The following is a 288,358-nucleotide window of genomic DNA, read 5'->3' as shown; positions in this document are numbered from 1 at the left end:
TGCCCAAAAATTCATGTAAGGCCTTGGAACAATTTTAGCAATCACATGTGATTTATTTGGAATCATTTACACAATTTTTCATGGGTATATAGGAGTTTACGGCCATGAGTCCTATGCTAGGCCGTAAACTCCCTTAAGTATGTCAATTGGTGTTTAAAATTCATTCCAAGCCCTTAAACCAAACCTAGAAATTTTCCCCTAAGTGTTTCAAGCCAATTTGCACCATAAACCACCCCACCATGAGTTTACGGCCGTAAACTCATGGGGAATGGGTGTTATAGACCAAAAACTCTTGTATGAGTTTACTCTTGGGGAGTAAACTCAAATTCCAAGTCCCTAGTGCCCTTACACGTTCGTAGATGCCACACGGGTCCCTCCTAACACTTGTAATGGGGTGTTTCCGCGACTAAAAGTGTTTGTCCCTATCAAATAAATAATCTAAGTCCTAATTAGATACAAATGTGTATCTTTTCATTATACATAGGAATCTCGTAAGTTTGCAATCCCCGATCCAACGTTTAGCATCCTAAATCGTCATGTTTCTCGTCCGGTGAGTTCATACCCCTACGCTTTTTCCGTGTTTTTCAATGTTTTAAGGGGGGGAATACAAGCAAACTATAACTGTTTTCAAAACATAACATTGATGTGTTTCAAATAATATCTGGCAAATTTATAAACACTTTTACTCCTTATGTATTATGCTGAGCATAAGGAATGATTTATCAACTACAACTAAATGGATTTTAGTTAAGAAAATAACCAAAATAATCAAATTATTATGGGAATAATTTGGGGTTCTTTAGTGTTCGTTTTATCATGTACTGATATGTATATAAAGTTATTAGATACACTATGTCTGATTCAGTTTATCTCCGTATCATTTGAATGTATTGCCAGATAGTTTCATAGTATGTATCTATATTCACTGTATTATGTTTCATATTTTTTTATATGCTTGATATCGTATGAGAACCCTGTGAATAGTTTAGTACTAGTTTGTGAGTTAGTCACTACCCTTTATGGATGATCAGTAAATCCTCCCCGGAAGTGTAATCAGAGTCTCCTAGAGGGAGAGCGAGGAATTTGTGAATAGATCTATTCGGGACTGACAATCCCACACCTTAACTGCTAGCTACAGTTAGGCGGGCACGCCTGGGGTGACAAATTCTGGATATCGTCCGACGTCTGACAAACGTCAAGGAGGTCTCGTTGTCATATCAGCATGGTTACCCGACGCATAATATGTATTAATATAAGTTTATTCACGGCTTTGGTTTTGGATTTGATTTTATATCAATCTTCTATCTTTAGATCTTATATCTAGTTCGGGACAGTAATCCCATGGTTTTTAGTCTACAGGGTTCATATCTATTGCAGGATGTTATTCCTATGGTTAGAATCTATATCTAGTTCGGGATAGTGATCCCATGGTTTTATCAAACTATCTTATATCTAGTTCGGGAATATGATCCGATGGTTTTATCAAAAAATCTTATATCTAGTTCGGGATAGTAATCCCATGAATTTATCAAACTATCTTATATCTATTTCGGGATAGTAATCCCATGGTTTTATCAAACTATTTTGTATCTAGTCCGGGATAGTAGTCCCATGGTTTCAGTCTATATTTTCAAGTATATCAAACTATCTTATATCTAGTCCGGGATGATAGTCCCATGGTATTAAATATAAATGTAATACGGGATGTTAGTCCTAAGGTTTTCAAACTACTTTCTATCTACAATTCGTGTATATTAAAGTATTTTATATCTAATTCGGGATAGTAATCTCATGATTCTCAATATATAGTTTTGTGTATTAAACTATACTCTGTATTATTCAATCAGTCTTGCATTTAGGAAAATATGGGATTTTCCTGGGGTTAACATATAACACGTAATTGAACTGTAATGAAGGATAACTAAACTATTTAACATAAGAAAATATGGGATTTTCTTGGATAACAAATCTTTTCGGAAAACTAATGGAAACTGGTACATTTTCACAAAATAAAACCGCTTATGAACTCACCAACTTTATGCTGATTTTCAAACTGCTTGTATTCTCAGGTCCAAGTTAGACAGGTACCCGGCGATATCTTTTGGTGAAGACGGAGTGCTCAGAAGACTCGTCTCAACTTTTGTTCATATGATATATGTATAAAACTTGTACAATTTACTTTTGAAACAAATGTAGACTTTCAAATATATGTAATGTAATGGTTGTTTACTGTGATTACTATGTACATTGGATTTGATACTCAACGTGGAGTCAACCCCGGAAAGGTTTCCACCTTTGGTTTTCGGGGTGTGACATCCCTGCTGTTACCTATTGGCACCATTGTTCTTTCAATGTTCTCTCTCCTATCAGGCTTAGGACATTCTCTGGAAAAATGACCAGGTTAATGGCAATTAAAGCATCAGAGTTTGTCTTTGTTGAACCCAACCTTCTTTTCTGCATTCATTCCCCAATTATTTTTGTTTGTCTTTTTGTACAACTGTTTGGCTCTGAACACCGCTATAGCAATTTGCCATGTTATATCCATTTTTTCAACATCTTCGGGATGAATTTGGTCCAAATCAGCAAATGACAATTGAGGGTGCAGCTCACCAGCTACAAAAGCATTATAACAATTGACAAGACCGGTTGTAAGAGCCAAATTTTCGTCATTCTCTTTAGGAGTTGGTGTTGAAGCTGGAGTTGGAGTAGGAACTGGAACAAGTGTCTTTGAAGAAGAAGCAATTTGCGAATAAAATACTTGAGACTGAACACTTTGCATGAATGGTGTAGCATATGATGATGATTGAGGAGCAGCAAGTAGTTGAACTTGAAGATTGGTGAAGGATGAAAAAGCATTGTTTGATTGAATTCCAAGATTAGTAGAAGAATATGAGTTAACGTGGTTGATCTCTCTTTGTTTGTCATCCAGATCACAAGCTTTAATGATGGCCATGAGTTCAGCCAAACTAAATCGATTAAGATCCTTGGTTTTCTTGATGATAGCAACATTCATATCCCATGTCTTTGGGAGAGAGTTGAGCAACTTCTTGTTAACTTCTGATCTTAGCACTGAAACCTCAGATGAACTCATCTCAGTGGTGAGTGTGATAAAGCGTTGCAATTGATCTTCCGAAGTTTCTCCAAGAATGTGATTAAACATATTGAATTTTTGTCTCAGCATGTCTTCACGGCTTTGTTTCATATCCTCATTCCCTTCATACACTTCAATCAAAGCTTCCCACAGAGCCTTTGCTGAAGTGTATTCTCTAAAACCTTATGCAATCTCTAGGGATAAGGCCATTGTGAGTGTAGCCAGTGCCTTTTCTTGCTGTTCAACCTTTTCAGAATCCGCCTCAGTGTAATTATCAATATCTTTGTCAATGACATCTCCATTTTCTAGTGTTGTTGTGATCCGGAATGGTCCTTTTAAAATGTTTCTCTAGATTTTGAAGTCTTTCATTTTAATGTATTTTTCCATTCGATACTTCCATTTTGGAAAACCTTCAGTGGATAGTAAGCGAGGAATTCGAGTGGTAGTTCCCATGATGGTGTCCAATTCTTGATGAGCTGATGAGATTTGTGAATCCTTTTTTTTTGTTTTTTAAATTGATTAAACAAACAAATATTAGAAGAAAAAATCTTCAAATAATCGATAAGGGGGTTTACGGCCGTAATGGGTTCACGGCCGTATACACTTCACGGCTGTATAACGTTCACGGCCGTACACGGCAATTTACAACCGTACACAATCAAAGTTGAAGCTTTCATGGTCAATGAAGGGACTACAGTGGGAACGTAGTGTACAGTCAATAATCTTTGAATGGTTTAAGGCCTTACACCTGTATTCGGCCGTACACACTTCAACAAGGATCAACCGTACACACCAAAAACAATAGTTTTCCAAGCAAATTCTGATCCAAAAGGCTTGTACGTTGATCAAAAGTAGATATCCAACAAGTAAACTCGACATAACTATGAAGTTGATGAAGATCTTGTAGCTGTAAACACTAGAATTAAGTTTGACACCGGAATGGCTCTGATACCAATTGTAAGGACTGAAATCCAGGAACCAGCCAGTGATCAAACAATTAGAAACAAGAATGAGTAGAGGAAAGGAGTTAACTCAAGCAATACACACGATTTTATAGGAGGGTCGTAAACCGTCCGGTACACCTTGATTACACACACATACGTCTACTACTGACAGACACTAACAAGCCCTATATATAGGCGTAATTGGCCATAAATGGGTTTACGACCGTAAACCCGTTTATGGCCGTACACACAACCTTGACCGTAAACATGAAAAACATCAACAAAACATGACCATTAACCTACTAAGACCTATACATATGATTGCCTAGCCCAAACCACAAAGACAAGACCTTTCAGTTGTCCGCGTGGCTCCATCAGGGAACGACCATATGTCCTCCATATAGTGTGCCATTCCACCCATATCCTGATGGATTTTAGACATAAGAATGTGTTTCATGCGTGACGCAAAGTAGTGCGTGTGTTACGAGAATTCAGTTTTCTAAATTCCATAACTCCCGCATATGAGCTCCATTTTCGACGATTCTTATATCCCTGTGTAGGTTTCAACGTACCCTACAACTTTCCTTTAGATTGTTTTGGCTCATTTATACTTTCATTTTTAGCCTATATTTTATAACCGTTATGATTTTATAAAAACGATAACTCTCTCGTTTGTGTTCCGTTATAGGCATTCTTTGTCTCAAAATTCCTACTTTGAGAAGTTGTACGATTTTTCTTTAGGTGATTTTAGCTAAAAGAAGGCCATTCCCTTTCGTAGTTTTCATCGTTGTAACTTTTTGTGTGGTAGATTTTTATTTACTTTAAAAATCTTACCTCTCCTACAGAAAGTCGGATTTTTACGAAATTTATATTTTCAGAATCCTGTTGAGGTACATTCTAAAAACGTTAACCTGCTCATAAGATGACACAATTTTTCTCGCGCTTATTTTTTAGCCTACTATTTGATGTAATTGTATGAGTTAAAGACAAAAATCGAGTATATTTCTTCATATATTGAAATATTACATTGTTGTCCTATTACATGAATCTGAGATGCTAAACTCTAACTGCGGTTGGTGACGTATTTTCTCGGTTGTTATAGAAGTTCATTTAGATCAACTCTAAAAGATTGAAGAATTTACCTTTTGTATTAAGATTTTAATAGAGTTTCTAGGCATTCGTGGTGGAATGTTAAAGTGTAGGCTTCTGTACACTAAGCGTAGATCAGTGTGTTGCGCTGAGCGTAGCATCAAACTATTAACTTTTTGACCAGGTTGGTTTTTGGCCAAATTATGATAGAATTAAGTGTTTAGCTAAGAACTAATCTAGGTTTGGAATTAGGTTCATCTGATAGTTGTTCTGTTGTTGAGGATGCTATTTGTGACAACTGGATAAATATGATCGAATAGACTCTTACATATAAGAATAAGACGACCAATAGACTAAAAAATAAGTTACCGAAAAATTGTGTTGTCTCCCAAAACGGTTAATATTTTTGGAAAGTACACGACGACATGGTTCCAAGGATATAAAATTCGTAAAAATATGACTGCGATCGGAGGAGTTATGATTTAATAAAAAGTGTAATCAACCACGTCAATAAATTTCACAACGCCAAAATAGTAGCAAGTGATTGGTTAAGTTTTGGCTAAAGTCATTAAAAAGAAAGTTCTAATACTCCTCGGGATAAGAACATAGAGGCAAAGAGGGTAAAAATGGAGTACGTACGGAGAATATATGATTTTTGGAAAAATAAAAAATACAGGCTAAAAATAGAAACTAGAACTAGCCAAAACCACCTAAAGGAAAGTCGTAGTACTAATCAAAAGCTACACAAATATATAAAGGATGCCAGAAACAAGATTCATAAAAAAGAGATATGAATTTTCAAAAAATATTAATCGTGCATACGTAATGCACGACGTTCACGTCTGACACCCAGATTCATTGAGATACGAAAGACGTGGACTGCCAGAAAATTGACATCTGTCAAGTTTTGGATGGGGCCACGAGGCTCGTGCACGACGCACATAGATTCTATTTGCGTAATGTGCATGGCAAAATCATCCCTATAAATAGAAACCTTCACCTCTTCCAATTCCACACCTCAAACTATTTCTCTTCTCTCTAGATCAATCTAAATCCTCTCCTCCTACCGAGATGGCTAGAAGTTCCCAAGGTGATAACCTTAGTCTTTCAAATCATGCTATTAAGGTGAGTTCATGGCCCCACTTTTATTGTTTTCAAATGTTTTATGTAGGGAATACATCCTATAAAACTATTTCATTGATTTTTACAAAAAGATCATTACTTGTAATATATCAATACTTTTCAAATTGCATGCAACGTTAGGATAATATTATGTCCAGTAGTTACCATACCTAAGCTCTAAGAATGATATTATGCCTAGTCGTTATAATGTCTAAGAATATACTAAAAGATTATACCTAGTTGTTATGTTGGCCTATTCCCTAGAACAACCTAGTTTCAAGTCGTTATGTTGGCCAAGTTTTAGGATAAAGATTGTATTTAGTTGTTACTCTGTCCTAATATCCTATAAATATCAATAACATAACAATTATTTTATGGATATGGTATTTTATATATATATATATATATATATATATATATATATATATATATATATATATATATATATATATATATATATATATATATATACTATTATATATACTATTAGAGTAATTATGGAATAAAATTATATTAAAAGAAAACTTAAGGATATGCAATATAATGAACTGCACAACACCCTAATATCCTACCAAATAATATCAATCCAAAGATAATTATTATCTATATGGTTATATATATATATATATATATATATATATATATATATATATATATATATATATATATATATATATATATATATATATATATATATAAAGAAATTTAAGTACATAAAATAATAACAAAGGTAAATAATCATACTTTAAAGGTTTATCAATTTACCAATGTAAGTGTTAAACAATACATATTGTCCATCTATAGTTAATTGATATTCGGCTACCCCGGACCTATAATCGTTAATCTTAAGTGAGTGTTAAGGGTATGTATACATCTATACAGGATTGACACTCCCACCTGCAGTTGTTAGTTTCAACCGCCACATGCATAACTTTATAGTCTTTGCATGATGTTTGATGAGGCATCGTGGCAGAGAAATTTCAAGTCGTATAACTCAATTAAGGGGAATCATTGTAACATTGCTTGCCAATATTAATTACTTATACTACCTAGATGAGAATTCCTACGAAGTAATTAAAATATGAAAAGATAAGAAAAAGAAACATATTTGAATAAAAGGAAAAGTTATAGGATAACTACGGAACAAGAAATTTATCCTAGGAAAATAATATATATATATATATATATATATATATATATATATATATATATATATATATATATATATATATCAAAGTTGTAAAAATCGTTTTGCGGTAGCTCGACGATTGACTGGTGATATGAGATTAATCGAACTAGGCGGGGATTATTCGAAGACCCTTAATTATTAAAAAATTTATTTTAAAAGATTAGTATATCCTAAACAAATAAGTATTTGAAAATTTTAAATTTGAAAATTTTAAAATTTTAAAAATATGCAAGTTTTGGTATAATATCTAAAATTTGAAATTTTGAAATCTTGAAAATGCAAAATTTTTGTGTAATATTTGAAAATTAATAAATTTGATTTTTTGAAATACTTCCCGCCGAGAACAGCCAAGCCTGAGTTTGATTGATTTTGATCAATTTCCGCCAAACACCCTAATCGTAATCGGTTCCAGACCGCCAAACGATTAATCGGCCACCAAGGCGGATTTCTACAACACTGATATATATATACTTTCCTAAGTATCTTATCTAAAAACTACTCTAAACTAATCGAGTGTATAAATCAAATCGCTTCCTCAAAGATGGAAGAAGCAAATCAAATATTAAAGGATAATATGAGAAGTTACGTATTAAATATAGTGAGAAAGAAATATTCCCTGGAAACTTATAGTGATAGAAAAGTTTTGAAGAATCCATGTATTCATAAACAAAGATCATGTATCGAAGACTAATTTTAGAACCATAAAACTTGTGAGCTTACCAACATTATGTTGACTGTTTTCAAAACCCACATATTCCTAAGAAATCGAAAGAAGAGAATATCGTTGCAAGGAAAGACAAGAAGCATGGAATTAGTTAGATTTAATTATGTAAGAATCAATGTAATTGTGGGTTTTTAATAAGGTAATTATATTGATTTGTTCTATGATTTGGATAAACAAGCGTACCCTGTCACGGCTCGGCTTTTCCGCCTCCGGCCAAGGGTGTGACATAGAATGGTATGAGAGTCGAAGGTTATAGCGAACTAGTATTTCCTTAGGAAATTACAACTATATCCTAGGGCATATACTCTGATAAGGTTTGTCCTCGAACCTATAAATAAAAATATTTTTATTAATTACACTACTAATAGATTACTCGTGTGTGGGGTCCAGTTGTGTGTGGGGACTAATTGGAAAAGGAAGCACGTGACGAATAAAGCCAAAAGTTGTCATTAAATACTAAACTGATGAAGGTGTGTGTGGCGCATACGCCATGCACAGTGTAGAACTCAATTTTCAAAAATTGACACTTTTCACCCCAAATTTATTGCACCCTAAGAACTTAGAAGCCAATTAAGCTTATAAATCTTGCATGTCCAAATTCATGAAGCGCGAAAGGAATAATGTACCATTATTATCTAAATGACAAGGAATCATCTGATTTAAAGAAGGCCAAAGATATCTAGGAAAAGCATAAACCGATAAAAAGATAGTTTACTAAGAAATTAACTAGTTAGAAACCATAATATGTGTTAAAAACAAAAATAGGAAGAATAGTAAATTCCCAAAGTATACCCTAGAGGTCTCGCACCCTCCGATTTATAGGAGCGAGCCTCCTGATCCAACCGCTGAGAAGAAGCCACGCGTCGCAGATCCGAAGCTCGCAGGGGATGGCTCGCACATGGTCTGCGCATGCGAGGGGCTCGCTGTTGCCTCCTGATTGGACCGCTGTCTAGTCTGAGGCTTTGGACGTGGCTCCTCCTGCGAGACTCGGACACGTGATAAGGGGCACGCGTCGGACTCCTAGTGGACCACGTCGGATAGCTCAGTAGCTCGGATGACTAAGCAGAATTTTTGGACACGTGGCACGTTTTGAGCCAGAGTGACATGGTCGAAGTCCATGTGTGAGAAATTCCTCAGGTTTGGGGATTTTTCTCGTTTTTCGCGCCAAAACTTCTAAAATCCATAACTTTCGCATACGAGCTCTGTTTTTTACATCCTTTATATGCACGCGTAGGTATAGTTACGCTCTACCACTTTCGTTTAGACTTCGTCGGCTAATTTTGATTTTAATTTTTATATTATTTATTTTTAACAGACCGGGACAGGAAATCCGTTAAAAAATCATAACTTCTTCATCCGACGTCCGTTTTCGTCAGACTTTTTACCGTTGTGCTACTAATGACGAGACCTTCAATCCTCGTTTAGGTTGTGTCGGCTAAAAATCACTCGATCTACAATTCGAGTTTTTAACTGTCTACTGCTAAGCTAAAACTTCGAAAAATCATAACTTCCTCATACGAAGTCAGATTTGGGCGTTATTTTTATCGAACTTCTCGGTTTAATGAATACTACGACTTTCGTTTAGATCACTAAGGCTAAAAAGTAGTTTATCAAAAACTCACTTTTTACGACACTCGGCCCCGTGCCGGTTTGTCGCGAAACTTCGACAGGTTATAAGTTCTTCGTTATAACTCGGATTTCGGCATTCTTTATATATCTGTAATCCTTGTCACGCCCACTACAAGTTTCTTAAAAGATATCGGCTTTATCTAAAATTTAATTTTTTGACGCTCATTTTTATTCTTAATTAATTAAGACCTAGTAATTAAGCATAAAACACATAAAACACATAGAATCCACATAATTCCTTTTTCATTTCTTCAAAATGAGTTACAAAGGTTAACCTAGACTATCACCTTAATATTAATGCCTAGGCTAGAAACACAAGTGTTACAATTCTCTCCCCCATAGGATGATTTCGTCCCCGAAATCATATATCATCAAAAAACTACGGGTAACGACTCATCATGTCACTATCCATTTCCCAGGTGAGATTTGGTCCATTCGTATGTTTCCAATGCACGAGCACTAAATCAACCATCTTGCGTCGCAACTTCATAGTCTTATGGTCAACGATTGCCTCAGGTTCTTCGATCAACCTCTTGTTTTCATCCAACCTTAACTTAGAAATCGGAATTATGTCGGGCACATCTCCCGTGAAATTTCTCAAATAACACACATGAAAGTTGTTATGAATACCCTCCAGTTCTTCCGGTAATTCTACCTTGTAAGCTTGATTCCCGATCTTCTGAAGAACTTTAAATGGTCCAATAAACCTTGGACTCAACTTTCCCCTTTTACTAAATCTTGTCAACATAACACTTTTGTCGATCTTGAGCAGCTAACATCCTTTCCCTTATCACTTTCAACTTTTCAGCAGTCTGATGGACTATTTCAGGTCTCATAAACTACTTTTCCCCAGCTTCCAGCCAACATGATGGCATTCGACACTTTTCTCCATACAAAGCATGATAAGGTGTCATCTTACTGCTTGAGTGGGAACTATTATTATAAGAGAATTCTACTAGAGGTAAGTGTTCATCCTAGTTACCTTGGAATTCTAGGGTACATGCTCTCAGAATATCCTCCAATGTTTGAATCGTTCGTTCACTTTGACCATCGGTTTGCGGATGGTAAGTTGTACTTAAACACAACTTGGTACCCAATTCCTTTTGTACACTCCTCCAAAACCTTAAGGTAAAACGGCTGTCACGATCGGATACAATCGTTAACAGAACATCGTGAAGCCTCACAATTTCTTTCACGTAAGAATTCCCAAGTTTATCCATAGACCATTTCTCTTTGGCTGCTATGAAATGCGCACTCTTAGTGAAACGATCAACGACCACCCAAATCATGTCGTGACCATTCCTTGTTCTTGGCAGTTTAGTCACAAAATCCATGGTAATATCTTCCCATTTACCCATGGGTACAGGCAAAGGTTCTAAACTCCCATACGGTTTCTGATGTTGTTAACCCTAGCACAAGTTACACACTCGACCACATACTTAGCAACATCGAGCTTCATCATCGACCACCAATAATAGGGCTTTAGATCCCTATACATTTTCGTACTGCCGGGATGAATCGAATACATGGTCTTGTGAATTTCTTCCATCAGAACATCTCTTACTCCTGCCGTCTTAGGTACCCAAATCCTATCTTGGAATACCTTCAACCCTTGATTGCTTGTACCGAATACTAACGTTTTGCCCAAACGTTCTTCCTTTCGGTAATTTTTCTCTAAAGCTTCCTCTTGAGCTTTCTTTATGCTTTCCACAATTATCGAGGTACAACTTCAATTCTCAACGCTCTTGGCTTTTTCTTTTCAAGGTTTACCTTCCGATTGAGAGCATCAACAACAACATTTGCTTTACCAGGGTGGTAAAGTATCTCACAGTCGTAGTCATTGAGTAACTCTAACCAGCGTCGTTGCCTCATGTTCAATTCCTTCTGATTAAAGAGATATTGGAGACTCTTATGATCAGTGAAAAGTTTACACTTTGTGCCATAAAGATAATGTCTCCATATCTTTAGGGCGAATACTACCGCTGCCAACTCCAAATCATGAGTGGGGTAGTTCTTTTCATGCTCCTTCAATTACCTCGATGCATACGCTATCACTTTATCCCTTTGGGTCAGAACACAACCTAACCCAACTCCAGATGCATCGCAATAAACTGCGAAGTCATCAACTCCTTTAGGCAATGAAAGAATCGGTGCTTCACGTAATATCTTCTTCGACTTTTCAAAGGCTTCCTTATGCTTCTCATTCCAAGCATAAGTAGCTCCTTTGTGGGTCAAAACTGTTAATGGAGTAGCAATCGAAGAAAAGCTTTGGATAAACCTTTGGTAATATCCAGCTAATCCTAAAAAGCTTCGAATCTCCGTAGGAATTTTTGGTTGTTCCCACTTTATTACAGCATCAATATTCGCTGGGTCAACCATTATTCCTTCTTGGTTAACCACATGACCCAAAAATTGGACTTCTTGAATCCAAAAAATCACATTTGGAGAACTTTGCATACAACTTCTCCTTCTTTAATACCTCTAACACTTCTCTCAAGTGTTTGCCATGCTCCTCTTGGATTTTCGAGTAAATCCGAATGTCATCTATGAACACTATCACAGATTTATCTAGGAATGGTTTACAAACCCTATGCATCAAATCCATGAAAGCTGCTGGGGCATTGGTTAATCTGAATGACATAACCAAAAATTCATAGTGTCCATATCTTGTTCTGAACGCAGTCTTTTCGATATCTTGTTCTCTCACCTTTAGTTGATGGTATCCCGACCTAAGATCGATCTTCGAGAAATAACTCGAACCTTGCAACTGGTCGAACAGGCCATCGATCCTCGGCAACGGGTACTTGTTTTTTATTTGTTGCTTTATTCAGCTCTTTGTAATCGATGCACATTCTCATGCTCCTGTCTTTCTTCTTTACAAATAACACAGGGGCTCCCCAGGGTGATGAACTAGGTTGAATGAAACCTTTGTCCAATAACTCCTGAAGCTGTGTCATAAGTTCTTTCATCTCTGTTGGTGCTAATCGATATGGTGCTTTTGCTATCGGCGTCGTTCCTAGTAACAAGTCGATACGAAATTCTACTTGTCGATCATGGGACAATCCGGGAAGACCTTTGGGAAAGACTTCCGGATAATCACACACCACCGGGATATTCTGCACCTCCTTCTCTTCCTTCTTAGCATCGATCATGAACGCTAGATATGATGTACATCCCTTGGACAAACACTTTCTGGCTTTCACTAGGGAAATGATTCCAGAATTTACTCCGCGTCTGTCTCCATACACCATAAACGACTCTTTCCCTGTCGGGTTTACTTTTACTATCTTCTTTCTACATAATATTTCTGCATCATTGGCGCTAAGCCAATCCATTCCTAGAACTATGTCGAAACCATTTAACTCGATAGGCAATAATTCCTAATGGAATTTATTCCCATCCAAATCAATGATGATGTTTTTCATTCGATGACTAATAGGTACAAACTTGCCACTATCAATCTCGACTATTATAGCATTAACTAGTCTATCTACAGGACAAGCTAGTTTTCTACCAAATTCATGTGAAATAAAGGAGTAAATGGATCCAGAATCAAAAAAAATTTGGGCAGACAATTCGTTTATGATAAAGGTACCTGAAGCGACATCGGCTTCTTCTTTCGCAGCTTTGAGTGTCATCTGAAAGGCTCTCACCTTCGGCTTTGGTGGAAGATTGGGTTTTGCTGCGTCCTTCTTCTTCGAGCAATCCCTCAAAATATGACCTTCTTCATTGCACCCAAAACATACATTCTTATTGAAGGTGAATTCCTTGGAATAATGCCCAGGCTTTCCACATTTGTAACAAGTGACTTCCACGCTGCACTTCCCAACATGTTTCTTCTTACACTTGTCACACCACTTGGCTTCGGCTCCAAATTTTCTCGAACCAGTCTTCGAGAATTTATTCTTTTTATTGGAACCTGAAGTTCCTTCAAACTTTCTCTTTTCGCCAACTTCAACCTTGCTGGCGGCTCCCCTTTTATCATATCTTCAACAGACTTGGCAGCCCAGATAGCTGCCTCCAAAGTAAGTGCCTGACGTACTGGCACCGCGTACTCCCATGGAAGTCCCTTTGCGTACCTATCAATTTTTTCCAACTCATCTAGGACAATACGCAAAGCAAACTCCATTTTGTTTGTGAAGTTATTCGTATATTCGTCAACGGTCATACTTCCCTTCTTCAACGTTAGAAATTGGTTTTCTAACTCAAGCACGTTTTGGGCCGAGCAGTACTTGCGCTTGAAGTGCACCAAGAACTCTGCCCAAGTTAGTTGCAGTGGCTCATTAGGGCTTAGGGTTTTCCCCAAAGTGCTCCACCATCAAGCAGCACTACCCCTGAACTGACGTACTGCAAACGTGGTTTGTAACTTGCCTTGGCAATCACAAGTCATGAAAGCCAACTCCATTTCCGAGATCCAGTCCATTACTCTGACAAGATCTACTTTTCCAGTGAAGGTCAATGGCTTGCAAATCATAAAGTCCTTATACTTGCACCCATATCTCTCCATTCTACCCTCGTGGTTATTTCTCCCAACCACAAGCGGTTCACTATGACCAACCGATCTATTGTTGTTCCCTTCTTCAGATCGATCGTCACTTAGTTCACGTTGTTCAACAGGAACTGAAGGTTCATCCCTGTAGTTCAGCAACATTTGCCTCAATTCCTCCTTTTGTTCAGCCAACATGGTCTGAATCATAGTTCGTACTCTAGCCATGGTGATGGGTTCGGGTGAAGCTCCTACTATCAGCACCTATTCCACCACTTGAGGTTGAGGTTGTTGGTTTCTGTTTGCATTTCCCGCTCCACTTCGAGTTCTTTCCATTACAATCTATATACCGAATAAGGCGAATTTAGGTCTTTATCCTTGTTAGACATGTCAATTCCCTTATCACTCCGAAACGTTTACATGTTAGTTCTAATCTCGTAATCATACGCTTAGAATCCTACACACATAAGGTTTCCAGATCCGGTCGACAACAGACCAAAGATCCGAACAAATAATGTCATATATGGCAACATATAGCATTTAGCACATAAAGGCATTTTAGGCACATTTCCTAAAATAAACTAGTGCTCGTGTCTAAAATATGGTAGACACTCACCTCACAATCATCACTTAGCATTCTAAGTTCAAGTCTAGAAATTCTACAATTTCTTAGTTCGCTTAAACTAATGCTCTGATACCAACTGTGACAACCCTAATTTATCGGCCAGAAAAGACCGATTTAATTTATGCTTTTTAAAATAAAATCAGAGAAATCTTTTTAAAAGATGTTGCGGAATTGGTCCCCAAAATAAAACATGATAAAAGTTTATCAAAATCTTTCCTTAAGAAATGTATAGTTTCATTTCATATCAAAACCTCGGGATGTCATGTTCTGATACAGATTAAAAGCATAAACAAGACATTATAAGCCTTTCAACAGTTATTTAAAACTACTGGCCTATAATCAAAAATCTCTCATCGTCCTCCGACTATGCTCGGGGTCCACTACCTGTAATCATAAAAACTGAGTGGGTCAGGCTTGGGAGCTTGGTGAGCATATATGGTTTTCAACCCACAATAATAATATACTTATTAAGTTCACCAATCAACAATAACCCTGATTACCCATTCTCGTTGTCCTCACTTTATGTCCCTAAACACCTATCACTAGGGACCTAGCCTAAGGAATATCATCGGGATGGACACTAATGCTAAGGGGTCTCCTCAGCCATACATGTCCTAAAGGCAACCATGAGGGGGATGGAGTACACCAATGAACATTTAGTTTATTAACACCTACAAGTTGCGAACCTGCTAGTGTTCCACTGGACTGTCTAGAAAGGTCTCTGGTCGTCATCTATACTCCGCTAGATGACTACTACAACAACAACAACAACAACATCGAGGCCTCTTACCATTTTAACACACATCAACTATTTCATCTACCCATGTTCTACCCAACATATTTTGTAGATAAAATACATATATAGTTTAAAACTTGTATAAAACATTTCTTCAACAGTCACCTCAAATAAACACTTAATATAATTACACATAGCACGTATTTTAAAGAAAATACTTCATATCTAGGTGTAAGATGAAAGTGACTACACACTCACATGATTTGATGATAATCGGACAGCAATTCGTTGCTTAAAGCGACCGTTTCTAATAAAACCGGGAGTTTTATTGAGAAACTGGGCTCTACAAATGTCGGGCTTCGAAATCGAAAAGATAAATTTTTTGGGCTTCTCTAGCACTTCGTGGAGTATTCCGGGGGTTATAATCGATACCGAGGCTTTGGGGGAAGTTAGAATGAAAGAAATATGGGTTTAGGGGCTAAAATTGACAATTTTCCAAAGTATACCCGGGAGGTCTCGCACCCTCCTATTTATAGGAGCGAGCCTCTTGATCCAACCGCTGAGAAGAAGCCACGCGTCGCAGATCCGAAGCTCACAGGGGATGGCTCGCACATGGCTCGTATGGTCTACGCATGCGAGGGGCTCGTTGTCACCTCGTGATTGGACCGTAGTCTAGTATGAGGTTTCAGACGTGGCTCCTCCTGCGAGACTCGGACACATGATAAGGAACACGCGTCGGACTCCTAGTGGACCACTTCGGATAGCTCAGCAGCTCGGATGACTCAGCAGAATTTTTGGAAACATGGCGCGTTTTGAGCGAGAGTGACGTGGCTGAAGTCCACGTGTGCGAAATTCCTCGGTTTTGGGGATTTTTCTCGTTTTTTGCGTCAAAACTTCTAAAATCCATAACTTTCACATATGAGCTCCGTTTTTGACGTTCTTTATATGCACGCGTAGGTAAAATTACGCTCTACAACTTTCGTTTATACTTCGTCGGCTAATTTTGATTTTAATTTTAATATTATTTATTTTTTAACAGATCGGGACAGGAAATCCGTTAAAAATTCATAACTTCTTCATCTGACGTCCATTTTCGTCAGACTTTTTACCGTTGTGCTACTAATGACGAGACCTTCAATTCTCATTTAGGTTGTGTCGGCTAAAAATCACTCGATCTAAAATTTGAGTTTTTAGCTGTGTACTGCTAAACTGAAACTTTGAAAAATCATAACTTCCTCATACGAAGTCAGATTTGGGCGTTCTTTTTATCGAACTTCTCGGTTTAACGAATACTACAACTTTCGTTTAGATCACTAAGACTAAAAAGTAGTTTATCAAAAACTCACTTTTTACGACACTCGTCCCCGTGCCGGTTTGTCGCGAAACTTCGACAGGTCATAACGTCTTCGTTATAACTCGGATCTCGGCATTCTTTATATATCTGTAATCCTTGTCACGCCCACTACAAGTTTCTTAATAGATATAGGCTTTATCTAAAATTTAATTTTTTTGACACTCATTTTTATTCTTAATTAATTAAGCCCTAGTAATCAAACATAAAACACATAAAACACATAGAATCCACATAATTCCTTTTTCATTTCTTCAAAATGAGTTATAAATGTTAACCTAGACTATCACCTTAATATTAATGCCTAGGCTAGAAACACGAGTGTTACAGAAAGCAAGTGTGCAAAGGTCTACAGGGTAAAGTTTACAACCTACACACTTATAAATAAGGCTCTTATCTAGTGGAATGCTCAAGTTAAGACCTTAGGCATAGACGTGGCTTATGCAGTTTCATGGAAAGAACTGCAGAAGCTAATGATAAAAGAGTTTTGTTCTAGGGAAGACATAACTCTAGTGGAACAAAAATTCCACCACCTGACTAGAAGGAACACAAGTTTGGCAACCTATACCAAACACTTTGAGTAACTAGCCACATATGCCCAGAATTGATCAACTCGGAAAGTAAGAAGATGGAAGCATAAATCAAGGGGCTAGATCCACGATTTCAAAGGATGATATACATAGCCCAACCCAATACTTACAAATACTCAAGAAAATTTAGTCTAGTAGAAATTATGACCAGGAAGAAGCCATTCAACTCAAGGAAGAGTAAGAAAGAAGTCAAGGATCTCATAAAGAAATGGGAAGAATGTCTCAAAGGAGAATCAAATTGATCCTCGTGGAATAAAGGATACATCAAGAAGTCTCGAGAAAGATCGCCTATTCAACCAAGTGAGTATTTGGGAAACCTTCCTAAGTGTGACAGTTACGGCTGTCACCACCAAGGAAATTGTAGGGAACTACTTTGTGACAACTGTGGTAGGAAAGGACACACCGTAAAGTCTTGCAGAACTAACAAAGCCAGTAGAAAGATACTTGAAGCAAAGTATCCTGGGGAAACAAGGAGATATTATGATTACCTTATAAAAACATATATGTAATGCTTAGGATATTGAATGTTAAGGATTAGAAGCCCTTGAAATATCTACCTTTGAAAGGAATACACTATATATGCACCAATACATTACACATGGAGAATAGAAGTAGAAATCCTTCCAGTAATCTATAACAAGACAGAGTGGAAATAAAACCTAAACCTTGGTTTCCTATTGGTGTAAAAAAAGAATAAATAACACCAAAATGATGAAGTTAAAGAATTAGAAGTAGAAAATAGTAAAATCAGACAAGAAAGAATAAGTGACCTTAATAGAGAAATTAAACATAGATTAAGAAACCGATCTCCCGTAATAAGAAAAACTCTACAGTCTAAATTTTCGGACAAAATTTCTTAAACAGGGGGAGAATGTGACAACTAGATAAATATGATTGAATAGACTCTTACATGTAAGAATAATATGACTAATAGACTAAACAATAAATTAACAAAAAATCATGTTGTCTCCCAAAATGGTTAACATGTTTGGAAAGCACACGGTGACACGGTTCCAAGGATATAAAATTTATAAAAATTTGACTTTGATTGGAGGAGTTGTGGTTTTACAAAAAGTGAAAATCAACCACGTCCATAAATTTCACAACGTCAAAATAGTAATAAGTAATTGGTTGAGTTTTGGTTGAAGTCATTAAAATGAAAGTCGTAATACTCCTTGGTATAAGAACTTAAAGGCGAAGAAGGCTAAAAATGGAGTACGCACGCAGAAGATATGATTTTTTGGAAAACCATAAAATACGGGCTAAAAATGGAAGTTAGAATTATCCAAAACAAACTAATGGAAAGTTGTAGTACTAATCAATAGCTACATAAATATATAAAGAATTTCGGAAACAAGATTCATATAAAACAGATATGAATTTTTGAAAAATATTAATCGTGTGTGTGTAATGCACGTCACGCACGACATACACGTTTGACATCCGGATTCCTTGAGATACAAGAGACTTGGACCGCCAGAAAGTTGACATATGGCAAGTTTAGATGGGGCCACAAGGTTCGTTCACGACTCACATAGATTCTATTTGCATCGCGTGTATGTCAAAATCATCCCAAAAAATAGAATTCTTCACTTCTTCCAATTCCACACCTCAAACTCTTTCTTTTTTCTCTAACTCAATCCGGTGTGTATATATATATATATATATATATATATATATATATATATATATATATATAAAGATAAATACTTTACTAAGTATCTTATGTAATAACTACTTGAAACTAATCGAGTGTATAAACCAAATCCCTTCCTAAAAGATGGAAGAAGTAGATCAAATATTAAAGGAGAATATGAGAAGTTACGAATTAAATATTGTAAAAAAGAAATACTCCCTAGAAACTTATAGTCATTGAAAAGTTTTGAAAGTCTATGTATTCATAAACAAAGATGCTATATTGAAGAGTACTTTGAAAACTTTAAAACTTGTGAACTCACCAACATTATGTTGACCGTTTTTAAAACCCATGTATTACTAGAAAATCGAAAAAAGAGAAGATCGTTTCAAGGAAGGACAAGAAGCATGGAATTAGTTAGATTTTATTATGTAAGAATCAATGTAATTGTGGGTTATTAATAAAATACTTTGTTTGATTCACTCTATGATTTAGATAATAAAACAAACCCTATCACGGCTCAGTGTTTCCGCCACCGACCGAGGGTTTGAAACTAGTAAGCTTCTGTTGATTAGTTGGGTAAGTTTTCTCACTATATTTGTACTGTAGTATGTGTTTTTATGTGTAGGATGTTGGTATACTGTAGTGATCTGATAAATTGATAGATCTATATGATTACATGTATTGTTAGTTATTGTTTATCTATTTTCATATGTCGACATAGTATGGTTGGGTTGAGGCAGTATTGCTTTTTAAGCCAACAAAGCCTAGAGCAATATAGTCATAAGCTGAGGACCGAGAAGGGAAATCTAGTATTATGATGTGGGTTCGGTAGCAATCCATACTTATAATGTGGGCCCAAGGGCAATCCATTCATAAGTTATGGGCTCGGGGGTAATCTAGTCATAAGTTATGGGCTCGGACGGGGGCAATCATATTTTAAGTTGTGGGCTCGGTGTACATGCATTTTTTATGTATTATTGTGTAATGTAGTTTGGGGAACTCACTAAGCTTTGTTCTTACGGTTTATGTTTTAAATGTTTTCAGGTACATCTATTTCTAAAGGCAAGTGCGCGGCTTGAATGCATAGCATCCCCTCGAGATTTATTTTGCATTAACTGTTTTTTAATTACTCTGATGTTTTGAGAATATTTTTACTCTGATTGTCGAACAAATAAATGAATGATATGATTCAACTAAAAATGAAAATTTTATCAACATTTTTGGGACTTACACCATGTATCACATCCCACGTGTAAGTTCTTGTAGTATGTTGCGTTTTATGGATTAGATTTCAGGTAATCCATTGTCGACGCATTGCATACACAAAGGTAACACACCGCGTAAACTGACATAACCATTTTTCTACTTAAACCCTAATTCTATTATTAGTTTATGAAAAGGTATTTAAAAATTATAATGGTCTAATCTAATCAGTCAACTATAATGAAAATATGGTTAACACAAATAGTTGAAATCTCAATGCATAAGATTTGAACTAGTGGCTTTGACACCACTTATGGGTTATGGAGATTTAAGCAATGCCATCAAGGCGCACAGGGGAAGTACAAAACAAACCCCAAAAACTAACATGATCACAAGTTCAATAAAATATTAAGCAACTGTAAAACAACCATAGAATGAAAGAGAAAACATATACTCAAAATCAAGGTGCACAGAGGAAGCTCAAAACAAACCCAAAAACCAACATGCTCACAAATTCAATAAAATATTAAGTCTCTGTAAAACAACCATAGAACGAAAGCGAAAACATATACTCGAAATATTTTGTTTTCTACTTGATAGTTGAACGGGTGTTTAAATCCCAACATAGAATTGCTCTTTCACAATAGCACCAATAGAAGGAAAATACACAACCTTGACGGACCTCGGAACTATGAAGCACTAAAAAACCTAAACGATTAGGGTTTTTCTTCGAGCAATGTGGCGTTCCAGGTCAATATACGCAACACATAAATAAAGTGTTCGGTTTCTTTGAAATGTGAGAGAGGCTGTCGATTTTAGGGTTTTCTTACTTGAAAGTCTTAGAAAACTCAATAATAGGCTCCTCTATTTATAGGAGAGGTTTAGGAATCCTTATTGGATAATTACTAGGTTACTAAGTAATTATCTATGACTTCTAAATATTTACACTTAAACCACTTATGTCTACTAGTTTATATTAATTAATTAAACACTTAATTAATTAACAAAATATAACCCAATAAAACTCTCATGCCAAATTGTATATTATATGTGTCATTGTGTGTAACCCAAAAGCACACTGCTATTAATAGTAATATTATCAACTGGTGTGACTGTGAACACTATTTCCAACACCTATATGTCATGGATAAAAATGATCATTTCATAAACTCCTTTCTTAGACTTTAAAACATCCAAATGGTGACTAGTTTAAGTTTTCATCAATTATTGGCATTGATGACAATATAAATCAATTATTAAACATATTAAGAGCTTAATATCCTGATAGGATTCTAAAAATGAATCTATGGTTGACTTACCAATTTTACACCCGAATCTATTGGAAATCAAAATCCATAAGCTTTAGTAAGGGTTTCACAGATTTAGGCTTCCAAAACCTCCATTAAAGCATGATCGACAACTTAAAAATTCATTTTCAACATACTTGGAGTTGAAATCTTCATACATTAAACTCTTAACTTTGATTTGAAGCTGAACCTATGATTTCATACCGAATCATCACTCAAAATTGAAATTCAATGGTTATATACTTCATTTTCATCATTTGGGGTTTAATAAATCCCCAAACAACTCATATAATTGGAAATGAAAAATCATCAAAGAAAATGAATTTGAGCTCCAATCTTTAAAGAAAATGTTAAAATTCTATCTTCAACAATTTTCTAAAAATAGCCATTTTACAACCTTGTAGTCTCTCGGGTACATTTCAAATGATGAATGGGATGAAGGAAGAACTTAATGGTATGTTGCTTAAGAGTTTTCTTCTTTTAACCTCAATTATTATGTTCTAATATAATAATTTATATTTCTTCTCAGAAAACCAAAATAACTACAATCTTAACATTTCTAGTCTCAAATATTCAATTCATGGTCAACCTAAGTTTCAAGGAATTGAAACTTTTAGTCCATCTTTCTTAAATGTCCACAAAAGATATTTACTATCATTTCTAACTTAAGATTTCAATTAAAGCCTATAAATATAAATTTATTAGCATTTTAACTCCCAAATGTTAGTCAAAATGTTAGTCAACGATATGTAAAACCTAAGTTTTAAGAATTTGGCACGTTTGGTTTCCCATTCTATAATTTCATAAAATGGCATCTATCAACATTATTATATTAAGAATCTCAACTTACCCTTTTAAATATCAATTTCATAATATTTATGTCCCTAAAATTAATTATTTTTTGTTCATATTTAGATTTCTCAAATTTGTCGCTAATAATCCCTCTATCTAAAATTTTCTTTATAAACATGATCATATTGGGAAATAATAGTCCCTAACTTCGTAATGTCGTATTTAAGTTTCTATTTTAAAATTTGATGCATATGAACCAAATATGTCATGTGTCACACCACATGTAACAATAACATACAAATGCGGTTATGTAAAAAAATCTTTAAATGAAGTGGATAGTGTGTAAAGTCGCCTAATCATCCACGAGAAGAGAGATTAATTACATAAATATGGAAACCTTACAAATTTATGTATTATAATGCATGTTGGTGGTAACAAATCTAATTATATATTCTATATTAATAAAAGTAACATATTAATCTGGTAGTTCTTGCATATGTAATGTTAGCGAAGACATGTCATCCACTTACACAAGCTTTTGAATTCTCGCGCATGATACTACATTTTATAGCACTTAAGTAAAATAAATCGACATTTTTGGGGCACTATGCTATATGTGATATGATAACATAAACAAATCGAATAAAAAAAACACCAAACAAATAAAAATAAATATTTATATTTATTTAATCTATATCATTAGGTGACGAATAGATCCTCACATGACATATTTAGTTCATAATGTGTCTAACATAAAACCGCTCATCATCTGCCAATTTCCATGCTTCGCGAAGCATCAATCACATATGATTGGGTACAAATTCCTTAATACCATGAATAGCTTGCTTACACAGGTATTCTTCGTTAATCTTATTAAAAGCTAATACTTGCATTTCACCAAGAATACGCTTAACATTTTCGATAGCAATTGTACTAAGTTCTGGAATGGGTTCCTCCCACACCTTCTTGGGCCTTGCATCCTTCTTTTCCTTCAATATCATTGCACGTTTTTCCTCAACTTTCAAACTTTTACGCACTTCATAAATTTCTTTGTTAAGTTCTTCAATATGAACCTTCTGGTATGGCTCCAAAATACTTTTTGGCAAAAGGGTTTGGTATAAAAATTGGCTTTGAACTGACTCAACATTAGGATGAACAAAACAATAAGTAATACCGCACAAAGAAGTTATGAGTATTACAATGTCTACGCCAACAAGGGTACAAAGGTCACTCGCACTCTTAAATATCACGTCACGGTGCTTTGTGAATGCAAGCAAGCGATCACTTTGTTTCTTGCTCTTATTGAACTTGAACCCCAATTTTCGACGAAGTCTCCTTATCTTAATGTTTGCCATCACTATATAAAAGAATGTGGGCAAAATGAATTGTTATGATATTTTTTTATTTTATTAAATATTGTGTTATTTTTTGTTTAAAGTGGAGTTCTTTGTATTTTATATTTTGAATTGTTATATATATATATATATATATATATATATATATATATATATGCAAAAAAAATTCAAAGAAACATATAAGTTGTTTAACATTTATATGAAATTATATATATATATATATATATATATATATATATATATATATATATATATATTAAATATTCATCTATGCATATGCACATACCTAGAAAGAAAAAAAATCAAGATTTTTCAATATTTTAAATTAGATGTTAGATATGGGTAAATGTGGTAACTTTCTATCTTTTTAAATATTGTGTAACTTAGTTTTTGTTATATATATATATATATATATATATATATATATATATATATATATATATATATATATATATAAAGAAAAAGAAATCAAGATTTTTTTTAGGGTTTTTATTAAATGTTAGACATGGGTTATTATGATATTTTTTATCTTTTTAAATATTTAGTAATTTATTTTTGGTTTTAAGTGGAGTTCTTTGTATTTTATGTTTTGAATTGTTATATATATATATATATATATATATATATATATATACACACACACACACACACACACGCACGCACACACGCGCTTAAGCATATTCATACCTATATATAGATATGTTGTTTTTTTTGGTGAAATGTTTAGCCGATTATTCTTTTATGATTTTTTCTTTATTTTTTTGAATTATATTTTATCAAGTTATTAGTGTTTATATATATATATATATATATATATATATATATATATATATATATATAGAGAGAGAGAGAGAGAGAGAGAGAGAGAGAGAGAGAGAAAGAGAAAGAGAGTTATGTTTTAGATGTTTTTATTATCTATTGTGTGCATGTAGGATTGATTCTGGACCAATCATTTTACTTATTGTAAGAAAGTAATTAATGCATCTTAAATGCTGAACATTTAATTAATACTCATTGTATCTACAAAATATAATATGAATTAATTACTTTTTTTAAAATAACTTAAATGATTGATCCAGAATCAATGTTATATGCACACAATATATATATATATAGAGAGAGAGAGAGAGAGAGAGAGAGAGATAGGTTCAAATGTTTCTGACATCTATTGTGTGCTAGAATGCACTAATAAAAATTGTGTAAACATTAAATGTATATTAAATGATATCCATATTTATAAATCCTTTTTATGGAAACTAATTTAATTCGGCATTAATGTCAATAATAATATTCTTTCAGAATGAATTCATATATAAAATAATAAGAGTGTATTATAGGAGAACGAGAGTATATTCTTTTAGAATACACCCTCATTTTTCATATTCCATACAACTTTATTGTATTTTAAGTGAGTGAGTCCTGAAATAATGTTATTGCTGACATAAAAACCTAGATACGAATTAATTCTGAAAAAATGTTATTGCTGACATTAATGACGAATTTAATTAATTTCCATAAAGAGAAAATTATAATTATGGATATCATTTAATATTAATACAATTATGGAAACCATTTAATATCTATCATTATTTAATTAAATAATAATATAATTTTACTAAATTTTTATTGGTGCATTCTAACACACAATAAATATAAAAAACACTTTAACCTAGCCATATATATATATATATATATATATATATATATATATATATATATATATATATATATATATATATATATATAAAAGCATGTGCACATATCTATATACACATGATGTTTTTTTATTTCTTTATGCGAAATGGTTACGCGATTGTTAAGGTCTAATATATATGTTTTTTTTACTGAAGTATATATATATATATATATATATATATATATATATATATATATATATATATATATATATATATATATATATATATATATATATATATATATATATATATATATCCTAAAGGGTATACATAAAAATATTTCTTAAATAGCATGTTACATATAATTGGACACTCAAAGCTTATAGATTAATGAAACTTAACAAAAAAAAAGTTTAAAATGATCACATTTAATATTTTACCATCAATACAATAATGAATACCTTAAAAAAAACCTCACCATCAAATTTTCTGTGAAGATACTAAATGTGTAATACTTTTTTTTTGTAGTATTTTGTTTTCTTTCAAATCATCAAAATGTACTTTCAAAATAACAAACTATAAAATAAAAATAATGTTACTAGGTACAACAACATAACACCTACTTTTATTTTTATAAATTTTATAAATTCCTTCCAAAATTATTATTATTTATAAATTTATTTTGAAAAACTTTGTTCCAACCTATTTTAAATAATTTCCGGTTTTATTTTGTATATTTTATTTACGTTTTCTTAATGTATTTATGTAGGTTAGTTACTTTTAGATCAAAAGATACATATATAAATGTTATTGAAAAATATACCTGTTAAAGCTTATTAGTTATAAAAAATATTATAAATAAAGTTTGCAAAGTTGTAAATAATTTTCTAACACCATTTCTTTGTAGTATCTAATTTTGGTAAAACACATATAAATCTAAAACAAAAGTGAAGTGATTCTAATAATGTCTAAGTAAATACGTTAAACGTCAAGAAAAAACATAAATAGACATTTCAAAAAGCGTAAAAGAATTTGTAAATAAGTTATAAATATTGTTATGAATTTATTCGAAACATTTTTTATAATTTTTTTCTTAAAAATTATCTTGAGAATTTATAAAAAGTATTATGAAAAGTTTATAAAAAAGTCATAAACTTCATTATAATTAGTCTCAAATTTTTTAACAAATATGTTTCAGAACTATTTAACAAATATGTTTCAAAACTAGTTTACCAAAAGTTGTAGATTTTGTTAAGAATTTGGTTCAAATTGATTTTATAAATTTGGATCAAAAATAGTTTTAAAATTTGTAAAATTAAAATAAGAAAAAAAAACTATAAAACAAGTCTAAAATATGTTAAAATTAAATATATTAAATTTATTCTTGTTACAAGTTTATAAAATAAAACTTTGATCAAACTCGTAAAAAATTTAAAAGTTGGATAAGCATTAAAAAGATAAAAGATGATGATAACTTAAGACGTGTTTAACAGACAACTTTTGATAGATTTTATTCTTTAAATTTTTAGAAAAAATTGTTAAAAACCATGAAAAAAATAACTTCATTCTACAATAAGACTTATAGCTTTTAGCTAAAACAAAAAGTTTCAAAGCCAAAAACTTCTTCAAATAGCATTTAGATAAAACTCTGGTAGTCTTGTAAATTGACTTAATATTTTTAAATCAATTACATGTTTTAAATAAAGCATTTTATGTCATTTTATATGTTTTTAAAATTCCAAGCTACTTTTATCTCATATACAAATAATAGTTATAGCTTTCAACTAATTTTCAGAACTCATCATTAGCATAGGAGGTTGCTCATATCATTTTATATTTGGTTATTCTTTAATATAATAAAAATATATATTTGTTGGTCATTTACAAACAATCAAGATATATACTGAATCTTATGTTCTAAAAATAATTTGTTTTGAGATAAAATAAAATCAGTCAATTCAAACAAGCAATTTTGATAATACAAACAAATTAAACAGCATTGAACTTCTTTACAAAATAGCATCACTTACGCATATGGTGTCACCTTAATGGATTTTGCAATGGTGTCAAATCAACATGAGAGCACAAAATTAAAATTTGATATTTCAAGAAGTATCAAAACCTTACATTAAAAATAGCAAACTTAATATTCTGTTTACATTTGGAACTATTTCAAATTTCAAATATGGTAAAATTACAATTTTCTTTTCCATTTACTCTTTGTTTAAAACATAAACATATATAGGTTGTGCTTGACGTATCACAGTACTTATTTTTCGAACTTTTTTAGCTTGTCATTATAAAAAATCAAAAAATAACTTATAAGGTAGATTTTTAAAAAGTTATTTATACTAGTTTTTCTAAATCATTTTTTAAAAGAAATCAAATATACCATTAATTAATTATAAAAAATCATATCCTTTTAAATCACATTTTATGTTATTTTATATCTTTTAGCGGCCTTACCAACTTGTTTTTAGCAATCGTTATTTTTTATGAGTGAGTTTTTCAACTATCAATTAGATTTTCAGCTCGCCGTTAGATTTTAATTAGTATGCCAAAAATAGTTTTAATTCATCTCATAACAAAAACGTGTAACACCACAAGTCATAGCAAATTTTGCTTATAAATGAAATTAGAATGAAAATTACTTTAAAATCATTTGATCTTTTATTTACCACAAGTCATAGCAATTTTAGCTTATAAATGAAATTAGAATGAAAATTATTTTAAAATCATTCGATCTTTTATTTAGAACATGTTTGTTAAAATTCTTTAAAGAATGGAACATTTTGGAATTTTAAGGAATGTTTGAAGCATTATTTTTATTGTTTTACAATTTATGGTACATATTACAAGGATTTCAAAGAGATACTTTATAACGTTTTCCCCAAAAGAGTAATTTTTGAGCGACGGTTTAATATAGCAGGCACTGATTTTGAAACTTTAATGATTATTTGAAACATTTTTTTATTGTTTTAATATGTATGGTAGATATCATGAGGATTTCAAAGAGATATTTTACAATGTTTTTCAAGTAAATAATAATTTTTTTTGATGGGCAGGTTAGTCCAACGGACGTGACATCCGATAGGATAATATGCTGTCACACTCAAAAGAGTAATTTAAAATCGTATTAAATTAAGTTAAACACTAGGATGTTACAAATCCAAAAACTTTCATCTGAAATTTAAATCATATTTCGTTATAAAAGATACAGATCAATCTCTTATGACTTAGAACATAGCCAAAATTAATCAAAATGGAAAATTACTTTTTATATACTTTTGAAGATTATTGCATTGGTTTGAGGTAAATGTGGAGAAGTAATTGGAATTTAAAGAAATCAAATTAACATCTAAGAAATATAGAATATATACATAACAAATTAAATAAACATATACTGAATTAAAACAAAAAATGTACCTTGCTATCCCACTTGTATATTGATTTTTTGAATCTTTAATAGTTATCCTCTTCAATCCTTTTCCAACGCCCAATTTTTTTCTCTCTCAAACTATTTGGGAGTTTAGGGTTTTATCTTTGATCAAACTAATCCTATTTATACTTGTGATATTTCAAAACGACCCCTTGCATATAACTTAATAGCAACAAGAACCTCGTCTCAAAAATTAAAGTTGTAATAATTATATAAGTCATTCAATTATGATTGTTAGTTGTTTTTTTTTTTTTTGTTGACTTTTTGCAAGATAACACTTGTAACTTGTAGCCTCCGTTTAATATGTATATTTGGTAAATTTTGGCAATTTGCCAAGGAATATAATTATATGGTAAAAATATGGATAAATATATGTTGGTGAAACAAAATAAAGTTATTATAATATTAAATTTTCAAAAATTTATTGGTTTAAAGAAATATTATATTGCGTTACATTCAATACAAAAACATTTAAATAAAAACTTGTATTTATTAATAATAGGTTTCATATGTCTTGTTATCATCAAGGTTGAGATAATTGAATATATATATATATATATATATATATATATATATATATATATATATATATATATATATATATATATATATATATGGAAAAGTGAATATACTCTTAAAGGTATATAAGCTTAGATACTGAAACACACCATAATACGTCGTTTTGTTTGATATATTCTTTATAATGTTTTTAAACTTCAATCCCTAACTTGATTTACTTTGATCTACTTTCAAGATTTTCGAAATTTCACTATTATCATTCTCTTACATCACATCTTTTTGCCGAACACCTACTAGGCTATATATATTGTATTTAAAAATGAAAATTATGTAAAAGGAAGATAGTGTATAATTTATAAAAACCATGGAAGTAAATCAAGTTAAAAGTTAAATTATAAGAACATTGAACAATTAGAATGTATTATATAATACAAAACGACATAGTATTGTGAGTTTGAGTACCTAAGCTTATATATATATATATATATATATATATATATATATATATATATATATATATATATATATATATACATCCTCTCTAATAAATATATATATTTTTTGCCACATGTTATATTTTCAGTTATTTTCTCAAATGTAATTTTGTGGTTATTTTAAAATAATATTTATTCCACATGTCATTTTATGATTTTTTTTTCATTTTATTAAATTCTAGATAGTATTTAAATGAAATAATAAATGCATATCAGTTTTATTAATGAACTTTCCTTCTAATTTCAAAATTACTAAATTAAAAATTCATTAATTTTTTTATTTATCTAAATTAATTTTTTTAATTTAAAAGAGAAAAAAACACTTTAATTTTTATAATTCAATGTTTTCTCACTTTTTTTTATAAATTCATATTTCTGAAATGTTTAGAATTTTGTATTTAGTTTTTCTTTAAAATAAACCCATATAATAAATGGGTCTTACACCTAATATATATATATATATATATATATATATATATATATATATATATATATATATATATATATATATATATATATATATGTATAGGCTTAGGTTATTCTATTCAAACTAATTATTGTACATCTATCGTATGCTATGAGAATTACTAAGATAATAAGTTGTATAACAATGAGAATACGTTCAACCTTACAAGAATATCACAATTTTCATCCATTCTCGTTTAATTATTTTTTTTTGTTCTCACACATCGTTTTTCCACTCATTTTCATTCTGACAGAATACGACCCAATAAAACATTCTAACAGAAATGAAAATAATAATAATAAGTGTATAATAACCTTTTAGACAATTTAATTAGTGAGAATGTGTGTTACTGACAATAGTTATGTAAGATTGAACGTATTTATATTATCAAACAATATATTGCTTTTTTTATCATTCTCATAGCATACAATTGATGTACACTAATTAGTTAGAATAGTTTAACCTAGCTCTCTCTCTTTCTCTCTCTTTGTCTCTCCCTCTCTCTCTCTCTCTCTCTCTCTCTATATATATATATATATATATATATATATATATATATATATAGGGTTCGGTTCCGGTGATGATTCTTTTTTCGGTGAGGACTCGTGAGGACACCTTAAAAAATAAAAATACAAATACAAATCGTCAAATCAAGCATAATACTATATTGGAGAAAAAAATTAGAAAAACTTATGAATCATTAAAATTGAATCATGAATCATGATCATAAAGACGATTCATGATTCAACTTTAATGATCCATAATTTTTATTTCAATGTTTTTTTCTCTCCAATATAGTACTATGCTCAATTTTATTATTTGTATTTTTTTTTAAAATTCAATTTTTTAAGGTATCCTCACAAGTACTCATCGAAAAAAGACATGATATTGGCGAACAATCTATATTGGCGAACTTGATATTTTTCTACAACGGTAAATATTTTAATAAGATTAGTATATACTATAAATTCTTAAAACCTTAGGTACAATAAAATTTTTTCTCTTTCATATTTTGACACGGAAGTTCTATTTCTCATTCTACGCCACAAACTCTTTACGTTTTTACATTCTATCTTTTCTTCTTATCTACTTTGATTGCCGATTTACCGTTATTCTCCTCCAATAGTATTTGTTTCCGTTTTCCTTATTTCTTCTTTCTTTCTTCTTTACTCTTCCTTTCTCTTCAGCTCTAGCGTTTTTATTTTCTGTTGTTGTCTCTGTTTCTTGTGTAGGTATGTTCTGTAATTCTTTTTATACAATCTGGTGTCGGGAATTTTTCCTTCCAAACGTCGTTTCTCTTATCATTTGGCTGCACTTATTTCTCGTAAGATACGATCATCTTCTTCCGTTTCTAACAACTATTTGCTTTCGTATTCTTATGATGATCTGCTCCGTTGGTCCCTTCGTATGAAGAAGGTGGGATTTGACAGGATGGTGGTGGTTACCGTCAAGAGGGCTTTTTGAAATCGAAGTGCACACTTGAAATCGGCGTCCTGTCTTCTGCTCAAATATATACCCAAAATCGTCCGAAATCGATTGTTCCCTCGCTGCCGCCACTTAACCAGACCGGCACCTCGCAACAAACCATCATCGGTGTTGCTCGCAACAAACCATCATTGGTGTTGCTCGCGACAAACCATCATCAGTGTTGCCGCCACCGTCCAAGATAAACACACACGCACGCTTCCAGCTTGTCTACATTTTTTAGATGGTGTCGATACTTCCTCTGGATTTTGATTCTCTCCATAAACCTCTGTTTCATGTCTCTTCAATCAAAGCACAGGTGTTTCTAACTTCAACTTGGTTATTCTCTATACATTTTTATATGATTATTAATCGAAGCTACATCTTCAGTTTAATCTTCTTTTTCTGAAGGAATTCAAATATTTGCAACTACTATAAATTTGGCAGAACGGAGAGTGTATTTCAAGTGTTCAATGAAATGCTTCACATAGGTGTTGCTTCTACTACGAAGACATTTTATATCATTGTAACTGGGATTTGTGATGGAGAGGATTGAGATTGAGTTGGAACATGATATTTTTAGTGATTTAAACAGTGGCTGTTGTAAGACGGAGAATGCACTCATGGATGCAGAACCCAAACAATGGACAATATTGACTTTCTACTTTGTATCATTCTTTTTGTTCTTTGTTCTTCTATATAATTATCAAATATTTATTAAAAAAACTATTTTTTAATATCTACCTAATGTGGTATATGATTTGGGCACTAGTGTTGAAATGTTTTCTCTATAGCACATCAATTTTACAAGTTGATGATCAATAAATATTCAATAATATATAGTAACCAAAATTGACCAATTTTAAAAACTTGCTTCTCATTATTGATCAGGATATGTATGCGGTTGCTCCAAAAGCAAGAAGATAACTAATTTATTCTCTAGTTGGTTTCAACAGTTTATTCATCAATGCAATGAAAGGTACGGTTAAGTTTTGAATTTACAATATTTTCTCTTTATTATTTATTGGAACCAAATCTAATATTAGTTCTATTTGTACGGATAGTTGTTGCATAGCTTTTTTCTGTTATACATTTTATACAATGTATATGAAGAAATGCGAGCTGCTCCTTTTAGCACATTAAATCCACACAAAATCATGAAGACTCCAGAAGATTCCATTAAGGTATATAAATAAAATCTAAAAATTCATATCTGTCACACCCCAAAACCGAGAACGGCGGAAACGTTCTGAAGCGGAGGACGTCATTTAAAGTATCACAACAATGTAAAGTAGTAAACAAGCAACAACATCATCCTTTGCATTAATAATATAATTTTAATTACAAGTGTGTTCTTTCACAGTATAAGACAACATAATGAATAGTCAAAATAAAAGACGATTCTGAACTGCTTCGTCTTCACAAAAACTGGTCGTCGTACCTGTCTACTGGTGACCTGAGAATACAAGTTATTTTGAAAGCGAGTATCAGCCAAAAAGCTGGTGAATTCATAAGTATTAATGTGTCTTTGATTTGTAAAACTTGTAATGAAAGTCTTGACATTGTTTTGAAAGAAAGTTCGTATAAGTATGTAAAGGTTTGTAAGTAATGGAAAGCGTTTGAATAACCCTAGAAATCCCTATGATCCCTATAAAAGAAGTCTTCTACCAAGACCCTACTGTTTTGAATGTCGTCTTCTACCAAGACCCTACTGTTTTGAAAGCAGTCTTCTACTAAGACCCTACTGTTTTGAAAGCAGTCTTCTACCAAGACCCTACAATTTTGAAAGTAAGCATTTCTGTAAATGTGATGGTTTTTCCTTATTTAACTATTAGTATAAAACTACAGTATACTTCATCGTTTATGTGTATGAGTCACAATATAAAGGTAATAAGGAAAATAGTTATCTATATCCAATATATCCTACCTCGTCGATCATGTGAATGTGTCACAAAGTAAAGGAAGAAATAATATAATGACCTAAGTATTATCCTTTTGTACTAGGATAACTAACAGTGTTAACTTAAGACATCCGTATATGTACATTTACCTCTGTTGCTAACAGCTAGGTGTAGGAATAGTTAGTCCCTTAAAGTATACCTGTAATGGTATCAACCGAAGACATCCGTAGATGTGCATTTACCTCTGTAGGTAACAGTGGTGATAGGAATGGTTAGTCCCACAAAGTATCCTTTGGTACTAGGATATAAAGTCCAATCTATCTCGTCGATTATGTGATTGTATCACAAGATAAAGATAAGAAGGAGAACTATATAACAGTATCTACACATATAATATGTAATAGTAACTCATCATATATTATCTATGTAAACGTACTCATCTAAGCGTATCTAGGTGAACGTACTCATGTAAACGTATCTATGTGAACGTACTCATGTAAATGTATCTATGTAAACGTACTCATGTAAGCGTATCTATGTAAACGTACTCATGTAAGAGTATCTATGTAAACATACTCATGTAAGCGTATCTGTGTAAACGTACTCATGTAACATGTAATGTACTAGTATAGACTCATGAATGAACTGACTCTTGTGTGATTCCCTGTACTTGGAATGGAAAGTGGTATCTCCCAACTATACCTATAATAGTTACTAACCATGTACGTATATAACCTGAAGTAATGCCTTTGCTACCCAAATGTACTGAACTGACTGAGGAAAACTTTTATTTCTCTATATGTATACATGATATGTAACTGATAGTTAAACGACCTTCAGGCGGATACCCGATACCCTACCAGATCACATCCCAACGGGGAAAAGGAAATAAAGCGGGTTAGCCTTCCTAACTCCTTTAAACATTATTTATATCTCTATACATATACAGGCATGAAATTGACAATATAAAAGCGTATAAGGTGTTTTATAAAATCTTTTGAAAAAGATTAATACCTAAGAAAAGATCGACTTGATGTCAGTTTATAAAACTGTTTGAAAGTATTTGTTTGACAAAAACAGTTTAAGTATAAAGGAAACATTTACTTGAAACACAATGTAACAAGATTTGAAATGAAGATACAGTGTTTAATAAATAGTTTAACAAAGTGTTTTAAACACCTAAGAACATTTAAGACAAACATTCGAAGAAATCTGATTGGTAAAACAGTTACGTAAAGTAAAGCCATTGGCATGTTAATTATTAATCACATGTGATTGATATAATAACTAAACATGATTCAACTTGTATCCCCCCATAAAGCATTTATAAACATTTAAAAACATTTAAAAGGTTAATTCAAGGGTTATGAACTCACCTGCAGTGAGCGGATCAGAAGGAAGTGTCGGACAAGTGCTTGGTGTCAAGTGAAGACTTAGACACACACAATGATCCTAATTACATAGGAAGAAATATGTATATAAACAATTAGTGATTATAACACTAATTAAACATGTATGAACATACTATTGCAAGGAAAACACTTTGGTCAAGTGCTAGGAGGCTATCGGGTTGCAACAAAGGAGTGCAAAGCCTCATACGAGAGTTTATGGTCCAATGACCATGTTTATTGGAGTTTACGGCCCAGGGGAGTTTACTCCTGGCCGTAAACTCTCCATTGGTCACCAAAAGGGGCTTAAAATTCTAAGGGCTTAATTGGTTAAGTGCTCCAAAGCTTTAAACAAGTGTTTGGGAGGGTTTAAGGTCCTAAAATGACCTTGTTGGGTGTTCACGGCCCTGGGACCACTCCCCCTACAGTTTACGACCGTAAACTCATGGTAAGGAGTACCATATCGTGTATTATGGTCCTTAGGTCAATGGTGTAAGGTTCTATGTCACTAAACAAATCTTACTAAGGAGTTAGGGTGTCATTTGCACCCTTAAAAGGGGTTTACGGCCCTAAGATCAAATCCCTTGGTGTTTGGGGCCGTAATCTAATATGGACCATGGTATTTTGTGATTTCAAGTCCCACACACATTAAGGTATGAGTCTAGACTAGTATCACAAGGAAAGGAAGGGACTAGGGCACACTTTTGGCCATCAAAGAAGGGTTTACGATCCAAGGTGTTCTTGGGTCGTAAACTCTTTGATCTTGGTTATTCCTTGTGATTTCTTGATGTATAGACATATAACAAGCCCTATTATACTCTAAGATAGAAGCACTTACGATTTGGGACGAAAGACTGCAGATCCTTGAGAGAGAATCGGGTTTTTCTCTAGTTGAAAATGGAACAAATGAAACAAATATGGCTAAGGGCCATATTTATACCCCTTGGGGTTTTTGATCAAAAATATCATTTGAGCCGTAAAATCTTACCTCGTGGAGTTTTGAAACTTTTAAGATGCACAAAAATATCTACGACATCCTCTCTCCTGATTTCTCCTAAAGTGTAAATCTGGAAATACTCAAACTTATTCCAAAAAGTCTGAAAATTTACAGTAACTGTTCTGAATTCTATTGACTTGATATGTTATACAGAATGGAAATTTCGGGTTGTCACAGTATCATTATTTATATTCATCACCTGTCTTTTTTTCTAACGAGGCTTTTGTGACGGATTTTTTTTATGTTCTATGTAAAATGACTTTTTCTTGTCCCAAAAATATCACCTTTATGTAGTCTCGGACCAAAAGCTTCAAATAACCTTCAAATAATGAACAAAATTATTAGAGGAAAGGATTTAGGAATTTTTTTATAACCCACTCATACTCGGGAATACACTATCAGAACTTAAGTGAAGTTTTGGACAAGGCTGCAAGATTAGTAAGGCTAGCATCAAATACTTATTTGTCGCTACATACTGATAAACAAGATGGAACATGAAATGGTTGATTTTCCTTACATCCCCTTTCTGTTTTCGAACTTTAAAACAAACATTACTTAGCTATGCAACTCCTTTGACTTCTCCTAAAAAGGTAAACATTTTTTTAGTTGAATAAGTGTAAACGACTATTTTACCTTTTGTATGAAGTTAATGATAAGTACAAATGGCAATAATCACTACTAGGGATGACCATATTGTTGGAACTACAAACGGAACCGGTTACATTGGTTTCTCATATTTTGGAACTGTAGCACTTGGTTCCTGGTATGTAAAATTTATCTAAGTATTCTGCATTTTTAGCCTTGGACTCGGCGAGTTGTAGGCTCGACTCGCCGAGTAGACACGGGATATGGAACACGTCTAGGTTGGCAACTCGGCGAGTCCATATTCTGGACTCGGCGAGTACCTGATGTCTGGTAAAACCCTAATTCCAAGGGTTTGCACCCTATTTAAACCAACCTTATGCGCCCCAAGCTCGCCCCCTTCACTCTCAGAGCCCCCTATATCGTTCTAACATCGTTCCTTGTGAGATTGAAGTGCTTGGAGTGATTTCTTGAAGACTTTGAGAGAGAAAGGAGAGTAGATCAAGAGGAGAGGAAGGAGACCAGACATCTTGGTGTTATTTCAGAGATTTCCTTGAGGTATAACTCAGTTTCCCCCTGTTTTCGTGCTTATAGTCCCTTAGAGCTCCATTAAACTCCTTCTTGAGCCATTTCCAAGCTTGGGTATGATTTAGGGTCTGTAATAAGCTGATTAACCTTTAGATCTAGGCATGATAGAGCTCCAGGAGCTCGGATCCACTGCCTTTATGAAGCCATATTGCATGAAAGCCCTAGATCTACTCTTTTAGTGCATCTTGAGCCCTAAAACCTTCATTGGTGTTTATTTACACGTAAAGTTGGAAACTTTACGTGTTAATCAAGCCCTAAGAACCCAGATCTATGTATGGCATGAGCTGGATTCAAGCAAAATAGAGTATATAGTATTTGCAAGTGAGAGACTCGGCGAATCGAGTCACGAGTCCCCGAGTTTTCCCCCTTTTCGTGTTTGCTGGGTGGAGTAGTGAGTCATGGGGTGTGACTCAGTGGGTCGGAAGCCAGACTCACTCATGAAGGAGCTCGGCGAGTCAATGCCCTGACTCGGCGAGTTCAAGGCAATCTTCTTGCCTCAAGAACAGACTCGACGAGTTGTTCATACAACTCGGCGAGTCTCAGCATAGAATGTTCTTCGGATGAAGATGAACTCGACGAGTTGTTCATACAACTCGGCGAGTAGGATGAAGGACAATTGGACATCGGTTTAGAAGGAAAACTCGTCGAGTCAATGCCTAACTCGACGAGTAAAGACGGGATTATGGTCAATCAAATGGATAGGGACTCGACGAGTTGGCAAGCCAACTCGGCGAGTCGGGTCAACTGGAAATTGACTTTGACTTTGACTCTTGGTTTGGTTAGGGGTAAATGGTCATTTTACCCTGAGGTCGGTTAGCAGTATTTGACTGAGTGTTTTGTGGGAATTATAGACGGAGGATTTCTGGGGCAGCAGCAGAATAAGACAGTCAGTTCTCACGCAGATCAGCAACTACTTTGAGGTGAGTTACCTTCCAGTAGCAGTGGGTCTACGGCCACAATGCCAGCCCACCAGTAGGAGTTGTATGTTAGATTATTGTCTTTGTGATATCATCTAAGGTTGCTACTACCTGATATGTTTATATGCTGGCACGATATGTATATGTGATAGTAGCAGAGTTCGGTTGTTAGGACCGAAGGGTAGGTCAGACACCCCAGATATGTCTGACAGTATGCGATGATATGTTTATATGTTGGCATGATATGTTATATGTGATAGTGGTAGTAGGAGGGGAATAGTCCCCAAGTTCGGTCGTTAGGACTGAAGGGTAGATCGGACACCCCAGGTATGTCTGATAAAATGTTATGTTATGATATATGTGATAGTAGCAGTAGGGGTGAAATAGTCCCCGAGGATCAGTTGTTAGGACTGATGGTTAGTTAACACCGCAGAATGGCTTGACACGGGTAGGTCGGCACCCTAGAATGGCCGTACCGGGTAGGTCGGGCACCCCAGAATTGCCCGACAGTATGTATGATATGTGATTGTATGGTATGTGGTATGATGGGGGAACTCACTAAGCTTCGTGCTTATAGTTTTCAGTTTTGGTTTCAGGTACCTCTTCTTCGAAGGGGAAGGAGCTTGTGCGGTAGCGGCACATCACATACATGATTTGTATTCCGCACTATGAGATCTTCCTGGGGATTTTGTACTCTGACATTATTATGTTTTTATAAACTGGTTTTCAGACACGCAACATCTTTTATGAAATGATATGATCGGTGAATGTTTTATTTCTAATGTTTTGCTAAGTATATGTTTTAAAAATGGAATTTTTGGCTCGTATTTTTGGGACGTTACAAGTTGGTATCAGAGCCCTGGTTTGAAGGATTCGGACACACCTTCGGGGGTGCCTGAACTCAACTCGAGGGATTAAAAGATTTTAAAGAAGAAAATATTTTCTAAAAAGCTAAGTAAAGAGTTTTAAGAAGGAACGAAGTGTGTGATGTGCGCGATCGGCCGAGCTCAAGTAAGTATTCCCCAAAGTACCCATACAAGCTTATGTTATGTTTATCAGTTTCAGTAGATCAGCATGCTAGAATAGGACTAAGGATCTAGGGGTGATGCCTTATGTGCCTGCTTTATGTGCTCCAGTGTATGAAAATTGCATGCTAGAATTGAGTAGACGGCAGTAGGATAGCCTGTTTAGGTTATGCCTGATAGTATGAGTTTAGCATTGTATGCTAGTTCAACTTCTCTCTATGAGGACGTATTTGTTGGATTAATGTCTAAGTCCATAACTATAATTGGTAAGACTTGACCCGACCCGGCATGGTCCATTTGGGTTGCATGGCATCATGCACTCGGATAGACTAAAAGAGAGAAATAAGACACTTATGATTATTAATATATTATAAGTTCTAGTATATTAATAATAAGAATAATAAGATTACTTAATTAGTATTGATCGAGAATTAATCTAGGATTAATTAAGTGATCAAAAGAAGACTAATTAAATATATGGGTTGATTGTGTAAATCATCCATACTTGTATAGTGGGCTAATGCTCCATGGATTATTTAGTTGGGCCAAAACCCATATGATGCTCCATGGATGCTCCATGGTGTATTTGAACCCATGGATCCAAGGAAATGGAAAGTCATGACAATTAGGGTTTGCCCTAATTGTAACACTATATAAAGATATTATTCTTGGCAAAAACGACACTAGTATTATTCTAGAGAGGGCTAGCCGATTTCATGAAGTGTAGAATTCTCTCTAAGTTATTCCAAGTGTATTTGGTGTTGTGTGAACCATTTGAGGTGTCACACTTGGGGCACTTGGCACTCAAGCTTCATGAAGACATTCTACATCAAAGAGGTATGTATTCTATCTTGTTATATTGATAGTTTTATATGCTAGATTAGGATAATACCTTGGATGTTCATATTTGCATGTATAATAGAGAAAACATAGATCCAAGGTATTTAGGGTTGCATGTACACTTAGGTGTGTTAGAATGCTCATAACCCAACAGTGGTATCAGAGCCAAGACTTGTTTTCTTGTTATACTTGCAAAAGAAGCTGGAAAATCGAGTTTTGATGCTGTCTGCCCAGCAGACTCGCCGAGTCCATGAATGGACTCGCCGAGTCCAAGGCAAAATGCATCCAACTCGCCGAGTTAGTTCGTGCACTCGACGAGTTGGACCCCCAGACAGCATAAATTCGACTTTTTTGGCTGGAAATGGACTAGGAACATTACCCTAAGTTGTTTTTGAACTTATAAACTTGTTTTTGATGTGGTAATGTTCATGCTAATCCATTTTCAAAGATAATTGTCAATAGATTCATGTTTTGTATTAGTTTAAGGTTTAGACTAATTACATGAAAAAGTTTGATTTGAATTATCTTGTACTTATGAGTTGCTTAGATTAATAGAAAAGTTAACTGAAATAGTTGTTTTCAATCCATTTTAATCTAAGAGTTGAGTATAAAATGTGTTTGTGTAACTTGTCCTCAAGTTACATGAAGAGTCACATTAAAGACTCATAAAATTCATAAGAGTTGGCAATGGTTACAAAATGAAGAGTCTTGTGTCATTGAATAATTTTTATGACTCCATAACTTGTCCTCAAGTTATGGAAGTTCAAGAGTCACTTCATTAAAGAAAAATATGTAACCATAATTAAATCCATAAGTTATAAAATAAAGAAAAAGTTAGTTCTTTTATTAGTTTAAAGTCTTCCATAACTTGTCCTCAAGTTATGGAACTTGAAGAGTTTTTGGATTAAAACTACTTTAAACACATAAGTTATGGAATTAATTAGTTTTGAATAGTTTCAAAACTTGCCCTCAAGTTTTGGAATTTGAAAAGTTTTCACTTATGAATACTTTAATTCCAAGTTAGCCCTTAGAATTTTAAAAGTTAAAATTCAACCCTTATACTTTATAATATTATAAGTTAATAATATATATATGTATAAGAGTAAAGTCAGTCTTACCGCTAGTACGCCTCATTCACGAAGCCGGTCTATAAGGTGGGTATAAGGTTGTTGCCTATAAAATGGCAACTTAATGGGTGTCCACTCTCACCCACCGCTTGCTTGACCGGTGGAGGGTCGTTAGCCGAACGGGTTTGACAAGACTATAATTCTCCCTTCATTAAAAGTATTAATGATAATACTAAGTAACTAAACTCTTAATAATACCCAATCTTAGTTACTTAGGAAAAATGTGAATAAGGTGCTAACCCATGAAATTACACTTTACACTTTGTCTAAGTCGTTAGTGGAGCGTGTGTGGTTAACCGGCACACTAACTTGGACTTAACAAGGTAGATAAAAGGGTGACTTAATATTTATCATAGTATCGATGGAGCGTGTGTGGTTGACCGGCACATCGATTGAGGGGTAATTTATTAAGGGTACCAAGTGATTTGCATGGTTACTTCACACCTTGTTTTGTGATCCTCGACATCCCAGTCACAAAACCTGAAGGGCACACTCGAGATTGAAACATGCCTTTGAAAAGTTCAATGAATCTCAAAGATCTAGGAGTTTCAAAACCAATTAAAACCTAATAATACATTTCGTTTATCTTGGTGGAAATTGGTGAATCGTCATTCACCTACCTTCAAATATTTTATAGCTTGGATTACGGCATACCTCTTCTAAGTTATAAAATAGTTTGTTGGGTCCTAGCCTTAATATTTCATATTGGGTGTCATATTAAGGACTTTAAATCAACTATCTTGAATATCTCCCAAAAGATGTCTGTAATAGACACCTATGATCTTCCCAAATCTCTTGAAACAAGGTTTCCTAAATGAAGATGATGTCCCTTGGAAATCATACTTCTTTCTCCTCCTCCAACTATTCTCCCTAACCCACAAGTTCTTGAAAAGTTTAAGGTCACTCAAGCCCTATTGGCAAGGCAAGGTCTAGGTGTGGTCACATCTTGGAGATGTAGTCACATATTGACAAGCCGGGAGAGTTGGGTGTCAAAGTCTTGAGAAAGTTGGTGGTTCAATCACTTTCTAAGTCACATAGTGAGTTCCTTTGGGACACCTATGAAACAGACTATGACAAGACCCTTAATGATCTTATCTAAGATCAACTTTCTTAAAACTTGATGGACATTGACAATAGTGACACAGGAAATCCCGGAAAGCATTCTCTTCCCAATGGAAAGGGATCGGCCATAGTCAACTCGATTGACCAAATGGTAAAGAGAAAAGCTAAGTCTGTGATAGTCTCGTGTACCATTATCAAAGGGTCCATATGTTTATATTGCAAAAGGAAGGGGCATTGGTTGCGAAGCTGCCAAATTTACCTAAGGATGTTAAAGTCAATAAGTTTGACTCTACTTCCGGTAAAATCCACTATCTAACTCTGTTAAGTTTCTATTCTGAGATTCTTGATACATGATGTGACTGGGTCACATGGTGATGTTTTAAGAATCAAAAGAAAAGTGAAGAAACTTAAAGAAAGAATATGCTGAATCTGATGGCGTAGATGGATTTCTATCGCATAGTTTGAAGATCGGATTCTTGAGCTACCTCTTAGGAGTTATGAGATATTGATTAGGAATAGGTAACAACAAGTTTTCATATGGATAAGTTTTTCCGCAAAGTTTTAAAATAAAAGAAAATTTTTGATTTTATTTATTTTAAAAAAATATCCTTACAATGGCTTTTGAGGAAAAATTGTTGCTTATGTGATTCCATTAAGAGCAAGAGTGGAAATATGAAGTTGATTCTTTCATTTGTGGTAATGTCTATATTTACCAAATAAGGAAAGATTCTCATCACCCAAGTTTCATTTGGACCGGAACTTGGAATCATGCAAGTTGTATAGCATGATGAATGAGAACTTTCAAGTATTGGAAAATTAAGACTAATTACTCGGTCACATGGATGTGTGAGTCAAGTAATGGACTAAGGGATCGAGTACATAGTCTTGTGCACTGGTCAAGTCCACCACAAATGATTGATAAGACTATTCGTCATAGTTTACTAAAGCTCAGTAAATATGATTATACTTACAAGCTTAAGTGTAACTCTAAGACATTGGAAAAGGTTCCAATGTATGGCAGAGCGAATAAGAAGAATCAAAATGGCAGAAGGATAAAAGTTTCTCAAATCTGAAAAGATGGGAGAGTACTTTAGTATCAGTTTTGTGATCATCTTAATGATTAAGAAACCATAGCACAATTAGTTCTCTAAGGAAATCTTAGTGCATTCTTATGACTAAGAAGAGGAACTTGAATTGTTGAAGTGGTTAAATCAAGAAGATGAGTCATACTTCGTTCCAATACAAGTCTTAGAGTCATACTCCAAGATTGTAACTTGAGTGACATGTCTCAAAAGAAGGTTAAAACACTTGTCAAATGTAAGAGTAAAAGTTTTCTACTCTTGTACATTTGAAATTGGTAAGTTGTGATGTTTTGGATAAAACAAAGACCAACTTAGGCCAATTGTGTGAAGTGTTTGTCTTGATTAGAATCCACACTATCTCTTGGATATTTGACAAGGGAGTCTTATAGGTCAAGAGGACAGTGGGAGTCTTAAAGGTCTTGAAAGTCTCAAGAACTAATCAAGAACAAAACCTGAAGGTCTTCCCTAGCACACGACTTGAGGTTTATAACCTATCGTGTTGACATATCTGTGCCCATTCCAGTTAAAGTTGGCTTTGCATATGAGTTCTTAGAGTTCTCAATTGGTTGCACAACTACTTGGAAGCAATGGCAGGCCCTTGAGCTGCCAGGTGGCAAGAAATTAAGATTGAGTTCAATCCATATGTTTTGGATTTGTCATTATCTTTGTCTTGTGATTATGGTTTTGACAAATTCATATGGGTAGGAACTCATACACCATATAAATCTAACTGTCATAAGGTTTCTCTCCGATTCATGGAAATGATGGTGAGGAAACACTTTCACTAAGTAGATTTTAGCTAGATAGCAATTGTGATATTTGCATTCTCAAAGTCGTTAGTGGAGCGTGTGTGGTTTACCGACACACTAACCTGGACTTGTGAGAAGTGGCAAAAAGGTCTAACCATTATGATTACGGCATACCTCTTCATAATTGTTTAGACACACAAGTGTGCTATCTAAGGGAAGGTGTATGCTTTTGATAAAGTTTTATCAAAACAATCTAGTATCAGAAATCTGAACTTTGGTAAGAAAGTTCGCTGATTTTTGAGTACATGTCAAAGCTAGTGGGAGCATAAGTGTTATGCTAATAATCATCATGTTAGTGGGAGCATGATAATTATGATAAGTATTGCAAGTTAGCAATGTTAATTATAGAAAACAAAAGTTTCAATTGGGAAAAGTTGTTTTGCTATAATTAAGGGAGAGGAAATTATACTTCATCTCAAATCTATAAGCTTAGATCGTGAGGTTTTAATCATTTAGTCAAGGAAATATATATGAATTTCATGTTGGAATGGCTCAACATAAGGAAATTCTGTATATGGGTCCATTATTTGCGTTCTAAATTTGATTATGATTACGACATCCCTTTTCATAATCAGAATTATGAGAACTTGGCAAATTGAAATGGAAATGTTATAGCAAAAGACAGGTTTAGTCTTTATGTGAGACATCATGAATCGTGTCCCATATGCTTCGGATATAGGATCGATTACATGTGCTATAATCATCCTTTCTAAAATTTTCCGAATGCCTAGGGCATTAAGAAGGGAAAAAGGTTTAGAACTGGATATGACTAAAAGGATTAAACAATTGTCGAGGACAATCTAAGGTTTACCAAAGATTGGTTTCTCAAGGACAGTTGGAAGTATAGTGATAATTCTGGAAGGACCATATTGACATAGTCTGTAAGGAGGCAACTCTTATTCAGAAGTGATAGTCAAAATGGAATCTGGAAATGTTTCAAAGTTAGGATTTTCAATCTGTGTAAGATTAAGGAAACTTAATGCAAGAAGGATATTTCCAAGGAGTTGATCTCTTTTGGAATACTCTGTAATGATTGTTGCCAAGTCTTTGTGAGTTTGTGCATAATCGTTACAAGAGGATCAATGCATATAAGTTGAGAATCTAACAGATTTCAGTAAATGGCATGAATTTGGAATTCTTGCATTTGCAGTAAGGATTTGGGAGTGTGAAAAGAGAATCATTGAAGTTATGTTCAATTGATCTAGTTCACAAAGTAAAGATCATAGACAAACATAGTATGCATACTTGGTGTATGGCATGACTAGTGTCTAAGAAAACATAGTGTACATGCTTGGAGCATGGGACAACTGTTGTTTTAAATTCAAGAATAAAGTTGATAGCTAAAACAGTATACAATGAATAATGTGTAATCATATGGTGATAAATAAAAGGTGTTTTATTTATATTCATATGTTCTGAGACCATATTGGATTCAATTATTATTGTGTTTCATTTTGCATGTTTTGACTTCCCGAATAAACTAGGTTATTCTTTCGGAATGACTAAGTTATTCAAACCATCCACCGTCGGTCATATGTTGGAAGTAGATATGAATTAAGACTGTCATGGGTTGGCTTGTAGAGGTCTAAGGTGTTGGACAAAGGGCTACAACACTCATGAGTGCTCATAAGTTCTGAGTATTGGATTCAACCCGCGCTCATTGGAATCACTTCATGGATTTTATCACGAGTGATCATGAGACGATAATATCTTATATTCTACAAACCTAGAGATATGAGTTGTTACTATGAGTTGATAGTACATTGATTGCGCGAAACCGCATTTGGTAACTCGGTGCTATAAAACGTGCTTTTGTGTATGATTTAACAAGTAGTAGAACAAGCCATATGAGTCGAAGTTTATCCGTTCCTTTTACCTTCGGGATAAGAGCGATATCTGTGGGCCCCTCGATGATTTGATGATGACAAATGGAAGTGCTCGGCCGGGCCAGGACTGATTTGATTTGTTCAATTAGTCAGTCGTCATAAATCGAAAATTAGGAAACAACAAATGGACAGAGAGAATGATTATAATCCATGTCTCAGTCCATATGATATCTTGAATGGAGGAATATATGATCCCTTATCTAATGGACAAGTCATTGACAAAGGTCAGAGTTCATCTACAAGGTCAGAGTTCGACGGAAGCTTTTGAGAGCTACGATTGCCAGTTGGTTCCTGAAGTCATACGCAATAATAGTTTTAGACTTATCCAAGTGGGAGACTGTTGGATTAATGTCTAAGTCCATAACTATAATTGGTAAGACTTGACCCGACCCGGCATGGTCCATTTGGGTTGCATGGCATCATGCACTTGGATAGACTAAAAGAGAGAAATAAGACACTTATGATTATTAATATATTATAAATTCTAGTATATTAATAATAAGAATAATAAGATTATTTAATTAGTATTGATCGAGAATTAATCTAGGATTAATTAAGTGATCAAAAGAAGACTAATTAAATATATGGGTTGATTGTGTAAATCATCCATACTTGTATAGTGGGCTAATGTTCCATGGATTATCTAGTTGGGCCAAAACCCATATGATGCTCCATGGATGCTCCATGGTGTATTTGAACCCATGGATCCAAGGAAATGGAAAGTCATGACAATTAGGGTTTGCCCTAATTGTAACACTATATAAAGATATTATTCTTGGCAAAAACGGCACTAGTATTATTCTAGAGAGGGCTAGCCGATTTCATGAAGTGTAGAATTCTCTCTAAGTTATTCCAAGTGTATTTGGTGTTGTGTGAACTATTTGAGGTGTCACACTTGGGGCACTTGGCACTCAAGCTTCATGAAGACATTCTACATCAAAGAGGTATGTATTCTATCTTGTTATATTGATAGTTTTGTATGCTAGATTAGGATAATACCTTGGATGTTCATATTTGCATGTATAATAGAGAAAACATAGATCCAAGGTATTTAGGATTGCATGTACACTTAGGTGTGTTAGAATGCTCATAACCCAACAGTATTTGCTTGAGATTGTTCCTTTTTGTCAGAATGCTGATTGCTTTGTGCTTCGTGGGACTCTGAGTGATGGGAGTTAGACATTAGGTGAATACGTCACGTCACATGTGATCAGGGTTGAATAATCTTAAAGTGCTGGATTTGGCCCTATTGCGAAACTCTTGTCTGAGTCTAACCGTTGTAGAGTTGAGTCTGTTACTCGAAGGATTATCCAAGCCTCACCACATGTGATGGTATTCAGGTAATGGCTAATTGGCATTACAAAGAGGCCTTCAGCAGCTGAGGACCGGGTAGGGTGGAGTTAGAGATTTCCCTAGGGCAAGCCTAGGATGAGTATAGCAGTGATCAGTGGCAGTGAAAGGGACCTGATGGAGTCAAGGCAGTCCTCGGAGAATGTACGGATAGATGTGGAAGGTAGTATGGGCCCGTACTACTGAAAGCAGAGGATCTGTACTCGAACCGAGGAAGGCCAAGATAAGACCAGTGAACTTGTAGTTGGTGTGATCCCTCCAGAGGTATCAGTATCACTAACGATTATTATTTATGTATTTCAGAATGGTGGTACTACGCTTGAGGCCAGCAGTTGACAGTTCAGGAGAGGGATCGGGTTCGGGATCAGGTTCCGAGCCAGTAGATGAGGGGCTACGCGAGTTCATCGCGTCCGAGATCACCAGAGGCATCCTTGAGTCGACCCCCATTATCTTCGGGTCGATCAAGGAAGGGATAGTTGAGTTGATGGAGGAGCGCCTCAGGGCATTCAGGAGCGACATGGCATCTGGCCAGTCGGGATCTCGCACACTGTCCTTTAAGGACTTCAGGGGCAGTGGTGCGCCGGATTTTCACAGGGCGAATGATCCCATAGCTGCCAGGCGATGGATTGTAGACATTGAGTCTGCACAGATGATTAGCTTCTGCCCCGAGGGGTCGAAGGTGAGGTATGCAGCAGGGTGTTTACGAGACCGAGCTCGAGACTGGTGGGACTCAATGGGTGACTCGTTTTGAGCCTCAGCTATCAAGGCTATGACCTGGTCAGACTTTGTGACCAGGTTCAGGGCAGAGTTTGCGCCAGCGGTCGAGCTTCAGCAGTTGGCCAGGGAGTTCTTGGATTTGAGGCAGACGACCGAGACTGTGGCGGAGATCACCGCCAAGTTTCGGGAGAGGGCATTTTTGGTGCCCCAGTATGCGGGTGATGAGGACATGAGGAGGACCCGCTACCATGACATGCTCCGAGCTGATATTCGAGAGCATGTTAGTTTTTCAGCTTGCCCTACCTTGGACTCTATGATTGCCAGGGCGAGGGAGAGGGATATAGATTTGGAGCACATCCGGAAGAGGAAGCAGAGGAGGGACAGGCAGAAGGGGCTTCGGGGAAGAAGCCCAAGGGACCAGATGGTAGGCCGAAAGGCCAGTCAAGACCGAGCCGCTGCAAGAAATGCGGCATGCCTCATGAGGGGGCATGTAGGCTGGGATCGTCGAGCTGCTATAAGTGCGGCAAGACGGGGAATTTTAGCAGGGATTGTACCGCCCCTGCACCTGTGATACAGACATCTGAGTTGCTGTGTTTCCACTGCAACCATAGGGGCCACAAGAAGGACAATTGCCCCCAGTTGACAACATCAGTGCCGGTTAAGGCGCCAGCTCCAGCTACCCTGCGGATTACAGATGGCCGACAGGGCAAAGCAGAGGCTCCAGTGGTGAGGAGCCGGGCGTTTCAGCTTACTACCGAGGAGGCACGCGCCGCACCCAATGTGGTGACGGGTATGATTCTTTCCCTCTATTTTATTTTTATGATGTTATGATATTGATATGTGCTCTGTGTATATGTGTTAGGATCATTCCATGTGAACAGTATCCCTGTTTAGGTGTTGTTTGACTCGGGTGCCACCCGATCATTTGTTTCCCTTGCGCTTAGCAAGAGGTTTACTGAGTCTTCGGGCATGTTGGATTGCCCTTTAGAGGTAGAGATTGCCGATGATCGATCGGTGCGAGCGTCAACAGTATTCAGGGATTGTGTTGTAAGGTTATTTGAGGAGCGCTATTTGGTGGATTTGGTTCCCATCCCATTGCGGGGGAACAAGGTGATTATAGGCATGGATTGGTTGAGCCCTAATGGGGCGGTGATAGATTGTGCACAACAGCTAGTGCGGACCAGGACCCTAAGTGGGGGAGAGTTGGTGATCCACTGCGAGAGGCCACAACGTGGACCCACAGTATGTTCAGCAGCGAGAGCTAGGCGCTACCTTCAACAGGGTTGTGCGGGATATGTCGCGTACGTTATGGATACCCGGGAGACAGGTAAGACGACGGTGAGCGAGGTTCCAGTGGTGTGAGACTACACTGATGTGTTCCCGGAGGAGCATCCTGGAATACCTTCGGAGTGTGAGGTAGAGTTCAGGATCGACCTAGTTCCTGGTGCGGCTCCGATAGCCAGGGCACCCTATCGGTTGGCTCCTCCCGAGATGCAGGAGTTGTCTACACAGCTACATGAGCTACTAGACAAGGGATTTATTCAATCGAGTAGTTCACCCTGGGGAGCCCCGATCCTGTTCGTGAAGAAGAAGGATGGGTCACATCGGATGTGTATAGATTACCGAGAGCTGAATTAGGTAACGGTGAAGAACCGTTACCCACTCCCGAGGATTGATGACCTCTTTGATCAGTTGCAGGGAGCATCTTGGTTCTCCAAGATCGATTTGCGTTCAGGTTATCATCAGATGAGGTTCAGAGAGGAGGATGTACAGAAGACTGCGTTTCGGACGCGATATGGCCATTATAAGTTTGTGGTGATGCCGTTTGGGCTCACCAATGCTCCTGTCGCGTTCATGGACCTCACGAACCGCGTGTGTAGACCGATGCTGGATCGGTCTGTGATAGTTTTCATTGATGACATCTTGGTTTACTCCAAGACGCAGGAGGAGTACGAGGAGCATCTGAGAGAGGTTTCGGAGACCTTGAGGAGGGAGAGTTTGTATGCCAAGTTCTCCAAATGTGAGTTTTGGTTGCGCGATGTGCAGTTTCTTGGGCACCTCATCAACCAGAACGGGATTTCAGTAGACCCGGCCAAGGTGGAGGCCGTGATGAGATGGGAGGTTCCGGAGTCTCCATCCGAGATTCGGACTTTCCTAGGATTAGCAGGCTACTATCAGAGATTCATTCAGGATTTCTCCAAGATAGTCATACCCTTGACACGGTTGACTAGGAAAGCCGTGGTCTTTCGATGGGGGCCTGAGTAGCAGGCAGCATTCGAGGTTCTGAGGTGGAGATTGTGCGAGGCGCCAATCTTAGCCCTGCCCGAGGGCGTAGAGGATTTTGTGGTATACTATGATGCGTCTATCTTAGGCTTAGGCGCAGTATCGATGCAGAGGGGACATGTCATTGCTTATGTCTCGAGGCAGCTGAAGCCTCATGAGGCGAACTACCCGACGCATGATTTAGAGTTGGGGGCGGTGGTCTTCACCCTCAAGATTTGGCGGCATTACCTCTACGGGGTTCGATGTACCATTTACACGGACCACAAGAGTTTGAGGTACCTCATGGATCAGCCGAATCTGAACATGAGGCAGCGTCGGTGGTTGGACGTGGTGAAGGATTATGATTGAGAGATCCTTTATCACCCGGGGAAGGCGAATGTGGTGGCCGATGCGCTTAGCCGTAAGGCGACACTGATCAGGGATGTGTGTATGAGGATGACTGTGGTGATTCCACTGTTAGAGCAGATTCGGGAAGCTCAACAGGAGGCTACGAAGGAGGAACATCGGAAGAGTGAGCGAATAGTGCGTGAAGTCACCTCCTTCGATTATGATAGCCGAGGATTATTGACACTACACCATAGGGTGTGTGTACCGAATCACGGAGGCATGCGCCAGGTATTGATGGGGGAAGCGCACAAATCCCGATTCTCTATTCATCCAAGGGCAATGAAGACGTATAGGGATCTTCGTCTAGACTATTAGTGGCCCTGCAGGAAACGAGATGTGGCTTGGTACGTCGAGCGGTGTTTAACCTACAGGAAGGTCAAAGCCGAGCATCAGAGACCGCACGGCAAGATGCAGCCGTTGGATATCCCGTTGTGGAAATGGGAAAATATTACGATGGATTTTATCACAAAGCTTCCCCGGACTACGTGAGGAGTAGATTCGATTTGGTTCATCGTGGATTGATTGACCAAGAGCGCCCATTTTATTCCGATCCAGGAGAGTATCTCGGCCAAAAGTTGCCCGATATCTATATCAGGGAGATAGTGGCGCGGCACGGGGTGCCAATTTCAGTGATATCAGACCAAGATGTGCGGTTCACTTCCAGGTTTTGGAAGAAGTTTCATGATGAGTTGGGCACTCGTCTGCATTTTAGCACCACCTTTCACCCACAGACGGATGGTCAGAGCGAGCGGACCATCCAGACTTTGGAGGATATGTTGCGGGCATGCGTGCTAGACTTTGGTGGTAGCTGGGATACCTATCTTCCCTTGGCTAAGTTCTCGTACAACAACAGCTACCACGTGAGTATTGACCGTCCCCTATTCGAGATGTTGTACGGACGGAGGTGCAGGACCCCGATATGTTAGGGTGAAGTTGGCCTGAGGGTCATGGGGAGCACAGAGGTGGTGCTCAAGATGACCGAGAGAATCCAGCAGGTTCGAAGCAGGCTTCAAACTACACAGAGTCGGCATAAAAGTTACGCCGACAAGCGCCGATCAGACCTGGAGTTTCAGGTAGGGGATATGGTTCTCCTGAAGGTGTCGCCTTGGAAGGGCGTCATTTGCTTCAGGAAGCGGGGCAAGTTGGGCCCGAGATACATTGGTCCATTTAGGGTTGTAGCCCGGGTGGGCAAGGTGGCATACAGGCTTGATCTGCCAGCCGAGCTCAGTCAGATCCACAGCACCTTCCATGTCTCCCAGCTGTGGAAGTGCCTAGTGGATGATTCAGCGGTGGTGCCGTTAGAGGATATACAGGTTGATGACAACCTGAATTACATTGAGTGCCCAGTCACAATCCTCGATTGGAAGTCGAAGGATCTGAGGAATAAGAGGGTGGAATTAGTGAAGGTGCAATGGCAGCACCGAAAGGGTTCAGAGTGGACTTGGGAGCCGGTGGAAGAAATGATGGAACATTACCCCGAGCTGTTTCAGGATCGAGCAACAGACTTCGAGGAAGAAGTCTAAAATAAGTGGGGGAGATTTGCAGCACCTGGTTCCTGGTATGTTAAATTTATCTAAGTATTCTGCATTTTTAGCCTTGGACTCAGCGAGTTATAGGCCCGACTCGCCGAGTAGAGATGAGATATGGAACACGTCTAAGTTGGTGACTCGGTGAGTCCATATTCTGGACTCGGCGAGTCCCTCCTGTCTGGTAAAACCCTAATTCCAAGGGTTTGCACCCTATTTAAACCAACCTTATGCGCCCCAAGCTCGCCCCCTTCACTCTCAGAGCCCCCTATATCGTTCTAACATCGTTCCTTATGATATTGAAGTGCTTGGAGTGATGTCTTGAAGACTTTGAGAGAGAAAGGAGAGTAGATCAAGAGGAGAGGAAGGAGACCAGACATCTTGGTGTTATTTCAGAGATTTCCTTGAGGTATAACTCTGTTTCCCCCTGTTTTCATGCTTATAGTCCCTTAGAGCTCCATTAAACTCCTTCTTGAGCCATTTCCAAGCTTGGGTATGAATTTAGGGTCTGGAATAAGCTGATTAACCTTTAGATCTAGGCATGATTGAGCTCCAGGAGCTCGGATCCACTGCCTTTATGAAGCCATATTGCATGAAAGCCCTAGATCTACTCTTTTAGTGCATTTTGAGCCCTAAAACCTTCATTGGTGTTTATTTACATGTAAACTTGGAAACTTTACGTGTTAATCAAGCCCTAAGAACCCATATCTATGTATGGCATGAGCTGGATTCAAGAAAAATCGAGTATATAGTATTTGCATGTGAGAGACTCGGCGAGTCGAGTCACGAGTCCCCGAGTTTTCCCCCTTTTCGTGTTTCCTGGGTGGAGTAGTGAGTCATGGGGTGTGACTCAGTGGGTCGGAAGCCAGACTCACTCATGAAGGAGCTCGGCGAGTCAATGCCCTGAATCGGCGAGTTCAAGGCAATCTTCTTGCCTCAAGAACAGACTCGACGAGTTGTTCATACAACTCGGCGAGTCTCAGCATAGAATGTTCTTCGGATGAAGATAAACTCGACAAGTTGTTCATACAACACGGCGAGTAGGATGAAGGACAATTGGACATCGGTTTAGAAGGAAAACTCGTCGAGTCAATGCCTAACTCGACGAGTAGAGACGGGATTATGGTCAATCAAATGGATAGGGACTCGACGAGTTGGCGAGCCAACTCGGCAAGTCGGGTCAACTGGAAGTTGACTTTGACTTTGACTCTTGGTTTGGTTAGGGGTAAATGGTCATTTTACCCTGAGGTCGGTTAGCAGTATTTGACTGAGTGTTTTGTGGGAATTATAGCCGGGGGATTTCCGGGGCAGCAGCAGAAGAAGACAGTCAGTTCCCACGCAGATCAGCAGCTACTTTGAGGTGAGTTACCTTCCAGTAGCGGTGGATCTACTGCCACAATGCCGACCCACCAGTAGGAGTTGTATGTTAGATTATTGTCTTTTTGATATCATCTAGGTTTGGTACTACCTGATATGTTTATATGCTGGCACGATATGTATATGTGATAGTAGCAGAGTTTGGTTGGTAGGACCGAAGGGTAGGTCAGACACCCCAGATATGTCTGATAGTATGCGATGATATGTTTATATGCTAGCATGATATGTTATATGTGACAGTGGTCGTAGGAGGGGAATAGTCCCCAAGTTCGGTCGTTAGGACCGAAGGGTAGATCGGACACCCCATATATGTCTGATAAAATGTTATGTTATGATATATGTGATAGTAGCTGTAGGGGGTGAAATAGTCCCTGAGGATCGGTTGTTAGGACCGATGAGTAGTCAGAACTGCAGAACGGCTTCACACTGGTAGGTCGGCACCCCAGAATGGCCGTACCGGGTAGGTCGGGCACCCCAGAATTACCTGGCAGTATGTATGATATGTGATTGTATGGTATGTGGTATGATGGGGGAACTCACTAAGCTGCGTGCTAACAGTTTTCATTTTTGGTTTCAGGTACCTCTTCTTCGAAGGGGAAGGAGCTGGCATGGTAGCGGCACATCACATACACGCTTTGTATTCCTCACTATGAGATCTTCCTGGGGATTTGTACTCTGACATTATTATGTTTTTATAAACTGGTTTTTAGACACACGACATCTTTTATGCAATGAGATGATCGGTGAATGTTTTATTTCTAATGTTTTGCTAAGTATATATTTTAAAAATGAAAATTTTGGGACGTTATAGGAACGACTCATGGAACCATTAGGATCGGAACCGGTTTCACATACAACTTCTCTCTCTCTCTCTCTCTCTCTATATATATATATATATATATATATATATATATATATATATATATCAAAATAAAACATGAGTAAAATGTAATAATCTAAAAATTTAGGTAGATAATATGCTTTTTATGAAATACTAAGATGTATTATGTTGTTCGACAACAAACCGATTCAGTAATAGACATGACACAGACCCAATACAAAATAGAACACAAATTTTAAAAAACAATATGAACATAAACTTTCATTTGACCATTTTTCCCACTTATATCCAAGAACATTAACCATTCTTCCCCATTATATCCATAATCTAGGAAAATATACGAACCACCGGTTATATGTGTAAAACTGAAGGGTTTATTTGGAAATATGTGTGAAACTACAGAACAAAAAACTGATTTACAAAATGTCAAAAAATGTTTTTTTTGTAGAAACGGAATAATGGAATTGAAATACATGGCAATTTTCATATCTTTGTCTAATATGCATTCAATCTATGTGAATTTCTTATAGTCAGGCTCATAGTTGGTTGATAAACTGATGAGTAACATTGTAAAAATTGACATTGAAGACTACATTTGCACCTTCGCTGACCAAAAAAGTGAAAACCACCTCTGTTGGATCGTAGTAAACAACAATGTCAAATCAGCCAGGGTAGGAGGGATCTATTTGGAAATGGTTGAAAGTGCATTGCTATAGATGGTGTATTCTAAAATTGAAATTATGCATTTTTTGTTAGTAATAAGAGATGGAAGGCTGCATCACAACAGGTAAGACACCTTTTGTATTCATTAGCTAGAAATGACATAAAAAACTTATAGTTACAAGTTTTTTTTGGTTCTGAAAGAGAACTTTGAATTTTATTATGCAGTAATTGATGAAATCTCCAACCTTATTGATATGGTGTTGTCTTTTGCCACCTTCAAGTATGTTGCTTTTCCAAATATAATGTACTGTTTGCTATGAATGTCATATGAACACCCCCTCCATATATATAATATGTATTTAAAACAATTATAATATGCTTCCTTATTTACTACAACCTCAAATAACGTCCTTACAAGAAACCAAATGTCGTAAGAAAGAAAAGAGAAACGCGGTGCCAAAGGCACAACTAATTCCATCTAGTTATAAATCAAAGATTAAAACAATATTATGTACTGACAATGTTTTTCAAAATAAAAGAGAAAATATATACTTTTATAGATTCTTAAATTATTTTTTTCTTTCAACTTGAGGTAACCTTAATATAAGGTCTTTCTTTTTTAAGTTCGTCTCATATTAATAGTTCATTTTTTTGTTTCAAAATAATATTGTACTTCTAAAAATAAAAATCTATTTCACCAAAAATACTCTTAATTATTAGTTAATCCACCATGAATTAAATGCAATAAAAAGATGAAATTAAATGCAATAATAGAGTATGATTTTCATTTCATTTAATGAAGTTAGTGGTAATTCATGTTTCCTAAGAGGGTATTTGGATAGGTAAAAAAGAGGGTGTTTATTGGTTAATGTTTATTCCTACCACAATAAGCTAAATTTAAGTGTTTGGATAGAAATCTTTAAAAATCAGATTATTATGGTAGCAATAAGCTAAGTAAGTTGATTTTAATATGTAACAACGTAAAATTTTAATTTAATTTTTCATTTTTAAACCACAAAATGTATATCATATCAAAATCTCAAAATCATAACAACAGTGTTTTCAAACAAATCCCAAGATCTCTGTAACATAACTCCATCCGTATGGGTGTGTACAAGTCAAGCCGTCGCCTTCCCACGGTGCTCGCTGGTAGCTGAGACATCAAACACAACAACTGTAAGCATAATGCTTAGTGAGTTCCCCAAAATACCACATATCACAAGTACGCCACTCAAGGCTAAACCCGACCCTCCGGTCAAGATGTCTCAGCGGGACCCTCCAGTCCCACAGCTCGTCGGACCCTCCAGTCCAGTCATAACTCGTTGGGCCCTCCGGCCCGGTCAGTATCGTTGGGCCCTCCGGCCTGGTATAGATAATCATGCAGCATACAAATAACACATAGCACGAAATCTCTAAGACAACACATAAACTCATACATAGCACATGAGACCCTCTGGTCAACTCGAAATACCTACTCAAGGTAATGTATAGTGAGAAGACTCACCTCGCGTATCTCGGTAACTCGTAAATCTCGTAACTACTAGTGCTCGATCTCCCGAGCTATCGTCCTCCTTCAACACAAGCATAACTCTACTTAATACCACCATGACTCTGGCTGACTAACACTATAAAGTCAAACTAGTCAACTCTGGTCAACGATCAACAATCAACAGTAGACCCGACTCGCCGAGTCTGGCGTGGGCTCGCTGAGTCCCTACAGGAACCCGATTCACTCTGAATCTCTTCCAACTCACAGAGTCACTCACCCGACTTGGTTACCCAGTCCCTGGTCCGAAGTCTCTGAACAACCCGCACCAACTCGCCGAGTGCATTCCATGCACAACCTCAAACGTCCTTCTAAGGTCAGATCCACTCTAGTAACTCATAGATCTAGTCCCCTTAAGCTTATTGACCACGTAAAGTTCGAGTCTTGGTGCTCATTAAGCATCAAACAGCTCATTAACGGAGGTTTAGCCTCAAATACATAGATCCAAATCTAAAACCTCCATGGATGCACATAAAGCTTGGGCAAGGAGGTGCTCTGGACCTCTATGGGTCTAGATTCAGAGCCATAACTCGCCAAGGGACCATGAGGATGCTAGATCTAGCCACAAATGGGTTCAAAAACCCTAAATCTATATGAACATCACAATAACAAAGAAGGATTCGAATGGTACCTCAGATGTGATGTCCCGGACCTTAGTTCTTCAAGAATACACCCCTCTCTTGCTTCCTCTTGGCTAGATCTTCTCTTCCCTTGCTAGACAACAACTCCAAGAATCAAGAATGGCTCCTTCCCTCAGTTGAATCACTCAAATGCTCTAGGGTTTCACTTTGGGGACTAACGAGAACAAATAACGGCCATAAGGCCCTTTAAATAGGCCTCAAACCCGAGAAATTAGGGTTTCATTAAATGGCGCAGACTCGCCGAGTCCACCAAGGCGACTCGCCGAGTCCGGGCATCAATCCGGGTGAAAACCCGTGTCTCAACTTAGCGAGTCTACGCACCAACTCGTCGAGTCCCTTCACAAAAGACAAAATAAGAAGATTAATTAATATACCTGAAATCCCGGATGTTACAATTCTCCCCCACTAGAATCCGACTTCGCCCTCGATGTCTCATTCCTGAGATAACTCTGGATGCTGGTCCCACATCTCTCGCTCCGGTTCCCAGGTCAACTCGGATCCTTTCCGATGCTGCCACTGAAACTGTACCAAAGGCACTTCCTTGTTCCTCAGAACCTTAATCTTCCGATCCACAATCGCAACTGGTCTCTCTACGTAGTTCAGGCTCGCATCCACCTGAATTTCCTCTAACGGTACCACTGCCGACTTGTCGGCAATACATTTCCTCAACTGCGAGACATGAAAGGTATCATGGATCTGCCCCAACTCAGCAGGTAGATCCAACCGGTAGGCTACCCTGCTTACCCTAGCAATTACCCTGAAGGGTCCAATATACCGGGGTCCCAACTTGCCCTTCTTCTTGAATCGTATCACTCCTTTCCAAGGAGAGACCTTTAGGAGCACAAGGTCACCGACCTAAAACTCGAGCTCGGACCGACGCCTGTCCGCATAACTCTTCTAGCGACTCTGCGCTATCAACAACCTCTGCCTGACCTGCTGAATCTGCTCGGTTGTCTGGAGTACAATCTCCGTGCTACCCATCACCCGCTGCCCCACCTCTCCCCAGCAGATGGGGGTGCGACACCTCCGCATATACAACAACTCAAAGGGTGGCATACCAATGCTCGAATGATGGCTGTTGTTATACGAAAACTCTGCTAAAGGTAGGTAGGTGTCCCAGCTCCCTCCAAATTCCAAAACACATGCTCGGAGCATATCCTCAAGCGTCTGAATCGTTCTCTCGCTCTGTCCGTCCGTCTGCGGGTGTTATGCGGTACTGAAATGCAGTCTCGTACCCAACTCCTCATGAAACTTCTTCCAAAACCTGGAAGTAAAACGCACATCCCGATCTGAAACAATCGACATCGGAACCCCATGCCGCGATACCACCTCCCTCACATATAATTCCGCCAATTTCTCCGCAGAAGAGCTCTCTATGATGGCTAGAAAATGATGTTCTTCGTCAATCTATCCACGATCACCCAAATCACATAAACTCCCCTCGCCGTCCGCGGCAATTTGGTGATAAAATCCATGGTAATCTGTTCCCACTTCCATTCTGGAATCTCCAGCGGCTGCAATTTACCGTGCGGATGCTGGTGCTCGGCCTTAACCTGACGACAAGTCAGGCAACTCTCGATGAACCATGCCACATCCCTTTTCATACATGGCCACCAATACTCTCTCCTTAGGTCCAAATACATCTTAGTAGCCCCGGGATGAATCGAGAACTTCGATCGATGCGCTTCCTCCATCAAGATAGTACGCGCACCGCCCACAAACGGTACCTAAATCCGACCCTGAAAAGTCTTAATTCCCTTAACCATCCGTAACGAATTCCGATACCTGACCAACCACCCACTCCCTTTTCTGATTTTCTGATCTCGAAGCCTCAGCCTGAGCCCCTCGGATGGTGTCCAAAATCGGGGTCATCACCGTCAACCTCAAACAGATGTCTCGCAATGGGACACTCTCTGCCGTACGACTCAGGGCGTCGGCTACCACAATAGCCTTGCCCGGGTGGTACATGATCTCGCAATCATAATCCTTAGCATATCGAACCATCTCCTCTGCCGCATATTCAGATTTGGCTGATCCATCAAGTACTTCAAGATCTTGTGGTCCGTGTATATCGTACACCGAACCCCATATAGGTAGTGACGCCAGATCTTGAGGGCGAAAACCACAGCCCCCAACTCCAGATCATGGGTGGGATATCTCGTCTCATGAGGCTTTAACTGCCTCGACGCATACGCGATCACATGCCTTTTCTGCATCAACACCATTCCCAACCCCGATATCGATGCATCACAGTACACCACAAAATCCTCCATCCCTTCCGGCAATGCAAGCACGGGAGCTTCGCACAATCTCTGGCGAAGGGTCTCAAATGAGGTCTGCTGCTCCGGACCTCATGAGAAAGTAACACCCTTCCGGGTTAACTTGGTAAGTGGCACAACAATTTTGGAGAAGTCCGTGACAAATCTCTGATAGTAGCCTGCCAGCCCCAAGAAGCTCCGGATCTCCTCAGGTGACCTCGGCACTTCCCAACTCATCACAGCCTCGATCTTGGCTGGGTCAACCAATATCCCATTCTGGTTAACGAGATGCCCTAAGAACTGGACCTCCCGTAACCAAAAATCGCACTTGGAGAATTTGGTGAATAGCCTCTCCGCTCTCAGAACTCTGAGGAGCTCCCTAAAATGCTCCTCATGCTGCTCTCTGGTCCTCGAATACACCAGGGTGTCATCAATGAATACAATTACCGATCGATCCAACATCGACCTACATACCCTGTTCATGAGATCCATGAAAGCCGCGAGTGCATTGGTGAGCCCGAATGGCATCACCACGAACTCGTAATGCCCGTAACGAGTCCTAAACGCCGTCTTCTGGATATCCTCATCCCGAACTCTCATCTGGTGATATCCCGACGTTAGGTCTATCTTGGAGAACCAAGACGCCCCCTGCAACTGATCGAATAGATCATCGATCCTCGGTAGTGGATAACGGTTCTTGACTGTCAACTTGTTCTGCTCCCGATAATCGATGCACATTCGGTGCGAACCATCCTTTTTCTTGACAAAAAGGATCAGCGCTCCCCAGGGAGAGCTACTGAGACGGATGAACCCTTTCCCCAACAGCTCTTGCAGCTGTGAGGATAACTCCTGCATCTCTGGCGGTGCTAGCCGATATGGCGCCTTAGCGATAGGCGCAGCCCCGGGAATCAAATCGATACGAAACTCGACCTCTCTCGGGAGGCACACCCGGCAACTCCTCAGGATACACGTCCGGAAACTGACGCACTATCGGCACCTCATCCACTGAACTTCGCCTCCCATCGGCCTCTCGTACATCCGTCACATAGGCTATGAACCCCTTGTAGCCCTGCTGCAAACTCCGCCTCGCTCTAGCGGCCGAACAGCAAATCAAACCACCACGAGTCCCCTCGCCATAAACTGTCAGCACTCCCCCACTAGGATCTCGGATCGTCACCAACTGACACTCGCAATCTATGACAGCCCCAAAACGACTCAGCCAATCCATGCCCACTATAACACAAACATCCCTCATGGCAATCGGTATCAAATCAATCGGAAACTCCACTCCGAAGATCTCCAGTACGCATCCACGTATCACCTCGGTAGCACATACCTCACGCTCATCATCTATGGAAACCCATAGAGGTCGACTCAACGCCTCCCTCGCAATACTAATGTGCCGACTAAAAGTCACAGAAACGAACGACCGACTCGCACCTGAGTCAAAGAACACTAATGCAGGTACAGAACTCACAAGAAAAGTACCTATGCATAACATATAATCATCACAATATAAACTCAGCATAAATAAATAAAGAATATGTACCTGCCACGACGTCAGGTGCCGCGCAGACCTCCTCCACCGTCAATTGAAAGGCTCTCTCCCTAGCCTTCGGTGCTTCGGCCTTTACTGGCCGGGTCTCCGTAGCTCGAACCGCAGGTGCAGATCCCTGCGCTGACCTCTGAAGCTGGGGGCACTCGGCCTTCTGATGGCCGGTCTGGTTGCAATGGAAGAAAACCGAGAACCCCTTAGGACAATCCCTCACAAAATGTCCTTCCTTCCTGCATTTGTAGCATACCTCAGTCTTGCACGGCCCATCATGGCTCTTGCCGCACTTCCCATAAGTGCGGCCCCTCGAACTACTCGTCCTCGAATCAGCGGGCTTTGCGCGCTTGGCGGCCGGCTGCGACTGTGCCGGTCGTCGATCACCCCTCTGCAACTCAGTCTCCTCCCTCGCCTGTGTCTCAAGCTCAATCTCCCTCTTCCTGGCATTTGCCTGGAGCTCGGCAAATGTCTGGTAAGTCGAGTTCGCCACGAACTCACGGATGTGCCTCCTCAAAATACTCAGATATCGGCTCATGCGATCCTACTCAGTGGACACCAGTTCCGGGCAAAACAGTGCTCGGTCATGAAACATCCTCGTAATCACTGTCACCGACTCAGTCCCCTGCTTGAGGGTCAGAAACTCCTGGGCTAAACGTTCCCTCTCTACCGGGGGAACATACTCGTCACGAAACATCACAGTGAACTTCTCCCAGGTCACTGCAGTCAACTCAGCTTTCGAATAGCTCGCGGTCACAAACTTCCACCAGTCCTTCGCCCCCAAGCGAAGCTGGTTGAGGGCAAACCGCAACCTCAAGTGCTCCGGACACGAGCACGTATAGAAACACCCCTCCATGTCTGAGATCCACCTCATGGCGGCGATCGGATCCTGTGTACCATCGAACTCTGGTGGTTTCGTGTTGCTGAACTCTCGGTACATCAACGAATCACCACCTTGGGGTCTCGCAGCAGCAACAGCTGCTGTGGCTGCAGCAACATCAACATCAGTCAAAGCAGCGTAACGCTCGTCAAACGTCTCGATTAGTGTGGTCTTAATAGACCCAAAAATCTCCAGAATCTTGGCTCTGATGGCGGCAGCCACCTCCTCATGGATGATCTGACGGATCTCCTCATCACTCACCCCACTGCCCTCGGTGGTATGGCGTGTCCTGAGCATGATCAATCTCTGAAATACAACATCAGAACTATTAGGGACACTTTCGAGCATACTCACACTCGACAAATCACTCTCAACTTCTGGTACCCCAAGGATTCTTACTTGGACTACGCACCAATCCGGTGTTTTCAATAGTACGGGCCCAATACTATTGTCCACACAGAATCGATATACAACCCAAGTCCTCCTCCTAGGATCCCAAGTCATAAATACTCTATTCTCGACATGCATTGGCTACCCTCAGTAGACCTCTCAGGAGCTCCTCACTGCTACCTACTCACTCTCAAAGTATCTCATAGCAGCAGCAATCTCCTAGGCTAAAGCATCACAAATCAGGCCACTCTAGTCCTAATAGGAATACCTAGCCTCTCTAGCATGCACAACATAATATCTCATAACTCATAACATATAATGTAAGGGTGTTTTGGGGAATCACCGTTCGGGCGCTTGCTGACCGTACACAACTTCCACACTGCTTGGTTCCAAAACCTCTTTTTCTTTTTAGAAAATTTTAGTTTTGTTTGAAAATTCCTCAAATCCTCGGTTTGAGTTCAAATACGCCCGAAGGTGCATCCGAATCCCTCAAACCAGGGCTCTGATACCAACTTGTAACAACGTAAAATTTTCAATTTAATTTTTCATTTTTAAACCACAAAATGTATATCATATCAAAATCTCAAAATCATAACAACAGTGTTTTCAAACAAATCCCAAGATCGCTCTAACATAACTTCATCAGTATGGGTGTGTACAAGTCAAGTCGTCGCCTTCCCACGGTCCTCGCTGGTACCTGAGACATCAAACACAACAACTGTAAGCATAATGCTTAGTGAGTTCCCCAAAATACCACATATCACAAGTACGCCACTCAAGGCTAAACCCGACCCTCCGGTCAAGATGTCTCAGCGGGACCCTCCAGTCCCGCAGCTCGTCGGACCCTCCGGTCCAGTCATAACTCGTTGGGCCCTCCGGCCCGGTCAGTATCGTTGGGCCCTCCGGCCCGGTATATATAATCATGCAGCATACAAATAACACATAGCACGAAATCTCTAAGACAACACAGAAACTCATACATAGCACATGAGACCCTCTGGTCAACTCGAAATACCTACTCAAGGTAATGTATAGTGAGAAGACTCACCTCGCGTATCTTGGTAACTCGTAAATCTCATAACTACTAGTGCTCGATCTCCCGAGCTATCGTCCTCCTACAACACAAGCATAACTCTACTTAATACCACCTTGACTCTGGCTGACTAACATTATAAAGTCTAACTAGTCAACCCTGGTCAACGGTCAACGGTCAACGGTTGACTCGACTCGCCGAGTCTGGCGTGGGCTTGCCGAGTCCCGAAAGGAACCCGATTCACTCTGAATCTCTTCCAACTCACCGAGTCACTCACCTGACTCAGTTACCCAGTCCCTGGTCCGAAGTCTCTGAACAACCCGCACCAACTCGCCGAGTCTGGGATTGGACTCGGCGAGTGCATTCCATGCACAACCTCAAACGACCTTCTAAGGTCAGATCCACTCTAGTAACTCATAGATCCAGTCCCCTTAAGCTTATTGACCACGTAAAGTCCGAGTCTTGGTGCTCATTAAGCATCAAATAGCTCATTAAGGGAGGTTTAGCCTCAAATACATAGATCCCAATCTAGAATCTCCATGGATGCACATAAAGCTTGGGCAAGGAGGTGCTCTGGACCTCTATGGGTCTAGATTCAGAGCCATAACTCGCCAAGGGACCATGAGGATGCTAGATCTAGCCACAAATGGGTTCAAAAACCCTAAATCTATATGAACATCACAATAACAAAGAAGGATTCGAATGGTACCTCAGATGTGATGTCCCGGACCTTAGTTCTTCAAGAATACACCCCTCTCTTGCTTCCTCTTGGCTAGATCTTCTCTCACTCGAATCACACAAATGCTCTAGGGTTTCACTCTGGGGACTAATGAGCGCAAATGACGGCCATAAGGCCCTTTAAATAGGCCTCAAACCCAAGAAATTAGGGTTTCATTAAATGGCGCAGACTCGCCGAGTCCACCATGGCGACTCGCCGAGTCCGGGGATCAATCCGGGTGAAAACCCGCGTCTCAACTCAGCCAGTCTACGCACCAACTCGCTGAGTCCCTTCACAAAACTCTAAATAAGAAGATTAATTAATATACCGGAAACCCCGGATGTTACAATTCTCCGCCACTAGAATCCGACTTAGCCCTCGATGTCTCATTCCTGAAATAACTCTGGATGCTGGTCCCGCAGCTCCGGCTCCGATTCCTAGGTCAACTCGGATCCTTTCCGATGCTGCCACTAAACCTGTACCAAAGGCACTTCCTTGTTCCTCAGAACCTTAATCTTCCGATCCACAATCGCAACTGGTCTCTCTACGTAGTTCAGGCTCGCATCCACCTGAATATCCTCTAACGGCACCACTTCCGACTCGTCGGCAATACATTTCCTCAACTGCGAGACATGAAAGGTATCATGGATCTACCCCAACTCAGCAGGTAGATCCAACCGGTAGGCTACCCTGCCCACCCTAGCAATTACCCTGAAGGGTCCAATATACCGGGGTCCCAACTTGCCCCTCTTCCTGAATCGTATCACTCCTTTCCATGGAGAGACCTTTAAGAGCACAAGGTCATCGACCTAAAACTCGAGCTCGGACCGACGCCTGTCCGCATAACTCTTCTGGTGACTCTGCGTGGTCAACGACCTCTTCCTGACCTGCGGAATCTGCTCGGTCGTCTGGAGTACAATCTCCGTGTTACCCATCACCCGCTGCGCCACCTCTCCCCAGTAGATGGGGGTCCGACACCTCCGCCCATACAACAGCTCAAAGGGTGGCATACCAATGCTCGAATGATGGCTGTTGTTATACGAAAACTCTGCTAAAGGTAGGTAGGTGTCCCAGCTCCCTCCAAATTCCAAAACACATGCTCGGAGCATATCCTCAAGCGTCTGAATCGTTCGCTCGCTCTGTCCGTCCGTCTGCGGGTGGTATGCGGTACTGAAATGCAGTCTCGTACCCAACTCCTCATGAAACTTCTTCCAAAACCTGGAAGTAAAATGCACATCCCGATCTGAAACAATCGACATCAGAACCCCATGCCGCGATACCACCTCCCTCACATATAATTCCGCCAATTTCTCCGCAGAAGAGCTCTCGCTGATGGCTAGAAAATGAGCGCTCTTCGTCAATCTATCCACGATCACCCAAATCGCATCAACTCCCCTCGCCGTCCGCGGCAATTTGGTGATAAAATCCATGGTAATCTGTTCCCACTTCCATTCGGGAATCTCCAGCGGCTGCAATTTACCGTGCGGATGCTGGTGCTCGGCCTTAACCTGACGACAAGTCAGGCACCTCTCGATGAACCATGAAACATCCCTTTTCATACATGGCCACCAATACTCTCTCCTTAGGTCCAAATACATCTTAGTAGCCCCGGGATGAATCGAGAATTTCGATCGATGCGCTTCCTCCATCAAGATAGTACGCGCACCGCCCACAAACGGTACCTAAATCCGACCCTGAAAAGTCTTAATTCCCTTAACCATCCGTAACGAATTCCGATACCTGACCAACCACCCACTCCCTTTTCTGATTTTCTGATCTCGCAGCCTCAGCCTGAGCCCCTCGGATGGTGTCCAAAATCGGGGTCATCACCGTCAACCTCAAACAGATGTCTCGCAATGGGACACTCTCTGCCGTACGACTCAGGGCGTCGGCTACCACAATAGCCTTGCCCGGGTGGTACATGATCTCGCAATCATAATCCTTAGCATATCGAACCATCTCCTCTGCCGCATATTCAGATTTGGCTGATCGATCAAGTACTTCAAGATCTTGTGGTCCGTGTATATCGTACACCGAACCCCATATAGGTAGTGACGCCAGATCTTGAGGGCGAAAACCACAGCCCCCAATTCCAGATCATGGGTGGGATATCTCGTCTCATGAGGCTTTAACTGCCTCGACGCATACGCGATCACATGCCTTTTCTGCATCAACACCATTCCCAACCCCGATATCGATGCATCACAGTACACCACAAAATCCTCCATCCCTTCCGGCAATGCAAGCACGGGAGCTTCGCACAATCTCTGGCAAAGGGTCTCAAATGAGGTCTGCTGCTCCGGACCTCATGAGAAAGTAACACCCTTCCGGGTTAACTTGGTAAGTGGCACAACAATTTTGGAGAAGTCCGTGACAAATCTCTGATAGTAGCCTGCCAGCCCCAAGAAGCTCCGGATCTCCTCAGGTGACCTCGACACTTCCCAACTCATCACAGCCTCGATCTTGGCTGGGTCAACCAATATCCCATTCTGGTTAACGAGATGCCCTAAGAACTGGACCTCCCGTAACCAAAAATCGCACTTGGAGAATTTGGTGAATAGCCTCTCCGCTCTCAGAACTCTGAGGAGCTCCCTAAAATGCTCCTCATGCTGCTCTCTGGTCCTCGAATACACCAGGGTGTCATCAATGAATACAATTACTGATCGATCCAACATCGACCTACATACCCTGTTCATGAGATCCATGAAAGCCGCGAGTGCATTGGTGAGCCCGAATGGCATCACCACAAACTTGTAATGCCCGTAACGAGTCCTAAACGCCGTCTTCTGGATATCCTCATCCCGAACTCTCATCTGGTGATATCCCGACCTTAGGTCTATCTTGGAGAACCAAGACGCCCCCTGCAACTGATCGAATAGATCATCGATCCTCGGTAGTGGATAACGGTTCTTGACCGTCAACTTGTTCAGCTCCCGATAATCGATGCACATTCGGTGCGAACCATCCTTTTTCTTGACAAAAAGGATCAGCGCTTCCCAGGGATAGCTACTGGGACAGATGAACCCTTTCCCCAACATCTCTTGCAGCTGTGAGTATAACTCCTGCATCTCTGGCGGTGCTAGCCGATATGGCGCCTTAGCGATAGGCGCAGCCCTGGGAATCAAATCGATACGAAACTCGACCTGCCTCTCGGGAGGCACACCCATCAACTCCTCAGGATACACGTCCGGAAACTCACGCACTATCGGCACCTCATCCACTGAACTTGGCCTCCCAACGGCCTCTCGTATATCCGTCACATAGGCTATGAACCCCTTGTAGCCCTGCTGCAAACTCCGCCTCGCTCTAGCGGCCGAACATAAAATCGAACCACCACGAGTCCCCTCGCCATAAACTGTCAGCACTCCCCCACTAGGATCTCGGATCATCACCAACTGACACTCGCAATCCATGACAGCCCCGAAATGGCTCAGCCAATCCATGCCCACTATAACACAAACATCCCTCATCGCAATCGGTATCAAGTCAATCGGAAACTCAACTCCGAAGATCTCCAATACGCATCCACGTATCACCTCGGTAGCACATACCTCATGCTCATCAGCTATGGAAACCCGTAGAGGTCGACTCAACGCCTCCCTCGGAATACTAATGTGCCGACTAAAAGTCACAGAAACGTACGACCGACTCGCACCTGAGTCAAACAACACTAATGCAGGTACAGAACTCACAAGAAAAGTACCTACGCATAACATATAATCATCACAATATAAACTCAACATAAATAAATAAGGAATATGTACCTGCCACGACGTCAGGTGCCGCGCAGACCTCCTCTGCTGTCAACTGAAAGGCTCTCCCCTAGCCTTCGGTGCTTCGGCCTTTACTGGCCGGGTCTCCGTAGCTCGAACCGTAGGTGCAGATCCCTGCGCTGACCTCTGAAGCTGGGGGCACTCGGCCTTCCGATGGCCGGTCTGGTTACAATGGAAGCAAACCGAGAACCCCTTCGGACAATCCCTCGCAAAATGTCCTTCCTTCCTGCATTTGTAGCATACCCCAGTCTTGCGCGGCCCATCATGGCTCTTGCCGCACTTCCCACAAGTGCGGCCCCTCGAAGTACCCGTCCTCGAATCAGCGGGCTTTGCCCGCTTGGCGGCTGGCTGCGACTATGCCGGTCGTCGATCACCCCTCTACAACTCAGTCTCCTCCCTCGCCTGTGTCTCAAGCTCAATCTCCCTCTTCCTGGCATTTGCCTGGAGCTCGGCAAATGTCTGGTAAGTCGAGTTCACCACGAACTCACGGATGTCCCTCCTCAAAATACTCAGATATCGGCTCATGTGATCCTGCTCAGTAGACACCAGTTCCGAGCAAAACAGTGCCCGGTCATGAAACATCCTCGTAATCACTGTCACCGACTCAGTCCCCTGCTTGAGGGTCAAAAACTCCTGGGCTAAACGTTCCCTCTCTACCAGGGGAACATACTCGTCACGAAACATCGTAGTGAACCTCTCCCGGGTCACTGCAGTCACCTCAGCTTTCGAATAGCTCGCGGTCACAAACTTCCACCAGTCCTTCCCCCCCCCCCCCCCCCCCCAAGCGAAGCTGGTTGAGGGCAAACCGCATCCTCAAGTGCTCCGGACATGAGCACGTATAGAAACACCCCTCCATGTCTGAGATCCACCTCATGGCGGCGATCGGATCCTGTGTACCATCGAACTCTGGTGGTTTCGTGTTGCTGAACTCTCGGTACAGCAACGAATCACCACCCTGGGGTCTCGCAGCAGCAACAGCTGCTGTGGCTGCAGCAACAGCAGCATCAGTCAAAGCAGCGTAACGCTCGTCAAACGTCTCGATCAGTGTGGTCTTAATAGACCCAAACATCTCCAGAATCTCGGCTCTGATGGCGGCAGCCACCTCCTCATGGATGATCTGACGGATCTCCTCATCACTCACCCCACTGCCCTCGGTGGTATGGCGTGTCCTGAGCATGATCAATCTCTGAAATACAACATAAGAACTATTAGGGAAACTTTCGAGCATACTCACACTCGACAAATCACTCTCAACTTCTGGTACCCCAAGGATTCTTACTTGGACTGCGCACCAATCCGGTGTTTTCAATAGTACGGGCCCAATACTATCTTCCACACCGAATCAATATACAACCCAAGTCCTCCTCCTAGAATCCCAAATCATAAATACTCTACTCTCGACATGCATTGGCTACCCTCAGTAGACCTCTCACGAGCTCCTCACTGCTACCTACTCACTCTCAAAGTATCTCATAGCAGCAGCAATCTCCTAGGCTAAAGCATCACAAATCAGGCCTCTCTAGTCCTAATAGGAATGCCTAGCCTCTCCAGCATGCACAACATAATATCTCATAACTCATAACATATAATGTAAGGGTATTTTGGGAATCACCGTTCGGGCGCTGGCTGACCGTACACACCTTCCACTCTGCTTGGTTCCAAAACCTCTTTTTTCTTTTTAGAAAATATTATTTTTGTTTGAAAATTCCTCAAATCCTCGGTTTAAGTTCAAATACGCCCGAAGGTGTATCCGAATCCCTCAAACCAAGGCTCTGATACCAACTTGTAACAACGTAACATTTTCAATTTAATTTTTCATTTTTAAACCACAAAATGTATATCATATCAAAATCTCAAAATCATAACAACAGTGTTTTCAAACAAATCCCAAGATCTCTCTAACATAACTTCATCAGTATGGGTGTGTACAAGTCAAGTCGTCGCCTTCCCACGGTCCTTGCTGGTACCTGAGACATCAAACACAACAACTGTAAGCATAATGCTTAGTGAGTTCCCCAAAATAACACATATCACAAGTACGCCACTCAAGGCTAAACCCGACCCTCCGGTCAAGATGTCTCAGCGGGACCCTCCAGCCCCGCAGCTCGTCGGACCCTCCGGTCCAGTCATAACTCGTTGGGCCCTCCGGCCCGGTAAGTATCGTTGGGCCCTCCGGCCCGGTATATATAATCATGCAGCATACAAATAACACATAGCACAAAATCTCTAAGACAACACATAAACTCATACATAGCACATGAGACCCTCTGGTCAACTCGAAATACCTACTCAAGGTAATGTATAGTGAGAAGACTCACCTTGCGTATCTCGGTAACTCGTAAATCTCGTAACTACTAGTGATCGATCTCCTGAGCTATCGTCCTCCTACAACACAAGCATAACTCTACTTAATACCACCTTGACTCTGGCTGACTAACACTATAAAGTCAAACTAGTCAACCCTGGTCAACGGTCAACGGTCAACAGTTGACCCGACTCGCTGAGTCTGGCATGGGCTCGCCGAGTCCCTACAAGAACCCGATTCCCTCTGAATCTCTTCCAACTCACCGAGTCACTCACCCGATTCGGTTACCCAGTCCCTGGTCCGAAGTCTCTGAACAACCCGCACCAACTCGCTGAGTCTGGGATTGGACTCGGCGAGGGCATTCCATGCACAACCTCAAACGACCTTCTAAGGTCAGATCCACTCTAGTAACTCATAGATCCAGTCCCCTTAAGCTTATTGACCATGTAAAGTCCAAGTCTTGGTGCTCATTAAGCATGAAATAGCTCATTAATGGAGGTTTAGCCTCAAATACATAGATCCCAATCTAAAACCTCCATGGATGCACATAAAGCTTGGGCAAGGAGGTGCTCTGGACCTCTATGGGTCTAGATTCAGAGCCATAACTCGCCAAGGGACCATGAGGATGCTAGATCTAGCCATAAATGGGTTCAAAAACCCTAAATCTATATGAACATCACAATAACAAAGAAGGATTCGAATGGTACCTCAGATGTGATGTCCTGGACCTTAGATCTTCAAGAATCCACCCCTCTCTTGCTTCCTCTTGGCTAGATCTTCTCTTCCCTTGCTAGACAACAACTCCAAGAATCAACAATGGCTCCTTCCCTCACTTGAATCACTCAAATGCTCTAGGGTTTCACTCTGGGGACTAATGAGCGCAAATGACGGCCATAAGGCCCTTTAAATAGACCTCAAACCCGAGAAATTAGGGTTTCATTAAACGTCGCAGACTCGCCGAGTCCACCAAGGCGACTTGCCGAGTCCAAGCATCAATCCGGGTGAAAACCCGCGTCTCAACTTTGCGAGTCTACGCACCAACTCGTCGAGTCCTTTCTCAAAACTCAAAATAAGAAGATTAATTAATATACCTGAAATCCCAGATGTTACATAATAAGCATTACCCCTTGCTCATTGCTTATTGTTTATTCTCACCACAAACACTTTTGCAAAAACTGCTTATTCCCACTGCAATAAGCTAATAAGCTATAATCTAATTTATCCAAACACCACCTTAATATGTGTGTTTTTTTTTGTCTATGGACAATAATTTTCGGGCGGAGGGAGTATAGTTTTAAGTCTTATAGTTAGAATCGATTACAGGTTATATATATATATATATATATATATATATATATATATATATATATATATATATATATATATAGAGAGAGAGAGAGAGAGAGAGAGAGAGAGGTTCGATTGACATTCAAAATATAATAGATATCTTGAGATCCGACCCCAGTCTTATAATTCACATTTGTTGCTCTAACCCTCCGGCGTACCTGTGCGGCTGACTAGTTATAATAATACATGATTATGTAGTGTTGTCTGTTCCTTTCACCTCAAGCGCCTTCCCCACCACCACTCCACCACAACCTCCACCGCCACCACCACTGCCACCTCCATCACTTATACCACCGCTACCTCTACTACCACAAACCGTTATAATAATATATGATTACTTAACCTGTGAACAAACATATATGTATAATCATTTATGATTAGACATATGTATATATATATATATATATATATATATATATATATATATATATATATATATATATATAAACATGTATAATCATATATGATTATACCTCTCCAATAAAGTCCTGATATTTAGGTTAGTTAAAGTTTAATTTCAAATTAAATTTTGTTTACAAAAAAGGACATAGTACCAACTAACACTTCAGAATAACCCTTCGTCTCTGGTTTCACAAATTTAGCGGATATTTCGGTTTTTTTCGTTAATTCGTCAAAATATTGAGACTTTTTTATTAGTTCGGCTAAAACTTTGGAATAACATTTTTATCAGTATATTAAAAATGGTTTGTTTTTTCAATGAGTGTATTTTTTTCATTTCTTTTTCTACAACGTTATATATTTAATTTTAATGTCATGAAATTTAGAAAAAAATATCTATACAATCCAAAAACCTAACAAACTTCATAAATTTGTCTAAAAACCTTTACCGAAGATAGAGTGCTATATCATTACAAGATGAAATTCATACAAACATATTGTATATTTTCTTTTGATTTCAACATTGGTCTAAGTATTGGGATAACCACAAAACATACGTAATAATGATAATCAGGTATACTTAAATCTATTGGATAACATTTCTTGTTAATACTTATTTCATTTTTCATTCTTTGTAGCTCCCGGATGTATACATAAATTAGAATTATGTGCCTCCTCTAATATCTTCTGTCTCACTCCCCCAGTCACGGATACCCACACCCGACCACACTGTGTCAAGAGTCCCCGACCATCCCATACAAATAAGGGAAAATGACCCCAAATCCGCTCTATCTTCCAGTTCTCTTTCTTTAAACCCTCCACTTGAGCCTTTTTGATCATATCTAGCAGTGGAGAGACCACCGTCATCCTCAAACAAATGTTCCCGATCAGAGAACCCGCCGTCTTGCAGCTCAAAGCATCGGCCACCACGTTGGCCTTCCCCGGATGGTATAAGATCTTGTAGTCATAATCCTTAAGTACATCCAACCACCTCCTCTGCAGCATCTTTAGGTTTTGTTGATCCATCAAATACTTCAAACTTTTGTGGTCAGTATAGATGGTGCACCGCACTCCATATAAGTAATGCATCTAGATTTTAAGGGCAAACACGACTGCCCCCAATTCCAGGTCGTGAGTGGGGTAATGCGCCCCATGAGGCTTTAACTGCCTCGAGGCAAACGTGATCAGATGCCCCCTCTGCATCAGAACCACCCCTAATCCCGAGATTGATGCATCACAATACACCACCAAATCATCCAACCCTTCGGGTAGTACTAGAATTGGGGCCTCACATAACCTCTGCCTCAAGGTCTCGAAGGCCGACTACTGGTCCGGGACCCACCGGAAAGCACATTCTTCTTGGTCAGTCGAGTTAATGGCACCACTACTTTGGATAAATATTGGATTAATCTCCGATAATACCCCGCTAGACCCAAGAAGCTACAGATCTCAGATGCGTTCTTTGGTACTTCCCACCGAATAACTGTATCAACCTTGGCTGGATTAATCGAAATACACTCTTGGTTGATGATGTGCCCTAAAAACTACACCTCTCGCAACCAGAATGACACTTTGAGAACTTGGCATAAAGCCTTTCCGTTCTCAGTGTCTCCAATACCTCCCTCAGATGCTGCTCGTGTTGCTCCTTCGTCTAAGAATAGACCAAGATATTGATGGGTTTTGAGCATTTTAACACTTCCTAAGTGTACACGCAACCCTAATAACCTTGAATCTATGTTTTCTCTATATACATGCAAATTTCTTTTTCAAGGTTATTTCCTAACTAGCATGGCATGGGGAATAAATAAAATATAAAACTAGTAGAAATACATACCTTGATGTTGCTTGGATTCCTTCAAGACTTTGTGAGCCTAGAACCCCAAATGTTGTGCCTCAAATGCTTCACACAACACCACAAAACTTGGAATAACTTGAGAGAATACTTCTAGCACTCAAAATCGGTTATGCCCTCTCTAGTAACACTAGGTCACGATTTTGCTAGTCAAAGGGTTCCTTTTATAATGGTGTCACAATTAGGGTTTCATTAAGAAGACCCATAATTGTCATGACTCTTCATTTCTCATGACCCATGGGTTTGTAACTCCCATGGACTATCCATGGAGCTCCAAATGGTTACATCCATAACCCATAAACCATGGATCATTAATCCACCATAAAAGAATTGATGATTGTCATAATCAACCCAATATATTTAATTAGTCTCACTTTGACCACCAAATTAATACTAGATTAATACTTGATCAATACTAATTAAATAACACTATTATTAATATATTAGAACTTATAATATATTAATAATCATAAGTGCCATATTCTCTCATTTAGTCTATCCAAGTATTGCAATGCCATGCAACCCAAATGGACCATGTTGGGTCAGGTCAAGTACATACCAAATATAGTTATGGACTTTGACACTATATCCAACAGTCTCCCACTTGGATAAGTCTAATAACTATATTTGCAAATATGACTTCAAAATCCAACTAGAAATCGTAGCTCTTTCAAAGTCTCTCGGAACTGAGATGATGATGATACGCCATTTAAGATAAGTGATCATATAATCCTCTGCTCTCATGATATCAGCCGGAAAAACACATGGAACATGGTCTTACTTATTGTCCAGCATTTGTTTCTCGATCTCCGATTTGTTTCGACATAAAACTAAATTGAACACATCAATTAGGTTCGGACCGGGCACTATACATAGGTCAAAACCAAATCATCGAGGGGCCCAGATAATACTTCTATTTCTTGAAGGAACAGATAAACTTCGACTGATATGCTTGTACTAACTACTTGTTGAATTACTCACAAAGGCACGTTTTATAACATCGAGTAACCAATGCGTTTTCGTACAATCAATGAATAACCAACTCATAGTCAACAACTCATATCTCTAGGTTTGAAGATTTATATGATATTACCGTCTCACGATCACTCGAGATAAATTCCATGAAGCGATGTAAGTGAGCATGGGTTGAATCCAATACTCAGCCCTTATGAGTACTAATGAATATTGTAGAAACCATTGCATTGTCTAAAGCACTTTAGACAAATCATAGAAGCCAAATTCATGACAGTCTTGAATCAATACTTACTTCCAAAGTTTGACGAACTGTGGATGGTTTGAATAATAACATGATTATTCTGGAAGTAAAAAACATGCAAAATTGAAACATAGTAAACAATCAACACAAGATAGTAACACCTTACTCATAAATAAATAACAACTTTTATTTATCATCAAATGTCAATAACATTTTACAAGTTTCAGGAATCTAATTATTGAAACTAATATCATTCTTCAGCCCAATGCGCCTTGCATGCTGTAAATGCTTAACCCTGCTCAGTCCCTTCGTCAGGGGATCTCTCGGGTTCTCATCTGATGATACCCTCTTTGCAACGAGGAGTCATTCTTCTATTCTATGTCTGATGAAATGGTATTTTCTGTCAATGTGCCTAGATCTCCCGTGATCTCTTGGTTCTTTAGCCAAAGCAACCGCACTTTCACTGTCACAAGTCGAATCAGCTACTGTCTCCTGCTTGGAACTTTTCCAAGTAATTGCTCCTCCATTTAGGATAAAGACCCAGCCTGACTGAGAGTGGAAATTATCCCTATCAGTTTGAAAGCTAGCATCACTATATCCTTCCACTCTCAAGTCATCACTGCCTCCAAGGGTAAGGTCCCAGTCCTTAGTCCTCCGCAAATACTTGAGAATGTTCTTCACCGCTGTCCAGTGTGCCTTGCCAGGGTTCCCTTGATATCTACTTACCATGCTCAAAGCAAAAGCCACATCAGGGCGAGTACAAGTCATAGCATACATGATCGAGCCCACAGCAGAAGCATATGGTATCAGACTCATTTCAGCTATCTCAGCCTCTGTGCTCGGACTCTGAGTCTTACTTAGCTTGGCATTACTCTGGATTGGTAATTCTCCTTTCTTGGAATCTTGCATACTGAACCTCTTCAGTACCTTATCCACATAAGTACTTTGACTAAGTCCAATTAGTCTCTTACTCCTATCTCTCAATATCCTTATCCCTAGGATATAGGCAGCTTCCCCAAGGTCCTTCATAGCAAAACACTTCCCAAGCCAGGCCTTAACCTCTGGCAAAGTTGGGATGTCGTTTCCTATGAGACGTATGTCATCCACATACAACACCAAGAAGCTAACTATGCTCCCACTAGCCCTGACATACACACAAGACTCATCCTCACTCCTAGAAAAGCCAAACTCTTTGACTTTCTCATCAAAGCAAAGATTCCACCTGCGAGATGTTGGTTTCAATCCATAAATGGAATTTTCAAGCTTACACACTCTATTAGGGTATTTTGGATCGACAAAACCCTCTGGCTGAGCCATGTAAACATCCTCAACCAACTTCCCATTAAGGAAAGCGGTTTTGACATCCATTTGCCATATTTCATAGTCATGAAATGCAGCTATGGCTAACAACACTCTAATAGACTTAACCTTAGCTACTGGTGAGAAGGTCTCATCATAGTCAACTCCAGGAGTTTGAGTAAAGCCCTTCGCAACCAGTCGCGCTTTATAAGTGTGTACTTTCCCATCCATGTCGGTCTTCTTCTTGAAGATCCATTTGCACCCAACTGCCTGACGACCTGGTACATTGTCAACCAAGTTCCAAACTTGATTGTCATACATGGACTGAATCTCGCTGTCCATAGCCTCCTTCCATTTCGCAGACTCAGGGCCTGCCATGGCTTCCTTATAATTATTAGGTTCATCAAAATCTATCAGTGTACTATCACTGATAAATGTATCAGCTTCAGTGGTGATGTGATAACCATAAAAAAATTCAGGTGTGTTCCTCACCCTAGTGGAACGTCTTGGAGTTACAGACTCATCTATCGGCTCAACAGGAGTTTCCTCCGCAGGTTGGCTGACAGCATTTGAGGTTCCTTCACCACTTGACTCTTGAAGCTCTTCAAGGTCAATTTGTCTCCCATTGTCCCCCTGGCTTATGAATTCTCTCTCACGAAAGACTCCTCTTCTTGCTACAAAGACCACATTATCACTGGGTCTGTAGAAGAGGTAACCAAAGGATCTCTGTGGGTAGCCGATGAAAATACACCTCTCGCTTCGGGGCTCAAGCTTGTCATGAGTCTCACGCCTCACAAAAGCTTCACAACCCAAATCTTGATGTGGTCCAAACTGGGCACTTTCCCAGTCTACATCTCGTAAGGTGTTTTGGTAACCTTTTTAGTAGGGACTAGATTAAGGATATGGGCGGAAGTCTCTAAGGCATACCCCCAGAAAGAGATTGGTAACAAAGCTCGACTCATCATGGAACGAACCATATCCAACAGGGTTCAATTACGCCTCTCAGCTACACCATTCAACTGTGGTATCTTGGGAGGTGTCAATTGTGAGACAATCCCATATTCCTTATGATAGTCAAGGAACTCAATGCTAAGATACTCTCCTTTTGGAGTTGGCCTATGCGCTTCTTGTTAACATGTCCAAGACGTAAATGCCACAAGGATGCTTTGTCCAAGCTATCAGAAGAATCAATATACAACACATTATTTCCTAAATTGTCTACAACTTTCACAGCTTCATATACACCATCACAAGGTATTGCTTTAAAGTAAAATACATCATTGTAATAAACATTAATAGCACCATTTTTATTATCAAATGAAAATGTAAAACCTTGTTTGTACAAGCCATGAAAAGAAATAATATTTCTCGCCATTTCGGGCAAGTAACAACACTTATTCAAATCTAACATTAACCCATTATTAAGCAATAAAGAATAAACTCCTATCTTGGTAACAGGTGAAGCTTTCCTGTTTCCCATGACTGAGTTTATCTTCCCGTGCTCCACTTGCTCACTTCTTCTTAGTGCCTGCAAATTAGTACAAATGTGAATACCACACCCTATATCAAGCACCCAAGAATTTGCATTAGATGAGTTGTTAGACAATATTGTGTAAATACCTGCATGGGTGGGTTTAACCTTCCCATCCTTTACATCTTGCAGATATTTGGTGCAGCTTCGCTTGAAGTGTCCCTTATCCTGGCAATAGAAGCATTGTGCTTCCTTTGGGTTTGAAGAAGGAGTAATGGGACCTTTCTTTGTCCCACTTGAAGAGGAACCATCAAGAGTGTTACCCTTGGTACCCTTCGAAGGGCTTTTCCTCTTCTTACTCTTTCCCTGCCCAATAGCCAGAACATGGGCTGTTAAAGGAGTAGAAGTAGCAACCGCTTTACCCTTAAGGCCATTTTCAGCCGTCCTTAAGAGTCCTTGAAGTTTGCTAAGTGTGACTTCCTCCTTGTTCATATGATAAGTCATACGAAACTGATCATAACTTGGAGGTAAGGAATGGAGAATGATGTTAATCGCGAATTCCTTAGGGAAGTCAACATTGAGCTTTAGCAACCGGTCAACGAACCTCTGCATCTTCTGCAAGTGACCGGTGTTGGGTTCACCATCCTTCATCCTTGCGGTTATCATGGAGGAAATGATTTCATAGCTCTCTTGATGCGTGCTTTGATGGTACCTTTCTTTCAGATCTAGGTGCATCTCATAGGGGTAGAAATCTTCATAAGATTTTTGGAGTTCCGGAGTCATTGTGGCCATCATGATGCAGGACACCTTGGTGGCATCCTTTTCATGTGCAATGAACTCTGCAAGCTCTTCTGGAGTAGCAGTGGCCTTATTAACAACCTTAAGCTCTCTGTCAAGGACATATTCTTTGTCCTCATAGTGGGTAATCATCCTGATGTTTCTGATCCACTCATTAAAGTTGGATCCATCAAAGATGACCTTACCACACAAGTTCATTAGGGAAAAGGAGCCTGTCGGGTTTGAGCTAGCAACGTTATTGGAAGACATCTGGAATAAAAGGAAGATAAGTTTTATTAGATTAAGAATCCTTAATAAGTCGCCCAAATGAAATATTAAGGCTAGGATCCAACAAACTATTTATAGGTGGAAGAGGGATGCTGTAATCCACACTATAAAATATTTGAAGGTAGGTAAATGACGATTTACCAATTTCCACCATAAGAACGAAATATTTTATTATTAGGTTTTCTTGGTTTTGAAACTCCTAGATCTTTTAGGATACATTGAACTTTTCAATGACATGTTTGAATCTCGAATGTGCCCTCTCAAGTTTGTGACTGGGATGCCGAGGATCACAAACAAGGTGTGAATAACCATACAAATTGACTTGGTACCCTTAAGAATATTACCTAATCGATGTGCCGGTTAACCACACATGCTCCACCGATTTATAATAAAGTCAAGTTACCCTTTTCCACTCTTACTAGTCCATGTTAGTGTGCCGGTTAACCACACAGGCTCCACTAACGACTTTGTAAGGTACAAAGTGTAATTTTATGGGCTAGCACCAAATTCACATTTTCCTAAATTAACTAAGATTGGGAATTTATAATGTATAGTTACTTTATAATTCATTATACTTTTAATGAGAATTTAAAGTCGTATCCTACCCGTTTAGCTAACAACCCTCCACCGATCAAGGAAGCGGTGGGTGAGAGTGGACACCCATTAAGTCACTATTTTATAGGCAACAACCTTATACCCCCCTTATAGATTGGCTTCGTGAATGAGGTCTACTAACGTTAAGAATGACATATTATTATACATATCTATATAATAAAATTATAATAATAGTATAAGTGTTGATTTTTAAACTTTTTAAAAATCTAAGGTTTAATTTGGAATTAACGTATTAAAGTGTAAGACTTTTCAAATTCCAAAACTTGAGGGAAAGAATTGAAACTATTCCAAGTCTCTTCAATTTGTAACTTATGAGTTTTAATGGTTCATAAAAATGAAGACTCTTCATTTTATGAAACCTCTTTAGTTCTTTAATTACAATTTAAAGAAGTGACTTTTGGTTATCCATAACTTGAGGACAAGTTATGAACACCATCATTGCCATTAAGATCATGAATTAAACACACATGGAGGTTACACATAACTCCTATGATCTTCTAAAAACTCATAAGAACACAAATTCATGTCAAGCAATTTCAAGAAATCATATAAACATATACAACACTTGAAAATTAATAAAAGTCATGTAAAATGGGTTAACATAATCATTATCATTTTGAAAAACAGATTTTACAAGTCCAAAATAGATTGGGATAATGATTTTAATCCATTTCCAGCAACAAAACACGAATCGACTGCCCAACACGCACCTACTCGTCGAGTGCATGATCCTACTCGACGAGTAGGATGAATTTGTTCATGGACTCGGCGAGCCCTCCCCATGAACTCGGCGAGTCCAGTCGACAGTGAGCAGAATTTTCAATTTTCAAGCAGTTTTGCATCAAGTATATAGAAAACAATCCTAGGCTCTGATACCACTAATGGGTTTTGAGCATTCTAACATTTCCTAAGTGTACATGCAACCCTAATAACCTTGAATCTATGTTTTCTCTATATACATGCAAATTTCTTTTTCAAGGTTATTTCCTAACTAGCATGGCATGGGGAATAAATAAAATATAAAACTAGTAGAAATACATACCTTGATGTTGCCTGGATTCCTTCAAGACTTTATGAGCCTAGCACCCCAAATGTTGTGCTTCAAATGCTTCACACAACATATCATAAGTGCCATATTCTCTCATTTGTTCTATCCAAGTATTGCAATACCATGCAACCCAAATGGACCATGCCGGGTCGGGTCAAGTACATACCAAATCTAGTTATGGACTTAGACACTATACCCAACATATATCCTTAATGAAAGCGATCACCGACCGATCCAACATCGGTATAGACACCCTCTTCATGAGATCCATGAATGCTGCTGGGGCATTGGTGAGTCCGAATGGCATCACCAGAAACACATAGTGTCTGTACCGAGTCCTGAAAGTCGTCTTCAGTATGTCCTTAGCCCTAATCCTCATCTGATGATACCCTGAACAAAGATCAATCTTGGAAAACCAAGACGCACCTTGTAGCTGATCGAACAAATCATCGATCCTTAAAAGCAGATAACGATTTGTCACCGTTAGCTTGTTCAGCTCCCTATAATCGATACACAACCTGTGTGACATGTCCTTCTTTTTCAAGAACATGATCGGTGCTCCCCACGGGGAACTGATCGGACGAATGAACCCTCGGTCTAGCAGCTCCTGCATCTCGGGTGGAGCTATTCGATACGATGCCTTAGCTATCGGAGCGACACCCAAAACGACAACAATATGGAACTCAATTTGCCTCTCCAGAGGCACCCCGTGCAACACCTTGGGAAAGACATCCTGATAATCCTATACAACCGGTACACTTCCCAAATCTTTCGGGGCCTCAACCCTCGTATTTGAGACATACGCCAAGAATCCTGAGCAGCCTTGATGAAGAAGTCTTCTATCCCTCGTAGCTGAACAGAGAGTTGGCCCCCACGAGGCTCTTTTTCCATGAATATCCAGTTCTCCCCCACTTGGGGTTTGAACCCTCACCAGTTGGCAGTCGCAATCTATCATGGCCCCATTGCCCCCCAACCAGTCGATCCCGATGACCACCTTCAGTCCTCACAACGGTATCGGGATTATATCAACACGGAACCTCTACCCAAGCACATTCAAGACACAATCCCAATACACCCTCGCAACACTCACAGTGCGGTCATCCATAATATCAACCTCAAGTGGGGAATCCAAAGTACCCGACGCATCCTGGACCTTCTTGCTAAGCACATGAGATACAAATGATCAGGTAGCACTCAAATCTAATAGAACGTGAGCCGACATACCATTGACCAAAAAGGTCCCTATACATGAGCACATATATACACATAAGAAATACAAATCAATATCAAGCAGGAAAATAGAATATGTGCCAGCCACAACGTTTGGCGCTGCTCGAGCCTCCTGGGTAGTCAACTGAAATGTGGGGCTCTTCACCGCTGGAGCATCTGCCTTAGTAGGGCGGCCATCATTGATCCTGATCGTGGCGGGCTCAGGTGCCACCACAGCTCCTCCTCCTCCCTGCAACCTCGGACAATCGGCCAGTTATGGCCGGTCTGGCTGCAGTGGAAACAAATCAAGCCCTTCTTGTGGAAATCCCTGCTCCTGTGGCCTGGTTGGCCACACGCATGACATCCCGAGCCTGTCGCTAGACAAGACCTACTGTGCGATTTACCGCACTTGGCACACCGGTCACGGCCCTGCTGGCCCCTATTGGAAGGATCCGAGGTTTTAGGCTTTTTAGCCTGACTTATTGCTATTTGTGACTGATCTGGCTTCCGTTGGGTACAAAAGTCAAACTCCATCTCCCGCTCACAAGCCTTCTTCACCATCTCCTTCAGGTTTTTTCACCCTGTAAAGATCACAAACTCTCGGATATCATCCCTCAGCATGGAATGATACCTCTGATGGGTTTTGTGCACTATAACATCCCAATGGTGCACATACAACCCTAAAGCTTTGGATCTAATTTTTCTCTAGTTATACATGCAACAAACAGTTTTCCAAAGCATGAAGCCTAACTAGCATAGAACTTGATTTATGAATCATAAAAACTAGTTAGAAGATTATCTTTTGTTGTAAGTTGTATTTGGCTTTTAAGAACATAGCACCTCAAGTGTGATGCCTCAAATGGTTTAAAAAACACCACCAACAATTGGAGAACTTTGAGAGAGAGGTTAGAGGCACTTAAGAATCGACTATAGTATCTCTAAGATGACTAGTGTCCTCATTCTAGGCCAAGGGGTTACACACACACACACACACACACACACACACACACACACACACACACATATATATATATATATATATATATATATATATATATATATATATATATATATAGTGTAGAATTCCAAGGGTTATGTGTAAACCCTAATTCTTACACTTGGACGTGTAATGGACTAACACTATATGGATACTTACATAAGCTTAACCCATCACTAATCAATCATGTATTATTAGCGCAACCTATGTCTATCATTGATTTACACAATTAGCCCCTATAAATTTAATTAGTCTTTTTTGATCACTAAATTAATTCCAAATTAATTCTTGATCAATATTAATTAAATAATATGATTCCTCAATTAATATATTATACTTATAATATATTAATAAATCATAAATGACCTCTTTCTCAAATATCCACCCTATCATATTGTTTTGCTGAATGCAACCCAAAATGGAACATGCTACTCTCGGGTCAAGTACATACCAATTATAGTTATGGGCTTAGACACCTAATCCAACAGTCTCCCACTTGGATATGTCTAATAACTATAACTGCAAGTAAGACTTAAAAACCGACTATGAATCGTAGCTCTTAAAAGCCGCTATCGAACTTTGTCGTGCCATTTTAGATAAGGGATTATACAATCCTCTGTTCTTCAAGATATCGTGCATAAAAATACATGGAACATAATCAAACTTATTGTCCAACATTTTGTTTCCCGATTTCCGATTTGTTTGACATAGAACTTAATTGAACAGATCAATTTAGTCATGAGCAGGCCCGACACATAAGTCAAAACAAAATCATTGAGGGGCCCAAGATATCGCTTTTAATCCTCCAAGGATTAAAAGGAACAGATAAAGTTCGACTTATATGCTTGTACTAACTACTTGTTAAATCATACAAAATAACACGTTTTATAACATCAAGTTACTGATGCGTTTTTCGCACTATGCATGTACAACCAACTCATAGTCAACAACTCATATATCTCGGTTTGAAGACTATATGATAGTATCGTCTCACAATCACTCGTGTTAAATTCCATGAAGAGATTCATGTGAGCGTAGGTTTATTCCAATACTCAGACCTTATGAGCACTAAGGAATGTTGTAGTAAACTATTGCTATGTCTAAACACTTTAGGCAATCTACAAGCCAAATTCATGTCAATCTTGCCTTAATACCTACTTCCAAAGTATAAGCGATTGTGGATAGTTTGAATAATCTTATTATTGTGGAAGTCAAAAGATGCAAAATGAAACAATAGTAAACAGATTACACAAGATAGTAACTTTAGTCATAAATAAAACTCTTATTTAATCATCAAATGACAATTACATTTTATCTATTACAAGTCTCTAAACAACTATCTAATCATTAAAACTAGTATCTTCCTTCAGCCCAATGCTCCTCGCATGCTGCAAGTGCTTAACCCTACTCAGTCCCTTCGTAAGGGGATCTGCTGGGTTCTCCTCTGACGATACCCTCTTTGCGACGAGGAGTCCTTCTTGTATCTGATGTCTTATGAAGTGATATTTTATGTCGATGTATCTACATCTTCCATGATCCCTCGGTTCCTTGGCTATGGCGAGCGCACTCTCACTGTCATAGAAAATCTCCATAGGCTCCTTTATAGCTGGTACAACTCCAAGGTCTCCGATGAAGTTCTTCAGCCATATCGCCTCCTTCGACGCTTCACTTGCAGCTATGTACTCTGATTTGCACGTTAAATCAGCTACATTCTCCTGTTTGGAACTTTTCAAAGTTATTGCTTGTCACACCCCAAAACCGAGAACGGCGGAAACGTTCTGGGGCGGAGGACGTCATGTAATGTATCACAACAATGCAAAGTAGTAAACAAAGCAACAACATCATCCATTGCATTAATAGTACAATTTTAATTACATTTGAGTTCTTTCATAGTATAATTCTACAAAATGAATATTCAAAAATAAAAGACGAGTCTTGATTTCTCCGTCTTCACAGAACCTGGTAGTCGTACCTGTCTATCCGTATCCTGGGAATACAAGTTATTTTGAAAGCGAGTATCAGCAATAGTGCTGGTGAGTTCATAAGTATTTATGTGACTTTGATTTGTAAAGCTGTAAAGAAAACTTGTAAATGTATGAAGGAAAGTTTGTACCAACGAACATGTTTGCAAGTAATTGTGAACGTTTGAAAACCTTAGAAAATCCCATATTTTCTACTAGTATAAATTGTAGTCTTCTACCAAGACTCGACTGTTTTGAATAATTGCTTCAGAAATCCAATATTTGTTTATAAGTGGGTGGTAATTTAAAAGACCCAAAGATGTACTACCATGATATTATTTATGTCTAAAACAGTAGATTTGTGTACAGTTACAACTGCTAAGGTATATGATATCTCCGTAAATCAACGTGTTTTTAATACTCCATGTGAGTTTTATAACCATGCTATTGACATTGATGGCCTGTAACAACGTTCTTCAGGCGTTGGAATGTTATGACATCTGTCACCCCAGACCTGCCGGTCTAACTGTAGCTAACAGTTTAGGTGCGGGATTGTCAATCCCGTATAGATCTATACACAAGTATCACGCTCCCCCTCCAAGGGATTATGGTATATAATACAGGACTTAAAATGCATACTCGAACGTATGTGAAGCTGAAATGTCTCTCAATTCTTAGTATAAAATAGATTTACGTATGAAAGTCCATTTTGTTTTTGTATATGAATATACCTTCTTGATATGGTACTTGTAGTATATAAAATGTTATGAATATCTAGTATACTATCTCATGTAATTGTATTCCTTGAAATGGTATATCTTGAAGTTGTATACTTCTGTAATTGTATGTCTTAAGATTGTATGCGTTTTTAATCGTATATAATTGTATCTCTTCGCATAGTATGTAATGTATTTGTATTGACTCACGAATAGACTGAATCTTGTATAACTCCTGGTACTTGGAATGGTAAATGTATGTCTTAACTATACCTATTATAGTTATTGATGATGTGTGTGTACAATTCGAAATATGCCTTTGCTACTCAAAGGTACTGAACGAACTGACGGAAACTTTTATGTCTATATATGTACATATATATATAACTAATATTTAGACGATATTCGGACGAATAACCGATGCCCTAAGGCCACATCCCAACGAGGAAAAGGAAATAAAGCGAGCTAGCTGTCCTAAGTCCTTCAAACATTACTTATATAAGCACACATATATAGGCAAGCACAAAAATATAAAAGAAGTTTTGTAAAACCTTTGAAAAGTTTAATAAATAAGAATTGATGACTTGATGTCAGTTTATAAAATGATTTGAAAGCAGTTTGTTTGATAAGAACAGTTTTAAATATAGGAAGACCTTTGTTAGTAACATGATTCTAACAGCGTTTGAAAGGAATCATAAAGTATGTAAGACAGTTTGACAAAGAGTTTTTAACATGTATAAATGTTTGTCGTAAACTATTATAGTTTTTCCAAAAGTTCGTTTCGTTTGTATAGTAACCCTAGTGTAATGCTCACTTGTTATGAAATGTGTAACTTTTTGTGGTGACATAATGAACACTTAAACTCGAGGTATAAATAAACTTTTTGATTCGTATACGTATAACAACATATTTAATTTCAATATATATATCAGACGAGATCGTGTTATGTTTTCCGTATGAAAGATTCCACATAATGGTTGTGAATCACATATGATTTACTTGATAAAAATGAGTATTTAGTGAATCTTTGAGTTACACACGATAATAATCGTGTGTTTACTTGTATTCCCCCCCTCAAAAGTGTATATTAAAACAATATTGATAAAAATGTAGATTATAGGGGTATGAACTCACCGATGAAGGCGCGTGATTTGAAGAAAACGAGATTTTCCCGGGCGGCACCTCGACCGGAAAGTGACGAGATTTTCGGAAATCTCGGGGCTTCGGACTTTCGTCGGGGCTTGGATATGAATCCGGGAAGTCGGGATGTTGTCGGCATGAAAAACGAGGCGAAAATGAGAGAGAATTGAAGCATTTGTGTGAAAATAGCCGGCACCCTCGCAATCTATTTATAGGGGCTGGAGGTCCTCGGTACGCGGGGCGTACTTCGGACTTACACTGGGCGTTCTTCGTATGCGGGGCGTACTCCGAAGGTACGCAGGGCGTTCGCTTGCGTCACTGCTTACCGCATCCTCGGGCGAAGAGTCTATCGACGTGGTTGATCCGGAGCCTTGTATCCGAGTACGCGGGGCGTACGAGGGTACGCAGGGCGTACTCCTTCGGATAAGACTTTGAAGTGCGTGCCAAGAACTTCAAAAACCCGTAACTTTCGCGTACGAGCTCCGTTTTTGACGTTCTTTATATCCACGCGAAGGTGAGAAAATACTCTACAACTTTCATTTAGACTCCGTCGGCTAATTTTGATTTTATTTTTAATTATATTTTAATTAATAGGTCGGGATACGATAACTTCGTTAAAAATCCGTAACTTCTTTATCCGACGTCCGTTTTCGTCAGACTTTTTATTGTTATACTTCTATTGTCGGGCTCTCCAAGTTTCGTTTAGGTTGTGTCGGCTAAAGATCGCTCGATCTCTGTTTCGAGTTTTTAGCTGTCTACTGCTAGGTTAGAAACTTCGGAAAATCATAACTTCCTCATACGAAGTCAGATTTGGGCGTTCTTTTTATGCATGATCACGGTTTAACGTAATCTATGACTTTCGTTTAGGTACCTAAGGCTAAAAATTATTGTATCGAAACTTTGCGTTTTACGTCTACCAGCGTTGCCGGTTCTCGCCGTGAATTTTTGATTGGTCATAACTTCTTCGTTATAACTCGGATTTTAGTGTTCTTTATATGTACGAAAACCTTGATACGAGCCCTACCACTTTATTTAACCCAAATATGATTTTAGGAAAGTTAAATTTTGTCTTAAATTTGACTGGCGTTACATTTTATCATCTCAAAATATCGGGTTGTCACATCATCCCCCTGTTAGAGGGATTTTCGTCCCGAAATTCGAGTTTTAAGTGGTATTAACAATCATACTACGGACATGAGTTTGCTTCTCGTGTTCTTAGGTGAACTCTGGTCCTCGCTTGGCATTCTAGCGAACCTGTTACTATCAGGATACGACTTTGCTTCTGTCATTTGACATTTCTGGGATGATAACTCCTCTTGGTTGAATGTTTTTGTGGTTTGTGAACATAGTATACCTTGTACCCTACAAATAGTGTCTCTAGATCTTCGGAGCAATCCTCGCTGCTCCTGAATTAGGGTCATGTGTTGAACAGTCAAATTCTTGTGTCTTAAGCTGTCTTGAGGTATAGGTAGTGATCTTTCCCCTTGCATAATAATACAACCAAGCCCTTGGTTAGATGTATCGCATTACACCATGCAATATTCTATCCTCTTTTTGGTAGGGATAATATTGGTGCGATGCATCAGACTTACTTTAGTGTTTGGAACACTCTTTCTTGTTTATAGACAATTACGATGCTCTTCCACGTGAGAAACTTCTCCTAAAGAATCTCCTTCTGAGGAGTTTGTTAAGCTCGCTAGGAAGTTCTCGCACCTCGGTTGGAGCTAGACAATAAGGTGATTTGGCTACTAGAACTAAGTCGATTCTGAATTTGACTTGACGTCGCGTTGGTAGTCTCGGTTGTTCTTTCGAAAAGGTGTTGGGAAAAGCCGCATACTTCTTGGACGTTCTGAATGTCCTTCACTTTTTGGCACGTCTCGGCGATGTGCGCAAGGAATACATGATATTCCTTTCGTAAGCATTTCTGAGTATGCATACACGAAAAGATGAGAGGGTTTGTACTGGGTTCGTGGCTGTAAATGACTAGGGCTTCGTTGTTTTAGGGAGGTTAGGACGAACTGCTTTATCAAAGCACGTGATGTTGGCTCGAAGTAGACTGAATCAACTACTACTGATTATGATGTCAAAATCTGGGGGTGGATTAGCTGTCGTGAAGGTCTAAAAGAAGTATGACTACGCATGAATTAGGGGAAAAGGATAGGTATTTCTAAGTTTATTCTTACGGAAGTACGCTCATTCGTAGTCTTGGGCAGTCTTCGTCCTGAAGTTCATAGTAGAACTCATACCTGGTTCATCCATCACAATCTCGGGTATACGAGTCGTTTATAATTAAGATTGAAAAGGTAGTCGAATAAATGATTCTTCTTTGAGCCCTCATCCCATCGAGGAAAAGAAGTTAAAGTGGATTTGTCAATTCCGAATTTGTAGAACCTTGATTATATATCACCCCTATGTACACGTTCATCAGCGAAGTTCAACCGTATGGACCCTTTGGATTTTGAACTTGACGTACTGTACAAGTGTTACTTCGGAGATTCCTTTGGAAAAGAAAAGAACTATGAGGTATTCTATACATGGGTACTTCGGTGTTCTGGAATGATGGTTTCGCTAGAAAGACGTTTTCGGAGAAGGAGATGTACGTATGAAGCTGTTTTTGTGAGGATCAAATTGAATCAAATCGTAAGATAATGTTGGAGTCATAAGGAAACTTAAATACATTTGATTTGAATATGAAACGTTTACAGACAAAACACAAACGTGCAACCATCAACAGAGTCACAGTACTTTAGACTACTACAAGTCTATTGGCTTGAATAAGGTATACTATAAATGGCAAGTATACACAGTATGAGCTTCCCTATACTGACGGGATCCCGCAAAGTATAAGACTCTGATTGTGCTAGTTTTGGATTGTTTATAAGTTTGTTACAACAAAACGCCTAAATTACATTAACGTGGGTTCGTAGTAGGTTCTCCTGCAGCTGTGACCCTGAGAATCCTACCGTCCGCGCCAGAGTTCTTTGTTATAGGACAATCCTTCTTGAGATGCCCTATCTCCCTGCATTGGTGGCATGACTGGCTAGTACTTAGCCTTGGTGGCGGAAGTGAGGTGTTTAGCCAGTGTTATGTGGACACGAGTGCCTTCCTCATTACACCACCTTGGAAACAGCTTCCTAAAGCGTTCTGCAGGAGTTGCCATTTGTTGTTTTTCCTGTTTCGGTATTACCATCGGGACTCTCGACTTCTTTATCGGTCCTACTTACGTTGCCTGGGTTGATGTGTGTAAGGAAAGTTGTCACCGCAGCTGCTACTGCAGTTTGAAATGAATCGGCGTCGATATGGAGGATAGGGTTTTTCGTTGCTCAGCGGATCGTTTCCGAATGACGACATGATTTTTGTAACACGAAATATAAAGATTTTTGTGAGTGATTCTGGTTGACTCTAGATGTACTTCGATTGCTTTAAGTAAGGAGTAAAAGTATGTTCTCGCAAGTTTGACCTACATCCCTGTGATGCAGTCCTAGTACGGATTGGAAGTATGTTCATGATGGTTTGATCTACATCCCTATGATGCAATCATAGTATAGAGTAGAAGTATGTTTGTAAAATGGTCTTTCAAGACATTTGTCGTTCCAGCTGAGGTATAATTGGTTGGTGGATAACATGATTCAACTGCTAGAAGAGTCATGGAAATGCCTCCGGAGTTAAATTATTATAGTCCAATGACTTGACTAAAGCATATTAACGAAGGTATGATGAGGGTTTTTGAACCAAAGGTGACACGGGAGTTAGCCGACTGTCAATATCATCGATGCTTTATGATGTAATAAGCTTAGGAAAAATTTTGACTTTGAAGAAGGTCTTACATCATATCCAGAGTAGGAAGGTTTTAGCAGCATAAAGGCCCAACTTACAGTACAAGATAGTTTCATAGAAAATGTTGCATCGGGCATAGACAGAAAAAAATAGTCCATTTAAACAAGGTAGGGTAACAAAGCCTTTCTTTCTGGCGGAGGTCATCCTTCTGGTGAACTCTCAGTTAGCCAATTAATGTTCTATTATTATTAAGAAGGTGTCCTTCGTACACCCGTTGGAGTTCTTATGACTTCGGCTTGCGTTTCAGCTAATGCTTGCAGCAGGGTCTCATGGTCTCTCTTAGTTCTCTTACGAGTGTTTTCAAGATGATTGGTGTAGATGGTGTTCATTCTTGCGTTGGTATTTAACTTCTTTGATATAATGGAGCGTCGTTCTGCATTGAATTTCGTTTTGATCAACTCTGCGGATCAGTATTGTTAGAACTTTGTCTGTGGAGCTCCCTTCGCTTAAGTGGTAGTAGCTTCGGTCTCCTTTTGACGACATAGGTTGATTTTGCTCTGCGCTCCATGTTTCTAGGCATATTACCCAAGGAAGTGTCGGGCCATGACGAGCTAGAAGAGGGTTAGAGTTTGAATTGGAAGTTACTTGGGGTAGGTTCTCCTTCTCGAGTTCAGAGTTATCATCGTCCGAAAGATCTTCAGTATGGTGATCATTCAAAAGGGATTGGATGATCATTCTCTGGTTCTTCTCTGAACCATCCAGCACTGCCTTTGTTCGGGAAGTACGAGTTGTCGTAGAGATGGGGTCTAGCTATGTTATCTATACGGCAATTTGGGGTATAAGAATCTAACACATAAGTAGTTTATAGAATACACAAAATACTCCTATAGTATTTTAGGTTTACGTTCCATTGTTCCCATTATGGTGTTGTGGGTAAGTTTTTAGACTTGTTGCAACTCACAACCACACTTAGGCACATGCTAGTCAACCCTTGGAAAATATAGTTGATCAGGCTATATCACCCCAGTTTTGACTATATGTCTCTAAGTCTACTTGTGTTGCCCAACAATCGTAATACTTTTGTTCTGTCCTAGTGATACTTATTTTAGTATGTATGCAGGCACGTAGACTTACTTAAATATTTAATTATTTAAAAGTATAATCTCTTTATCAGAGTATTTTAATCCCTATTGTATTTATACTTCGTATATCTTTTATGGGTTGATATACTTGATTCACTATAAACAATGCTCTGATACCAATCTGTCACACCCCAAAACCAAAGCAACAACATCATCCATTGCATTAATAGTACAATTTTAATTACATTTGAGTTCTTTCATAGTATAATTCTGCAAAATGAATATTCAAAAATAATGTTTCACAACAATGCAAAGTAGTAAACAAAGCAACAACATCATCCATTGCATTAATAGTACAATTTTAATTACATTTGAGTTCTTTCATAGTATAATTCTGCAAAATGAATATTCAAAAATAAAAGACGAGTCTTGATTTCTCCGTCTTCACAGAACCTGGTAGTCGTACCTGTCTATCCGTATCCTGGGAATACAAGTTATTTTGAAAGCGAGTATCAGCAATAATGCTGGTGAGTTCATAAGTATTTATGTGACTTTGATTTGTAAAGCTGTAAAGAAAACTTGTAAATGTATGAAGGAAAGTTTGTACCAACGAACATGTTTGCAAGTAATTGTGAACGTTTGAAAACCTTAGAAAATCCCATATTTTCTACTAGTATAAATTGTAGTCTTCTACCAAGACTCGACTGTTTTGAATAATTGCTTCAGAAATCCAATATTTGTTTATAAGTGGGTGGTAATTTAAAAGACCCAAAGATGTACTACCATGATATTATTTATGTCTAAAACAGTAGATTTGTGTACAGTTACAACTGCTAAGGTATATGATATCTCCGTAAATCAACGTGTTTTTAATACTTTATGTGAGTTTTATAACCATGCTATTGACATTGATGGCCTGTAACAACGTTCTTCAGGCGTTGGAATGTTATGACATCTGTCACCCCAGACCTGCCGGTCTAACTGTAGCTAACAATTTAGGTGCGGGATTGTCAATCCCGTATAGATCTATACACAAGTATCACGCTCCCCCTCCAAGGGATTATGGTATATAATACAGGACATAAAATGCATACTCGAACGTACGTGAAGCTGAAATGTCTCACAATTCTTAGTATTAAATAGATTTACGTATGAAAGTCCATTTTGTTTTTGTATATGAATATACCTTCTTGATATGGTACTTGTAGTATATAAAATGTTATGAATATCTAGTATACTATCTCATGTAATTGTATTCCTTGAAATGGTATGTCTTGAAGTTGTATACTTCTGTAATTGTATGTCTTAAGATTGTATGCCTTTTTAATCGTATATAATTGTATCTCTTCGCATAGTATGTAATGTATTTGTATTGACTCACGAATAGACTGAATCTTGTATAACTCCTGGTACTTGGAATAGTAAATAGTATGTCTTAACTATACCTATTATAGTTATTGATGATGTGTGTGTATAATTTGAAATACGCCTTTGCTACTCAAAGGTACTGAACGAACTGACGGAAACTTTTATGTCTATATATGTACATATATATAACTAATATTTAGACGACATTCGGACGAATAATCGATGCCCTAAGGCCACATCCCAACGAGCAAAAAGGAAATAAAGCGAGCTAGCCGTCCTAAGTCCTTCAAACATTACTTATATAAGTACACATATATAGGCAAGCACAAAAATATAAAAGAAGTTTTGTAAAACCTTTGAAAAGTTTAATAAATAAGAATTGATGACTTGATGTCAGTTTATAAAATGATTTGAAAGCAGTTTGTTTGATAAGAACAGTTTTAAATATAGGAAGACCTTTGTTAGTAACATGATTCTAACAGCGTTTGAAAGGAATCATAAAGTATGTAAGACAGTTTGATAAAGAGTTTTTAACACGTATAAATGTTTGTCGTAAACAATTATAGTTTTTCCAAAAGTTCGTTTCGTTTGTATAGTAACCCTAGTGTAATGCTCACTTGTTATGAAATGTGTAACTTTTTGTGGTGACATAATGAACACTTAAACTCGAGGTATAAATAAACTGTTTGATTCGTATACGTATAACAACATATTTAATTTCAATATATATATCAGACGAGATCATGTTATGTTTTCCGTATGAAAGATTCCACATAATGGTTGTGAATCACATATGATTTACTTGATAAAAATGAGTATTTAGTGAATCTTTGAGTTACACACGATAATAATCGTGTGTTTACTTGTATTCCCCCCCTCAAAAGTGTATATTTAAACAATATTGATAAAAATGTAGATTATAGGGGTATGAACTCACCGATGAAGGCGCATGATTTGAAGAAAACGAGATTTTCCCGGGCGGCACCTCGACCGGAAAGTGACGAGATTTTCGGAAATCTCGGGGCTTCGGACTTTCGTCGGGGCTTGGATATGAAACCGGGAAGTCGGGATGTTGTCGGCACGAAAAACGAGGCGAAAATGAGAGAGAATTGAAGCATTTGTGTGAAAATAGCCGGCACCCTCGCAATCTATTTATAGGGGCTGGAGGTCCTCGGTACGCGGGGCGTACTTCGGACTTACACTGGGCGTTCTTCGTACGCGGGGCATACTCCGAAGGTACGCAGGGCGTTCGCTTGCGTCACTGCTTACCGCATCCTTGGGCGAAGAGTCTATCGACGTGGTTGATCCGGAGCCTTGTATCCGAGTACGCGGGGCGTACGAGGGTACGCAGGGCGTACTCCTTCGGATAAGACTTTGAAGTGCGTGCCAAGAACTTCAAAAACCCGTAACTTTCGCGTACGAGCTCCGTTTTTGACGTTCTTTATATCCACGCGAAGGTGAGAAAATACTCTACAACTTTCATTTAGACTCCGTCGGCTAATTTTGATTTTATTTTTAATTATATTTTAATTAATAGGTCGGGACACGATAACTTCGTTAAAAATCCGTAACTTCTTTATCCGACGTCCGTTTTCGTCAGACTTTTTATTGTTATACTTCTATTGTCGGGCTCTCCAACTTTCGTTTAGGTTGTGTCGGCTAAAGATCGCTCGATCTCTGTTTCGAGTTTTTAGTTGTCTACTGCTAGGTTAGAAACTTCGGAAAATCATAACTTCCTCATACGAAGTCAGATTTGGGCGTTCTTTTTATGCATGATCACGGTTTAACGTAATCTACGACTTTCATTTAGATACCTAAGGCTAAAAATTATTGTATCAAAACTTTGCGTTTTACGTCTACCAGCGTTGCCGGTTCTCGCCGTGAATTTTTGATTGGTCATAACTTCTTCGTTATAACTCGGATTTTAGTGTTCTTTATATGTACGAAAACCTTGATACGAGCCCTACCACTTTATTTAACCCAAATGTGATTTTAGGAAAGTTAAGTTTTGGCTTAAGTTTGACTGGCGTTACATTTTATCATCTCAAAATATCGGGTTGTCACATTGCTCCTCTATTCAAGGTAAATACCTAGCCCAACTGAGATCGGAAATTATCTCTGTCGGCCTGAATGCTGGGGTCACTAAACCCTGTTACTCTCAAGTCATCACTCCCACCGAAGGTAAGGACCTAGTCCTTAGTCCTCCGCAGGTACTTAAGAATGTTCTTTACTATAGCCCAGTGAGCTTTACTGGGATTCCCTTGATATCTGCTGACCATGCTCAAAGTAAAGGACACATCAAGGTGAGTATAAGTCATAGCATACATGATCGAGCCAACTGCGGAAGCATATGGTACTCGACTCATCTCTGCTATCTCGGCCTCAGTACTCGGACTCTGAGTCTTACTCAACTTGGTATTGCTTTGGATAGGTAAGTCACCTTTCTTGGAATTTTGCATGTTGAAATGCTTCAACACCTTATCCAAGTAATTAGTTTAACTAAGTCCAATTAGTCTTTTACTTCTGTTTCTCAATATCCTTATCCCTAGAATATAGGCAGCTTCCCCAAGGTCCTTCATAGCGAAGTACTTCCCAAGCCAGGACTTAACCTCCTGCAAGGTTGGGATGTCATTTCCTATGAGAAGTATGTCATCCACATACAACACCAAAAAGCTAAGTATACTCCCACTAGCTTTGACATATACATAGGACTCATCCTCACTTCTCGAAAATCCAAACTCTTTGACTTTCTCATCGAAACAAAGATTCCATCTGCGAGATGCTTGGTTCAATTCATAAATGGATTTATCAAGCTTACACACTCTATTGAGGTACTTTACACTGACAAACCCCTCTGGCTGACTCATGTGAACATCTTCATCCAACTTCCCATTAAGGAAAGTGGTTTTGACATCCATTTGCCGTATTTCATATGAAATGTAGCCATGGCTAGCACAACCCTAATATATTTGATCTTCGATATTGGTGAGAAGGTCTCATCATAGTCAACTCCACGAGTTTGAGTAAAGCCCTTCGCTACCAATTTCACCTTGTATGTGTGTACTTTCCCATCCATTTCGATCTTCTTCTTGAAGATCCATTTGCACCCAACTGTCTTATTGTTGGATAAGGTGTCTAAGTCCATAACTATTTCTAGTAAATACTTGACCCGACCCGGCATGGTCCATTTGGGTTGCATGGCACCATGCAATTGGATAAACTAAATGAGAGAAATAACACATATGGTTTATTAATATATTATAAGTTCTAATATATTAATAATATTATTTAATTAGTTTTGATCTAGAATTAATTTAGAATTAATTAAGTAATCAAAAGAATAACTAATTAAATATATGGGTAGATTATGTAAATTTACCATATCTTATATAGTGGGCTAAAAGGCTCCATAGATTATCAAGTTGGGTTCCACCCATTGGATGCTCCATGGATGCTCCATGGAGTTAACCCATGGATTGAGAAATGAAGAGTCATGTTACATTAGGGTTTTACCTAATGCAACACACTATATAAGGACCATGTCTCTCCTCAAAATCGGTTACACTAGTGATACACTAGAGAAACAAGAGGGCTTGGCTGATTTTGAGTGTGTTAAAGTTTTCTCTCAAGTTTATACTTTGCATTTGTTGTTGTGTGAAGCATTTGAGGCATCACACTTGAGGTGCTAGGCTCACAAGGTTTCAAGGAACACTTTCAACAACAAGGTATGTAATTCTATCTTTTATACAAAGAAAATTGTACCCCGTTTATGCTAGATAGGTTCATAACCTTGGAAAAACAACTTTGCATGACTATTAGACAAACATAGATCCAAGGTTATTAGGGTTGCATGTACACTTAGGAAGTGTTAGAATGCTCAAAACCCATCACTGGTATCAGAGCCTAGGCTTGTTTGTTTGATACTTGATGCAATATATTGGAAAAAAAGTCAAAAAACTTGTTGTCTGCCTGATGAACTCGCCGAGTCCATGGGGGGACTCACCGATTTTACGTGTATCTTCAACCTACTCGCCGAGTAGGTTCATGCACTCGGCGAGTAGGAGCCACAGAATGCAGATTTTCGACTTTAGTTGCTGGAAATTGACTAGAAACATTACCCTAAACTGTTTTGGTACTTGAAAACTTGTTTTACATGGTGTAATGTCTTTGCTAATCGATTTACAACAACTAGTTATCAAAATTACAAAGTTGTAAGTGTAATTTTTGATTCAAGAAAGGGTTCATATTCATGTTCTTGATCTTATGATGTTTAGATGATCATAGGAATTATTTGTAACCTATGTGGTAGATTAATTCTTGATCATAATGTGTTTTAATGGAGGCCATAACTTGTCCTCAAGTTATGGAAAACCAAGAGTCACACTTGAATTAAAACCGTTAAAAGAACACAAGAGTTAGAAAAATGAAGAGTCTTCATTTTATTACTCTATTTAACTCATAAGTTACATGAAATGAAAAGTTTTGAAAGTTTACAAAACTTGCCCTCAAGTTTTGGAACAAGTAAACTCATATTAACATCTTTAGTTCCAACCCTTAGAATTTTAAAAGTTAAAATTCAACCCTTATACTTATAGTATTATGATTTAATAATTATATATATATATATATATATATATATATATATATATATATATATATATATATATATATATATATATATATGTATGTATAAGAACAAAGTCGTCTTACCGCTATTACGCCTCATTCACGAAGCTGGTCTATAAGGTGGGTATAAGGTTGATGCCTATAAAATGGCAACTTAATGGGTGTCCACTCTCACCCACCGCTTGCTTGACTGGTGGAGGGTCGTTAGCCGAACGGGTAAGACAAGGACTTATAAATTCTCATTAAAAGTATGATGAATATTATAAAGTAACTAAATGTTTTATTAAATTCCCAATCTTAGTTACTTTAGGAAAAATGTGAATAAGGTGCTAATCCATGAAATTACACTTTACACTTTGTCTAAGTCGTTAGTGGAGCGTGTGTGGTTAACCGGCAAACTAACTTGGATTTAACAAGATAGGTAAAGGGTGACTTAATATTTATCATAGCATCGATGGAGCGTGTGTGGTTAACCGGCACATCGATAGAGGGGTAATTTATTAAGGGTACCAAGTAATTTGCATGGTTACTTCACACCTCGTTTTGTGATCCTCGGCATCCCAGTCACAAAACTTGGAGGGCACACTCGAGATTGAAACATGCCTTTGAAAAGTTCATTGAATCTCAAAAGATCTAGGAGTTTTTAAGAACCAAATTAAATATTTATTAATATTTCGACTTTGGTGGGAATTGGTGAATCGTCATTCACCTACCTTTCAAATATGTTATTACTTAGATTACGGCATACCTCTTCTAAGTATAATATATTGTGATTGGGTCCTAGCCTTAATACTACATTTGGGTGTTTTATTAAGGACTATCTCTATATCTAGTCTAATCCTTCTTTCTTCTTTTATCAGATGTCTGCAAACAACGCTGCTTCTGGCTCTAATCCTAGTGGCTCCTTTTCTCTTATGAACTTGTGTGGGAAAGTCACTTTTGATGGATCCAACTTTAATGAATGGATCAGATGCATCAGGATGATTACTCGCTACGAGGACAAGGAATATGTCCTTGATAAGGAGCTTAAGGAGATTGATGAGAAAGTTGCTACTCCTCAAGAGATCGCTGAGTTTAGGGCACATGAAAGGGATGCCACCAAAGTGGAATGCATCATGATGGCCACTATGACCGCGGATCTCCAAAAATCCTATGAAGATTTCTACCCTTATGAGATGCACCAAGACTTGATGGAAAGATACCATCAAAGTGTTCGTCAAGAGAGGTATGAAATCATCTCCTCCATGATAACAACTCGCATGAAGGATGGTGAACCCATCACGGGCCACATGCAGAAAATGCATAGATTTGTGGACCGTTTGCTGAAGCTAAATGTGAACTTCCCTGAGGAGCTTGCAATAGATATCATTTTGCACTCCTTACCTTCATGTTATGATCAATTCCGCATGACATACCACATGAACAAGGAAGAGGTCACTCTCAACAAACTTCAAGGACTCTTAAAGACCGCGGAAAGTGGTCTTAGGGTAAGGCGGTTGTCACTACTCTTACTCCTACCAACTCCGCCCCTGTCTTGGCAATCGGGAAAGGAAGAGGGAAGAAGAGAAAGAGTTCTTCGAAGGGTACCAAGGTTAGGACCCTTGATGGCTCTTCTTCAATTGGAACCAAGAAAGGTTTCATTACTCCTTCTTCTGACCCAAAAGAGGTTGAATGCTTCTATTGCCTTGAAAAGGCACATTGGAAGCGGAACTGCCCAAAGTATCAGCAAGATGTGAAGGATGGGAAAGTTAAACCCAACCGTGCAGGTATTTACACTATCATTTCTAATAACTCACCCAATTCTAACTCTTGGGTCCTTGATACTGGTTGTGGTATTCATATTTGTTGTGACTTGCAGGGACTAAGAAGAAGTGAGAATGTGGAGCAAGGAAGGATAAACTTAATCATGGAGAATACGAAAGTTACACCTGTCACCAAGATTGGAGTTTATACTTTGTCGCTAAGTAGTGGGTTAAATTTAGATTTGAATAAATGTTGTTATTCACCAGAAATGGCAAGAAATATTATTTCCTTTCATGCATTGTATAAACAAGGTTTCACCTTTTCATTTGATAATGAAGTTGGTTCGATTAGTGCTTTCTTTAATAATGTTCTTTATTTTAAAGCAGTACCTTGTGATGGCGTGTATGAAGCAGTATCTGTGGTTGATAACTTAGGAAATAATGTATTGTGTATTGATTCTGTTAATAATAATAACTTGGATAAAGCACCACTATGGCATTGTCGTCTTGGACATATAAGCAAGAAACGCGTAGGCCAACTCCAAAAGGATGAAGTCTTGGAGTCATTTGACCTAAAGTCGGATGATAGTTGCGAATCATGCTTACTTGGAAAAATGACAAAGTCACCCTTCACAGGTTCTTGTGAGAGGGGTGACGGTTTGTTGGACCTTGTACACATGGATGTGTGTGGACCATTCAAACATGCCACAAGGGATGCTAATCGTTATTATTTGACTTTTACTGATGATTATAGTAGATATGGATATGTCTACTTAATCAAGCATAAGTCAGAGATTTTCGAAAGGTTAAAGGAATTTAAATAGGAAGTCGAGAATCAATTGGGTAGGAACATTAAGATGCTTCGATCCGATCGAGGTGGTGAGTATCTTAGTTTAGAGTTCCTCGAATATCTTAGGGAATGTGGGATTGTCTCACAATTGACACCTCCCAGGACACCACAGTTGAATGGTGTGGCTGAGAGGCGTAATCGAACCTTGTTGGATATGGTTCGTTCCATGATGAGTCGAGCTACGCTACCAATCTCATTCTAGGGGTATGCCTTAGAGACTGCTGCCAATATTCTTAATCTAGTCCCTACAAAGAAAGTTACCAAAACTCCTCACGAGATGTGGACTAGTAAAGTACCCAAACTAGACCGCATCAAGATTTGGGGTTGCAAGGATTTTGTGAGGCGCAAGTCTCATGATAAGCTAGAACCCCGAAGCGAGAGGTGTATTTTAATCGGCTACCCACAAAGATCCTTTGGTTACCTCTTCTACAGACCTAGTGATAATGTGGTCTTTGTAGCAAGAAGAGGAGTGTTTCGATAGAGAGAATTTATAAGCCAAGGAGACAGTGGGAGGCAAATTGACCTTGAAGAACTTCAAGAGTCAAGCGGTGAAGGAACTTCAAACCCTAGCCCTCAACTTGAGGAGGAAACTCCTATTTAGCCAATTGACGAGTCTGTACCTCTGAGGCGTTCCACGAGAGTTAGGAATGCACCTGAGCATTACTATGGTTTCCATATTACTGCGGAAGGTGAGACACTTATTAGTGATGAGACACTAGTAGGTCTGGATGAACCTAACAGCTACACGGAAGCCATGGCAGGCGCTGAGTCTGCTAAATGGAAAGGGGCTATGGATAGCGAGATACAATCCATGTATGATAATGAAGTTTGTAACTTGGTTGAGAATGTACCAGGTCGTAAGACTGTAGGGTGCAAATGGATCTTCAAGAAGAAGACCAACATGGATGGTAATGTACACACTTATAAGGCTCGACTGGTTGCAAAGGGCTTCTCTCAAATTCCTGGAGTGGATTATGATGAGAGCTTTTCTCCAGTAGCCAAGATTAAGTCTATTAGGGTTATGTTAGCCATAGCTGCATTTCATGACTATGAAATTTGGCAAATGGATGTCAAAACCGCATTCCTTAATGGAAAGTTGACTGAAGATGTTTACATGAGTCAGCCTGAAGGTTTTGTTAACAACGAGTACCCTAATAGAGTGTGTAAGGTTGAGAAATCCATTTATGGATTAAACCAAGCACCTCGCAGATGGAATCTTTGCTTTGATGAAAAGGTCAAGGAATTTGGATTTTCTAGGAGTGAAGATGAATCTTGTGTGTATGTCAAGGATAGTGGGAATATAGTTAGCTTTTTGGTATTGTATGTGGATGACATACTACTCATAGGAAATGACATCCCAACTCTGCAGGAAGTTAAGTCCTGGGTTGGGAAGTGTTTCTCTATGAAGGACCTAGGAGAAGTTGCCTATATTCTAGGGATAAGGATTTTGAGAAACCGGAGTAAAAGACTAAGTGGACTTAGTCAAAGTACATATTTGGACAAGGTGTTAAAGAGATTCAGCATGCAGAACTCCAAGAAAGGAGTGTTACGCATCCAAAGTAACGCCAGATTGAGTAAGATACAAAGCCCAAGTACCGAGGCTGAGATAGCAGAAATGAGTCAAGTACCTTATGCTTCAGCAGTAGGCTCGATCATGTATGCTATGACATGTACTCGAACTGATGTAGCCTTTGCCTCGAGCATGGTTAGCAGGTATCAGGGGAATCCTGGCAAGGCACACTGGACCGCGGTAAAGAATATCCTCAAGTACCTACGGAGGACTAAGGATTGGGTCCTTACCCTCTGTGGGAGTGATGACTTGAGAGTTGTAGGGTATATTGATGCTAGCTTCCAAACTGATAGGGATAATTTCCACTCTCAGTCGGGCTGGGTCTTTACCCTAAATGGAGGAGCAATCACTTGGAAGAGTTCCAAGCAGGAGACAGTGGCTGATTCTACTTGTGAATCAGAGGATATAGCAGCAAGCGAGGCAGCAAAGGAGGCTATATGGCTAAAGAACTTCATTGGAGACCTTGGAGTTGTACCAGCTATAAAGGAGCCCATGGAAATTTTCTATGATAGTGAAAGTGCTGTTGCCTTAGCCAAGGAACCAAAGGATCATGGAAGATCCAGACACATCGACAGAAAATATCATTTCATCATACATCGCATTGAAGAAGGAATCCTCGTGGCAAAGAGGGTATCATCAGAGTAGAACCCAACAAATCCCCTCACGAAGGGACTGAGTAGGGTTAAGCATCTCCAGCATGCTCGGAGGATAGGGCTGAAGGATGATATAAGTTTTAGTAGTTAGATAAATTGTGAAATTTGTAAAGTGTAATTGACATTTGATGATGAATAAAAGTTGGGTTTATTTATGAGTAAAGTGTTACTATCTTTTGTCAATCGTTTACTATATTTTTTTTGCATGTTTTGACTTCCAGAATAATTATGTTTGTTATATCATATTATTCGAACCTCCACAGTCGGTCATATGTCGGAAGTAGGTATGAATCAAGACTGTCATGATTGGTTGCAGAGGTCTAAGGTGGTGGACATGGCTACAACAATCATGAGTGCTCATAAGTTCTGAGTATTGGAATCAACCCACGCTCACTGGAATCACTTCATGGAATTTTATCTTGAGTGTTCGTGAGACGGTAATATCATATAAGTATTCAAACCTAGAGATATGATTTGTTACTTACGAGTTGGTTATGCATTGATTGTACGAAACCGCATTGGTAACTCGATGTTATAAAACGTGCTTTTGTGTGTAATTCAATGAGTGGTAGAACAAGCATATGAGTCGAAGTTTATCTGTTCCTTCTTGGATTAGAAGCTGATATCTGGGCCCCTCGATGATTTTGTTTTGACCTATGTACCGGGCTCGGTCAGAACTAAGTTGATGTGTTCAATTAAGTTCTTTGTCAAACAAATCGGAAATCGGGAAACAAACTGCTGGACAATAAGTAAGAAATTGTTCCATGTATTTGTCCGACTGATATCTAGAACAGAGGATTATATGATCACTTATCTTAAATGGCGTATCAACATCTTCTCAGTTCCGAGAGACCATGAAAGAGCTACGATTGCCGATCGGTTCCTGAAGTATTGCAGTTATAGTTGACCCAACCCGGCATGGTCCATTTGGGTTGCATGGCACCATGCAATTGGATAAACTAAATGAGAGAAATAACACATATGGTTTATTAATATATTATATGTTCTAATATATTAATAATATTATTTAATTAGTTTTGATCTAGAATTAATTTAGAATTAATTAAGTGATCAAAAGAATAACTAATTAAATATATGGGTAGATTATGTAAATTTACTATATCTTATATAGTGGGCTAAAAGGCTCCATGGATTATCAAGTTGGGTTCCAGCCATAGGATGCTCCATGGATGCTCCATGGAGTTAAACCATGGATTGAGAAATGAATTGTCATGTTACATTAGGGTTTTACCTAATGCAACACACTATATAAGGACCATGTCTCTCGCCAAAATCGGTTACACTAGTGATACACTAGAGAAACAAGAGGGCTTGGCCGATTTTGAGTGTGTTAAAGTATTCTCTCAAGTTTATACTTTGCATTTGGTGTTGTGTGAAGCATTTGAGGCATCACACTTGAGGTGCTAGGCTCACAAGGTTTCAAGGAACACTTTCAACAACAAGGTATGTAGTTCTATCTTTTATACAAAGAAAATTGTACCCCATGTATGCTAGATAGGTTCATAACCTTGGAAAAACAACTTTGCATGATTATTAGAAAAACATAGATCCAAGGTTATTAGGGTTGCATGTACTCTTAGGAAGTGTTAGAATGCTCAAAACCCATCACTTATGACCTGGTACATTGTTAACCAAGTTCCAAACTTGATTTTCATACATGGACTGAATCTCACTATCCATCGCCTCTTTCCATTTAGCAGACTCGAGGCCTGCCATGGATTCCTTGTAGTTGTTAGGTTCATCCAAATTTACCAGTGTGTTATCATTGATTAAAGTATGACCATACATAGTAATATGGAAACCATATAACACAGGTGGAACACTAACTCTATTGGAACACCTTAGAGGTAAGGACTCGTCAACTGGTTCAACAGGAGTTTCCTCCTTAGGTTGAGTGCTAGTGTTTGAGGTTCCTTCATCACTTAACTCTTCAAGCTCTTCAAGTTCAATTTTCCTCCCACTTTCCTCTTGGCATATGAGTTCTTTCTCTCAAAAAACCCCTCTCCTCGCAACGAAGACGACATTGTCACTCGGTCTGTAAAAGAGATATCCAAAAGACTTCTGTTGGTAGCCGATGAAACTACAATACTCACTACAAGGTTCGAGCTTGTCGTGAGACTCATGCCTCACGAAAGCCGCGCAAACCCAAACCTTGATGTGTGCTAACGAGGGAACCTTGCCTGTCCACATCTTGTGAGGTGTTTTGGAAACCTTTTTGGTTAGGACTAGATTAAGGATATGGGCGGCAGTCTTTAAGGCATACCCCTAGAATGAGATAGGTAACGAAGCTCGACTCATCATGGAACGAACTATGTCCAACAAGGTTCGATTGCGCCTCTCAGCCACACCATTAAGCTTGGTGTACTGGGTGGCTTCAGTTGTGAAACAATTCCAAATTCCTTAAGATAGTATAGGAACTCCATACTAAGATACTCTCCACCTCGATTGGATTGGAGCATCTTCATCTTCCTGCCCAACAAATTCTCCACTTCTTGTTTAAACTCTTTGAACTTTTCGAAGGTTTCTGACTTATGCTTCATTAAGTAGATATATATATATCTACTGTAATCACCAGTAAAAGTCACATAGAAGCAGTTAGCATCCCTTGTGGCAGATCTGAAGGGTCCACACACATCCGTGTGTATGAGATCGAAAAGACCCTTACCCCTTTCACAAGTACCAGTGAAGGGTGACTTGGTCATCTTTCCAAGAAAACAAGATTCGCAAGTGTCATCCAACTTTAAGTAGAATGACTCCAAGACTCCATCCTTTTGAAGTTGGGCTATGCGCTTCTTGTTGACATATCCAAGATGACAATGCAACAAGGATGCCTTATCCAAACTATTGGAAGAATCAATGTGCAACACATTTTTTTCTAAGTTGTCTACAACCATCACAGTCTCATATACACCATTACAAAAGACAATGCTTTAAAATAAAATACACCATTATAAAAAACATTAATAGAACCAATTTCATTATTAAATGAAAAACTAAAACCTTGTTTGTACAAACCATAAAAGGAAATAATGTTTCTCGCCATATCGGACGAGTAGCAACAATTATTCAAATCTAATTCTAACCCACTACTAAGCAATAAAGAATAAATTCTAATCTTGGTGACAGGTGACATTTTCCTATTCCTCATGATCAAGTTCATCTTCTGGTGCTCCACATTCCTCCTTCTTCTTAGACCTTGCAAATCAGAACAAATATGGAAACACAACCTGTATCAAGGACCCAAGAACTGGAATGTGATGATTTATTAGATAGAATAGTGTAAATACCTGCATGGGTGGGATTTATCTTCCCATCTTTGATATCCTGCAAGTATTTGGGTCAGTTTCGCTTCCAGTGCCCTTTATCATGACAATAGAAGCACTCTACTTCTTTTGGATTGGTAGAGGGAATAACAAAACCGACTTTGGTCCCACTAGAAGAGGATCCATCATGAGACTTTCACTTGCGGCTCTTAGAAGGAGCCTTCCTCTTATTCCATTTCCCATGTCCAATAGCCAGAATAGGGGCAACATCAGTAGGAGTAGTTAGAACAGATTTACCTTTGAGACTACTTTCAGCAGTTCGCAAAAGGCCTTGAAGCCTGCTAAGAGTGACCTCCTCCTTGTTTATATGATAATTCATACGAAACTGATCATAACAAGAACACAAAGAGTATACGATAATATCAGTGGCCAACTCTTCATCAAAGTTAATATTCAACTTCAGCAAGCGGTCCACAAACCTTTTCATTTTCTGCAAGTGAGTCATGATGGAATCTCCATCCTTCATTTTTGTTGTTATCATGGAGGCAATGATTTCATACCTTTCCTGACGAGCACTTTGATAGTATCTTTCCATCAAGTCTTGGTGCATCTTGAAAGGGTAGTAGTCCTTATAGGACTTTTAAAGTTCTGTTGTCATAATGGCAAGCATGAAACAAGACACCTTTGTGGCATCCTTCTCATGTGCCCTATACACAACAACCTCTTCAGGAATAGCAGTGGATTCATCAATCTCCTTAAGCTCTTTTTCGAGGACATATTCTTTGTTCTCGTAACGAGTGACCATCCTAATGTTTTGAATCCAATCATTGAAGTTCGAACCATCAAAGATGACCCTCCCACACAAGTTAATGAAGGAGAAAGAGCCAAAAGGGTTTGAGCCAGAAGCGGTGTTGGAAGACATCTGAAAAAGAAAGGCAGTTCATGTCACACCCCGAAAACCAAAGGCGGAAATATTTCTGGGGTTGACTCCACGTTGAGTATCAAATCCAATGTACATAGTAATCACAGTAAACAACCATTACATTACATATATTTGAAAGTTTACATTTGTTTCAAAAGTAAATTGTACAAGTGTTATACATATATCATATAAACAAAAGTTGAGACGAGTCTTCTGAGCACTCCGTCTTCACCAAAAGATATGGTCGGGTACCTGTCTAACTTAGACCTGAGAATACAAGCGGTTTGAAAATCAGCATAAAACTGGTGAGTTCATAAGCGGTTTTGTTTTGTGAAAATGTATCAGTTTCCTTTAGTTTTCCGAAAAGATTTGTTATCCAAGAAAATCCCATATTTTCTTATGTTAAACAGTTTAGTTATCCTTCATTACAGTTCAATTACGCGTTATATGTTAACCCCAGGAAAATCCCATATTTTCCTAAATGCAAGACTGATTGTATAATACAGAGTATAGTTTAATACACAAAACTATATATTGAGAATCATGGGATTACAATCCCGAATTAGATATAAAATACTTTAATATACACGAACTGTAGATAGAAAGTAGTTTGAAAACCTTGGGACTAACATCTCGTATTACATTTAGATTTAATACCATGGGACTATCATCCCGGACTAGATACAAGATAGTTTGATATACTTGAAAATATAGACTGAAACCATGGGACTACTATCCCGGACTAGACACAAAATAGTTTGATAAAACCATGGGATTACTATCCCGAAATAGATATAAGATAGTTTGATAAAACCATGGGATCACTATCCCAAACTAGATATAAGATTGTTTGATAAAACCATGGGATAAGTATCCCGAACTAGATATAGATTTTAACCATAGGAATAACATCATGCAATAGATATGAACCCTGTAGACTAAAAACCATGGGATTACCATCCTGAACTAGATATAAGATCTAAAGATAGAAGATTGATATAAAATCAAATCCAAAACCAAGGCCGTGAATAAACTTATATTAATACGTGTTGTGAGTTGGGTAACCATGCTGATACGACAACGAGATCTCCTTGACGTTTGTCAGACATCAAACGATATCCAGAATTTGTCACCCTAGGTGTGCCCGCCTAACCGTGGCTAGCAGTTAAGGTGTGGGATTGTCAGTCCCAAATAGATCTATTCACAAATTCCTCGCTCTCCCTCGAGGAGACTCTGGTTACACTTCCAGGGAGGATTTACTGATCAACCATAAAGGGTAGTGACTAACTCACAAACTAGTACTTAACTATTCACAGGGTTCTCATACAATATCAAACATATAAAAGATTATGAAACATAATACAGTGAATATAGATACATACTATGAAACTATCTGGCAATACATTCAAATGATACGGAGATAAACTAAATCAGACATAGTTTATCTAATAACTTTATATACATATCAGTACATGATAAAACGAACACTAAAGAACCCCAAATTATTCCCATAATAATTTGATTAGTTTGGTTATATTCTTAACTAAAATCCATTTAGTTGTAGTTGATAAATCATTCCTTATGCTCAGCATAATACATAAGGAGTAAAAGTGTTTATAAATTTGCCAGATATTATTTGAAACACATCAATGTTATGTTTTGAAAACAGTTATAGTTTGCTTGTATTCCCCCCCCCCTGAAAACATTGAAAAACACGGAAAAAGCATAGGGGTATGAACTCATCGGACGAGAAACGTGACGATTTAGGATGCTAAACGTTGGCTCGGGGCTTGCAAACGCATGAGGTTCCTAAGTATAATGCAAAGATACACATTTGTATCTAATTAGGACTTAGATTATTTAATTGTTAAGGACAAACACTTTTAGTCGCGGAAACACCCCATTACAAGTGTTTGGAGGGACCCGGGTGGCGTTTAAGGACTTGAATGACCGGGAAATGGAGTTTACTCTTCAAGAGTAAACTTATACATGCGTTTTCAGCCAATAACACCCACTCCCCATGAGTTTACGGCTATAAACTCATGGTGGGGTCATTTATGGGCAAAATGGCTATTGACACTTAAGGGGAAAATTTCTAGGTTTGGTTTAAGGGCTTGGAATAAATTTTAAACACCAAATGGACATGCTTAAGGGAGTTTACGGCCCTAGCATGGAGCTTACGGCCGTAAACTCCTATACCCCCTTGAATAATTGTTTTAATGCTTCCAAATCAATCACATGTGATTCCTAAAATTGTTCCAAGGCCTTTCATGAAGTTTTATGGGACTTATGAGGTGTTCTTGGAGTTTACGGCCCATGAGACCCCCCTCATGGCCGTAAAATCTCCTAGAGTGTGATTCATTATCTTTTAAGGCCAAAAACTTGTTTGCATACACTTCTAAAAATTATTCTGAGGCTTTAGGGGTGTTAAAGTGGCTTTCTAACACCTTTAGAGGAGTTTACACCCCAATATGAAGGGTTTACGGCCCAAGCATAAGTCTTGGCCATAAACTCTCAATTGTCCCTCAAATAATATGTTTAAGATGTTTTAAGGCTAAAACCAATATTCTAAAATTCATATCTAAGCCTTATTAGTGTTTTGGAAGGGTTTAAGGTCATAAAAACCCCATATATATGAGTTTACGGCCCAAGCATGTGCCTTGGCCATAAACTCCTTCAAATCCCTCAAAATGCATGTCTAAAATGTTCTAAGTACATTCCATGAAGTCATTTAGCCATATCTAAGTCTCAAAATTGTTTACGAGGGGTTTAAAGGCATAAAAACCCCCTTATTATGTGTTTACGGCCCAAGCTCCTTCCAGGGCCGTAAACTCATATACAAGACCTTAATAAATGTTTTAATCCAGAATTTTGAAGGCCAAATATGCTATACAATGAGTTTAGGAAGGTACCTTAGAGATTTGAGGCCTTATAATTGAGTTTTGGACCCTTAAACTTGGATTTAGGAGAGAGGTTAGAGAGAGAGTAGTGAGAGAAAGAAAAAGCTTCAAATGAAAGGTTTAACACGTTTATATAGTTCACAAAACTTGGACACCATGGAATTCTACCCGATACCGGCATTAAACGGGGCTTTTGGTTGCACCCGATTAAGTTTCCGAGACCCGGCGGGGAAGTTTCTAAAACTTATGAAATAAAGATTTTGGGGTAATTTCATGAGGTCCTAAGTGGTTTGGACACTCATTAGCATCAATTAAATGTATAAGTTTAATTAACTTAACCCAAAAGCGACATCGAAACGTTTCGACATACGGCAAGTTATACGGGTAGAACGGGGTTTCGACGATGAACAACTTCGGGTTGTTACAGTTTAGATTAGATAAGAATCCTTAATATAACACCCAAATTAAATATTAAGGCTAGCACCCATCACAATATTTTACAATTCGAAAGAGGGATGTCGTAATCCAATTGCAAAGTATTTGAAGGTGGGTAAATGACGATTTACCAATTTCCACAATGAAAAACAAAATTGATTATTAAGCTTTAAATGAATTGAAATTCCTATATTTTTGAGATTCATTGAACTATTCAATGGCATGTTTAAATCTCGATTATGACCTTCAAGTTTGTGACTGTGATACCAAGGATCAGAAAGAAGGTGTGAATAATCATGCAAATGTGCGTGGTACACTCGATGTCATTTATCACCTAATGAATGTGCCACTAAACCACACACACGCCATTGTTCTATGAAAAACATCAAGCTACCCTTTGCCACCCTTGTTAGTCCAAGTTAATGTGTCGATTAACCACACACGCTCCACTAACGACTTGGCAAGGTTCAATGTGCAATCTCATGGAATAGCATCATTTTCACATTTTTCCTAAAGTAACTAAGATTGGGAATTTTATAACATTTAGTTACTTTATAATTATCATTATCCATTTAATGAGAATTAATGTTGATGAGTTGAAAAACTCTTCGATCGATTAGATCCTTAACAGGTTTATCAATAAAACAAACGAACACAATAAACACGATACAAAATCAAGTAATGCTTAATGATTCAAATGTAGTCACTCCTTAGCAGAGCTCGACAAAGAAATTCCACTGTAGAGGCAAGCTAGAGTTTGTAGTACAATACCGAGAATAATAAATGAAAGCGATAATTACTAAGGATGCATGCATGCAAATTAAATACTAAAACTATAATAAAAACAAACACAGTTGGATAGACCCAAACTGGGCAAAGGACCGAGCCCAAAGACGCAACACTTCTGGACCCAACAAATGTCCTATCCCACCCGTTCTGCTAACGACCCTCCACCAGTCAAGGAAGCGTTGGGTGAGAGTGGACACCCATTCAATCACCGTTTTATAGGTAATATCCTTATACCGCCCATTATAGACCGACTTCATGAATGAGGCCTACTAAGAGTAAGATGTTGGGTCTAAAATATTGGTTGATACTTTACTTTTCTAGGAAGACGTACTTTTCAGTCATGTAATATGAGTTTGTGGTTGTCTTTACGGCCGTGAACTGGTTCACGGCCGTGAACCTGTTCACGACCCATGTTCCCCACATATATAGGTGTTAGGGGTGAGGAGAGGGTGATGAGCATACGGAGAGAGAGAGAGAGAGAGAGAGAGAGAGAGAGAGAGAGAGAGAGAGACAAAGAGGGAGAGAGAGAGAGAGAGAGAAATGAGCATAAGTGTGTGAATCTTGTGTAAGGGAACTTCATTCTAATGAAATCATACAAGATTCATATTATTCTTATTCTCCTTCTTCTTAATTTAGATCTTACATCATCTGCTTGATTGGGATTCCGCACCATCAAGTGGATCTAATTGATACACAAGCAGATTTGGGACTTACAAGTGGTATCAGAGCTTGGATTGTATCAATCATTGTTGCACCTGGTTCTTGGTACGTATTCTTTGTAATTAACTCTTTAAATATTGCATTTTTGGCCTTGGAATTGGCTAGTTGAAGGACCAACTCGCCGAGTAGAAGCGGGATAAGACAAGGGACTTAAGTGATGGACTTGGCGAGTAGGTACTGTTCGGACAAAAACCCTAATCCGCGGGTTTGCACCCTATTAAGCAATGTTATGACGGCCATATTGTCCCTTATGCTCCCCAAAACACTTCTCATTGAAACCCTAGCCGTTTGTGCTTTGTTGAGGCCATTTTTGGTGTTCTTGTGTGGTTGTTAAGCTTGGAAGGAAGGAAGGAGCTTGGAAATTGAGTTGGGACCAGTAGATCCATGGATTTTACTTCATTTTCAGAAGCTTCAAGGTATAATTCCCCTGTCTTGACTCATCCATGTGTTTATTCATCTTTATCTTGGGATCTGTTTGGATTTCTAAGTCATATTTCGGATTTGGAAGTGTTGAGTGGGTTTTTACTTCAGATCTGGACCTTAAGAGGGGTCTCATGGCATACAGGTGCCAACTTTAGGGCCATGAGATCCCCATGCACATTGTAGGACACTTTATATGGATTTTTTAGCTAAAACCCCCATGCATGTGCATCAAGTTTGGACCTTTACGTATAAAGTGAACATTAGGAGGCCAGATCTATGGTTTTGGTGTGTTAGATCTCGTTTAATTCGACTGTATGGAATTGGTCAAGATTGGACTTGGCGAGTGCATGAGCGGACTCGGAGAGTCCAAGGCAATATTCTTGCGGATGAAGATAAACTCGACGAGTTGTTCATACAACTCGGTGAGTCAAGTCCAGGACCTGTTTATCAGTTGAAGATGAACTCAATGAGTTGTTCATACAACTCGGCGAGTCGGATGAAGATTCAGTCGATGTCCATTAGAAGGAAAACTCGTCGAGTCATCGCCTAACTCGACGAGTAGAGACGAGTGTAAGAGCAAATGGAAGGATAGGGACTCGGCGAGTTGGCAAGCCAACTCGGCGACTCGGGTCAACTGGTAGTTGACTTTGACTTTGACTTGGTCGGGGGTAGAGTAGTCATTTTACCCTAAGGACAGTTAGCAGTGTTTGATGGATTGTTTTGTGGGAATCACAGCCAGAGGATTTCTGGAGCAGCAGTAGCAGCAGATAGACAGTTCCCGCGCAGATCAGCAGCTACTTCGAGGTGTGTTACCTTCCAGTAGCGGTGGGTCTATGGCGACAATGCCGTCCCATTAGTAGGAGTTGTATGATTAGATGATTGTCTATGTGATATTCATCTAGGCTTGCTACTACCTGATATGTTTATGTGCTAGTATGATATGATGCTATGTGCTAGTGACAGTAGGGGAGATAGTCCCCAGAGTGTCGGTCGATAGGGCCGAAGGGGTAGTTATGCCCAGCCATGCTAGATAGATTATGTGATATGTGTTATGTGGTAGTAGTAGAGGGGTGAAATAGTCCCCAGTATCCAGTCGAGAGGACTGAAGGGGAGACCAGTACCCAAATATGCTAGTCAGTATCCGATCGAGAGGACTAAAGGGGAGGCCAACACCCAGATATGTTAGCGAGTATCCGGTCGAGAGGACCGAAGGGGTAGGTCGGGCACCCATATATGCCTGACAATATATGTATGTTCCGTGATGATATGGTATGTGGTGTTGTGGGGGAACTCACTAAGCTTCGTGCTTACAGTTTTCAATTTTGGTTTCAGGTACCTCTTCTTCGAAGGGGAAGGAGCTGGTGTGGTAGCGGCACATCATACACACACACACACTGTTTATCCGCCTTCTAAGACCGTTCTGGGATTTGTACTCTGACTTTTGGTTGTTTTCGTATTTTGGTTTTCAAACACGATGCATGGATGCAAAATGATTTGATCAGACAATGTTTTATTTACAAATGTTTTGCAAAGTCTTTAATTAAAAATGAAATTTTTGGACGTGAAAACTGGGTCGTTACAATAGTTTTGGCTAAATCTGGAGCATATTTGATCTTATTTTTGAAGGATTTTGCGTTTTTGGATAGATCTTTGCAAAATAGGGGGTTTGTTCTTTGCGTTATTCATAAAAACGAATTTTTGATCAAGCTTTGGAGCAAAAAGAGGTGAAAAATGTTGTTTTTCACGTAATCAGCGAAGTGTTCACAGCCTCTGAAGGAGGGTTCACGACCGAAGAAGCGTTTGCGGATAGGGTTTCTTGGTGGCAGCCGTAATCACGAATTTGGGTTTCTCGGAAGTTTATGGCTCAACAGTGTTCCCGGTCAACCTTGTTCTCGGTCCAACAACTCCTCGGCCCAACAGCGTGTTCGGCCCAGCTTCTGAAGTTCTTGGCCTCACACCTCGCACAATCTCGGCTCCAACACGAGTTCACAGTCTTCGCCTCGTTCCCGGTCTGCTTCGTTCTCAGCCAGCAAGCTCCATCACGTGTCTTGTCGGTCCTCATACGTGTCATCTTCATAGCTTCTTATTAAAAAAAGTTTCGGGGGTTGCAAGGATCGAACCCGTGTCACTTGTTTTCCACTTCCAATGCCTTACCACTTGAACCAGCTTGTCACACGCTAAAATCCTTCAAAATTTAATTCAAAAAGACTCAATTTCGAACACAATTTCGCATTTTTAAGATATTTTGCCAAAAAATCGATTTTTTAAATCTTAAAATTTCACTTTCAACCCTAAGTTTTTGACTTTTAATTTTTGACTTTCTAAATTGACTTTTGACCTAAAATTTTGACTTTGACTTTTAAAATTTGATCTTTGACTTTAAACTTTGACTTTCTCGTTTAACCTTCAAAATTTCAAATTTAGCTTTTCGGTTTAACTCTTAATTTTGACTTTTCAAGTTTGACTTTTAAGTTTGACATTTTAAATTTGATTTTTAAGGTTCACTTTCTCGGTTTATAGTCAAAGGGCATGTTTTTTAAACAATGAGTTCCTCAAAAATCCCGGTCACTTTCGTGCTCTCAAGCATGCATTGATAATGTGTCCATTATAGATATCTTAAGAAAGATTTTGATGTTGTGACTGCCGAACTTGATGCCTTAAAAACAAAATATAAAGATGTTGAATTTAACTTTAAAAAGTTCGATGTATCAAGTGAGGTAGTTGTGTCCATGATTGATAACTATTTGAAATTTAAAGATAAGCAACAAAAGGGTCTAGGGTATGAAAGTGTTCCTCCTCCTTTCAATCATACTTCCACTTTCACCCTTTTGACATAAGAAGAAATAGAAAATGAAGTACACCTTAAGTATGGCCAACCCCCTACTCCAGCTTCAGTTAAGACTAAACAATCAGGGCCAACCGAGGGTGATGAGATGAAAAATACTGATGTTTCTAATTATTGTGCAGGTAATGTAGTGGAAGAAGAGAACAAGGAGAACACCTTTGAACAAACCAATGTCTCCTTGAACTCTGAATTTGTTGCTTCTAACTCGGTTACTTCTGATCAACCTGTTGTTGGTAAATACAGGTCACCAATTCAAGCTAAAAAGAGTGTTTGTTGCAAGTGCACATGTGGGAACTACCAGAAACAAGGCAAGGACATGCCACCAGGGGCAGGAAGAAACAACTTCCGAGTGAAGAAAAAGACATGTTTTCACCATGGAACACTTGGACACATTGCCAGAAATTGTCCAAATCGCGCTTACGTTCCCTACTACACACAAGGCTGGCAGAACACACAAAGTGGGAGATTCTTGAAAAGAAATCATTCGAGGTCACAATCGCACAATGGTGACTGGAACGCACAGAAGGCTAAGAATCAAACCCACAAGGCCAACAATCCAACTCCCAAAAACAAGAAGAGAATGTCGGCCAAGAAGTCCAATCCAAGAGATGCTCCTGTGAAACCAAGATCAGTTAGCTCAAAGTCATCCCGAAGATCGGTTTCAAGTTCAAAATCAAGTGACGAGGCACCCATCCGATCCAACAAGAATGTAACACCCCGGATTCCCAGGTATTATTTTATAATTTTATTTTTGGGTGATTTGTGAGGAGACTCGGCGAGTTGGAGTCCAAACTCGCCGAGTAGGATCGCGGTTTTCTGCGCGGGTTCGCGTTTGGACTCGGAGAGTCCAAAAGTGGACTCGGCGAGTCCATGCTGTTTAATGAAACCCTAATTTCCAGGGTTTGAGACCTATTTAAAGGGGCTTATGGTCGTCATTTGCGGCCAACAACCCCAGAGAGAAATCCTAAAGAGATTTGAGCGATTTGGGAGAGAGAAGAGGCCATTGTTGACCTTTGCGGCTTTGTTTGGCAAGGCAAAGGAGATTCTAGCTAAGAGGAGGCAAGGGAGGTGGACATCCTTCGATTTTGGAGCTCAGAGCATCATTTTGGAGGTATATTTTGGCTCCCTTTTCTGTTGTTATGATGAACATGGGGGTTTAGGGTTTCTTGACCCCTTTGTTGGTTAGATTTGATGTCCATTTCGTCCCTATTTGTGATGAGGCTTGAGATGAGATCCATAGAGGTCCAGAGAAGCTTTATTCCTTAAGCTTTATGAGGGTTCATGGGAGTATTGACCTAGAGTTATGAGATATGGGGCTAAAACATCATTTAGGAGCAAATAGTTGTTGTTTGAGCACCAAGGTTTGGACTTTACGTGATTATCATGCTTGGGGAGGCCAGATCTATGATTGTATGGAACAGATCTGACCTCAGAAGTGAGTTTGAGTTTATGCATGGCATGGACTCTCCGAGTCTGAAGAACAAACTCGGTGAGTAGCATGAAGTTTGCCCGTAACGACTCAGCGAGTGGTCTTGTCGAGTTGAGGGGTCGACTCAGTGACTCAGGGAGAGTCAGGGGGGGGGGGGGGCTGAGTCAAGTCGGAACTCGTCGAGTTGTTCTTGAGACTCGGCGAGTTGAGTCGTGGTGGCCCTACGATTCATGCTAGGTGGAACTCGTCGAGTTAGGGAAGTACTCGACGTGTCAAGAGAGGATCCAAGGGAGTCAGTGGACACGTATAGACTCGCCGAGTCGCCCTAGTGCACTCGCCGAGTCCGGTCAAAGTTGGGCGTTGACCTTGTTGACCTTTAGGGTTGAGTTCAGTTGTATTTATGGGTGTATTACTTTGTGTGATTAGGCGGAGGCTAGATCACATTTATTCCGAGACAGATATTTACCGAGATACCCGAGGTGAGTCTTCTCACTATACTTTACCTAGTGTGGTAATAGAGTTCAGAGAAAAAGTATTATAGAGTTATATTCCAGTGTGATTGCATGTTATTATGTGTTGTGATTTGTTGTGGTATGTGATATGCATGATTCAGAGTTACAGAGTTGGGACTTTCGGGTCCCTAGAGTTAGGGCCAGAGGGCCCACAGAGAGTTGGGGCTGGAGGGCCCCACTGAGACACATTGACTAGAGGGTCAACAGAGTTACAACCTCGAGTGGCTCTTATGTGATTAGTGTGTTATTTTGGGGAACTCACTAAGCTTATGCTTACAGTGTTCAATGTTATGTGTTTCAGGTACCAGTGATGACCGCGGGAAGGCGCCGACTTGATTCGTACACACAAATGGGATTGGATGTATTTTGATCTTGGGAGACATTTGTGATTTAAAAACATGATGTTATGACAATTTATGAATGAATGGTTTTAATTAAAATGTGTTTTTTCAAATGAAAAAAATTGTTTTAATTTTTACGGTGTTACAAAGAAATGGGTTAAACCTAACTACAGATGGGTACCAAGGGTTTGTTGGATAAGGTGTCTAAGTCCATAACTATTTCTGGTATGTACTTGACCCGACCCGGCATGGTCCATTTGGGTTGCATGACATCATGCATTTGGATAGACTAAACGAGAGAATTAACACTTGTGGTTTATTAATATATATTATAAGTTCTGATATATTAATAGTATTGTTTAATTAGTATTGATCAAGAATTAATCTAGAATTAATTAAGTGATCAAATGATTACTAATTAAATATGTGGGTTGATTATGTAAATCATCCATAACTTATATAGTGGGCTAAAAGGCTCCATGGATAATTGTAACAGCCCGGAATTCCAGGTATTGTTATATTTATGATTTTGGGTGTTTTAAGAGGGGACTCGGCGAGTTGGAGCTCAGACTCGCCGAGTAGGATCGCGGATCTGGTCGCGGGTTCGCGACTGGACTCGGCGAGTCCGGATATGGACTCGGCGAGTCCACGCTGTTTAGCGAAACGCTAACTTCCCAGGTTTGGGACATATATAAGGGGCCTTATGGCCGTCATTGTTCACCCTAGTCCTTTGAGTGAAACCCTAATTCGATTGTGAGCATCTGGAGCAAGGTAGAAGACCATTATTGATCTTGGAAGTGTTATTTGCAAGGAGGAGGAGCAGGCTTGGTTAAGGGAACAATAGGAGAAGCCATATTCTAAGGGTTGGGGACACAGAGCAACGTTATTCAGGTAATATTTTCGAGTTCTTCCCTTCTATGTTGATGTGTATATGGATTTAGGGTTTATTGAACCCTTTTGTGGCTAGATCGAGTGCTTCCTTAGTCCCCCAAACGATTGGAACCCTATATTGGGACCCTTGGAAGTCCAGAGTGTCCCATGCCTGAGTTTTTCGGGAATCAATGGAGGTTTTGGATTGGAATCCTTATGCCTTAGGTCAAAACGTCAATTATGAGTCATGGGGTGTATTATGAGCACCGAAATAAGGACTTTACGTGATGAACCAGTCTAGGAAGGCCAGACCTATGAATTGCCGGAGCAGATCTGACCTTAGAAAGCAGTTTGAGCGGTTGCATGGCATGGACTCGCCGAGTCTGATGAACAGACTCGGCGAGTAGCTTGAAGATTGCCTTAGAATGGTCCTGTCCGGGTTATGGGTTGGATTGGTGAGTCAGGGCGAGTTAGAGAGGGTTAACAGGTGGTCTGAGTCGAACTGGGACTCGCCGAGTTGTTCTTCAGACTCGGCGAGTTGAGTCGGGGTGGCCCCGCGATTCTTCCAGGAGGAACTCGTCGAGTCAGGGGAGATACTCGACGTGTAGAAAAGGAATCTTAGAGAATTGGGGAGAATGTCTAGACTCGCCGAGTACCCCTAGCGCTCGCCGAGTCCGGTCAAAGTTAACCGTTGACCGTTGACCGTTGACCAGAGTGGACCTGTGTTGACTTCTTAGGGATAGTCAACATTAGAGATATAAAGTGTTAACTAGGGACATATGATGTTATAGGAGGATTAGAGCTCGGAGAATCGGGCACGAGGGATTCCCAGGGTTGTGAGATATCGAGACACGCGAGGTGAGTCTTCTCACTATACTTTACCTTGAGTAGGTAACCAGAGTTATATGATAGAGGATTTGCATGCTATGTATGTTATGTGTTGCACTGCATTCTTCTATGTGATTTATGCTATGCTTGTTTACAGAGTTAGAACCTGAGGGTTCACAGAGTATGGGTGCACGGACCCACAGAGTTGTAGCCTCGAGTGGCCAATATGTTTGATGTGGTATTTTGGGGAACTCACTAAGCTTCGTGCTTACAGTGTTTTGTGTTATGTTGTTGTCAGGTTTCTTTCAGTATCACGGGACGGCACCGGCTTGATTGTACACACCAGAGAAAGAGTCATATGTTGGAGGATCCTGGTTTTCCATGCAAGTGAAAATGAAGCTATGTTTTGTAACTCAATTATGAATGAGATTTTAAATAAGTGTTCTAACATTAAAATGATTATTTTAAATGAAAATTTTGTCTTGAAATTTACGGTGTTACAAGTTGGTATCAGAGCCTTGGTTTGAGGGATTTGGATGCGCCTTCGGGTAATTCTGGACTCAAACTGAGGAAGAAGTGAGAAAGGTTTTCAAAGAAATAATTTTCTAAAGCGAATAAGAGTTCAAAGAGAAAACGAGAAAGAGCAGTGTGTACAATCAGCCAGAGCCCGAACGGTGATTTCCCAAAATACCCTTACTTTTGTGTTATGAGATATTTATGATGCACTTTATGAGATGTTATTGCATGCTAGAGACAGGCTAGGTATTCCATATATTAGGACTAGAGTGGCCTGATTTGTGATGCCTTAGCCTAGGAATTTCTGTGATATGCGATGTGCTTTTGAGTATGTGATGAGTGAGGATATTTGATTGGAATCCTTTAAGGGATTTGAGTAGAGGAGTAATCTAGGGGAGATACCAAGATGAGTACTGTGGTACTTGGAGAAAGATTAGTTAGAGCCCGCGAGGGGAAGAGTTGCAAAGTTCGGTGGTACTTCCAAGGAGGAGCAGAGCAAGCGGAGTTATCACCCAGAGTGAGTCATATATATTCTTCGATGCTCAAATGCTGCTTGCTTCGTGCTTTATGGAACTCTCGATGATGGGAGTCAGCTACCAAGCGAATATGACGATATTCAGGAGGTAGATGGCTGGCATCATTAGGAGCTCTTCAGCAGCTGATGGCAGAGAAGTGTGGGAATCTGGGAAGAGCCTAGGGAGTAACCTTAGCCAGATGAGTGCACTGGCAGGGTAGAGAATTTCGCTAGGGAGCAAGCGCGCGACGGAATTGGTGAACTAGAAGGTCGAGCAGCTACTTAGGAGCTCCGGGATAGTCCGTATGGAAAGTATGGGTAGATGTGGCAGGTAGTATGGGCCCGTACTACTGAAAGCAGAGGACCCATACTTGATACAAGGAGTATTCTGAAGATTCTAATGAGCGTGTTGAGGAGTGATGTTATGGTTCGAGTACCATACATCGGAGCAGATTGAGGAGTGATGTTATGGTTCACGTACCATACATCGGAGCAGATTGAGGAGTGATGTTATGGTTGAGTACCATACATCGGATCAGATTGAGGAGTGATGCTATGGTTCGGGTACCATACACCGGAGCATATTGAGAAGGGATGTCATGGGATGAGTACCATGGTTCGTAGTGAATGATGCTTGTGATTATCTTGTTATCCGGTCATGATTGATGAGGTAGAGATTGGACGCTATGGGTTTTAGGCCTGTAGACCATGATTGAGTTTGGAGAGGCGTCCCTCGAGAGGGAACTCGAGTGCCTATCAGAGTATTTTGGTAAGGAGTTAGAGGGAGAGGAGAATTTCGGTCTGAATTGAGCAATCAGTCGATAGAGGAGAGGTCACCTTCTATGTGGGTGGTGCTATTTATGTTCGTGTGCAAGACACGAGAGGCCTGATGTTTTAGTTTTGGGTTTGGGGGTAAACCCTGCAGGTCGTTATCGGTGATGATTTCTCCCAGAGTATCAGGTAGCATGTGTGCCGCGAGGCAGTGACTTATCATGAGCAGACAGTCAGTTGGGACTGAGGTAGTCGAGGACCACACCACACCTATTTGAGAATAGTAGGATGTGTTGTAGTGGTATCAGTGGGGAGTTCAGTCGAGTTTTGCAGTGCAGAGAGTTTTCATCTATGTTGGGAGTGGGTCCCTGTCCTTGGGACAATTCCGGTGTTGGAGCATTGGTTGATGAGTTGAGGTGAGAGGTACGATGATTTTGCAGTTCAGTCTATGAGCCAGGGATGTTATTGAGCAGTTGAGATGCTTAGTGCTAGTTTGGTATGAGATTTGGAACGACTAGAGGCAGTTGTGATGAGAAGTTCTTGAGGAGTTCACCAGAGGTTCAGAGTATAGGGGGTTGATTGATTTCCTTAAGGGGGAATTATCGGGCGTTGTGTAGCACTTTCCTGGGGCAGGTGCGATTTCGCTGGTGAAAAATAGTTATGGGTTGGTTGTGTGCTAATTGGTGATGGTTCGAACCTTAAGTGGGGGAGAACCGGGTGCAGTATGTAAGAAAGCAAAGATTTGTCAAGAGTAGTTATAAGTGGAGTATAGAGATATGCTGTAAGAAATCATGAGACCAGAGATGTCGGTGATCGAGGAAAGGGGTCAGAGTGAGTTAATGCGGGAAGTACTTGATGAGAAGGATGAATGTCTCCACGATAGGTGTTTGGTGTTGTTGCAAGTAGATAGAGAATGATTAGGCAGCCAACTCCCGGGTCGGTATGTGTATCCTTGTTTGGATTTTGAGCGGTGGAAAATGGGTTCGGAGAATTATCAGCGTATTTAGTAGCGTTAGCGTTTTCTTGTATTCCAATTGAGAAATTGGATACACCGAGATTGCAATTTGGAAAATGCAGATCAAATTTTGGGGTTCAGAGGAAATATATTATTGTGTCTATATGATGCTTGGGGCAGGAGATCAGTGGTTGTGGCAGGATCTTGTGATGTTCTGTTGGGGTATTCTGAGATATCCGGGTATGATATCTTTATTTCGGAGTTACTCGTGAATCTTGAATTGAATCGACTTGTGGTATATCAAGTATCTATGGATCTAGTGGGAGCCCTTCGAGTATGGGCATCCAGGGAGATTATTTGAGAGAATGGATTTTCGCAAGGGTGGGCATTTGTTATGTTGATTGCCTCTAGAGTCTGTGATGGATATTCGAGTCGAGTATGGGTAGCCACTGATGATAGACTGCGGAGCACGAGCTAATGGAGTCAGAGGGTGTTGTGATACTGCGTGGAGTCGCAGTACTCACTAGTCAGAGGGTGTTATGATACTGCGGGGAGCCGTAGTACTCACTAGTCAGAGGGTGTGTGATACTGTGGGGAGCCGTAGTACTCACTAGTCAGAGGTTGTTGTGATACTGCGGGGAGCCGTAGCACTCACTATTCAGAGGGTGTTGTGATACTGCGTGGAGTTGCAGTACTCACTAGATGGCAAGAGAATGTGATGTTGGAATGTTTTCCGAGCAGTGTATGATGTGGAAGAGTTTTGGGTTTGAGTAGCCCTAGTATTGAGTCTTTGGAGCCTGGATGTTGAATCGGGGGCGAGACGGCGGTCTCCGTCTCTGTCGGGAGATGCGGTGAGATGCGCAAGGGATATGCGCAGCAGAAACCGGAGATCAGAGCTGAGACGATCCTCGATTGGATCGTATTCTTCTCGCATGAGGAAAAGAGGATTCCGTGACTTGCGTGTCACTGGGCAAGGAGAGTGGTCACGGGGAAAAGGTTAGTGAGATGTTTGGATCATGTTATGGGTGACCTTTGGAGGCTCAGCTGTCGAGTCAAAAGCTAACCTGGTGCTCAGTCTCGAAGAGGGATATGAGAAATGAGCTAGAGCTTATCATGAGGTTGTCTGAGGACACTCCAGAGCGAGTGAGCGATTCAGACGCTCGAAGTCATGCTTCGGGCATGTGTATTAGATTTCGGAGGAAGCTGCGGCACGTAATTATCCCTGGTTGAGTTGTCCTATATCAACAACCATCATTAGTGCATTGGTATGCCGCCCTTTGAGCTGTTGTATAGGAGGTGGTGTCGGACCCTCATTTGCTGAGGAGAGGTAACGCATGGACCCGAGAGTCCTTGCGAGCAGATCCAGAGCATGTGCGATGCATGGAGTAGTGGCAAGGTTGTCAAGTGGATTTCCCTAGGTAAGGGAAGAGAAAGGTATGTAACCCCAAGGGGGGGGGGGGAAAGTGTTGGTTCACGGAAGTGAACGTAGTAGTGCGAATGGATGATTTAGAGTATAAGGGTTGAACGCTGTGTCTGTTACAGTGGTATGGAATGACATCATGATGAGATGTCTGCTAAGGACGCGGAAGGGATTCCGCGGGTGTAGAGCCAGGAGGCTCGGAAGGGATCCAAGGAGAGAATCCTGGACTCTCAGTGTGATTCTGATCAGGGTATTGGGTATGTATCAGTGGTTCATCCTGGGGGGGGGGATGTTTGAGGATATCATCAGTGTATCGGGTCTTCCAACCTGTGGGTGTTGGGGCTAGTTCAGCATGTGTATATGATTGCAAGAGGAGAACTCGTGAGAGTTGCTCTGAGAGTGAGAATGGGTCTCTTAGTCGTTCCGGAATGGATAAAGTGGGCTTTGGATCGGGGATCCGGTGGTTCATGGTTTCCTAACCCTTATGGGTCGAATGATCGTTGAGATTTAGAGCAGAGTTGCACCTTGGGTAATTCTCGGTTACAGAGAGTGATGGGCAGTACAGAGATCGTGCTTCAGTCGACAGAGCAGATTCAACAGGTTAGACAAAGGTTATTGACCGCCCAGAGCCGACAAAAAAGTTATGCAGACAGACGCCGGTCCGAGCTTGAGTTTCAGGTCGGCGACTTCGTACTCCTGAAGGTCTCTCCTTGGAAAGGAGTGATTCGATTCAGGAAGAGGGGCAAGTTGGGGCCCCGGTATATTGGGCCTTTTCATGTGATTGCGAGGGTAGGACGGGTGGCCTACCGTTTGGAGTTGCCAACGGAATTGAGACAGATCCACGACACTTTTCATGTGTCGCAATTGAGAAAGTGTATAGCCGATGAGTCGGCAGTAGTTCCATTAGAGGACATTTAGGTGGATGCGAGCCTGAATTATGCCGAGAGACCAGTGGCCATCAGAGATCGGAAGATCAAGGTTCTGAGGAATAAGGAGCTACCTCTAGTGTTAGTTCAGTGGCAGCACCGGAAGGGATCGGAAATGACCTGGGAGCCGGAGCGTGAGTTGCGGGAGCAGCATCCGGAGCTATTATCAGAGTGAGACTTCGAGGGCGAAGTCTAGTCCTAGTGGGGGACAGTTGTAACAGCCCGGAATTCCAGGTATTGTTATATTTATGATTTTGGGTGTTTTAAGAGGGGACTCGGCAAGTTGGAGCTCAGACTCGCCGAGTAGGATCGCAGATCTGGTCGCGGGTTCGCGACTGGACTCGGCGAGTCCGCGCTGTTTAGCGAAACCCTAACTTCCCAGGTTTGGGACATATATAAGGGGCCTTATGGTCGTCATTGTTCACCCTAGTCCTTTGAGTGAAACCCTAATTCGATTCTGAGCATCTGGAGCAAGGTAGAAGACCATTATTGATCTTGGAAGTGTTATTTTGCAAGGAGGAGGAGGAGGCTTGGTTAAGGGAACAACAGGAGAAGCCATATTTTGAGGGTTGGGGACACAGAGCAACGTTATTTAGGTAATATTTTCGAGTTGTTCCCTTCTATGTTGATATGTATATGGATTTAGGGTTTATTGAACCCTTTTGTGGCTAGATCGAGTGCTTCCTTAGTCCCCCAAACGATTGGAACCCTATATTGGGACCCTTGGAAGTCCAGAGTGTCCCATGCCTGAGTTTTTCGGGAATCAATGTAGGTTTTGGATTGGAATCCTTATGCCTTAGGCAAAAACGTCAATTATGAGTCATGAGGTGTATTATGAGCACCGAAATAAGGACTTTACGTGATGAACCAGTCTAGGAAGGCCAGACCTATGAATTGCCGGAGCAGATCTGACCTTAGAAAGCAGTTTGAGCGGTTGCATGGCATGGACTCGCCGAGTCTGATGAACAGACTCGGCGAGTAGCTTGAAGATTGCCTTAGAATGGTCCTGTCCGGGTTATGGGTTGGATCGGTGAGTCAGGGCGAGTTAGAGAGGGTTAACAGGTGGTCTGAGTCGAACTGGGACTCGCCGAGTTGTTCTTCAGACTCAGCGAGTTGAGTCGGGGTGGCCCCGCGATTCTTCCAGGAGGAACTCGTCGAGTCAGGGGAGATACTCGACGTGTAGAAAGGGAATCTTAGAGAATTGGGGAGGACGTCTAGACTCGCCGTGTCGCCCTAGCGCTCGCCGAGTCCGGTCAAAGTTGACCGTTGACCAGAGTGGACCTGTGTTGACTTCTTAGGGATAGTCAACATTAGAGATATAAAGTGTTAACTAGGGACATATGATGTTATAGGAGGATTAGAGCTCGGAGAATCGGGCACGAGGGATTCCCAGGGTTGTGAGATATCGAGACACGCGAGGTGAGTCTTCTCACTATACTTTACCTTGAGTAGGTAACCAGAGTTATATGATAGAGTATTTGCATGCTATGTATGTTATGTGTTGCACTGCATTCTTCTATGTGATTTATGCTATGCTTGTTTACAGAGTTAGAACCTGAGGGTTCACAGAGTATGGGTGCACGGACCCACAGAGTTGTAGCCTCGAGTGGCTAATATGTTTGATGTGGTATTTTGGGGAACTCACTAAGCTTCGTGCTTACAGTGTTTTGTGTTATGTTGTTGTCAGGTTTCTTTCAGTATCACAGGACGGCACCGGCTTGATTGTACACACCAGAGAAAGAGTCATATGTTGGAGGATCTTGGTTTTCCATGCAAGTGAAAATGAAGCTATGTTTTGTAATTCAATTATGAATGAGATTTTAAATAACTGTTCTAAGATTAAAATGATTATTTTAAATGAAAATTTTATCTTGAAATTTACGGTGTTACAATAATCAAGTTGGGTTAAGCCCATTGGATGCTCCATGGGAGTTACAAACCCATGGGTCATGGAAATGAAGAGTTATGCCACATTAGGGTTTACATGATGTAACCCTAGATGTGACACACAATATAAAGAACATCATACTCACCACAATCGGCTACACATAGTGACAAGAGAGCTTGACCGATTTTTAGAGTGTTACACATTCTCTCAAAGTTATTCCAAAGCATTTGGTGTGGTGTGACACATTTGAGGCATCACACTTGGGGTGCTAGGCTCTCAAGGTTTCAAGGAATCATAACAACAACTAGGTATGTATTTCTAGCTATCTTTTATATTATAAAGTTCCCCATTTATGCTAGATAGGTTTATGAACCTTGGAAAAAGTATTTTGCATGTATCTTAGAAAAACATAGATCCAAGGTTTTCTAGGGTTGCATGTACACTTAGGAGTGTTAGAATTGCTCAAAACCCATCAGTGGTATCAGATCCTAGGCTTGCTTGTTTGATACTTGATGCAAAATAGTGAAAAAGTCAATTTTTTTGCTGTTTGCATGCTGAACTCGCTGAGTCAATGGGGGGGACTCGCCTAGTTCATGTGAAAACTCATCCTAGTCGTCGAGCAGGTTCGTGCAATCGACGAGTAGGAGCCTCAGAATGCAGTTTTTCGACTTTTGCTGCTGGAAATGGACTAGAAACACTACCCTAAACTGTTTTGGTGTTATTAAACCTGTTTTAGATAGTGTGATGGTTGTTCTAATCCATTTACAATTGCTAATATCAAAATTCCATGATTTTATGTGTTCTTGAAATTTTGACATTCATATTCATATTCTTATGAATTTAGATGATCATATGAATTATGTGTAACTTCTAGCTAATTTTAATTCTTGATCATTATGTGTTTTAATGGAATCCATAATTTGTCCTCAAGTTATGGATTACCAAAAGTTTTATCTTTTAATGTCCATTAAAGAAACACATAGGTTACATAAAATGAAGAGTCACACATTTTAATGAACCAATTAATCTCATAAGTTATGAATTGAAGAGTTTTGTTAAGTTACAAAACTTGCCCTCAAGTTTTGGAACTTGTAAAGTCACCTAATTAACTTTAGTTCCAACCCTTAGAATTTTAAATGTTAAAATTCAACCCTCTTACTTTATAATATTATATATATATATATATATATATATATATATATATATATATATATATATATATATATATATATATATATATATATATATAAGATCAAGTCATTTTACTGTTAGTAGGCCTCATTCACGAAGCCGGTTTATAAGGGGGGGGGGTATAAGGTTGTTCCCTATAAAATGAAAGTTTAATGGGTGTCCACTCTCACCACCGCTTCCTTGACTGGTGGAGGGTCGTTAGCCGAACGGGTAGGACAGTGACTTAAAATTCTCATTAAAAAGTATAATGATTATTATAAAGTAACTAAATGCTTATAAATTCCCAATCTTAGTTACTTTAGGAAAAATGTCAATAATGTGCTAATCTATGAAATTACACTTTGCACTTCAATTAAGTCGTTGGTGGAGCGTGTATGGTTTTCCGGCACACTAACATGGACTTAACAAGGTAGGCAAAGGGTGACTTAAGGTTTTTTCATAAGGTCGGTGGAGCGCATGTTGTTTACCGGCACATCGGTTAAGTGGAAAAACATTATGGGTACCAAGTAATTTGCATGGTTACTTCACATCTTGTTTTGTGATCCTCGGTATCCTAGTCACAAAACAGGAAGGGCACACTCGAGATTGAAACATGCCATTGAAAAGCTCAATGAATCTCAAAAGAATCTAGGAATTTCTAAAAACCAAATAATACCTAATAATTTATATTTTGTTTTCATGGTGGAAATTGGTGAATTGTCATTCACCTACCTTTCTAATATGTTGTAGCATGGATTACGGCATCCCTCTTCTGAATTATAATATATTGTGATTGGATCCTAGCCTTAATATTCCATTTGGGTGTTTTATTAAGGACCTTCTCTATATCTAAACTAAACTTGTTTTCTTCTTTTCAGATGTCTTCCAACAATGCTACTCCTGGCTCAAACCCTACTGGCGCCTTCTCTCTCATGAAACTTTGTGGTAGAGTCATCTTTGATGGATCCAACTTTACTGACTGGATCAAAATCATCAGGATGGTCACTCGATACGAGAACAAGGAATATGTTCTCGACATGGAGCTCAAGGTGCCTGAGCCAACTGCTACTCTTGAGGAGTTTGCTGAGTATGAGGCACATGAAAGAGATGCTACCAAAGTGGCATGCATCATGATGGCCACTATGACAGCCATGCTCGAAAAGTCCTATGAGGACTACTATCCTTTTGAGATGCACCAGGATTTGATGGACCGCTACCATCAAAGTGCCCGTCAAGATCGATATGAAATAATCTCCTCCATGATAACAACCCGAGAAGCTTTATTTCTTAAGCTTTATAAGGCTTGAGATGAGATCCATAGAGGTCCAGAGAAGCTTTATTCCTGAAGCTTTATGAGGGTTCATGGGAGTATTGACCTAGAGTTATGAGATGTGGGGCTATAACATTATTTAGGAGCAAATAGTTGTTGTTTGAGCACCAAGGTTTGGACTTTACGTGATTATCATGCTTGCGGAGGCCAGATCTATGATTGTATGGAACATATCATACCTCAGAAGTGAGTTTGAGTTTATGCATGGCATGGACTCGCTGAGTCTGAAGAACAGACTCGGCGAGTAGCTTGAAGTTTGTCCGTAACCACTCAACGAGTGGTCTTGTCGAGTTGATGGGTCGACTCAGTGAGTCAGGGAGAGTCAGGGGGGCTGAGTCAAGCCGGAACTCGCTGAGTTGTTCTTGAGACTCGGCGGGTTGAGTCGTGGTGGCCCCGCGATTCATGCCAGGTGGAACTCGTCGAGTTAGGGAAGTACTCGACGTGTCAAGAGAGGATCCAAGGGAGTCAGTAGACACGTATAGACTCGCCGAGTCGCCCTAGTGCACTCGTCGAGTCCGGTCAAAGTTGACCATTGACCTTGTTGACCTTTAGGGTTGATTTCAGTTGTATTTATAGGTGTATTACTTTGTGTGATTAGGCGGAGGCTAGATCACATTTATTCCGAGACAGATATTTACCGAGATACCCGAGGTGAGTCTTCTCACTATACTTTACCTAGTGTGGTAATAGAGTTCAGAGACAGAGTATTATAGAGTTATATGCTAGTGTCATTGCATGTTATTTTGTTGTGATATGTGATATGCATGATTCAAAGTTACAGAGTTGGGACTTTCAGGTCCCTAGAGTTAGGGCCAGAGGGCCCACAGAGAGTTTGGGCTGGAGGGCCCCACTGAGACACATTGACCAGAGGGTCAATAGAGTTATAGCCTCGAGTGGCTATTATGTGATTAGTGTTGTATTTTTGGAAACTCACTAAGCTTATGCTTACAGTGTTCAGTGTTATGTGTTTCAGGTACCAGTGATGACTGCGGGAAGGCGCCGACTTGATTCGTACACACATATGGGATTGGATGTGTTTTGTTATTGGGAGACATTTGTGATTTAAAAACATGATGTTATGACAATTTATGAATGAATGGTTTTAATTAAAATGTGTTTTTTCAAATGCAAAAAATTGTTTTAATTTTTACTGTGTTACATGTTGGTATCGGAGCCTAGGTTTGAGGGATTCGGGTGCACCTTCAGGCGTATCTGAACTCAAACCGAGGATTTGAGAAAACTTTTGATAATAAAACAAGTTTTTAAAAGAAAAACTTGCGAGATAAACAGAGCAGAGTGGTGTGTACGAATAGCCAGCGCCCGAACGGTGATTTCCCAAAATACCATTACTATAAGTGTTATAATATATGATGTGATATGTTATCTGATGAGCTATGATATGCATGCTAGAGTAGACTAGGTATTCTTATTAGGACTAGAGTGGCCTGATATGTGATGCTTGAGTCTAGGAGTCTTGCTGCTATGAATATTTATGAGTGGTTAAGTAGCAGCGAGGAGATTGTGAGAGTTCTATTTGCGAGTATCATATGATTAGAGAGAGTAGAGTGCTTGGGACTTGGGACACTAGGAGTAGGACGTGGGGTGGATGCTGATGCGGTGTGGACGGTAGTATTGGGCTCGTACTACAGAAGACACCGGGTCAATGCACAATCCAAGTAAGAATCCTTGGAGTACCAAGGAACAAGTAGGATGGAGTACTCGAGTGTGAGTATACTCGAGCGAGTCCCTGATATTATTCTTATATTGTATTTCAGAGAAGGAGATCATGGTTGGGACTCGCCACACGCTAGGGACCAGCGATACGAGGGATGAGGAGATTCGTAGGATCATCCAAGAGGAGGTGGCTGCGGCCATCAGGGCAGAGATACCAGAGATGTTCGGGTCTATCAAGACCATGTTGATAGAGACAATTGATGAGAAGTACACTGCTCTTTCTGAGGCTGCTGTTGCTGCAGCCACTGCAGCTATAGCTGCGACGAGGCCGCAGGGTGGTGATGCATTGCTGTTCCGAGAGTTCAGCAACACAAAACCACCGAGGTTTGACGGGACCCAGGACCCGATTGTGGCGATGAGATGGATTTCAAACATAGAGGGGTGTTTCTTTACTTGCTTATCTCCTGAGCATTTGAGAGTCCGGTTCGCGCTGAACCAGCTTCGCTTGGGAGTGAAGGACTGGTGGAAATTTGTGACAGCACACTATGTGCCTGCTGAGCTTGCAGCAGTGACCTGGGAGAGGTTCACTGCTATGTTCCGAGATGAGTATGTTCCCAATGTGGAGAGGGAGCGTCTGGCCCAGGAGTTTCTGACCCTCAAGCAGGGTAATGAGTCTGTTACGGTGACTATGAGGATGTTTCATGAGCGGGCGATCTTCTGCCTTGAGCACGTGTCCTCCAAGCTGGCACGTATGAGTCGATATTTGAGCATTCTAAGGAGGGATATACGTGAGTTCGTGGCGAACTCGACGTACCGGACGTTTGACAAGCTTCAGGAAAATGCCCGGAAGAGGGAGATAGAGCTGGAGACTCAGGCTTGGGAGGAGGCTGAGTCTCAGGGGAGGGATCGGCGATCGGTGCAGTCTCTGCCGGTAGCCAAGCGGGCCAAGCCCGCCGATTTGAGATCAGGGAGCCAGAGGGGCCGTATTTATGGCAAGTGCGGCAAGAGCCACGACGGTGTGTGCAGAGCAGGGTCTTGCTACAAACGTGGCACGGAGGGGCATATGGCCAAGGACTGCCCCAAGGGGTTTGCAGTATGTTTTCACTGCATCCAGAAGAGGGAGATAGAGCTGGAGACTCAGGCTAGGGAGGAGGCTGAGTCTCAGGGGAGGGATCGACTACCGGTGCAGTCTCAGCCGGTAGCCAAGCGGGCCAAGCCCGCCGATTCGAGATCAGGGAGCCAGAGGGGCCGCACTTGTGGCAAGTGCGACAAGAGCCACGATGGGGTGTGCAGAGCAAGGTCTTGCTACAAATGTGGCAAGGAGGGGCATATGGCCAAGGACTGCCCAAAGGGGTTTGTACTATGTTTTCATTGCAACTAGACCGGACACCGGAAGGCAGAGTGTCCGCAGTTACGGGGATCAGCACAGGGATCTGCCCCTGCCGCCATCAGAGCTACCGAGAGTCGGCCAGTGAAGGCCGAGGCGCCGAGAGCACGAGGGAGAGCCTATCAATTGACCGCGGAAGAGGTCCACGCAACGCCCGATGTCGTGGCTGGTATGTATTCTTTCGTGTATTTATTTTGATGTTGAGATAGTATGCTTATATTATGTTATGTGTAGGTACTTTTCTTGAGAATTCTGTACCTGCCTTGGTGTTATTTGACTCGGGTGCGAGTCGGTCTTTTGTATCTCTGGCTTTTAGTAAGCATATCAGTGTTAGTCGTCAGGCGTTGAGTCGGCCTCTGAGAGTTTCCATAGCTGAAGAGAGAGTGATATATGCCACATAGGTGATCCGTGGGTGCATATTCGAGATTTTCGAAGTTGAGTTCCCGATTGATTTGGTTCCTATTGCGATGGGTGATGTCTGTGTCATTGTGGGCATGGACTGGTTGAGCAGATTCGGTGCGGTTATCGACTGTGAGCGACAGCTAGTGACCATGCGAGACCCTAGTGGGGAAGTTCTTACGGTGTACGGTGAGGGTACACGTCCTGGGTCAGCGTTTTGTTCGGCCGCAAGGGTGAGGCAATGTCTACAACAGGGCTGTAAGGGCTTTGTGGCGTATGTGTTGGATACGCGGGTTGATTCAGAGAGACCGAGGTCAGTTGAGGAGGTTCCGATAGTGCGTGAGTTCCCGAATGTTTTCCAAAGCAGTTGCCAGGTGTGCCTCCTGTGAGGCAAGTGAAGTTCAGTATCGATTTGGTTCTGGGGGCCGCGCCTATTGCCAAGGTGCCCTATCGCCTTGCACCTCCAGAGATCCAAGAGTTATCCTCGCAGCTTCAGGAGCTGTTGGGGAAGGGGTTTATTCGGCCGAGCAGCTCGCCGTGGGGAGCGCCTATCCTTTTTGTCAAGAAGAAGGATGGTTCACACCGGATGTGCGTTGATTACCGGGAGTTGAACAAACTGACGGTCAAGAACCGTTACCCGCTGCCGAGGATTGATGATTTGTTCGATCAGTTGCAGGGAGCATCTTGGTTCTCCAAGATCGATTTGAGGTCGGGGTATCATCAGGTAAGGGTGCGAGATGAGGATATCCAGAAGACAGCGTTCAGGACTCGTTATGGGCATTATGAGTTTGTGGTGATGCCTTTCGGACTCACCAATGCCCTGGCAGTGTTCATGGATCTCATGAACAGAGTGTGCAGGCCGATGTTGGATCGGTCGGTAATCGTGTTCATCGCCGATATTTTGGTGTATTCGAGATCCAAAGAGCAACATGAGGAGCATTTGAGGGAGATCCTTGGGGTTCTGAGATCGGAGAGGCTTTATGCCAAATTCTCCAAGTGTGATCTCTGGTAGCGAGAGGTCCAGTTCCTAGGGCACCTCGTTAATCAGAAGGGGATTTTGGTCTACCCGGCCAAAGTGGAGGCAGTGATGAGTTGGGAGGTGCCAAGGTCACCGTCCGAGATCAAGAGTTTCTTGGGGTTGGCAGGCTATTATCGGAGATTTATCAGGGATTTCTCCAAGATCGCTGTGCCACTCACCAGGTTAACCCGGAAGGGTCTCGCTTTTTCATGGGGACCAGAGCAGCAGACCTCCTTTGAGACGCTTCACCAGAGGCTATGTGAAGCCCCAGTGTTAGCCCTTCCTGAAGGGATGGAGGACTTTATGGTGTATTGTGATGCGTTGATCTTGGGATTGGGAGCGGTGCTGATGTAGAGAGGGCATGTGATAGCATACACATCGAGGCAGCTGAAGCCTCATGAGTCGAGGTATCCCACCCACGATCTAGAGTTGGGGGCAGTGGTGTTCGCCCTCAAGATTTGGCGTCACTATCTGTACGGGGTTCGGTGTACAATATACACGGACCACAAGAGCCTGAAGTATTTGATGGATCAGCCCAACCTAAACATGCATCAGAGGAGGTGGTTGGATGTGGTCAAGGGTTATGATTGTGAGATCCTGTACCACCCGGGCAAGGCTAATGTTGCAGCCGATGCACTGAGCCGCGGGGCGGAGAGCACCCCGTTGCGAGATGTATGTTTGAGATTGATTGTGATAGCTCCAGTGTTGGACGCCATTCGTGGGGCACAGGATGAGGCTGTGCAGCCTGAGATGCATAAAAAAGAGCGAGTTGTTGGGTTGGTTTTGGCGTTCATTACTGATGGTCGGGGGCTTATGACATTCCAGGGGTGTATCTGGGTACCGTTTGTGCGAGTGACGCGTACCATTTTGATGGAAAAGGCTCATTGGTCGAAATTCTCGATCCATCATGGGGCCACTAAGATGTATTTAGACCTGAGAAGAGAGTATTAGTGGCCCTGTATGAAGAGGGATGTCGCGTGGTTTGTTGAGAGGTGCTTGACATGTCGTAGGGTTAAGGCCGAACACCAGAGACCGCATGGTAAGTTGCAGCCGTTGGAGGTTCCCGAATGGAAGTGGGAACAAATTACCATGGATTGTATCACCAAATTGCCAAGGACTGCTAGGGGAGTCGATGCAATTTGGGTGATTTTGGACAGGTTGACAAAGAGCGCCCACTTCCTTGCTATCAGTGAGAGTTCTTTCGTAGAGAAGTTAGCAGAGATGTACGTGAGGGAAGTGGTATCACGGCATGGAGTACCGATCTCGATTGTCTCAAACTGAGATGTGCGTTTCACTTCCAGATTCTGGAAGAAGTTTCACGAGGAGTTGGGTACTAGGCTGCATTTTAGTTTGGACAGGTTGACAAAGAGCGCCCACTTCCTTGCTATCAGTGAGAGTTCTTTCGTAGAGAAGTTAGCAGAGATGTACGTGAGGGAAGTGGTATCACGGCATGGAGTACCGATCTCGATTGTCTCAAACTGAGATGTGCGTTTCACTTCCAGATTCTGGAAGAAGTTTCACGAGGAGTTGGGTACTAGGCTGCATTTTAGTACTGCATATCACCCCCAGACCGACGGACAGAGTGAGCGGACGATTCAGACGCTCGAGGACATGCTTCGGGATGTGTGTTGGATTTCGGGAGGAGTTGGGACACGTATTTTCCCTTGGCAGAGTTTTCCTACAACAATAGCCATCATTCGAGCATTGGTATGCCGCCTTTTGAGCTGTTGTATGGGAGAAGGTGTCGAACCCCCATTTTCTGGGGAGAGGTCGGGCAGCGTGTTATGGGTAGTACAGAGATTGTGCTTTAGACGACAGAGCAGATCCAGCAGGTAAGACAGAGGTTGTTGACAACTCAGAGTCGTCAGAAGAGTTATGCGGACAGACGTCGATCCGAGCTTGAGTTTTAGGTCGGCGACTTTGTGCTCCTGAAGGTCTCTTCTTGGAAAGGAGTGATTCGATTTAGGAAGAGGGTCAAGTTGGGACCCCCATATATTGGTCCATTTAGGGTGGTCGCGAGGTAGGCAGGGTAGCCTATCGTTTGGAGTTGCCAACAGAGTTGGGTCAGATTCACGACACTTTCCACGTGTCGCAATTGCGGAAGTGTATAGCCGATGAGTCGGCAGTGGTACCACTAGAGGATATTCAGGTGGATGCGAGCCTGAATTATGCTGAGAGACCAGTGGCGATCAGGGATCGAAAGATTAAGGTTCTGAGGAATAAAGAGGTGCCACTGGTGCAGGTCCAGTGGCAGCATCGGAAAGGGTCAGAGTTAACTTGGGAGCCAGAGCGTGAGATGCATGAGCAGCATCCAAAGTTATTTGCAGAGCAAGACTTCAACGGCGAAGTCTAATTCTAGTGGGGGAGAATTGTAACACCCCGTATTCCTAGGTATTATTTTATTCTTTTATTTTTGGGTGATTTGTGAGGAGACTCGGCGAGTTGGAGTCCAAACTCGCCGAGTAGCATCGTGGTTTTGTGTGTGGGTTCGCGTCTGGACTCTGTGAGTCCAAAAGTGGACTCGGCGAGTCCACGCTGTTTAATGAAACCCTAATTTCCAGGGTTTGTGACCTATTTAAAGGGGCTTATGGCCGTCATTTGCGGCCACCAACCCCAGAGAGAAACCCTAAAGAGATTTGAGCGATTTGGGAGAGAGAAGAGGCCATTGTTGACCTTTGAAGCTTTGTTTGGCAAGGCAAAGGAGATTCTAGCTAAGAGGAGGCAAGGGAGGTGGACATCCTTCAATTTTGGAGCTCAGAGCATCATTTTGGAGGTATATTTTGGCTCCCTTTTCTGTTGTTATGATGAACATGGGGGTTTAGGGTTTCTTGACCCCTTTGTTGGTTAGATTTGATGTCCATTTCGTCCCTATTTGTGATGAGGCTTGAGATGAGATCCATAGAGGTCCAGAGAAGCTTTATTCCTTAAGCTTTATAAGGGTTCATGGGAGTATTGACCTAGAGTTATGAGATATGGGGCTAAAACATCATTTAGGAGCAAATAGTTGTTGTTTGAGCACCAAGGTTTGGACTTTACGTGATTATCATGCTTGCGGAGGCCAGATCTATGATTGTATGGAACAGATCATACCTCAGAAGTGAGTTTGAGTTTATGCATGGTATGGACTCGCTGAGTCTGAAGAACAGACTCGGCGAGTAGCATGAAGTTTGCCCGTAACCACTTAGCAAGTGATCTTGTCGAGTTGACGGGTCGACTCAGTGAGTCAGGGAGAGTCAGGGGGGCTGAGTCAAGCCGGAACTCGCTGAGTTGTTCTTGAGACTTGACAGGTTGAGTCGTAGTGGCCCCGCGATTCATGTCAGGTGAAACTCGTCGAGTTAGGGAAGTACTCGACGTGTCAAGAGAGGATCCAAGGGAGTCAGTGGACACATACAGACTCGCAGAGTCGCCCTAGTGCACTCGCCGAGTCCAGTCAAAGTTGACCGTTGACCTTTAGGGTTGAGTTCAGTTGTATTTATGGGTGTATTACTTTGTGTGATTAGGCGGAGGCTAGATCACATTTATTTCGAGAAAGATGTTTACCGAGATACCCGAGGTGAGTCTTCTCACTATACTTTACCTAGTGTGGTAATAGAGTTCAGAGACAGAGTATTATAGGGTTATATGCCAGTGTGATTGCATGTTATTATGTGTTGTGATATGTGATATGCATGATTCAGAGTTACAGAGTTGGGACTTTCGGGTCCCTAGAGTTAGGGCCAGAGGGCCCAAAGAGAGTTGGGGCTGGAGGGCCCCACTGAGACACATTGACCAGAGGGTCAACAGAGTTATAGCCTCGAGTGGCTATTATGTGATTAGTGTGATATTTTGGGGAACTCACTAAGCTTATGCTTACAGTGTTCAGTGTTATGTGTTTTAGGTATAGTGATGACCGCGGGAAGGCGCCGGCTTGATTCGTACACACATATGGGATTGGATGTATTTTGATCTTGGGAGACATTTTTGATTTAAAAACATGATGTTATGACAATTTATGAATGAATGGTTTTAATTAAAATGTGTTTTTTCAAATGCGAAAAATTGTTTTAATTTTTACGGTGTTAGAATGAAATGGGTTAAACCTAACTACATATGGGTACCAAAGGTTTGTTGGATAAGGTGTCTAAGTCCATAACTATTTCTGGTATGTACTTGACCCGACCCGACATGGACCATTTAGGTTGCATGGCATCATGCATTTGGATAGACTAAATGAGAGAATCAACACTTATGGTTTATTAATATATATTATAAGTTCTAATATATTAATAGTATTATTTAATTAGTATTGATCAAGAATTAATCTAGAATTAATTAAGTGATCAAATGGTGACTAATTAAATATGTGGGTTGATTATGTAAATCATCCATAACTTATATAGTGGGCTAAAAGGCTCCATGGATAATCAAGTTGGGTTAAACCCATTGGATGCTCCATGGGAGTTACAAACCCATGGGTCATTGAAATGAAGAGTTATGCCACATTAGGGTTTACATGGTGTAACCCTAGATGTGACACACTATATAAAGAACATCATACTCACCACAATCGGCTACACATAGTGACAAGAGGGCTTGACCAATTTTTAGAGTGTTACACATTCTCTCAAAGTTATTCCAAAGCATTTGGTGTTGTGTGAAGCATTTGAGGCATCACACTTGGGGTGCTAGGCTCTCAAGGTTTCAAGGAATCATAACAACAACAAGGTATGTATTTCTAGCTATCTTTTATATTATAAAGTTCCCCATGTATGCTAGATAGGTTTATGAACCTTGGAAAAAGTATTTTGCATGTATCTTAGAAAAACATAGATCCAAGGTTTTCTTGGGTTGCATGTACACTTAGGAGTGTTAGAATTGCTCAAAACCCATCAGTGGTATCATAGCCTAGGCTTGCTTGTTTGATACTTGATGCAAAATAGTGAAAAAAGTCGATTTTTTTGCTGTCTGCATGCTGAACTCGCCGAGTCCATGGGGGGGACTCGCCGAGTTCATGTGAAAACTCATCCTACTCGTCGAGTAGGTTCTTGCAATCGACGAGTAGGAGCCTCAGAAAGCAGTTTTTTGACATTTGCTGCTGGAAATGGACTAGAATCACTACCCTAAACTGTTTTGGTGTTATTAAACCTGTTTTAGATGGTGTAATGGTTGTTCTAATCCATTTACAATTGCTAATATAAAAATTCCATGATTTTATGTGTTCTTGAAATTTTGATATTCATATTCATGTTCTTATGAGTTTAGATGATCATATGAATTATGTGTAACTTCTTGCTAGTTTTAATTCTTGATCATTATGTGTTTTAATGGAATCCATAATTTGTCCTCAAGTTATGGATTACCAAAAGTTTTATCTTTTAATGTCCATTAAAGAAACACATAGGTTACATAAAATGAAGAGTCACTCATTTTAATGAACCAATTAATCTCATAAGTTATGAATTGAAGAGTTTTGTTAAGTTACAAAACTTGCCCTCAAGTTTTGGAACTTGTACAGTCACCTAATTAACTTTAGTTCCAACCCCTAGAATTTTAAATGTTAAAATTCAACCCTTTTACTTTATAATATTATAAGTTTAATAATATATATATATATATATATATATATATATATATATATATATATATGTATGTATGTATGTATGTATATATATACATATATATATACATATATATATATATATACATATATATATATATATATATATATATATATATATATATATATATATATATATATATATATATATATATATATATATATATATATATATATAAGATCAAGTCATTTTACCGTTAGTAGGCCTCATTCACGAAGTCGGGTCTATAAGGGGGGGTATAAGGTTGTTCCCTATAAAATGACAGTTTAATGGGTGTCCACTCTCACCCACCGCTTCCTTGACTGGTGGAGGGTCGTTAGCCGAACGGGTAGGACAGTGACTTAAAATTCTCATTAAAAAGTATAATGATTATTATAAAGTAACTAAATGCTTATAAATTCCCAATCTTAGTTACTTTAGGAAAAATGTCAATAATGTGCTAATCTATGAAATTACACTTTGCACTTCAATTAAGTCGTTGGTGGAGCGTGTATGGTTTTCCGGCACACTAACATGGACTTAACAAGGTAGGCAAAGGGTGACTTAAGGTTTTTTCATAAGGTCGGTGGAGCGCATGTTGTTTACCGGCACATCGATTAAGTGGAAAAACATTAAGGGTACCAAGTAATTTGCATGGTTACTTCACACCTTGTTTTGTGATCCTCAGTATCCCAGTGACAAAACAGGAAGGGCACACTCGAGATTGAAACATGCCATTGAAAAGCTCAATGAATCTCAAAAGAATCTAGGAATTTCTAAATACCAAATAATACCTAATAATTTATATTTTGTTTTCATGGTGGAAATTGGTGAATTGTCATTCACCTATCTTTCTAATATGTTATAACATGGATTACGGCATCCCACTTCTGAGTTATAATATATTGTGATTGGATCCTAGCCTTAATATTCCATTTGGGTGTTTTATTAAGGACGTTCTCTATATCTAAACTAAAGTTGTTTTCTTCTTTTCAGACGACTTCCAACAATGCTACTCCTGGCTCAAACCCTACTGGCTCCTTCTCTCTCATGAAACTTTGTGGGAGAGTCATCTTTGATGGATCCAACTTTACTGACTGGATCAAAATCATCAGGATGGTCACTCGATACGAGAACAAGGAATATGTTCTCGACAAGGAGCTCTAGGTGCCCGAGCCAACTGCTACTCCTGAGGAGTCTGCTGAATATGAGGCACATGAAAGAGATGCTACCAAAGTGGCATGCATCATGATGGCCACTATGACAGCCGAGCTCAAAAAGTCCTATGAGGACTACTATCCTTTTGAGATGCACCAGGATTTGATGGACCGCTACCGTCAAAGTGCTCGTCAAGAGCGATATGAAATAATCTCCTCCATGATAACAACCTGAATGAAAGATGATGAACCCATCACAGGCCACATGTAGAAAATGCAAAGGTATGTGGACCGTCTGATGAAGCTGAATGTGAACTTCCCAGAGGAGTTAGCAATAGATATCATTTTGCACTCCTTACCATTGTGTTATGATCAATTCCGCATGACATATCACATGAACAAGGAAGAAGTCACCCTCAGCAAACTTCAGGGACTCCTTAAGACCGCAGAATCAGGTCTTAAAGGTAAGTCGGTTCATACCACTTCTACTCCTACTCCAAACTCCTTAACTGTCCTGGCAATCGGGAAAGGGAATGGTAAGAAGAGGAAGACACCTTTGAAGGGTACCAAGGGTAAGACCCTTGATGGCTCCTCTTCCAGCGAAACCAAGAAAGGTTTTGTTACACCTTCTTCTGATCCCAAAGAGGCTGAATGCTTCTAATGCCATGAAAAGGCGCATTGGAAGCGGAACTGCCCAAAGTACTAGCAAGATTTGAAAGATGGGAATGTGAAACCCAACCATGTAGGGATTTACACTATCTTATCTAATAATTCACTCTATTCTAACTCTTGGGTCCTTGATATCGGCTGCGGTATTCATATTTGTTCTAACTTGCAGGGACTAAGAAGAAGTGAGAATGTGGAGCATGGAAAGATAAACTTGATCATGGGAAATAGGAAAGTTTCACCTGTCACCAATATTGGAGTTTATACTTTGTTTCTAAGTAGTGGGTTTACTTTAGATTTGAATAAATGTTGTTATTCGCCAGAAATGGCAAGAAATGTTATTTCCTTTCATGCTTTGTACAAAAAAGGTTGTACCTTTTCTTTTGATAATGAATTTGGTGGAATAAATTCTTTCTTTAATAATGTGTTTTATTTTAAAGCATTACCTTGTGATGGTGTGTATGAAGCTGTGTCTGTTGTAGATAATTTATGAAATAATGTGTTGTGTATTGACTCTACAAATGATAATAACTTGGATAAAGCATCATTATGGCATTGTCGTCTCGGACATATAAGCAAGAAACGTATAGGCCAACTCCAAAAATATGGAGTTTTGGAATCATTTGACATAAAGTCAGATGATAGTTGTGAATCATGCTTACTTGGAAAAATGACAAAGTCACCCTTCACTGGTTCTTGTGAGAGGGGTGAAGGTTTGTTGGATCTTATACACACGGATGTGTGTGGACCCTTCAAACATGCCACAAGGGATGCTAATTGTTATTATTTAACTTTTACTAATGATTACAGTAGATATGGATATGTCTACTTAACCAAGCATAAGTCAGAGACTTTTGAAAGGTTTAAATAGTTTAAACAGGAAGTCGAGAATCAATTGGGCAGGAACATTAAGATGCTTCGATCCGATCACGGCGGTGAGTATCTTAGTACAGAGTTGCTCGACTATCTGAGGGAATGTGGGGTTGTCTCACAATTGACACCTCCCAGGACACCATAGTTGAATGGTGTAGCTGAGAGGCGTAATAGAACCTTGTTGGACATGGTTCGGTCCATGATGAGTCGAGCTACGCTACCAATCTCTTTTTGGGGGTATGCCTTAGAGACTGCCTCCCATATCCTTAATCTGGTCCCTATAAAGAAGGTTGCCAAAACACATCACGAGATGTGGACTGGAAAAGTTGCTAGTCTAGCCCACATCAAGATTTGGGGTTGCGAGGCTTTCGTGAAACGCGAGACTCACGGCAAGCTCAAACCTTGAAGTGAGAGGTGTATTTTCATCGGCAACCCACAAAAATTCTTTGGTTACCTCTTCTACAGACTTAGTGAAAATGTGGTCTTTGTAGCAAGGAGGGCTGTCTTGAGAGAGAGAGAGAGAGAGAGAGAGAGAGAGAGAGAGAGTTCATAAGCCAAGGAAACAGTGGGATGCAAATTGACCTTGAAGAAATTCAAGAATCAAGTGGTGAAGGAACCTCAAACCCTACTAGTCAACTTGAGGAGGAAACTCCTGTTGATGCAATTATACCTCCAATTGTCCCTCTAAGGCGTTCCACAAGGTTTAGGAATGTACCTGAGCACTACTATGGTGTTCATATTACTGCGGAAGGTGAGACACTTATCAGTGATGGGACATTGGTAAGTTTGGATTAACCTAACAGCTATGCGGAAGCCATGGCAGGCCCCGAGTATGTTAAATGGAAGGAGGCAATGGATAGCGAGATACAATCCATGTATGACAATCAGGTCTGGGACTTGGTTGACAATGTGCCAGGTTGTAAGACAGTTGGGTGCAAATGGATCTTTAAGAAGAAGACCGACATGGATGGTAATGTACACACTTATAAGGCACAACTGGTTGCAAAAGGCTTTTCTTAAACTCCAGGAGTTGACTATGATGAGACCTTTTCACCAGTAGCCAATATTAATTCTATTAGGGTAGTGTTAGCCATTGCTTCATTTCATGACTATGAAATATGGAAAATGGATGTCAAAACCGCTTTCCTTAATGGAAAGTTGGCTGAAGATGTTTACATGAATCAGCCAGAGGGTTTTGTCAGCACAAAGTACTGTAATAGAGTGTGTAAGCTTGAGAAATCCATCTATGGATTAAAGCAAGCACCTCGCAGATGAAATCTTTGCTTTGATGAGAAAGTCAAAGAGTTTGGCTTTTCAAGGAGTAAAGATGAATCTTGTGTATATATTTCAAGGCTAGTGGGAGTATCGTTAGCTTTTTAGTACTGTATGTGGATGACATACTACTCATAGGAAATGACATTCCAACCTTGCAGGAAGTTAAGTCCTGGCTTGGGAAGTGTTTCGCTATGAAGGACCTTGGAGAAGCTTCCTATATTCTAGGGATAAGGATTCTGAGAGACCAGAGTAAAATACTTATTGGGCTTAGTTAGAGTACATACTTGGAGAAGTTGCTGGAGAGATTCAGCATGCAAGATTCCAAGAAAGGAGAGTTACCTATCCAGAGTAACGCAAGACTGTGTAAGACTCAGAGCCCGAGTACCGAGATTGAGATAGAATAAAGGGATTGGATGCTCATCTTCGGGCTCTTCATCGATCCACCTGGCATTGCCTTCATTTGGAAAGTACGGGTCGCCATGATGGAATCCAGCCATTTAGATCTACGTGAGAAGAGAGGTATAAGGATATAGTATACATGTAACTAGTAGTACAAAATACACCTATAGTATTTTAAGTTTAAGTTCTACTGATCTTCTTGTGGTATTGTTGGTAAGTTTTTAGACTTGTTAACACATCACAACCATTCTAGGGCATATGCTAATCACTCCTAGGACCAGCCTAGTTGATTAGGCTATGCCATTTCCAGGACTGACCATACATCCCCGAGCTCACTTGTGATATTTAACAATCGTAATACTTTTGTTCTTGTCGTTGTGACACTGATTTTAGTATGAATGCAGACTAGTATACTTAATTAAATATTTTAATATTTAAAGTATAGACTCTTGGTCAGAGTGTTTTAATCCCTATTGGGTTTATAGTTTAGTATATCTTTTATGCGTTGATATACTTGATTCACTATAAACAATGCTCTGATACCAATCTGTCACACCCCAAAACCAAGAACGGCGGAAACGTTCTGGGGCGGAGGACGTCATGTATAGTATCACAACACGGTAAATGTAAATAAGCAAACAACATCATCCATTGCATTAAATATATAATTTCAATACAAGCGTGTTCTGTACAGTTATAGACACCAAAATAATAAGATGAGTCTTGAATACGCTCCAATCTTCTCAAAAGCTGGCATCGGTACCAAAATAATGTAAATCAAAATAATAAGATGAGTCTTGAATACGCTCCAATCTTCTCAAAAGCTGGCATCGGTACCTGTCTACTGATGACCTGAGAATACAAGTTATTTTGAAAGAGTTTATCAGCATTAAGCTGGTGAGTTCATAAGTATTTTAGTGTCAATGTTTGTTGTCAAAAGTGTTTGAACCTGTCTCAATGTATAAGTTTGTAAAATGTAGGTAAGTGTTTGAAAGTGTTTGTAAAAGTTTGAATCTCTCAGAAAATCCTATATTTTCTATTAAGGTAGCCTTCTACCAAGGCCTAACTATTTTGTATGCTCGTTTGTTGTAAAAGTGAGTAATTTACCAAATGTAACTATCATTTAATAAAATATAGTTTGTACATTAATGTTTAAGTGAGGTTATCACTAAAATATGTAATAGGTAAATCATTGTAGTACTGTAGTTTTGTATAATAGGAACTACTGTTGTACTAAATACCTTAAACCGGATTTATATTAAGGTATAATGTGATAAATTGCACCATGCTATCGACTGGTAACAACGACATAATGAATGGTCGTAATAACGGAATGACGTTTGGCACCCGCAGACCTGCAGGTCCGGCTGTAGCTAGCAGCAAGGTGTAGGATAGTCAATCCAGTATAGATCTATACGCAAACTCACACTCTCCTTCCAAGAGAATTCTGGATACAACTCGGGCCATGACATTTAAGGCATGCTCCGACACAGTGGATCACAATTGTTAACGTGTTCATGAATATGTAATTTTTCTCGTTCTAATATAGTTGTATATGTTCATGTTTCTAGTATAGTTGTATATGTTCATGTTTCTAGTATAGTTGTATATGTTCATGTTTCTAGTATAGTTGTATATGTTCTCGTTGTATAGTTGTATATGGACTCATGAATGAACTGACTCATTGATCTCACAGTTGTAATAGTATGATCCTGAGTTACCCCGATGGTAACTAACTATTGATGTACTGATAAGTATGAATATGGAAGTACTTTTATGTGTATACATGTATATATGATATATAACTAATATTGAAACGACCCTCGGATGGTGACTCGAAATCCCACCAGACCACATCTAAATCGAGGAAAAGGAAATAGGGTGGATGGCATTCCTAAGCCCTTTAAACATTACTTATATATCTATACATATATGGGCATGCAATTTATAATATAAAAGCATAAATAAGTTCTTATAAGACATTTTAAACCTAAATATTAGTTCAAGAAAAGATTGACTTGATGTCAATCTATAAAACAATTTGAAGGCATAAGTTTGATAAAACAGTTTAAGTATAAGGAACATTTGTTTGAATCACAGTTGTAAATAAGTTTGAAAATTAAGAGAGTTTGTAAAACATTTTGAAGTAAAACAGTTTGATAAACAGTTTGAACAGTGAATAAATCATTGGTTTTCTAGTTATTAATCACATGTGATTAATGCAATCACATGTGATTGAAGCAATAGTATGATCTTGAGTTACCCCGATGGTAACTAACTATTGATGTACTGATAAGTATGAATATGGAAGTACTTTTATGTCTATACATGTATATATGATATATAAATAATATTGAAACAACCCTCAGATGGTCACTTGAAATCCCACCAGACCACATCCAAATCGAGGAAAAGGAAATAGGGTGGATGGTATTCCTAAGCCCTTTAAACATTACTTATATATCTATACATATATGGGCATGCAATTTATAATATAAAAGCATAAATAAGTTCTTATAAGACATTTTAAACCTAAATATTAGTTCCAGAAAAGATCGACTTGATGTCAATCTATAAAACAATTTGAAGGCATAAGTTTGATAAAACAGTTTAAGTATAAGGAACATTTGTTTGAATCACAGTTGTAAATAAGTTTGCAAAGTAAGAGAGTTTGTAAAACATTTTGAAGTAAAACAGTTTGATAAACAGTTTGAACAGTGAATAAATCATTGGTTTTCTAGTTATTAATCACATGTGATTAATGCAATCACATGTGATTGAAGCAATAACTAATAGTATTTAACTTGTATCCCCCCATAAAGTATTTACAACATTTAAAATCATTTCAAAGGTTGATTAAAGGGGTATGAACTCACTTGTGGTGAGCTGTTTGAATTGCAGTGTCGGATACCGTGCTAGGTGGCAAACGGAGACTTGTTTACACGCACGAGCCTAGTTATCATATAATAAGCATATATATAACTAATTAGCCAAATAATAACTTAACAAATAAGTTGGGACACTTAGGAACATGAAAACACTTTGTATGAATGTTATAGGTCCTAAGGGTTGCATCTAAGTCGATACGGGACAAGGCAAAAGGGGTTTAATGCACTAATGACCTTGTATAAGAGTTTACCACCCAACAAACCCCACCTTTGGAGTTTACAGATGTAAACCCATGAGTTTATGGCCGTGAACTCCTCACTTGGTGGTTTTGGGTGTTTTAAGGTGCTAAATTTATCCTAGAACAAGCCTAGCTTTGTTGGAATAATCCTTGAAGTAGTTTAAGGCCCTAGAATGCTCCATAGAGGAGTTTACGGCCTAATGACAATATCCCTTAGAGTTTACAGCCATAAACTCCTATGGGGTGTTGGTTTTAATTCATTTGAGGCCCTTGCACATGTAGGATAGCTTCTATGTTTTTATCTAAGGCTAAAGGGGACATTAGGCACACATTTGTGCCTTTACTTGGAGTTTACGGCCCAAGTGATGTTCCTTGGCCGTAAACTCCCTTTAAGGGATGGTTTTGATGTCCTTTAATCCTTATTCAAGTTACAAGTATCCAAGGGTAATAGTCTTAAGGCCTAATGGGTGTTTGGGGTACATTTAGCCTTTGAAAAAAAAGGGGTTTACGGCCCAAGGGCATATCTTGGCCGTAAACTCCTAAAACTTAATGAGTTTGAAGTGTTTTGATGTCTGAAATAGCTACAAGCATTAGAAGGTTAATGTCCTTAAGCTTTAGGGGTGGTTTAGGGCACTTATAACCCTTAAAAAGGGGTTTATGGCCCAAGAAATGTCTTTGGCCGTAAACTCTTATTACTTGTGGTTCTTAAATGATTTCAAGCCTCTAATGATCATACATTAAATCCCTAACTAGTTGTCTATCAAGGAAATGGGACTAGGTAGCCTTAAAGCTCCATTTTGGAGTTTACTCCCCAAGAACGTTCTTGGGCGGTAAACTCCCGGATCTTGCATTTTAGGCATGTAATTGATGCTATAAAGCATATAACAAGTAATAAAACACATCTAAGAAAGTAGACTCACAATCTGGGATGAAAAACCGAAGATCCGCGAGAGAGAAAATGGCTTTTCTCTAGTTGGAAATGTGAATAATGAATTAATTTAATTCAGAAATCTATTTATAGTCCTGAAATATTTTGGCAGAAATATTTTTATTCTGAATATTGGACTATAACATTATGAAACTTGGAATGATCAAGTTTCACAAACCCAGGAGCATCCACTCTCCTGATATCTCCTTAAACGTAAACCCTAATGTACACAACTTGTTCGGAAAAGTATGAAAATCACTGAAACTGGACTAGCTTCTATTGAATAGATAATGTTCGTACAAATGGAAATTTCGGGTTGTCACATCATCCCCCCGTTGGAAGGAATTTCGTCCTGAAATTAGAATTTAAGCAAATAAGGAGTTACAAATAATTAAGCGAAAAGATGAGGGTATTTCAGCTTCATCTGATCCTCGCGTTCCCAAGTGAATTCCGGTCCTCGCTTGGCGTTCCAGCGGACCTTCACGATAGGGATACGACTTTGCTTCGTCTGCTTGACCTCACGGTCCATGATCTCTACTGGTTCTTCCACGAAGTTGAGGCTCTCGTTGATCTCGATCTCGTCGAGTGGGATTACAAGAGTCTCGTCGGATAGACACTTTTTCAAGTTAGATACGTGGAATGTAGAATGTACGTTACGAAGTGTGTCGGGTAGGTCGAGTTTGTAAGCTACGGGGCCGACTCTTGCAAGAATCTCGAAAGGCCCTATGTACCTCGGATTAAGCTTCACACGCTTGCTGAAGCGTATCAAGCCTTTCCAGGGTGAGACTTTGAGAAGGACTCGGTCTCCCACCTGAAATTCCAAAGGTTTTCTTCGTTTATCGGCGTAGCTCTTCTGTCGGTCTCTAGAGGCTTTCAATCGTTCACGGATCTGATCGATTTTCTCTGTTGTTTCCCGAATGATTTCCGGACTGGTGAGAGTACTGTCGGAAGCTTGCCCCCTGGCTAATTGGGTATCACCCACCTCAGCCCAGCACATAGGGGATCTGCACTTTCGGCCGTAGAGAGCTTCGAATGGAGCAACCTTGATGCTCGTGTGATAACTGTTATTATAGGAAAATTCGAAAAAGGGTAAATGAGTATCCCATGCTTTCCCAAAATCAATCACACAGGCTCGCAACATATCTTCCAGTGTTTGGATGGTCCTCTCACTCTGTCCGTCGGTCTGTGGATGGTAGGCTGTGCTCATGTCCAGCCTTGTTCCTAGGGAATGTTGTAGTGATTGCCAAAATCTTGAGGTGAACCTACTATCTCTATCGGAGATAATGGACATAGGTACACCATGTAGCCGTACTTTTTCCCTAATGTATGTTCTCGTAAGCTTCTCCATCTTGTCGGTTTCTTTGATAGGCAGGAAGTGTGCAGACTTGGTCAATCTATCAACGATGACCCATATGGTGTCAAGTCCACCCGTTGTCTTGGGCAACTTAGTTATGAAATCCATAGTGATTCGCTCCCACTTCCATTTTGGGATCTCTGGTTGTTGCAGTAAACCAGAGGGTTTCTGGTACTCGACCTTAACCTTTGCGTAAGTAAGGCATTTACTTACGAAGGTAGCAATCTCTGCTTTCATATTAGGCCACCAGTATAGCTTTTTAAGATCCAGATACATCTTATCTGAACCTGGGTGGACGGAATACCGAGTGTTGTGCGCCTCGGTCATGACCAAGTCTCGGAAACCACCGTGTTTCGGTGTCCAGATCCGGTTCATGAAATATAAAGCTCCGTCACCCTTGGCTTCTAAATTCTTGTCCATTCCTCTAAGGGATTCACTCGTCACATTTTCAGGTTTCATGGCTTCAAGTTGAGCCGCCTGAATTTGCTTAGACAAGTGTGAATGAATGGTTATTGACAATGACTTGACTTTGCGACCAGAATATTCCTTCCGAATTAGGGCGTCTGCTACTACGTTGGCTTTACCCGGATGATAACGAATATCGCATTCGTAATCACTGAGTAGCTCGACCCACCATCGTTGTCTCATGTTGAGCTCCATCTTATCGAAAATGTGTTGTAAACTCTTGTGGTCGGTAAAGATAGTGCTCTTCGTTCCATACAAGTAATGTCTCCAGATCTTCAGAGCAAACACTACTGCTCCTAGTTCAAGATCGTGGGTCGTGTAGTTAACCTCGTGTGTCTTCAACTGTCTCAAGGCGTAGGCGATGACCTTACCTCGCTGCATCAGAACACATCCGAGTCCTTGATTTGAAGCATCGCAATAGACTATGAAGTCTTCCATCCCTTCAGGAAGGGATAGTATTGGCGCGGTGCACAAGGCTCGTTTGAGCGTTGGGAACGCTCTTTCTTGTTTCTCTTCCCAGTCAAAGGCCACGCCTTTCTGGGTCAGGGTTGTAAGAGGTTTCGCTATTCGAGAGAAGTTCTGAATGAATCTGCGGTAGTAGCCAGCGAGACCTAGAAATTGGTGAATTTCGGTAGGCGTCTTTGGTGCTGACCAGTTCTCAATGGCTTTAATTTTGGATGGGTCCATGTGGATTCCCTCTTCACTTACCACGTGTCCTAAGAATTCGACTCTTCGGATCCAAAATTCACATTTCGAGAACTTCGCATAAAGTTTCTCTTTTCGTAATGTCTCTAGAACTTGTCGCAGGTGATCGCCATGCTCTTTCTTACTTCGGGAGTAGATCAGGATGTCGTCAATGAAAACGATGACGAACTGATCCAAGTAAGGTCGACATACTCTATTCATCAGATCAATGAAGACTGCGGGCGCATTGGTCAATCCGAATGGCATCACCACGAACTCGTAATGTCCGTAATGAGTTCGGAAGGTTGTCTTCGGCACATCCTCCTCTAGTACTCGTAACTGGTGATATCCGGATCTCAGATCAATCTTGGGAAAATAGTTCGCCCCTTGCAGTTGGTCGAATAGATCATCTATGCGAGGCAGAGGGTAACGATTCTTGACCATCAGTTTGTTGAGTTCTCTGTAGTCGATACACATACGGAATGATCCATCTTTCTTCTTAACGAACAAGACCGGTGCTCCCCAAGGTGAGAAACATGGTCTTATAAAGCCCTTGCTGAGCAGTTCGTTAAGTTGACCAGAGAGTTCCTGCATCTCAGCTGGTGCTAAACAGTAGGGCGACTTGGCTACTGGGGTAGCTCCTGGGACTAAGTCGATTCTGAACTCGACCTGTCGTTGCGGAGGTAATCCAGGTAGCTGTTCTGGGAAAATGTCGGGGAAGTCGCTCACTACTGGGATGTTCTTTAGTTCTTTTGTTTCGAGGTTCGTGTCGACGACGTGAGCAAGGAATGCGTGGTATTCTTTGCGCAAATATTTATGTGCTTGAATACTTGATATAATGCGAAGACTCGCACCAGGTTTGTCGCCGTAGACTATAAGAGTTTCGTTAGACGGGAGGTTTAGACGGACTGCTTTCTCGTAGCACATGATGTCGGCGCGATGAAGACTTAACCAATCCATGCCGATAATAACATCGAAGCTTTTTATTGAGACCGGCATAAGGTCGATTGGGAATGAATGGTTGTCTAAAGTTAGGATACAACCTAAGTATATGCCATTAGTACTTTCAGTTTTCCCATTGGCAATTTCTACGGTGAATCGTTGATTAAGTGCGTGTGGTTGTTGCTTAAGCATGCGAGCAAATTTGTGGTTTACGAAGCTTCGCTCCGCTCCACTATCGAACAGGATGCATGCATAGGAGTTATCAAGGAGGAACGTACCAGTCACCACGGTCGGGTCAGCAACTGCTTCCCCGTGGCCTATGGCTAGTACCCTTCCTGCTCCACCAACATTCTTTGCTTTGGGGCAGTCCCTCTTATAGTGGCCTGCTTCGCCACATCCATAACAAGTTGGGTTCGCGCCAGAGCCAGGGACTTGGTTGATATAGGTTGCGCTGGGAACTTACAGAAACGGACGGTGTGTCCTTTTCTGTTGCAGTTTGAGCACTGCATTTCATGGCAGGGGCCGTTGTGGTGGTAGTTGCATTTGTTGCACTTCGGAAAACTTCCAGCATACTGCTTCCCCGGAGCAGTAACAGCAGTAAGGGTTATTGCGGCATGCATTGCCACAATTTGCTGCTTTTTGGCAGCCTGTTGTTTCTTCTTTTCACCCCAGAATTTCCGCTTAGTGTCAGCGGGTTTGGAGGGTTCTAGAATGGCTAGGGTGGTTGTGGTTGCAGAGGTTTTGACTCCATGGTCAATGAGTCTTTGTGCCAAACGCTTGGCACTGTCGAAGGTAGCGGGGTTTGATGTTAAGACATTCCCCTGGTACGGAGGCACTAGCCCCCATATGTACCGTTCGATCTTTTTCCCCTCAGTGGGAACCATATTGGGGCAGAGGGCCACCAGTTCGCTAAATCGGGCAGTGTAAGCGATCACATTGGTGCCCTTCATGGTCAGATTCTAGAGTTCATGTTCCAACTTTTGGACTTCGCCCCTCGGGCAGTATTCCTCAGTCATGAGGTCCTTCATCGTTTCCCAACCCATGTCGTTAGCCACGACGAGTGTTACGGCTTTAACGTGGCCGTTCCACCACGTTAGGGCTTTTCCCTCAAAGGTGCATGCGACATATTTTACTTTGCACGCAGCAGGGCATGAACATATTTCGATGACTGATTCAGTCTTCTCGAACCATTGCGAGAGGGCAATGACTCCACCGGTGCCATAGAAAGGCTTCGGCTTGCAGTTTGTGAAATCCTTGTAGGAGCACTCTCTCGAGCGCACAGGGATTTCGATCGGAATAGATTCAACAGGGGTTCCACCTCTGCTGGCATCGGATGAGTGATACTGAGCCATGGCAGTTGCCACTGCTGCAGCTACGGTAGCATTCAGGGCTGCAGTATCGATGACCAGAGGCGGTGGAGGCGGTGGAGGTGCAGGGTTATTCCTATTCCTGGGAGATTTGCGAGGAGGCATCTTTCAGCTATAAGTTTATAAAGATAAGAAAAATTGGTAAGAATTAATTTGTAAGAAACGTGAGAGTTTCACATGGACTAACTAACCATATCCCAACTGTTGAATGAGTGTTTGAAAACATAGGAAGGAATATTAGTAGGAAAACACAAGTGTACAGATTTTTCCCACATATTGGATAGATGTCAATCATACTGGTATTACAGATGTAACAAGGTCAGGGAAAATTGACCTAACAGTAGGTCTTACATCATACCATACAGAAAGTTTGACAGTTCTTAGATTCCTAATTAGTGTACCGAAAGTCAGGAATATTTTACAAACGAGTGCTACTTAGAGCACAGATGTTCAAGGCTATTCCTTAATCAAAAGACAGAGATGTACTAGGCATCCTCTAACGGCGATGGGAATTCCTCGGGCGAGCCCTGAGGTCGGACACTTGACGAAACACCTCTTGAAGGTGTCGATCCTGAGCCCTCTGATGAGCTCGAAGTTCCAAGACTTCAGCACGGGAGGCAGCCAGCTGTTGATGCAGGGTTTCGTTGGTTCTCCGGGTCCGTTCCATGTCTTCTTCAAGACGGCGGATGCGGACTGTGTTGACACCTGAGTTGGCATCAATCTCCATGACCCGGTCGATGGCTGCTCGACCTTGCTCGACATTTCGAGCTATTCTGCGGATAATGACCGGCAGAGCTCGGTCAGCAGAGCCACCATCGCTAACGTTGTAAAAGGTTCGGTCCCCAAAGTATGGTAAGGGTTGACCCTGTTCATCACTCCAGCGATTTAAGTTGGTTGCCCACAAGGGAGTAGGACCTGGAAAAGCTGGTCGAGGGTTGTTGTTCGGGGCTTGACCTACAAGCGGTAGGTTGTTCACTTCAGGCTCGGAGTCGGATCCATCAGAAAAGCCTTCTGCGAGGTGATCATCCAAAGGGATTGGATGCTCATCTTCGGGCTCTTCATCGATCCACCTGGCATTGCCTTCATTTGGAAAGTACGGGTCGCCATGATGGAATCCAGCCATTTAGATCTATGCGAGAAGAGAGGTATAAGGATATAGTATACATGTAACTAGTAGTACAAAATACACCTATAGTATTTTAAGTTTAAGTTCTACTGATCTTCTTGTGGTATTGTTGGTAAGTTTTTAGACTTGTTAACACATCACAACCATTCTAGGGCATATGCTAATCACTCCTAGGACCAGCCTAGTTGATTAGGCTATGCCATTTCCAGGACTGACCATACATCCCCGAGCTCACTTGTGATATTTAACAATCGTAATACTTTTGTTCTTGTCGTTGTGACACTGATTTTAGTATGAATGCAGACTAGTATACTTAATTAAATATTTTAATATTTAAAGTATAGACTCTTGGTCAGAGTGTTTTAATCCCTATTGGGTTTATAGTTTAGTATATCTTTTATGCGTTGATATACTTGATTCACTATAAACAATGCTCTGATACCAATCTGTCACACCCCAAAACCAAGAACGGCGGAAACGTTCTGGGGCGGAGGACGTCATGTATAGTATCACAACACGGTAAATGTAAATAAGCAAACAACATCATCCATTGCATTAAATATATAATTTCAATACAAGCGTGTTCTGTACAGTTATAGACACCAAAATAATGTAAATCAAAATAATAAGATGAGTCTTGAATACGCTCCAATCTTCTCAAAAGCTGGCATCGGTACCTGTCTACTGATGACCTGAGAATACAAGTTATTTTGAAAGAGTTTATCAGCATTAAGCTGGTGAGTTCATAAGTATTTTAGTGTCAATATTTGTTGTCAAAAGTGTTTGAACCTGTCTCAATGTATAATTTTGTAAAATGTAGGTAAGTGTTTGAAAGTGTTTGTAAAAGTTTGAATCTCTCAGAAAATCCTATATTTTCTATTAAGGTAGCCTTCTACCAAGGCCTAACTGTTTTGTATGCTCGTTTGTTGTAAAAGTGAGTAATTTACTAAATGTAACTATCATTTAATAAAATATAGTTTGTACATTAATGTTTAAGTGAGGTTATCACTAAAATATGTAATGGGTAAATCATTGTAGTACTGTAGTTTTGTATAATAGGAACTACTGTTGTACTAACTACCTTAAACCGGATTTATATTAAGGTATAATGTGATAAATTGCACCATGCTATCGACTGGTAACAACGACATAATGAATGGTCGTAATAACGGAATGACGTTTGGCACCCGCAGACCTGCATGTCCGGCTGTAGCTAGGAGCAAGGTGTAGGATAGTCAATCTAGTATAGATCTATACGTAAACTCACGCTCTCCCTCCAAGAGAATTCTGGCTACAACTCGGGCCATGACATTTAAGGCATGCTCCCACACAGTGGATCACAATTGTTAACGTGTTCATGAATATGTAATGTTTCTCGTTCTAGTATAGTTGTATATGTTCATGTTTCTAGTATAGTTATATATGTTCATGTTTCTAGTATAGTTGTATATGTTCATGTTTCTAGTATAGTTGTATATGTTCTCGTAGTATAGTTGTATATATGGACTCATGAATGAACTGACTCATTGGTCTCGCAGTTGTAATAGTATGATCTTGAGTTACCCCGATGGTAACTAACTATTGATGTACTGATAAGTATGAATATGGAAGTACTTTTATGTCTATACATGTATATATGATATATAAATAATATTGAAACAACCCTCAGATAGTCACTTGAAATCCCACCAGACCACATCCAAATCGAGGAAAAGGAAATAGGGTGGATGGTATTCCTAAGCCCTTTAAACATTACTTATATATCTATACATATATGGGCATGCAATTTATAATATAAAAGCATAAATAAGTTCTTATAAGACAATTTAAACCTAAATATTAGTTCCAGAAAAGATCGACTTGATGTCAATCTATAAAACAAATTGAAGGCATAAGTTTGATAAAACAGTTTAAGTATAAGGAACATTTGTTTGAATCACAGTTGTAAATAAGTTTGCAAAGTAAGAGAGTTTGTAAAACATTTTGAAGTAAAACAGTTTGATAAACAGTTTGAACGGTGAATAAATCATTGGTTTTCTAGTTATTAATCACATGTGATTAATGCAATCACATGTGATTGAAGCAATAACTAATAGTATTTAACTTGTATCCCCCCATAAAGTATTTACAACATTTAAAATCATTTCAAAGGTTGATTAAAGGGGTATGAACTCACTTGTGGTGAGCTGTTTGAATTGCAGTGTCGGATACCGTGCTAGGTGGCAAACGGAGACTTGTTTACACGCACGAGCCTAGTTATCATATAATAAGAATATATATATATATATATATATATATATATATATATATATATATATATATATATATATATATATATATATATATATATAACTAATTAGCCAAATAATAACTTAACAAATATGTTGGGACACTTAGGAAGATGAAAACACTTTGTATGAATGTTATAGGTCCTAAGGGTTGCATCTAAGTCGATATGGGACAAGGCAAAAGGGGTTTAATGCACTAATGATCTTGTATAAGAGTTTACCACCCAACAAACCCCACCTTTGGAGTTTACGGCCATAAACCCATGAGTTTATGGCCGTGAACTCCTCACTTGGTGGTTTTGGGTGTTTTAAGGTGCTAAATTGATCCTAGAACAAGCCTAGCTTTGTTGGAATAATCCTTGAAGTAGTTTAAGGCCCTAGAATGCTCCATAGAGGCGTTTACGGCCTAATGACCATATCCCCTAGAGTTTACGGCCGTAAACTCCTATGGGGTGTTGGTTTTAATTCATTTGAGGCCCTTGCACATGTAGGATAGCTTCTGTGTTTTTATCTAAGGCTATAGGGGACATTAGGCACACATTTGTGCCTTTACTTGGAGTTTATGGCCCAAGTGATGTTCCTTGGCCATAAACTCCCTTTAAGGGATGGTTTTGATGTCCTTTACTCCTTATTCAAGTTACAAGTATCCAAGGGTAATAGTCTTAAGGCCTAAGGGGTGTTTGGGGTACATTTAGCCTTTGAAAAAAAAGGGGTTTACGGCCCAAGAGCATATCTTGGTCGTAAACTCCTAAAACTTAATGAGTTTGAAGTGTTTTGATGTCCAAAATAGCGACAAGCATTAGAAGGTTAATGTCCTTAAGCTTTAGGGGTGGTTTAGGGCACTTATAGCCCTTAAAAAGGGGTTTACAGCCTAAGAAATGTCTTTGGCCGTAAACTCTTATTACTTGTGGTTCTTAAATGATTTCAAGCCTCTAATGATCATACATTAAGTCCCTAACTAGTTGTCTATCAAGGAAATGAGACTAGGTAGCCTTAAAGCTCCATTTTGGAGTTTACTCCCCAAGAACGTTCTTGGGCGGTAAACTCCCGGATCTTGCATTTTAGGCATGTAATTGATGTTATAAAGCATATAACAAGTAATAAAACACATCTAGGAAAGTAGACTCACAATCTGGGATGAAAACCCGAAGATCCGTGAGTGAGAAAATGGCTTTTCTCTAGTTGGAAATGTGAATAATGAATGGACTGTAACATTATGAAACTTGGAATGATCAAGTTTCACAAACCCAGGAGCATCCACTCTCCTGATATCTCCTTAAACGTAAACCCTAATGTACACAACTTGTTCAGAAAAGTATGAAAATCACTGAAACTGGACTAGCTTCTATTGAATAGATAATGTTCGTACAAATGGAAACTTCGGGTTGTCATATTACCCTTGGTGGGAATGATGACTTGAGAGTTGTAGGGTATAGTGATGCTAGCTTCCACACTGATAGGGATAATTGCCGCTCTCAGTCGGGCTGGGTCTTTACCTTAAATGGAGGAGCAATCTCTTGGAAAAGTTCCAAGCAGGAGACAATGGCTAATTTAACTCGCGAATCAGAGTATATAGCGGCAAGCGAGGCAGCAAAGGAGCCTATATGGCTAAAGAACTTCATTGGAGACTTTGGAGTTGTACCAGTTATAGCGGAGCACATAGAGATTTTCTGTGATAGTGAAAGTGCAGTTGCCTTAGCAAAGGAACCAAGGGATCACGGGAGATCCAGACACATTGACAGAAAATACCATTTCATCAGACATCGTAGAGAAGAAGGACTCCTCGTGGCAAAGAGGGTATCCTCGGATGAGAACCCGATAGATCCCCTCACGAAGGGACTGGGTAGGGTTAAGCATCTCCAGCATGCAAGGAGCATAGGGCTGAAGGATGATATTAGTTTTAGTAGTTAGATAATTTTGAAATTTGTAAAGTGTAATTGACATTTGATGATGAATAAAAGTTGTGTTTATTCATGGGTAAAGTGTTGCTATTCCTTGTCAATCGTTTACTATTATTTCTTTTGCATGTTTTCACTGCCAGAATATTTATGTTGAGTTTTACATATTATTCAAATTATCCACAGTCAGTCATATGTTGGAAGTGGATATGAAGTAAGACTGTCATGAGTTGGTTGTAGAGGTCTACGATGTTGGAGATGGCCTAAACACTCATGAGTGCTCATAAGTTCTCAGTATTGGATTCAACCCACGCTCACTTGTATCACTTCATGGAATTTCTCTTGAGTGATCATGAGACAGTAATATCATATAAGTCTTCAAACCTAGAGATATGACTTGTTAACTATTAGTTAGTTATGCATTGATCGAGCGAAAACGCATTGGTAACTCGATGTTATAAAACGTGCGGTTGTGTGTAACTTAACAAGTAGAAGATCAAGCATATAAGTCAAAGTTTATTTGTTCCTTCTTGGATTAGAAGCGATATCTGGGCCCTCGGTCATTTTGTTTTGACCCATGTACCGGGCCTGGTCAGAAGTAAGTTGATGTGTTAAATTAAGTTCTATGTCAAACAAACAAACTGCTGGACAAAAAGTAAGACACTGTTCCATGTATTTTTCCGACTGATATCTTGAAAAGAGCTATGATTGCCGATCGGTTCCTGAAGTCATACTTGCAGTTGTAGTTATTAGACTTATCCAAGTGGGAGACTATTGGATAAGGTGTCTAAGTCCATAACTATTTCTGGTATGTACTTGACCCGACCCGGCATGGTCCATTTGGGTTGCATGGCATCATGCATTTGGATAGACTAAATGGGAGAATTAACACTTGTGGTTTATTAATATATTATAAGTTCTAATATATTAATAGTATTATTTAATTAGTATTGATCAAGAATTAATCTAGAATTAATTAAGTGATAAAATGGTGACTAATTAAATATGTGGGTTGATTATGTAAATCATCCATAACTTATATAGCGGACTAAAAGGTTCCATGGATAATCAAGTTGGGTTAAACCCATTGTATGCTCCATGGGAGTTACAAACCCATGGGTCATCGAAATGAAGAGTTATGCCACATTAGGGTTTACATGGTGTAACCCTAGATGTGACACACTATATAAAGAACATCATACTCACCACAATCGGCTACACATAGTGACAAGAGGGCTTGACCGATTTTTAGAGTGTTACACATTCTCTCAAAGTTATTCCAAAGCATTTGGTGTTGTGTGAAGCATTTGAGGCATCACACTTGGGGTGCTAGGCTCTCAAGGTTTCAAGGAATCATAACAACAACAAGGTATGTATTTCTAGCTATCTTTTATATTATAAAGTTCCCCATGTATGCTAGATAGGTTTATGAACCTTGGAAAAAGTATTTTGCATGTATCTTAGAAAAACATAGATCCAAGGTTTTCTAGGGTTGCATGTACACTTAGGAGTGTTAAAATTGCTCAAAACCCATCAAGGTTCACTCTCCCAAATCTTCTAGTGATTCTAATATTTCTACATATCTTGTTTGTGATAAGCAGGACATGTGATAGGAGAGAATACCTTGAAAAGATGAAAAAGGTCGGCCCAATTTCAAAATAGACTGGGTTCCAAAGACCAACTGATCCCGCTCTGTGTCGGAGTAACTATAGAGGCATATCATCAAACTTTGGTTTGTTGATAGTGGCTGTTCCAAGCACATGATAGGGGACATCTCTCAACTGTGCAACACTGGGAACTTTAAGTGAGCGTATGTGTCCTTTGCGGGAAAGGAATAAAGGAAGGGGTCACTCATTGGGTTTGTGCTTAACCATGTGAAGAAGTTTTGGATCTGTCTTGAGACTATGCGTGTTGTTCTCAGACCTTTTGGATGCAAATTCAATCGGTGACTTATGGTTTGAGTTTTCTTCTTGATACTCTTGAGTTATCTTAAACTAATTTATTTTGAAGACAATTTTTTATTTCCTTATATGTCTTTCTTTAGTAGGCTATTTTGGGAAGTGATATCAAGATAAAGTGATAACGGGCAGTCTAAACCAGTGTAACATACTGAATCTGAATTGTCTAGATTCTGTGTTCAATGTGTTGGTAGGCTCGAAGGATTTGACAGTGTGATTTAGATAGGATTGTTTGGAATGACCATACGACACTCAGGTAGATTGAATAGTGAGATAAACACGGGAACCCACAGGATACACTAAATTAATATGCATCTAGAACTATGGCTTAACTTTTCCTTGATATACAGACTTATGTCCTTAATTCTGGTTCTGATAGCTTGACTGGGGGGTTCTGATAAAGTAGGTATGTAGGAAATTATTTTCTTGCTTTCTATCTGTCAGATATATGTTGCTTCTTTTGTGTGATTGGAAGAGATCCGACCTGGAATGCAACATATGCAACTCTATTTCTACGCACCTCCTTATCTATGAAATTCTTTCTATCTGTTAGCCATATGCTTTCCCCTCTGCGTGATCGGAAGATCCGACTTGGGACACAGCACATGCACCCTACTATCTCTATAACCCTCTATCTGTGTTAGTCATGTGTTGTCCCCTCTACGTGATTGAAATAGATCCGACCTGGGACACAACATATGCACCTATCTCTAAATTTGTCTTCCTCCCTAATAATTGTTTACTCACTTAAAGTAAGGAGTCCTTAGGAAGTTCTTGATAACCATGGTATATTGGGAAATGGGGAACATGTTCTAGTGCAACTAAAATTGAACCATTTAAGAGGTTGCTTGTACATCTCGTTGGTTAATTTAAGTGGATAACACTACCCATGGTCGTCGTCAGCTAAATGGTTTATTTAGAAAAGTTTGTCAATATTCTTCGTGTTTAAGTGGACCACAGTACCAACAATTGACCAGACCTATTCATGAAGGTAAAGGTACTCATAAACAAAGTTAAGACTGTCTCACAACTTTGATCCCAAATATTTTTGTTTTTATTAAATTTGTTCATAGTTTTCCTCTATGCACAAATTTTAGGGGGAGAATTAAAATTTCAAAAATCAAACAAAAATCAGAAAAATTAAAAATCCAAAAAATAGTGTTATTTCTGTTTTATTTCATGTTCAGAAAAATCTAAAATCAAAAAATATTTTTGTTTTTGTTTTATTTTTTTCAGAAAATATGAAAAATACAAAAATATTGTGTGCTAACTTTGTTTTTAGTTTTGCTTTTATCTCAATTTTTGTTTTGTCTTGAAAAGTGAATTCAGATGTAGATGAGACTCATGGAGACTGTGTCGAAATTTTCTGAGCCAAGGGTTCATCCATGATCATCTCAGAATTCTCATTCGAAGGAGCATGAAATGAAGACTATTCTTTCAACATTCAATCCTTCAACCCTAGCAGCAAGGTGAAGCTGTTCTTGGAGATTATGTGACAGATTGCATTGAAACCACCTCAATTAATTTGCTGCTATGTGTACCTGCTAAAGTGATCCAAAAGATTAGATCTCTCTGATATTCTCACTGAATATTCTCAAGCAAAAAGCGCTATCTTTCAAGAATCTATAAAAGAAGCCTCCTCACCCAATGGGCGTTGAGAGTCAAATTTTCAAAAAAAGCCCAACTGCTCAAGATGAACTAATTTATTGAAGATTCATCAAGTTCATTTTGAAGCTGTGAAGAAATCGAAGATAAACGCTGAAGCCAAGCTCCAAATGAAGATTAACAAGAAAATCCATCTACTTTTTAGGGGGAGCTTATTAGGTCAATTAGAAAAGAAAGCTATAAACCAAGGGGGAGATTGTTGGGTCTAAAATATTGGTTTATACTTTACTATTCTAGGAAAATGTATTTTTTTAGTCATGTAATATGTGTTTGCGGTTGTGTTTACGACCGTAAAACTATTCACGACACATGTTCCCCTCATATATATAGGTGTTAGGGGTGAGGAAAGGGTGATAAGCATAAGGAGAGAGAGAGAGAGAGAGAGAGAGAGAGAGAGAGAGAAAGGAGCATAAGTGTATGTAAGTGTGTGAATCTTGTGTAAGGGGACTTCATTCTAATCAAATCATACAAGATTCATATTATTATTCTTCTCCTTCTTCTTAATTTAGAACTGGCATCATCCGCTTGATTGGGATTCAGCACCATCAAGCGGATATGATTGATACACAAGCGGATTTGGGATTTACATAAGACCGACTTGTCTTATACATATATATATATATATACTCGTTAAACTTAAAATATTATAATAGTATTGTAGCACCTGGTTCTTGGTACGTATTTCTTTTTATTTTATCTAAGTGTTTTGCATTTCTCATTCAGTCACCCATCGCCCCATTTGCTCCTAGAAGACCCCCATAGCGAACCCCAAAAGTGTGAGTGAAGATCTAAGGCCTTTTGAGTGATTTTGGTGCTTTTGTGATCTAAGAAAGGAAGGAAAAGCTTGAAGAAACAAGAAGAGGTTAGAGGGATCTGAGTTTGAGCATCTTCCACAGTGCATTTGAGGTATAAAGCTTATAACTTGCTCATTATTATTATAGATCCATTCTTAAAGGAAGTTAGGGCTTCTAAGAGTCATTTTGGCTACCAACCATGATTGCAAGCATGGTTGAGGGCTAGGGTTTTGGATCTAGGGTTCTTGAGGGACCCTAAGGCAGAAAGCAACTGTTTTAGAACCCATGGAAAGCCTCATGCATATTGGGAGTTCCATTTTGAGCCATTTGGGTTCATTCTTCCATGCATGCACATAAAGTTTGTAACTTTACATGCTAGATCGAGTCTAGGGGCTTAGATCTACCTTTTGATCAAAGGTTGTACATCAAAAATCGAGGATTTAGAGTGTGGGCGTGACCGACTCGACGAGTCCAAGGCTTTGAGTCCCATATCTGTTGAGGGAAAAAGAACTCAGTTGGGTGATTAGAAGGGTTGTAGCAGGACAGAAAGAGTGACCCAATGCATTGGTCTTAGTTTTAGACCTGGAGTTCATGGGACTCGACGAGTACTAGAATAGACTCGGCGAGTCCAAGGCAATCTTCTTATGTTTGAAGATGAACTCGACGAGTTGTTCATACAACTCGGCGAGTCAAGGTCAGGACTTGCTCATCAGATGAAGGTGAACTCGCTCAGTGCTCATCCAACTCGGAAAGTCGGATGAAGGTTCATTGATGCTCGTAAAGAAGGCGAACTCGTTGAGTCGTCACCAAACTCGACGAGTTGAGTCATGGGTGAGGACGAGTAAAGGGATAGGGACTCGACGAGTTGATGGCCCAACTCGACGAGTCGGGTCAACTAGAAGTTGAATTGGACTTGGACTTGATTGGGGGTAGAATAGTCATTTTACCCTAAGAGTAGATGTTAGTTTCTTACTATGTGTTTGTGGGGATTGTAGCCGGAGGATTTCTGGAGCAGCAGCAGACGGAGACTTCCAACACAGATTATCAGCAGCTACTTGTTCGAGGTGAGTTACCTTCCAGTAGCGGTGGGTCTACGTCCACAATGCCAGCCCACCAATAGGAGTTTTATGTTAAATGATTATCTTTGTGATGTCATCTAGGTTTGCTACTACCTGATATGTTATATGCTGGCATGATATGTTATATGTGATAGTTGTAGAGTTCGGTTGTTAGGACCGCAGGGTAGGTCAGACACCCCAGATATGTCTGACAGTATGTGATGATATGTTTATATGATGGCACGATATGTTATATGTGATAGTGGTAGTAGGAGGGGAATAGTCCCCAAGTTCGGTTGTTAGGACCGAAGGGTAGTTCGGACACCCCAGATATGTCTGATAGTATGTTTACGTTATGATAGATGTGATAGTAGCAGTAAGGGGTGGAATAGTCCCCGAGGGTCAGTTGTTAGGATTGACGGGTAGGTCAGCACCCCAGAATGGCTGGACATGGGTAGGTCAGCACCCCAGAATGGCTTGACATGGGTAGGTCGGCACCCCAGAATGGCCGTACGGGTAGGTCGGCACACCAGAAAGGCCGTATCGGGTTGGTCGGGCACCCTAGAATTGCCCGGCAGTATCTATGTTATGTGATTGTATGGTATGTGGTATGATGGGGGAACTCACTAAGCTTCGTGCTTACAGTTTACAGTTTGGGTTTCAGGTACCTCTCTAGCGAAGGGGAAGGAGCCAATGCGGTAGTGGCACATCATACACACAGTCATTGTTTTCTGCACTATGGATATTCTGGGATTGTACTCTGACATGTTATTATTTTATGACTTGGGTTTTCAGACATGATTTATTGTTTTATGAGATGATGTGATTTCACAGTATTTTCTTATGAATGTTTTCATGAGTCAGTTAATTAAAAAGAAATTTTTGGACTTAAAAATTGGGTCGTTACAAGTATAAGGATTGAATTTTAAACTTTTAAAAGTCTAAGGTTTGGAATTAAATGTTTCATAAGTGAGACTTTATAAATTCCAAAACTTGAGGGCAAGTTTTGAAACTCTTCAAAACTTTTGGGTTCCATAACTTATGAGTTAATGCATTTTAAAGAATAAGAATCTTGATGTTCCATAACTTGAGGACAAGTTATGAAGTTCTTTAAAAAAGATTTAGATCAATTTTAATTAATAAAATTATTCATATAATTTATCATTGATCTAATCTAACTCATAAGGCAAGGCAATTCTAATCAAATAATACGAATAATCAACTTATTATCTTAAAATTTGATAATTTTCCTTTAATTGGATGAGAATAATCACTACTATATTAAAAAAAATGAATTTTATTATACAAAACAGTTTGTGGCAATGATCCTAATCCAATTCTGGCTAAAAAGTTCGAGAATCTGTTGGCAGAAGATTCTACTCGTCGAGTGCATGAACTGGACTCGTCGAGTTGCTATTCTGTGAGTGAACTCGTCGAGTCAGATCATAGGACTCTTCGAGTTCATCAGTCAGAGGCCAGAATGGTGACTTTTTCAACTTTGAAAAAACAACCATGCATCAATATAACAGAAAACTACCCTAGGCTCTGATAACACTTATGGGTTTTGAGTACTATAACATTCCTATGGTGCACATACAACCCTAATTCTTTGGATCTAAGTTTTCTCTTGTTATACATGCAATAAACAATTTTTCAAAACATGAAGCCTAACTAGCATAAAACTTGATATACGAATCATAAAAACTAGTCAGAAGATTACCTTTTGTTGTAGCTTGATGTATTTGTCTTTTAAGAACTTAGCACCTCAAGTGTGATGCCTCAAATGGTTCACAAAACACCACTAACAATGGGAGAACTTTGAGAGAGAGGTTAGAGGCACTCAAGAATCGACTATAGTATGTCTAAGATTACTAGTGTCCTCATTCTAGGCCAAGGGGTTACATATATAGTGTAGAATTCAAGGGGTTATGTGTAAACCCTAATTCTTACACTTGGGCTTGTAATAGACTAACACTATACGGATACCTACATATGCTTAGCCCATCACTAATCAATCATGGATTTTTAGCCCAACCTGTATATATCATTGATTTACGAAATCAGCCTCGGTAAATTTAATTAGTCTCTTTTGATCACTCAATTAATTCCAAATTAATTTTTGATCAATACTTATTAAATAATATGATTCCTCATTTAATATACTATACTTATAATATATTAATAAATCATAAATAACCTCTTTCTCAAATATCCATCCTATCATATTGTTCTGGTGAATGCAACCAAAATGGATCACACTACTCTTTGGTAAAGTACATACCAATTATAATTATGGGCTTAGATACCTAATCCGGCAACCTCATCCTCCTCGTGTCCTCATCTTTAGCACATTGTGGGATCAAAAGTGCTTCTTCCCGAAACTTGGCGATGATCTCTGCCACAGTCTCGGTGGTCTGCTAAAGCATTTGGATCTCCCTTACTAATCGTTGCACCTCAATGGGTGGTGTAAACTCTAGATCAAAGCGTCTGACAAACTCTACCCATGTCATCTCAGCCACACTAGCTGCCCCCAACTGACTGGTCACCTCTCTGTTGGATATAGTGTCTAAGTCCATAACTATATTTGGTATGTACTTGACCCGACCCGGCATGGTCCATTTGGGTTGCACTTCACCCGAACAATTTATGGATAATATTTGAGAATAGTACAAGTTATGATTTATTAATATATTATAAGTTATAATATATTAATATAAGATCATGTTATTTAATTAGTAGTGATCTATAATTAATCTAGGATTAATTTAGTGATCAAAGATATTACTAATTAAATATGGGCTTCTATATTTATATAGTGTGGGCTTATGCTTATTTGGAATGGGCTAGGCTTGGATGGAGAAGTCCATGGATACTCCATGGAGCTTTAACCCATGGATCTCATGGAAATGAAGAGACATGGGTATTAGGGTTTACATGGATGTAACCCTAATCCACCACACTATATAAACGAGGCTTTGGCTCTTGAAATCACACTAGTTGACACATGTTGAGGTGAGGGCCGATTTCAAGAGAAGTGTGACTATTCTCTCAAAGTTCCAAGTTTGTGGTGATTTGTGACTTACATTTGAGGCATCCACATTATTGGTGCTAGGCTCTAAAACTCCAAGGAATCAACTACAACTACAAGGTAAGTGTTTCTACTAGCTTTATTTGATTCAAGTTCCCCATGCCATGCTAGTTAGGATATAAGCCTTGGAAAAATAATTATTTGCATGTATCTTAGACAAACATAGATCCAAGGTTTATTAGGGTTGCATGTACACTTAGGAAGTGTTAGAATGCCCAAAACCCATCAGTGGTATCAGAGCCTAGGCTTGTTTGTTTGATACTTGTTGCAATATGCTTGAAAAAGTCGAAATCTTGCAGTCTGACTGATGGACTCGCCGAGTCCATGGGGGACTCGCCGAGTCCACTTGTATCTTCAACCTACTCGCTGAGTAGGTTCATGCACTCGACGAGTAGGGTCGACAGAGTGCAGTTTTTCGACTTTAGTTGCTGGAAATGGATTAGAAACATTACCCTAAACTGTTTTGGTAATTGAAAACTTGTTTTAGAAGGTGTAATATCTTTTCTAACTCATTTACAACAACTAGTTATCAAAATTACAAAGATTAAGTGTGATTTTGATATATGAAAGTGTTCATGTTCATGATCTTGTTCTTATGATGATTAGATGATCATAGGAATTATTTGTAACCTATGTGGTAGATTAATTCTTAATCATAATGTTATTTAATGGAGTCCACAACTTGTCCTCAAGTTATGGAAAACCAAAAGTCTCTTGGATTGAAAACCATTAAAAGAACAGAAGAGTTAGAAAAATAAAGAGTCTTCATTTTATTACTCTATTAAACTCATAAGTTACAAGATATGAAAAGTTTTGAAAGTTTACAAAACTTGCCCTCAAGTTTTGGAACAAGTAAAGTCAAGTTAAAACTTTAGTTCCAACCCTTAGAATTTTAAAAGTTAAAATTCAACCCTTATACTTATATTATTATGATTTAATAATTATTTATATATGTATAAGAACAAAGTCGTCTTACCGCTAGTACGCCTCATTCACGAAGCCGGTCTATAAGGTGGGTATAAGGTTGTTGCCTATAAAATGGTGACTTAATGGGTGTCCACTCTCACCCACCGCTTGCTTGACTGGTGGAGGGTCGTTAGCTGAACGGGTAAGACAAGGACTTATAAATTCTCATTCAAAGTATGATGAATATTATAAAGTAACTAAATGTTTTATTAAATTCCCAATCTTAGTTACTTTAGGAAAAATGTGAATCAGGTGCTAATCCATGAAATTACACTTTACACTTTGTTTAAGTCGTTGGTGGAGCGTGTGTGGTTAACCGACACACTAACTTGGACTTAGCAAGGTAGGTAAAGCGTGACTTAAAGGTTTATTATAGTATCGATGGAGCGTGTGTGGTTTACCGGCACATCGATTGAGTGATAAACTTTAAAGGGTACAAAGTGATTTGCATGGTTACTTCACACCTCGTTTTGTGATCCTCGGCATCTCAGTCACAAAACTTGGAGGGCACACTCGAGATTGAAACATGCCTTTGAAAAGTTCATTGAATCTCAAAGAATCTAGGAATTTCTAAGAACCAATCAAAACCTAATACTTAAATATTTCGGTTTTCGTGGTGCAAATTGGTGAATCGTCATTCACCTACCTTTCAAATATGGTATAGCTTAGATTACGGCATACCTCTTCTAAGTTATATTATATTGTGATTGGATCCTAGCCTTAATATTACATTTGGGTGTTTTATTAAGGACTCTCTTATATCTAAACTAATCTTGTTCTCTTCTTTTTAGATGTCTTCAAACAATGCTGCTTCTGGCTCTAATCCTAATGGCTCCTTTACCCTTATGAACTTGTGTGGGAAAGTCACCTTTGATGGATCCAACTTCAATGAGTGGATCAGAAACATCAGGATGATTACCCGCTACGAGGACAAAGAATATGTCCTTGACAAGGAGCTTAAGGAGATTGATGAGACCACTGCAACTCCTCAGGAGATCGCTGAATTTCGGGCACATGAAAGGGATGCTACGAAAGTGGCTTGCATCATGATGGCCATGATGACAGCGGAACTCCAAAAATCTTATGAGGATTTCTACCCTTATGAAATGCACCAAGATTTGATGGAAAGATACCATCAAAGTGCAAGACAAGAAAGGTATGAAATCATCTGCTCCATGATAACAACCATGATGAAGGACGGGGAATCCGTCACGAGCCACATGCAGAAAATGCAAAGGTATGTGGATCGTTTGCTGAAGCTTAATGTGAACTTCCCGGAGGATCGTGCTATGATCAATTCCGCATGACATATCACATGAACAAGGAAGAAGTCACCCTCAGCAAACTTCAGGGACTTCTCAAGACCGCAGAAACAGGTCTTAAGGGGAAGTCGGTTGCTATCACTCCTACTCCAAACTCAACTCCGGTTTTGGCAATTGGGAAAAGTCGATGGAGGAAGAGAAAGAGATCCTCGAAGGGTACCAAGGCTCGGACCCTTGATGGCTCTTCTTCAAGTGGAACCAAGAAAGGTTTCGTCACTCCTTCTTCTGACCCAAAAGAGGCTGAATGCTTCTATTGCCATGAAAAGTCTCATTGGAAGCGTAACTGCCCAAAGTACCAGCAGGATGTGAAGGATGGGAAAGTCAAACCCAACCATGCAGGTACTTACACTATCATTTCTAATAACTCACCCCATTCTAAGTCTTGGGTCCTTGATACCGGTTGTGGTATTCATATTTGTTGTGACTTGCAGGGACTAAGAAGAAGTGAGAATGTGGAGCAAGGAAGAATAAACTTGATCATGGGGAATAGGAAAGCTTTACCTGTTACCAAGATTGGAGTTTATACTTTATCGCTAAGTAGTGGGTTTAATTTAGATTTGAATAAATGTTGTTATTCGCCAGGAATGGCAAGAAATATTATTTCCTTTCATGCTTTGTACAAACAAGGGTTTACCTTTTCATTTAATAATGAAGTTGGTTCTATAGATGTTTTCTATAATAATGTTTTTTATTTTAAAGCATTACCTTGTGATGGTGTGTATGAAGCTGTATCTGTTGTAGATAACTTAGGAAATAATGTTTTGTGTATTGATTCTACTAATAATAATAACTTGGATAAAGTATCATTATGGCATTGTCGTCTTGGACATATAAGCAAGAAACGCATAGGCCAACTCCAAAAGGATGGAGTCTTGGAGTCGTTTGACCTAAAGTCAGATGATAGTTGTGAATCATGCTTACTTGGAAAAATGACAAAGTCACCCTTCACAGGCTCGTGTGAGAGGGGTGAAGGTTTGTTGGACCTTATACACACGGATGTGTGTGGACCATTCAAACATGCCACAAGGGATGCTAATCGTTATTATTTGACTTTTACTGATGATTACAGTAGATATGGATATGTCTACTTAATCAAGCATAAGTCAGAGACTTTCGAGAGGTTTAAGGAATTTAAACAGGAAGTCGAGAATCAATTGGGCAGGAACATTAAGATGCTTCGATCCGATCGAGGAGGTGAGTATCTTTGTTCAGAGTTCCTCGACTATCTTAGGGAATGTGGGATTGTCTCAAAATTGACACCTCCCAGGACACCACAGTTGAATAGTGTGGCTGAGAGGCATAATCGAACCTTGTTGGATATGGTTCATTCCATGATGAGTCGAGCTACGCTACCAATCTCATTCTGGGGGTATGCCTTAGAGACTGCCGCCCATATTCTTAATCTTGTCCCTACAAAGAAAGTTGCCAAAACTCCTCACGAGATGTGGACTGGCAAACTACCTAAGCTAGACCACATCAAGATTTGGGGTTGTGAGGCTTTCGTGAGACGTGAGACTCATGATAAGCTCGAACCTCGAAGCGAGATGTGTATTTTCATCGGCTACCCACAGCAATCCGTTACCTCTTCTACGGACCTAGTGACAATGTGGTCTTTGTAGCAAGGAGAGGAGTCTTTCGAGAGAGAGAATTTATAAGCCAAGGAGACAGTGGGAGGCAAATTGATCTTGAAGAAATTCAAGAATCAAGCGGTGAAGGAACTTCAAACACTAGCCCTCAACTTCAGGAGGAAACTCCTGTTGAGCCAGTTGATGAGCCTGTACCTCTGAGGCGTTCCACGAGAGTTAGGAATGCACCTGAGCATTACTATGGTTTCCATATTACTGCGGAAGGTGAGACACTTATTAGTGATGAGACACTAGTAGGTCTGGATGAACCTAACAGCTACACGGAAGCGATGGCAGGCCCTGAGGCTGCTAAATGGAAAGAGGCCATGGATAGCGGGATACAATCCATGTATGACAATCAAGTTTGGAACTTGGTTGATAATGTACCTGGTCGTATGACTGTAGGGTGCAAATGGGTCTTCAAGAAGAAGACCAACATGGATGGTAAAGTACACACTTATAAGGCGAGACTGGTTGCAAAGGGCTTCTCTCAAATTCCTGGAGTGGACTATGATGAGACCTTTTCTCTAGTAGCCAAGATTAAGTCTATTCGGGTTCTGTTGGCCATAGCTGCATTTCATGACTATAAAATATGGCAAATGGATGTCAAAACCGCTTTCCTTAATGGAAAGTTGGCTGAAGATGTTTACATGAGTCAGCCAGAGGGTTTTGTCAGCAACGAGTACCCTAATAGAGTGTGTAAGCTCGAGAAATCCATTTATGGATTGAAACACACACCTCGCAGATGGAATCTTTGCTTTGATGAGAAAGTCAAGGAATTTGGCTTTTCGAGGAGTGAAGATGAATCTTGCGTCTATATCAAGGCTAGTGGGAGCATAGTCAGTTTTTTGGTACTGTATGTGGATGACATACTACTCATAGGAAATGACATCCAAACCTTGCAGGAAGTAAAGTCCTGGCTTGGGAAGTGTTTCGCTATGAAGGACCTTGGTGAAGCTGCCTATATCCTAGGGATAAAGATTTTGAGAAACAGGAGTAAAAGGCTAATTGGACATAGTCAAAGTACCTACTTGGACAAAGTGTTGAAAAGATTCAACATGCATAACTCCAAGAAAGGTGAGTTACCCATCCAGTGTAACGCCAGATTGAATAAGACACAAAGCCCTAGTAGTGAGGCTGAGATAGCAGAAATGAGTCGATTTCCTTATGCTTCAGCTGTAGGATCGATCATGTATGCCATGACGTGTACTCGACCTGATGTAGCCTTTGCCTTGAGCATGGTTAGCAGGTATCAGGCGAACCCTGGCAAGGAACACTGGACCGCGGTAAAGAATATCCTCAAGTACCTGCGAAGGACTAAGGACTGGGTCCTTACCTTCGGTGGGAGTGATGACTTGAGAGTTGTAGGGTATAGTGATGCTAGCTTCCAGACTGATAGGGATAATTTCCGCTCTCAGTCAGGCTGGGTCTTTACCCTAAACGGAGGAGCAATTTCTTGGAAGAGTTCCAAGCTGGAGACAGTGGCTGATTCTACTTGTGAATCAGAGTATATAGCAGCAAGCGAGGCAGCAAAGGAGGCGATATGGCTAAAGAACTTCATCGGAGACCTTGGAGTTGTACCAACTATAAAAGAGCCAATGGAGATTTTCTATGACAACAATAGTGTGGTTGCCTTAGCCAAGGAACCAAGGGATCACGGGAGATCCATACACATCGACAGAAAATACCATTTTATCAGACATCGAATTGAAGAAGGACTCCTCATGGCGAAGAGGGTATCATCAGATGAGAACCCGGCAGATCCCCTCACGAAGGGACTGAGTAGGGTTAAGCATCTCCAGCATGCTCGGAGCATAGGGCTGAAGGATGATATAAGTTTTAGTAGTTAGATAACCCAGAAATTTGTAAAGTGTAATTGACATTTGATGATGAATAAAAGGTGTTTTATTTATGAGTAAAGTGTTGCTATCTCTTGTCGATCTTTTACTATATTTCTTTTGCATGTTTTGACTTCCAGAATAATTATGTTTGGTATATCATATTATTCAAACCTCCACAGTCGGTCATATGTCGGAAGTAGGTATGAATCAAGACTGTCATGATTGGTTGCAGAGGTCTAAGGTGTTGGACATGGCTACAACAATCATGAGTGCTCATAAGTTCTGAGCATTGGACTCAACCCACGCTCACTGGAATCACTTCATGGAATTTTATCTCGAGTGACCGTGAGACGGTAATATCATATAAGTCTTCAAACCTAGAGATATGATTTGTTACTTACGAGTTGGTTATGCATTGATTGTACGTAAACGCATTGGTAACTCGATGTGATAAAACGTGCTTTTGTGTGTAATTCAATGAGTGGTAGAACAAACATATGAGTCGAAGTTTATATGTTCCTTCTTGGATTAGAAGCTGATATCTGGACCCCTCGATGATTTTATTTTGACCTATGTACCGGGCCCGGTCAGAACTAAATTGATGTGTTCAGTTGAGTTCTATGTCAAACAAATCAGAAATCGGGAAACAAATGTTGGACAATAAGCAAGACAATGTTCCATGTGTTTGTCCGGCTGATATCTAGAACAAAGGATTATATGATCACTTATCTAAATGGCGCGTTCTAGTTCAACAGAGTTTAAAGAGCTACGATTGCTGATCGGTTCCTGAAGTTATACTTGCAAATATAGTTACCAGACTTATCCAAGTTGGAGACTGTTGGATATAGTGTCTAAGTCCATAACTATATTTGGTATGTACTTGACCCGACCCGGCATGGTCCATTTGGGTTGCACTTCACCCGAACAATTTATGGATAATATTTGAGAATAGTACAAGTTATGATTTATTAATATATTATAAGTTCTAATATATTAATATAAGATCATGTTATTTAATTAGTAGTGATCTATAATTAATCTAGGATGAATTTAGTGATCAAAGATATTACTAATTAAATATGGTCTTCTATATTTATATAGTGTGGGCTTATGCTTATTTGGAATGGGTTAGGCTTGGATGGAGAAGTCCATGGATACTCCATGGAGCTTTAACCCATGGATCTCATGGAAATGAAGAGACATGGGTATTAGGGTTTACATGGATGTAACCCTAATCCACCACACTATATAAACGAGGCTTTGGCTCTTGAAATCACACTAGTTGACACATGTTGAGGTGAGGGCCGATTTCAAGAGAAGTGTGACTATTCTCTCAAAGTTCTAAGTTTGTGGTGATTTGTGACTTACATTTGAGGCATCCACATTATTGGTGCTAGGCTCTAAAACTCCAAGGAATCAACTACAACTACAAGGTAAGTGTTTCTACTAGCTTTATTTGATTCAAGTTCCCCATGTCATGCTAGTTAGGATATAAGCCTTGGAAAAATAATTATTTGCATGTATCTTAGACAAACATAGATCCAAGCTTTATTAGGGTTGCATGTACACTTAGGAAGTGTTAGAATGCTCAAAACCCATCACTCTCCCTACCAGTCTCGAGCTTGGTCCCACGACATACACGAAACAAATTCCACCTTTTCCTCATTAGGGCAAGAGCTCGTTTACTCGGCGTTCTCCATGTATTCCACCCAGCGTGTGCTGACTATGGGGTCCCTAAACATAAAGAACTCTGGCGCCCCGTACGCCTTGAACTCCAGAAACGAGGGAGTTCGAGACCCAAACTGGCCCGCAGTAATCTCAGCTCTGAATGACCTGAGCCATTCGTCCATGATCTCCATCATCCCTTCCTTGACTGTCCCAAAAATCATTGGGGTAGCATCAAGGATGCCCCTCGTAACCTCTGCTGCTATGAGCTCATGCAACCTCTCATAAATGGGCAATGTACCGTTGCCCGACCCAGATCCTGATCCCGATCCTGATCCTACCTGCTCCAAATCGTGTCACCACCATCTTGATAAGATAGAATGATCAAGATAATAAAGGGGGGGGGGGGGTCCTCCCATATCGATTCTCCTTGGATCTTCCAAATCTAACATCAGTGCGGGTATAGGTCTTGTGCTTCTAGTAATATGGGCCCGATACTACCTTCCACGCTTACCTGTACCTTCCCTAAGGCTCTACCTGATAACTCTAATTTGTCCTAGAACAAATCATATCTCATGGATATTGCATAACTCAAATCCTAGGCTATCTAAAGATTTGCTAAATCCTATCAAATCAAATCTCAAATCAAACATAACAAGTTGCCTTATTCATGTAAATTATATATAGAACAGGATCAAATAGACTTTCGAATAACAGACTCTACCCTAAGACCACAACTAGACAAGGAATAGGAAATAAGGCCAAATCAATCATTTTGAGGCTATACGACCATAACCGTATACAAATTGGTAAGCATACACATAGCAAAATCCATCCGACTATCATAATCCAAATATTAGTATAACATGACTAACATATTGGGGAACCACTTACTTGAGCTCGGCCGATCACGCGCATTGCTGTGAACGTATGTTATTGGCACCATACATCATACCTAACATGCAACAAACTCAAATCTCTCAAACCATATCTCAAGCTGGTTCTAGTGTTAGTCCTTCCACAGATGTTTTAATTCAATCTCATGGAATTGGTTTCCAAAGCTCATTTGCAAAAGAAAAGGAGGAAAATATGGCTTTAGCTACTGGGTTGGTGAACTGCTACAATGCCTTTGTTGCTAGAGAGCTCTCTCCACAACTTTCATTCACTGATCTTGATCAAATTCATCCTGAAGATGTGGAAGAGATGGATATTACTTGGCAAATGGCAATGGCAGTATTCAGGGCCAAACAATTCTCAAAAAATACTGGAAAGAACAACTGGGGTGTAAATTTAGACAAAAAGATGGGTTTTAGCAAAGGAAAGCTACGTTGTTATAATTGTCATGAACCAGGACACTTTGCGAGGGAATGTCCAAAACCAAATCAGCGAGAAAACTCCGAAAGAACCATGGTGCCAGTAACATACATTCACAGCAACAACAGAGGATCATTTTCAAACAATCAGTCTACAAACATGGCAATGGTAGCTCAGTCGTTCAACTAGGAAGATCAAGTCCAGGCCCTAAACATTTCGGAACCTGAAAAGGCAAATCTTGCTCAAGTCAAGGATGCAAGTAAAGAAATGGAAGCAGATCCAGAAGAGAAGATGATGAATTTGCAGTTTGCATTCATGGTTCAGACCACTCCTGAACCAGTCAAATATGAGGTTAGTGAATTCGGTTGTTCTCAATCTTGTATTAAAATTGTTAAGTTTTTGAGAGATCAAATTGAAATAATCAAAAGAGAGAACGAGGACTTGAAATATGAGGGATATACTCTTAGAAAAAAATCAAAAGCCCTTAAAAACTCAATTAGAAAATAAAACAAAAGATTTTAAAATATTGCAAGAGGATTACAGCAACAAATGCGAGAACTATGATCATCTCAAAAGAAAACTTGCTGCAGTAACCATGGAACTTGACACGTTGAAAAATTGTTTTGAAAAAGCTGAATTTAATTTCAAAAAGTACGATGGGTCAAATGAAAAGATTGCAAAATTAATCGAAAGGCAATCACACTGGAGAGATATCACTCATGGTAATCAAATAAAAGTTGGATTAGGTTATGAGAGTGTCCCTCCTCCCTTCAATCACAATTATACTGCTATTCCCCTGTCTCAAGACGATAAGGACATGCTGAAAAATTTGTTGGATGAAAATGACAGATTAAAAATCAAAACGAAACCGTACATAAATTTGACTCTTTGAATGCCAAGTTGAATTCAAAAAATAAAATTGATATTGAAAACACTTCTGAATTCAATGAGGATGATGATATGAGTGTAATATCAGTAGAAGATGAGGTGGATTGTTCCGAATTTGTCAAGAGTGAACCTGAAACCAACAAAAATCTTATTTCTGAAAATTTTGTTGAGCTCGCTTATTTATCCAAAGACAAGACCATAGTCCTCAAGGAAAAGGCTGTTGTATATCAAAAGGTTCAAACAACTCCAAATCAAGTTTATATAGTTAAAAGAGTTACTCAGCAACAAAAGTCGAACTGACAGCTTTAGTAGAAGAAGATAATGTTGATGTCTGTGTTGAGTTTTTTTGGTCAACACCGACTGATAACGCCAATGAAACAGTTGGTCTATCTAAGAAAACATCATGGAGGGTGAATGGTAGGTATGTGGCTGAACCACTCAATAAACCTACACGCTTTGATGTGCCAAGTACAAGTGGTACCAAAATTCTTCCAGATGAACTGGTCATGGCATTAAGCAAAACCTCTTCGCTAAAGAGCGAAACTCATGCTCAAAGACCGAAGCAAAAGACCAACATCCACAAAACTCCAAAACAGGTGTTAGAAAGAAAGCATCAACGTAATTTGAGATACAAAAAGAATCTCACAGAAAGGAAATAGTTTTGGTGATCTCAAAAACCTAATTACGTTCGCTATGAAAAGACCACTAAGTCAAAGGATGAAATAAAAGCAAACTCCACTTCTCGCACTCAACATAATGAAAACAACCAAAAGAAGAGTTTTGGTTCCCAGAATCAAAACAACCGAAACCAGAGTTTCGGTCCACAAAAGTATAGCAATAAAAAGAGGAGTTTCGATCCTCAGACAGATGACAACCAAAAAAGAAGTTTTGGTCCTCAAGGTGAGAGAAACCGAAAGGATGGTTTCGGTCCTAGACCAACCAATGAGAAGAACTGAGGGGAAGGTAGTTTCGGCTCTCAACCAAGTAAGAGCAATGACCGAAAGCTTAATTCTACTCCCAAGTCCCATCTTTCTCATTCTTACTCTTACTCACATAATGATCGAAAGGGAAAAGGAAAGCTCTTTCCAGAAAACGAAAAGAAGATGTCATCTAAACCTAAAGTGGAGAACCGAAAGTCTGCTGACGTCAAATTCTCAAATTCAAAACTGAACCTAAAGTACTCAAATCTAATAAAATCAAAGTTTTCACCATAAAAAGAAAACATGAAGCAACCTTAATAAAAAGAACCTTTTTAGTTGACGTTTCTTTTACAATTCCCTGTTTTGTAAAAGGCTCACAAGGACACAAGAAACTTTGGGTTCCTAAATCTACTTAATTTTTGCAGGTTATGTGTGACGAGCAGTTCGGCGATGAATGGTACATAAACAGTGGATGCTCACGTCACATGACAGGAAGAAGGGAAGAGCCGATGGAGTTTTATTCCCTTCAAGATGGTGGAAGTGTCAAGTATGGTAATAATTCTTTTGCCACAATCAAAGGTTATGGTATGATCACCAATGGTGATTTCACGATATGAAAAGTGACATATGTTGAAGGTTTACAACACAACCTTATCCGAGTTTCTCAAATGGTGGTTGGTACTGGGTTAAAAGTTTCATTCGATGATGATGGCTCATAGATTATTGAAAAAAAGACGAACAATATTCTGCTGAAATCGAAGCGAAAAGCAGTTTGCTTGCTAACGAAGGCGCATTCAAACGAAAGCTGGCTTTGGCATCGAATACTTTCTCATCGCAATTTTAAATAGATCAACCAGCTAGTGCTTGGGGATCATGTTCAAGGTCATCCTGTTCTGAAGTTAGATATAGAACACTTGTGTGCTACATGTGAAATGGGAAAAAAAGTCGACAGAGTCATCCTTCTCGAGTCAATACGAAAATTATTGAACAACTAGAATTACTTCACATTGATCTATATGGTCCATCTTCAATCGAGAGCATTGGTGTTAACAGGTATATACTTGTAATACTGGATGACTTCTCTCGGTTTACCTAGGTGTTCTTTTTGAGGCAGAAATCAGAGGCCACTCCCAAGCTTAGACTCTTTATCAAGCAGGTAGAAGTTCAAATACGAAAGGTAGTTCGAAACATAAGAAGCGACAACGGGTTGGAGCTCAAGAACAAAGAATTTAAAGATTTTCTTGCAGAGAAGGGGACAACTCATAACTTCTTGGCTCCATATACTCCACAACAGAATGGAATTGTCGAAAGGCGAAACCGATATTTGTGTGAAGCAGCCCGAACCATGCTTAGCTTCGCTTCTCTACCTCTATATTTATGGGTTGATGCTATTGCTGCTGCTTGCTACACGCAGAACAGATCTTATCTCAACAAACGTTTCTCCATCACTCCTTATGAGATCTTGAACAACCGAAAGCCTAATGTAAATTTTTTCCATGTGTTCGGTTCACGATGCTTTATCTTCAATTCAAAAGAGCACAGAAACAAGTTTGACGTCAAAGCAGATGAAGGAATCTTTCTGGTTTATTCTTTAAACTCCAAAGCATATAGTGTTTCGAACAAGAGTTCAAAGAAAATTCAAGAGACCTATTATGTCACCTTCGATGATAACTACGTCAAGAAACTGAAGACAACCGAAGGTTCTGTGGAGGAACTATTTCCAAAATTTGGTCAAGCTAAGGTACCAATTTTAAACCTCTTTGAGCAATACATGCTGCTATTTGATGAACCAGAAAAGGCTATTCACTCTGAATCCAAAGATGAAGACAACAAGGTAGACAACTTGAAGAAGATAATCGATGATGCTGAAAAGAAAATGGCAGATGAACAACCGATAACAACCAAACAACCTGACACAAGTGAACCTCCGAGAGATAGTCCTTATATTCAGGGGGAAGGTTTGTCTTTTCCAAATAACCAAGATTCACCATTCCAGGGGGAGAGCCCATCATCATCGATACCAACCGAAAGTCAAGTCCAGAGGGAGAAATCTGAGCCTGAAGCTGAGGAAGTTTCATCATTCGAGGGGGAGAATACAAATACATACGATGATGAAACTCAGTCATAATTCGAAGAAGTGAATGCTGAACTAGAACCCTCATATGATCCTAATTACCCTCCTCTAACCAAATGGACTAAAGATCATCTATAAACACAGATTTTTGGTAAATCAACAGAAAAGGTACTCACACGATCACAACTGAAAGCGAAACAAACTGCACTATTCTCTAAAGTTTAATTTTGCATGTTTAATTCGTTCGTCTCCAAGGTTGAACCGAAGATGATCAACACTGCACTTGATCATTCTGATTGGGTACATGCGATGCAGGACGAACTTAATGAGTTCGAGCGAAATAAAGTTTAGAGACCGATTCCAACACCAAACGATGCTTCTGTGGTTGGACTAAAATGGGTTTTTATGAACAAGATGGATAAGGAAGGAAATGTGATTCGCAATGAGGCATGATTGGTTGTGAAAGGTTACTGTCAAGAAGAAGGCATAGATTACGAAGAGACCTTCGCTCCAGTAGCAAGGCTAGCATCGGTTCGCATTTTTCTCGCCTATGCTGCACTTAAGAGCTTTGAAGTATATCAAATGGATGTGAAGTGTGCCTTCATAAATGGAGAACTGGAAGAGACGGTGTATGTAGAGCAACCACCGGGTCTCGTGAACAAGAAGCATCCAGATCACTGCTACATTCTAGATTAAGCAGTCTATGGTCTAAAGCAAGCACCAAGGGCATGGTATGAAACACTAACTAGATCTCTCAAAATGTCAATGTTTAAACAAGGTTTGGTTGACCCACCTTTCTTTCGTCAGAAAGAGGGTTACCACCTTATGATCGTTCAAATTTACGTTGATGATATCATCTTCGGTTCCACAAATCCTGGCTTAACAGCTGTGTAAGGGTCGAAGTCTTGTAAAGAGTCGAATAGTGTATAGTCTATTTTCATATGTAATGTATTTACTAAGTATTTTTTGTATGAAGCATAATAGTTTCAGACATAGTATTTTTTGTACTCCCAAGTTCCCTATAAATAAGGACTGAGCTTTGCTTTAGAAAAAGGAGTTTTCTAGATTTCGTAGTCTATTATTGTAATCAAGCTTACAAAGAGTAATAAACACTTCAAAGACTTATTTACTGAGTTCATTACATTGATTAATCTAGTTCTTAATCGATTTCTCGTATACAATTCTTCTACAATTGGTATCAGAGCAGGAATCAAACTATAGTGATCTGATTTTCTTTCTGAATCATCTATTTTTGAGTCATTTTTTTTGTCTTAAAAGTTTTCGCACGTTTGGTTCTCAAAATCACGTCTGATCTACAGATTTGATTAGATTCTATATTCAAATTGTATAATTGAGTGATCAATTATAAGTTTCTAATCAATTCGTTTGATTAAATCTCAAATTCATCAAGTTTTCTGTGATTTCTGAATTTTTCTCGTGTATTCATCAATGGAGAACTTCAACATGAAGACAATGACTTAGTATTCTCATCTGCTCGGATCATCACCCAAAATTCCAATGCTGATTCCAGAATACTACGATCAGTGGGTTGATCGTATGGAAGACTACTTGAATGGTCTGGATGAAGAGCTGTGGAATTGCATCAAAGGAACAGTTCAACCTCCATCAAATGTTCAAAATATTGGTTCATCTGGAACTACTTCTGCTGTTGAATATCAACAAACAAGACTGGAGAAACACGAAAAGCGTTGTATGAGGGAATTTAGAGGTGGTTTGCCACCTGTTGTTTATAACTACATTCGTGGTTGTAAAACTGCTAAGGATATCTGGAATACTCTAAAGGAAAAGTATCATGGAAGTGAGAAGACTAAGATCAATTTTGTTAAGCAATGTTTGGTTGGGCTGAAAAAGTTCAAACAGAAGGAAACTAAAACAATTGGAGTTTACTATGATCGTCTGAATGAGCGGATCTACAGATGTAATCGCTATGGAATCACAAGGTCTCTAATGGAGTATAATCTTACTTTTGTTATGGGACTTAGGAAGGAATGGAGGAGTGTTAGTATGATGATCAAAAATCAACAGAGCTTTGATATTTCTTCATTGAATGATGTTTACAATCAGCTGAAGACACACTAAAGTGAAGTGTCTGAGATTATGGATGAAGCAAAACAGAGTTTAGGAGGACCACTAGCTCTGGTTTCGAAGGTGTCTGAGATTAAATCTGCTAAAAAGGAGAACTCAGACGAAGAAGGTTTCCTATTGAATTTGGATGATGAAGCAATAGCTTTTTATTCGAATAATAGAGTTAAGAAGTTTTTCAAAAAGCCTTTTAATTCTAAGGGAAAGAGAGTGAGATGAAAGGAAATCATACGAAGTCTGGTGTAGAAGAGAAAAAGAAATTTGAAAAGCATGAGAAGAATGATGATAAGGTGAAAGATTTTAAGGTAGAAAAGAAATTGAAAGGAGATTTTTGTGTAGATTGTCATTACTGTAATGGTGCGTATCACTTTGCAATTGATTGTATGCTTCGAATGAAAGAGGAGAAGAAGAATAGAGTGAAGGACGAAGCATATTATGCTGGAAAACTGGAGGAAGTTCGTGAGAAGGCCAAGGGATCGTCTCTTGTGGCAAGAGGAGAGAATGAAGATGAAGAAAATGGTACTTATCAGATTTGGTCATCTGGGCCTGATGATGAGGAAATGAAACATCCTACTCATGGTTCCATGTTTGCAGAATTCGAGGATGGAGAAGAAGAAGAGATATTTGGACATTGCTTCGTTTCAAAGTCAAGTGATAAATCTCCAATGACAAAAAAGGTACGCTCTATACTCGAATCTTTCAATATTCCTTTACATGCATATGATTCTGAAATAATTGTTTTTGATGATAATGTTGCCTACTTTGATGTTATTGTTGTGTCTGCTAGTAATGAGGCAAAGAAACTTAATAATCAATTGCTAGAGACTCAAAAGTTGCCAGGCACGAAACGATGCAGGGTAGAGTATCTAGAGTTGCAATTAGGAAATGTTAATCGTGATAGAGAGAATCTAGATAAAGATGTACGAATGTTGTTGGCTCAACGTAACATCTATTGTAATTCGGAAAAACGGTTATATGCAAAGCTAACAGCATTACATCATTCTTCTGAAATTAGCAAAGAACAAAATCGTAAACTATATCCTTTTCTTGCATTCGAAAGAGAAAAAGTTGATGTAATGTCATATGATTGTGAAAACACAATAGCTAATTTTAACAAAGTGCCAGACGATAGGTTTGCATATGGTGTTGTTAAGATATATGAGTTTTTAAATGATGAAGAATTGGTTAATATTATTAATGAAATATTAACAAAAGATGAACAAGTGAAATTTTTGAAAAGAACTGAACATTCGAAACATGATTCACAACTCAATTTTGCTGATGTCGATGAGAATTCGGATAATCTCAGCGAAATCAGTGAAGTTGAAGAAGAAGAAGAAAGTATTGATTGTTCTCAGTTGTCTGTCATTAACATCACATCTAAGGCCAAAGGTAAAGAAATTGTTAATGATTCGATGGTTGAGGATGACATTGGAAAACCCACTACTTTGAAATTTTTTTACTTTGATGATGTGGAAGTTCGAGATAGTCAAACAGATAGTAGTGATGATGATGAGGATGAAATTAAAGCTTCGAATGTACCTAAAACAGAAAAGAAAGTTTCAACTGAAACTTCAATTCCAAGAGTTGTTGTTGAACAAGTTTATGGGGAAACTAAAAAATTTGACAAGATGATGAATGAAAAAGGTGCCCATTATTTGGAAACTCATACTGTCATGTATCCGAATTTTACATGCATAAATGATGTAGTTTTTCCAAATCAAGTATTTGTCACAACTGGTAATGTTAAGAATGTCAAGCCTGAATTCAAAAAATTTGTCGAAGAAGACAATAAGTATTCAACTGATGAAGGATTCTTTTCAAATCAAAACGCAGTTGAAAACAATCTCATTAAGAATTCGTTTGTTTTTCGAAAACAAAACTCAAAACAAAAATGGGTTGTTAAATCAGAAAAAGAAAAAGATGTTGTTACAAAAGAAGTTATTTATTCAACTCCAATTGTGAAACTGAATTTAAACAAATTCAAAGTGCTTGTTAACAACTTTTCAAAAGAACACAAAGTTTCAAAAAGAAAGGCGCGAAAAGTAATTTTTTGGCAAGTGGTGTCTAACGAATAAGCCACTCTGACTAAATCCAAAGTTTCGTATGAGACAGTCAGTGTTTCAAAGTCTAAAATCTCAAAATTTTCAAAAACTAAGAGTTCTCAAAAACCAATTGTAACAGAAAAACAAAAAGACACGTCTTTTCATCATCCAATGAATGTAATAGACAAATTCCCAATATACCGAAAGGTTGAACATATTCGAAAATGTGATAACATTCAAAAGTATGATAAATCACACTTGGTTGTGAACGACCAAACACTTAACAATGTTAAAAAATCAACGAATAATCAACAAGTTCCAAACAAAACGTCCAAATCAAAAGTTACATTTACTCCACAAAAGCCAAATTTTCCAAATCCTTTAATCACAAAACCAACAAAAGTTTTGTGTTTAAATGAAAATTCAGAAATTCATTCTATTAATAATTGCCTTGAAGGACATGTCAAAAGGTATGAGTCTGGAAGGTTTTCTCAAGTTCAGATCAAAATAGCTTATGAAAAATATTGGAATGAGTCAACCACTAGAAGTTTATCTTCTCAAGATTCGGATATTTCGATATAGAGATAGAAACCAATCAACAAATTAACAAGAATTGAGATGCCTGAGGAGAAATCTAATGAAAATCCAAAACTATGGAAAAATTATGTTTCAATATCTTTCGCTAATGATGTTAATTTAATTGATAGTATAACTGCAAAAATTCGAACTTGGGCTTTTAGTACTAAAATTCACTCCTTGTTTCAAACTAATAACCAAGGACCCAAAAAGCCTTGGTTACCTAAATTCTTTAATTAAATGCAGGTACTTTATGACGAGTAATATGATACGAAGTGGTGATAGTGGTTGCTTACGTCACACGACTGGAAGGAAGGAGAACTTAAGAGATTTTCGAAGCATTGAAAATGCTAGAGTAGTGAAGTTTGGTAATAATCAAAAATGTCAAGTGAAAGGATATGTGCCACAACCCGAAAAACTTCTTGCATACACTCTTCAATCCTTTCCTATATTAGACTTATTTTACTATAAAGTAGTACCCTTTAGAGTCTAATGAAGCGTTATAAATGTGATATAATCAAAGTAGGAGTGTTAAAAAGGGTTAACTCGAAGTGTAGGAATCAAAATCGAGCTAAATACTCCAACACATGGAGTGTGCGGCCACACACTCTTGTTTGCGGCCTCACACCTCCCCAACCGCACACTCTACATATATATATGCCACCCTTAGATCATTCTTGAACACTTCCTTCATTTCATCAAGCATAGAACACAAAAATCCTCTCAAGTATCATCCATTCTCCTTGAAGATCTTCATAAAAGGTACCAAGAACACCAAGAACACCAAGATCTTCATCTGGCAGCACACATGGCAGCACACACCACCTGGCAGCACACATGGCCGCACACAGGGCCGCACACATGTGCTGGCAGCACACTAGGCCGCACACACACATATAGTGTGTATTTTGGCCATACACCCTCTTGTATAGCCTTATAAACCCATATATGATTATAAAACTTCATTATAAGTGTTTACTAGTCCCTAAGGTGGTCCCAAAATCATAAATTAGTTGTTCATAACACTAATTAAATCCGCCCTATTTCCTTTTCCTCGATTTGGATGTGGTCTGGTAGGATGTCGGGTAGCCGTCCGAGGGTCATTTCAATATTAATTACATATCATATGTGCATATATAGACATAAAAGTACTTCCATATTTATGCGTATCAGTTACATCATTATGAGTTACCATCGGGGTAATGCAGGATTACACTTATACTTTTGCTAGATCAATGAGTCAGTTCGTTCATGAGTCAATACTTATTACTATGAGAACATATACATTATATTACTATGAGAACATATACATTACATTACTATGAGTACATCTACAACCATACTAGAATGATAACATATACGACTATACTAATGAAGAGAACATATACAACGATACTAGAACAAGAACAATACATATACATATACATACATACACTTTCATAAATGTGATCCACTGTATCGGAGCATGCCTTAAATGTCATGGCTCGAGTTGTAACCAGAATCTCTTGGAGGGAGAGTGTGAGTTTGCGTATAGATCTATACTGGATTGACTATCCTACACCTTGCTGCTAGCTACAAACGGACCTGCAGGTCTGCGAGTGCCAAACGTCATACCTTTTTACGACCTACATTTGTCGTTGATACTCAGTCGATAGTATGGTACAATTAAATCAAATGATACCTTAATATAAATCCGGTTTAAGGTAGCTAGTACAACAGTAGTTCCCATAATACAACACTATAGTACTACATTAATTTACCCATTATATACATTTAGTGATTATTTCACTTAAACATTTATGTATAAACCATATTTTGTTAATGATAGTTACACTTGGGAAATTACACACTTTTACAACAAACGAGAATACAAAACAGTTAAGCCTTGGTAAAAGGCTACTTTAATAGAAAATATAGGTTTTCTGAGAGATTCAAACTTTTACAAACACTTACAAACATTTACATACATTTTGAGACATGATCAAACGTTTTGATAACAAACATCGACACTAAAATACTTATGAACTCACCAGCTTAATGCTGATAAACTCTTTCAAAATAACTTGTATTCTCAGGTCATCAGTAGACAGGTACCGAGACCAGCTTTTGAGAAGATGGAGCGCATTTAGGACTCATCTCTTTATTTTGACTTACATTATTTTTGGTGTCTATACTGTACAGAACACACTTGTATTAAAACTATATATTTAATGCAATGGATGATGTTGTTTGCTTATTTACTTTTACTGTGCTGTGATACTTTACATGACGTCCTCCGCCCCAAAACGTTTCCGCTGTTCTCGGTTTTGGGGTGTGACAGATTGGTATCAGAGCATTGTTTATAGTGAATTAAGTATATCAACCCATAAAAGATATACTAAACTATAAACCCATTTGGGATTAAAACACTCTGACCAAGAGTCTATACATTAAATACCAAAATATTTAATTAAGTATACTAGGTTGCATTCATAATAAAATCAGTGTCACAACGACAAGAACAAAAGTATTACGATTGTTAAATATCACAAGTAAGCTCGGGGATGTATGGTCAGTCTTGGGAATGGCATAGCCTGATCAACTATGCTGGTCCGAGGAGTGATTAGCATATGCCCTAGAATGCTTCTGATATGTTAACAAGTCTAAAAACTTACCAACACTACTACAATAGGAACACTAGAATAGAGCATAGGCCTAAAATACTATAGGTGTATTTTGCACTACTAACTACATATATACTATATTCTTATACCTCTCTTCTCGCGTAGATTTAAATGGCTGGATTCCATCACGGCGATCCGTACTTTCCAGATGAAGGAAATGCAGGGTTGATCGAAGAAGAGCCCGAAGATGAGCATCCAATCCCTTTGGATGATCACCTTGCAGAAGGCTTTTCTGACGGATCCGACTCCGAGCCGGAAGTCAACAATCTACCTCCCATAGGTCAAGCCCCAAATAACGACCCCCGACCAGCATTTCCAGGTCCCACTCCTATATAAGTAAACAACTTAAATCGCTGGAGCGACGAACAGGGTCAACCTTTACCTTACTTTTGGGACCGAACCTTTTACAACGTTAGCGAAGGTGGTTCTGCGGATAGAGCTCTGCCTGTCATGGTGCGTAGAATTGCTCGAAATGTCGAACAAGGTCGAGCAGCCATCGACCGAGTCATTGAAATTGATGCCAACTCAGGCGTAAATACCGTCCGCATTCGACATCTAGAAGAAGCACTCGAAGGGACGAGGAGAACCAATGACGCTCAGCGAGAGCAATTAACCACCGAAATCGCAGAACTTCGAGTTCGCCAAAGAGCTCACGAACGACACCTTCAAGAAGTGGTTCGCCAGCTGGCAGATATGAGCATTCGCCCTAGGAATTGTCGTCATCTTTAGAAGATGTCTAATACATCTTTGTCTTTTGATTAAGGAATAGCCTTTAGTATCTGGACTTTTAGTAATGCTTATCTATAAATTATTCCTAACTCTCAGTACGCTAACTAGGAATCTAGTAACTGTCAAACTTTTCCGTATGGTATGATGTAAGACCTATTGCTAGGTCGATTTTCCCTGAACCCGTTACATCAATAATACCAGTAATATTGACAGCTAGCTAATATGTGAGAGAATCTTTATACTTACGTTTTCCTGCTATTCTTCCCTATTGTGAATTCAATTTGTACACTCATTCAACTGTTGGACTATGGCTATTTAGTCCATGTGTCACTCTCAACTTGCTTACAATTGATTCTTACCATTGTATCTATCTTTATAAACTTATAGCTGAAAGATGCCTCCTCGCAAATCTCCCCGGAATAACCATGCACCTCCACCACCTCCTCCTCCTCCTGTTATCGATATCGCGGCTCTAAATGCTGCAGTAGCTGCAGCAGTGGCAACTGCCATGGCTCAATATCACTCAACTAATAACAGCCAAGGTGGAACCCCTGTTGAATCCACTCATGTTGAAATCCATGTGCGCACGAAAGAATGCTCCTACAAGGATTTCACCAACTGTAAGCCGAAGTCCTTTTATGGAACCGACGGAGTCATTGCCCTCTCGCAATGGTTTGAGAAGACTGAATCAGTCTTCGAAATTTGTTCATGTCCTGTGGCGAGCAAGGTTAAATATGCCGCCTGTACCTTCGAAGGAAAAGCCCTGACGTGGTGGAATGGCCACGTTAAAGCTCTAACTCTTGTCGGAGCCAACGACATGGGCTGGGAAACAATGAAAGACCTCATGATTGAGGAGTATTGCCCGAGGGGCGAGATCCAGAAATTGGAACAGGAACTTTGGAGCCTGACCATGAAGGGCACCGACGTGGTCGCTTACACCGCCAGATTTAGCGAACTAGTGGCTCTCTGCCCCAATATGGTTCCCACTGAAGGGAAAAGATCGAAAGGTACATCTGGGGGCTGGTGCCTCCGTACCAAGGAAATGTTCTATCATCAAACCCTACTACTTTTGACAGTGCCAAGCGGCTGGCACAGCGACTCGTTGACCATGGAATTCAATCCCCAACAGCGACAACAACCCTAGCCATACCGGAACCCTCCAAACCCGCTGACTCTAAGCGGAAGTCCTGGGATGACAAGAACAAATAGCTAGCTGCCAAAAAGCAGCAAATTGTGGCTGTGCATGCTGCAAGAACCCCTACTGCTACTACTGCTCTGGTGAAGCAGTATGCAGGAAGTCTGCCTAAGTGCAACAAATGCAACTTCCACCACAATGGCCCCTGCCTTGAAATGCAGTGTTCCAACTGCGACAAGAAAGGACACACTGTCTGTTTCTGTAGGTCTCCGGCAAGACCGATCACTCAAGTGTCTAGCTCAGGCGCGAGCCCAACCAGCTATGGATGTGGTGAAGCAAGCCACTTCAAGAGGGACTGTCCCAAAGCAAAGGATGCAGGTGGGTCAGGGAGAGTACTGGCAATAAGCCATGGGGAAGCAGTTGTTGACCCAACGGTGGTGACTGGTACGTTTCTTCTTGATAACTCCTATGCATGCATTCTGTTCGATAGTGGAGCGGAGAGAAACTTCGTGAACCATAAATTTGCTCATATACTTAAACATCAACCACACACACTTAAAGAGCAATTCACGGTAGAAAGGGCTAATGGGAAAATTAAAAGCACCAAGAGCATATACTTAGGTTGTACCTTAACTCTAGATAACCATACATTTCCAATCGACCTCATGCCGGTTTCAATTAAAAGCTTCGACGTCATCATCGGCATGGATTGGTTGAGTCTTCATCGCGCCGACATCATGTGCTTCGAGAAAGCAATCCGTATAAACCTCCCGTTTAACGAAACTCTCATAGTTTACGGCGACAAACCCAATACAAGTCTTCGTATTATCTCCAGTATCCAAGCACAAAAATACCTACGTAAGGAATATCGCGCATTCCTTGCTCACGTTGTTGATACAAGCCTAGAAACGAAAGAACTAAAGAACATCCCAGTAGTGAACGACTTCCCCGACATTTTCCCATAAGAGTTACCAGGTTTACATCCGCAACAACAGGTCGAGTTCAGAATCGACTTAATTCCAAGAGCTACCCCAGTAGCTAAGTCACCATACCGATTAGCACCAGCTGAGATGCAGGAATTATCTGGTCAACTTAATGAACTGCTCAGCAAGGGCTTCATAAGACCAAGCTTCTCGCCTTGGGGAGCACCAGTCTTGTTTGCTAAGAAGAAAGACGGATCATTCCGTATGTGTATCGACTGCAAGGAACTCAACAAACTGACGGTCAAAAATCATTACCCTCTGCCTCGCATAGATGATCTATTTGACCAATTGCAAGGGGCTAGCTATTTTTCCAAAATTGATCTGAGATCCGGATATCACCAGTTACGAGTACTAGGGGAGGATGTGCCGAAGACAGCCTTCCGAACTCGTTACGGACACTACGAGTTCGTGGTGATGCCATTCGGATTGACCAATGCGCCCGCAGTCTTCATGGATCTGATGAATAGAGTATGCCGACCTTACTTGGATCAGTTCGTCATCGTTTTCATTGACGACATCCTGATCTACTCCCGAAGTAAGGAAGAGCATGGCGATCACCTGCGACAAGTTCTAGGAACATTACGAAAGGAGAAACTTTATGTGAAGTTCTCGAAATGTGAATTTTGGATCCGAAGAGTCGAATTCTTAGGACACGTGGTAAGCGAAGAGGGAATCCACATGGACCCATCCAAAATTAAAGCCATAGAGAACTGGTCAGCACCGAAGACGCCTACTGAAATTCGTCAATTTCTAGGCCTCGTTGGCTACTACCACAGATTCATACAGAACTTCTCCCGAATAGCGATACATCTTACAACCCTGACCCAGAAAGGCGTGGCCTTTCACTGGGAAGAGAAACAAGAGAGAGCGTTCCAAACGCTCAAGCGAGCCTTGTGCACCGCGCCAATACTATCCCTTCCCGAAGGAATAGAAGACTTCGTAGTCTATTGCGATGCATCAAATCAAGGGCTCGGGTGTAACTGATGCAGCGAGGTAAGGTCATCGCCTACGCCTCCAGACAGTTGAAGACACACGAAGTTAACTACACGACCCACGATCTTGAACTAGGAGCAGTGGTATTTGCTCTAAAGATCTGGAGACATTACTTGTACGGTACAAAAAGCACTATCTTTACCGACCACAAGAGTTTACAGCACATTTTCGATCAGAAGGAACTTAACATGAGACAACGACGGTGGGTCGAGCTGCTCAATGACTACGAATGCGATATTCGTTATCATCCGGGTAAAGCCAACGTAGTAGCAGACGCCCTAAGTCGGAAGGAATACTCTAGTCGCAAGGTCAGATCATTGTCAATAACCATCCATTCACACTTGTCTAAGCAAATTCAGGCAGCTCAACTTGAAGCCATGAAACCTGAAAATGCGACGAGTGAATCCCTTAGGGGAATGGACAAGAATTTAGAAGCCAAGGGTAACAGAGCCTTATATTTCATGAACCAGATCTGGACACCAAAACGCGGTGGTTTCCGAGACATGGTCATGACCGAGGCGCACAACACTCGGTATTCCGTCCACCCAGGTTCAAATAAGATGTATATGGATCTTAAAAAGCTATATTGGTGGCCTAATATGAAAGCAGAGATTGCTACCTTCATAAGTAAATGCCTTACGTGCGCAAAGGTCAAGGTCGAGTACCAGAAACCCTCTGGTTTACTGCAACAACCAGAGATCCCAGAATGGAAGTGGGAGCGGATCACTATGGATTTCATAACCAAGTTGCCCAAGACAACGGGTGGACTTGATACCATATGGGTCATCGTCGATAGATTGACCAAGTCTGCACACTTCCTGCCTATCAAAGAAACTGACAAGATGGAGAAACTTACAACAACATACATTAGGGAAATCGTGCGACTACATGGTATTCCTATATCTATTATCTCCGATAGAGATAGTAGGTTCACCTCAAGATTCTGGAAATCACTACAACATTCCATGGGAACAAGGCTAGACATGAGCACAGCCTACCACCCACAGACCGACGGACAAAGTGAGAGGACCATCCAAACACTGGAAGATATGTTGAGAGCCTGTGTGATCGACTTTGGAAAGGCATGGGATACTCATTTACCCCTTGTCGAGTTTTCCTACAACAACAGTTATCACACGAGCATCAAGGCTGCTCCATTTGAAGCTCTCTACGGCCAAAAGTGCAGATCCCCTCTGTGCTGGGCTGAGGTGGGTGATACCCAATTAGTTAAGGGTCAAGCTTCTGACAAAACTCTCACAGGTCCGGAAATCATTCGGGAAATGACAGAGAAGATCGTTCAGATCCGTGAACGATTGAAAGCCTCCAGAGACCGACAGAAAAGCTACGCCGATAAACGTAGGAAACCGTTGGAATTCCAGGTGGGCGACCGCGTTTTATTGAAGGTCTCACCCTGGAAGGGCTTGATACGCTTCGAAAAGCGTGGAAACCTAAATCCAAGGTACATTGGGCCTTTCGAGATTCTCGCAAGAATCGGCCCAGTGGCTTACAAACTTAATCTACCGAATGAACTTCGTAACGTACATTCTACCTTCCATGTTTCCAACTTGAAAAAGTGTCTATCTGACGAGACTCTTGTAATCCCACTCGAGGAGATCAAGATCAATGAGAGCCTCAACTTCGTGGAAGAACCCGTAGAAGTCATGGACCGAGAGGTCAAGCAGAAGAAGCAAAGCCGTATCCCGATTGTGAAGGTTCGCTGAAACGCCAAGCGCGTGCCGGAATTCACTTGGGAACGAGAGGATCAGATGAAGCTGAAATATCCTCATCTTTTTACTTAGTTATTTGTAATAATCTAGTAATTTAAACTCAAATTTCGGGACGAAATTCCCTTAACAGGGGGATGATGTGACAACCCGAAAAACTTCTTGCATACACTCTTCAATCCTTTCCAATATTAGACTTATTTTACTATAAAGTAGTACCCTTTAGAGTCTAATTTAGTGTTCTAAATGTGATATAATCAAAGTAGGAGTGTTAAAAAGGGTTAAGTCGAAGTGTAGGAATCAAAACCGGGCCAAATACTCCAACACATGGAGTGTGCGGCCACACACTCTTGTTTGCGGCCTCACACCTCCCCAACCGCACACTCTACATATATATGCCACCCTTAGATCATTCTTGAACACTTCCTTCGTTTCTTCAAGCATAGAACACAAAAATCCTCACAAGTATCATCCATTCTCCTTGAAGATCTTCATAAAAGGTACCAAGAACACCAAGATCTTCATCTGACAGCACACATGGCATCACACACCACCTGGCAGCACACATGGCGGCACACAGGGCCGCACACATGTGCTGGCAGCACACTACACCGCACACCTGGCCGCACACACACATATAGTGTGTATTTTGGCCATACACCCTCTTGTATAGCCTTATAAACCCATATATGATTATAACACTTCATTATAAGTGTTTACTAGTCCCTAAGGTGGTCCCAAAATCATAAATTAGTTTTTCATAACACTAATTAAATCCATATATGTGCCTACATATGCTTAATAGGATTCGCGTGTGTTCTCAAGTCACCACTTGACACCTAGCACCAAATCCAACATTTTCATCAGAATCACTCACTATAGGTGAGTTCATACCCCTTTAATTAACCTTTGAAATACTTTTAAATGTTTTAAATACTTTTATGAGGGGGGGGATACAAGTTGAATACCTATAGTTATTACATCAATCACATGTGATTAATAACTGCCAAACCAATGACTTTATCACTGTTCAAACTGCTTTTCTTCAAAATGTTTTACAAACTCTTTTACTTATCCAATACTTTTATTTAAACTTTATTATACTTCTTATAAATTACATGTCCATGTATGTATAGATATATAAGAAATGTTTAAAAGGCTTAGGAAGGCCATCTGCCCTATTTCCTTTTCCTCGATTTGGATGTGGTCTGGTGGGATGTCGGGTAGCCGTCCGAGGGTCATTTCAATATTAATTACCTATCATATGTGCATATATAGACATAAAAGTACTTCCATATTTATGCGTATCAGTTACATCATTATAAGTTACCATTTGGGTAACGCAGGATTACACTTATACTTTAGCTAGATCAATGAGTCAATTCGTTCATGAGTCAATACTTATTACTATGAGAACATATACATTATATTACTATGAGAAAATATACATTACATTACTATGAGTACATCTACAACTATACTAGAAAGATAACATATACGACTATACTAATGAAGAGAACATATACAACGATACTAGAACAAGAACAATAGATATACATATACATACATACACTTTCATAAATGTGATCCACTGTATCGGAGCATGCCTTAAATGTCATGGCCCGAGTTGTAACCAGAATCTCTTGGAGGGAGAGCGTGAGTTTACGTATAGATCTATACTGGATTGACTATCCTACACCTTGCTACTAGCTACAGCCGGACCTGCAGGTCTGCGGGTGCCAAACGTCATACCTTTTTACGACCAACATTTGTCGTTGATACTCAGTCGATAGTATGGTACAATTAAATCACATGATACCTTAATATAAATCCGGTTTAAGGTAGCTAGTACAACAGTAGTTCCCATAATACAACACTACAGTACTACATTAATTTACCCATTATATACATTTAGTGATTATTTCACTTAAACATTTATGTATAAACTATATTTTGTTAATGATAGTTACACTTGGGAAATTACACACTTTTACAACAAACGAGCATACAAAACAGTTAAGCCTTGGTAAAAGGCTACTTTAATAGAAAATATAGGTTTTCTGAGAGATTCAAACTTTTACAAACACTTACAAACATTTACATACATTTTGAGACATGATCAAACGTTTTGATAACAAACAACGACACTAAAATACTTATGAACTCACCAGCTTAATGCTGATAAACTCTTTCAAAATAACTTGTATTCTCAGGTCATCAGTAGACAGGTACCGAGACCAGCTTTTGAGAAGATGGAGCGCATTCAGGACTCATCTTTTTATTTTGACTTACATTATTTTTGGTGTCTATACTGTACAGAACACACTTGTATTAAAACTATATATTTAATGCAATGGATGATGTTGTTTGCTTATTTACTTTTACTGTGTTGTGATACTTTACATGACGTCCTCCGCCCCAAAACGTTTTCGCCGTTCTCGGTTTTGGGGTGTGACAATATGGCAAAGTAACGAATGGGCAATTTACAGTAAATCGCGTTGCATATGTGGAAGGTCTTCAACATAACTTGATTAGTGTTTCACAATTTGTTGTGGGCACTGGAAATCAAGTGGTGTTTAACGAAGAAGGGAGTATAATCTCAAAAGTCGAGACGAATAAAGTATTGCAAAAATTGAAACGATATGGCGATTTGTTGACACTGGATATTAAACCAATAGTGGGCAAACCATCTGTTTGTCTACTTTCGAAAGCTTCAAGCGATGTCAGTTGGTTATGGCATAGACGTTTATCTCATTTAAACTTTCGAAATCTAAACAAGCTGGTTATAGAAGATTTAGTTCGTGGTCTTCCTTTTCTAAAATTTGATAATAATACTCTTTGTGCAGCTTGCGAACAAGGAAAACAACATCGCAAAGGACATCCTATCGTGATAGACTCAAATATTGTTCAACCATTGGAACTTCTTCATATTGACCTTTGTGGACCTTCGACTTTTGAAACAATTAACAAGAAATGGTACATTTTGGTTATCGTTGATGATTTTTCATGTTTCACATGGGTATTTTTTCTCAAGATAAAATCAGAAGTAGCTCAAACAATGATTGATTTTATCAAAAAGATGGAGATGAGCCTGAAAACGAATGTTTGTAGAATAAAGAGTGATAATGGGTTTGAGTTTAAGAACAAGATGTTGGATACGTTTTTAACTGAAAAAATAATTTCACATAATTTCTCATCACCATATACACCACAACAAAATGGTGTTGTTGAAAGAAGAAACAGATCATTATGTGAGGCAGCAAGAATAATGTTGACATATGCGAATCTTCCTCAATATCTTTGGGCTAAAGCCATTTCAACAACATGTTTTACTCATAATCGTTCTTTTATTCATAAAAGATTTAATATCACTCTTTATAAATTAATAAATAATCGGAAACCTAATGTCAAATTTTTCCATGTTTTTGGTTGCATATGTTTTATCATGAATCTTAAAGACAATCTTTCAAAGTTTGCAACTAAAGCTGATGAAGGCATATTTTTGGGATATTCGCCTACTTCAGTTGCATATTGAGTGTTGAACAAACGAACTCGCAAAGTTAAAGAAAATATAAATCTTACTTTTGATGATTACTATGTTAAACAAGTAGAAAGAAAGTTTGAACAAAAACCCATTATTGTTGAATCAAACAATCAAATTGAAAATGATAATTCAATTGATTTTGATTATGATCTCATTTTTGGTGTTCCAGATAGGGCAATTGATGCTGAAGTTCATGATGATGATAATCAAACACCCAAATCATCAAAACATACTGATGATTCAACAATCACTTTGGATACTACTGTTGAAGCTGAATACATTTATGCTGCTGCTTGCACTTCTCAAATCATTTGGATTCAAAGCCAATTGCGTGATTATGCAATTAATATGAAAAAGATTCCTTTTATTGTGATTCATAAAGTGCTATTTGCATTTTTCATAATCCAGTACAACATTCGAAAACGAAACACACTACTCTTCGTTATCATTTTATAAAAGATCATGTGGAAGATGGAAACATTGAAGTTCATTTTATGAAAATGACTAATCAACTTGCTGATATTTTCACTAAACCACTTGATGAAAAATCTTTTGTGAGAATTTTAGCAGGTTTGGGAATGTTAGATGCGAATTCGGTACCAATATCAAATATTCAAAATTAACGCAATGTTGATGGTGAAAAAGGTGTCGATTCAGAGGCTTGCTGACTGAACCATTAAGAGGTTACTGTGCGTTAAGAGGCTTCGACACGCTTTGTTTTCGTATCTTGATACTAAAAAGTTTCGCGTGCTTTGTTCTATCATTTCTTTTCATTAGTTTAGAATTTGTTCATTGAAAAATTGAAAAATCAAAAATATTTTTTATTTCTTTGTATTATTTTTTGAAAAATCAAAAATATCAAAAAGATTTTCTTTTGTTGCATGTTTTATTTCTCGAATAATTCAAAATTACAAAAATATTTTTTTTGTTTTTGTTTTTGTTCAAAAATGGAAAATTCAAAAAGATTTTTGGTTACTTTGTTTTTTTAGATATTCAAGAACATTTTCAAGACAGTTCTTCAAAGGGTCATGCTTGTGTTTCTACGGGAAGGTAATTCTCTTAAATCTTTTGTACTAGTTGAGATGTCACTAGAAGCATATTGTTGCATGTCGACTCAAGCCTCAACTGACTATATGTGTGTTACGAAAGCCTTAATGAAATTTTTCATACGAAAGTTTCTTCCAAAATTAGGCTTACATTCGCATTAGTCCAATGAGCTACCTTACTTTTCTCAAATGAGTTAAGAGTTGTCTTTTTGGTCCATATATAACAGAGGTACATTTGAATCTTAACCAATCTTTTTCATCACAAAATTTCTTAACACATTTCAGACACAAAGACACATGTTCAAGAGGTCATTAATTAAACTAATTGTGACTTAAACATGTCAAAAATATGTGTCAATGATCTTAAATCATAAGACCGTGATGCAAGTGAAACCCAAATATCCGAACTTAATAAGGAATTGACGGGGAACTTTGTTCCAGATTCTTACGAAACCCTTGTTTCTATACCAAAGTTTCGTATACTCTAAATCACATTCTTTCGTATGAGTGATTTTGATCAAATGTTTGAAACCCACAAAATTTGTTTCCCAACGAAATCCAGGTTAACTATTTTTCCATGAATGTGATTTCAGTGTGAGTACTAATTCTTTGCTATAGTCACCTTATGTTTAGGATGATATGTAACGAAATTCGTAAGCCACCCATTGAAGCCTTGAAAAAGAAGCTCTTTGATACTTCTCTAAAAGTATTCGATTGTAATTCACGGGAAAATGCACAAGCTGTTAGTTATCACTCTTCATAATTAACGAAACAACCTTTGTCGGGGGTTTAACTGCTTTCGTGTCAACATTTTTGACATCACATATCCAATTTTTTTTTTAATTTCCTTCTTATCCTTTTTACTTTGAATCACTGCACTCACGAAATCTTTGAGGCTCTAAGTAATACCAACTTAGGCTAATGATTTCATAAGACTGGCAAATGACTTAGTTTCGAATCCGGAAAACGAATGAGCTCAACCTCAAATCTGAAAGGTTTGATCTTATCCATGTTGGATTAATGTCTAAGTCCATAACTATAATTGGTAATACTTGACCCGACCCGGCATGGTCCATATGCGTTGCATACCATCATGCACTTTGATAGACTATAATGAGAGAAATAAGACACTTATGGTTATTAATATATTATAAGTTCTAGTATATTAATAATAAGAATAATAAGATTATTTAATTAGTATTGATCAAGAATTAATCTAGGATTAATTAAGTGATCAAAAGAAGACTAATTAAATATATGGGTTGATTGTGTAAATCATCCATACTTGTATAGTGGGCTAATGCTCCATGGATAATCAAGTTGGGCTAAAACCCATAGGATGGTCCATGGATGCTCCATGGTGTATTTGTACCCATGGATCATGGAAATGAAAGGCCATGTCAATTAGGGTTTACATGGTGTAACCCTAACTATATAAGCTTCTTATTCTTGACCAAAATTGGCCACTAGTGTGTGAAGTGAAAGGGCTAGCCGATTTCATGAGTTGTAGAATTCTCTCAAGCTATTCTAAGTGTTTTGATGATTGTGATTCCATTTGAGGCTTCCACACTATTGGGGCTATGCACTCAAGCTTCATGAAGACTTTCTACATCAAAAAAGGTATGTATTCTATCTTGTTACATTCATTGTTTTGTATGCTAGATTAGGATAATACCTTGGAAGTTCTTATTTGCAAGTATAATAGAGAAAACATAGATCCAAGGTATTTAGGGTTGCATGTACACTTAGGAGTGTTAGAATGCTCAAAACCCAACAATCCACACGTACTCACGAACAATCTTAATGTAACCGTTTAGTAACTTGGCCCTAGTTTCAAGGAACTTTATCTGACATAGCTATAATAACACCTACTAGTGCGTGTTTCAAGGGATGATGTGATCTTATTCTTAATGACAAACGGTTTCCTTTTGAAATCACGCATTCAAGAACTCACAGAAGATCAAAAAGCCCTAATTTTTCCCCAAAAAGCTTTCAATCAACTTGCAAATGGCTGCTGTTTATAATTCCACTACTGAAGAAATTGCATCCCAACCTCTGATGAAGATACAAAGAAACAACTATCAAGTTGAATCAAATGTCTCGTTGTATCCAGATGATCTCAAGATGCTGATTGTTGTATTGAAAATATCAGTTCTAGCCACCTCCATGTTCAAATCCTTCACCATGCCACTAACTTGGTTGTCTAGGGCTGCATCTACTACTTCATTCAATAAATGAACAGATATTATCACTTTCAATTTAGTGAATGAAAAACGAATTCGTCTCACCAAGAAAATGCTCTCACAGTTCTTGGAGTTACCCAATTCACCACCCTTTTTCAAACCTTCTAACCCTCAAATTATGCATATGTTCAACGAGATGGGTCACCAGCCATCACTCAAAAAGATAAGTGATTTCCAAAAGTCTGGGCTTCCCTGCATATGGAATTTCATGTTTGGGATTTTTCTACAATGCTTAACAAGAAAAAAAGTGGGTCTTGACAAGGGAAGACAAGAAGTATATGCTATGGTAATGGGTTTGTATTACGACTTGAGTGTGGATTATGCCACTCAGTTGTGGAAATAATTTATGAAAAGTTTGGAAAGCACAAATGTAGCTAAAGGAATTTCTTGTGCTAGATACTAGAGTTTGATTTTGGAGAAGGTGTATGAGAAAGAGGGGATTCAAGTTCCTCAATGCGAAGACATTGCTGAATTTACGAAGTATCAATTACCAAAGAATGTTAAAGATGATGAGCACATTTTTACAAGTGTTGCACGAATTCCAGATGCAATGCTAAAGAAGGGGAATCCTACGCACAAGATTCTTGTTAAGTATTTTCATACGGTAAACCCTAATGTCGAAACAGGGGTGTTGCTTGAAATCGAAACTGGTTATTCTAAGCCATCCAAGAAGACGAAATCTGATGAGGACCATGTGAAAGCTACAAAGTCGAAATCCTCGCCCAAGAACACTGAGGGTGTTGATACGAAGAACGTTGAGGATGAAGCTCAGCCTTTGAAAGAAGTTGTTTCGTCAAAATCTTGAATTCTTAAACAAATTCATAGGAAATCATCTAAAAGAACTTCGTCTGATGATTCTATGATGGTTTGTAAGACTCAGATTAGTAGCAAAGGAGCGGTAGTTCGTGAAATACCTGCTCATGTTTCACCATTATCTAAAAAGAGGCGTTCTCATGATGTTGTGAAGCACGTTACAAAAAAATGGTACAAGCGAAAGCTTATCATAAGAGACGATTCTTCCGACAACGAAGTTGTTCCTGATACTCCTGTTGCTTCGACTTCTCCTGTGGTAACTTCAACACCTATCATCTCTGCAATTTCAAATGTTTCTACCATTTCTCCTACTTCAACCATTCCACTCGAAATAGTGATTACCGAATCAATCACTGAGGAGGTTCCTATTTCTAGCATCACTGCTAACGTATCTGATACGGGAGAAAATGTTATAATGAGTGTCGACATTTCACAGCCAATTCTTCTTTCTTCTTCACTACCACCTATTATTTCCACTCCATTTGTTTCATAACCACCACCAATATCAACTTCTACTTCATCTCCATTGTTTGCAACTATTCTTCAACAACCAATTACTACTCTTTTCCCATCACAATCCACTGACACACTGAAACCTCATTCCAATGATGAAACTGAAGGAGGAGGTTTTGGAGGAACTTTCGAAGACTTACAATTTGATTTGTAAGAGGAGGAGATTCCTGATTATATGTTAATGTTAGGAAAACAATTAAAACTCTTGAACAGGAAGTTAAATTCATTTCTACAGTCACAAGCTGATTCAGGAGCAAAACATTTAGTTTCGGGTCTTGAAGTTGAATTAATGATCAAGGCAGCTGAACAAAGACTTCATGAGAAGATAGATCTTTCTGATCAAAATAGTGAGCTTCGTATCAAGACTCAGGCAGGGAATTTCGAAGGGGCCTTAAAAGATTTGAAGGATGTTGCGAAGGAACGTCATATTCTCTTTGTACAAGATGTCAAAAAGGTTCGTGAAGATGTCAACTTAAAACTCGAAGAGTTGAAGAAGGAAGTATCTCAGGAAATTGTGAATATGAATTCTCAGTACAATTCAATTCAAGAAAAGGATGATATCATTGCTGGGGCAGTTACAAATTTTGTCAAAACCTTTCAAGATACAATGTTGAAGTTCGAAAGAAAAGCAACTGAAGACACCAATCAGCTTGCGAAATTTCAGACTCTTCTTGAGGAGTTAAAAGCAGTTGTTTCCAAGCCTACTCCAACTTCGTTTTTAACTCCTTAGTTCCTTACTCATAAGTTGAGTTTACTTGATCAAGTTATTCAGAAGGCGGTTGCTCCTATTTCCAAATTTGCTCAAATGTTACCACAAAATGCTCCACCTGTTGTTACAAGGGTGCAAGGGGGAGAAACGAAAGTGAGCAAAGGAGGAAATGTGAATAAGAAGGGAGAAGGAGAGAAGACAACAACTGGGGATTCGAAAGTTGTTGGAATGGTGTTTTCTACACAAATTCCTGTTACAATTATGATGAAATCTGATATTGTATCAACAACAATTGTTACCGCAAAACCCTTTACAAAACCAAAAGGAATTGTGATTGGTTCAGCTACAGAAGGGGGTAGTTCAAGTTCCTTAGAACGAAATCAAGATTCGAAAGACAAAGGGAAGGGTATGCTAGTCGAAAAGACTAAAGTAGAAAAGAAAGCAGAGGTGGAGGCTGAAATCGAACTTCAAAGGCATATACAAAGTTTTCTAAGGTTGAGAGAAAGTGATCCACCTAGCATGGAAAAAGGTGATCCCAAAAAGTGGTATTCGTATGAATCAATCAAATCGAGAGTTGCATTCAATCTTATGTATGCTTTCGAAAAGAAGCCAAGGAAAAGCTATTCGATTGCTAACACTGATTTTTGTCAGTTGGACTTTCCGATAAACAAAATGATGTTTATCACTGCTCAATACAAGGTTAGTGAGAAATTTGAAAACCCAGATGATTATACACACATGAAAATTTGTTTTCATGATGTACTTAGAAAAGAGCAAGATGTAGTGTGGTCTCTGATCAAGATCAAGAAAGTAGTTGCTATCAAGAAAGATGACTTGTTCGAAAACATGATACAAAATTTCAGGTATCATGTGATTCGTGCAAACAATCAAGTTGTCGATTTCAGTGTTGCAAACTTCCCTTTAATGAGCTTGAATGATCTTCTTCAAGTTGCATTACTTTTAAAAGAAATGGAGGCATCACAACTCAAGGGTACAGACAAAAAAGTGTTCAGACTAGGTCTTGCTCACATAAAAATCTTCATTGACAATTATTATGGCTGTCTTTCCCTGGCTGACAAAGAGTTGGCTTCGAGTATGGATAGGAAAGTATATGTTGTAATGGAACTTTCGAAGACACAGGCTGAATTGAAAAAGTATGCTGATGGAGAAATTTGTTTAAAACCATTTGGTTTGGTGTTTGCAGGGAAGGACACTAAAGGGAAGGCTAAGAGATTTCTCTTTCAGGTTGCTGAGATCGAAAGATATACAATGTCACAATATACGAACTTTATTTTTCGTATGAACAACTGCATGAAGAACAATGATGGTGACAAGAACGAGTTAAAGAAAGTTTTAACATGGTATTCCAAGATACGAAGGATGATGCACTTAGCTGCTCAGATTCTCACGAATTGAGTAGTTCGACTCGTTTACAAAGGGGGAGATTGTAAGGGTCGAAGTCTTGTAAAGCGTCGAATAGTGTTTAGTCTATTTTCGTATGTAATGTATTTACTAAGTCTCTTTTGTACGAAGCATAATAGTTCGAGACTTAGTATTTTTTGTACTCTCAAGTTCCCTATAAATAAGGACTGAGCTTTGGTGTAGAAAAACGAGTTTTCCCGATTTCGTAGTCTATTTTTGTAATCAAGCTTACAGAGAGTAATAAACACTTCAAAGACTTATTTACTTTCTGAGTTCATTACATTGATTAATCTAGTTCTTAATCGATTTCTCGTATACAATTCTTCTACAAGATGAATTTAGGAAGTTGATGGAGACTAAATTTGAAATGAGCTTAATGGGTCCTATTAACTTTTTCCTTGGCTTGAATATTAGACAGGGACCCGAAGGCATTTTCATTATTCAAGAGGATTACACGAAGACCTTGCTTGCCAAGTTTGGAATGATGGGAGATTCAAAAGTAAAGGTTCATATGACATTTGGCACAAAGTTAACACCTTCTCTGGACAAACTGGTTGCTGACATCACCCTCTATCGTCAGATGATAGGGTCCCTAATGTATGTAACATCAAGTCGACCAGATATAATGTTCTTTATTATTTATTGTGCTAGGTTTCAATATAATCCATGCGAACCTCACCTACTAGCTGTGAAGAATATCTTTCGATACCTGAAGCGAACCTCTTCTCTCGGTCTATGGTATCCAGCCAAATCAGGGTTCTTTCTCCAAGCATTCTCAGATGCTGATCTAGGAAGATGTGGACTGGACCGAAAGAGTACCACTAGAGGATACCAATTTCTGGATGGCAAACTCGTTAGCTGGCAGTCAAAGAAACAAACTTGTGTGTCTCTCTCCACTGCCGAAGTAGAATACATAGCCGCACCATCGTGCACATCTCAGGTCATTTGGATACAATGTCAACTTCGAGACTATGGCCTGAACATTAAGAAAATCCCACTATATTGTGACTCAGAGAGTGCTATTAGGATTTTTCATAACCCAGTGCAACACTCAATGACGAAACACATAGCACTGAGGTATCACTTTATCAAGGATCATGTGAAAGATGGTAATGTAGAAATTCATTTCGTAAGAAACACTGATCAATTGGCTAATATCTTTACTAAGGCCTTTCCTGAAGCAAGTTTTAATAAAATCCTACAAGGCTTAGGAATGATGGAAGTTGAATCTGTACCGAAATCACTTTCGCCTCAATGAATGTTGGAAGCGAAATAGAGCGAACACTCGGTCCATTTCGGGTTCGGTTCTTCCGGGAACCGAAATGAACCGAACGCTCGGTCTATTTCGGGTTCGGTCTTACCAGGCTCGATTTTCCTCTTATCTCCAAATGATGGTTTCGGTTGTATAATATGTACACTCTTTTTCTCGTAATTTTTCTTATGTTTTTCATTTTATTTTCATAAAATCCAAAAATATTTTTCTTTCTTTTTTTTATTCTTTTTCAAAAAATCTTATAAAATCCAAAAATATTTTTCATTTATGTTTTGTTTCTTTTCAGAAAATTCAAACCATAATTCAAAAATATTTTCTTTATTTTAAATTTAATCCGTGTATAAGTTCTATTCTCAATCATGGAGCTGGGACAGGTACAATTCTTTATCTATGTATTAGCTAAGTGTCCCTAGAAGCATGCTGTTGTATGTTGACCCTAGCCTCCAAATATTCTGAGTGAAGCCTTTAATGATTTGAATATACCAATCATGTCTTCCCAATTAGGCTGTCAAATTCACTCTAATCATGAGCTACCTTACTGTTTTCCAATTAAGTTAAGAGTTTTTCTGCTTGGTCCCTTTTTAAAGAAGAGGTACAATCATTATTTAACCACCTCAAACTTATTCTCCATCATCATTCCTTTCATGAATGTAACCCTTGAGACTCTCAGCACTACCACTGAGGTTAATGATTATACAACTTTTGTGTTAAGGATCTTAGTTTCGTGTCACTACGTGCTAAGTGAAACCCAAATTCCAATACCTATATTGCATTGACATTGAACAATCTAATGTTATAGCTTTCACCTTTGAATTAACGAAACCACTTTTGTGGAACTACCTTGAAATCTCCTTTTATTTTGAGAGATCCTTATGAAAATGTCTATCACTACGAATTTTCTTCCCATAGGATCCAGTTTTAATTTTACGTTGAGATTTCTAATTAACTTTTGTCAACAGGTCACTGAATATGTTCCAAACCTACTTGTTTAACGGGCCACATCGGTCTCACAAGTAATTCGTTCTATTTCGGTCATATGCAAGAACCGAGACCAGAATTGAAGCGAAAGCCACCCTTAATAGCCTTACATATAAAAGATGCCTTTCAATGCTTCTTAACAAGTACTTGATTGTAATTCAACGGGAATCCACACAAGCACTTTGAAGTCTTTCTTGACTTTGAAGGAAGAGATTAATGTCCGGGATCCACTGCTTTATGTCTTAAATGGCATCACAAAATTCCACAAATAGTTTGATTTATTTCTTTTTCTTTGACACTATCTTGCAAGAAAATCTTGGATTTTCCAAAAGTCTAGTTTGGTTATCCATAAGCTATTCATAAATTTATCGCTTCCGTTCCTAACGGTGTAATGCAGTTATTTACAAACGATGGAACGAGTCAGCATCTAGCCTTGGTTAATTATGGCGATAATGATTCAATTAAAGGTACAAGAGGTGAGTCAGCAGGAAGTCTAATTGAGTGTAGATTTGAAAAAAGGAGATAAGTATGGAAAGGCTGTGAAAACCCGTAATTTATTCCATCACTATAAACCGTTCCCATTAAATAAAACCGTTCATATTCAAAATTTTCCGTTAACCTTACAGTTAAATTAATTAAATCGCGACTTTTAAATTCGGTTTCATAAGTGTCGGGATGTGTTATAAACATTAAAATATTTTCCATATTTATTTGGAAAATTATTAGTTTCATCTAAGTCATGATTACGGCAATTTATCGGGTACGACCAAAAGCACTGTCTATCGGCAGTATCGGGTAGAATTCCACCGAGCCATAAACTCAACCCCTATATAAGGGAGTAAGTGACATCATTTTGAAGCTTTTTCTCTCTCTCTCTAAACACTTTCTCTCACTACTCTCTCTCTAGAATTCGAAATTCATCCAAAAACCTCATTTCAAGCTTCAATTTGATAAGTACTTCATCCTAGCTTGTTGTTTAACTTGTTTGACATGCAAATTCATGTTTAAAACTTCGAAAAACACCCATGAACAAGTGTTTATGGTCTAAGGACCCTCCCAAAACCGTGAACACCCCTTGAGAGGGTTTTGAAGCCCCAAAACCCCTCCAAACCCATTCTACTGCTTAGAAATGGCTTAGAAACTTGCATGCATGAGCTTAGGACCTCAAAATTGTGCCATTTGAGTATTGGACATGAGTTTATGGTCCAAGAACATCCTTTTAAAGTGTCAAAATGCCCCTAAACACTTCCAAATGCTCCATGATGCTTCCATAAGAGTGTAGAACCTTATAACCCTTCATGTGATGCAACAAAACTTATGTAAATGGATCAAACTTGAGTTTACGGTCCAACAACATTCTTAGACCATAAACTCATCTCTTTAGACCATAAACTCTTCAAATGGGTGTTAAAGTGCCTTTAACACCTTGTATGGCTTGGAATTGAACCTAGAACCTTGTATGCTTAACCTTCAACCACAAAAACACGTGATTCATAAACAAACACGAGTTTAAGGTAGTAAACTCATGTGTTTAAGGTAGTAAACTCCCTAAGATGATCTTCATAAACCGTAAACTCCTTTTCCAAGGCCCTTTCAGGTCCCAATCACTTCCTAAGCCATAGAATCAACCCTAGAACTTTCCTTTGTGCATTGTTAGAACATTTAGCATCCAAGAACACACCACTCATGAGTTTACGGCCGTAAACTCATGGGAATATGCTCATAGGACCGTAAACTCCCCTAAGGGCTTATTTTTGAAGAGTAAACTCTTTATCTATGCCCTACACACCCTTAGATGCTACCCGGACCACTCCTAACACCTAATTAGAGTGTTTTCGTGTCTTGGAGTGTAAAAGCTTATCTAATTAGTGATTTAAAGTCTAATTAGATACATTTGTGTATCATTTCATATTACATAGGAACCTCGCACGTTTTTAATCCTCGATCCGATGTTTAGCATCCTAGTCGACACCTTTCCTCATCTTGTGAATTCATACCCCTACCCTTTTTCAATGTTTTTCACTATTTTCAGGGGGAAATACAAGCAAAGTACAAGTAATACTTGTACTCAAAACTTATTTTATATGTGTTGTGTTTCATACTACATATGTTTTTAACACTGTTAATCATATCAGATAACCGTTTGAACTTGCAGATTTCATCATCATAGTATTTGTGAATAATGTTATAAATTGTTATACTTTATATTTTCACAAATGGTTTCCACATTATAATAGTTAAAAACATAATCTTTGAACTTTGAACAAGAAACTTAGTATATCATTTTGTCCTCGGTAACACTCCACAGAGATACGCGAGTGGAGGATCGTCTTTATAGATTTGTTATTCCTATAAATTGGAGACACGTCCTCGGAGAACACTCCACAGAGATACGTGAGTGGAGGACCGCCACTGTAACCAGAATCTCTTAGATAGGGAGTGTGCCTTGAGTGTATAGATCTATACGGGGCTGACTACCCCGCACCTGGCTGCTAGCTACAGCCGAACCTAAAGGTTCAAGGGTGACGAAAGTCATAAAATGATTTGGACTTCTTATTGCCATATCTAGTCTATCGTATGGTTATCGAACTCGCAATTTGGATAACAAAGATTTACTTATTAGTAATAATGAATATAGTAAATTAATAATCTTTGAAATTAGTTTACTATACGTGTTAAAACTAACATACACTTCACAAGGATAATCAGGTTTTCAGTATACATCTTTTACATTACATTTTGGATTGGTAATCAACTTTCAGGAAACATTACATAAACATTTTAAGTATGGTAGATACTTGTACATTACATTTCAACTCGGTAATCAACTTTTAGGAAAATATAGGATTTTCCTGGGATAACAACAATTCATAACCAGAACAGTGTAACATAACAGAACAACTAAACTTTACTTTTGAGAAAATATGGGATTTTCTTGGGTCGTAACAATTTCAGAAACCAAAAGGAATCTTGTACATTTTCATAAAAACAAACCGCTTATGAACTCCACCAGTTTTATGCTGATTTTCAAACTGCTTGTATTCTCAGGTTCTACTTAGACAGGTACCCCGCGTCCTTTTGCAGAAGAAGGAGCGAATGGAAGTCACGTCTTTCTTTTGTTTAAACTTATATATCTATGAAACTTGTACTAATTTATTTTCAAACTAATGTAATGAAATCTATGTAATGTAATGTTTTGTGTTTTACTTCGCTTACTATGTACATTGGTTATGATATTCACATGAAGTCACCTCCGCCCCGAGACGTTTCCACCTTCGGTTTCGGGGTGTGACAAATTGGTATCAGAGCCCTTGTTTATAGTGAACTAAGTACACTAAACTTTACATGGTATAAAACTATAAACATTAAAGGTCCTAAGTGCTCTGAACTAAAAGTATACTTTAAAATATAAGTATTTTCAAAAACATACAAGTATACCTAACCGTCGGGGTCTTTAACTACAAGTTGAACAAAACATAAGTAGATGGGTGTTGTACGTTGCGGTTAAACCAGGGTAGTTATGTAGTCGTGTCTAGGGTCAATACAGCCTGATCAACTATATTCATTCGAGACACGGCCAACATGTGCCTGGGAGTGACTGTGGTGTTCAGCATGCCTAAAACTTACCCAAAAACCCCAAACAACGAACCGTCATCACAGCGAATTATGAAATACTATAAGAGTATTTCTAGATCCAAATTTGTTGTAGAAAACTCTTATTCAAGCGTTGACCCTTCGATCATCCCTTTAGCGATAAATTATCTTCCTTGACAATTCATTCCTGCTTTATCGCTTAATAGAATTATTGTCTGTCATAAAGAGATATCCCTTGTTTCATATCTCTTGATTTAATGCAGAGGACTTACCGTCCTCTTTTTCCTAATCACTTTAGCTCGAAATGTCTTCAAAGAAAGGATCCAGTTCAGTTAACAACAACCCTCCGTCGCCAGCTCCGTATCGATTTGACCCAGTGATGTTCCAGTTGGCTGTTTCTGCCACAGTGACTGCCATAGTGACATATTTATGCTCTAACAGATTCAGTGGACCAGGAAGTATCACCAACCCCCAAGACCACGAAAATGTTCAGGAGCATCAAAACGAGCGTAAAAAGAGTAAGAAGGCTTTCTGGAAAAAGCAAAAGGGTCAGAGTTCACAAGGACCCTCCAAGAGGCATGAAGCTATGGCAGTTCATGCTGCCGCTACTCCTGTTGCTATGTCTACAGTTCAAGCTACCGCTACTCCAGTTCTTGCGTCTACAGCTCAAGCACCTGCCACTACATATGCAGGTAACCTCCCTTGGTGCAACATGTGCACATACCACCATTATACCTCTAGCCCATGCCTCGAGAAGATCTGCAAAAGATGTGGCAAAAAGGGCCACACCGCTCACAACTGCAAAACACCAATTCATCTAACCAATCAAACTTCCGGATCGAGTACTGTTCGAGCCTGCTATGGTTGTGGAGAGATTGCGCATTTCAAGCGAAACTGCCCAAAAACAGCAACCACCAACAACGTCAACAACGCCGAAATGGTTTTAGCTGTGAAGCAAGAGGAGGCAGCCGCTGATCCCACCACCGCCGCGGGTATATTTCTTCTCGACAATTCCTTTGCTCGTATCCTTTTCGAATTTAGTGTCAAGAAAATTTTATTAGTCATTCATTCAAATATCTCCGTAAACATAGCCCTCGTCTAATAACCAAAACATTTGTCGTCAATATGGTTACCAGTGAGAATGAGTGCACTAACGACTTAACTCTAAACTATATCCTTACTTTGAGTAATCATACTTTCCTCATTGACCTGATATCAGTTTCAATAAAGAGCTTTGATGTTATATTCGACATGTATCAGTTGAGTCTTGATCATACTGATACATTTTGTTATGAAAAAGCTATTTGTCTTAGTTTTTCCCTCTGACCAGACCCTCATGATATATGGTGTCGAGCTTAGCTCAAATCTTCGCATCATTCCCTGTATCAAGCTCGAAAACTTCTGCAAAAAGGAGTGTTAGGTTTTCCTAGTCCATGCAATCAGCGGGAGACAAGAAGTTAAAGACCTCTAGAGTGTCCCCGAAAACTGTAGTACTCCTGATATATTCCCGAAGAGCTCCCGAGAATTCCTCCCGAACGCCAAATCGAGTCTCATATCAATCTAATCCCTGGAACTACCTTCGCAACCAAATCTCCGTACCTTTTTTGCTCTAGCAGAAATGCAAGAGTTATCCAGTCAACTAAATGAGTTGACTGTCAAAACCGATATCCTCTTTCCCGAGTAGATGACTTCTTCGATAAAATTTAGGAGCTAGCTATTCCTCGAAGTTAGACTTTAGGTCAAGACACCATCAGCTACGAGTTCGTGAGGATAATGTTTCCAAGACAGTATTTAGGACTCGATATGATCACTAAGTGTTCGTATTGATACCCTTCGGTCAAACCCTTTTCCCCTTGTCATGTAGTGAGTGATGAAAACATACGCATGAATCCTCCTAAGGTCAAAGCAATAGAGAATTGGTTGGCACCAACGACACCCATAGAAAACCTGTCAATTCTTGGGTTTCGCCGGCTAGTATTGCAGACCTATTCAGAAAATTCTTCCAGAATCATCAAATCCTTAACCATTCTGACACAGAAAGGTGTACCCCTTTTTTGTTGGAGTAAAAAGTGAGATACATCATTCCAAGCATTGAAGTAAGAATTATGCATCACACCTAACCTGTCCCTACCAGAAGAAACAAAGGACTTCATTGTCCTTTACAATTCGCCCAATCAGAGTTTAGATCATGTGCTTAGGCAAGAAGGAAAAGATGTAGTTCCCGCTTAAAGACAAACTAGAGGCACACGAAGTTAACTACACCACTTACGACTTGAAACTTGGAGCAACAGTCCCTGCACTGAAGTTTGAGAGACATGATCTCAACAAAACCAAGCTAGACATGAGTAAAACTTATCATCCTCAAACAATTGGACAGAGTAAAGGAGTTATTCAGGTCATGGAATACATGCTGGGAACATGTGTCATGAATTACTGAGCGACTTGGGGTACCCCTTTACCTTTGATCAAGCCCTCGTATAATAACAATTATCACACCAGTATCCAGATTACAACATTTGGAACCCTCTACAGTCAAAAGTACAGATTCCGTCGTGTTAGGCCAAGGTAGGATACACGCAGCTAGAAAGAGTCGATTCCCCGGTAGTACCCAAATTGGTTCTGAAATCATCCGTGACACCGTCGAGAAGATCATCCAAACCCGAGAACAATTGAAAACTTCACTAGATCGACATAAGAATTAAGCCAATATACAATGGAAACCTCTGGAATTCCAGGTTGGAGATCGTGTCCAGTTAATGGTCTCGCCCTGGAAGGACATGACACACTATGGAAAGCATGGAAAGCTTAACTAGTGGTACATTAGACCCTTCGAGATCCTCATTAGGATCAACCCCGTAGCCTTCAAACTCCGAGTACCTTCAGAACTTAGAAACATCCATCCTGCCTTCCACGTCCCGAATCTTTAGAAGTGCTTGTCCGATGAAACCCTAGTAATCCCTCTTGAACAAATCGAGACCATAGACCGAGAGATCCAATGTACGAAACAAAGCCATATCCCGTTAGTGAAGGTTCGCTGAAAGTCCAAGCGAGAACCTGAATTCACTTGGGAGCGCGAAGACCCAATACAGTAGACACATCCGCATCCTTTTCCATAACTTGTATCTTAATTCTTGAATTTCGGGACGAAATTCCCTCTAACGGGGGGATAATGTGACAACCCGTAATTTATTCCGTCATTATAAACTATTCCCGTTAAATAAAACCTTTCGTATTAAAATTTTTCCGTTAACCTTAGAGTTAAATTATTTAAATCGCAACTTTTAAATTCGGTTTCATAAGTGTCGGGATGTGTTATAAACATTAAAATATTTTCCATATTTATTTGGAAAATTATTAGTATCACACCCGAAAACCAGAACGGCGGAAACGTTCTGGGGTGGATGACGTCATGTCAAGTATCACAACACATGCATTATAGTAATCAAAGTACAATAAAACATTGCATTAATGGTAATAGTTTTACATGGTTACATTACAATACATCAAAGTAATACAAGTAAATATAAGTAAGTACGGCATGGCACTAAGCTATCTTCATCAACTGCTCCGGGGATGTACCTGTCTAATGCTAACCTGAGAATACAAGTTATTTGAAAAGCGAGTATCAGCATTTTTACAATGCTGGTGAGTTCATAAGCATTTAGTGACGTTTTCATTCAAATGACTTTAATAAAAGTAGTAGTTTAAGAGATTACAGTGTATTAGAGTTCTTTCCAGAAAATCCTATATTTTCTTTAATAAAAGCAGCCTTCTACCAAGATTGGTCAGTGTTGTGGGGTAAAAAGTGGTTTTCCTTAATTTCTATCATTATCAAAATACTGAATTTGTTTATTAAAGAAAGCAAAAGACAACAGGGAAATAACATATGCCTCAGCAGTGAGGACTGCTGACTAAGGCAAGGAATCATAGACTCCAGGAGAGTATCGAACTAACGACACGCCTGGTTTAGTCTAACAAGAAAGAGACACAGACCCCAGGCGGTACCAAATGAAAGGTACAGCTAGTAAGGTCTAATACAGTGAACACAAACCCCAGACAGTACCAACTGAATGATACGTCTAGCAAGGTCTAAAACAGTGAATACAGTGAATAAAGTGGATACAGACCCCAGACAGTATCAAATGAAAGATACGTCTTGTAAGGTCAAAACAGAGAAAATAGACCCCAGGCAGTATCAAATGAAAGGTATGTCTTGTAAGCTCAAAGCAGTGTGACTCTGAAAATGAATTACCAGCATACAGTGTAAATTGTTGGCGAAATACCTTTACCTTAAAGCCATGAACTATAAAGTAACCCGGGATACTCGTAACCATACTGACTAGAGTTCCAGACGCCCTACAAGCGTCTATAATATGTGACATTTGTCACCCGTTGGCTTGGTAGGCCGGGACTGTAGCTAGCAGTCTGGGTGCGGGGTTGTCAATCTCGTATAGATCTATACACACAATGTCTGCTCTCCCTACAGGAGACTCTGGTTACCAACTACACGACGGAGAAGGCCGTGACCTGAAGATGCATCCCAAATAGTGGGTACAGACTTCTAAACAGTGGGTTTCTAATGTAAGTGCTGAACTAGAGGTAGAGACTAATAACTGAACTGACTAAAGTAAACCCATATGTTTATGCTTGTGTACATAATATATAACTAATGAATCAAACGACCTTCGGATGGACATCCGATCCCACCAGACCACATCTCAACAAAGAAAAGGAAATAGGGCGGACAAGCCTTCCTAAGTGCTTCAATCAATATTTATATGCATCTATACAAGCACAGACATACATCTAACTACACTTGAGTGTGTATCAAGTGGAATCATATCGTGAAGTATAAGTGTACAGTGTCGAATAACCGACTTGTGAAGTATAAGTGTACAGTGTGGAATAACCAACTTGTGAAGTATAAGCATATAGTGAAATATCCGAGTCGTGAAGTATAAGCGTACAGAGTGGGATAATCGAATCGTGAAGTATAAGTGTACCAAGTGTAAGTGTATCACGAAGTGGAAGCGACAACTGGTGAAGTAAGAGCGTCTATTAAGTATAAGAGGCTACAAGTATAAGCGATATAGAGACAATCACTGGTATAAGCGTATCACGAAGGAAATGTGTTATCAAGTAGGAGTTTTAAATAAGTAAAAGCGAAGCAACAATAACAAACAAGTAAAAGTATACATTGTAAAAGGGAACTTCGGTGAAAACCTTGGAAAAACCTTTATATTCAGGAAAACTCGCATTTGGTATTCTTTTGTAAAATAAGTGTGAAAACCTTTAGAAACCTTTGGAAACCTTCATAAACCAGTTTAAAATGAATTTAGGTAAAACAGTATAAGTAAGAGTTTTGAAATGATTGAAAACCTTTTTGAAAGCCACTATAGTGTTCTACTCGGTAAAACAGTGTACGGTGTGGTAAAATCTGGTGCATGCGGGTTATCAATCACATATGATTGATACGATAACTGGCATGTTTAACTTGTATTCCCCCCTATAAAACATGTAGAAACATTTAAAAGGTTCATTCAGGGGTATGAACTCACTTGGTGTAAGTAGGTCCGACGAAGGTACCGTTTGGGCGTTCGGTGTCACGTAAAGACTCGAACACACTCAATAACCTATATAACATATGATAACATATGTTCACATACAATTAGTGTATTTAATACTAATTAAACAAGTATAAGCACTCAAAGGAGCGAAAAACACTTTATATAAGTGTTTGGGTGTCCTGGGTAGCGTCTAAAGGTGTGTATGACTTAGGAATGGAGTTTACCATCCGAGAGTAAACTCCCAAAGTTGTGTTTATGGCCCAGGGACCTCTCACCATGATTTTACGGCCGTAAACTCATGGTGATGGGTTCTAGTGTGTTTTAAGGCTTCTACTTGTTCATGGAATTTTTCTAAGTACATTTCCAAAAAGGCATGAGTGGGTTTAAGGCTTCTAAGGGCATTTTATAGGAGTTTACGGCCTAGGGACACTCCTATGGGAGTTTACGGCCGTAAACTCTCATATCATGGACTAAATGAAGTCTTAAGCCCTTATATCATTCCTAGCATTTTATAAAAGTAGTCTAAGGCCATTTGGGGGGCAAAAACCAACATTTGGGCATGTGTTGGGGAGTTTACAGCCTTGGTACATACCTGGGCCGTAAACTCCTTTTTCCTCTTCATTTTGATGTGTTTAAGTGATCAAAACCCCCAAATACTAAGTCCCTAAGTTATGTATGAAGCCTAAGGGTGGTTTGGGAGTGTTTTGGAGGCATTTTGACATAGTTTAGAGGTGTTTACGGCCTAAGCATGTGCTTGGGCCGTAAACTCTCTTTTATGCCACAAATCATTGTGTTTTTATGATTAAACACTCCTAGACAAGTTCCTTAATTTTTTCCTAGGCTTAAAGGGACAAGTTTGGGTCATTTTGGCCACATATAAGGGGTTTACGGCCTAAGGGGGATCTTAGGCCATAAACTTCTCTTTCACAGCTTCTATGTCTGATTTTTGGGCTATAAACACAAACCAATATGTTTAGAAGAAGCTAGGGTAAGCGGACTTACGATTTGGAAGCGTTTGGTTGCGGATTCGGGGCGAAAACGAGTCTAGAGAGAGAGAGTATAGAGAGAGAGAGGGTGGAAAGAGCTCAAATGGAGTTTACTCCCCCTTACATATAGGTGGGAGTTGGAGCTCAGTGGAATTCTACCCAATACTGCCGTTAGACGGGGCTTTTCGTCGCACCCGATTTAGTGGTCGCAATAATAAAAACTAACTTTTCCAACTAAATGGAAATGTGTAATACGAGTTTTTATTTTTCCTTATTACGACTTAACAGCATAAAACATAAATAAATAAAACATTTATTTATTTGACGAACTCCTATTAACGGAACTTTTATATAGTGGAATATTCCGTTAACGGTAACGGGGAAATGTAACGGGACAACTGGGGTTGTCACATCATCCCCCCGTTAGAGGGAATTTCGTCCCGAAATTCAGGTCTAGGCAAGGAAGTAGGTATGAATGGCCAAGTAGAGGTAAGAGAGTACTTCCTATACGGTTGTCCTCGCATTCCCAAGTGAACTCTAGTCTGTGTTTGTCATTCCGACAGACCTTCACGTACGGGATGCGGATTCCGTCTAGTGTAGCTAGTGGGTTCCAACTGGTGTATCTACAAGGTTAGGGTTCTCAATGGATTCTATTAAGATGAGTGAGGCACGAAGAGTGATGTCGAGAACACATATCAAGTCTAAGGAGTGGATCGATCGGGTGTGAAGCTTGCGGGGTATCCGAAGGTAGTAGCGGCCTGAAAAGGGGTGGACCAAGTATCCATGGGGATTCTCATATGGTCCTAAGCTCTCAGAATGATAGAGCTATTCAGTACTTAGAACATAGTGTACTTCTATGGCAAGATCATCACTGGCGTGATCGTCATTCCGAAGTTCCTAACGTTCTCACTTATGCTGTGTGTAGTCCTTCGGGTTGGTTCTTAGAAAGCTCGAGTGGTCTTTGGTCTCGCGTTTCCTGTCAACTGGTTGATAAAGACTTTCTAGATCGTCGAGTGGGTTGCGTGACTATGGTTATTCGTTTGCTATAGAGTTTCTATCTCAAGCTTGTGCAAAATGAATCTGCACTAAGGGATCTTGAGATACGGAAACCCTGCAGGTCGGGGAGATAGGGTTTCACCAGACAAGCGTTGGACTATCTCAGGAGGTGGTTCTACTATCTCTACGTGAGATGGTATTCGTGGAACACCTAATAGTCCAAGGATTTTCCCAAGACTTTGGTTTATCCTAGTGCGGAAAGTGTATGTTCCTGCATAACCCTTCGACTAACACCAAGGCAGGTGTCAAGTCTATAATCTCTTCGGGATATGGGTCATGAGGCTTAATGCAACTACTTTCGCACTTGACCGAGTATTCTTGGCCGTGAAGGTTATCCTGTGGTTCTCGGCATCCTAGTGTTCACTCCGGAGAATGTATTTTATCGTCTACAGGGCGACGACGATTTCCTCCATGCAAGAGGGTGGAGGATGGTAGGCACTGCTCGTCTGTAACAGGGTGGACGAAGTGCCCGTGTAGTGCAAGCATTCACTGCAACTACTCGTCCGAAGGTTCTGAGTTTCTCGGTCTAGGTCAAATCTAGTGAGTATAGGGTCTCATCACTCGGAACTTTACTAGCCTAACCTGCAGTGATTCTCTTGACTCTGGCTCCTATGTTATGGAATAGGGTGAAAGCGTTTTTCTAAGAGGTTCGTGGTAGAGCTCATGCTTAGCCTAACCACCAATACTTGGTGTATGCAAGCAGTATACAATTGAGGTCGGCGGGATGTTCAGCTGTGCGACTCCACCCCAAACCCACAACCCAACGAGAAACAGGGAATAGGGAGGAAACACACACCTTAAATCTTTTTGATCTCAATTATATGCCACCTTTACGCATATACCAAGTTATAGTGGTTAGTCTCATGAGTTCGTTTCTCTTGGTTCACGAACCAGATGTGCGAGGTGCGAAGGGTCTCCCGGGGGAATCTATGGAGTATGCTCCAGATAGTTATTGTCTTCTGAAGTATCTGCAGTGTCTTTCGCTTCGGTGTCCATCTGACTACGAGGGGTCGGTCAACAGCATACGGTACCCTCTCTTGGGTACTTCGGAAGGTTTGAGATAAGAGGGACGATTGATGAATCGTGTTAGGTATGATTATTTGTGTTAGGTTTAGGTTCGGGAGAACCTTTATTTGCCGATATGGCTACGGAGAAAGTTCTTTTTACACAGCACTAAGAATGAACACATGGTTGCACGAAGTCAAACCATGATCAATAGATTCGTCGAAGTTGGCACACTCCGACATGATATAAAGTGAAGATCGATAGAGTCATGTGCCGAACAGGCACACAAGTTCTAGGCGTTTTGGGTTTCGTCCTGTGTATCACTACCGTGGATACCTGGACCGATAGAGTCGATGCGGAACTATAGAGAGTTCCAAGTGTTTCCGAATAGAGTACCTTTTCATGAATGGATTCTCACGAGGCATTCCTATAATTGCCTCACATATACTAGTCATGTATATTTAAGGTGGGGAGGACTGTTGACTGAGCGACTCCGCCCTAAATCCACAACCAAATAAGGAACAGGAAATGAGGCGGCCTTCACTAACTCTAGGTCTTTCCATCTTAACTATACATGGTCGTAACCTATATGTTTAGCCATTACAGTTTTACCTGATGAATTTTTAAATTTTATAACGGTGATGCGACTTTCGCCTTACTGGGAAGAATTTACATTGATTTAGTCTTTTAATGTATTTAGTTTAGTTATCTGAGATCGAGAGACGTACCAAAAATCTACCGAGTGTCTTGATGCTTCTTCCTAAGCAGTAGTGTTAGGCTCCTTCTGTGTCTTTGTTGTTTCCTTCAGTTGGGCAATCTCTTTTGAAGTGTCCAATCGCACCACATAGACAGCAAACTGGATTTGTCGTCACATTGGTGATTGATGCAATACGCTCCACCGGAGTTCTGCATACACGAGCAGTATGCCCCTTCATGTTGCACCTAGCACATAAGAGTTCCCGGCAGGCACCATGATGATGGTAGCTGCACTTGCTGCAGTGGGGAACGTCTCCTAGGTATGGTCTTCTTGAGGTCGGGAGGGAAGGATTAACAGGAGTTTTAGCTGTCTCAGCTCGTTGCCCTTCGGAAGATCCTTGAGCCGAGGCACTTCCCTCCTCAATCTTGATTTTTCTCTTTAGTGGTTTTGAGTGGGGTTCTTGGGTGACTGGGTATGAAAGTGTTGGTTGATGTTGTCCATTGCCAGGATCGGAAATCCCAGCAGGCACCTTGCTAACATTGGCGTTGTTAGCATTCAGGTGAGCCATGACAGCTGCTACGACTGCTGAGACTGCAGCTTGGAACGTAGCTTCGTCGAATAAGAGAGTAGGTTTCCTGCTTAAAGACTGGTTACGCTTCTTCAGTGGCATGGTTTTTCCTACACGGAAAGGAATACAAGATAATGAGGGACGATGGTTAACCCTGGACATTTCTGTCCTGAACGTATTAGGCATAAATTTTTCCCGTGCCTCGGGTACTGGTTGTCTGAGTGTCGACCTACATCCCTATGATGTAGTCCTGGTAATCAAGGTAAGAGTATGAGTATCGGAAAAAGGCCATAAGATGCGAGTTGTTCCTACTAAGTTACCTTTATACTGGGAAAGGTTTCACTCTCCGGCCTAAAGAGATTTGAGAACGGTTCGGAACGAAACCGCGGAAAGAGAGGCTCATGAAGGCTTATGGCTAGATACTTTCAATAGAGGTGCGGGGATCCGCTCTAATCGTGTGACTGGTAACGGGAAACAACGATTTACCTAACACATAGCGTGAGTAGTGTAACCACTAACTCACTAAATTTGTATTCTTTTAAGGGTGTATTAGCGTGACGAACACGAGGAAAAGACAATTCTCGGGTTCCATGTACTGGCTCCCTCTGTCTGCCTCGTATCTTTGACTAAAGTCGACGTTGGTTTCCTTCGGGTAGTTACCTAGGTTCACTCCTTGTATGGACACATTGAATTTCTACTCCGCCTTCCTTATGATTCTGACTCTGGGTGTCATCACTTCATGATGGATGACTGGAAATCTCAGAAGTTTAGGCGAATCTCTCACCACTGTCCCTAAAATGATATAGGCACTTGGTGAATTCAATAGTCTCAACCCCGTTCATTTATTTCCGAACTGGAAATCTTCTCAATGAACTTCCTCGGGGTCCGAATCAACTCTTCTATCAAGCACTGAAGTGGGTAGGGTTTTCTACAGGGTTCGTGCGAGAATGGAAATGTCTAAAGAATCCTAAGGGATTATTAACATTTCACTGAGTGATCCATATCGAGTCCTGCTACGATTACACAGGGTATACAAATCATATATAGCTTAGATCCGATAGGCCTTCGAATATGTGATACAACTCTAGAACCACATCCCAACGAGGAAAAGGAAATAGAGCGAAACCACACATTCTTAGCCTATGGGATCCTTATTGTATATAACCTTAGGAGTATACCCTCTGTAGTTGTAGGTATATCAATAAGGATCTTTTTAGTTCTTCACACAAGGTTAGTTATGGATTCTAAAATACCCCTATGGTATTTTAATTCTTGTTTGTTTTCTTATCTTCGGAATATGAATTCTGGGATTAGTGTGAATCTTTTAGTGTTCCAAAATACTCCTATAGTATTTTATCTTAGTGTTTGGCTCTAACATTCCTAGTTGGTAAGTTTCAAACCTGTTGCAAAACCACTTTCACTCCCAAACACATGTTCATCGCATCTCGAATAAATGTAGTTGATCAGGTTACATTTATTCCAGCTTACGATTACATAACTGCCCAGGTTTGACTGTAGTGCTCCACATCCAAAGACTTTTATTATTGTTCTTCTTGTGATACTTTCGTTCGAGTGTTTAGGTTTTGGATGTTATTATACTTTGGTAAAATATGGTTATATTTTAAAGTATAATTCTTAGTCAGAGTGTTCTATCCCTTTGTGTTTATAGGTTGTATATCTTTTATGAATTAATATACTTAGCTCGCTATAAACAATGCTCTGATACCAATCTGTCACACCCCAAAACTGGAACGGCGGAAACGTTCTGGGGTGGATGACATCATCTCAAGTATCACAACACATGCATTATAGTAATCAAAGTACAACAAAACATTGCATTATAGTAATAGTTTTACATGGTTACATTACAATACATCAAAGTAATACAAGTAAATATAAGTAAGTACGACATGGCACTAAGCTATCTTCATCAACTGCTCCAGGGATGTACCTGTCTAATGCTAACCTGAGAATACAAGTTATTTGAAAAGCGAGTATCAGCATTTTTACAATGTTGGTGAGTTCATAAGCATTTAGTGATGTTTTCATTCAAATGACATTAATAAAAGTAGTAGTTTAAGAGAGTATAGTGTATTAGAGTTCTTTCCAGAAAATCCTATATTTTCTTTAATAAAAGCAGCCTTCTACCAAGATTGGTCAGTGTTGTGGGGTAAAAAGTGGTTTTCCCTTAATTGCTATCATTATCAAAATACTGAATTTGATTATTAAAGAAAGCAAGAGACAACAGGGAAATAACATATGCCTTAGCAGTGAGGACTGCTGACTAAGGCAAGGAATCATAGACTCCAGGAGAGTATCGAACTAACAACACGCCTGGTTCAGTCTAACAAGAAAGAGACAAAGACCCCAGGCGGTACCAAATGAAAGGTACAACTAGTAAGGTCTAATACAGTAACACAAACCCTAGACAGTACCAACTGAATGATACGTCTAGCAAGGTCTAAAACAGTGAATATAGTGAATAAAGTGGATACAGACCCCAGACAGTATCAAATGAAAGATACGTATTGTAAGGTCAAAACAGAGAAAACAGACCCCAGGCAGTATCAAATGAAAGATACGTCTTGTAAGGTCAAAACAGTGTGACTCTGAAAATGAATTACCAGCATACAGTGTAAATTGTTGGCGAAATATTGTTACCTTAAAGCCATGAATTATAAGGTAACCTGGGATACTCGTAACCATACTGAGTAGAGTTCCAGACGCCCTACAAGCGTCTATAATATGTGACATTTGTCACCCGTTGGCTTGGTAGGCCGGGACTGTAGCTAGCAGTCTGGGTGCGGGGTTGTCAATCTCGTATAGATCTATACACACAATGTCCGCTCTCCCTACAGGAGACTCTGGTTACCAACTACACGACGGAGAAGGCCGTGACCTGAAGATGCATCCCAAATAGTGGGTACAGACTTCTAAACAGTGGGTTTCTAATGTAAGTGCTGAACTAGAGGTAGAGACTAATAACTGAACTGACTAAAGTAAACCCATATGTTTATGCTTGTGTACATAATATATAACTAATGAATCAAACGACCTTCGGATGGACATCCGATCCCACCAGACCACATCTCAACAAAGAAAAGGAAATAGGGCGGACAAGCCTTCCTAAGTGCTTCAATCAATATTTATATGCATCTATACAAGCACAGACATACATCTAACTACGCTTGAGTATGTATCAAGTGGAATCATATCGTGAAGTATAAGTGTACAGTGTGGAATAAACGACTTGTGAAGTATAAGCGTGCAGTGTGGAATAACCGACTTGTGAAGTATAAGCGTATAGTGAAATATCCGAGTCGTGAAGTATAAGCGTACAGAGTGGGATAATCGAATCGTGAAGTATAAGTCTACCAAGTGTAAGTGTATCACGAAGTGGAAGCGACAACTGGTGAAGTGTATAAGAGGCTACAAGTATAAGCGATATAGAGACAATCACCGGTATAAGCGTATCACGAAGGAAATGCGTTATCAAGTAGGAGTTTTGAATAAGTAAAAGCGAAGCAGCAATAACAAACAAGTAAAAGTATACATTGTAAAAGGGAACTTCGGTGAAAACCTTGGAAAAACCTTTATATTCAGGAAAACTCGCATTTGGTATTCTTCGGTAAAATAAGTGTGAAAACCTTTAGAAACCTTTGGAAACCTTCATAAACCAGTTTAAAATGAATTTAGGTAAAACAGTATAAGTAAGAGTTTTGAAATGATTGAAAACCTTTTTGAAAGCCATTATAGTGTTCTACTCGGTAAAACAGTGTACAGTGTGGTAAAATCTGGTGCATGCGGGTTATCAATCACATATGATTGATATGATAACTGGCATGTTTAACTTGTATTCCCCCCCTATAAAACATGTAGAAACATTTAAAAGGTTCATTCAGGGGTATGAACTCACCTGGTGTAAGTAGGTCCGACGAAGGTACCGTTTGGGCGTTCGGTGTCACGTAAGGACTCGAACACACTCATTGACCTATATAACATATGACAACATATGTTCATATGCAATTAGTATATTTAATACTAATTAAACAAGTATACGCACTCAAAGGAGCGGAAAACACTTTAGATAAGTGTTTGGGTGTCCCAAGTAGCGTCTAAAGGTGTGTATGACTTAGGAATGCAGTTTACCATCCGAGAGTAAACTCCCAAAGTTGTGTTTACGGCACAGGGACCTCTCACCATGAGTTTACGGCCGTAAACTCATGGTGATGGGTTCTAGTGTGTTTTAAGGCTTCTACTTGTTCATGGAATTTTTCTAAGTACATTTCCAAAAAGGCATGAGTGGGTTTAAGGCTTCTAAGGGCATTTTATAGGAGTTTACGGCCTAGGGACACTCCTATGGGAGTTTACGGCCGTAAACTCTCATATCATGGATTAAATGAAGTTTTAAGCCCTTATATCATTCCTAGCATTTTATAAAAGTAGTCTAAGGCCATTTGGGGGGCAAAAACAAACATTTGGGCATGTTTTGGGGAGTTTACGGCCTTGGTACATACCTGGGCCGTAAGCTCCTTTTTCCCCTTCATTTTGATGTGTTTAAGTGATCAAAACCCCAAATACTAAGTCCCTAAATTATGTATGAAGCCTAAGGGTGGTTTAGGAGTGTTTTGGAGGCATTTTGACATAGTTTAGAGGTGTTTACGGCCTAAGCATGTGCTTGGGCCGTAAACTCTCTTTTATGCCTCAAATCATTGTGTTTTTATGACTAAACACTCCTAGACAAGTTCCTTAATTTGTTCCTAGGCTTAAAGGGACAAGTTTGCGTCATTTTGGCCACATATAAGGGGTTTACGGCCTAAGGGGGATCTTATGCCGTAAACTCCTCTTTCACAGCTTCTAAGTCTGATTTTTGTCTATAAACACAAACCAATATGTTTAGAACAAGCTAGGGTAAGCGGACTTACGATTTGGAAGCGTTTGGTTGCGGATTCGGGGTGAAAACGAGTCTAGAGAGAGAGTATAGAGAGAGAGGGTGGAAAGAGCTCAAATGGTGTTTACTCCCCCTTATATATCGGTGGGAGTTGGAGCTTAGTGGAATTCTACCCAATACTGCCGTTAGACGGGGCTTTTGATCGCACCCGATTTAGTGGTCGCAATAATAAAAACTAACTTTTCCAACTAAATGGAAATGTGTAATACAAGTTTTTATTTTTCCTTATTACGACTTAACAGCATAAAACATAAATAAATAAAACATTTATTTATTTGACGACCTCCTATTAACGGAACTTTTATACAGTGGAATATTCCGTTAACGGTAACGGGGAAATGTAACGAGACAACTGGGGTTGTCACAATTAGTTTCATCTAAGTCATGATTACGGCAATTTACCGGGTATGACCGAAAGCACCGTCTATCGGCAGTATCGGGTAGAATTCCACCGGGCCATAAACTCAACACCTATATAAGGGAGTAAGTGACATCATTTTGAAGCTTTTTCTCTTTCTCTAAACACTTTCTCTCACTACTCTCTCTCTCTAGAATTCGAAATTCATCCAAAAACCTCATTTCAAGCTTCAGTTTGATAAGTACTTCATCCTAGCTTGTTGTTTAACTTGTTTGACATGCAAATTCATGTTTAAAACTTCGAAAAACACCCAAGAACAAGTGTTTACGGTCTAAGGACCCTCCCAAAACCGTGAACACCCCTTGAGAGGGTTTTGAAGCCCCAAAACCCCTCCAAACCCATTCTACTGCTTTCAAATGGCTTAGAAACTTGCATGCATGAGCTTAGGACCTCAAAATTGTGCCATTTGAGTATTGGACATGAGTTTACGGTCCAAGAACATCCTTTTAAAGTGTCAAAATGCCCCTAAACACTTCCAAATGCTCCATGATGCTTCCATAAGAGTGTAGAACCTTATAACCCTTCATGTGATGCAACAAAACTTATGTAAATGGATCAAACTTGAGTTTACGGTCCAACAACATTCTTAGACCGTAAACTCATCTCTTTAGACCATAAACTCTTCAAATGGGTGTTAAAGTGCCTTTAACACCTTGTATGGCTTGGAATTGAACCTAGAACCTTGTATGCTTAACCTTCAACCACAAAAACACATGATTCATAAACAAACATGAGTTTAAGGTAGTAAACTCATGTGTTTAAGGTAGTAAACTCCCTAAGATCATCTTCATAAACCGTAAACTCCTTTTCCAAGGCCCTTTCAAGTCCCAATCACTTCCTAAGCCATAGAATCAACCCTAGAACTTTCCTTTGTGCATTGTAAGAACATTTAGCATCCAAGAACACACCACTCATGAGTTTATGGCCGTAAAATCATGGGAATATGCTCATAGTACTGTAAACTCCCCTAAGGGCTTACTTTTGAAGAGTAAACTCTTTATCTATGCCCTACACACGCTTAGATGCTACCCGGACCACTCCTAACACCTAATTAGAGTGTTTTCGTGTCTTGGAGTGTAAAAGCTTATCTAATTAGTGATTTAAAGTCTAATTAGATACATTTGTGTATCATTTCATATTACATAGGAACCTCGCACGTTTTTAATCCTCGATTCGATGTTTAGCGTCCTAGTCGACACCTTTCCTCATCTTGTGAATTCATACCCCTACCCTTTTTCAACGTTTTTCACTATTTTCAGGGGGGTGAAATACAAGCAAAGTACAAGTAAAACTTGTACTCAAAATATATTTTATATGTGTTGTGTTTCATACTACATATGTTTTTAACATTGTTAATCATATCAGATAACCGTTTGAACTTGCAGATTTCATCATCATAGTATTTGTGAATAATGTTATAAATTGTTATACTTTATATTTTCACAAATGGTTTTCACATTATAATAGTTAAAAACATAATCTTTGAACTTTGAACAAGAAACTTAGTATATCATTTTGTCCTCGGTAACACTCCACAGAGATACGCGAGTGGAGGATCGTCTTTATAGATTTGTTATTTCTATAAATTGGAGACACATCCTCGGAGAACACTCCACAGAGATACGTGAGTGGAGGACCGCCACTGTAACCAGAATCTCTTAGATAGGGAGTGTGACTTGAGTGTATAGATCTATACGAGGCTGACTACCCCGCACCTGGTTGCTAGCTACAGCTGAACCTAAAGGTTCAAGGGTGACGAAAGTCATAAAATGATTTGGACTTCTTATTGCCATATCTAGTCTATCGTATGGTTATGGAACTCGCAATTTGGATAACAAAGATTTACTTATTAGTAATAATGAATATAGTAAATTAATAATCTTTGAAATTAGTTTACTATACGTGTTAAAACTAACATACACTTCACAAGGATAATCAGGTTTTCAGTATACATCTTTTACATTACATTTTGGATTGGTAATCAACTTTCAGGAAACATTACATAAACATTATAAGTATGGTAGATACTTGTACATTACATTTCAACTCGGTAATCAACTTTTAGGAAAATATAGGATTTTTCGGGGATAACAACAATTCATAACCAGAACAGTGTAACATAACAGAACAACTAAACTTTACTGTTGAGAAAATATGGGATTTTCTTGGGTCGTAACAATTTCAGAAACCAAAAGGAATCTTGTACATTTTCATAAAAACAAACCGCTTATGAACTCACCAGCTTTATGCTGATTTTCAAACTGCTTGTATTCTTAGGTTCTACTTAGATAGGTACCCCGCGTCCTTTTGCAGAAGACGGAGCGAATGGAAGTCACGTCTTTCTTTTGTTTAAACTTATATATCTATGAAACTTGTACTACATTATTTTCAAACTGATCTAATGAAATCTATGTAAAGTAATGTTAAGTGTTTTACTTCGCTTACTATGTACATTGGTTATGATATTCACATGAAGTCACCTCCGCCCCGAGACGTTTCCGCCTTCGGTTTTGGGGTGTGACAGATTGGTATCAGAGTCCTTGTCTATAGTGAACTAAGTATACCAAACTTTACATGGTATAAAACTATAAACATTAAGGGGCCTAAGTGCTCTAAAATAAAAGTATACTTTAAAATATAAGTATTTTCAAAAACATACAAGTATACCTAACCACCGAGATCTGTAACTACAAGTATAACAAAACATAAGTAAATGGGTGTTGTACGCTGCGGTTAAACCTGGGCAGTTATGTAGTCGTGTCTAGGGTCAACATAGCCGGATCAACTATATTCATTCGATACACGGCCAACATGAGCCTGGGAGTGACTGTGGTGTTCAACATGCCTAAAACTTACCCAAATACCCCAAACAACGAACCGTCGTCACAACGAATTATGAAATACTATGGGAGTATTTGTAGATCCAACTTTGTTGTAGAAAACTCTTATTCAAGTGTTGCCCCTTCGATCATCCCTTTAGCGATAAATTATCTGCCTTGACACTTCATTCCTGCTTTATCACTTAATAGAAGTATTGTCTGTCATAAAGAGATATCCCTTGTTTCATATCTCTTGATTTAACGCAGAGGACTTACCATCTTCTTTTTCCTAATCACTTTAGATTGAAATGACTTCAAAGAAAGGATGCAGTCAAGTAACAAAAACCCTCCGTCGTCACCTCCTTATCGATTTGACCCAGTGATGTTCCAGTAGGCTATTTCTGCCACAGTGACTGCCATAGTGACATATTTGTGCTCTAACAGGTTCAGTAGACCAGGAAGTATCACCAACCCCCAAAACCATGAAAATGTTCAGGAGCATCAGAACGAGCGTAAAAAGAGTAAGAAGGCTTTCTGGAAAAAGCAAAAGGGTCAGAGTTCACAAGGACCCTCCAAGAGGCATGAAGCTATGGCAGTTCAAGTTGCCGCTACTCCTGTTGCTGTGTCTACAGTTCAAGCTACCGCTACTCCAGTTCTTGCGTCTACAACTCAAGCGCCTGCCACTAGATATGCGGGTAACCTCCCTTGGTGCAACATGTGCACATACCACCATTATACCTCAGGCCCATGCCTCGAGAAGATCTGCAAAAGATGTGGCAAAAAGGGCCACACCGCTCACAACTGAAAAACACCAGTTCATCTAATCAATCAAGCTTCTGGATCGAGTACTGTTCGAGCCTGCTATGGTTGTGGAGAGATTAGGCATTTCAAGCGAAACTGCCCAAAAACAGCAACCACCAACAACGTCAACAACGCCGAAATGGTTTTAGCTGTGAAGCAAGAGGAGGCAGCCGCTGATCCCACCACCGCCGCGGGTATATTTCTTCTCGACAATTCCTTTGCTCGTATCCTTTTCGAATTTAGTGTCAAGAAAATTTTATTAGTCATTCATTCAAATATCTCCGTAAACATAGCCCTCGTCTAATAACCGAAACATTTGCCGTCAATAGGGTTACCAGTGAGAATGAGTGCACTAACGAATTAACTCTAAATTGTATCCTTACTTTGAGTAATCATTCTTTCCTCATTGACCTGATATCAGTTTCAATAAAGAGCTTTGATGTTATATTCGACATGTATCAGTTGAGTCTTGATCATACTGATACACTTTGTTATGAAAAAGCTATTCGTCTCAGTTTTTCCATCTGACCAGACCCTCATGATATATGGTGTCGAGCTTAGCTCAAATCTTCGCATCATTCCCTGTATCAAGCTCAAAAACTTCTGCAAAAAGGAGTGTTAGGTTTTCCTAGTCCATGCAATCAGCGGGAGACAAGAAGTTAAAGACCTCTAGAGTGTCCCCGAAAACTGTAGTACTCTTGATATATTCCCGAAGAGCTCCCGAGAATTCCTCCTGAACGCCAAATCGAGTCTCATATCAATCTAATCCCTGGAACTACCTTCGCAACCAAATCTCCGTACCATTTTTGCTCTAGCAGTAATGCAGGAGTTATCCAGTCGACTAAATGAGTTGATTGTCAAAACCGATATCCTTTTTCCCGAGTAGATGACTTCTTCGATAAAATTTAGGAGCTAGCTACTCCTCGAAGATAGACCTTAGGTCAAGACACCACTGCTACTTATGAAAAAGCTGCAGATAAGATTTATTTCGATATTCTCAACCAGAAGGCTTCAATCTCAAAGAACCAATTATGCTCGCTACTAGGGCTTTCTTATGAAGTGTCCATGGTCAATCTTGACTCCATCTCTACATGTCATCTCTTTTCGATGTTCTACAACATGAGGTATACCGAAACCCTAACTACTATGACTAAGGTCAAGAAATCATGCCTTCCTCCTTAATGGAATGGACTCTTCGCCCTCCTTTTCTAAGGGATTTCAGAGCGAAGTGCCGACTCAGATGGTGCTAGCAATTCTTTCATGACTCTGCTTTATGGGTTGTACCATGGTATCAACCTGGATTATGGTCGGTTTTATGGCTACAACTAGTTCAATGTTTGTCATCTGCCTCTCACCACATAGAATTTTCTTGTTCCCGGTTATGGACCATTGTCACTCAATGGACAATGGAGCACTATCATGTTCCTATCATGGCAGATTCCTTACTCTCCTCCATCGCTACATTTCACACTACGAAGATTATTGTCACTGATCCCTCAAATTATCTCTTCATTGGCTCTATCCAGAGTCAATGTATGCTTGTGTTTCCTCTTAAAGCAAGATTATTCAAGAGTACAAGAAGCTCCCTTCATCTGGTCCAAGGGAACTCAATCCAAAAATGATGAGGTCTATTGAAGAAGCAGACAAACCTGCTAAAAGGGGAAAAAAGCAAGAAGCGAAAAAGGGCGAAAAAGGAGTTAAAGTATCAAAGGTGCAGACTCCAAAGAAGTGAAAGTCTGAGAAGGCAGCACCTTCTCAGCCCAAGCAGAAGAAGGTCAAGAAAGCAGTCATTAAAAGAGATAAAAGATGAGATGAATGATAAGAGATGAAAGATGATGATGAGAGGTGAAAGATGATGAGAATCGATGGCGTAGTCATCTAGCAGAGTATAGAAGACAACCACATACTATTCTAGACAGTCCAGTGGAACACTAGCAGGCTCACAACCTGTAGGTGTTGTGAACGATGTGTTCACCAGATGTACTCTAAAAACCCATTGACATGTATTGTCGGTGGACTCCCTAAAATAATATTGTCATTAAAAGAGATAAACCCTGGCAGTTATGGAATGAGTGCCTAAAAGATAACATTGTCAGCTATAGACTTAGTGCATGTTATATAAACCCTAGCAATGATGGACTTCGTGCCTATTCCTTAGGACAATCCTTAGGAATAAATAGTGAGGGATAGATGATTCTTAGAGAAGATACTTAAGAATAAAGAAGATAATGGGGACGAGTAATTAAGTTAATTGTTTGATGATGAAACATAATAACTTTATTATTGAGGGTTATGTACTCACCAGGTTTCCCAACCTAGCCCACTCATTTATTTGTATCATAGGTGTCGATAGGGCTAGCAAATATGTACCACAAAGAACCAGCCAACATATTACCAACTGAACCAATTAAATAAGTAGCCAAGTTGTTTGCTATCCAATATGTTTGACTGGTAATACCCTGCCAATTAAGTAGTCTTGGTACGGTAAAGGTATGAAATTTTGAATACCACGGTTGTATCGTAACAACCTATATATATATATATATATATATATATATATATATATATATATATATATATATATATATATATATATATATATATCAATTCATAAATACAAAGAAATATGAGTTCTCATATCATCATGTTTTAATTAGAATAACAACTAACAAGTCTTAGAATTAATAAACTAACACATTGACCGACAAATTTCTTGATACTTATTGTTTGATGTGCACGAGATTGGTGATACATACACTGAAACTTAAAAAGGAATACTAACTTCTCATTCCTTGTACTTGTACTATTACCATTTGTTTCCTATAGCAACTTGCTAGGGGTGGACCTCTTTTAATCCTTTTAGTGGTTTCCAGAAAACAATACTACCAGAAGCGAGTGAAGCAATGGCCAAATGTCCACAAATTCAACTTATATTCATACATTGTACATATTATTTAAAAATTTTGGTATATACCAAATACCAATATATACCAACCAAATTTTTTCGTAGCCAACATAATTGAAACCAAGTACACTTGGTACGGTACTGGTAGCTAAAATCTTATTCCAACTATAGTTGGTACGGTACACGGTTTGGAGAAAAAAATCTCGGTATTGTACCAATTCCATCCCTAGGTGTCGATACGAAGCTACATTACACTGAGAGATTAAAGAAGATGTAAATCAATAGTGTAAATGAATATAAGGTTAGTTTATGCTTATGTTTTTGTATTGACGATGGCATCCCAAAGTTTTAACATAAGAAAATTACATTTCTTCAGAAATGCTTTGATAAAATATATATCATGTTTTATGGGAACAAATTCCGCAATATTATTCTTTAAAAACGAATACTCTAATTTTCAAATAAACATAAATAAAATTTTTAAAATGACCGTGAATTTGGGGATGTCATATGTTTGGAGTTCAGGAACTCATCCTATTACTCACAAAACATAAAACAAGCTAAAACGACTTCCATCAACTTCCTTGATGACTTCCATTCTTCCATAGATACTCTCCGTATTCATCTTCCTGAGAATACACATATTTTTTAAAACGTCAACATAAAGTTGGTGAGTTCATAGGTTTTTATGGTTTTCAACTTTATCCTTTTTTTTTTAAATTTCGATTTCCCTGTTGCTTAAATATCTTTCTTTTAAGGACATAATAACTATCCTAAACTTTTAAAAATTATATTGAAATCCTTTTTTTAAATCGAATCATACAACTACTAAAGATGTCCCTCTAGGCAGTTAGGTTAAGATTTCCCTAACCGCATTACCATGAGCCCTATAATCGACGTTATGGACCTATAATAACCCCAACACGATGCTTCATTGGTTGTCGAAAACTATTACATTTACACATAAGAAATTTATCCTCCTTGGATTGTAGCTAGCAATTTCATGTGGGGGTGTCAGCCCCGTATAGATCTATGCATATTTTTTGGCTCTCACAAGATTAACGATTATAGGTTTGGGGTGTAGCCAAATTTAATTAGGCTATAGGATGAATAATAACAGCTCCCTAACACGTGTTTAACTAATCTAAAGTATGATTAACGTTTTATCTTTTCTTTACTTAATATTTCTGTGATATCACAGTTATTCATATATATCCTTAATCCTATATATAATAATTATCTTTTATAGATTTTTTTTGATAGGTTATGTTGCAGTTAAGTATATTACTTATCCTTATGTTTTCTTCGATAATTACCACTTTATATATATATATATATATATATATATATATATATATATATAAAAGATAATTATAATGAGTGATTATTTAATAGTTATTCTTGTATATACATAGATATTTTCTTTTACCATATATATATATATATATATATATATATATATATATATATATATATATATATATATATATATATATAATTATGATGAGTTATATAACAGGATATCAACGCAGAGTAACAGCTAAGTACAATGTCTATCCTACAACTTGGATAGCATTACTTCGAGCCTTCGAGGTACTATGTTATCTTAAGAAAAATGGCAAGCATAACAACTAGGTATAATATTTTCCTCGTATATTGTGTAGCATAACGATTAGGCGTAATATCATCGCTTAAATCTAGGCAGAGTTTCTCCCGGAAAGTTATCCTATCATTTCATTTTTAGATATAAACTACTAATATATTTATAAAAATATATTTTAAAAAAGATGTGTAATAAGTATGTATCCCCCCCCCCCCCGAATAAAATCTTTTAAAACTGTAAAATTGGGGCCATGAACTCACCCTTGGTGGGTGAATCCGTTGATGTCCGGTTGTTTTGGGCTCGAGACTTTGCGGACTACCTTGGGATATCAACAACTTCGAGATAGATAGATAGGTAGATAGTTAGAGAGACAATCGAAATAAGAGGATGCAGAATGAGGTTGCTGAACCTACTATTTATAGTAAGGTTTTGACATGAGCGCGACGCAAATATCTATACGCATTGCGCATGATCATCGTGACTCCATTCGGAAGATGCCACGTGTCACTCGCCCACTTGGCCACATTACTCTCAATCTACTTGAATCCGGTGTCAGGTGCACATCGCACGATGGTGTGCACCTCGTGCACAAAAAATGGATTTTGAAAAATCCATATCTTATGCATATGAGCTCCGATCTTAACCCTCTTTATATTTGTGTGATCACCTCAACTAGTACTACAACTTTCCTTTAGGTTGTGTCGACTAGTTTTGACTTTCACCTTTTTTCCTAACAGGGGTAAAAATAAATGATTTTACAAAAATAATATATCTCTCATACGGATCATGATTTATGTGTTCTTTTTTCCTGCAGTTCTTATCTTGAGGAGTACTACGATTCTTGTTTTTATAACTTTAGTCAAAACTTAACCAATATATATGTATCGCTTTGACGTCGTAATAACTATTTGCGCTGTTGATTTTACTTTTTACAAAAATCATATCTCCTTAATCAGAGTTGGATTTTTACAAATTTTATATCGTAGGAATCATGTCGACGAGTATTCTCTGAATATATTATCCATTTTAAAAGGAGGTTCAACTTTTGGATGCTTATTTTTTAGTCTAAACGTCGAATTATCTCTAACTATAACAACACATTTGATTATATTTACTCATCAAATCAAACCTTACAATGTTAAGGTATTACATTTAGTTTTCCCTACTATTTCCTAACGGTGGTTGGTGACAAAATTTTCTTAGTGGTCACATTCTCCCCCCATTTTAGAAATTTTGTCCCGAAATTTTATCTTATCATATGGATTCTTTCGAACAAGTGAGGGTGCTTGTTCTTCATTTGGTTCTCTCATTCCCAGGTATACTCAGGTCATCGCTTAGAGTTCCATCGTACCTTGACTATGGGAATCCGAATCTGTTTGAGTCGTTTGACCTCCTATCCATAATTTCAACTCGTCCCTCAACAAATTTCAGTTCAAGGTTGATTTGAATTTCATAAATAGGAATGACAAGTGTATTGTCGGCAAACTTGGTTAATCTATCAAAAACTACCAAAATAATATCATAACCGCTAATAGTCTTAGGCAACTTGCTCACAAAATCCATTATGCTATGATCCCTTTTCCACTCGGGTGTCTTTGGTTGTTGTAATAATCTTGACGGTCGTTGATGTTCCGCCTTGACGTTGCAACATGTTAGGCGTTTACTTACATAGGTTACAATTTCAGCCTTGATGTTCGGCCATCAATAAAGAGTTTTTAAATCTAGATACATCTTGTTTGATCTGGGATGGACGGAGTACCTAATCCTATGGGCCTCATGTAAGACTAGTCCCTTAACATCTCCAAACTTCAGAACCCATATTCAGTTCATGAAGTACCTTTCTCCATCATCTTTAATCTCTAGTTACTTTTGTTGGATTAGATGTCTAAACCCATAATTATTATTGGTATGTATTCGGCCCGAGAGTAGCATGGTCCATTTGGGTTGCATAACACCAGGACAATTTGTTCGGATGGACTCTTGAGAGAAGGTTATATATGGTTTATTAATATATTATAAGTTCTAGTATATTAATATGAAATCATATGTTTTAATTAGTATTGATCGAGAATCAATTTGGAATTAATTTAGTGATCAATAGAGATTAATTAAATCTATGGGGACTAATTATGTTAATTAGTTATATTTATATGTGTTGGGCTTATGATTCATGTTGGACCAAGTTTATGTGTGGACATATAAAGAGTTAGGTCACATGAACCATGGATCATAACACCCATGGGTATGGATTTGGGTTATACCGATAACCTTTATAATTCCACATATAAATATGTTACATCATAGCCAAAATCATCACTAATGTATTCTTGGAGGATATGGACTGTTTGGTGAGGCTAGGATTCTCTCTCAAGAGTCACCTTTGTTCTAGATGAGTTATGATTCCATTTGAGATGCAAAACATGGGGCACTAAGTTCTTAAAGGCCAAAGTCTTTCTAGCAACACCATATAAATCAAGACTTCAAACCACATAAAAGGTATGTCAGTCTAACTAGTATCTTGTATTGTTTATGTCAAATTGCATGCTAGTTATAGGCTCGATACCTTGGAAACACCTTTGCATGTATAATTAGTGAAAGCATAGATCCAAGGTATTTAGGGTTGTATGTGCACCATAGGATGTTGTAGTATACTAAAACCCATAAGTGGTATTAGAGTCAAGGCTTGTTTTCCATTATACTTGTTGCAAATTGTTGAAAAAATTGATTTTCTGGTTGTCTGGACTGTGGACTCATCGAGTCTACTGATGGTCTTGCCGAGTCCATGAAGAAATGCATCCTACTCGTCGAGTAGGTTCATATACTTGACGAGTTGGAGGCCCAAAGCACATATTTTCGAATTTTAAGGTTGGAATTAGACTAGGATGATTATTACCCTAAGCTGTTTTTGAACTTATAAGCCTGTTTTTGATGTGGTAATGATCATGCTAATCCAATTTAAAAGATAACTGTCATAATATCAAGATTTGTATTAGTTAATATGTTTATGCTAATTTCTTGAAGATTGATGATATGAATTATCTTGTTCTTATGAGTTAGTTTAGATTAATAGAAAAATTATGTGATAATTTGTTTTCGATCCAATTGATCTAACATTTGTTCATAATATATGTTTTTGTAACTTGCCCTCAACTTATATGAAAATTCTCATTTATGATTTTTAAAACTCATAAGATTTTCATAAGTTATAAAAATGAAGAGTCTCATTTTTTAAATGCTGTAAAGTTTTCCATAACTAGTCCTCAAGTTATGGAACTTGAAGAGTTTTTTCATTAAAACAACTTTAAACTCATACGTTATGGAAACCAAGAGTTTTTGAATTGTTCAAAACTTGCCCTAAAGTTTTGCCCTCAGTCTTACCATTAGTAGGTCTCATTCACGAAGCCAGTCTATAAGGGGGTATAAGGTTACTGCCTTTAAAATGACAGTTTAGTGGGTGTCCACTCTCACCCACCGCTTCTTTCACTGGTGGAGGGTCGTTAGCCGAACGGGTAGGGAAAGATTTCAATTCTCCCTTCATTAAAAGTATCAAGATAAATATAAAGTAACTAAAACTTTAATAAAATTCCCAATCTTAGTTACTTTAGGAAAATGTGAATTTGGTACTAACCCATGAAATTACACTTTATACCTTACCAAGTCATTAATAGAGTGTGTGTGGGTAACCAGCACACTAACATGGACTAGTAAGAATGGCAAAGGGTAACTTAATGTTAATCATAGATTTGTGGAGCGCGTGTGGGTAACCGACACATCGATTAGGTGATAAAAATTAAGGGTACCAAGTTAATTTGCATGGTTATTCACACGTTGTTTGTGATCCTCGTCATCCCAGTCACAAACTTGAGAGGGCACAACCGAGATTTAAACATGTCATTGAAAAGTTCAATGAGTCTCAAAAGATCTAGGAGTTTCAATCCAATTAAAACCATATTAGGTTTTCATGGTGGAAACTGGTGAATTGTAATGCGCGTACCTTCAAATATTTTATAGCTTGGATTACGGCATCCTTCTTCCAAGTTATAAAATATTGTGTTGGGTCCTAGCCGTAATATTTCATAGTGGGTGTTATATTAAGGACTTAAATCAACTAACTTGAATTTCTCCCATTTTAGATGTCTAGTTCAGACAACTATGGTCTTCCCAAATCCATTGAAACAAACTTTCCTAATGAAGATGATGTCCCACGATTGGTTCATGGAAATCATACTTCTATTCCTCCACCTCCTCCAATTATTCTCCCTAACCCACAAGTTCATGAAAATTTCAAGGTCACTTAAGCCCTATTGGCAAGCAAAGTCTATGTGTGCTCACATCTTAGAGATGAAGTCACATATTGACAAGCCGGGAGAGTTGGGTGTCAAAGTCTTGAGGAAGTTGGTTGCTGACTAGGTTCTTCAATCAATTCTTAAGTCACATAGTGAGTTCCTTTAGGACTACTATATGACAGACCATGACATGACCCTTAATGATCTTACCTATTTGCTTGATGCTGCTGAATCATCAATGATTTGGAGCACTGGTAAAGCAAATTTGATTTGAAGATCAACTTCCCAAACTTCTTTGGACATTGACAATGGTAACACTGGAAATCTAGAAAAGCTTTCTCTTCTTAATGGAAAGGGACCGGCCACAATCAACTCAGTTGACCAAATGGTAAAGAGAAAGGCTAAGTATGAGATAGTCTTGTGTACCATTCCCAAAGAGTCAATATGTTTCTATTGCCAAAGGAAGGGCATTAGTTGTGAAGCTGTCCTATTTACCTGAAAGATCATAAGGATGGCAAACTCAAAAAGGTTGGACTCTACTTCGGGTAAAGTCTACTATCTAACTCTATTAAGTTCCTATTTTGAAATTCTTATTACATGATGTAACTAGGTAGCATTTTGATGTTTTAAGAATCAAAGAAAAGAGAGGAAGCTTAAAAGAAGAATATCCTGATTCTAAACGCGAAGATGGATTTCGATCGCATGGTTCGGTGGTCAGAATTTTTAGCTGTTGCTTAAGAGTTGGGATAGATTACCTAGGAATAAATGCCAACATTGTTTTCATATACATTTGCATTTTAAGGATAAGTTATTTCGCAAGTTTTAAAATAAAAGAAAAAGGTTTTAATTTTATTTATTTTTAAATATCCTTACAATGGCATTTGTGAAAATTTGTTGTTTATATGATTCCGTTGATAACAATATTGCAAATTGGATTTGATTCTTTCGTTTCTGGTAGTGTCATAATTTACCAAATAAGGAAATATTCTCATCACCCAAGTTTCAGTTGGATAGAAACTTGGAATCATGCAACTTGTATTATATGATGAATGAGAATTTTCATCTTTGGGAAATTAACACTAATTCCTTGTTCATATGTATATGTGAGTCAAGTGAAGCACTAGGAGATCCGGTACACTTGGTTGTGAGTTGATTAGGTCCACCACAAAGAATGATATGGCTATTCATCATGATTTACTAAAGTTTAGTAAATATGGTTATGCTTACAAGTTTAAGTGTAATTCTGAAACATTGGAAAAGTTTCAATGTATGATAGGACGAATGAGTAGAATCAAATTAGGCAGAAAGATCAAAGTTTCACCAAATCTGAAAAGATAGGAGAGTAATTTAGTATCGTGTTTTACGATTATCTTAGTGACTATATCACAATTGATTCTCTAAGGACATCTTAGTGCACTTGTTTGGCTAAGAAGAGGAATCGTGAATTGTAAAATGGTTAAATCAAGAAGATGAATCATACTTCGTTCCAAAACAATTCTTATAGTGATGTTCAATGATAGTAACCATGAGTGACATAAAGAAAGGTTTAAAAAACTTTTCAAATGTAGAGTAAAATGTTTTCTTACTCTTATACATTTGAAATTGGTAAGTTGTGATGTTTTGGATAAAACAAAGACCAACTGAGGCCAATTGTATGAAGTGTTTGTCTTGATAAGGAATCCGCACTAAATCTTGAATATTTTTTTTGTCAAGGAATGATTCTTGACAAGAGAATCTTATATTTCAAGAACTCAGTGGGAGTCTTAAAGATTTTGAAAAGTTTCAAGAACTAATCAAGAATAAAACATGTTGTTTATCACTAGCACACGACTTGAGGTTTATATCCCATCGTGTTGACATATTCTTGTTTATGTGCCAATTCCAGTTAAAAGTTGACTATGCATGTGAGTTCTATGAGTTCTAAATTGTTTACATGACAACCTGGAAGCAATGGTAGGCCCTTGTGCTACCAGGTGGAAAGAAGTTAGGATTGGACAAGTTCAGTCCATATGAGTTTGGATTTGTCACTAACCTCCTCTTGTGGTTATTACAAATTCACATGGATAGGAACACATACACCATAAAATCTGAGTGTCATAAGGTTTCTCTCCGATTCATAAAAATGATGGTGGGGAAACACTTTCGCTAAATAGATTTTAAGTAGATAGCAATTGTGATATTTTCATTCTCAAAGTCGTTAGTGGAGCATGTGTGGCTAACCGGCACACTAACATGGAATTGTGAGAAATGGCAAAGGGCTAAACCATTGAGACTATGATTACGACATCCCTTTTCATAGTTCTAAAAATTGTTTGGGCATACATGTGAGCTATCTAAGAAAAGGTATATGATTTTGATAAAGTCTTATCAAAGCATCTCGTATTAGAAATCTGAACTTTGGGAAGAAAGTCAATAAAGTATTGATTTCTAAAAGTCCAGCTGATTTCTGGATACATGTCAAAGCTAGTCGCAGCATAAGTGTTATGCCAGTAATTATTATGCTAGTGGGAGTGTTAGATGCCATTTTATGCATCTAATAGGGTAGTTTTTATTATCATTTTAGCATCATATTTTGTACATTTTCATGTCATTTATTTAAATAATATTCAGCTCACGTCTTTTGTTAGAATTCCCGTACTACTCATGTTTTTATGTCGATTTCAGATAATTTAAGTGGAGATGTGCTTTGGCAGCAGTTGGATGCGCGTTTGGAGCCTAAAATGGAGCTTGGGACTTATGGATTATGTTGAAGAATGATTGGAAGATGTTTTGGTCAAGAAACATTCGATCAAATTGATCACACGAAGATAGAATATGCAATCTAAAGTTAAAGGATGTTGTTGGCAACTTTGACCCCCTATCAATATTTTGACCATATCTCATGAGTCGTAACTCCAATTGAGGCAATTCAAGATGATCTGAAAAGTAAAAAAAAATTCGGATGTCGTAGGCATAACATGCGATCGCAAGTTGCCATTATGCGATCACATGGGGATTTTATGCGATCGCAGGTTAGGTCGCAGCTTGGATTCGAGGTTTTTTAGTGCCAAAAACTCATCCGGAAGCAAAAAAAAAATGAAAACTTGCGATCGTAGGTTGTGTACTAAAGTTTCTAATTTAGCCCCTGTAGTCTCGAAATGTTGGCAGAAATTATCCGACTTCGAAATTGGACTAACAAAGAAATTGAAGATTTTACGAGTTCAGTCTCTACAGTTAATGCGAAGTTACACTTTATGCCTAGTTTCGCAAATGGGAGAGTGTTTTGCATCTTAAGTTGTTTTTGGCGCAACGGTTCCCTGTAGAATTCTAAAAGTGATAGTTTTTACCTAGATTTTGGAAATTCTTGCAACTCTCACCCAAAAGTTGAAAATTTTCACAAGAATTGAAAATTTTCAGACTTTTTCATGATTGTTTTTCCATGCAAGTTTTTCGAGGTTTCATTTTTTGCACACATTAAGGGGGATTTGTGTGAAGATTAATCCTCAGGCACTTCTCACTCTTAATAGGTTTTATAATCAGTTTTTATTATAAAAAGGGGAAGAATGAAGAGTGGGTCTTCGAAGCTTCGAGTATTCATTTGAGGATTTGAAGACCGGTATCATTTAGTGGGGGAGTTGGTCTTGATCGTGCGAGCTCGTTGGATATTGAAGCCCAGACATCCAATCCTAACTTCGAAGGGGAGAATGTTAGGGTGCAAAGTTCTCTTTGGATGTGGCTTACCCTCTTGTATGTGTGAATGGGTTGAGTCTTTTCCTATAATTAGGAAGTGAGTGATTCATATCATGTAATGTTCATTTGGAGAGATTAGTTTTAGAAAGAGAAATAGCAAACCTATTTGTACTCTTTCTAACCAAACTAATGACAGCTTGAAACAAGATTTATTTACACCATGTGTTCACGATTTGTATGATGATTCACTAGATCATTCATATTCTGCATTTTTTCATCATAATCAACACAACCACAGGACAAGGTCAAACCGTGTGACCATATGGTTAAGAGAAAGGCTAGTTCTAAGATAGTTCCATGTGTTAATCCAAAAAGGTCCACATGTTTCTATTTCCAATTGGATGAGCATTCGTTGTGAAGCTACCTAGACTACTTGAAAGATCTTAGAGATAGTAAAGTCAAGTTGTGTGACTCTACTTCAGGTACATCCATGATCTAACTCCATTATTTTTATTATGTACCTATTTGTAGATTCTTAATACATGATGTGATGATCACATTTTGATGTTTTACAGGATCTAAAAGAAAGATGGAAGCTTAAGAAGAGTGAATTGAATTTGATCATGAGATATGGATTTTGGTCGCATGGCTCGATCATCAGATATGGAAGCTACTACTTGGAAGTTATGATAAGTTAATAGATTACTTAGGAAATGTCTAGATACATTGTTTTCATATTTTTGCATTGTAAGGACAAAATTTTTCTGCTTATTATTAATAAAAGTGAAATTTTGGTTGATATAGTTGGTTTAATTTATATCTTCTTGCAATGACATTTATGAAAATTGGTGGTTACATATCCATTATTAGCAATATTAAATGTGGAATTGTTTCTTAATTATATCGTTTATGGTAGTGTCGTGATTGACTAAGTGAAAAGGAATTTTCATCTCCCAAGTTTCAATTGGAAACAAACTTGGAGTCGTGCAATTTCAATAGTGTGATGTGTGAGAATCTTGATCTTTGGAAGATTATAACTAATTCATTGATCACATGCTAATGTGAGTCAAGTGAAGGACTAATGGATATGTGACAACCCAAGTTGTTCCGTTACATTTCCCCGTTACCGTTAACGAAATATTCCACTGTATAAAAGTTCCATTAATAGGAGATCATCAAATAAATAAATGTTTCATTTATTTATGTTTTATGTTGTTAAGTCGTAATAAGGTAAAAATAAAAACTCGTATTACACATTTCCATTTAATTGGAAAAAGTTAGTTTTTATTATTACGACCGCTAAATCGGGTGCGACCAAAAGCCCGTTTAACGACAGTACCGGGTAAAATTTCACTAAGCTCCAACTCCCACCCATATATAAAGGGGAGTAAACTCCATTTGGAGCTTTTCCACCCTCTATCTCTCTATACTCTCTCTCTAGACTCGCTTTCGCCCCGAATCCGCAACCAAACGTTTCCAAATCGTAAGTCCGCTTACCCTAGCTTATTCTAAACATTATGATTTGTGTTTATAGCCCAAAAATCGGACTTCGAAGCAATGGAAATGGAGTTTACGACCTAAGCTCATCCTTAGGCCGTAAACACCTAAAATAAGGCCAAAATGATCCCAAAATGTCCCTAAAGGCTTCCAAATAAATTAAGGGATTAGCCTAGGAGTGTTTGAGCATGAAAACACAATGATTTAGGACATAAAAGAGAGTTTACGGCCCAAGCACAAGCTTAGGCCGTAAACACCTCTTAATCATGTCTAAATGTCCCAAAAACACTCCAAAATCACCCTAGGGCTTAACACATAAATAAGGGGCTTATCCTCTTGGGTTTTGATCACTTAAACACATCAAAATGAAGGGGAAAAAGGAGTTTATGGCCCAGGCATGTACCAAGGCCGTAAACTCCCCAAACCAAGCCAAAATGTTGGGTTTTGTTCCCCAAATGGCCTTAGACATTTACCATAAAATACTAGGATTGAAAGAAGGGCTTAAACTCAAAGAATGGAGGGTGTATGAGATTTCACGGCCAAGCCATAGAGCTTACGGCCGTAAACTCTCAAGGGTTGGTCATTTGGACCATAAACTCTAAAGGAGACCCCTTTTGGAACCCCAAACACCCCTATAGCCTTGAATAAATTACCATAAGTGATATAAGGGCTTGAAACTTCACAAAACTCTAAGGGTGAGAGTTTACGGCCGTAAAATCCCTTAGGAGTTGTTCCTAGGCCGTAAACTCCAATATAATGCCCTTAGAAGCCTTAAACCCACTCATGCCTTTTTAGAAAAGTACTTAGAATAATTCCATGAGCAAGTAGAAGCCTTAAAACATCCTAGAACCCATCACCATGAGTTTACGGCCGTAAACTCATGGTGAGTAGTCCCTGGGCCGTAAACATGGTATTAAGGGTTTACTCTCGGACGGTAAACTCTATTCCTTAGCCATACACACCTTTAGACGCTACCCAGGACACCCAAACACTTAGCCAAAGTGTTTTCCGCTCCTTTGAGTGCATATACATGTTTAACTAGTATTAAATATACTAATTGTATGTGAACATATGTTATCATATGTTAATTAGGTCATTGTGTGTGTGTTCGAGTCCTTGCGTGACACCGAACACCCAACCGGCACCGTCATCGGACCTACTTACACCAGGTGAGTTCATACCCCTGAATGAACCTTTTAAACGTTTTTTTACATGTTTTATAGGGGGGAATACAAGTTAAACATGCCAGTTATCATATCAATCACATGTGATTGATAACCCGCATGCATAAGATTTTACCACACTTTACATTGTTTTACCGAGTAGGACACTATAATGATTTTTACTTGTTTCAAAACTTTTACTTATACTGATTTATCCAAATTCATTCTAAACTGGTTTATGAAAGATTTCCAAGGGGTTTTAAACATATTTTACAAAAGAATACAAACTGTGACTTTTCCCGAGTATCAAGGTTTTTCATCAAAGTATCCTTTTACGACTTATACTTTTACTTGTTAGATACCGCAGCTTCACGTTCATATATTTTAAACTCCTACTCGATAACGCTAACACTTTGTGGTGCGTTTATACCTGTTATCATCTCTATCTCGCTTATACCTGTTATCGTCTCTATATCGCTTATACCCGTTATTGTTCCTATATCACTTATACCGGGTACGCTTATACTTCGCGACTCGATCTATCCACACTGTATGAATTCACACCATAATGATATGTTTCCACTTAATACACACCCATTCGTAGTTAGATGTATGTCTGTGCGTATATAGATACATATAAGTAATGATTGAGGGACTTAGGAAGGCTCGTCCGCCCTATTTCCTTTTCTTCGTTGAGATGTGGTCTGGTGGGATCGGATGGCCGTCCGAAGGTCGGTTGATTCATTAGTTATATATTATGTATATGACTATGGACATATCGGAATTCTCTAGTCAGTTCAGTTAAGAGTCTCTACCTCTAGTCTACACTTACATTAGAAACCGACTATTGGGAAGTCTCTACCTCTAGTTCAGCACTTACACACTACCCACTATTTGGAAGTCTCTACCCACAATTTGGGATGCATCTTCAGGACACGGCCTTCTCCGTCGTCTAGTTGGTAACCAGAGTCTCCTGTAGGGAGAGCGGACATTGTGTGTATAGATCTATACAGGATTGACAACCCCGCACCCCGACTGCTAGCTACAGTCCCAGCCTACCAAGCCAATGGGTGACAAATGTCACATCTTATAGACGCTTGTAGGGCGTCTGGAACTCTAGTCAGTATGGTTACGAGTATCCCGGGTTACAAGGTAACCCTTTGGCCTTAAGGTAACAATATTTCACCGGCAATCTACACTGTATGCTGGTAACTCATTTTCGGAGTCACATTGTTTTGACCTTACAAGACGTATCTTTCATTTGATACTGTCTGGGGTCTTTCTTTCACTGTTTTTGACCTTACAAGATGTATCTTTCATTTGATACTGTCTGGGATCTGTTATCTCTGTTTTGACCTTACAAGACGTATCTTTCATTTGATACTGTCTGGGGTCTGTCTTTCACTGTTTTTGACCTGAGAAGACGTATCTTTCATTTGATACTGTCTGGGGTCTGTTATCTCTGTTTTGACCTTACAAGACGTATCTTTCATTTGATACTGTCTGGGGTCTGTCTTTCACTGTTTTTGACCTTACAAGACGTATCTTTCATTTGATACTGTCTGGGGTCTGTTATCTTTGTTTTAGACCTTACCAGTTGTACCGTTCATTTGGTACCTTCTGGGGTCTGAGTCTCTACTTGTTAGACTAAACCAGGCGTGTCATTAGTTCGATATTCTCCTGTAGTCTATGATTCCTTGCCTTAGTCAACAGTCCTCACTGCTGAGGCATATGTTATTCCCTGATGTCGTTTGCTTTCCTCCATAATCAAATTCAGTATTTTGATAATGATAACAATTTAGGGAAAACTACTTTTTACCACATAACACTGACCAGTCTTGGTAGAAGGCTGCTTTTATTAAAGAAAATATAGGATTTTCTGGAAAGAACTCTAATACACAGAAAACACTTAAACTACTACTTATTAAAGTTATTTGATTGAAACGTCACTAAATACTTATGAACTCACCAGCATTTGTAAAAATGTTGATACTCACTTTTCAATTAACTTGTATTCTCAGGTTAGCATTAGACAGGTACATCCCCGGAGCCGTTGATGAAGATAGCTTAGTACCACGCTGTATTACTTGTATTACTTTGATGTATTAATGTAACCATGTAAAACTATTTCTATTAATGCAATGTTTTGTTGTACTTTGATTACTATAATGCATGTGTTGTGATACTTGACATGACGTCATCCACCCCAGAACGTTTCCGCCATTCCGGTTTTGCGGTGTGACAGATTGGTATCAGAGCCTTGTTTATAGTGAGCTAAGTATATCAATTCATAAAAGATATACAACCTATAAACACAAAGGGATAAAACACTCTGACCAAGAATTATACTTTAAAATATAACCATATTTTACCAAAGTATAATAACATCCAGAATCTAAACACTTGAACAAAAGTATCACAAGAAGAACAATAATAAAAGTCTTTGGATGTTGAGCACTACAGTCAAACCTGGGCAGTTATGTAATCGTCAGCTGGAATAAATGTAACCTGATCAACTACATTTATTCGAGATGCGATGAACGTGTGCTTGGGAGTGATAGTGGTGTCGCAACAGGTCTGAAACTTACCAACTAGGATTGTTAGAGCCAAACATAAAGTTAAAATACTATAGGAGTATTTTAGAACGCTAAAAGATTCACACTAAACCCAGAATCATAATCCAAAGATAAGAACCAAACAAGAATTAAAATACCATAGGGGTATTTTAGAACACATAAACAACCTTGCGTGAATAACTAAAAGATCCTTATTGACATACCTACAACTACAGAGGGTGTACTCCCAAGGTTATATATAATAAGGATCCCATAGGCTAACAATGTGTGGTTTCGCCCAATTTCCTTTTCCTTGTTTAGATGTGGATCTAGAGTAGTATCACATATTCGAAGGCCTATAGGATCTAAGCTATATATGATTTGTATACCCTGTGTAATCGTAGCAGGACTCAATATGGATCATACAGTGAAATGTTAATAATCTCTTAAGATCTTTTAGACATTTCCATTCTCGCACGAACCCTGTAGAAAATCCTACCCACTTCAGTTCATAACAGAAGAGTTGAATTCGACCCCGAAGAGGTTCATTGAGAAGATTTCCTGTTCGGAAATAAATGAACTGGGTCGAGACTATTGGATACACCAAGTGCCATGTTCTTTTAAGGACAGCGGTGTGAAATTCGGCTAAACTTCGGAGATCCCAGTCATCCATCATGAGGCGATGACACCCAGAGTCAGATTCGGAGGCAAGGCGGAGTATAGATTCAATGCATCCATACAAGGAAAGAACCCTAGGTAACTACCCGAAGGAAACCAACGCCGATTCTAGTCAAAGATAAGAGGCAGACCGAGGGAGCCAGTGCATGGAACCCAAGAAGTGCCTTTTCCTTGTATTGGTCACACTAATACACCCATAAAATAATACAATTTAGTGAGTGAGTGGTTACACTACTCACGCTATGTGTTAGGTAAATCATCGTTTCCCGTTGCTAGTTACACGATTAGGGCGGATCCCCGCACCTTTATTGAGAGTGTTTAGCCATGAGCTTTCATGAGCCTCTCTTTCCGCAGTTTCGTTCCGAACCATTCTCAAATCTCTCCAGGCCGGAGAGTGAAACCTTTTCCAGAATAAAGGTAACTTAGTAGGAACGACTCGCATCTTATGGCCTTTTCCGATACTCATACGCCTACCTCGATTACCAGAACTACATCATAGGGATGTAGGTCGACACTCAGACGACAAGTACCCAAGGCACGGGAAAATATTATGCCTAATACATTTAGGACAGAAATTTCCAGGGTTAGCTATCATCTCTTATCATCTGGTATTCCTTTCTGTGTAGGAAAAACCATGCCACCGAAGAAGCACAATCAGTCCACAATCAAGAATACTACTCTCTTATTCGATGAAGCTACGTTCCAAGTTGCAGTCTCAGCAGCCGTAGCGGCTGTCATGGCTCACCTGAATGCTAACACCGTAAATGTTAGCAAGGGCCCTGTCGGGAATTCCGATCCTGGCAATGGACAGCAACAACCAATACTTCCATGCCCAGTCACCCAAGAACCTCAAACGAACCTACTAAAGAGAAAACTCAAGATGGAGAAGGGAAGTACCTCGGCCCAAGGACCCTCGGAAGGGAAACGAGCGGAAGCAACTCCTATCAACCCTTCCCTCCCAACTTCAAGCAGACCATACCTAGGAGACCTCCCCCACTGCGGCAAGTTCAGCTACCATCATTATGGTGTCTGTCAGGAACTCCACTGTATTAGATGCAACAGGAAGGGGCACACCTCCCGTACCTGCAGAGCCCCGGTGGAGTTTATTACACCAACCACTTGCGCAGCAACCAATATAGGTTGTCACCGATATGGTGGAAAGGGACACTTCAAAAGGGATTGCCCAACTGAAAGAAACAACAAAGACACAGGAGGAGCCTAACTCTACTGCTTAGGAGGAAGCGGCAAGGAACTCATTAGATTTTGGTACGTCTCTCGATCTCGGATAACTAAGCTAAGAACAATAAAAGACTAATTCAAATGTAAATTCTTTCCAGTAAGGCGAAAGTCGCAGCACTATTATAAAATTTAAAATTCATTAGGTAAAACTATAATGGCTAAACATATAGGTTACGACCATGTATATTTAAGATGGACAGACCTAGAGTGAGTGAATGCCGCCTCATTTCCTATTCCTCGTTTGGTTGTGGATTTAGGGCGGGGTCGCTCAGTCAACTGTCCTCCCCACCTTAAATATACATGACTAGTATATGTGAGGCGATTATAGAAATGCATTGTGAGAATTCATTCATGAAAATATACTCTATTCGGAAACACTTAGAACTCTCTATAGTTCCGCGTCGACTCTATCGGTCTGAGTATCCGCGGTAGTGATACATAGGACGAAACTCGAGGCACCTAGAACTTGTGTGCCTATTCAGCACATGACTCTATCGATCTTCATTATATGTCATGTCGGAGTGTTCCAACTTCGACGACTCTATTAATCATGGTTTGACTTCATGCAACCATGTGTGCGTCCTTAGTGTTGTGTAAAAGAGAACTTTCTCTGTAGCCATGTCGGCAAATTAAAGTTCTCCCAAACCTAAATCTAACACAAATAATCAAACCTAATACGAACCGTCAATCGTCTCTCTTATCTCAAACCTTCCAAAGTACCCAAGAGAGGGTACTGTAAGCTGTTGACCGACCCCTCGTAGTCAGATGGACACCGAAGTGAACGACACTATAGATACTTCAGAAGACAACAACCATCCAGAGCATACTCAGAAGAATCCCGTGAAAGACCCTTCGCACCTTACACATCAGGTTCGTGAACCCAGAGAACAGAACTCATGAGACTGACCACTATAACCAGGTATATGCACCAAGGTGGCATATAATTGAGATCAAAAAGATTTAAGGTGTGTGTTTCTTCCCTATTCCCTGTTCCTCGTTGGGTTGTAGGTTTGGGGTGGAGTCGCACAGCTGAACATCCTGCCGACCTCAATTGTACACTGCTTGGATACACAAAGTATTGGTGGTTAAGCCAAGCATGAGCTCTACCACGGACCTTTTCGCAAAACACTTTCACCCTATTCCATAACGTAGGAGCCGGAGTCAAGAAAATCACTGCGGGTTGAGCTAATAAAGTTCCGAGTGATGAGACCCTATACTCACTAGAGTTGACCTAGACCAAGAAAACTCAGAACCTTCGGAAGAGTAGTTGCAGTAGATGCTCTAACTACTCAGGCACCTTGCCCACCCTGTTATAGACAGGTAGTGCCTATCATCCTCCACCCTCTTGCATGGAGGAAATCGTTGTCGCCCTGTAGACGATAAAATACATTCTCCGAAGTGAACACTAGAATACCGTGAACCACTGCATAACCTTCGTAGCCAAGAATACTTGATCAAAGTGTGATAGTAGTTGCGTTAAGCCCCATGACCCAGATCCCAAAGAGATTATAGACTTGACACCAGCCTTGGTGTTAGTCGAGAGGTTATGCAGGTACATGCGCTTCCCGCACTAGAATAAACCAAAGTCTTAAAGGATAAACTATTAGGTGTTCCACGAATACCATCTCATGCAGAGATAGTAGAACCACCTCGCAAGATAGTCCAACACTCGTCTGGAGAAACCATATCTCCCCAACCCTCAGGGTTTCCGTATCTCAAGATTCGTTAGTGCAGGTTCATTTTCACAGGCTTGAGATAGACACTCTACAGTAAACAGATAACCATAGTCACACAACCCACTCGATGATCTAGGATGTTTCTATCAACCAGTTGACAGGAAACGCGAGACCAAAGACCACTTGAGCATTCTAAGAACCAACCTAAAGGACTGCATACACAGTACGAGTGAGAACGTTAGGAACTTCGGAATGGCGATCACGCCAGTGATGATCTTGCCATAGAAGTACACTATGTTCTAAGTACTGAAAAGCTCTACCATTCTGAGAACTTAGGACCATATGAGAATCCCCATGGAGACTTGGTCCAACCCTTTTCAGGCCGCTACTACCTTCGAATATACCACAAGATTCACACCCGATCGATCCACTTCTTAGACTTGATATGTGATTTACCGACATCACTCTTCATGCCCCATTCATCTCGATAGAAGCCATTGAAAACCCTAACATCGTAGATACACCAGTTGGAACCCACTAGCTACACGAGACAAAATCTGCGTTCCGTACGTGAGGGTCTGTTGGAATGACAAACACGGACCAGAGATCACTTAGGAATGCGAGGACAACCGTATAGGAAGTACTCTCTTACCTCCACATGGCTATTCATACCTACTTCCTTGCCTAGACCTGAATTTCAGGACGAAATTCCCTCTAATGGGGGGATGATGTGACAACCCAAGTTGTTCCGTTACATTTCCCCGTTACCGTTAACGAAATATTCCACTGTATAAAAGTTTCGTAATAGGAGATTGTCAAATAAATAAATGTTTCATTTATTTATGTTTTATGCTGTTAAGTCGTAATAAGGTAAAAATAAAAACTCGTATTACACATTTCCATTTAATTGGAAAAAGTTAGTTTTTATTATTACGACCACTAAATCGGGTGCGACCAAAAACCCCGTTTAACGGCAGTACCGGGTAAAATTCCACTAAGCTCTAACTCCCACCCATATATAAAGGGGAGTAAACTCCATGTGGAGCTTTTCCACCCTCTCTCTCTGTATATACTCTCTCTCTAGACACGTTTTCGCCCCGAATCCGCAACCAAACGTTTCCAAATCGTAAGTCCGCTTACCCTAGCTTATTCTAAACATTATGATTTGTGTTTATAGCCCAAAAATCGGACTTAGAAGCAATGGAAAAGGAGTTTACGGCTTAAGCTCCTCCTTAGGCCGTAAACACCTAAAATAAGGCCAAAATGACCCCAAAATGTCCCTAAAGGCTTGGAAATAAATTAAGGGATTAACCTAGGAGTGTTTGAGCATGAAAGCATAATGATTTAGGACATAAAAGAGAGTTTACAGCCCAAGCACAAGCTTAGGCCGTAAACACCTCTTAATCATGTCTAAATGTCCCAAAAACACTCCTAAATCACCCTAGGGCTTAACACATAAATAAGGGGCTTATCCTCTTGGTTTTTGATCACTTAAACACATCAAAATGAAGGGGAAAAAGGATTTTATGGCCCAGGTATGTACCAAGGCCGTAAACTCCCCAAACCAAGCCAAAATATTGGTTTTTATTCCCCAAATGGCCTTAGACATTTACCATAAAATACTAGGATTGAAACAAGGGCTTAAACTCAAAGAATGGAGGGTGTATGAGAGTTCATGGCCAAGCCATAGAGCTTACGGACGTAAACTCTCAAGGGTTGGTCATTTGGACCATAAACTCTAAAGGAGACCCCTTTTGGAACCCCAAACACCCCTATAGCCTTGAATAAATTACCATAAGTGATATAAGGGCTTGAAACTTCACAAAACTCTAAGGGTTAGAGTTTACGGCCGTAAACTACCTTAGGAGTTGTTCCTAGGCCGTAAACTCCAATATAATGCCCTTAGAAGCCTTAAACCCACTCATGCCTTTTTAGAAAAGTACTTAGAATAATTCCATGAGCAAATAGAAGCCTTAAAACACCCTAGAACCCATCACCATGAGTTTATGGCTGTAAACTCATGGTGAGTAGTCCCTGGGCCGTAAACATGGTATTAAGGGTTTACTCTCGGAGGGTAAACTCTATTCCTTAGCCATACACACCTTTAGACGCTACCCGGGACACCCAAACACTTAGCCAAAGTGTTTTCCGCTCCTTTGAGTGCGTATACATGTTTAATTAGTATTAAATATACTAATTGTATGTGAACATATGTTATCATATGTTAATTAGGTCATTGTGTGTGTTCGAGTCCTTGCGTGACACCGAACACCCAACCGGCACCGTCATCGGACCTACTTACACCAGATGAGTTCATACCCCTGAATGAACCTTTTAAATGTTTTTTTACATGTTTTATAGGGGGGAATACAAGTTAAACATGCCAGTTATCATATCAATCACATGTGATTGATAACCCGCATGCACAAGATTTTACCACACTTTACACTGTTTTACCGAGTAGGACACTATAATGATTTTTACTTGTTTCAAAACTTTTACTTATACTGATTTATCCAAATTCATTCTAAACTAGTTTATGAAAGATTTCCAAGGGTTTTTAAACATATTTTACAAAAGAATACAAACTGTGATTTTTCCCGAGTATGAAGGTTTTTCATCAAAGTATCCTTTTACGACTTATACTTTTACTTGTTAGATACCGCAGCTTCACTTTCATATATTTTAAACTCCTACTCGATAACGCTTACACTTCACGGTGCGTTTATACATGTTATCGTCTCTATCTCGCTTATACCTGTTATCGTCTCTATATCGCTTATACCTGTTATTGTTCCTATATCACTTATACCGGGTACGCTTATACTTCGCGACTCGATCTGTCCACACTGTATGAATTCACACCATAATGATATGTTTCCACTTAATACACACCCAGTCGTAGTTAGATGTATTTCTGTGCATATATATATATATACATATAAGTAATGATTGAGGGACTTAGGAAGGCTCGTCCGCCCTATTTCCTTTTCTTCGTTGAGATGTGGTCTGGTGTGATCGGATGGCCGTCCGAAGGTCGGTTGATTCATTAGTTATATATTATGTATATGAGTATGGACATATAGGAATTCTCTAGTCAGTTTAGTTAAGAGTCTCTACCTCTAGTCTACACTTACATTAGAAACCCACTATTGGGAAGTCTCTACCTCTAGTTCAGCACTTACATGCTACCCACTATTTGGAAGTCTCTACCCACTATTTGGGATGCATCTTCAGGACACGGCCTTCTCTGTCGTCTAGTTGGTAACCAGAGTCTCCTGTAGGGAGAGCGGACATTGTGTGTATAGTTCTATACGGGATTGACAACCCCGCACCCCGACTGCTAGCTACAGTCCCGGCCTACCAAGCCAATGGGTGACAAATGTCACATCTTATAGACGCTTGTAGGGCGTCTGGAACTCTAGTCAGTATGGTTACGAGTATCCCGGGTTACCTTATAATTCTTTGGCCTTAAGGTAACGATATTTCACCGGCAATCTACACTGTATGCTGGTAACTCATTTTCAGAGTCACATTATTTTGACCTTACAAGACGTATCTTTCATTTGATACTGTCTGGGGTCTGTTATCTCTGTTTTGACCTTACAAGACGTATCTTTCATTTGATACTGTCTGGGTTCTGTCTTTCACTATTTTCGACCTTACAAGACGTATGTTTCATTTGATACTGTCTGGGGTCTGTTATCTCTCTTTTGACCTTACAAGACGTATGTTTCATTTGATACTGTCTGGGGTCTGTCTTTCACTGTTTTTGACCTTACAAGACGTATCTTTCATTTGATACTGTCTGGGGTCTGTTATCTCTGTTTTAGACCTTACCAGCTGTACCTTTCATTTGGTACCTTCTGGGGTCTAAGTCTCTACTTGTTAGACTGAACCAGGCGTGTCGTTAGTTCGATATTCTCCAGTAGTCTATGATTCCTTGCCTTAGTCAGCAGTCCTCACTGCTGAGGCATATGTTATTCCCTGATGTCGTTTGCTTTCCTCCATAATCAAATTCAGTATTTTGATAATGATAGCAATTTAGGGAAAACTACTTTTTACCACATAACACTGACCAGTCTTGGTAGAAGGCTGCTTTTATTAAAGAAAATATAGGATTTTCTGGAAAGAACTCTAATACATAGAAAACACTTAAACTACTAATTATAAAAGTTATTTGATTTAAATGTCACTAAATACTTATGAACTCACCAGCATTTGTAAAAATGCTGATACTCGCTTTTCAAATAACTTGTATTCTCAGGTTAGCATTAGACAGGTACATCCCCGGAGTTGTTGATGAAGATAGCTTAGTACCACGCTGTATTACTTGTATTACTTTTATGTATTAATGTAACCCTGTAAAACTATTACTATTAATGCAATGTTTTGTTGTACTTTGATTACTATAATGCATGTGTTGTGATACTTGACATGACATCATCCACCCCAGAACGTTTTTGCCGTTCCGGTTTTGGGGTGTGATAGGATCTAGTACACATTGATGTGGACTATTCAGATCCACCAAAAAAGGATAGTAAGTCTTTTCGTCATGATTTACTGTTGTTTTCAATAAGCACGGTTATGTTTATAAGATAAAAATGATTCTGATACTTTGAAAAGTTTCAAAGAGTGGCAAAACGAATAAGAAGAGTCTATTAGGCGGAAAGATAAAGGTTTCTTTAATCTGAAAGGAAAGGAGAGTACTTTAGTGTTGTGTTTTATGATCAACTTAAATGTTTGTGGAACTATATCTCAATTGATCCTCGAAGAACATCTTAGGGCAATTGTATGACTAAGAAAAGGAATCAGATATTGTTGAAATAGTTAGATAGAGAGATGAGTCATACTTCGTATCCAAACAAGTTCTGGATCCATGCTCTATTTACTACACATCATATTTTGAAAATTATTTCGTACTAATTATGTTTATAACACCTCATGAAATGTGGAGTAATAATGTTTTCATACTCTAGCAAATTTGGAATTGGAAGTGGTGATGTGCTTTTTAAAACAAATGATGAACTAAGACCAATTCCATGAAGTGTTTCTTGTCAGGAATCCATACTGATTTTTGAATATTTGTTTTTGCTCATCAAGGAATATTCACTGAATAGAGAAACTTATATGTCAAAAAGTCCGTGGGAGTCGTATTGATCTTGAAGAGTTTCAAGAGTCGATCGAGAATAAACCTTTTAGTTATCACTAGCATATAGCCCGAGGTTGATAACCTATCGTGTTAAGTTGACACATTCTTGTTTCTATGCATCTTCCAGTTAAGTTGTCAAAGCTTATGAGTTATATGGTTCTCATTAGACTGCCAAGGCAAAGCACGTTGGTCAGTTAAAGTACATTGATCAATATAGGTGAGCTGCTTAACAAAACGAAAGCATTGGTAGGCCCATTGCGCTATCAGAGGGCATGAAATTAAGAATGAGCGAAGTTCAGTCCATGAAAGGAAGCTAAATTTGATTTTGGTTTTGTCTCTTACCTTCTCTTTAATTGTAGGTTGGAAGTGAAAGATTCACATGGATGGGAATGTATACACCATAAAATCTAAGTGGCAATGTTTTTGCTGTAATTCATGAGAATGATTATGAGAAAAAACTTTCGCTAGTAGATTTTAAATATCCGATAAATATCATCAAGATTAGTGGTTGTGATAATTGCATTCTCAAATTCGCAATATGATTACGACATCCCTTTTCATAGTTCGAATTATGAGAAATGGAAAGGAACTATTTGAACGCTCATGACTTATAGCTATAAGTTCTAAAAGGGTTTAAACACACATATGCTATCTAATGAAGGTGTATAAGCTTGAGAAGTCTAGATGAAGACTTAACAAAGCATCACGTATCAGAAATCTACACTTTAGTAAGGTAGTCAAAAAGTATTGATTTCTAGACGTCCAGTTGATTTCTAGATACATGTCAAAGGTAGTGGAGCATAATTGTTATGCTAAGTGTTGCAATTTGGCAATATTATTTGTAGGAACCAAAGTTCACAAAATTATAAGTTGTGAAGTATGGAATTTTCTTCGGTATAGTAAAGGCTCAAGGGAGAGGGCACTCATACTTCAAATATAAAAGTTTGGATTGAAGGGTTTAAAAGAACTTAGTCTACGACATATATGAATATTGTGTTGATTTGGTTCAACCTATGAAATTCGATATATGAAAATATTATAGCAAGAGACTGAGCAGATATAAGGTCTTTATGTAAGACATTATGAATCGAGTCTCATATGCTTTGTATATTGGATCGATCACATATGTTATAATATTCACTTGTTCTGATTTTTCCAAATGCATTGGGCATTGAGAGGGAAAAAGGACTAGAACTTTGTGTGACTAAAGTTGTTGAACAACTGTCAAGAACATTATGAGGTTATACCAAAGGATTGGTTGCTTGTGGATAGTTGGAAGTATAGTATTTGGATGGACCATATTGACATAATTCTTAGTGGAGGTGATTTTATTCGGAATTAATAGTCATATGGGAATATGGTAATTTTTCCATAGTGGGACTTGGTAATTAAAATCTACATGTGAGTTAAGAACTTTAATGAAAGCAAGGTATTCAAGGAGTGTACCTTGAATTTGAAACTTCATTACCATGGAATCGTTTTTTAGTAACAAAAGGTCCAATGGAACATTTTGTAATATCGTTGACAAAGTCTATGTGACTTTGAGTTTTGTAATATTGTTGGCAAAGTCGTTGTGACTTTAAGGCCTCGACATCACAAAAGGACACTTCATATAAACACTTTTAATAGTGACAAGAATTTGGAATTGTGAAATAAGCATCATTAGAATAGTGTCCAATCGATCTGTTCACAAAGGAAGGACCATAGAAAGACATAGTATGCATGTTTATAACATGGCATGACTGATGTTTAATTTAAGTGTTTAGTTGATTACTCGAAACATTATATGATGAATAAAGGATAATTAATATCGTGATTAAATAATAAGCGTTTTATTTATATTCAATCGTTTTAAGACCATAGTTAGTTATGTGATTATTGTGTTTCACTTTGCATGTTTTACTTCCTGAATAATTGGATTGTTCAAACATTAACAGTTGATCATACTTTTGCAAGTAAATAGTAAATTAAGACTGGCATGAATAGAATTGTAGATATTCTATGGAGATTAGACATAGCAATAGTGTTTCTGCAATATTTATGAGTACTTGGAAAATGGAGATTTGAGTATTGGATAAACCCACCCTTAGAGATTTATTTCATGTTATCTGTCACGAGTAATTCTAAGACTATAATATCTTATATTCTTAAAATGGAGATATATGAGTTGTTGTTTACAAATCAGTTGTGCATTGATAATACGTAAATGCATCAGTATCTTGATGTTATAAAACATATTGTTGTGCATGATTCGATGAGTGAATTATAACACCCATAAAATCAAGCCAATTTAAAACTTTTCAAAAAAATTTAAAACCAATAGTTACTACAATTTTCTTTCCAAATAGTCTATATCAGAGTTTCCCCAGAAACCATAACAAAATATGAGGAGTTATACAATCACGCCTTCGCCTTGTCACGATCCCCTGATGTACCTGAAACAATAACTAAAAGTGTAAGCCTATAACGACGTAAATTTTCAAAACAATTTTTCATTTTTCAAATAACATAAATATCATTTAGCATTCTCAAATCTCGTGTTCAACAGTTGTCATCAAAATAAAACATATCCCAAGATCACAAATAAAATCCTCTGTCTGTGTGTATGGATCATCTCGGCGCCTTCCCACGATCATCACTAGTACCTGAAACACATAACACATAACACTATAAGCATAAATGCTTAGTGAGTTCCCCAAAATACCACATACAAATTATATTATCCACTTGAGGCTATAACTCTGTATGACCCTCTGGTCAAAGTGTCTTAGTGGGACCCTCCAGTCCCATAACTCTGTGGACCCTCTGGTCCTAACTCTGTTGACCTTTCGGTCCTAACTCTGTAAACTCTGAATCACACATAGCATAGAATCACATACATATCAAATCATATAATAACATACAACATACTTTGTCACACAACCCTAATTACCACTCTAGGTAAAGTATAGTGAGAAGACTCACCTCGAGTAACTCGGTAAATCTCGAACTCGGTAATACTGGTCTAGCCTCCGCCTAATCACATGGAACAATTACTCTAATCAATACAACTCTTAAAGGCTAGACTAATCCCTCTCTAAGTTCTCTCATAAGGGTAAAAGACCATTTTACCCCTCTTATGGCTCAAAGATCCAATCATTGACTAAACCCTTAAAGTCAAGAAAACTCAACCCTCTGGGTTACGCTGCGCGTACCAAATCTGTACGTTGGGCGTACCTGATGACTTCACAGGATCGAGGAACGCGACCCCCTACGCTGCGCGTACTGGGATTACTCCCCGCGTAACAACCAGTTTCATACTCCTTTTTATTTTGGGTCTTAAACGGTTAAGACATATACTCAAACTTCAGATCTGACTTCTCTAAGGTCACTTAATCCATAAAGTTGAAACCTTTAAGCATTTGCATGGCTATAAAGGTCACTAATCACTCTAACACCTTTCCTCTTCCCTCATAAAGCCTAGATCTCATGCATGGCTTACTATTCACGTCCAAGATTGGATTTTTATGAACCCTCAACTCATAAAGTAGATCTAATCTTATGGAGACCTTTTGCTCATAAAGTCTCCACCTTGGGACCAAAAACCCTAAAAATTGATCCATGAAGCACAAATCAACAATAACAAGGAAAGCTCTGAGCTTTTTACCTCCTAGTGAAGCTCCTCCCTTTGTAGAACTCAGATCCAAGCTTGGACTCCAACTTCTAGCCTTCACAAGAACCTCCTCTTCTTCTTCACTAACACACAAAGGCACTTTTAGCTCAAGAACACTCACACACAAGCTTAGAACGAAGGTTTGCTCTCTTATAGGGTTTCACTCTCTCAAATGGTGACTGAGGTTAAGGCCATAGCTTTCTTTATATAGGGTTCAAGTCTCATTTAGGGTTTTGAGTCTAGACCCGCAACGCCCATGAGTACGCGCAGCGTACTCTTCAGTACGCCCAACGTACTCATTTTACATGATCTACTTTTAAGGGCTAAACAAGACAGCTTAGAAAGAAGGAAGGTTAAATAGATATACCTGAATTTCGGGATGTTACAAATCCCGAAAGCTTAGTGAGCTCCCCCCATATAGCCATACTCACAGTAATACACATAGAATCATAAACACCATACTATGGGTTCAGTCAACCATTAGGTTGGAATACCTCAGGCCCACAACCAACAGGTTGGAATGCTAACATACTATGGGTCCAATCATCTTCGGGATGGAATACCCTATGCCTACAACCAACCGGTTGGAATGCCCACATACTATGAGTCCAATCATCCTCAGGATGGAATACTCATGGCCCACAACCAACAGGTTGGAATGCCCAGGTCTATTGGCCTCCGCACAAAGCAGATAAGCCTCAACCGCCAAACAAACATGTGTGTGTGCTTGTGTGTATATATATATATATATATATATATATATATATATATATATATATATATATAATAGATAATCACATATCAGTCTATAGACAACAACTGATCTAACGGATCATACCACATAATACCATCCTATCTACCAGGATATCGATCTAATAGATCATACCACATACTACATAATATTATCCTACCCTCTAGGATACCGATCTAACAGATCATACCACATACCACATAATATTATCCTACCCTCTAGGATACCGATCTAACAGATCATACTAGCATAACATAACCAGATAACAATCCAAAGGGCCGGCCTTGGTGCCTTAGACCCTTAAGTATAGTGTAGATAACTCACCTTGCAACTGCCGACTGGAATTAGAAAGCTCAACTCTCGGATCACTGCCACCAACGCCACCACCTACATGCAATACATCCCAAAGTTCATAAATTCTCGAGATACCCCCAGAAGTCAATTGGTCAACCCCTGGTCAAAGTCAAAGTCAATTGTTAAGGTCAACAGTCCATGTTGACCTCAACTCGTCGAGCACCCTCAACCACTCGCCGAGTTCTTACCTAATTTTACCAACTCGCCGAGTCACTCACTGACTCGTCGAGTATAGGGCAATCTCCATCGGACTTGTCAAGTTACTCATCCGACTCGCTGAGCCCACGACTAACTTCATCGGATTCGCCGAGTCGACCATGCCTCTCATCAAGTCCCTTCAGACCTTCATCTATACAGATGCTTTTTAAGCAATGCAAAGACTCCAGATTTTAGATCCAACCTTCAAAGGCATGCTTATCACGTAAAGTTGCAAACTTTACGTGCATGAAAGGCTTTAAGGCCCAAAAATAACAAAACTAAGCTTGAAATGAATTCCAACACTTGAGGGAAGGCTCATACTTGTCAAAACTACTACCTTTATGGATCTAGACACCAAATGGGGTCCATATCTGAAGTTGCAGCTTCAAATATTGGGTTAAACACAAATGTCTTTCCTAAAACCCACCCAAAAAAATATTAAAGATGAGTTGAGCCAAAGAGACAGTTTGATACCTTCCAGAGAGTGTCAACTGATGTATGTCCTTGCTTCCCATGATTTCCTAGCTTCGATTTACTTGTTTCCCCAAGTGTTCCTCACCAAAATCTCTCTTCCAATCTTTATCACACCAAAGAAACACACACATATGATTTAGGGTTTAAGGGTGCCAAGGAGCTGTAAAGGGGAGGTTGGGGAAGGGCAAAGATCCTTTAAATAGGGCGCAATACCCCGGGATTTAGGGTTTCATCTGCCAGCTCCTACTCGTCGAGTCCCTTCTTGGACTCGGTGAGTAGATCACTAAAACACGTGGACCAACCTGCTGCTACTCGACGAGTAGGGCGGCCAACTCGTCGAGTAGACCTTGAAACCAAGAAAATCCTTACATAAACCAATACCTAAAAATCGGGGCGTTACAGTTCTCCCCCACTTGAACTAGACTTCGTCCTCGAAGTCCGTCGAGGTAAACAATGTCGGGTAATGCTCCCACATGTCAGCCTCTGGCTCCCATGTCCACTCGGATCCCCTCCGATGCTCCCACTGCACCTTCACCAAAGGTATTTCCTTATTCCGCAGAACTTTCATCTTCCTTTCCAGAATGGCCACAGGCCTCTCTATGTAATTCAGGCGCTCATCGACCTGAATATCATCCAACGACACTACTGCCTCCTGATCCATAATGCACTTTCGCAACTACGAAACATGGAGAGTACTGTGAATTCGGCTAAGCTCCTCCGGTAGCTCGAGTCTATATGCTACCTTGCCAACGCTAACAAGGATCCTGAATGGACCAATGAAATGTGGACCCAATTTCCCCCTCTTCCTGAAGCGGATCAAACCCTTCCAGGGTGAGACCTTCAGGAGTACCATATCACCCACCTAAAACTCTAACTCAGATCGGCGTCTATCAATGTAACTCTTCTACCGACTCTGGCCGGTCTGCAATCGCTGCCTAATCTGCTGAATTTCCTTGGTAGTTTGTAAAACTACCTCCGTCCGTCCCATCACCCTGTGTCCGACCTCACCCCAACAAACTGGGGTGCAACTGTTGGGTTTTGAGCATTCTAACACTCCTAAGTGTACATGCAACCCTAAATACCTTGGATCTATGTTTTCTCTATTATACATGCAAATAAGAACATCCAAGGTATTATCCTAATCTAGCATACAAAACAATCAATATAACAAGATAGAATACATACCTCTTTGATGTAGAATGTCTTCATGAAGCTTGAGTGCCAAGTGCCCCAAGTGTGACACCTCAAATGGTTCACACAACACCAAATACACTTGGAATAACTTAGAGAGAATTCTACACTTCATGAAATCGGCTAGCCCTCTCTAGAATAATACTAGTGCCAATTTTGCCAAGAATAATATCTTTATATAGTGTTACAATTAGGGCAAACCCTAATTGTCATGACTTCCCATTTCCTTGGATCCATGGGTTCAAATACACCATGGAGCATCCATGGACCATCCTATGGGTTTTAGCCCAACTTGATTATCCATGGAGCATTAGCCCACTATACAAGTATGGATGATTTACACAATCAACCCATATATTTAATTAGTCTTCTTTTGATCACTTAATTAATCCTAGATTAATTCTTGATCAATACTAATTAAATAATCTCATTATTCTTATTATTAATATACTAGAACTTATAATATATTAATAACCATAAGTGTCTTATTTCTCTCTTTTAGTCTATCCAAGTGCATGATGCCATGCAACCCAAATGGACCATGCCGGGTCGGGTCAAGTCTTACCAATTATAGTTATGGACTTAGACATTAATCCAACAGTCTCCTACTTGGATAAGTCTAAAACTATTATTGCGTATGACTTCAGGAACCAACTGGCAATTGTAGCTCTCAAAAGCTTCTGTCGAACTCTGACCTTGTAGATGAAATCTGACCTTTGTCAGTGACTTGTCCATTAGATAAGGGATCATATATTCCTCCATTCTAGATATCATATGGACTGAGACATGGATTATAATCATTCTCTCTGTCCATTTGTTGTTTCCCGATTTCCGATTTATGACGACTGACTAATTGAACAAATCAAATCAGTCCTGGCCCGGCCGAGCACTTCCATTTGTCATCATCAAATCATCGAGGGGCCCACAGATATCACTTTTATCCCGAAGGTAAAAGGAACGGATAAACTTCGACTCATATGGCTTGTTCTACTACTCGTTGAATCATACACAAAGGCACGTTTTATAGCACAGAGTTACCAAATGCGGTTTCGTGCAATCAATGTACTATCAACTCATAGTAACAACTCATATCTCTAGGTTTGAAGAATATAAGATATTATCGTCTCATGATCACTCGTGATAAAATCCATGAAGTGATTCCAATGAGCGCGGGTTGAATCCAATACTCAGAACTTATGAGCACTCATGATTGCTGTAGCCTTGTCCAACACCTTAGACCTCTACAAGCCAACCCATGACAGTCTTAATTCATATCTACTTCCAACATATGACCGACTGTGGATGGTTTGAATAACTTAGTCATTCCGGAAGAATAACCCAGTTTATTCGGGAAGTCAAAACATGTAAAGTGAAACACAATAATAATTGAATCCAATATGGTATCAACTCTTTGAACATAAATAAAACACCTTTTATTTATCACCATATGATTACACATTATTCATTGTATACTGTTTCAGCTATCAACTTTATTCTTGAATTTAAAACAATAGTTGTCCCATGCTCCAAGCATGTACACTACGTTTTCTAAACACTAGTCATGCCATACACCAAGTATACATACTATGTTTGTCTATGAACTTTACTTTGTGAACTAGATCAATTGAACATAACTTCAATGATTCTCTTTTCACACTCCCAAATCCTTACTGCAAATGCAAGAATTCCAAATTCATGCCATTTACTGAAATCTGTTAGATTCTAAACTTATATGCATTGATACTCTTGTAACGATTATGCACAAAATCAGAAAGACTTGACAACAATCATTACAGAGTATTCCAAAGGAGATCAGCTCCTTGGAAACATCCTTCTTGCATTAGGTTTCCTTAATCTTACACAGATTGAAAATTCTAACTGTGAAACATTTCCAGATTCCATTTTGACTATCACTTCTGAACAAGAGTTGCCTCCTTATAGATTATGTCAATATGGTCCTTCCAGAATTATCACTATACTTCCAACTGTCCTTGAGCAAGCAATCTTTGGTAAACCTTAGATTGTCCCCGACAATTGTTTAATCCTTTCAGTCATATCCAGTTCTAAACCTTTTCCCTTCTTAATGCCCTAGGCATTTGGAAAATTTTAGAACGGATGATTATAGCACATGTAATCGATCCTATATCCGAAGCATATGGGACACGATTCATGATGTCTCACATAAAGACTAAACCAGTCTTTTGCTATAATATGTCCATTTCAATTTGCCAAGTTCTCCTAATTCAGATTATGAAAAGGGATGCCGTAATCATAATCGAATTTTAGAACGCAAATAATGGACCCATATACAGAATTTCCTTATGTTGAGCCATTCCAACATGAAATTCATATATATATCCTTGACTAAATGATTAAAACCTCATGATCTAAGCTTATAGATTTGAGATGAAGTATAATTTCCTCTCCCTTAATTATAGCAAAACAACTCTTTCCCAATTGAAACTTTTGTTTTCTATAATTAACATTGCTAACTTGCAATACTTATCATAATTATCATGCTCCCACTAACATGATGATTATTAGCATATCACTTATGCTCCCACTAGCTTTGACATGTACTCAGAAATCAGCTGGACTTCTAGAAATCAATACTTCATTGACTTTCTTACCAAAGATCAGATTTCTGATGCTAGATTGTTTTGATAAAACTGTATCAAAATCATACACCTTCCCTTAGATAGCACACTTGTGAGTCTAAACAATTATGAAGAGGTATGCCGTAATCATAATGGTTAGACCTTTTTGCCACTTCTCACAAGTCCATATTAGTGTGCCGGTTAACCACACCCGCTCCACTAACGACTTTGAGAATGCAAATATCACAATTGCTATCTAGCTAAAATCTACTTAGTGAAAGTGTTTCCTCACCATCATTTTCATGAATCGGAGAGAAACCTTATGACACTTAGATTTAATGGTGTATGAGTTCTTATCCATGTGAATTGTCAAAATCATAGTCACAAGGCAAGGATAATGACAAATCCAAACTCATATGGACTGAACTCAATCTTAATTTCTTGCCACCTGGCAGCGCAAGGGCCTACCATTGCTTCCAAGTTGTTGTGCAACACATTGAGAACTCTAAGAACTCATACGCAAAGCCAACTGCAACTGGAATGGGCACAGTATATGTCAACACAATAGATTATAAACCTCAAATTGTGTGCTAGAGAAGAACTTTAGGTTTTCTTCTTGATTAGTTCTTGAGACTTTCAAGACCTTTAAGACTCCCACTGTCCTCTTGACATATAAGACTCCCTTGTCAAATATCCAAGATATAGTGTGGATTCTAATCAAGACAAACACTTCACACAATTGGCCTAAGTTGGTCTTTGTTTTATCCAAAACATCACAACTTACCAATTTCAAATGTACAAGAGTAGAAAACTTTTACTCTTACATTTGACAAGTGTTTTAAACCTTCTTTTGAGACATGTCACTCAAGTTACAATCTTGGAGTATGACTCTAAGACTTGTATTGGAACGAAGTATGACTCATCTTCTTGACTTAACCATTTCAACAATTCAAGATCCCTCTTCTTAGTCATAAGAATGCACTAAGATTTCCTTAGAGAACTAATTGTGCTATGGTTTCTTAATCATTAAGATGATCACAAAAGCTGATACTAAAGTACTCTCCCATCTTTTCAGATTTGAGAAACTTTTATCCTTCTGCCTAAATTGATTCTTCTTATTCGCTCTGCCATACATTGGAACCTTTTCCAATGTCTCAGAGTTACACTTAAGCTTGTAAGTATAATCATATTTACTGAGCTTTAGTAAACTATGACGAATAGTCTTATCAATCTTTTGTGGTGGACTTAATCAGTGCACAAGAATGTGTACTCGATCCCTTAGTCCTTTACTTGACTCACACATCCATGTGGCCGAGTAATTAGTCTTAATTTTCCAAAACTTGAAAGTTCTCATTCATCATGCTATACAACTTGCAAGACTCCAAGTTTCGGTCCACTTGAAACTTGGGTGATGAGAATCTTTCCTTATTTGGTAAATTTAGACATTACCACAAATGAAAGAATCAATTTCATATTTCCACTCTTGCTCTTAATGGAATCATATAAGCAACAATTTTTCCTCAAACGCCATTGTAAGGATATTTTAAAATAAATAAAATCAAAAATTTTCTTTTATTTTAAAACTTTGCGGAAAAAACTTATCCTTACAATCCATATGAAAACTTGTTGTTATCTATTCCTAAGCAATATCTCATAACTCCTGAGAAGTAGCTCAAGAATCCGATCTTCAAACTACGCGATAGAAATCCATCTATGCGATCAGATTCAGCATATTCTTTCTTTAAGTTTCTTCACCTTTTTCTTTGATTCTTAAAACATCACCATGTGACCCAGTCACATCATGTATCAAGAATCTCAGAATAGAAACTTAACAGAGTTTGATAGTGGAATCTACCTGAAGTAGAGTCAAACTTATTGACTTTAACATCCTTAGGTAAATTTGACAGCTTTGCAACCAATGCCCCTTCCTTTGGCAATATAAACATATGGACCCTTTGATAATGGTACACGGGACTATCACAGACTTAGCTTTTCTCTTTACCATTTGGTCAACCGAGTTGACTATGGCCGATCCCTTTCCATTGGGAAGAGAATACTTTACTGGATATCCAATGTCATCATTGTCAATGTCCATAAAGTTTTAAGAAGTTGATCTTAGCAAATAGATAAGATCATTAAGGGTCTTGTCATAGTCGGTTTCATAGGTGTTCCAAAAGAACTCACTATGTGACTTAGAAAGTGATTGAACCACCAACTTTCTTAAGACTTTGACACCCAACTCTCCCGGCTTGTCAATATGTGACTACATCTCCAAGATGTGTTCACACCTAGACCTTGCCTTGCCAATAGGGCTTGAGTGACCTTAAACTTTTCAAGAACTTGTGGGTTAGGGAGATTAATTGGGGAGGTGAAAGAAGTATGATATCCAAGGGACATCATCTTCATTAGGAAACCTTGTTTCAAGAGATTTGGGAAGATCATAGGTGTCTAAACCAGACATCTTTTGGGAGATATTCAAGATAGTTGATTTAAAGTCCTTAATATGACACCCAATATGAAATATTAAGGCTAGGACCCAACAAACTATTTTATAACTTAGAAGAGGTATGCCGTAATCCAAGCTATAAAATATTTGAAGGTAGGTGAATGACGATTCACCAATTTCCACCAAGATAAACGAAATGTATAATTAGGTTTTAATTGGATTTGAAACTCCTAGATCTTTGAGATTCATTGAACTGTTCAATGGCATGTTTCAATCTCGAGTGTGCCCTTCAGGTTTTGTGACTGGGATGCCGAGGATCACAAAACAAGGTGTGAGGTAACCATGCAAATTACTTGGTACCCTTAAGTGTTTACCCCTCAATCGATGTGCCGGTTAACCACACACGCTCCATCGATACTATGATAAACATTAAGTTACCCTTTACCTACCTTGTTAAGTCCAAGTTAGTGTGCCGGTTAACCACACACGCTCCACTAACGACTTAGACAAAGTGTAAACTGTAATTTCATGGGTTAGCACCTTATTCACATTTTTCCTAAGTAACTAAGATTGGGTATTATTAAGAGTTTAGTTACTTAGTATTATCATTAATACTTTTAATGAAGGGAGAATTCTAGTCCTGTCAAACCCGTTCGGCTAACGACCCTCCACCAGTCAAGCAAGCGGTGGGTGAGAGTGGACACCCATTAAGTTGCCATTTTATAGGCAACAACCTTATACCCACCTTATAGACCGGCTTCGTGAATGAGGCGTACTAGCGGTAAGACTGACTTTACTCTTATACATATATATATTATTAACTTATAATATTATAAAGTATAAGGGTTGAATTTTAACTTTTAAAATTCTAAGGGCTAACTTGGAATTAAAGTATTCATACTTGAAAACTTTTCAAATTCCAAAACTTGAGGGCAAGTTTTGAAACTATTCAAAACTAATTAATTCCATAACTTATGTGTTTAAAGTAGTTTTAATCCAAAAACTCTTCAAGTTCCATAACTTGAGGACAAGTTATGGAAGACTTTAAACTAATAAAAGAACTAACTTTTTCTTTATTTTATAACTTATGGATTTAATTATGGTTACATATTTTTCTTTTAATGAAGTGACTCTTGAACTTCTATAACTTGAGGACAAGTTATGGAGTCATAAAAATTATTCAATGACACAAGACTCTTCATTTTTTGTAACCATTGCCAACTCTTATGAATTTTTATGAGTCTTTAATGTGACTCTTCATGTAACTTGAGGACAAGTTACACAAACACATTTTATACTCAACTCTTAGATTAAAATGGATTGAAAACAACTATTTCACTCAACATTTCTATTAACCTAAGCAACTCATAAGAACAAGATAATCAAATCAAACTTTTTCATGTAATTAGTCTAAACCTTAAACTAATACAAAACATGAATCTATTGACAATTATCTTTGAAAATGGATTAGCATGAACATTACCACACCAAAAACAAGTTATAAGTTCAAAAACAACTTAGGGTAATGTTCCTAGTCCATTTCTAGCCAAAAACCTCGAATATATGTTGTCTGGGGCTCCTACTCGGCGAGTGGCATCAACCTACTCGGCGAGTAGGATGATTTTACTCATGTACTCGGCGAGTTCATCAGTGGACTCGGCGAGTACAGTGCCCAGAAAGCCAGAAAATCGAGTTTTTCAGCATTTTTCAGCAATTTGCATCAAGTATAAGAGAAAGCAAGCCTAGGCTCTGATACCACTGTTGGGTTTTGAGCATTCTAACACTCCTAAGTGTACATGCAACCCTAAATACCTTGGATCTATGTTTTCTCTATTATACATGCAAATAAGAACATCCAAGGTATTATCCTAATCTAGCATACAAAACAATCAATATAACAAGATAGAATACATACCTCTTTGATGTAGAATGTCTTCATGAAGCTTGAGTGCCAAGTGCCCCAAGTGTGACACCTCAAATGGTTCACACAACACCAAATACACTTGGAATAACTTAGAGAGAATTCTACACTTCATGAAATCGGCTAGCCCTCTCTAGAATAATACTAGTGCCAATTTTGCCAAGAATAATATCTTTATATAGTGTTACAATTAGGGCAAACCCTAATTGTCATGACTTTCCATTTCCTTGGATCCATGGGTTCAAATACACCATGGAGCATCCATGGACCATCCTATGGGTTTTAGCCCAACTTGATTATCCATGGAGCATTAGCCCACTATACAAGTATGGATGATTTACACAATCAACCCATATATTTAATTAGTCTTCTTTTGATCACTTAATTAATCCTAGATTAATTCTTGATCAATACTAATTAAATAATCTCATTATTCTTATTATTAATATACTAGAACTTATAATATATTAATAACCATAAGAGTCTTATTTCTCTCTTTTAGTCTATCCAAGTGCATGATGCCATGCAACCCAAATGGACCATGTCGGGTCGGGTCAAGTCTTACCAATTATAGTTATGGACTTAGACATTAATCCAACAGCAACATCTCCACCCATACAACAGCTTGAAAGGTGGGGCGCCGATACTGGAATGATAGTTGTTGTTGTAGGCAAACTCTGCAAGGGGTAGGTGGGAATCCCGACTCCCACCGAAGTCAATGACGCACGCCCTCAACATATCCTCGAGGGTCTGGATGGTCCGCTCGCTCTGACCATCTGTTTGAGGATGAAATGTTGTTGTTGGGCTGAAGATAGTTTTGATGTTGCGTCTTTTGGGCTCGTTGTTTAGCCTTGTATTCTCTGGTTTGGGCCTGTCCAACCGAGTGCCTTTTATGTATTGTATATAAGTTAAATGCTTGCATGCATATTAGGTTAAGATTGCTGAGATTATCAAAATAGCGATTCATCCAGAGTACAATATTTTTCTTTAATCGTTCTTGTAATCTTCTAATCCTTTACAGTTGATGTTCTTAATCGAGCTCTTCTGAGGATTTTATTTAATCATTCGACACGTTTGATTCAAGTTGTTTTGTTCTTATTATTGCGTTCTTGTTGTTTTATATTTATATACTTGTTCAAGATCTAAACGATCTTCATAGATTAAAAGTTGTTTTAATCCCATCAATTGGTATCAGAGCAGGAGGCTGTGTAATCGATACACATCTTTTCTGTGAAAAAGATTTCCATTAGGGTTTTCCGCAATCATCGATATTTATTGAGCCGTCTTCTTAATTGACGTATCTTAATATTTATTGTTTTGCCCTAATCTGCTTTATTACAAGTCTGATCTTTGAACAGGTTTTAACGATCATAATGGACACGACGCAATCAAACCCTATTAATATTTCCAACAGCATCGGTTCGACGACAAAGATTCCAATCTTATACACCCATGACTATGAAGTATGGGCGCATCATTTTGAAGATTACGTGATAGGATCGGAGGACAATGGTTATCTCATATGGGAAGCCATCATCAATGGACCGTTTTCTCATTCTGCTACATCCAGAATCATCAAGACACAAAAAGAGTACAACGATCTGCTTAAGGACATGAAGGATATTGCACAAGACGAGAAAGACAAATTCCAGTGTAATATTAAGGTGTTAAGGTTGATCAGATTCGCCCTTCAGTCAGACACATTCAGACTGGTCAGCTCATGTACTACGACAAAGGAAGTATGGGATAGACTTCGCGAACTGTATTCCACAGACGAAGATCTTGAACATTCTATCCAAACCTTGCTTCTATCTGAGTTTGGAGAATTCAGGCAAGGGGCCGAAGAAACCGTGACCCAGACGTTTGATCGCTTCAATCATCTTCTCAGCAAGATGATCAAACACGACATTGAAAGGAAGCTCATCGAACAAAAGGTTACTTTCTTGAATGGACTGAGATCTGAATGGAGAGCAGTGGTTTCCACAGTCAAAGCCCATGAGCAGTTTAAATCATACTCTTTGGCGAAACTGGTGGGTATTCTAAAGTCCCAAGAGAAGATTGTGGTTCAAGAGAAGAACGTTGTTTCTAGTCTTGGTTCGTTGGCCCTCCTATCTAAAAGTAAAGCTGTGATGGAGGATGAAGAGCTCAACTTGGAAGAATATGATCTCACAACTGAGGATTATGCCATGATGGTATCCAATCCTAAGAGGTTCATAAAGAAGAGATTCCCCAGCAACAAAAACCGAAACTGGCAGGGGAGTTACAGCTCTGAAAAAGCGAACAATGAACCGAAGGCTGAGGAGCCCAAGAAGGAACCGAAGGCAGATGGCGATTCCGGAGTAATGACATAGCTATCGTCGAAGGTCACATAGTATGTCTCTTCAATCCTTCTTGAACGTTTGTTTAGGACCCTGTACGCCTTGGATGTGAGTGAGTAACCCAGAAAGATTCCCTCGTCGGCTTTTACATCAAACTTGTTGCGGTGTTCTTTAGAGTTAAAGATGAAACACCTTGAGCCAAACACATGGAAAAATTTCACATTTGGTTTTCTGTTATTTATTATCTCATATGGTGTGAGCGTGAATCGCTTATTGAGATAGGACCTGTTCTGTGTATAACAAGCAGCAGAAATAGCGTCAACCCAAAAATAAAGAGGTAAGGAAGCGAAACTTAGCATAGTTCGGGCAGCTTCACACAAGGATCGGTTTCGTCTTTCGACTATTCCGTTCTGTTGTGGTGTGTAGGAAGCTGAGAAATTGTGACTAATTCCCTTTTCTGCAAGAAACTCTTCAAACTCCCTGTTCTTGAATTCGAGACCATTGTCGCTCCTGATGTTGCGAACGACCTTCTTGAGCTGGACTTCAATTTGCATGATAAACACTTTCAGCTTTTGAGTCGCTTCAGATTTGAGCTTTAGAAAGAACACCCATGTAAATCGTGAGAAGTCATCAACGATAACAAGAATATACTTGCTACCACCGATGCTTTCGATAGATGATGGACCTCACAAATCGATATGAAGCAATTCAAGTGGTTCAACAACTTTTGTGTTGATTACAGATGGGTGACTTTGACGACTCTGCTTTCCCATTTCGCATGCAGCACATAAATGCTCTCTATCGAACTTGAGCAATGGAAGACCCCTAACATGACCTCCAGTGACAAGTCGGTTGATATCTTTGAAATTGAGATGAGAGAGTCTTCGGTGCCACAACCAGCTTTCGTCGGATTGAGCTTTTGATATCTTTTTCTTTTACACTCTTTGCACGAAAATCCTAGATTTTCAAAAACTCCATTACTAATTATTTTACAAGCTGGATTATTACTGGATGGTTACTAATGAAGTTGTGGTCAAAAATTAGCCACGTGGGTCATTAATTGAAAACAGCCGTTTAAAAGGGGAAAAGACAAAAAGTTGCTGACTCGGCGGGAGTTAAAAGGATAGAAATTCAAACGACGGTAAAAAGGAGGGCGCGTGAATTTGAAACGGCCACGCTTTTTCTGACACTTAAAGGACGCGTGTGCGATATTGAAGCGTCATCACTCTGGCATTAGAGGCGCGTGTGGAAATGGAAACGGTTCCTTTCTCTGAACCGGCGCTTATTGGGCGGCGTCATCCTAGGAAACTGACACTCTCTCTCCTACGTGATCATCGCACGCCCCAACTGTCACCAATCAGTCACTCAAAAACCCGTTTTGTATTTCCATAAGAGATTTGAAACGATTTTTCTCTCTCCTATCACCCACTATAAAAAGCCATCAACACCACCTTTTACCTCTTTACTGCCTCCTTAATCTCCAAAGCAAAAATACTCCCAAACACTCTCCCGTTCTTCTTCTTCTCCAAACCTGCAACAATGGCTGAATCTTCTTCTGTTCATGCAACTTCTTAGATTCTTCCCATCCGACCCCAACAATGCCTAGTCATTGATCTGAACCCACTGGCGTATGATTCCTATATGTCGCCGGTCATAGAATGCCTCAAGTACTCCCAGCTTGCTCCTGCACTGTCAAGAATTGAAACGGTGCCAATGGTGGCCTTATCTCAGGTCTATGCGACGGCTTACTACGACAAGGCCGTCGACAGGGTCTTCTTTGAAGTGGCAGAACACAAGACCTCGATTACTCGCCCCCGTTTCTGCACTATGTTAGGGTTTGCTGCTGACCCATCGCGAGTTCACCCGGAGACGATTCCGGTTGGGATGTTGTACAGCATGTTTTACAACATGGGCTACACAGAGGTTCTCACCTCCGTCGCCAAGTTTAAGAAGTCTTGCCTACCGCCCCAGTGGAATGGGTTATTTACAGTTCTATTCAAGGGACTGTCAGAGAGGAGCTCAGGATCTGACGGTGCAAGTCGTCTTTTCCTTTCGATAATGTATGGGGTGTACAATGGGATAAACCTGGACTATGGGTTTGTCCTTTGGCAACAACTGATTCAGAGCCTCTCTTTCTCTTCCCGACACTCCGAGGTGTCATTGGCCCGGTTCTGGATCTTGATCACAAGATGGGCCATGGATAAGTTCAATGTTCCAACTGCCGATGGTGCATCAATGTCTTCTATTGGTACGTTTCATACCAAGAAGATCATCGTATCCGATGCATCAAAATTCTCATTCATTGGCTCTATCCCGGAGTCGATGTATGGCAATGTGCCCTCCGACAGCAGACTGATCAGAACGATCAAGGAGTTTAGGCCAACTGGTTCGAGGGAACTGACACCGGACATGCTGCGATCGATTCATGATGCCGATAAACCGGTTGCCAGGGGCAAAAAGACAGAGAAGGGGAAGCAAGTGTCCAAAGCTCAAAAGGGACCTTCTCCTAAGAAGCGAAAACAACCGAAGGCTGCTTCATCCCCACAGCCGAAAAGGAGGAAGACCCAACAAAAGCGAAAGCTCGTTATTCCCTCCTCTTCCAGCGAATCCGAAGGTGGGAGTTCGGACTCTGAAGGATCACAAGGAGACGAATCTCCTCAACGAGGCAACACACCCCCTCGGTCCCCAACCCTAGAGATGGAACTTCATCAATCCCCAGTTCCTTCACCTCCACCCACAATTCCTATTTCCATTCCCACCATAAACCCCACTATTCCCCCAACCTCTATCCCTATACCTCCACCCATATTCAAAACATCAACCGAAACACCACCAGTTACCGAAACCCCTCCAGTAACCGAACCTCCACAAACTGAAACACATACCACCCAAACTACCCATACACAACCACCACCCGAAACTAACCCCCCACCCACTCAACCAGAACCAACCAAACCCATAACACCCCCAGCTTCACCACCACCTCAATCTCCAGCAGACGCCTCCGATGGCGACGATCAGTACCTTGGTGGTGATCACATGAACTTCGATTCGGTCTACTATAGTCCGTTTCAAGTTCAGAGTGATGAGGAGGATGATGCTCCAGTGACACGGAAGCATCTTCGCGAGCTTAACGAGAAGGTTGATCAACTTCTCGCCTCCTCTTCCAACCAGCAGTCATCTTTGTCTGAAGCTGCCCTTCAGAAGATCGTTGACGCCTTCTCTAGGGCTCAACATAATTATGTGGCCTCAGCAACTGCTGCTATAGACGCCTCCACCCGAGCCTGTGAGGCAGCGACCGAAAAAGTCGATAAACTATTCAATGACGCTTCCGTCCTGCTGAAGTCCTTGCAGGAGAGCGCTGACGCCACTAAGACAACTCTGGAACCAGTTGTTCAACAATTGGCCCAGTTTGTCTCGACGGAGCTGTCTTCGTTCGCTACTCTCAGACAACATCTTAGCGACGACAACTCGGCACTTCGTGCCTCCATCGATGCCCGCCTGGCAAAGCTACAAGAGGATCTTGCGGCAGAAAACTCTCTGATGGACGTCTTGGCGAGTAAGACTACCGCCCTTAAGGTCAAGAGCACGCAACTTTCCAACTCCCAGCAACAATTGGGAGCTCTTCGATCCGAGAGGGAGGTCATAAAGACGTGTGTTTCGGATGTCCACGCAGCTCTATCAAACATCCTGGAAGCACACGACCCCATCCTTAACCACTCAGTGAGGCGTACCCTTGCTGAAAAACTCTCTCCGGCCATGGACCTTTTAAGCAAAATTGAAGGCCTACCGAGTTTCGTGTCCATTCCGAAACAAGGGGAGATGAGAAGAAAGGATCGAAACCACCTCCTTCCTCCAAAGCTACTCACACAACCGAACCACCCCCAACTGGTCATGCCTCGGGTTCGGGTGTGAAGAACAAGGGCAAAAACATAGCTGAGGGAGGAGATGAAGATGAAGATGAAGATGAAGACAAGGAGACCATTGCAGACATGTTAAAAAGAAAGAACAGTCACAATGCTGAAGGCGATGCCATTCGTGTGGCGCGTGAGGCTGAAGAAGCCGAACGAAAGCAAAAAGAAGCCCACGATCTCCTTGAGAGCCAAAAGTTGCTCTTCCCTGCCTGGACCAGGGATCGTATGATAAAAGAGGCCATAGAGACTCCAAACATACTATGGCTCGAGCCAGTGATATCATTCGACTGCAACAACTCTATCGATTCGCAGTTTGATATGCCGCTAACTCGAAAGGCGTTCATCTTCCACGCCTTCTCTAACATTTTTGAAGTCCCGCATCCGAACGATGAGCTTGACAGGGAGCTCATTGACTTCTACCTGGAGGCCGCTCGCCCTCAATACCTTACATGGAGCGCCTAGAAGATTGTTAATGTTCGGGTGCTGAAGCCTTATGCCGTGGGGAGATTCACAAACGTTAAGTTCAAGCTCATCCGAGGATCTGCAAGAACTGCCCACATCATCTCCCTGGCGGATCTGCCCAATCTGAATCCTCATGATTGGATAGTCTTGTACAATATCCTGCTGACAGATGAATCTGAATATGGTCCCATCATAGACCATGTCAAAAGGATGTTGGCTTGCTACATCATGGAGGTTGCCCTAATGGATCAGGAGGTCGCCACAGTTTTTAAGAAGAAACCGAAAGTCGCACCTGTGGGATCGGCCAGTGATCTAAATCAAATGCAAATGGGTAAGATTGATCTGAGGCGAAACTCAGTGATGTTCACTAGAGCCGAAGGACAGAAATGTCTCTTCGCTTTGGCTGACAAACATCTTTACACCACAACTTGCTTGGAGCACGTCTTATCAATCATCAAGCGGTGTAAGGACAATTCGGCTGATGACATCAAGTACTTCAATGATATGATCAATTGGTACATCCGGTTTAGACAGACCATCCTCTCCATAACCAAGTGTCTGTTTAGCACTGTGAAGAAGAAGGTACCAGCTTCAGCTGCCGGCCCAAGTAAGAAGTGAAGGTCTCGCTCCAAATTGACGCAAAGGGGGAGATTTTTGGGCTGAAGATAGTTTTGATGTTGCGTCTTTTGGGCTCGTTGTTTAGCCTTGTATTCTCCGGTTTGGGCCTGTCCAACCGAGAGCCTTTTATGTATTGTATATAAGTTAAATGCTTGCATGCATATTAGGTTAAGATTGCTGAGATTATCGAAATAGCGATTCATCCAGAGTACAATATTTTTCTTTAATCGTTCTTGTAATCTTCTAATCCTTTACAGTTGATGTTCTTAATCGAGCTCTTCTGAGGATTTTATTTAATCATTCGACACGTTTGATTCAAGTTGTTTTGTTCTTATTATTGCGTTCTTGTTGTTTTATATTTATATACTTGTTCAAGATCTAAACGATCTTCATAGATTAAAAGTTGTTTTAATCCCATCAGTTGTACTAAAATGCAACAGTGTGCCCAATTCCTCGTGGAACTTCTGCCAGAAACAGGATGTAAATCTGGCATCTCGGCTGAAGAACTCTCCCATGTAGCCAAGAAATGGGCACTCTTGGTCAATCGATCTACGATGAGTCGATGACCCATATGGCATCAAACCCCTTCGCCATCCTTGGTAGTTTGGTAATGAAATCCATCGTGATTTGCTTCCATTTCCATATGGGAATCTCCAGGGGCTGTAGTATACCATGCGACCTCTGATGCTCGGCCTTGACCATCCTACAGGTCAAGCACCCCTCGACGTACCAAGCGATTTCTCGCTTCATACATGGCCACCAGTAACTCAAACTCAGATCCCTGTACATCTTGGTGGTCCCCGAGTGAATAGAGAAGTGAGACTTATGAGCCTCCTCAATGATTGTCTGTCTGACTCCACCATACATCGGAACCCATACCCAGCCGCATCAGGTTAATAAACCCCGACTATGTTGCACAAACCGGGTGTTCTCACCCTTGATCCTCTCCAGCTTCTAGTTCTCTAGTCGTATGCCCTCGGCCTGAGCATCTCTGATCAAACTCACAAGCGGAATCCACCGCTATCCTCATACATATTGTTGGGGTGGAAGACCCAGCTGAGTTGCGGCTCAAAGCATCTGCAACCACATTCGCTTCACCGGGGTGGTAAAGGATCACGCAATCATAGTCCTTGACTATGTCTAGCCACCTGCGCTATCTTATAGTCAGGCTCGGCTGATCCATGACATGTCTCAAGCTCTTGTGGTCCGTATATATGGTACAACGGACCCCATACATGTAATGTCTCCATATCTTGAGAGCGAACACCACTGCTCCCAGCTCTAGATCATGAGCAGGATATCTCGTCTTATGCGGCTTCAGCTGCCGCGACGCGTAGGCTATCACCTGTCCTCTCTGCATGAGGACTGCCCCCAAATTTGAGATGGATGCATCACAGAACACCACAAAATCCACCACTCCCTCTAGGAGTGTCAAACCGGGGCCTCGCACAACCGCTGACAGAGCGTCTCAAACACCCTCTGCTGCTCACCACAACCTCAATCTTGGAGAAATCTCAAATAAATCTCCGGTAGTACCTGCTAAACCCAAAAAAACTCCTGATATCCGAGGGAGATCTCGACACCTCCCACCGCATGACTGCCTCGATCTTGGCCGGGTCGACCAAAATCCCATCCTGATTGATGAGATTTCCTAGGAACTGGACCTCTCACAACCAAAACTCGCACCTCGAGAACTTAGCATACAACTGTTCTCGTCTCAGAACTTCCAGTAACTCCCTGAGGTGCTCCTTGTGCTGCTCTAGGGTCTTGGAATATACCAAGATCGGTCTGCAGACCCGATTCATCAGGTCTATGAATACTGTTGGCGTGTTGGTGAGCCCAAACGACATCACCACAAACTCGAAATGACCATAACGAGTCTTGAACGCGGTCTTCTCCACGTCCTCCTCTCTGACCCGGACATGATGCACCCTGTAACTTGTCGAAGAGGTCATCTATCCCAACCTCAAATCAATCTTGGAGAACCAAGATGCACCCTGTAACTGATCGAATAGGTCATCTACCCTCGGGAGTGGATAACGGTTCTTCACCGTCAACTTGTTCAACTCCCTATTGTAACAACCCGAAGTTGTTCATCGCCGAAAACCCATTCTACCCGTATAACTCGTCGGAGATCGAAATGTCCCGATATTGTTTTTGGGCTTAGTTAACTAAAATTATATGTTTATTATCATTCAATGAGGGTCCAAATCATTTAGGAACTCATGAATTTAGCCCAAAACATTTATTTCATAAGTTTTAGAAATATCCTCGTCGGATGACGGAAACTCAATCGGGTGCGATCTAAAGCTTCGTTTAAGGTCGGTATCGGGTAGAATTCCACCGTGTCCAAGTTTTAGGAACTATATAAACGTGTTTAACCTATCATTTGAAGCTTTTTCCTTCTCTCTCTACTCTCTCTCTAACCTCTCTCCTAAATCCAAGATTAAGTGTCCAAAACTCAATTTTAAGGCCTCAAATCCTTAAGGAACCTCGTGTGTTTACAAGTTCCGGATCAACTCTTAGCATCCAAACCGTCTCATATCTCGTCCGGTGAGTTCATACCCCTATGCCTTTTTCACTGTTTTTAACTGTTTTCAGGGGGGAATACAAGCAAACCATAACTGTTTTCAAATCATAACATTTATGTGTTTCAAATAATGTCTGGCAAACTTATAAACTCTTTTACTCCTTATGTATTATGTTGAGCATAAGGAATGATTTATCGATTTCAACTAAATGGATTTTAGTTAAGAAAATAACCAAACTAATCAAATTATTATGGGAATAATTTGGGGTTCTATGTTTCGCTTTATATCATGTACTGATATCTGTATTAAGTTATTAGATAGACTATGTCTGATTCAGTTTATCTCTATATCATTCGAATGTTTTGCCAGATAGTCTCATTGTATGTATCTATTTTTCAATGTATCATGTCTTGAAATCTTTGTATGTTTGGTATCGTATGAGAATCCTGTGAATAGTTTAATACTAGCTTGTGAGATAGTCACTACCCTTTATGGATGATCAAGTAAATCCTCTCCGGAAGTGTAACCAGAGTCTCCTAGAGGGAGAGCGAGGAATTTGTGAATAGATCTATTCGGGACTGACAATCTCACACCTTAACTGCTAGCTACAGTTAGGCGGGCACGCCTGGGGTGACAAATTCTGTATATTATTCGACGTCTGACTAACGTCAAGGAGGTCTCATTGTCGTATCAGTATGGTTACCCGACTCACAATACGTATTAATATAAACTTATTCACAGCTAAGATTTTGTTTAGAATCTATATCATGTTCGGGATGATAATCCCATGGTCTTGTAACTATATCTCGTTCGGGATGGCAATCCCATGGTTTTATGTCTATATCTCATTCGGGATGATAATCCCATGATCTTGTGTCTATATCTCATTCGGGATGATAATCCCATGATATTGTGTCTATATCTCGTTCGGGATGGTAATCCCATGGTTTTGAAACTAAATCTTATACGGGATGATAATCCCATGATTTTATCAATCTATCATATATCTAGTTTCGGGATAGTGATCCCATGGTCTATCAAGTATTCTTATATCTATTTTCGGGATAGTGATCCCATGGTCTTTATCGAATTATCTTATAACTGGTTCAGGATGTTAGTCCCAAGGTTTTCAAAATACTTTCTATATACAGTTCGTCTAAATTATAGTTTTGTATATTAAACTATACTCTGTGTTACTCAATCAATCTTGCATTTAGGAAAATATGGGATTTTCCTGGGGTTAACTTATATCTTGTAACAGAACTGTAACGAAAGATAACTTAACTACTTTACATAAGAAAATATGGGATTTTCTTGGATATCAAATCTTTTCAGAAAACTAAAGGAAACCGATACATTTTCACAAAACAAAACCGCTTATGAGCTCACCAGCTTTATGCTGATTTTCAAACTGCTTGTATTCTCAGGTCCAAGTTAGACAGGTACCCGGCGATATCTTTTGGTGAAGACGGAGTGCTCTGAAGACTCGTCACTTTTGTTCATATGATATATGTATAACTTTTGTACAATTTACTTTTGAACCAAATGTAAACTTTCAGATATATGTAATGTAATGGTTGTTTACTGTGATTACTATGTACATTGGATTTGATACTCAACGTGGAGTCAACCCCGGGAACGTTTCCGCCTTTGGTTTTCGGGGTGTGACAGATTGGTATCAAAGCCCTTGTTTATAGTGAACAGAGTATACCAAACCTTACATGGTATAAAACTATAAACATTAAGGGGCCTAAGTGCTCTGAACTAAAAGTATCCTACAAAATATAGGTATTTTCAAAAGTATTTAAGTATACCGAGCCGTTGAAATCCGTAACTATAAGTAGAACAAAACATAAGTAAATGGGTGTTGTACACTGCGGTTAAACCTGGGCAGTTATGTAGTCGTGTCTAGGGTCAATATAGCCTGGCCAACTATATTCATTCGAGACATGGCCAACATGTGCTTGGGAGTGACTGTGGCATGCGGCATACCTAAAACTTACCTAATATCCCAAACAACGAATCATCGCTGCAGCGAACCATGAAATACTATGGGAGTATTTCTCGAGCCGATCCTTTGTCAAAATTCCTGTATACGCGTTATTCCTTGATTATTCCTCTAGCGATAAAATGTTCCCTCTTGATAACTCCTTTCTGCTTTATCGCTTAGTATGATGCTATATTTGCCTTGATGAGATATCTCCTGTCCCATATCTCTTGATTCAATTCAGAGGACTTATGATCCTCTCTTTCCTGATCTTTTTTTTAGATCAAGATGCCTCCAAGAAAGAGACCCAGCTCAACGAACAACAACAATCCTCCTCCGCCACCACCTCCTATTCAGATCGATTTGGAAACAGTTCAGGCAACCATTTCCGCTACCATATCAGCTCTCTTACCTCAACTGAACTCTAGGGGTTCGGGAGATGAAACCCAAAACCCAGATGATAGCCAGGGACACCAAAAAGGGGGTTCCTATAAAGACTTCATGAACGCAAAACCGACATTCTTCGATGGCACAGGGGGTGTCATTGCTTTAACCCGATGGTTCGAGAGAATCGAATCAATCTTTGAAATATGTGGTTGTTCGGAGTCTGATAGAGTCAAGTTTGCTGCCTGTACCTTCCTAGACAAAGCCCTGACTTGGTGGAACGGCCGAGTCAAATCTTTAACTTTACCTGTAGCCAATGCTATGGGTTGGGAAGCTATGAAGGAGCTTTTTCTCGCAGAGTATTGCCCTCGGGGCGAACTCCAGAAGCTAGAACACGAACTTTGGAACCTTAAGATGAAGGGTTCCGACATAGCTGCTTATACCTCAAGATTTGATGATCTGGCGTTACTTTGTCCGGGAATGGTTACCCCGGAAAGTAAAAAGATAGAGAGGTTCATCTGGGGGTTGACCCAGCCAACAAAAGGGAATGTCTTGGCTGCGAAGCCAGACACTTAGGACAGTGCCAAATGTCTTGCGAAAATCCTGATAGATCACGAAGACAACTCTGATGAGGAAGCTACTACCCCCGAGCCAGTCACTAGTGGAGGTGGAAGCAAAAAGAAATCCTGGAACAAACGGAAGGCCCAGAGTACGCAAGGGTCTTCTAAGAAACAGCAAACGGTAGCAGTCCATGCTGCTACTGCCCCTGTTGCTGTTTCAGCTGTAGGTTCCACAGCCCAAACTCCCGCCAGTGGATACACTGGTACCCTTCCTTGGTGTAGTAAGTGTAACTACCACCACCGCATTCCTGGTCCATGTCGCGAAAGGATCTGCGACAACTGTGGCAATAAGGGCCATCTTGCGCAAACCTGCAGAAAACCAGCCAAGCCAACGAACCAATCATCGGGAGCAGGAATCAGTCCGGCCTACTACAATTATGGTGAAGCAGGGCACTTCAAGAGGAATTGCCCTAAAGCAGCTACAACCACAAATCCCTCTACTTCCGCAGGTATACATCTCTTTGATAAATCTTATACCTGCAACTCTTTTCGATTCCAGTATTAGAGGGGAAACCTGTTATCTATCTATTCGAATGTTTTCTAAGCTCAATTCCTCGTATGTGATCGAAATGTGTATCATCGAGACGACTAACCAATGAGATTGAGAACCCTAACTTCATACCTATAGATTGAATCCTCAGTCCAGAGGACTATTCTGTTCCATTCGGTTAAATGGGAAACTTTTCACGGGAATGCTTTGATGCTACGTCTAACATGGAATGACTGAGTCTCATTCATGTTGTTATCTTGATTTCGAGAGGGTCGCCTGTCTATATCTTTTCCTCAACCCAAATCTCATGATCTTCGGCATCAAACCTTCGTATTGTTCATGCTTTAAAACTCAAGAGTTTTCCTTATACGAATTACCACACATCCCTCGTTTCTATGATCATTAAGAAACGAGAAGTTAGTAGCCCTTTCTACTAAATATTTGTCCCGAAGAGTTTCCGGAAATTTCATTCGAACGTCTAAAGTTTAGTTCCACACCATACTTTTCGAGATCTTCGTAGAGATCGATTCTGTAACCATCAAGTTTCGGATGCCCTTAAAACTTGGTAATATCTATCTAGACCATCACGTCTCGAATCTGTAACAGCCCGGATTTCCAGGTATTTTATTGTTTTTTTTTTGGTGTTTTGAGAGGGGACTCGGCGAGTTGGAGCTCAGACTCGCCGAGTAGGGTCGCGATTTTGGACGCGGGATTCGTCCGGACTCGGCGAGTCCAGGATATGGACTCGGCGAGTCCACGCTGCTTAATGAAACCCTAATTTCTCGGGTTTGGGACCTATTTAAAGGGCCTTATGGCCGTCATTTGCACCCAACAGTCCATAGAGAGAAACCCTAGAGTGCTTTAGCGATTTGAGAGAGAAAGGAAGCATTTCTTGACATTTGTGTGTTGTTTAGCAAAGAAGAGGAAGGCTCTAGCCAAGAGGAGGCAAAGGGGACTGCTATTCGGTGGATTTGAAGCTTAGCCCTTCAATCTAAAGGTATGATTTCGGCTCATCTCCTGTTTTGTGAAGTATAATTGATTTTAGGGTTTCTTGTGACCTTGTTGAGTTGATTGGACGGTCAAATAGTCCCTTGCTAGTGATGAGACTTCGGATCTGGATCCATAGAGGTCCAGAGAGCCTCATTCATCAAGCTTTATATAGAACAATGGAGGTTATGACCTTGAGTAGTGAGATTTGTTGATGATTCTTCATATATGGTCATATAGAGGTTGTTTATGCACAAAGTCTGGAGCTTTACGTGGTGAATCATTCTAGGAAGGCCAGATCTATGAATTGTTGGAATGGATCTGACCTTAGAAGCAAGTTTGAGTGATTGCATGGCATGGACTCGCCGAGTCCGATGAGCAGACTCGGCGAGTAGCTTGAAGATTGCCTTGGACCGACCAGTGAGTGGTCCAGTCGAGTCATGGATTGACCCAGTGAGTCAGGGCGAGTTAGAGAGGGTTGTCAAGTGGTCTGAGTCGAGCTGGGACTCGCCGAGTCGTTCTTGAGACTCGGCGAGTTGAGTCGGGGTGGCCCCGCGATTCTTCCAGGTGGAACCCGTCGAGTCAGGGGGAGTACTCGACGTGTAAGAAGGGAATCCTAGAGAGTTGGTGAAAACGTCTAGACTCGCCGAGTTGCCCTCGTGCACTCACCGAGTCCGGTCAAAGTTGACCGTTGACCGTTGACCAGAGTTGACCTGTGTTGACTTCTTAGGGATAGTCAACCTTAGAGATAAAAAGTGTTAATTAGAGACATATGATGTTATAGGAGGATTATAGCTCGGAGGATCGGGCACGAGGGATTCAGGATTTGTGAGTCATCGAGATCCGCGAGGTGAGTCTTCTCACTATACTTTACCTTGAGTAGGTAATCAGAGTTATGTGTTAGTGTATGTATGTTATGTGTATGTTATGTGTTGTACTGCATTATTTCTATGTGATTTATGTTGTGCATGATTACAGAGTGGAACCGGAAGGTTCCTAGAGTTAGAACCTGAGGGTTCACAGAGTTGGGTGCACGGACCCATAGAGTTATAGCCTCGAGTGGCTAATATGTGTTTATGTGGTATTTTGGGGAACTCACTAAGCTTCGTGCTTACTGTGTTAGTGTTGTTGTTTCAGGTACTAGCGATGACCGTGGGAAGGCGCCGGCTTGATCCGTACAAACGCAGGGGACTTTGATATATTTACATTGATCTTGGGATTTGGTGTAATGTGAATTGAGATTTAAATCTGATGTTTTTATGAAAAATTAATGAGAAATGTTTTTATAAATTGTGAAAAATTATTTTAAAATTTTCGGTGTTACAAGTTGGTATCAGAGCCTTGGTTTGAGGGATTCGAGTACACCTTCGGGCGTATTTGAACTCAAACTGAGGATTTAAAATGTATTTTCAAAAAGAGTAAAAGATTTTTTTTTGAAAAACGCAGAGCAAGAGATGTGTGTACGATCAGTCAGCGCCCGGACGGTGATTTCCCAAAATACCTTTATATATTATGTGATATTGATATGATGTATCCACATGCTAGAGTAGGCTAGGTATTGCTATTAGGACTAGGGTGGCCTGATTTGTGATGCCTTAGCCTAGGGAGATGTGAGCTGCTATGAGATGCTTGAGAGTGAGTAGGTAGCAGCGAGGGGCTTATGAGAGATCTATTAGAGAGTGGTCTATGCATGATAGAGTACTTGAGACCTGGGATCCAAAGAGAAGGACTTGGAGTGTATTCCGGTGCGGTGCGGACAGTAGTATTGGGCCCGTACTACTGGAAGCACCGGGGCGGTGTGCAGCCCAAGTCAGAATCTTTGGAATGCCAAGAATCGAGGAGGAAAGAGTTGACGAGTGTGAGCATACTCGTGTGGATTCTAATTTATTGTATGTTGTATTTCAGAGGTAGATCATGGTGAGGACACGTTTGATGCCCGAGAGCAGTGGTACCAGTGAGGAGGAGATCCGCCGGATCATTCAGGAGGAGGTGGCTGTGGCCATCAGGGCAGAAATACCGGAGATGTTTGGGTCTATAAAGACCACATTGATTGAGACGTTTGATGAGCGTTATGCCGCTCTTTCTGAGGCTGCTGCTGCAGCGGCTACCGCAGCGATTGCTGCTGCAAGGCCGCAGGGTGGGGATGCGTTGCTGTTCCGTGAGTTCAGCAACACAAAACCACCAGAGTTTGATGGTACTCAGGATCCGGTGGCAGCTATGAGGTGGATATCTGATATTGAGGGGTGTTTCTTCACTTGCTCGTCTCCTGAGCATTTGAAGGTCCGGTTCGCGCTGAACCAGCTTCGCTTGGGAGCGAAGGACTGGTGGAAGTTCGTGACGGCGCATTATACGCCTGCTGAGCTTTCTGCGGTGACCTGGGAGAGGTTCACCACCATGATTCAGGATGAGTACGTTCCCCAGGTGGAGAGGGAGCGTTTAGCACAGGAGTTTCTGACCCTCAAGCAGGGTACTGAGTCTGTTACAGCGATCACGAGGATGTTCCACGAGAGGGCGATGTTCTGCCCTGAGCACGTGTCCACTGAGCAGGCACGTATGAGCCGCTACTTGAGCATCTTGAGGCGGGATATTCGGGAGTTCGCTGCGAACTCCTCGTACCGGACATTTGCCAAGCTTCAGGCAAATGCCCGGAAGAGGGAGATTGAGCTTGAGACTCAGGCCAGGGAGGAGGCGGAGTCTCAGGGGAGGGATCGGCGACCGGCACTGTCGCAGCCGGCCGCCAAGCGGGCCAAGCCTGCTGATCCCAGACCAGGGAGCCAGAAGGGCCGCACTTGCGGAAAGTGCGGCAAGGGTCATGACGGAGTTTGCCGAGCGGGGTCTTGCTACAAATGTGGCAAGGAGGGGCACATGGCCAAGGACTGCCCCAAGGGGTTTGCAGTGTGCTTTCACTGCAACCAGACCGGACACCGGAAAGCCGAGTGTCCGCAGTTGCGCGGAGCATCTCAGGGGTCTGCTCCCGCCGCCATCAGAGCTACAGAGAGTCGGCCTGTGAAGGCCGAGGCGCCGAGAGCTCGAGGGAGAGCCTTCCAGTTGACTGCGGAGGAGGTCCGCGCTGCGCCCGATGTTGTGGCTGGTATGTTTCCTTTCGTGTATTTATTTTTGATATATGATGTTATGCTTATATTATGTTATGCGTAGGTACCTTTCTTGTGAACTCCGTACCTGCTTTAGTGTTATTTGACTCGGGTGCGAGTCGGTCTTTTGTATCTTTGGCCTTTGGTCAGCATATCAGTGTTAGTCGTGAGGCATTGAGTCGGCCTCTGAGAGTTTCCATAGCCGACGATAGAGTGATTTGTGCCACAGAGGTTTTCCGGGGATGTGTGTTAGAGATTTTCGGGGTTGAGTTTCCGATTGATCTGATTCCTATTGCGATGGGTGATGTTTGTGTCATTGTGGGCATGGACTGGTTGAGCCGATTCGGCGCGGTTATCGACTATGAGCGTCAGCTGGTGACTATACGAGACCCTAGTGGGGGAGTTCTTTCGGTGTACGGCGAGGGTACACGTTCGGGATCAGCCTTTTGTTCGGCCGCTAGGGCGTGGCAGTGTCTACAGCAGGGCTGTAAGGGTTTTGTGGCATATGTGATGGATACGCGAGCGACTTCCGAGAGACCGAGTTCAGTTGGGGAGGTACCGGTGGTGCGTGAGTTTCCAGATGTCTTTCCCGAGGAGCTGCCAGGAGTACCTCCTGTGAGGCAAGTGGAGTTTGGTATTGATTTGGTTCCGGGGGCTGCGCCTATAGCTAAGGTGCCTTATCGTCTTGCACCTCCAGAGATGCAAGAGTTATCCTCGCAGCTTCAGGAGTTGCTGGGGAAGGGATTCATTCGGCCGAGCAGCTAGCCGTGGGGAGCACCTATTCTGTTCGTCAAGAAGAAGGATGGTTCACACCGGATGTGTATTGATTACCGGGAGTTGAACAAGCTGACGGTCAAGAACCGTTACCCGTTGCCGAGGATCGACGATTTATTTGATCAGTTGCAGGGAGCCTCTTGGTTTTCCAAGATCGACTTGAGGTCGGGATATCATCAGGTGAGAGTGCGGGATGAGGACGTCCAGAAGACAGCATTCAGGACGCGATATGGGCATTATGAGTTTGTGGTGATGCCTTTTGGGCTCACCAATGCCCCGGCGGTGTTCATGGATCTCATGAACAGGGTATGCAGGCCGATGTTGGATCGGTCGGTGATTGTATTTATCGATGATATTCTGGTGTATTCGAGATCTAGAGAGCAGCATGAGGAGCATTTGAGGGAGGTCCTTGGGGTATTGAGATCGTAGAAGCTTTATGCAAAGTTCTCCAAGTGTGATTTCTGGTTACGGGAGGTCCAGTTTCTAAGGGATTCTGGTCGATCCGGCCAAGGTTGAGGCGGTGATGAGTTGGGAGGTGCCAAAGTCACCCTCTGAGATCAGGAGCTTCCTTGGACTAGCAGGGTATTATCGGAGATTTATCAAGGATTTCTCCAAGATCGCAGTGCCGCTCACCAGATTGACCCGGAAGGGTGTTGCATTCTCATGGGGTCCCGAGCAGCAGACCTCCTTTGAGACACTTCGCCAGAGGTTGTGCGAAGCCCCGGTATTAGCTCTCCCGGAAGGGATGGAGGATTTTGTAGTATATTGTGATGCATCGATTTTGGGGTTGGGTGCGGTGTTGATGCAGAGGGGTCATGTGATAGCATATGCATCGAGGCAGCTGAAGCCTCATGAGACGAGATATCCCACGCATGATCTAGAGTTAGGGGCAGTAGTGTTCGCCCTCAAGATTTGGCGCCACTACTTATATGGGGTTCGATGTACGATATACACGGACCATAAGAGCTTGAAGTACTTGATGGATCAGCCCAATCTAAATATGCGTCAGAGGAGGTGGTTAGATGTGGTCAAGGATTATGATTGTGAGATCCTGTACCACCCGGGCAAGGCCAACGTGGTGGCCGATGCATTGAGCCGCAGGGCGGAGAGCACTCCATTGCGAGATGTATGTTTGAGATTGACCATGATAGCTCCGGTATTGGATGCCATTCGTGGGGCACAGGCCGAGGCTGTGCAGCCGGAGATGCAGAAGAGGGAACGGGTCGTTGGTTTGGTTTCAGAATTCGTTACGGATGGGCGAGGGCTTATGACTTTTCAGGGTCGGATTTAGGTACCGTTTGTGGGTGGTACGCGCACTTCTTTGATGGAGGAGGCTCATCGGTCGAAATTTTCGATCCATCCGGGGGCCACGAAGATGTATTTGGATTTGAGGAAAGAGTATTGGTGGCCCTGTATGAAGAGAGACGTCGCATGGTTCGTTGAGAGGTGCTTGACCTGTCGTAGGGTTAAGGCCGAGCACCAGAGGCCGCATGGCAAGTTGCAGCCATTGGAGGTTCCCGAATGGAAGTGGGAACAGATCACTATGGATTTCATCACCAAATTGCCGAGGACGGCCAGAGGAGTTGATGCAATTTGGGTGATTGTGGATAGGTTGACGAAGAGCGCTCACTTTCTTGCCATCAGTGAGAGTTCTTCAGCGGAGAAGTTGGCGGAGTTATATGTGAGAGAAGTGGTATCTCGGCATGGGGTGCCGATCTCGATTGTTTCAGACCGTAATGTGCGCTTCACTTCCAGATTCTGGAAGAAATTTCATGAGGAGTTGGGTACTAGATTGCATTTTAGTACCGCATATCATCCCCAGACAGACGGTCAGAGTGAGCGGACGATTCAGACGCTTGAGGACATGCTTCGAGCATGTGTGTTGGATTTCGGGGGTAGCTGGGATGCGTATTTACCCTTGGCAGAGTTTTCCTACAACAACAGCCATCATTCGAGCATTGGTATGCCACCCTTTGAGCTGTTGTATGGTAGGAGGTGTCGGACCCCCATTTGCTGGGGAGAGGTTGGGCAGAGAGTGATGGGCAGTACAGAGATCGTGCTTCAGACGGCAGAGCAGATTCAGCAGGTCAGACAGAGGTTATTGACCGCCCAGAGCCGACAGAAGAGTTACGCAGACAGACGCCGATCCGAGCTTGAGTTTCAGGTCGGCGACTTCGTTCTCCTGAAGGTCTCTCCTTGGAAAGGAGTGATTCGATTCAGGAAGAGGGGCAAGTTGGGGGCCCGGTATATTGGGCCATTTCGCGTGATTGCAAGGGTAGGCCGGGTAGCCTATCGTTTGGAATTGCCAGCAGAGTTGGGGCAAATCCACGACACTTTTCATGTGTCGCAATTGAGGAAATGTATTGCCGATGAGTCGGCAGTAGTTCCATTAGAGGATATTCAGGTGGATGCGAGCCTGAATTATGCCGAGAGACCAGTAGCCATCAGAGATCGGAAGATCAAGGTACTGAGGAACAAGGAGGTACCTCTAGTGTTGGTTCAGTGGCAACACCGGAAGGGATCAGAGATGACCTGGGAGCCGGAGTGCGAGATGCGAGAGCAGCATCCGGAGCTATTTTCAGAGCGAGACTTCGAGGGCGAAGTCTAGTTCTAGTGGGGGAGAGTTGTAACAGCCCGGATTTCCAGGTATTTTATTTTTTTGTTTTTTTGGTGTTTTGAGAGGGGACTCGGCGAGTTGGAGCTCAGACTCGCTGAGTAGGGTCGCGATTCTGGACGCGGGATTCGTCCGGACTCGGCGAGTCCAGGATATGGACTCGGCGAGTCCACGCTGCTTAATGAAACCCTAATTTCTCGGGTTTGGGACCTATTTAAAGGGCCTTATGGCCGTCATTTGCACCCAACAGTCCATAGAGAGAAACCCTAGAGTGCTTTAGCGATTTGAGAGAGAAAGGAAGCATTTCTTGACATTTGTGTGTTGTTTAGCAAAGAAGAGGAAGGCTCTAGCCAAGAGGAGGCAAAGGGGACTGCTATTCGGTGGATTTGAAGCTTAGCCCTTCAATCTAAAGGTATGATTTCGGCTCATCTCCTGTTTTGTGAAGTATAATTGATTTTAGGGTTTCTTGTGACCTTGTTGAGTTGATTGGACGGTCAAATAGTCCCTTGCTAGTGATGAGACTTCGGATCTGGATCCATAGAGGTCCAGAGAGCCTCATTCATCAAGCTTTATATAGAACAATGGAGGTTATGACCTTGAGTAGTGAGATTTGTTGATGATTCTTCATATATGGTCATATAGAGGTTGTTTATGCACAAAGTCTGGAGCTTTACGTGGTGAATCATTCTAGGAAGGCCAGATCTATGAATTGTTGGAATGGATCTGACCTTAGAAGCAAGTTTGAGTGATTGCATGGCATGGACTCGCCGAGTCCGATGAGCAGACTCGGCGAGTAGCTTGAAGATTGCCTTGGACCGACCAGTGAGTGGTCCAGTCGAGTCATGGATTGACCCAGTGAGTCAGGGCGAGTTAGAGAGGGTTGTCAAGTGGTCTGAGTCGAGCTGGGACTCGCCGAGTCGTTCTTGAGACTCGGCGAGTTGAGTCGGGGTGGCCCCGCGATTCTTCCAGGTGGAACCCGTCGAGTCAGGGGGAGTACTCGACGTGTAAGAAGGGAATCCTAGAGAGTTGGTGAAAACGTCTAGACTCGCCGAGTTGCCCTCGTGCACTCACCGAGTCCGGTCAAAGTTGACCGTTGACCGTTGACCAGAGTTGACCTGTGTTGACTTCTTAGGGATAGTCAACCTTAGAGATAAAAAGTGTTAATTAGAGACATATGATGTTATAGGAGGATTATAGCTCGGAGGATCGGGCACGAGGGATTCAGGATTTGTGAGTCATCGAGATCCGCGAGGTGAGTCTTCTCACTATACTTTACCTTGAGTAGGTAATCAGAGTTATGTGTTAGTGTATGTATGTTATGTGTATGTTATGTGTTGTACTGCATTATTTCTATGTGATTTATGCTGTGCATGATTACAGAGTGGAACCGGAAGGTTCCTAGAGTTAGAACCTGAGGGTTCACAGAGTTGGGTGCACGGACCCATAGAGTTATAGCCTCGAGTGGCTAATATGTGTTTATGTGGTATTTTGGGGAACTCACTAAGCTTCGTGCTTACTGTATTAGTATTGTTGTTTCAGGTACTAGCGATGACCGTGGGAAGGCGCCGACTTGATCTGTACACACGCAGGGGACTTTGATATATTTACATTGATCTTGGGATTTGGTGTAACGTGAATTGAGATTTAAATCTGATGTTTGTATGAAAAATTAATGAGAAATGTTTTTATAAATTGTGAAAAAATA

At 39.6% G+C, this 288,358-nt stretch overlaps 1 protein-coding gene across 1 annotated transcript; it reads right to left on the bottom strand.

Moving 5' to 3' along the window:
• Positions 1–23,275: 23,275 nt before the first annotated feature.
• On the bottom strand, positions 23,276–29,027 carry LOC111894952 (agamous-like MADS-box protein AGL61). The gene is made up of 2 exons (XM_023891039.3): positions 28,936–29,027; positions 23,276–23,874 (listed from the first exon to the last, which is right to left on the bottom strand). Exon 2 carries the CDS (start codon positions 23,870–23,872, stop codon positions 23,318–23,320), a length of 555 nt encoding a protein of 184 aa, XP_023746807.1. The 5' UTR covers positions 23,873–23,874; positions 28,936–29,027; the 3' UTR covers positions 23,276–23,317.
• Between the last annotated feature and the right edge of the window lie 259,331 nt (positions 29,028–288,358).

This window comes from Lactuca sativa, chromosome 7 (genome assembly GCF_002870075.4).
Source record: "Lactuca sativa cultivar Salinas chromosome 7, Lsat_Salinas_v11, whole genome shotgun sequence".
NCBI classification, from domain to species: domain Eukaryota; kingdom Viridiplantae; phylum Streptophyta; class Magnoliopsida; order Asterales; family Asteraceae; genus Lactuca; species Lactuca sativa.
This window is presented reverse-complemented; position numbering and strand designations above follow the sequence as displayed.

Excerpts from the sequence above, each read along its gene's own strand:
- LOC111894952 (XM_023891039.3), bottom strand. The coding sequence starts at position 23,872 with ATGGCAAACATTAAGATAAGGAGACTTCGTCGAAAATTGGGGTTCAAG.